This window comes from Mustela nivalis, assembly GCF_964662115.1.
Source record: "Mustela nivalis genome assembly, chromosome: 10".
NCBI classification, from domain to species: domain Eukaryota; kingdom Metazoa; phylum Chordata; class Mammalia; order Carnivora; family Mustelidae; genus Mustela; species Mustela nivalis.
This window is the reverse complement of record NC_139029.1, coordinates 11,871,734-12,157,079: the sequence shown is the minus strand read 5'-3', so window position 1 is coordinate 12,157,079 and position 285,346 is coordinate 11,871,734. Positions and strand designations below refer to the sequence as shown.

Below are 285,346 nucleotides of genomic sequence, written 5' to 3'. Positions count from 1 at the left end.
TGGATATGTAAACTTGTTCCCATTTTATTCTTTCCATACAGCATTTCAAATATCCCCCAGTAGGTAAGGTGGCTGCATCAGCTCTCTCCGGGTTTCTAATGATGCACACCAACGCATCTGCCTCTAGCCAAATGGGCCACCAGACAGGGAGGGGAAAGGCAGAAGATGCAGCCACACACGTGCTACGATCTCCCCCCACATTTTCCCATTGGTCCTCTCAATGATCTTGGGATATAGAATCTTCTCTCCATTTTATGGGGGGGGGGTGGTGAACCAAGGCTCAGGACGTTGAGGGTCAGGAGGACAGTCTTAGAGCTGAGCAGAGCCAGGACTTGAAGACAGACCTAACTCTCTAGCTCTTCCCCTCATGGCTCCCTCCTGAGTGTGGCCAGAGGACCACTGTTCTCTCAGATGAGATGACTGTTGCCTTCTTCTCTCAGCCGGTCCCATTAAAAACATTGCTGCTCTGTGAGGGCATTTGACTGGAAACTTCAGCTGTGGTTTCCAGGCTGTTTGGGAGGGTTCAGATTCCCAAGGGAAAAACACTCTCCCTGAGACTGTTGCCCTTCTGGGGTTAAACTTGAGCTTACTCTAATTCATATGTTCTTTAGCAGAGCAGTTAGCTCGTAAATATTTACACCCTGCCTTTTGTTAGTAGCTAATAGCTCGGGGAAACCTGCCCATGCGTGGGTGTGTCCCAGGACACAGGTTGAGAACCAGGATGGGGCATTACAAAAGATTTTGGAGCTGACTTACATAGCCCTTGAAATCCCCCCCCACACTGAAGATCCTGCATCAGGATCAGAAGAGAGACCCTTAGCAGATCTGGTTTTCAACTCCCCTTCCTGGACATACAGAAGGCTATAATTCCCAGCGTCCTTTGTAGTAAACCAGGGTCACATGACTGGTTCCAGCCAATTGAATATAAGTAGATGTGCCATTGCGGGCCAGTCCATTTAAAAGCAGGTGTCGTTTCTCCACACTGTCTCTTAGCTTACCATGGAGACCCTGGAAGCCACGTGTTGGGATAGCAGCATCACCAAGTAGTGGCACCTCCAGCCTGGGTTCCTGCATGACTCTGGAGCAGAGAGCCACCTGCTAGCCTGTATTAGACACAGAACAATGGAGAGAAAGAAACTTGTGTTGTGTTGAGACTCTGGGAGTGCAAGGATATTTATAACCACAGCACAACTTAGACTATGCCTGACAACAAGTCCCTAGCACAGGACCTGGCCTGTGGCAGTGCTCATATTTTTCCCTTGTCCCCTCCTTTAGTGGCTCAGATGAACATAAACCACATGCCACTAGAAAGGACAGGTGTGGGGTAGAAAGATTTCACCGACCTTCAAAAAATGCCATTGCCTTAAGACAGAGTCTTCTGAAAATCATAAGGGCCGTCCATTGCCAAGTTCTGGATTAAATAAGAAGAAATTGTTCTTGGTTGATCGTCAGTATCAGATCACCTTAACAAAACATCCTGAGGGGGTCCTATGGACGTGGTTGTCTAAACTGTCCTACTAGAAATGCTCCTTCCTCACTTCTGTTGAAGGGACTTATGTGGACCCTTATTACCTTGTCCACTGCCCAGCTAAAGACGCTGTCCCGAGAATGTAGAATCAAAGACTTTGAACCCCAGACTCAGTGCTGAACGTTTGCTTAGCGATAATTCATGGGGGTGGGAAATAGAGTTTGTGGATAAGTGTTACAGTCAACTTGGCGGGGCTATGGTGCCCAGTTGTTTGGCCACACACCAGTCTAGATGTTGCTCTGAGTGTATTTTATAGGTGTGATTAACATCTCCAATCAGTTATCTTCAAGTAAAAGAGATTACTTTCAATAATGGGGTAATTGCACCGTGCAATCCGTTAAAGGCCCTAGGAGGGAAAGATTGGACGCGTACTCTGCTTCAGGATCGTAACATTAAAACCCTGCCTGGGTTTGCAGCCTGCTGACCTGCCCTACAAATTCTACATGCGCGAGCCTCTGCAACTGCATGAGCCAATTCCTAAAAATAACTCTCTCTATAAATCTGTGTCTGTATCTATATCTGTACCTATATCTTATTTGTTCTGTTTCCCTGGAGAACCCTGACCGATACGGAGCTCATCTCTCAAGCTAATCTGATTGTTTAGTGGCTGCCTTGAAGGCTGTGTTGAGAGGGAGTCAGAGACCACTCTAGGCTCCATGAATAAGAATAAAGTGAATACAAGCTCTGTTACAGCCGAGAAGGGCTCTGTCTTATAAATTATCGTATCTCCAGTCAGTGCCCAGGACACCACCTAGGACGTAGGTGGTGTCCTGGGATGATAAATACATCTGTTGAGTGAATGAATTAGCAATGTCTGCCATGGACACAGCCGTGGAGAAGCATACCAGTGCTGATGCATTTCACCAGAGAGGGAATCTGGGCCCCAAGAGGACTTTGCTCAAGGTCACAGAGCTAACTAACAGGTGGCATATTCAAGTGTTAAACACCCATCTTCTGATTTTTCTCATCGCAAGCCCTCCATTATCCCGAGTAGGGATTTGAGAGAGTAGCGAGTGCCCAGGACCAGAGAATCATGTGCTGGAAAGAAGAGACTCTGTTCCTTGTTTGTTCCTTTAGAGACAGTGTTTGTTTCTCTCGCCTCTGTGCACTGAACCCTCCACACTCCAGGAGGCTTCCCTGCCTGGCTGCATTCTACAGGTCAGCCTTGTGCCCTGGTGTGCTGCAGGTTCCCTCCTAGGAGGACACTGGTGAGTGGCAATGAGGGGCTCCCCACTGAAGGTCATTATGTCCATGTCCCTCACACACCTCTGGCTTTGCCCAGGTCAGAGGGAGGGGGGAGTGGTCAGGGAGGTCCAACGGGCCCCTGGAGAGTGTTGCCGACGTGGGGCTGTCTGGGTTGTAGTAATGGGCAAATGACAGGGGACTGTCAGGGGGCCCTACTTTGGATCCTGGCATGCAGTAGGGCTCCAAAGGAAGTTTGTGGAATGACCGAAGGAGTGTTGGAGGCAGACGGAGATGGAAATCACGGGCAGGCAGAGATAACCCATACCTGTCTAGGGTCAGTACGATTCCTCCTTCCTGTCAGGGTCACGTGTTCACTCGGCACTGCATCTCCCAGCTGGCCTAAGCAGCTGACTGCTTTCTTTCCAAAGGACAAGGTTGGCTTCCTTGCCAGCGGATGGCTCCTTGTTCCTCTCTCCATGTCCCTCTGTCTGCACCACACTACGGGCCATGGGAATGGCAGTGTTCCGCCGTAGGCTGGGACCCAGCTGGGTTTGAGTCCTGGCTCTGGAAGATACAGGACTTCTCAGTAAGGCTTTACGTCTGCCTTTGTAGAAAGAGAATGGGAACAATAATACTTGCTTTAGAAATTAGGATAAGGATTTGGCTTGTTAATATATATAAAGTTCTACCAACAGAGGCGAATACGTAGTAAGAGCTCAATTAACCGTAGCTACCATTATGGTGGCAGGGGGACTGTTGCCCATGGTTCAGAGGACAATAAGGCTCAGAGAGGGTAAGTGACGTACTTCAGGTGAACCAGCTAGTAACAGGTAAAAATGTGCCTCTGATTCCTTTCCTTCTTCGACTCAGAAGGAATGAATATTGGCCAGAGAAAATATTGGCCAGCGGCCAGAGAAAAGGATGGGTGGTGGGGTGAGTGGGATGTCCCATTCCTCCTGGAAGTGCGAGGAATTCTGCCCTCAGCCAGGGTTCTGAGGAGTTCTTCCACGTACATGAGAAGTGATTTTGACTTTTTCCTGGGAAACTCTGGTCTGGCATGTGTGTGTATGGGTGTGTGTGTATGTGTTGGGCCTGCACACGTGTGTGCAGGGGCACCCGTGGATGATCGCGGTGACAGGGAGCGGCTGTTCTTTGTCTCTCTGGAGACAGGGCTGCTCAGCCAGAGAGGGTCCAGTGGGAGACCGCTGGGCAGGGGCCCCGCCGACCTGAGGACCCCTGCAAGCTTTTTCAGGGTCTGCATCTGCGTTGCTGTGCCCCCTGGGTCCCTGGATCCCGACAGGGCCTGGCACTTTGTGTTGGTCAAATTCAAACCTGAAGCTGTTCAAACTGCACCCTGGGGTCAGGTTCCCAGTATGCGCCATGGCAAGGGAAGCTCATTTCAAAATTAGTTGAAGTAAAAAGAGGATTTTTTAAAAAGTGAAATATGGGGGTGCCTGGGTGGTTCAGTGGGTTAAGCCTCTGCCTTCACCTCAGGTCATGATCTCAGGGTCCTGGGACTGAGCTTTCTGCTCAGCAGAGAGCCTGCTTCCCTCTCTCTCTCTCTCTGCCTGCCTCTGCCTACTTGTGATCTCTGTCTGTCAAATAAATAAATAAAATCTTAAAAAAAAAAAAAGTGAAGTCTGTGGTAGGGGAAAAACTAAGTTCATCAAATGCACTTTGAAGCCAAATAAAAATGACTTTTTTGGATCCTCTGCTAGTTTCGGATTATCTTTGTCTGGATTCCTGCCTGTCTACATGGATTATTTGTATCCGTGTGAAGGGTGTGTGTGATTCCTGGGAGGCCTGGGGAGGGTGGGGCTGTGACACCAGACCTGGCTTCCCCGCCAGGGCAGGGCCCAGTGGGCAGGGTGGGTCAAGCCCTGTTGGCAGCCGACATATGTCTGATGGGTTCAGGTGGCAGGAGGGAAGTCAGGGTCCTTTGATGAAGGTCTAGGTGGAGCAGCAAAGAGGGCTGATTGGAAGGGAGAGGCACCTGTTGTGAAAGGCAGGCTGGGGAGAAGAGAAAGTCTAATCAGACTATGAATGTTAAACCCAAGGCAGGAGCTCACCAGGGAGCAGGCTGGAGAGGGGACAGGAACTTCTCCAAGCAGAAGGAAATCCTTGCCACCACTGTGGTGAATCCCCCCGCCCCCCGCCATGGCTCAGTGAATCACAGGGTGTGGAGAATCATTGCTTGCTTTGTTCTTCCTACGTTCTCTTTCTTCCGAGTGTCTACTCATTTCTGACAATGTGGCAGGCAATGTGTGAGGCACTGAAGATACAAAAGTAAGCAAGAGAGACAAGGTCATCTCTGCTCTCAGGGATAATAGAGGAAACAGTTACCTCGGTGTTAAGAGTGAAGGGGTTCTTACCTCACTTACCCTTACAGGGCAGGGCACGTACCTCTGACCTGGGAGAGAGAGTCAGAGAGGGCTTGCCAGAAGGCATAGTGTTCAAATTCAGACCTAAGGCAGGTCCATCAGTTAAGCATCCAAATCTTAATTTTGGCTCAGCTCATGAACTCAAGATCATGAGTTGGAGCCCTGAGTTGGACTCTGTGCTAGGCGTGGAGTCTGCTTAAGATTCTCTCTCGCCCTCTGCCTGCCCCTCCCTGACCCCCACTCCCTGCTCATGTATATGCCTGTTCTCTCTCTAAAACAACAACAACAACAACAACAACAATAAACACAAAAACCTCTCAGACCTAAAGGATGATATGGATAATAATGATCATAACAGCAAAGTTTCCATGAGCACTTACTATGTACCAGACAGGATTCTAAGTACTCTACATACATTTTCTCCTGTAACTTCCAAAATGATTCTATTGTTATCTTGGCTTCTCAGACAAGAAAACTGAAGGTGAGAGAGGTAATTTGCTGGGGTTGCAAACTGAGAAGTGAGAGATGCTGAAGGAGAGGTGAAGGTTGGGAAAAGGGGTGGGAGAAGCTGGGACATGGTGCTTCAAGCAGGGAGAATGGCTTGTGCCAAGTCGTGGAGGTGAGAGGGAGCAGAATGGAACAGAGAGTGCAAGGAGAAGTGAACGGTGAACAGAGAGGCTGGGACAGATCCCTAACATTCCCACCTTGAAGCGATGACAGTCTGGGAGAGGCAGAGTCCCAGAGATGAATTTTATTTAAGGAAGACAGTAGTCTAGGAACATGGAGTTGGGGGCATCCTCAGGCCTGAGCTGACTGTGAATGTCCCTGGAACCTGGGGACCTGGCCTGGACCTCCAGGGAAGGGGAGGACTTAGAGCAACTGAAAAGATGAGGGAGAACCCCATTTCCCCAGGCAGGGGCATGATGGCCAAGATGGCAGAGTCAAGACTCCTAGTACTGTTGTAACATTAGAAGGTCCTGCTACTTCACTGCTCCCAATAATGGAAAACATTAGATGCATCCTTGTCCTGGGATCTAAGCAGGCTGAGAAGGCTCACAGCCTGGTCACTAGTAGCCCTGGTGTTAGAGAGGTCCAGGGTCCAAGCTCAGTTTCCCCATACATGAGATCTATGATCTTGGGCACACAACCTAACCTCACTGGGCAGATGCTGTAACATCTGTGACAGGGGGATGATAATGCTGTGGTAGATCTTGTTGGCTGCCTTCCCAGAATCTGCTCCCCATTCCTCCATCTTGAGGACACTTCCTAAGACACTCCTGTTTTGTTCAACCATTCACCCTTCCCTAATGAAACCCATTTCTAAAGGGGAATAGAGCCTATCCCCAGGGCTAGGTATACTTGGCCCTGTTAGAGCCATCAGACACAGTGAAGGTTTCCAATAATGGGTTAGGAGCCTAGGCTTAAGCTGAACAGCACATGGCATTGCAGTGGGTGGTCCTGGCAGACTGGAGGAACCGTATCATTGGCGGGGTGGGGGTAGAAAGCCTCTATTTCTTTCTCTCCTACTGGGTGGGAACAGGGAATCCCTCTTGCTCCCAGTGCTGTGGGCAGCCATAGAATGCCAATGAGAGAAGAGAGTCCCACACTTGGAAAGGGGCCGGGTTGAGGTAACGACAGAGAAATTGAACCAGAGCCCTGATGATGCTGTACCTGGAACCCACCCAAACTCTGGATCCCATTATGTGAAATAGGAATGTCATCATTGTTTAAGCCAGGCTGAGTCTGTTTTCTGTTATTGCAGCCAAAAAAGAGAGCAGATGCCTTTTGTCCAGGTTGTTCATTTGTGTTTTCATTTGTTCAGTTCGCAAGCACTTGTTGAGCATCTAGTAAGAACCAGACAACGCACCAGGCACTGGGAGACAGCGTTCAGTGAGACGGGAGATGAAGAAGGAGACAAGAAAATATGAGGTCCATAAAGCAGGGTGACATACAGAAGACTGAGAGGGGCGTTGAGGCAAGGGGACCACCACCCTCAGAGACAATTAATTACCAGAGCAGGGTCTCCAAGGAAGCAGCTTCCAAGTTGAAGAAGAAGGAGCTGGCCGGCTGGAATCGAATCATGGAAAATCTTGGAGACCGTGCTGAGGGGTTTGGATTCCTTCTGGGGACATGGGAGGCATTGAAACATTCTGAACAGAGGAATGGCATGCTCCGAGTTGGATTTGTCAGCAGACACCTCCGGCTGCTGTGGGGAGAACTGACACTCCCTGAGGGGAGCCAGTAGAAGCGGGGGGGGCCAGTCAGGGGGGTCACTGCAGGATCTGACAGCACCACAGAGGAGACATCAGGTTGTGCTTGGAGCACAAACACCACATTTCCTCGTGGACTGAATGTAGGAGGTGGGACAAGAGATGAACTGAGTTCTCAGCGGGGAGGTGGGGACGCGGTGGAAGGAGAGGTCAGCTGAGAAGATACGAAGATGTCCTATCTGTGGGACAAGGCAGAAATGACCACGTGCTGTAGGCTTTCAGTCTGGCAGAGAATTTTGGCTGTGCCTCTTTGGGCTGCTTGAAGCTCCAGCTCTGAGGTGGGCTCAGAGGGGGCCAGACCAATTCCTTGGGCTTCTGTGACATGGAAGGAGAAGAAAGACGAGGAGGAAGAGCCCGAAGTTCAGGGCTCTTCTTGAGGACTTTGAAGACACAGCGGGAGAAGCCACACCAGGAATCCTTCAGGGGGTGAGGACAGTGGAGGAGGAGTTCAGGGCTGCTGCCGTGGTCCACGTGTCCTGATGATGGAGAAATGCAAAGAGCTTGAATTCTTTTGAAGTTACTTTCTTGTTTTTGGGTTGGGTTCCTCCGGTCATGGCCTTGTGTGATGAGACTGGACCACAGAGGTTGTGATTTTATTAGGGTTATAGCCATAAGCCAGGGCCAAGGGGTGGCTGACGGGGGGCTCTCTAGGGGCTCTTCCCAGCCTCAAAATGGGGGGAAACATGGAACAAACTCCCCTGAAGGCCACACCCGCTGACCCTTGGAGGTGGGTGGAGTTCTAGGCTGACCACTCTGCAGGGGAGTCCGTCCAGTTCTGCAATGCCCTGACTTCCCCTCCCAGGCTTGTGTGTGCACGTGTGTGTGCACGCACACGTACACACACACACACACAAACACACACACACAAAACAAAGCCTTTGGGGCTCCTGGGTGGCTCATTCAGTTAAGTGTCCAACTCTTGATTTCGGCACAGGTTGTGATCTCGGGGTTGTGAGATCGAGCCTCACTTTCGGCTCTGTGCCCCGTGCGGAGTCTGCTTGAGATGCTCTCTTCCTCTGTCCCTCCCCCTGCTCACACACGTGCATGTGCTTGCTCTCTCTCTTTAAAATAAATAAAATATAATCTTAAAAAAAAGCCCTAAACCTTAGCTTTTCATGTATATTAAGAGGTTGTCACCAGGACATTGCTTCCTTCACTGTAGGTTGAGATGAGGAGCCCAGACCAAGGTCGGGGGAACAGGGTTGGGAGAGGAGGGCAGCCTGGGGGTGCGTGTGTGTGATGGGCAGGGCGGGGACTGGGGTGAGGCGAGGAAGGCATCCAGGCTCTGAAGCGTCAGCAAGGTGCCCACTCTGGGGGGCCCGAACCTGGGGTGATTGTCTCTCTGAGGTTTGCATCCTGGATGCCTTACACGCTCCAACCTAGTCCCCGTGCTGCCGCTGGGAGAGGGGAGGCACAGCAGCTCTACTGGTTTCTCATCACCTGACCCGGGGGAGGACACACGCCTCTCAGGACTTTGGTTTATTCATCTGCAGAATGCGGGTGCTGATGCCTATCTCGTAGGGTCCTTGTAACAGTTTCCAACCAGTGGGGGACCCAGGCTTCAATGGAGAAAAACGCAAGGATGGAATTACTTTCCTATTTTTACGGTTGGGGAAACTGAGGCAGAGAGCTGCTAGCTGACTGGCCCGGGCATGCACAGCCTGGGGGTGGCATGGCTGGGCCTTAAATGCACACTCTTAGCAACTATGGCCTGAGACTTCTCTCCTTGAGGCAGAGGTAAGAAGGTAAGTTTCTGCCAGGCAGGAAGGGGCTCTGGAGGTGGTCAGGGAGGGGACCCCCAGCGAGAGATGTGGGATATTGTAGGTGCCCTCTGAGTGGGCCACCCCTTCCCGAAGGCAGGCTGGAGCACTGTATTTTAAACGTAGGATTTATTGCTATTCAGGGGTGGTGAGGCCAACAGATCAGGGGGTGGCTGCCGCTGGAGGACACGGTCACAGTTCCCCAGAGGAAGGAGCGCGGCTTGCAAGACCACAAGAGGAAGCACCAGGGTCAGTTGGGGGACAGACAGGCAAGGGGAAACCATGGGCCAGAGGCTTTATCATGGTCAGGAAAGAATGGGTGAGGCAGGCCAGGCAGGCTAAGCAGGTTTAGCATTGGCTAGTGGGAATAATTTCAGCAGATGATGGGGCATAAGGAATGCCCTTGCTTGCCTGGTACCTGGCCCAGGGTGACTGGGGCAGAGGGTGACACGTGAGAGCCCCAGGGAGGAGGCAGCTGGGGGTCTGGCTCTGGGTTGGTGGGTGTACATATGAAAGACACACTTGAAGAAGGGGAGTTGTTTGCTCTGTGTAGGCGTCGGCTGGATCTGGGAGGGCCCGCCTCGCCACTGCCAGCACTGACATTTGACCAGGATGTCAAACCATCAAGAAAAGAAGAAAACTGGAGCGAGTAGTAAAACACTGTTGATGCACATTTCTGAGCTGGGAAGCGCTTGCTCTCCTGGACAGTTTGAGAAGGAAAGAAGAGAAATGTTAGCGCTCTAGAAACATCTGTCAAACAAGGCACGTCGAGTGTGTGGGGAGAGAGGCAGTCAGCACGGGTACTGCCTGGGTTCCATCCTCACCTCAACCATTCATTAGCTTGGTGACCTTGAGCGAGTTGCTAAACCTCTCCGTGCCTCGGTTTCCTCATCTGTAAGATGGGGATAACAACAGCATCGGTCTAATAGGTGGTTGTAACGATCACGTAAGTTAACACGCACAAGGCAGTGCGTGTAAAGGCCACAGGGACACACACCTATGTTGGCGGGAGTCGTTATCAGCGGGGCAGTTGGCTATGGCTGAATTGAACACCCACGGTGATGCCACAGGACGGGGGGCGAGCAAGACTCCAATGCGGTAACCCATCCAGCCAGGCCAGAACAAGCATTCGGTCCATGGTCACTAATTTTATTGTTATCATGCCGACACTTGCCAATTACTGTGGCCAAAGCTATCATTCCAGGGGCTTCTCTCCCTCAGTCACCCAGAGCCGGGGACCAAAGAGGAAGCTAAGAGCAGAGCCGCGGATGCGAGAAAGGCTCCGTGGATGATGCCCTTGTCTTTCCTACCAGCAGGAACCCCGGCGGGAACGGCTCTCAGCCCCCTGAGAGCACAGTCGGAAAGTACGGGCCACTCAGTTGCTTCTTCCTGGTCGTCATGTCCTTGGTTAGTGTAGGACATTGCAGGTCCTTGGATTCTCTTCGGTAAATGAGATCGGAACGCCGAGCTGGCCAGGGAACAGTGAGGATTTAGGAGAGACAGAGGAGAGAACGCACAGCCCAGCCCCTGGCATAGAAGAGCCTCCATGAATGTTCTGAAGGAGGGAGGGAAGGAAGGAAGGAAGGAAGGAAGGAAGGAAGGAAGGAAGGAAGGAAGGAAGGGGAACAAGGGTTCTCTGCCAAGAGGGGGGATTGCTGCCAAGCGAGTGGAGGGCCGCCGTGGAGTCCGTGCTGGGAGGTGTGGAAACCACCAGTCCCGGACATTTGGCTCTGGTTCGGTGCAGTGGGCTGTAGCCGGGCTGGGTTGCTGGGGAGATGAGACTCAGGAGGAGGTACAGTTGGGGCAGTGGGGCTGGGGTGCCCACCATCTTGCCGAAGATGGAAGGCCGCTGCCAGGCAGCCGCAGTGGGCTCCGGGTGAAGACTCCACCGTCCAGGACCCAAGAGTCAGGGTGATGCTGGGGCCCATACAGTTGAGCATCCTGAGGCTGGACAGGTGGATGTGGTCGCTCCCGGGATGGGGACAGCGCCTCGCTGGGACGGCACTGCTGGGACGGTGGGCTCAGAATGGGAACCAGTGCGGGGTCCATCATAGTTCCAACACGGACAGGTGCCTGGAAGGTGACGGTGAGCAGACAGGACCCCTGCCCCATGACCTGGAGGAAGATCCTCTGTCTGCCCCGTCCCGGGTATGCTGGAGAGAGAAGAGACCGGAGTCCGGGAGGCCAGCCAGCGAGGGCGAGGGCCTGGGCAGCGGGGACGGAGGGAACGGAGGGAAGAGGCCAGAACGAGAGGACTCCAGGGACGCAGAACCAATCAGCACTGGGTGCGGAAGGAGAGAATTGGAAGATGCCCAGGTTCGCGGCTTGGGCGAGGCGGAAGGAGAGCTGACCCTGGGGCAGAGGGTAGAGGGCACAGGGCAGTAGGGTGGGGGGAATGCGGGAGATGAGTAGGTCGGAGACCCCATGGAGCTGTGGCTTGGACAGGACAGTGAGGAGAGAGGGGTCCCCGGAAGGCCCCTGCTGCTGGCCGAGCGGCCAGGGCAGAGCCGCGTGGCTTGGGCTGGGCTGGAACCTGGGCGAGCAGGCGGGTAGGAGGCGGGAGGGACTTCAGGGTTGAGTCCAATGAACTTAGACCAGCCCATGAGAGCACCCAGGTGGAGATGGCGGCTCCCGAAAGCCACCGCCTCCCTGGAACTTTGGGGGCTTCCTCAGCCCGCCGGGTGGTCCTGGGAATCTCTTGATAGAAATCAGAACAAAAATGCCCCAGGTGGGAGGTGGGAGAAATACCGGGCTGCGCACTTCCCCGCGCACGGCTGAGAGCCCCACACTGTCAGCCAGCGCCCCTGGGACCTTCTGGAAGGAAGAAGAATTCTTTCTTGGGGGGAAGTAAAGTGAGGAGGGGCTGGGGGGCTTTCATGGAGGAGAGATTTGAGGGGAAAGGGGCACAGCTGGAGTGGGCAATGAGCGAGTGGGAGCGATAGGAGAAGGGAGGCTCAGAAGCTCGGGGGTAGAATTTTGGGGCGACCTTGAATCTACCTTGAGAGACTCCAGGAAATCGTACAATTACTTTTCATTATCGCTGCCTGCTAACGTGAGTTTTGGCGATTCAGCGTGGCTCGATTAGGCTGCGGAGGTAACAGGACTAAGCCCAGGGCCATAGCAATTACAACCACTCCTATTTTTTGAGGGTTTTTGAGCATGTGGCCTCTGGGACCAGATTGCCTTGGGCTTAGTCCCGGTGATGCCTCAGTTTCTCAACTAGGAACGGAGGTGACAATACTACGGTTCTGATCACCTACCGTTGTCTGCTGTGTAGTCATCACCCCATGACCTTGTGGCACTGACACCCACTGTGCTTATGGGCTCTTTAGGTCAGGAATTTGGATAGGGCGGAGAGGGGATGACTTGCCTTTGGGATCGTGGCTGGGAAGACATGAATGGCTGGAGGCTGACGGCTCTGGCTGGGGGCACCCCCATTCGGCTTCTCCCTGTGGCCTGAGATTTCCTGGCAGCCTGGGCGGCCTCGGGGGACTACACTTCCCACGAGGAGACCCCAAGCTCCAGGAGCCCGTGTTCCCACCCACAAGGCAGAAGCTGCATATCTGTGGTGGGGGACTCTGTGCAGCTTCCTTCAGCCTGAAGGTCTGGTGCTCAGGGTTTCCCTCTGGTTGCTCCCTAGGATGCACCCGTGGTGTCTCTCACCTTCGTCTGCCCCAAGGCAAAGATGCTCTGGGAACCACTCCCGGCTAATGTTCTCAGTTCCAGGAGCGCCCTCAGATCCGCAGCATCGTTGCTCCTAATTTCACCTCATTAAAACCCAGCCATTACCAGCGACTCCTCAAGCAGGTGGATGAGGCCGCTCCAATTCCAGCAACTGAAGTTTTCTTTCCATGGGCTCTTCTTGGAGGAGGGACTTCAGTCACTTGTCTTGGACCTCTCTGGCCCAGGGATGGGGTGCTGGGACCCTGGCTGAGCCCTGTTGCTGGGGTCTGGGCGGCGGAGCCTCCCAGCTGGAGCACTCAAGTCCCGGACAGTGGCCGGCGGCTCTACCGTGTGTCCCTCTCACTCAGGTGTGCGGGAGCCTGGACAGGTTCTTAGTCTCTCTAAACCTCGGTTTCCCCAGCTGTGAAAGGGAAAAAACATTGATTTCAGTGTGGGGGATTTTGCTAAAAATGCAGATTTCCTGGTTCCTACCTTATACCAACAGAGTCAGCCTCCTCTTGTCCTAGGAGGTGAGGGGGTGAGGCCAAGGGTGGAGAAAGAAGCAAGTTATCACCCCCCACCCCTTAGCCTCCGCCTCATCTGTGTGCCTGGGCTTGTGCATAAAACCCACCATGGGGTTGTTGTAAAAACTAAAAACATACGAAAGTTCATAGCTCAGTGTCAGGCACAAGGTCAATGTTCTATACATGTTAGCTGGACCCTCCGCTGTCTTCAGGAGGCACTGGGTGGGTTCTGGGAAGGAAGGGAACTTTCTGGGGGGTGAAGACGTGAGGGACAAGGGACCAGGAATCTGAGCTCTAGGATCTAGACAACAGACACGAAGGGGCTGGAGAAGTGCCGGAAACCTGGAGGACAGGAGCCCATGGGAAGAAAGGGGCCTCTCTTTCTATAAATCTCGCTTCGGTTCATTTGAAAACTTGAATGGTGGCTGCCAGCTAGCTACGCAGCCAGGGTAGGTCCCCTCTTCCCTTGGGCTCTCACGTCCATTGGAGCCCTGGTGGCTGCCCTCAAAGTGGGTCAATCATCTTACATCTCTGGCAAGACTGGCTCCTCCCCAGCACCCTCACCCTCCTCCCTGCCCTCCTCCACACACGGCAGAGCAGGGAATGTCACAGTGTGGGACGGCCTCGGCGTGAACCCCAGCTCTGCCACCTCTTTAGGCTGTGTGCGCCTCTCTGAGCCTCGGTTTTGGTGGTGGTCAGGGGGCGATGGTCCTTCCTGGACCCCAGCTCCTTGGGTGGCCGTGGGCCCATTGGACAACGGATGCAGGCTTGCTTAGCAAACCGGCAAGCCCCACGAAGCAAGGTGAGGGGCCTCCAAGCAGGGGCTGCTCAGCAAACTGACAAGGAGCAGAAGCATCACTTCCTACTCCCCAGGCGGCTCCTCCTGCCTCACGGTCCTAGTGGATGTCACCCCGAGGAACCCTGGATGGCGGGGTTAGCCCCGGCTCCTAGGCCGGCACTCCTGGCTCTTTCCCAGGATCACTACACACCACCCCCCTAATGATCCTCATTAGCCTGGCAGGTGGGGTCCTGGAGAGGCCTGAGTGATCTCCCAAGAGCCTGATGAAGAGGGAAGGAGAACCTAGAAAGTTCTGGACTCTCAGAGCAGGGGTCAGGGAGCAGAGGGAACACAGTCCCCCCAGAGAACTCCTTAGAACCTCAGAGGAGCCCTCACGGCACCCAGCACCCCCGTGCCGGTATGCTCCCATGTAAACGCGGACATTACAGAGATATGGACGAGCTCACCCCTCCTTGGCCTGAAACTTCCCCTGGTTTAATTGAATGTCATGTGGCCCAGGCAAACCAGAGAGCCGGTGAACCTAACATTACTGCACCCTGGGTTAAAGCACAGCTCAGAAGCCAGACTCCCTGGTTTTGAGTCCCAGCTCTGCTGCCTGTTAACCATGGGACTGGAACAAGTTACTCATTCCTTCTGTGTCTTAATGTCCTTATCTGGAGGGTGAGGTAACGCGCCCTACCACGTGGGGACGCCATGTGTTGTCTAGACCACACACAGAGAGGACACTTAGCACGGGGTCTGGTGTCCAGTGCCTGCCAGGAAATGCCAGCCACGGTTCTCTTTCAAGTCCTCCTGTGTCCAGGGAGATGATGGGGGTATGGACTCACTCCCCTTGCTCAGCACCTGTGGGCCAGGCTGGTGGGGCCCAGAGACAAGGATACCCTGGTCCCACCCTAGGCAGGGAACTGAGCATTGTAAGTGAATCATGGCTACAGCTAGAAATCAATACCCGTCAGCTCGGGGTATAAAAACAAAGGCTTGATCTTTGAATCATTCACTTAGAACAGGTGAATTTTATGGCATGTAAATTATACCTCAGTAAAGCTCTGAAAATAAAACCAAACCCAAACCAATAAACAAAGGCTCTGGGCCTTTTAGAACAGGAGGCACTGGTTATGACCGGGGAGGCAGTGATCATGGAAGGCTCCCAGGAAGAGGTGATATTTGAACTGGCCCTCCGGGAATGGGGAGAGTCTGGATGCTGGAGATGATGAGGGGCAGGGACACTGGGCCAGCATGAAAGCCCGGGTTTCTATCCATATGTTGCCACTTTCAAGCTATGTGATCTTGGGCAAGTGACTTTACATCTCTGAGCCCCCACATGCCTTATCTGTAAAAAGGGAAGCATCTTGGGGCATACCCAGGACAGCCCCACGGAGCATCTGACCCAAAGGTGACCATTGCTCTGGAACGGCATAGTCAGAGGCGCCCATGTGGGAGGTTTTTTTGTTCAGGCAACAAGCTTTTATGCTGTGTGCTTAGCTGTGCTAGCCCCCAGAACCTACATTCTAGGGCTTGTCCACCAAAGAGGACCAAATGGAGAAGGGCAGGCATAGAAGGAATAATGTTGGGGAGAAGCTGGATTCAGTGGAGGGTCTTCAAAGCCTTGCTACAGAGCTTTGATTTCTCTGTGTTGGCACAAGGGAAGCAGCAAAGGATTTGGAGTACAGGAAGGGCTGTCCTCAGCTCAAGGTAGACCGCCTCCCTCCCTGCTTTCCCTCCTTCCTTCCTAGAATGTTCCTGCGCCAGCCCCGGGTTTCCCAGACACAATCTGTCTTCACGATGCCCACACCTAACTTTGTGAATTTTGTGAAATTGCAGCTCTGAATGACAATAAGAGGAGAGGGGTCTGATGCTGGGAGAACCAGAGCAGCGTCTAGAGCAGAGAAAGGGGTCTCAGGGGAAAGTTCTAGCAGACATGGCCACGGGGCAGGATCTGAAGGATGGACATGAACTCCAGAGCAAAGGAAGCTGGGAAAGGACTCCGGGCAGCAGGCAAGCATGGGCAAAGGCTCTGTGGCAGGATGGTCTTGGGAACACCAGCCTCTGGAGGTTGGGTCCATCACAAAAGATAGGGCTGTAGGAGTCAGAGGTTTTGGGCTCTTGGAGCCCACTTTGGGGGGTTGGCTTTTATCTTGAGAGTCCCGGGAAATCTTGGAGGGTTTAAGTAGAAAGACGACTAGACGTGGGTTTGTAAAGATCATGAATAGAGTGAGGAGAACAGAGCGGAGGGGTTCAGAGCGGGAGCTTGGGATGGCTCAAAAGCAGAGTCAGGGTAAGGACTTGGGGGCAGGGAGTTTATCTGGGCATGAACCCTGGGAACAGGAGTGACCAACCCAGGAGAACAGGACAGCCATTGTTAGGACGCTGCTCGAGGTAACAGGAATCCATCCTCTTGAGAAGGAAACCTCAGGCCTCTAGAATCGCCCATCTACCCCGTAGGGGCCCTGACATTCCTACACTTCCATTCTGTGCATGAACGCAGACACCCCAATGTGAGAGGCGCCCAGGACCCACCAGCAAGACACTTTGGGCGCACAGGGTATCAGAGTGCGGCGTCTCAGACCCTGCAAGCTCCCTCCGCTCCACTCGCTGAGATCAGAGGATGGGAAGAGTCTGCTACCTGTAGGAGATACTTACATCATCCAGGTGAGGGAGGCAGGTCTAGGGGCTTTGGGGAGGGGGTGGAGGGTGGGGGGGGTGGTTGTGGATAAGGAGGAAAGTGACCAATTTTCCAATGCTCAGAAGTTAAGTCAACAGGTCATGGTGATGGCTCTGGGTGAGACTGCTGCCCTTCATGAACAGAATCCGGGGCGGACCAGGTCTGCGCGGACGGAGGGCAGGGGGACGGCTGGGAGGCTATGTTGATTTGGAGGTGCCTTTGTGATAGCCCCGAGAAGATGTTGAGAAGGCTGCTGAATATATGGATGGGGAGCTCTGGGGAGAGGTCCTGGCCAGAGCCATAAATGTGTGAGTCATCAGAGTCTGGGTGGTAATTGAAGCCATGGGTGAGCATGAGATCACCTGGAGAGAACAGGGCGGAAGGAGCCTCCGTGGGCGGTGGAGAGTCAGGCCTGGCTCCCTAGTTAACCCCAACTCAGGACCCCTGCAGCCCCGCCTCCCCTCTCCCGTCCCCCTCTTATCCCCTACTGTCCTCCAAACCCTCACCCAGGCCTTCCTTCCAACCCGCCCTCCCCCCAAACCCACCAGCAACTCCTTCCTCCCCGCCCCCACGCCTACCTGCAGCCCCCCATCCCAAGCCCACCTACAGCCTCCCCCCCCCCCCCCCCCCCCCGCCATGGTGCACCTGCAGCTCAACCCCCCCACCCCCAAACCCCCTCAATCCCTCCCCCCACCGCCGCTGCCCCCCAGGAGGGAGGGACATTTCAGCACTTGTGATTCTAATTGAATTTAATTGTCTCCTCCAAGTTGAGCTAAAACCTTTTCAAAGTCCCCTGAAATTAGGGAACATCGATAACACCCACTCCTTGGGGTTTTAATCTGTGTCCTCCCTGAGAACGGTGATTAATTTTTTACAAGCTAATCATATCTCTTAGGCAGGCTGTCAGCAGAGGACCCGTCATCTCTCATCAATAATGAAGCGATCCCAGCTCCCGCTCCTCCCGCAGCCTCCTGCATAATTCACCAGGAGGGCTTCAAACAAAAAGCCAAGGGACTGGGTCCTCTTCATCCGTGTCCTTGGTAATTAGGCAAAGGTGCTGGGAGGGCCAGGCGGGGGAGGGGTTGGGGAAAGGACAGGGGGTGTAAGAGCTGATTTACAGGCTCCCCATCTGGCTCCCCTTTTCACCCCTGCTCTCCCTGCCTCCATCCAGACCTTTCTGCCCAGGTAGCCCCCTCCTAGGCCTACCTCACCCCTACTCCTCTCACTGATCCCTGCCCCTCACCGTCCCCTCCTTTTTTCTTGTCTGTGATGCTCCGGCACATCCAGGCTTTATCCTTTGACTGCCTAACCAAAGTCCCGTGAGACGCTATGAGCCCATTTGATAGATAAGTTAACTGAGGCTCAAAGAGAAGCAACTTGGTTAAGGTCCCAGAGCAAATCAGGGGCAGTCAGAGAACTAGACCTATAGTCCTATAGTTTGGGGTCTCCTGGACCTGTGCTCTGTCCCCCCAGACCTTAGACCAAATGAGTTGATGGGCCATCCCCATCCCTCCCCCAGGGCCGTGTCTATATTGGATATATTGGATGCTCAGGCCTCTCTTGGGGGATAGACGGCCCAGCGTGCACAGCTGGCCCTGGCTTCTGTCACTCTCGTGGTCCATCTCTGGGGCCCAAGGTCAGAAGCAAACAGTGGCTAGAGACAGAAACAGAAACAGAAATCACTCGCCCTTTCTCCTCTTTGGCGCCATTGACTAGGACTGCAGGCACTGGCCCATGGGACAGATTCCAGAAACAAGGGGGAGGCTTGCTGCCTGAAAATCCCCCATGAGAGCATGATGTCTTGCATCTAAGTCCTGAGCGAAAGCCCATAGCCAGTGGCTAAGATGTTATCCAGAAAAAGAAGGGTCTTCCCGGACCCCCACTTAGCACGCACGCTCTTCCTGTGCCACCTGTCTGCTGGGAAAGAACCCTTCTGATGAAGTCCCAGAACCTAAGTCAGGTTCGGTGGGGTGAGGAGGTTCGGAGCCGACAACTAAAGAAAGAATTCTTAAGACGTCGTTGGTGCAAAATGGTGGTTTATTAAAGCACGGGGACAGGACCCGTGGGCAGGAAGAGCTGCTGCCCCGGGTTGTGAAGGTGGGCATGTTATATACCCCACGGTTGGGGGGAGGTGGTGAAGGGATGGGAGGTTTCAACAGAGTTCTCACATGTTAGGGAGGGCCTACAAGGTGCCGGGGGGGAGTCTTTGCCCTTATGGCTTGATCAATGTCGTCTTTAGGTCAAGCACTAACATCAAGATAATGGGGGATTCTTGGTGGGGCATTATGATTTGGCTATCATTTACATTCCTTTCTACCCCAGTCTCCTCCAGTTTATGGTGGGAGGGGGACATTAGGGCTTCAGGAACCAAGAGTTATTTGCCTCTGGAAATTTGTGCTATTGATAAGGTAACCTCCCTGTTTAGGTCTCTAGGACATCTTGTAGAGCAAGGGAGATTCCTGTTCTGCAGGATTGCGATCCCTGCAAGTTAACTATTTATCGTTTTATGGCGATCAGGGGTGCCTGAGGAATGCTACACATATGGAGGGGAGCGGGTGAAGAGGGGGTGCAAGGCGCCAGCTTTTGCTTTGTCCTAATCCAGCCTCCTGCTCCCTCATCACTTCCTTGGGATGGATTCCTCTCTCGGCATGGTTCAGCAGCTGAGCAGATCCCAAGGGCGCCTCTGTTCTCTACAAATGACCCCCAAATCTGGGCCTCTGACCCGACCCAACTCAACACATCAAAAACTTGGCCCATCCCTCTCCCAGCTCCCTACCTGCTGTCCCATTTTTAGACCATCACTAGGGTAACCAGATGTTCTGGTTTGCTCTAGATGAGAGAGTTTGCAGGGACACAGGACTTCGTTTTAAAACTAGGAAAGTCTAGAGCAAACCAGAATGAATCGGTCCCCCTACTATTCCCTTTGTTCCCAGGCACCTGCGCTGGTAATGTCAGTGTCAGAGAGCCGTGCTGGGAGTGGGATGGGCACATCCTCCCCGTGTTGGCCGCGGGACCTCTCCTAGCCTGGTGACCTTGTTGTGGTCCCTAACGCCTCTGAGCCACAGCTGACTCACCTGAAACATGAGTAATAGTCATAAAACCCAAGAAGGTGGCTTGGAGGAAGGATATGGCCCCAGCTCAGCACAGCACCTGGCAGGCAACAGGTGCTCAGTGAACAGCGGTCCCTCATGCCCTCCCCTCCTCCTGCGCTTCACGTCTGCACGTCTGGGGCCAAATCCTGCTAAACCATCAGGGCTTCTGCTGCCTGCAAAATACCATCCCCATGTTCCTAGTTGGGCACTCAAGGCCCTCACAGCCTGCGCAGCTGACCTTTGCACCCTCCTGCTCCCTTCCTCCGTGGGTGCCGTCCAGAGCTGGCCTCAAAGGACAATTGTCTGCTCCCTGCCTCTGTCTCACACTCTCCAGCTGTTTCCACCCCTGCCTCCCTCCCTGCCCTCCTCTCGATGGCTTGATGCTAGGGCTGCCTCTTCCAAGACGCTGTCCCAGATTTTATCACCAGGGGGTCAAATCTGGGTCCCCTTGAGACCTCCTACCCCCCCACCCATTGTATAGTCTGTATATCTCAGGGCACATAGCACCTTCTGAGTGTGGAGGAACTACTAGTATCTGTCGCTAATACTTACTAAGTTCTTTCTCTGCACTGGACACCATTCCCAGTTCTTTGACTTAGGTTAACTCCATTAATCCTGGGATCCAAGACCCTAAGAGGTGGGTGTGATTATTATACCCCGTCGAGATGCAGAAGCAGAAGCCCAGAGAGGTCAAGTCACTTGCCGAAGGTGACACAGGAGCTGAGTGGCAGAGCCTGGAGAAGTGCGTAAGAGTGTGGACCTGGGGTCAGGTAAACTTGAGTTCAGCATCCCACGCTGGTGCCTTCTCCATGAATGACCTCGCAGGCTCTTCACCCCCTTGACTCTGAGGCTCTCCCTTAAAATGAGGATCCTTAGACTTACTTCACGGGGCCTTGGAAGGATGAAATGCTTTACTCTCTGCCTGGCACATAGTAGGTGCCCAGGAAAACGGACCCTATTGCTATGAGCTTGCCTTGCGTGGTAGGTTCTCACTTGCTTTCAGCTCGGGGACTCTTCCCAGGTGCTCACCGTGGGCCCTGTCCCCTAGCCTGCCCTGGTCTGGGTGCCCCTGGCCCTGGGGGAGGGCAGGGAAATAGGTGGGATTAAATGCTTACCCCAGGTGGCCCAGCCTAGCCCAAGCTATGGGCCACGGTGACTCTATTGCCTTCAGATCTTTGGTTCCGGGGGAGGACGCTGCATTTGCATTTAAATGGAGGTTTGGAAGTCTGTAAATCTCCATTTCCCTACCGCAGAGGCCTAATGGTTGTTTAATCATGTTTAGATGAACCCCTGAAGCACTGGGGGTTGGTGCATCTTAAATCCTTAAGCACAAAGACAAAGATCAAATGAGGGGTGTTCAGGAAGCAAGATCTTCAGCGCCAGTGGGCCTAGTGGGTCAGCACTGCAGGCAGGGGAGGGAGGCAGTGGGTGCTCTTCCTGGGCCTAGGCGGGCCCTGACCCCACCCCTTCCCGGAAAGCCTCCCGGATTGAGCCCATGTAGCTGTCACCCCAAATTCCTGCAGCATTCCTTTTACACCACCAAGAAGAGAGACCATGGCTGAGATGTGGCTGCCAAGAGACCTGGATCGGAAGCCTAACCTGCCTGGGCAGGTAAAGGGTGGCTGACTGTGGGCAAGTCGCTCAACTGTTCTGGGCATCCCCGTTCCTATCCAGAACCTGAGGGGGGTGTCCTTCCACATCACCGAGGCAAAGCACCTGGCATCCTGTAGGGGCTTTGCAAGCGGTAGGCAACATCACTTCCAATTGCCCTGGACCTTGAGAAGAATTGGCCTTTGGGGGACTGCCTCATGGCTGGGATTCTCCAGCTTTCAGGTGAGTTGCTGGGGAGCTTGTCTGCTCTGCCCCCCACCCCCAGTCCACACTGATTCAGTCCCAGTTTTGAGTGAAAGTTAATAACACGTGTGTGGCCAGCATTCTCTGTGCGCCTGTCTCTGCCAGGGTACCAGCTACAATGACCACTCCTGCTGTGTGCGTGGAAATTCAGGTGGCACCTCCCGTGACCCAGTGTGATGTATAAAGCCCCATACCGTTCACACAACACAGCCACACCCACCTTGTTCTAGCGAGAGCCTTACAGGAACCCCACTCTACTCCTATCATTACCCCTTCTTTGTGGAGGAAGACCCGGGCTCAGAGAGGGAGAGCCACTTTCTCAAGATCCCACCGCTGGGGAGTGAGTGGAGCTCCAACCTGATGGATTTACCACCATCCCCCGCCCCCCACCCCCACCCAGGGCAGCTTTCTGGGTCCTGCGCCACCTCACCCAGCAGCTCCTCCAGGAAGGAGCTTTCTCCTTCAAAATCTGTTTCTTTTTCAGGTGACTTGTGACTTCCTAGCATTCTCTTTGTGCCTATTTCTGCAGCTCCTACCTGGAGCTTTCGGGTGGGGTGAGGGAGGGCTCAGCCAGGGGGAGGCTCCTGGGCTCCCACCCCCGGTTCCTACAGACAGCTCTGCTTCGGCCTGTTCTAAATTTGGGGATTTGGCTTTGGTGTCTGCTTTTCTCTTTCCTTCCCTTCTCCCTCTCTCCGGCTCTCCCTCCTTCCTTCCTTGACTTTGGCATTTTTTAGAGCAGTTTGAGGTTCACAGCAAAATCAAGAAGGTACACAGAATCCCTATATTCTCCCTGCCTGGACACATGCCCAGCTCCCCTACAGGAGAGGCATGTTTGTCCTGATCGATGACCCCCCACGGACATAGCATCATCACCCGACATCCACGTTTCCAAGAGCGTGTCACTCAGGGCTCGTTCTGTGAGTTTTTACAAATGTGGAATGACCCGCACCCACAGTTCCAGTATCCTACCACTGATCTTTGCACGGTCTCCACAGCCTGCCTTTTCTAGAATGTTGCAGAGTCAGAGTCCTACAACTCTTCCGACCGGCTTCTTGCACACAGTCCTGTGCATTTCAGTTTCCTCTGTGACTTTTTGTGCCTTGAGAGCTCATGCCTCCTGAGCGCTGAGCAATACTCCCGCCTCTGGATGGACCCCTGCTTGTTTATCCATTTACCTGCCGGAGGGCGTCTTGGTTGCTTCAAATTCTGGTGATGATGAAGAAAGCTGCTATAAACGCCCATGTGCAGGTTTGTGTGTGGACGCACGTTTTCAGCTCCTTTGGGTAAATGCCAAGAGGTGTGATTGCTGGATCCAGCAGTTAAGACTTAGTTTTGGGAGAAACTGCCAAACTGCCTTCCAGAGCCGCTGTGCCCTTGTGCCTTATCACAAGCGATGGGCGAAACTTCTTGATGCTCCCTGGACTCACCAGCAGCTGGGGCTCTGGATTTGGCCATTCTGCTGGGTACGCAGTGGTATCTCTTTGTTTGGCCTCTGTTTATTTTGTAATTATTTTTTAAAGATTTATTTATTAATTTTGGGGGGAGGGGCAGAGAGAGAGAGAGAGAAAATCTTTTTTTTTTTTTTTTAAGATTTTATTTATTTATTTGACAGAGAGAGATTATAAGTAGCAGAGAGGCAGGCAGAGAGAGAGAGGAGGAAGCAGGCTCCCTGCTGAGCAGAGAGCCCGATGCGGGGCTCGATCCCAGGACCCTGAAATCATGACCTGAGCCGAAGGCAGCGGCTTAACCCACTGAGCCACCCAGGCACCCGAGAGAGAGAAAATCTTAAGACGACTCCCCTGCTGAGTGTGGAGCCCGACACGGGGCTCGATCTCAGGACCTTGAGATCATAAACTGAGCTGACATCAAGAGTCAAATTCTCAACTGACTGAGCCACCCAGGCGCCCCCGGGTTTTGTTTTTTTTTGTTTTGTTTTTTAATCTGAATTTACGGGTCTGAGTGGTTCCCCAGGTCCCTTCTGTCCGGGAATTATGTGGTCAGAGTCTCTAGGCGGCGTGGGGTCCTGACAGCCAGGGACCAACTCCTCTCTCCCATCCTCAGCAGCTTCTCGTGCCCAGCCTGGGACCGTGAGTGTTTGCCAAATTGGATTGACTCGATTCTGTTATTCCTGACATGGTCCCCATGAAGGGCAGAAAGCGCTCAGAGGAGCTGGAACCCCGAGGATTTTTCCTGAACAAGAAAGAAAGACTCCTCTGTCCCCCTTTCCGCAAGTCAAGCCAGGCCCCCACTGCAGACCAGAGCTACTGGGCAGCAGGAAGCCTTTGGACCCGTGTTTGGCAGACTGGGGTTTGAATCCTGGCTCCGCCACCCAGTAATTGAGAGATCACAGGCAAGTTTCTGCCAGTCCATGCCTCAGTTTCCCCATCTGTAAAATGGGAATACTGATAATATGAGACTTGGTGAGGAGACTCCCATGGAGCACTTAGCACGGAGCCCAGCACCTGTCCCGGTAAGTGCTCAGTCAGTGGCACCTGTGAATATTATGATCATTGCCATTGTCCTGTCCAAGGCCCCCTGTGCAAGGTGAACCCTCCCTGTGGCCGCCCCCACTTCAGCACTCACAGAAATGTTTCCTGAAGGACTTGTCACTGGATAGCTAATCCCAGGGTTGTCCCATGGGCCAGACACCTGACCAGCTTCTGGAAGAGATGTGTGCAGTGCTTCCCAAGCTTCCTTGGCCGTGGGACCTGCCTGTTCTGGGACACCTCATCAACCCAGATGGGTCTCGGAGGAGGCGGGCGCTGGGGACCGGGAGCGGGCCTTGCACTGGCAGGTAAGGCCCATCCTCATGTGACTCCTGCCGCCCTTCCAACCATAGTCTCCCCATCCTCCCCCATGGGCTCCTGTGTCCTGGCCACCACAGGCTGCTTGACTGATTGAGGACAAGCTAGTGACACCCCAAGGCCTTCTGTATGTGCTCTGTCAGCCTTGTTCCTGCCTGTCTGGTGACATCTGACTCCGTGCAAATGTGGCCTCTTCTGCAAAGCCTGTCTTAACATCTGCAGGCAGAATTAGGTGCTGCCTGGGCTCACACCCTACCTTGTTCATCTTGTCAAGCCCTTATCACTATAAGATTTTACGTGTTTGTCCTTCTCATGAGGTCATAGGCTTCTCAAGGGCAGGGACCATCACTAATTCCTAGCTCAGCATGTAGGCCTGGGGGCCTGGCACGGAATGAGTACCCGATAAACAGGAGTTGTCGCTCAGACCTGTGCAGTAGTATTCAGGAACATTATCTAGCTTAGTAGTTAAAGGTCCACATATTGGCATCAGTCACACCTGGGTTTGAAACCCAGCCTTACCCCTTATTAATTAGGTGAACACAGAATAGGGAAGTAACTTCTTTTAGTCCGGTTCCCTCATCTGTGAAATAGGGGAAGATTCTACCGACTACATACGGTTGCTATGAGCCATCGTATAGAGAAGCAGCTGACCCGGACTGAGGGCTCAGTACACAGGGGTTTGTTGACTACATAGGCCCTTGGTCTCGGAGTAGAAGCTCAATCCCTTTTCCTTATGTCTTCAGCAAATTTAATACCTGCTTCCATTTTCTCATCTGAAAATAGCAGATGGTGATATGATCACAGGATCCTCGCGCCGATTCAATAGTTCATTCACGTAGAGCTCTCAGTCCCGCGCCCAGGGCAGAGGAAGTGGTCAGTAAATGCGAGATACTGTGATTCTCGCTGGTGTTGTTAGAGATCCTGCTGAGAACTTGGGCACCCAGCTCCCCCCACCCCAGTGGTACAGAACTCCCTGCCTTGCCTCTTCCTCCCCTCCGGGGGCTGGGGGGCTGGTACCCCGAGTCTCTAGCACCTCCTTCTCTACCTCCTGCCTCCCTCCTCCCCCCCCAGGTCAGAGTCCACTGCTCCTGCTTCCTGTTCCCCGCTCTCCGCTCTCCGTTCTGCTCCGCAGCCCTGACACAGCTGATTGGAAATGTGTTGGATTTCTGTGCCTGCCCCCTCCCTCTCTCCCCACTGAAAAAGCAATGAAACGTGTGTTTACCAGAGTGGGCGGCCGTAATCTGTCGTTCGCCCATCTTATCCTGCCGAGCTGCCCCGCTTCCAGCCTGCTCCGCCTAGGCCAGGATCGGAGATTTGCATAATCAGTAAAAATGGATTCAGGAAAGGGGGAGGATGTGTCGGTCTCAGGCTAGCAGATTGTGAGCGCCGCTCAGGGGACCCTGATGGACCTGGGAAGGCTGGTGGGCAGGGTGGGAGGTCTCCTCCAACTGGAGCTCCCTTTGCAGGGTCTTGTCCTTCCTGTCCTTATTGGGCGGGGCAGGTCTCCATTTTTGAACCGACTTGGTCCATCGCTAAGAGCCAGGCCAGGACTCAGAGGGGCCATAGTTGTCTGCTGAGCACCCTGCTCTCTGCATATGGCTTTCAATGGCTCCGCAGTGACCCTGAACCTTGTTTCTACCTCATCCTGTCCTCTCCCCCTTCATCCCTCCAAGGGACCAGCATGGCAGAATTGAACACATACTTGGGATCCCAACTCCTGGCAACGCCATGGTCCCCGACCTTGAGATAAGGACTTGGTTGCAGGTAGTTTATCGAAGAGGGGATTTCAGGAAGCTCAGTGAGGCAGTGGGGAGAGTGAGCCAGGGAAGAGAGAAAAGTCTAGAAAAGACACTTAAGGCGGTGGGCTAAGGGCAACTGGGCTCAGAACCTCTGGGGACTCTCTGAGAGCCTGCAGAGAACACACGAACTGGCCCACCCCTGGCCGAGGGAGCTGGTGTGCTTACCCACTGGGGTCGATTGCTACTTAATGCCACCCCCATGACTCTCGCCCCCTGTGTCCACAATCTGGCAGAAGCCTCGTCCACCCTGACACGTGGCTTAATTAGCACCTGCCCACTAGGGCTGCCCCGCGGACACAGCCACGCCCATACATACAAGCAGCCTGGGGCTGGTCTTGACCAAGAGGCCTGGGGCACCCCCATGCCCAGCTGCACCCTCTGCCAGACATCTGGGGCCATCCTGTCCAGGGCATCAACCCGACGACCGTGACTGCATGGGTGACCCCAGGCGGCACAGGCAGGAGAGCCTTTCAGCTCAGCCGCAGGATCATCAACAAATAAATGACTATGTGAAGCTTCCAAGTTTGGGCTCAGTTCTCACTCCGCCATAGAGATTCAATCTACCCTCCAGTTCCCATCCACAGGGGGCTGCGTTCCCAACACCTAGAACAGCGCCAAGAAATCCCAAAAATATTTGCTGGGCGGATGAACGGAGGAAGTGTGAGCCGAGTAGAACTTGACCAGGCGCAGAGGGGACGCAGGAGATTTCCCGGCAGGAAGAGCAGCACCTTCCCCGGGCCGGTGTGGCTGGAGTCGAGGCGGAGCGTGGGGTAGGAGGTGAGACAGGCAAGCCCAGGCGGGACCTCGGAGACCCCAGGCGGCTCCCCGGAGGGGGGCCTCATCAGAGTTGCTTTACGGAAGGTCTTGAGGGCCGCTGTGTGTGGAAAAGTCCTGGATCTGTCCAGGCGGAGACGCTCAGACGTACAGGCAGCCGGATCCCAGAGCCACTGCGGAGGGGACATCATCGGCAGGCCTGGATCAAAGTAGTAGGTGCTCCACGAAGGGTTGTTTGGGAGCTGCCAGCCCCCTCTTTGTCCCTGCCGGCTCTTCTTCCACATTTATCTTCCACAGCATCTCACTGGGAAGGCTTTACCAGCAACCACCCCAGGCGCCGGTCATTCTGGGCCCCGGGGTGTTTGGTTTCCACGTCATCTATGCCACATGCCATGGTCGGCTGGTGGGAGCAGCCCAGCATAGATGGCCTTCCTTTGCTCTCTCTGCTCGTCCTGTTCCCCTTCCCCGCCTGCCCTCCCTCTTCATTCCTCCTCCTTTTCTCTTTCTCCCTTCTCTCTCTCCCCTTTCTTCCTTCTTTCCGTTTTCCCTTCTTCCTCCTCCTTCCTTTCCTCCCTCGTGCCTGCCCCATCTCCACATTTCCTCTGCATTCACTGAACCCCACTGCCCCCAACACCCACCCATATTAACACCCATCCCCCATAGCAAAAAAAGGTGGGGAAGGGGCGAAAAAAGAGTATTCGGGTCCAGAAGAGTCTGAGTTTGGACCCAGCCCTGCCACACGTCCTCGTTGTGACTTCCTGTCGGCCCGAGCCTCCGTCCGTTTCCACCCTGCAGAATGGTACGCGCACCTTACAGGACCCGCAGAAGGAGAGGCCATCGCGGGAGATCTTCAGCAAGAGAAGCCTGCTCTGGTCCTCGCCTAGAGGCAGATTCGGTGGGATGGGGAGGAAGCGGCCTTCCGCCTCTGTCCCCTCGGAATGCCTGTGGGCTGCTTTCCTGAGCTGGCGGAGCCTCCCCTTTTTAAATGAGGAGCTGCTGTGCGTCCCCTTTTTAAATGAGGAGCTGGGCCGAGTCGGCTGTCCTCCTGGCCTGGCTTCTGTCCCATTTTCCCTCTCTCGTTTGTGAAGCCAGTTAAGAGAAGGTCTTTTTTTTTTTTTTTTAATTTAATTGGAAAAGTTCTGCAGGAATCTTTGAAATGTTCAGATCGGTGGCTTTTTAAAATAAAAGGGAAGATAAAGGAAGCTGTCCCAGTCCTTGGGTCACCCAGGAATTGCGTGGCCCCAAACATTGTTTGAAACGACAACCGTTGCCGCCATCCAGGGACCGGCTTTGTTGTAGAGAGAATCCTAGGGTTTGTTATAAGGGGTTTGCTCCCCGAGCCCTCTCCGGAGAGCACTTCCAAGGAGCTGTGCATTTTATATCCATTAGAGTTTCGCTTGTCAGATCAGGGATGTAATAAAAGTGGTCTCCGATGCTTCACAGAGAGCGTTATGTGAGGATGATAAGATGAAGTTAAAAGTGTCCTACAAATGGGAGGTATTATTAGTGGTGGCTGGGGTGCCCCAAGAGGGGACTGATGTTCCCAAGGTCACAGAGCAAGCTGGTGGAGGAGCCGGAGGCAGCAGCAGAGCCGCCTCTTCATCCTGAGGGTCAGAACCTTGCGTCCTTTTATTCACGTGGTATCCACAGAGCTCAGCACATGTCCCGGCACACATGATGCCTCCTGAAGCTTGTTCAGTGGGCCAGTGAGTGAAGGAAGGAAGGAATCTCTCACGGTCCTGAGAGCATAAAGGATCGCTGTGACCCATCCCTCCAGAACCCTCCAATCCCACAGCGAGCATCCTGGACTGGACTTCATGGTCAGCTTCTTCCTCTGGCCTCCTGCACCCTCCCTGAGGACTACCTGTGGGATGCTGTGATTTAATCCCACTGCTTCAGCATCTCCTATATCTGTGTCCTTTGCCGTGTGACCTTGTAGTTTGTTGCATTAAAAGGCGGAGGTTATCGCCTGCCTCCTGGCTTGAGTTGGGCGTAATGACAACTTGTTTTGGTGGATAGAATGAGGCAGAACAGACAGTGAGCCTTACTCTGAGTTTAGGTCTTAGATTCTGTTTGCCCCCTTGGTCCTCTGCCAAAGCCTCAAGGGAAACACGGCCGAGCTAGCCTACTGACCCCAGGAGGAGGATGAGAGACATGGGGAGCAGAGCTATCCCAGTCAGACCATCCCTTTGATCAAAAAGTTTAATCAATGCTTTTTGTTGTTCATCGTTGAAAATGGGGGGTTGTTTGTTATGCAGCATAAGCGAGGCCATAGTTAACTTACACACCACCCAAATCCTCCAAGTCTTCTCCGGCCTGACTCTGTAGTTACCTCTTCCAGGAAGCCTTCCCTGATCTCCCCAACTGCTTACCTTCATTAATATATTCATTCATTCACTAAATGCCACTGTCAAGCCCAATGCTGGAAGCTGGGCATATAAAGAGGTAGAATACAGTCCCCCGGGGATCTCCAGACTAGAGGGGGAGATGCACGCCAACAGATGTCTCTGTTATTACTCTGATTATTAATGTTCTTAATATATTAGCTACCATTTGTTGAACATTTCCTGTACGAGGCCCTCTGTATGCATTAGTTCCTGTAATCTTCTCAAGAATTCCAAAAGACTATTTTATACTCATTTTACAGCCAAAGATCCCAAAGCTCAGAGATATTAACTTACTTGCTCCGGCAGTACGTCAGGAGAGGAGCAGGGATTCCAGCCAGCGTCCGCCTGGCTCCCGAGTCTGTTCTGCTTCCACAGTGAATGTTTGCCGGTGTGCCCCCGGGGTGGTGGCTGAGGCAGGGAGGGCCCGGCCTGGAAAGGTGTGAAGGAGACAGCCAGGCAGTGAAGGGAAAATCTTGCAGATGCAAAGGTCTGGGGCTGTGAGATCAAGTGATCCAGACCTGGGGGGCGTGAGGTGGGGACAAGAAGGACTGCCTGCCTCCATCACCTGCGAACCTGGAGGTGCGTGGGTTCCTGGGCCCCTCTCCAGGACAGTTTAGGGGACAGACACTGGACATCTGCAGCTCTGGGGAGCTCCCCAGGTGAGCTACCATTCCTTCCAATTAAAAAGCCTTCCAGCCCTCTCTATGTGAGGCCCGCAGGTGCACCCTGCCCCCTTCCTCTGATTTGCACTTTGTCCCATTAAAAGGTGGAGGTTATCATCTGCCTTCTGGCTTGAGTTGGGCGTGATGACAGCTAGTTTTGGTGAATAGAATGAGGCAGAATGGACAGTGAGCCTTACTCTGAGGTTAGGTCTTAGGTTCTGTTTTTGCCTTTGGTCCTCTGCCAAATTCCTTGTCATCGTCCCCTAGCTTGGCATGGATTTGCTCCCTGAATGTGTCCCACGAGCGTCTTATCTGTGGCCAGACTGTGGGTCCTGGAGGGCAGGCCTGGGAGAATTGTACTCATTTCAACCCCAAAGTCTCTGCATCTAGCCACATTCGTCAGTGGTCACAGTGGTCGCGTCCCTGTTGCTTTAAGTGCATTTTCCATTTTATTCGTGACTTCATTTCTTCCTTGCAGCAACCCTAGGAAGGAGGTAGTACTTTCCCCATCTTTGAAATGGGGATGACCGTCACTTGCCACCATCTCAGATGGAGCTGGGAAGCCAAAGACCAGGGTCCCTTATCCTCTGTAACTTCCCTCTTTGACAGGGGCCTTGGAGTTGGGGGCTCCAAAGCAAGGAGCCTTTCTGAGAAGCATTGGACTCAGGCGCAATCAGCCACCAGACACCCCTTGTCAGAGCAGTGGGTTGCAGGAAAGGCACTGAGACAAGGTCAGAGCCTTGAGTTACAGCCCTGCCCCTGTCATGAAGCTGCCAGGGGATCTTGACAAGCTCCTCCCTGTTCCCTGCCTTGGTTCTAGAACCTGGGATAAAGAAGTTGATGATTCCATTCTCCATGTTGACCTTGCAAAGTTCAATGACCTTGTGACGTTCACACTTTCCAGAACCACATGGCAATCAGAGAAGTCTACATACTGTCCCATTACTGGGCTGGGGTGCCTTCCCCTGGTCTATCCAGGTCCCTGGTCTTGCCAGCTCAGTGTGGGGGACACCACCTGCTTGTATCCCCCATCCCACTCAGCTGGCCACTCTGCCAAGGGCATCAGCCCCACCCATCTACCGGGCTCACTTCAGCCCTTTGAAAGACAGGGGCTAAGGCTCATGGGGAGACAGGTAACAACTTACCTGTGTTGTGACATTAGCCTCTGGGTGGGTCCCGCAGACAAGGATCATCCTGGGCTCTCTTTGCAAAACGCGGGGCAGAGGCAAATTATTGTGGACTTGTTGCCACTGTCACCCCTACTCTCTGAGCTCCTTTGCAGGCACTGACGCAGTTTACCTCTAGGCACGATCACTTTTGCCTTCTAGGCTTCTGCTGGGGAGACTTCCTACAGGTTGTCTGTCTTCCCTGACTTGATTTTCAGGCCACGCCCAGGACCCCTGAAGCTCAGTTCTCTCTCTCAGATCAGAGGCAGTGGAGACCTCACCCATCACCCCAATTCCATGGCACTATATCCGCCTTCTGGGCTCCACCTTTCACCAGAGAAAATGTTCCTTTGTGAGAACTGGTTTCACGGGGTTGGGAACGTTTGCCTGTTTTGCTCGCTGCTCATCCCCAGAATCTACAACAGGGCCTGGCACGTGGCAGGGACTCAGGGAGTACTCCTTGAATGAATCAAGGCATCGACGTGGCTCTGAAGTTACAAGTAAAAAAGGTGTTGGTGCTGGTGCCCACTGGCCCAAGACTCACTCAGAAGACAGCTGCAGCTGGGGAAGGGAGAGAGCTGGGAGGAATGGGGGTTCCTATAAGAGGACAGACCGCCATCCGGTGCAGACACGAAAGCTGATTTTAACCTGCCTGTCTTGGGACACTTTCTTTTAGTAGGTCAGTCATCAGCACCTTGAGAAGGATGCGCATTTTGCCCGAGATGACCTTTGATGGGCCCATGCCTCCAGCCCAGGCAGCAGAGTGGTGCCTCCTCCGGAGGCTGTGTCTGAGAGCCTTCTCTTGTGGTCAGGTTTCCTTGGCAGCAATTAGACCCTCTCCCCTGCGCCTCTTCATCTGACAGCTTCCAGGTGCGATTAGGGAAGGAAATCCTCCTGCTAGCCTTGATGACGGGTAGCCAGGACGCCGCGGCAGCCAGGACGCCGCAGCAGCCGCATTAAAGTGGCTTCAGGTCCAGGCTCTGGGCTCTCACTCAGAAGAGAAAGAAAGTAGAAAATGGGGCTGTGGGCCACCCTTTCTCCATGAAGTGTCTACCATAGAACAAGTTAAGGGTGTTTCTCAAAACAAAGTGGGCAGACCCCTGTCCCAGAACCACCCAGAATGGGTGCAAACCTGCAGATCCCCAAGCCTCCTCCCAGATGCACTGGATCAGAATTCATGCGGCAGGTGGCCCAGAATCTGTGTGGCAATGCCTCCTCGGGTTGGGGGGGTCCCAAGGCCACCTCCAGGTGGCTGAGTCATTAAAAGGACTCACAGGATTCAGCATACAGTCGTACTCATGGTTTTTGAGGGATAGTGAAAGGATATTAAGCAAGATCGGCAAAGGGAACAGGAAAGTCCCAGGAAAACCCAATGCAAGCTTTTAAGAGCCCTCTTCCTGGGGAATCACTCAGGCTGTGCTGAATTCCTCCAACAACATGTGATGACCCAGCTTTATCTGGTGGATAAATCTGGGTCAATCTATTCCATCCCCAGTTACTGTGTGACTCATGATAAGTTACTTGATCACCTTGAACCTGAAGTCCTGCTTTGCACTAGAGAGGATATGCTTCCGCCCAGGAGCTTACATCCAAATCTTAGAGAACTTCAGAGTTCTGAGAGTTCTCTGGTATTGTCTACCAGGGAAACTCGTCAGAGACTCAGCTCACCAGAGACTAGTTTTTACAGGGGCTGGTCATGCCAGCACCGTCTGTCTGGCTCGTTCCCAGATTCCAGGCTTCCAGAAGAAAAGCAGGGGTTCAGCACAAAACACACTGTTTGCCCAAACTGTCCAGATGCAGCAAGCTGCTCTTACCAGCCAGGGAGCTGGGTGCCCTCCCCCAAACCCATGTTCCCAGATGCCCCCCAAGGACCAACCTGGCAAGGACAAGGACAGCACTCTCAGCAGGCTATGCAAACACCCGCCTGCACCACCCACTTCCTCCCAAGGGATTCTTATGCAGATCCGAGTGTGAGACTCACTGGTCTGGGAGATAAAGCTGGGTCAATGTATTCCATCTCCAGTTACTGTGTGACTCATGATCAGTTACTAGATCACCTTGAACCTGAAGTCCTGCTTTGCACCAGAGAGGATATGCTTCCTCTCAGGAGCTTACAACCAAATCTCAGAGAACTTCTTCCTCAACTAAGCGGAAAGGAGAAGACTCCTGATTAAAGGCATCCTGCCATACCTAGGCTGCTGGGGTAGGATTTGACCTTGGCAGGGATGGAGTGAAGGAAGAGAAGAGAAGTAGCAGGGAGGGGCAGTCCCGAAGACATAAGAGGATTTGGATCCCCAATCACATCTCTAGGGCTCTCCCTGGAGGACAGGCTCCCCTCTGCATGGCTTGGGCACTTGGAGTGATGGGGCCACTGAACCGAGCAAGACTCAGATGCCACCCTTGAGGGCGGGGCCAGAACCATGGATGGAGAGCTGGGCAGGGGTCAGCTCAGACACTGATAGGCACTGAGACCTTAGACAAAACACACTACCTTGTTGAAGCCCAGTCACCTCTTTATATTTTTATATATTTATTTCAAGATTTTATGTATTTATTTGTCAGAGAGAGTGAGCACAGGCAGACAGAGTGGCAAGTAGAGGCAGAGGGAGAAGCAGGTTCCCCGCTGAGCAAGGAGCCAGATGTGGGACTCGATCCCAGGATGCTGGGATCATGACCTGAGCCGAAGGCAGCCGCCTAACCAACTGAGCCACCCAGGAGTCCCCAGTCACCTCTTTTTAAAGATGGCTCTCGCCTATGATCTAAAGAAAGATTGTAAAGATTAAAAAGAATAATGACCAACATTTGAAAAAAAAATCATAAAGCATCGTTTTGAAAGAGTTTTATAAGTGTTCCATGCAAGTCATAAAATGACGTGTCCCTGCTGGTTCATCCTGCCGCACTTGGTAGACAGTGTGGACATTATGTCTTTACCACCATGGAATCCCTGGAAATCATCTGGCAGATTTCCACCCACCTGACCTCCGCCCTGAGCAGAGGAAAGACCACCTTGTTGACATTCAGGACTCTGTCGCTAATTTTTCTGCTGACCTGGCAAGTCTCACCTCATCTCTGGGCCTCAGTTTTCTCCAGCGGCAGGACAGGAACAGTAATGCTCCTACCTATCACCTTACCACCTGTCTATCACCCCCTATCACCACCTTAGGACCTTTCCTTTTTCATCTTGTCCCAGAACTGCCCGAGACACATCTGTGGTCAAGGACTTGGACTGGCATCTCTCTGAAGAACATTCCAAAGTAGGGTGGAAAACATTGTCTTGGATGGGCCCTTCTTGGAGCTTTGTGGGGTACGTTAGCATCATAAGGTCTCTGACAAGTCCTGCAGGAAGGGAATGGTCTCAAGCTTGTAAGCTCACAGACCTCCTTTGAGCAGTATATCTGTCAGCACCCTAAAGAATAGTCTATGGCTTTCCCTTGGTGGCTTGGGCAAGGAGGACTCAAATAAGCTGAACCCCAGTTATGTTCACCACACACAGCCTTCCCGGGTGGGTGGCATGCCATCTTTGCCCCTGGCCTCAGTCCTCCTTGGGAGGTGACCTTGAGGCTGGAATCACAGTCTGAGCTCCAGCCTCTCCCGCTCTGCTTTCGTTCCCAGATGCCTGAGAGTGTTGCCAGAGCCCAGATTCAGAAGACCTGATGAGCCTGGTTCATTTTGGGGCCATGGCAACAGGCAGGAGTCTTCCCTAGTGGGTTGCTTGGATAAACGAGTTAATTATGTCCAAGCTCTAAGAACTTTGTCTTGAGAACTTTGGTGCCGAGGGTATACATATGTGTTGGAGGTGGGGGGAGGTATGGGCACAGCATGGAATGTGCTCTGGGGTCTGCAGGGACCCAGGAAAGGGGGAGCTGCTTACAGAGCATTGCAATGATGCTGCTCATAGAAGTGCAGGGGTCAGCGCCTGGGTGGCTCAGTGGGTTAAAGCTTCTGCCTTTGGCTCAGGTCATGATCCCAGGGTCCTGTGATCAAGCCCTGTGTCAGGCTCTCTGCTCTGCAGGGAGCCCGCTTTCTCTTCTCTCTCTGCCTGCCTCTCTGCCTACTTGTGATCTCTGTCAAATAAATAAATAAAATATTAAAAAAAAAAAAAAAAAGAAGTACAGGGGTCCATCCCAGCCAGGGAACTTGACAGATGGGACAATGTTCCTTGGAAAAGCCCGTATCCGCAGCTTTGCCAGTGGGAGCCAGGAGATGGGCTGATTAGAGGCCTTGGTGCCCCATCCCAAGGCTGAGCAAGGCAGTCCAGGGCAGCGGAGGTGGGAGAGGTGTCCTGAGGGACCTAAGCACGGGCACAGACATGAGCAAGGTTTCTGAGGCAGACTGCATCAGCGTTGAGCCTTGGCTGAGCCCTGAATGAGTTGTGTGTCATTGCCCAGACCACTTAGCCTCTCTGAGCCTCAGTTCCTTCATCTGCAAATGGACACAATAATCTCTCTCACTCTCTGAGTAACGAGGGGGATGAGTTGGGCAAAGCGCCCAGAAATATCTGACATATAACAGGTCCTTCATGAATTCCACTAGTCTCCTCATCCTGTGGGTAAGCTTGAGACTGGCAGAGGTCTTTTTTTTTTTTTTTAAACTTTCAATTGAAGTATAACATGCACATGGCAAAGTGCATACATCTTTATTGTTTGTTTTCTTTAATTTAAAATTTATTTCAACTCTTCTGGGGCTGGCAATGGAAAATCTTAAAATAAGTCGAGAATGTCTTGCCTTTACTGTTTTTTTTTAAATAGCATTAAAAATTATTTTGAAATAATTTAAGACTCGCAAAAGTTGCAAAAATAGCGCGGCGTTACCATGGACCAGCTTTTCCCAGCGACATCTTACATGAACGCAGAACGTCATCCAAACCAGAAAGTCGACATCAGTACCGCATGATTAACATAAAATAGTGTGCATATCTTAATGTATACAGCTCAGTGGGTTATCACAGCCCTGAAACCAGCAGCCAGATTCAGAACAAGAGCGTGAATGACCAGCACCCCAGAAGGGTCCCCTGTGTGTCCTCCAGTCCTGTCCCTCCTCCTCCAAGGTCACTGCGTGGGTCCCGACTTGTTAGAGCATAGATTTGCTTTACAGGTGTTTGAGCCTCTGTGTCCCTCTCCTGCTCCCCTTCGTGTCTGGGTGCTCTGCTCCCATGGTGGGGTGCGTGCGGAGCTGCCTCTAGGCAGGCAGCGTTGAAGAAAGGGGACAACCTTGTGTGACTGTGAGACAGAGCCCACCCTCCGTCTGCAGCGAGGTCCTTTGCTGCCCCACTCCACGGGAGCCAGACGAGTTAGCCATATGGCCTCTTGGTCCAAAGGGTGTTATTTCAGGCTGAGTGGTGTTCCGTGCCCCCTGGAATTCATGTTTAAGTCCTAACTCCCAGGGCCTGAGAAGGTGACTGGATTTCGAGATAGTCTTTAAAGAGGTAATTAAGTTACAATGAGGTCATTAGGATGGGCCCTGACACAGTGGGACTGGTGTCCTTGGAAGGAGAGACTAGGGCACAGACACACACGAAGATGGTCGTGTGAACACGCAGGGAGAAGGTGACCGCTGCCCAGCCCAGGAGAGAGGCTGGCGCCCCTGCCAACACCGTGGACTTCCCTCCTGCAGACTGGGAGTGCAGAACCTGGTGGTCGAGCCCCCTGGTGTGTGGTGCTGTTGGGACAGCCCAAGCATGCCGACCGGACGTCCACTTCCTGGTGTCTTCTCCCCTTGTGTAACCCTTGAGCTGCTGGGCTGGTGCCCACAGATGACAGGGACAAGGGCCTCCCAGGCCTCACGCCACAGGGCCTGGTGGAGGCAGCAGCAGCTCTTTTATCCAAAGTCTCAGCTCAGGGGCAGGGGTGGGAGGAGTGGCAGCTGCTCTAATGTTCCCTGGTACGTCAGTCAGCTACTGCTGTGTAACAAACCAGCCTGAACCTCAGTGGCATTTAGCAAGAAGCATGCGTTCCTTACTCACGGTCTATGGGGTTTTGGCTGATCGGCGCAGGCCATGGCTGGCCGTGGCTCCCAACTGAGAGCTGGGCCCAGGTCTGCTGCAGGCATCTCTCCCACTCTCCAGACTCGGCTCCCCAAGGCTCATTCTCATGGTGACGGCAGATGTGCTAGTGAACGAGCCTCGTGGATGAGCACATGTGGAGCCCCGCATCGTGGCGTGTTTGCAGGCATCCTGTTGGCCAGAGTGAGGCCTGGGGCCATGTCCCACAGCAGCAGGGCACCAAAAGGGGAGTCTACATCTTTGTGGGGCTGGTGGGGAGGGAGAGAATATTTGCTGCACAATAATCTGATCTGCTACATTATCTAAGCTTTTGAGCAAGAGAAGCAATGTTTTCCTCTTAAAGACTCAAAAACTGGGGATGATGGCATTCAGCAAATCTTTCTGGAAAATCATCTTAGGGTCCTCAGCCTGCGCCTGGAGTGTGGATGCCTTCCCACACAGCCTGCACCAGAGTAGCAGGCTCCCCACTCTCTCACTTCCTCCCCCTGCTGGCAGAGGAGGGCTCTGGCCAGGTCTGACCCCAAGGATGGACCTCATCCATTCTCGTCATAAGTTGTTAACAGAGAGAGAGAGAGAGAGAGACTTTTTAAAAAGCCACCAGGGCTCAAATGCTGCTTCTGCTACTTAGTGGCTATGTGGCCTTGAGAATGTCCTTTGGCCTCTTCAAGCCTCAGGTTCACTGTGTATAAAATGGGCACAACATTAGAGCTTTTCTCTTGAAGTTCTCATGTGGAGGAAGTTTGAGCAGGAAGGTAAAGCCTATCGTCTCCTGGTAAGAGCCCAGGAAATGTCTGCTAGGTGTGAGGGCACAGCAGTCACGTCCTCACACGAGACCCACCATGCCCTTAAGGGTAAGTCCTGTAACGCTAGCACTCAGCTGCCGCGCTCCCCGACTCTCGGGGGCTGTCCAAACCATTCCCTGCCCTCCCCTTAGCCCAGAGCCCTGACCCCAGGGCACCCTGACTGCCTCGTCCTGGGTTCTGGCCACCCGTCCCGGGACAGAGTCTTGAATGTCATGTCCACTTTCAAAGCTGCCCCTCTCTGTGGGCATGGACCATCTGGTCCCAGTTTAGGATCAGAAAAGCTGCCCAACGCCGGCCTGGCACGCACCTGGGCATTGTAGGCAACGTGGCCCTCATGCTGACATGGGCAGCAAACCCATGTGTCCGGCCCGGCGCGGCTCAAATGTGCTGGTGCACAGCAGTGTAACCGCCTTCGACTTAATATATGCTAATTAGATTTTAATGGAATTCAGATTTCCAACAGTAGTGCAGTGTTCACCATGGTAAGTTATAATCATATCTAATTGGTAATTCTAACATAACAAATTTCTTGGATAAATTATTCTTAGTTAATAGTCCCCCAGGAACAACCTCAACACGGATGCGTGCGCACACACACGCACCCGCGTGTGCACGTGTGCACACATACATGCATATATTTAAGGGAAAATTGAGAAAAAATAACAAGGTGGGAGCAGGCTTGCAGTGAGGCAATGTTGTTACCTAAAACCTGGACTGCTTCGGGACCTCAGCCAGAGCCTCCAACAAAAGCCTTTGGGGTTGTTAGAAACCCCAATAATAAGAGCATTGGGAGGTCGGGCATGATGCCGTGTTCCAAAGTCAAGGCTATTGTCTTTGAGGGTAGGTAGCCCTTCTGGTAGGCGGCCCCATGCCCAGGAGGTGGTGGCAAAAGGGGTCACTGGGTTCCGGCCTCAGGCCCTACTGGGGGCAGGGATGCCACTTCCGGGGACACCTGACCAGGCTGCAGAAGCTCCTTCCCCAGCCCCCACCAGCAAGACTGGTCCGCCCTGGAATTCTTTCCTGGTACAGATTCCGAGATGGCAAAAGGAGCGAAAGGGGGGCCCGGAGGAAATAGCTCAGCTGAGTGTAATTCCAGAAAAAAGGAATAGGGGCAGCGGTGGGGCAACCCAGGTTCCGGGCTTCACTTTGCTGTTAACTTGTAGGAAGCTTCCCAGGGGAGCTGTGCAGGACCTCAATTTTCCCAGCTGTCATATGGGCTGCAACTCAACATGCCCTTGTGCTTTAGCTGGAACAAAGAAGCCTTTTCTCTGGTGCTGGGGTGAGGGGCGGACCTTATGTAGCACCTAGAGAGTCTGCCCTGGGCATCCACAGAGAATGTTCTCTCCTATTTCTTTCCAGTTGTCCCTGGCCACAGGAGAGTGTGGCCCTCGCCCCCCGCTGGCAGCGGTTTACGTCTTATGCCGCGGAGGGTTGGGGGTGCGGTGGCCACGTCACCCCACTGAGTGGAAGCAGAAAAGGGAGAGAGAGAGTGACCGCTTACCCATCGCTTACCCGTCGCTGTGTTCATGTCTCGTTCCGCTTATTACATGGGTCCAAGTAGTGCTTGCGTGACTGTTGTGCGGTCTGATGGGCACAACCTTGTAAAGCATGTGAGTTGGTAAGGGTGAGTTTCTCTCCCCACTCTTTTCCTTCTCCATTCCCCTTCCCTGATGCTGGGATTGACCTTGGGGGAGAGGAAGGAGCCCCACAAGATCTTTAATCTGGCCCTACAACCTGGAGACTCATGTTAGCATCTGGGGCCAAGTGACTAATGACAGGTGTTATTTACTGAACACATACTATACACCAGACAGCTTTCTAATTACCTCATAAACATGCTTACATTCAGCCCTAAGAAGAGGGAACAGTTATTCCCATTATGTAGAGAGATAGGACACTAAAACACAGAGAGGGTGTGTGAATAGCCCCAGGTCACACAGCTAGTTGAAAGCCAAGCCAGAATCTGAACCCAGAGGAGTCTGGCTGTAGAGCTAACCTCCTTCACCACCACACGGTACTGCCGCTTGTGCCAACCAGCCTGAGATCATTAGAATATCTGGAAGAATGATCTGCCTTGGTGGGGCTTCGAGGAAAAGGAACTGAATTCTTGCTCTACACCTGGCACGATGCTTCTCACCTGCAGAGGCAAAAATGACCTGGTGCAGATCTAGCTCCTGGGCTTATTTGCTGTGTGAACCTAAGCAAGGGGTATAACCTCTCCGAGCCTCTGTTTCCTTGCTTGTAGAATAGAAAAAACGCTTCCTCTGCTGTGCAGTTCAAAGGCGCCGACGCTGACGGCACTCTCGGCATGGTGCCCGGTGCAGAGAGAAAGCAGAACCGTGGTAAATTCTTAAATATGGGAATGTTGATGTTTATGTAAATTCTTGCCTATGGAAGTGTTGGTATTTCATTTATCCCGCACATCCCGTAAGTTAAGTGTGATCATCTCCATTTCCTCGTTGGAAAAACCGAGTTCAGGGAGGCTGAGCAATCTCACGGTGGGAACGTGGCCAAGCTGCAGCAGGAGCCCTCCAAGCTTTCTACCCCAATGTCTTTTTCCAAACCCTGGTCCTCACTGTGGATGGGGTGAGCCTGAGCGCCTGGGGGTGGGGGAGCCACGTGCAGTTACAAGCCTCTGGCTCACTTGCGCTTGCGCTTGTAGCATCTGCTCCTCTCTGCAGGGCACACCTCTGGCCGCAGGGGTGAGCTCCGCCCTCCTCCCTCCTCCGTGGGGCAGCCAGAGGTGTGGGGTTTAATGCTGCAGCGATCGGTGCAGAACCATTCCAGCTTCTTTGCCTCTTAGCGGGGCCAGTCTGAATCTCAAGGATGCGTGAAGAATCTCAAGACTCCCCTTGGAGTGAAGACCCCATTGCCCAGCTGGGAACTCGCCCAGGAACCACCTAGAAGGGCTCTCCTTTCTTCCCCATCCCAGCTGTCTGACTCTCACTGTGCTTCCTGGGTCTCCTCCCCAACAAACCACTTGCATCCAATGCTTGTCTCAGGGTCTGCTTTTGGGGGAACCCAAATCCAAACACCCCCCTGCCCCGGCCACTGCAAGCATGGATTATCCTTGGCTTAGTGCAACGGCAAGAAGCTAAGCTCTTGATCCCGGCAGATGGAGGCTTCGATCTCAGAGCTGTGCCTCTGGGCTGTGTGTGACGTTAAGCAAATGACTCAACCTCTGAACCTCTACGTGCTTATCTGTAGTATAGGGAATATCTATCCATAGAACCAGTGTGATGGAGCACTGGCAGATGGTCGGGGCTTAATCCATGTTTGTTGTTCTCAAGACAGATGATCCCAGATGGGCTCTTGAGCCCCAGATCTGCTGGACGTCGCCACACGCCCGCGTCAAACTTGTCGCTGTCCTGTGTTCTCATCCCTGGGTCTTTATTCCACCTCTGAGTGTGCATGCCAAGGACCTCTGGCTCGTTACCACTGCTCCCTCGTCCTCACCGACCACCATTCCCGGAGGCCTGGGGGCTCTCCCCTGAGCCTGACCCTTCTCCAGCCCCACTACCCTGTTCTGCCCCTGCGATCAGACCTGGCGGCTTGATCAGACCCGGGACCAGACCTGGGTACTGCTCTACATGGTATGTTGGTGCCTGGCAGGTCGCGTAGCCCCTCTGAGCTTTGTCTCCGAATTCAGAAAGGACGGTAGCATTGTTTTATGGTTAAAGCATCCAACCCAATGTGCGGTAAATAATCAAGGCTTGACACATCTCTCCTCTCTACTCGGCGCCGATGACCTTCACGGACTCTCTCCCCTGAACGGCTTATGTAACCCCCGCCACTGGTCTCTCTGTGCCAAGAGCAGGCTTCTCAAACTTGACCTGGCACACAGGCACCTGGGATCTTGTTAAAATACGGATTCCGGTTCGGCGGTTCCAGGGTGGGGCCTGAGCTTCTGTGTTCCTATCAGATTCCCGGGAGATGCTGACACTGCTGGTCTGGGGCCCTCATTGAGTAGCGAGGACCTCGAACTTCCCGCCACCAGTACTCTCCTCTCTGCTTCTGAGCACTGTCCATGATTCTGATGCTCTCACCCTTGGCTCGAAAGCTGTGACCGGGTCCCTATTCCACTGTGAGGATGACAAAGCTAAGGCTCATGGCATACTTTGGGCGTGCCAAATTCTGCGCTAAGGAAGAACTTCCCAATCGTCATCCATTGAACTCTCTGAGATGAAGACTACGAACACCCATTTTACAGAAGAGGAAATAGAGGCACAGAGAGGTAAAGCCAAGCGGCCACGTCACACGGATCATAACAAGGCTGGACTTTGCACTCAGGTCTGTGCACCTGACCGCTCTGAGCACCACCTCCCCCCACACCCTTTACGGAGTCCCATCTCCTCAGGCTGGGATTTAAGGACTTTCCCTGTGGTCAGAGAAGGACGTTCCCTGCAGCAGGTGGAGTTCAAGGCGGTGGGTCAGGGACACCAGCTTAGGAAAGGACTCCTCCAGAACGCTTCCTCTCTGGGGCCCAGGAAACTCCGGGGTCAGTGGATGCCAGGTGGGAGGGAGTGAGAGCTTGGGTGGGAGGCAAGGGCGGAGGGGGAAGGGCAGGGGCGGGGCACAGGCCAGGCAGCGGCCAGGAAGCCCCGCCCACCCCGAGGTCCGAGGTCCGTGCAGCTGGCCGCTGGGGCTCCGCTCTGTGTGCTGACATTTAAGCCTGGCGCTGACAGTTGAGCCCATTTGATAAAAATGCATGTATTTTGCACATCTATTTCCTTCCACCCATCACTCAAGGCTGTCGTTCCCCGAGGAGGCCAAGGGCATAATTGCTGACATAACAGCTTAAGTGCTTTTTGGAAAACTCACTCCGGCTCTGGTCTGTGGCTCCTCCTCCCTGGCTGGGCTGCGGGGCCAGGCTCTCTCCCTCCATCTCTGTCTCTGTCTCTTGTTTTCCTTACCGTGTCTCTCTGTCTCCCCCTCTTTGTATCCGTGTCCAGACTGGCTTCTCATCCCCCCTCTCCCTTTCTCTCTGTCGCTCCTCCCCTGCCCGCCGGTGCCCTCGGTCTGCCGCTCCCTGTGTCTGTCTCTCTGCCTCTCCTCTAGCTCGGCTCTTTCCCACCCGCGCCCTGCTGCTTCAGCTTTCCCCTCGTCTCACTCAGTCCTGCTGTTGGTCTGTTTCTGTTTTGCAGCTGCCTAACTGGACTGGAGGTTTATCTTCCAGAGTCTTCCCCAAGGGACCCCTTCTTGGTCCTCTCCATCCCTCACCTCCAAGACCCTCTGAAGAGCCTCCTGTCTCCCCAGGATCTCTGATCCCAGGGTGAGTCTGACTCACAGCATCCCAAGCAGCTTTCCTGGGTCACCGCCCCTTTCTCCACCCCCCACCCCATCGCCCACCCATCGCAGCCCACTTTGCTTCTCACCAGCAGCCAGGGCTCCTGGGGGAGTCTTCCCCGAGTCAGCCACCCATCCATGCTGCCCTGGGAAAGTAGAGACACGCATCCGGGTTTGGGGGTTTGCCTGGGGCTGTCAGCTCCCCCACGGGGACAGAGCCCAGGGACCCTTGGTTTTGGTTTTGTTTTCTCAGCTCTGTGTACACAGGTGCATTCCATAAAACTGATGGTTTTTCTGAGTTCAGGATGGAGACTCGGAAAACCCTGGGTCCCTGTCTTGGTGTGACCCCAGAGCCCTGAGCAGGGGCCCAGTTCACTGCTCTGCATCTCCGGGTGGACAAGGTATCTGTGACCCTGGGCAGAGATGCGTGTGGTGGAGGTGGGTCTCCAGATCTGTCCTGCTTGGGCGATAGCCCAGCCCAGGGTGGAGCAGGAACGGGGAAGGTCTCCAGTCTACACAGGCAAGTAGGGCAGAAGAGCCATGTGAGGTGCTGTGGCGGGTCGGTACCCCAGGGCTGAGGAGCAGGTGGTGACAAGGGGCCACCCACAGAACTGGCACAGACCCTCCTTTCTGGAAGGGGCAGCACTGGGGTGAAAGTCATGGGCCTCCCCCACTTCCTATGACCTGAGGGATGGGGGAAGGGACCTGAGCTGTTCCCAGCTTGAGAACCCAGGCCAGAGAACGGTGGTCCCACTCGAGACAGGCAGCCGTGACCCTTCCTAGTGACAAGCCCAGCTCTGAGAGCCCCAGCAGGAGGAGGTGGACTGCCTGCTTAGCCCATAGGTTGGGGATGGGGGATGGGAGTGCCCCCGCCTTGAGGCCCAGCGGGTGGTCTTCCGGGCCCAGGGATCAGTGGGCATCATGGGCACAGGGCTGGGGAAACAGTCGACCAGCCTGAGGGTCCTCTGTAAAACCGGAGCACCATGGGGCCGGGGGGGGGGGGGGAACGCCTGGGGACAGTGCACGGGGATCAGAACTCATTTGTGGCTGGGAAGAGCGGTGGGGGCTTCCAGGGGTCGGAAATCTGTGGTCAGGCCCTGATCCGCAGCCATATGTCTGCTGTGGTCTTGCCCTTTCTAAGACAGATGCGCTCAGGAGACACAAAGCCACCTTGCAGCCTTCTGCTTCCCAACGACCTGTCCCGTTTGGTGCTTGAGAAACAGCTCAGGGGTCCGGAAGGACCGGGGGCTAAACTGAAGTTTGCAGAATGGACTTCTTATCCTTCGAAGCCTGGCTGCAATGTCACCACCTCCTAGAGGCCTCCCCTGACCTTCCCCAGTGAGAACGATCTGTCCCCTCCTCTGACCCCACCGTGCTCTCTCACCTATTTATTCCGACACGTACTACGTGGCGCGGCTGTCCTTTCCCCTCAGTCTGTCATTCCAGATGGACTGGGAGCTCTTCGATGGCACGATCTGCATCTCCCCCCGGCCTGGCATCGGCCCAGGCCAGGGGGATGCTCAGATCTGTCAAATGAATGATGAGAGGAGCAGATAAAGAAATGAAGCCCCATCTGCCCTCTGAGGCTGGGCTCTGCCCTATACATCCCTCCTTCCCTCTCTTCAATCCCAGGCTGAACAAAGCACTATTTCCAGTCTGCTCAGGGCCACCGAGTCCTCAGATTCAGAGTCCAGAGCGGGCGGCCAGCCCCTCCCCCAGGACACTCAGCTGGCTTTCTTCGGGCGTGTCCCCGGCCACTTTATGTACTTCATCCACTTGCTGCTGAGATATTAATGCACTTCAGGGGTCAGTGGAGCCCAACGACCGCACCGTTAATAGGGCAAAGCAATTCCAATTTCATGCCTACACGGGCTTCCCTCTATTAAGGCAAAGAGAGGGAACAAATCTTTTTTTCTTATTCCTTCCAGAAAACAGGCAAAGGCATTGTGTGACAGAAGCTTAGGTAAATTGCTGGCAGGTAGCAGAGGGAGGCCGGTGGCTCCAGTGAGACAGAACAGAGCTTTGGAGAAGAAGGAAGTAGGATGAGGAGGCTGGTGGCACTGTGTGGTTGTTGCCTGCTGATCTGGCCCGGATGTTTATACTGATGAACATCTGAGAGCCCCCAACACTTGAAAATCATCTGCTTCGACATCACTATCCACCTGCAACATGCAGGCATGCAAATATTTATTGAATGAATGGATCACATAGGTGGCCAAAATAGTTCTAACTCTGCCTCCTCACTTATGTCCATACATTATGCAATGTGACTTCACAATTTTCAGCTCAGGGTCATGGGGTGGAGCTCTGAATCAGGCTCTGAGCTTGGCGTGGTGTCTGCATGAGATTCTCTCCCCCTCCCTCTGCATGTGCACTCTCTCTTCCTAAACAACTAAACAGGTAAAATCTTAAAAAAAAAGAAAATGTCCACCTATTTCTCTACCCCTTAAAGCTGGGATGGCCTTACGACTTCCACTGGTGAACAAAATCAGTAGAAGGAACAGGAGTATAGGTTCCCCTGGGCCCCAAGGGGCCTGTACGCTTTGGCTCTCTCTTGCTCCTCTGCCTTCCATGGGCTGGACTGCTGGAGGATGATGAATGAGATGAGGCAGAGCTGAGTCATCCCAGGGAAGGTGACCCTAGTCCAGACAGCCTTCAGCTGACTGCAGATGCGAAAGGGAGCCCAGCCTTAATCAGCTGGCTCAGACCAGCTGCATAATGGAAATAATAAAAAGCTGCCACTGTTGGTGGTTTGGGGATGTTTGTTATGCAGCAGCATTGTGGCAACTGACAACTACCAGAGCCACACAACTGTGTTCCTCATTAACCTGCAGTGTTCGTCATGCTCCTTGACCCATGGCACCTGCTTCATAAATTTTTGTTGAATGAATTAATGTACTTTGGGAAGCACTGATATAACTTCTTGTCTATCCCTGCAGGACATGGTAAATTGTCCTCCCTCTAAGCTTTTGCTCATCCCGTTCCCTCTGTCTAGAATGTTCTCCTCCATTCTCTGCCTGGCCAACCTCTCTTTTGGCTTCTGGCGTCTATCTGGCATCTGTTCTCTTTGGCTTCCTCTGACCTGCCTCCCTTACCCCAACGGGATGAATCTCTCCCAAGTCAGTGCTCCACAACCCTGGGTGGGGGGCGGTCTGCCGAATGTTCATCCCACTGACTTACCTTGGCTGGTTGGGTAAATGTTTTCCCCCCACTGGATCATGAGCTCCTTCAGGGTAAGAGCACATTTTGCCTGTCTCTGCAGCCTGGATGACTAGCACAGGACTAGTCCCACAGCTGGGCCTTTGAGAGGTGCTGGTCCACTCACTCCCACATGCAACGCACCTGCCATGAGCCAACTAGATCAGTGGAATAGCTTCATCCTGAACCTGATCATAATAATCATAAATGTGCATTGTTGCCTACCACTGAGGTTTGGGTTGGTTTGGTATACAGCACTATTGCAACTGCTGACTGTTACTCTTGGCCCCAAGGAGGCTTGGCTTTTCTGGTAGTTTCCGGCTACTTCCCGCATCTGTCAGCCAAGCCTGGGGGAAGGTAATGAGGTACAGCTCTGCTCCCCTTCCTGGGAGGAGCGTCTCTTCCGTGTGCTCCTCACCCCTCCCCAGTGCCCGTCCCAACAGCTGCGGTCACCCAATAAATGAAGAATTCAGAGCCACAGACGAAGGTGGGGAAAATTGTTCTGTTTTAATTAAACTGACTGAAGAAGCCAAGACACAGACAGAAAGAGACTAAGAACAGACTGGAAATAGTTTAGAAAAGAAATGAAAACCGATCGCAGAGATGTCAGTGCTGGGTGGAGTAGCCGGAGTGGGGGCCAAGCCTTCACGTCAGCTCCAGGACCACTGTCAGGGCGAGCACCAAGGTGAGCCGGACGCCGGGAGGGCCAGAAGCGGAACCTGGGTTGGGCGGCATGGAGGAGGGTCAAGGTCAAGGTCAGGTCCACCGACCCGGGTGGGTGTGCAGGGTGTGGATCCCGGAATGGCAGAGCTTCAAAGGGCCCCCGCACAGAGTCTGGATTCAGCAACAGGATGTACTGGGTTCAAATCCCAGTTCTGCCACCTGTCGCACCAAAATGGGTGTGATCTTTTCTCTGTCCCGGGGCTGCTGGGCTGAGCCTGGTGGCCATGGGATCATCCAGTGGGGACCAGGTGCAGGGACTTCCATTGTGAAATGTGCAGTGGGCTCAGTGTGAGGAGGAGAGGGCTGGTGGGCTGGGGGGCAGGGTCTGGGTGCCGTGGGGTGGCAGCTCCAGGACGACAGTATCAAAGTCTCCAGCCGGGGCACCTGACTGTCCTATGGAGTGGTCCTGAGCCCGGTGGGGGAGCAGGCACAACCCTATGGTCAATTCTGGACACATCCTCTTGGGGCCAGGACACTAAGTTCTCTGAGCTAAGAGAGCTGGAGTTCATTGTGGATAACAGTGTTGGGGAGGAAAGGGGGCACATTAGGTCCCTGGAAATCCCCACTGGCTGGTTTGGGTTTCTGAGTGCCCCCTTATTGCCTCAGCACCCACTCCTGACCGCCTCTGACCCAGACTGCTGAACTGGAGGACAGGTGCCTGCCTGAGGCTCCAGGGAACGGCAAGGGGATGCGATGGGGCAGCTGGGGAACCAGGGCGTCCTGGAGCCTTGCAACTCACTTGCTTTCAGGCAAACAGCTCTGAGAGTGAGGACTTACCATTGGAGTCCTCTGTTCCTCTTGCAATATTTGGGTTTTCTGTTAGAAAGAACAGGAAGAGAAGCGGATGGGGGCAGCATTCAGAACTTGGTAAAAGAGCTCCCCGGTACCCAGCCCCCACCGTGTGAGCTCTCAGTACAACGGAAAGCCTCAGTGGGTTCTACGGATGCAGAAACTGAGGGAGGTTAGGCAGCTTGCCCACGGTTGCCCAGATAGGAAGTGCTGGGTCTGGGATTCAAACCCAGAGCTCTCTGGTTTCCAGCACGGAACTCTAGTATTTCACATAGGGCATCCTCTCGGGCCCAATTTAGGGGATCCCCAGCGTCCCTTGATGCTCCCTCCTCCCTGAGACAGCTCAAGCCAGGGCCGCCCCTGGTCGTCCTTCCGATCCCCAGTCAGGACGGCGTACCAAAAACAATGAGCCGGGTGTGTGTGTCGGTGGAGCCCAGGGGGTTCTGGGCGGTGCAGCGGTACATGGAGCCGTTGAGCTCAGCGGGAACCCGCTCCAACACCAGCTCCTTCCCATCAAACTCGGTGCTGCCATCCAGGAGGCGGCTTCCAACCCGTGTCCATGTGAACATGGGCTCCGGGAAGACTTCATTCTGTATGGGTCAGGACGGGGCGGGAGTCAGGTCACAGGAGGACCCAGTGCAGGAAGGGGGTCAGAAGCCTGGCATGGCCAGGGCTGGAAACACAAGGCCATCCCATGGGTTGGGAGTGGCTGCCCCGGGACACCAGGGAGAGAAGGACTCTAAGACTCAACAGACGGTCAGGGTCCAGGAGCTGTGTCTGCTGTGAGCTCCGGATGGGAGAGCAAAATGCACGCACATCTTGCCATTCCTCATCAAGCCCAATTTTGCCCCACAGGCCATGACCCTGGGGCCTGCTGCAAGTGCTGAAGGTCAAGGGAAGGCTCTTGGAGATGCCGCCTGGGATGCCTGTGCCCCCTGGCGCCCGTACCCCCTCCCACCAGCCTCCCGGATGCTCAGGGAGCGGCCGACCTGAAATCCATGGACCAGAATCCTCACTGTGTCCCCAACCCGGGCTCTGCTGGGCGTCATCATGATTTTGGGTCCTTTGGGGGCAACTGTAGGGAGAAGAAGGCCAGGTCAGAGAGCTGTACGTAGGTACGGGGAAGGGGAGACTGAGCAAGGAAAGGAGGCTCAGGGAAAATGGAAGAGGAAGTTCTAGTCCAGTGGTGAGTGTCCTTGGGATCAGCTGCCACAGAACCAGGAGCTCTGGGGGTGCCGGTCCATTCATTCGCACCTGCACTCGTTCATACTCCGTTCCTGCGTCCCTGCAGTCAGCCAGAGCCTGTCCGAGAGCTGGGTATTCAGGGGTGCCCAGAAAACCACGTCTTGTGGGGTTCATTCTCAGTAGGGATGAAAGACAGACACAAGCCAGTGTGACCAGGGTCAAGGCAGAGAAGCCCAGTGGACAGTGGAGTCAGGGATGTCTCAAAAGAAGTCTACCGCAGAAATGACTCAGCCGCTAATGGGGGGGGGGGGCGACTATTTCCACAGCCTTGACCGCTTGAGGCACCCCAAACTCCCACCTGCACTAAACCCTGGTGAGGCGGGACTCTGCTGTTCCTGTCCCCTGCCCAGCTGGGTTCACTACGCCCAGAGAGAGCAAGTGACTTGCCAAAGGTCACACAGTGAGGAGGAGCCAGGACAGAGCTCAGCTCTTCTCCCCTCTGCTCCAGGGCTCCTTCTACTAGGTAATCTGCCCAGTGGGGTTTTCTGAAATCCCTAGGTTGGAAGTGGCAGGGGAGGCAGACAGGTGTGGAGGGAACATTCCCTTCCGTGGGCCTTTGTCTTCCCTTTCTCCTCCCATTCTTGTTTCTCTTCTTTCAAGGCCCTTTAGAGCTTGAGCCTGACAGCACGACACCCAGGGTCCTTGCTATCCGATACACAAGAGAAAAGCAGGGCTAAGAGAGCTGCTGGGGCAACCAGTGGGGCCTCAGAGCCTGTCCCCTTGGGTTCAGATTGGGAAACCGAGGCACATAGGTTTTAAAAGAGGCTTATCCAAGGTCACCCATGGAGCTAATCCTCATGCTTCCTGGGGTTCTTTCTTCCAGATTCATGCCTTCAGTTGTTCAACAGGTCATTCCTGAGCCACTCCCGTGCCTGACTCTGGGTGGAGCTGGGAGCACCTGCTGGCCAGGGCCATACGCTTCTGTAGGGCAGACAGTCCGTGTGCAAACAAGCACGTAGACGGAAGGCACGAAAACATGAGAGTCCTGCAGTCGCACCGAGGGTGAGTGGTGGCCAGAGGCCCTTCCCAGGAGCTGACATTTCAGTGAAGACACGAAACTCAGGAGGAGGGTTCTGGGGAAGGAACAGCCAGAACCTGGGGCCGAGGCCGAAGTTCAGGGGCTGTGGGGGCTGGGGCTTCCTGGGCTGAAGGAAGGGCGCAGAAGACCACCCTCCACTCCGTGCCTTCTTGGTGAACATCTTCCAAGGGAGGGAGCAGGAGAAAAGCTTTGTCCCAGGCCCTGGGGCTGGCCTGGGATCGCCCCCACCTGGCCTTGCCTCGTCCCCAGCCTCTCCCTCCCACTGGGCTCTCCTCGAAGAAATCCAAGCAGCCAGCCAATGTGGGTGGTCCCCCAGGCACTCCCAAGTTCATTCTGCAAGAACGAAACTAAAGGACTATTAATTAAATCATGAGCCAGGAATCTAAAGTGCCACATGGGGCTGAGGGAAGCATGGGTGGGAAGAGGGGGAGCGCAGGGAAGGCTTCAGCTACCATCTCCGCCCATGGAGGGGAGAAAGGAGCCCTGGCTCTTGGGATCCCAGGGCAGGTTCTGGTCTAGGGCGTGTGGCCTTGGGCCAGTCACTGCACCTGCTTTTCGCAGGTGCACAATGACAACAATAAGAGCAACCTTTGCACACACTCTCACAGCCACCCGCCCCACTGTGCTGGTGGTCTGGGAGGCGGTGGTGTGCAGGGCTGACATTGGCCTTGGCCTGAAGTCTACTGCGCACCACACCTTGTGCAGCACCTCCTAGAACTTCCCGACCTCTGGATTGTCCCTGTAAGGAAACCAAGGCCTGGCAGGGCCTGGGACGGGGGTCAAGAAGCTTCCTCCCGTTCTTTTTTGACCCTCAAGGGCTGTGAAGTGAGTTTGTGGGTGCAAGCCCCGCACAGGGAAAAGTGGCCCTGAGTTATTTCTTCTGCTCTTTTTGTCCCTCTGGGATGGCACTGTCTGGCTGCAGCCAGCAGAGGGCGCACAAGGGCACCCCGCCTGAGGAGGTGTGAACCCCTTTCCTGTGCAGGTCAGTTTGCTCACTGTCCTGTGTGCCACCTGACCCTTCATGCCGAGGCCTAGGCCTAGTGACAGAGAGGAGAGGGAGCCTAAGATGCACAAGACCCCATTTCAGGCCTATCACCCATCCTGGTGCTTATGAGGTTGGGTACCAGGAAACCCATTCTGCAGGCCTTAAACCTGGCCCTCAGGAGGGTCGTGGCTTGCCAGAGGTCTGGCCTTGCCATAGGCAAGGGGGTGACAGGAGCAGGGCTTGGTGGCACACAGGTCTGTGGAGGGAGGCCCGGAGGTGGGGAGGATGGGAAAAGCAGAGGCTGGCTTCCCCTGGGGCTTCTGAGCTGCCTGCTCCCAAGGACTCCCATTCAGAGCTGACCCAAAGGGACAGTGGGGGACAGGAGAGAGGTCTGGTCCCCCCTCCCTCTGAGCTCCATCCTGACAGCCATTGCAACTACCAGTGCCTTTGCAGCAGGTGGGCCTCTGCAACAGCCCCTCTCCCCAATCCCCACTACCTATAGAATGCTGCTTCCACAGGCCAGGCTCGCTGCTGCTTCCCTCCCCCCTCCTCCCAACCCTGAAAGTCACCAGAAGCTCCTGGAAACTGAATCCTGCCCACCACCACCTGCTCCTAAAACACAGCATTGAGTAGGTCCAAAAGGAATGTTCTCAGCCCCTGGACTTTTCCTGATCTCCAGAAAGAGGAGGGGTCCAGAGACCCAAGGTTGGGGCCTGGGCTTCTGCTCTCTGATGGCCTGACTTGGATGTGTTAGTTCGTGTTAGTTCAAATTGCTGGGCCTCAGTCTCCTTACCTGTGAGCGGGGAGAATAGATATTACACTATTTGAGGAGTTGCTCTGAAAATAATAGTGGGGGACAGATAGGAGGCTATGATATGAAATGTGAAGTGGCATGCATCTGCCCAGAGGAGGGCAAGAGAGCCTGATTATGTAAGCTGCCCTCCTAACCTCTCCAGAGCATTACAGCAGCCTCGTGAAATCTCTTGGAAAAGCCCCTGTAGGCTTTTCCAGGAATTCTGGGTGTTCACTAAAACATCCATCCATCCACCCACCCACCTACCCACTCATCCATCTGTCCACCTACCCATTCATCCATCCACCCATTCATACACTCACCCATCCATCCATGCATGCACCCATCTATCCACCATTCATCCATCCATCCACCCATCCATTCATCCATCCATCTGTCAACCCACCCACCCACTTATCCATCCAACCATCCATCCATCCAACCATCCATCCATCCAACCATCCATCCTTCCATCCATCCATCCACTCACCTACCCACTCATCCATCCATTCACCTAACCATTCATCCATCCATCCATCCACTCACCATCCATTCATCCATCGATCCACTCATCCATCCATCCATCCATCCACCCACTCATCTATCCATCCATCCACCCACCCACTCAACCATCCACCCATCTAGCCCCCCATCCATCCACCCAATCATCCATCCACCCATTCATCCACCCACCTACCCATCCAACCATTGATCTACCTACCTACCCACTCACTCACACACCCATCCAGCCATCTAGCCCATCTACTCATCCACTCATCCATCTATCACTTATCCATCCATCCAATCATCACAAACCTACCCATAAACCTACCATTCCACTCACCCACCCATTCACTCATCTGCTCTCTACATATAGTTCTTTACTCTACACCGAATCTGTGTCAATTACTATGCAGGGCAATGTAGGGGATACAATGATGAATAATAACAGTAGCTGATATTGACTGAGTACTTACCCTGTCACTATGCTAAGCACTTTGTGTGTATTTGCCTTATTTAATTATCCCAACAACCCAGAAAAGTATGAATTAATTATTAAACAGGTGCTTACTATGTAACATGTTAGGGATTGTTTTGAGCCTTGCACCATGCGAACAACGCAGGTATAGACCCTGCCCACATGGACTTTAAATTCCAGAGGGGAATCCAGCGAATAATGAAACACATAATACACCTGTAGCTTGAGATAAATGTGATACCAGGAAATAATGCCACGCAAGGAGTTGATGGGACCAGGAGGAAAAGGCTGTTTGAGATTGGGTGTGCAAGGAAAGATCTTCTGAGCAGAGGGCTTGAGACTATCTGGGGCAAGAATATGCTAGGCAGAAAGGAAAGCCAGTGCAAAGTCACAGAGGTGGGCCTGAGCTGGGCGTGTTCACAGGAGAGGGAAGGGGACCTCGTGGCTGGATAGATGGAGCAGAGGGGGGGAGTGATAGGTGAACACCGCTGAGATTTGGTTTTAAATATAGTGGCAGTCTTATGGGGCAATACACTCTTCTTAAGAACACAGTGTGATGAATCTTAACGTGAACACCTAAGTATCCACCATCCCAAACTCTAGAATGTTCTCATCCCTCCAGAAGTTTCTTTTATGCCTCCTTCCATCTCCCACAGGGAAACTGTTTTGATTTCTATCACCAGAGATTTTATGTCCCAGACATTTATTACAGAAGTGGAATCATGCAGTATGTACTCTTCTGTCTGGCTTGTTTCGCTCGGGATAATGTTTTTGAGTTCTGTCCCCATTATTGCCTATAACAGGGTTTCATTTGTATCGACCAGAAGTAGTTCATGGTGCAAATATACCACAAACTGGTTCACCCATCTTCCTAATTATGGATGTTTGGTTTACTTCTGGTTTTTATGGTTGCCATTGTGATGAATAAAGTGGCTGCAAACATTCATGTCTGAATCTTTGTGGATATACGTTTCCATTTCTCTTGGGTAAACACTTAGGAGTGGGACTACTGGGTCATAAAGTAGGGGTGTTCTTTTTTTTTTTTTTTATCTTGGTAAGCAACTACTAAGAGTCTAATGTCATGGTACTCTTTTATATTCCCAGCAGCAAAGCATGACGGTTCTGCCTGTTCTGTGCCTGCGCTGGCCAGGGAGGTTCGAATTCGAGAAAGAAGAGTAGGAACTTGCCGGCATTCGCTGTCACTGGCTTTTCCAACACTAGCCATTCTTGTCGCTGTGACATAGTGTATCTCACTGAGGCCTTAGTCTTCATTTTCCTGGTGATTAATGATATTATACACCTTTTAATATGCTTATTGGTCCTCTGCATGTGTTCTTTTTTAAATTTTTTTTTATTTTTTTAATGTATTCTTTTTTTAATTGAGCTGTCTTGTCATAACTGATCTTAATAGTTCTTCATATATTCTGGATGCCAGTCCTTTGTCATTTATCTGTTTTGAGAGTATTTTCTCCTGGTCTGCTGTTTGCCTTTTCATGCTTCTAAAGGTGCCTTTTTATGAGCAGAAGCTCTGAATTTTGATTCAGGCTAATTTAGTCATTTTCAATTTTTCATTTGGTGCCTCTTGTGACCTTTTAAAGAAATCCCTGCCTACCTCAACCTCACGAAGCTATATTTCCATGTTTTGCTTTTTAAAACCTTTCTGTTGTTGGGTTTCACATTTAGGCCTGGGATTCATCTCAAATTAATTCTCTCATGCATGCGAGGTAGGGGCCTGGGGTCATTTTGTCCTTAAGCTTCTCCGGTGGTTCAGGGCTGTCTGTTAAAAAGATTTCTCTTTCCCTATTCAACAACCTGGGGACTTTGGTCAAAAATCAATGGACTCTCTTTATGTGGGTCTATTTCTGGACTCTATTCTGTTCTATCAATCTATCTGTCCACTATTGGAGGGTCAGGGGTGGGTGTGTATCTGTGCCATGATCTGATTTATATTTTAAGTAGATCAATCAGGACAAAGAACAGAAAAGGACAAGAGTGGGAGCAGAAAGACCAGTCTGGGGGCTACTGTAAGAATGCGGACGGGGACTGATGGTGCTTGGGTTGGGTGGTTGGAGAGGAAACCGTGAGAAGTGGCAGATGTGGGACAAGTTCTCTGGTGGGACTGCCAGGGCTTGGTACTGGCTTGGACGTGGGGTAGGAGAAAAGAGCGGGAGAAGCGGGTGACTACAAGGGTTCTGGCTCCATTGATGGGAAGAAGGTAGTTGCCACCTACTGAGATGGGTTCTGGGACCACCACGCATGTCTTCTTGTGGGCAGTGGCATTTGAGCTGGGGAGGACGTTCCAGCAGAGGGAACAGGAAGGCTCATGGAGAAGCATGGTCTGATCTTTGCTGGCCTGACCTTCAAAGTCCCAATCAGATGGTTGGATTCTCTGCCCCAAGGTCATCTCCTTGCCCCTTCCACTGTCTTCCAGCCAAGGTCAGAAGGCAGAGGGCCCTCTGCTCCCTTGGGACCCCTCTGGTTCAGAGCTTTCTGCACAGGTTACACCTACTGGCTTTGAGGATCCTCACCACAGGCCCAGCAGGTGGGCAGTAGAGGGCAGCAGTGAAGGTGAGCCTGAGATCAGACCCGGCTGGGTGACATAAGGGAGGTACTCCAAGGCTGGTTCCCCTCACTTATGACATGGGAACGAGGATGCCATCTCTTACTGTCCTAGAGGCCCACTGCACAGGCGCAAGGAGACCTTGTGCAGAAATCATCTTGTATAGACCCGGGCCCCTGTCATTTATGAGGTCCCAATTACTCGCTGCATTCAATAGGTCAGAAAACTGATGCTCAGGATCATGAGGCCTGAGGTCACCCCAACAGGCAGCAGTTAAGGGTTGATGGGAAGCCAGCCAGGGAATTCTACTCATCCACTGTACCTTGTGGCCCTGTTGTGTCCCCCACTCCCCACTTCCCTGGGGGGCACAGCCATGCCCGTGCATGCCCCTTGTCTGTCGGTGGGCCTCGGCCTTGCTCTGATGATGGAGGTGGGGGGTGCTCCCATCAAGAGAACCGTGTGGGATCAAGGACAGGGCAGGTGAGTGCTTTAATCGGGCGTGGGGTGCAGGTGGGAAGGGGGTGGGGCAGGCCCGCAGCAGCACCCCCTCCTCACCATCACGGAGGTGGGAGATATGAACTGCAAGCTCATCCCTTCGGCTGCTCTGGAGTCCTTGGCTGGGCTTTCTCGCTCTCGGTGGGGATGGGGCAGGGCACTGTCTCGGGAAGTCAATGCTTGGGCAAGAGGACCTGGGGAAGGCTTTCTTGGGAAAAGCTGCCCAAGAAAGAGTTACAGCTGCTGTGCTTCCCTGCCCAGGGCAGGTTCTGTCTGGAGGGCAGGGAGGATCGAATGCGAGAAAGAACAGTGGGAAGCACAGAGGGTCCAGAGAGAGCAGTGGGGGTGGGCTCCAGGCTGACAAGGTCCCAGCGTCTAGCACCGGGGCTGTCCTGTAGGGGCTGCTCATGAAGTCTCCATGGAATGACAAGCGAACAGGGCTCAGGACGGTGGCCCACCCCAGTGGGTGCGTGAGGAGGCACAGTGAGAGGCTATAAGCGAGACTACGGGGCCACAATGTCCACCTTCCAATCCTCATCTGCTTACTTTGAGCAATCACAGGTTCAGCAAACTTCTCTGACTCTCCATATTCTTGATCCTGATGGACCAAATTCCCCCGACCTCTTGCGTTCCCGCAAACTTCCCTGATTTCCCTGGGACCCCTCCCCATGTTCCCCAATCCAGCCCAGGAACTTCTGAAGATTCTGGAGGCATCTGGGTGGCTCAGTCGGTTAAGCGTCTGCCTTCAGCTCAGGTCATGATCCTGGGATCCTGGGATGGAGCCCCGCATGGGGCTCCCTGCTCAGTGGGGAGTCTGCGTCTCCCCGCCACCCCATCTTGCTCACTCATGCTCTCTCTCAAATAAATAAATAAATAATCTTCAGAACCCCAGCTCTGATCTGTGCCTGCCTCCTGTTTGCTCCACCTCCCCCCAACATCCCGCCAGCCAAGGACCCTGCGTCCAGGCTCCCCGCCACCCAGTTCCGCTGGGGGTGGGGGCGGCGGCAGCACGTCACCCACCAAGTCTTACCCAGCGTGACCTCTGCCTGCATGGGCATCGACAGCGCTGGGTGCTTGACCTCACAGCTGAAGAGGGCCTCGTTGTCGATCTGCGGGTTCAGCGCCCAGGTGAGCAGGGCGCGCACCTCCACGGTGCCGTCGCTGCCGGGGGCGTGGCTGTGGCGCAGGAAGTAGATGGGCTCGTTGCTGTGGACCCAGCGCGGGAACTCGCGGCTCACCACCGTCTCTGGGACGTTCTCCGTGGTGGGCTGGAAGAGGATGCTGGGGTCCGGGGTCAGGCTGCGGGCGGGGCGCTCTGTGTAGGGACGCCCGCCCCGGTTCTCGGCGTCCAGCAGGGACAGTGACCTCTGCATCTTGGTGTCATCCAGGTCGCGGTGCAGGAGGCTGCGGAAGGGCCTGCTGTCCTGGAGGGGACCAGAGCTTGCAGCAGGCGGCTCGGACAGGGGCACAGCCTCTATGGGTTCCCCATCGCGTTTGAAATAAACCTGAAATTGCAAGGAGTGTGTGGGAGAGACTGGGTGGGAATGACCTCGACCTCCCCATGGCTTCTCAGAGGAACCAGCCAGAGAATGCCACTTCCTTCGAGACCTCCTCCTCCAGTTCCCTCCGGCACCCCCAGCACGAGTCAGCTCAGGTCCACGGGGACCCACAGCCCCTGGCGGCAGAGGTTGAGGGCATCTTCTTTACCAGCAGGTGAGCTTCTCCGAGCCCCCGTTTCCTCGCTTGTAAAGGGGAATAAGAGCACAGACTCCTTGGTCGGGGCTGTTGGATGCTTAAGTGACATGGTGTCCCCAAACAGGGGCCCGCAGCAGCCACCTGGGCTCCAGGCAGCCCGCCCCTGCCCACCTGGGGACAGCCTGCGGAAGAGGGAGAAAGTGGGCGGCCACCAGAGAGGAAAGGAGCCTTCGGATTAAGAATGAAGAGGAAAGGATCTCAGCGTGGGCGCCTTTTAGAGGTTTGGACCGGAAGGAAGGAAACAGGTGCGAGTGTGTGGGAGGGCGCGGCGTGCGGGGATGAGACTAAAGCCCGAGTCTGCTCGCTTTCTCTGCTAATGGGGAATTCAAGTTCAGAGAGGCGGCATTTAATTTAATTTGCTGTCTTTTTATTTTGGTACAGGCGCCCAGAGGCCTGTGGGGATTGGGTGTATTTCTTTAATAAATCAGATAAATAAATCGATGGGAGACAGGGAGACAGGAGAGCAGGAAGCAGCTTTCTGGGGATGCTGGTGCAGGTGAGGGGAGGGAGGAGGATGCTGAGAAACAGAGAGGGGGGTTGGGGGGAGGGAGAGGGGAGGGGGACTGCGGTAGAGGCAGGAAGAAGTGGGGGGTTAGGGGTGAGGAGGGAAGGAGAAGTGGGGGGGGGCTGTGGCTGAGGGGAAAGGGAGTGGGTCGTGGGCAGGAGGAGGAGGGAGTGGTGGGGAATGAAATGGGGGACAGGGAGAACCTCTCAGCGTTTATAGCTCCAACAAAGAATCCCATATGCACGTAAAAACCTGCTTTGGATTTTTCTTTCTTTCTTTCTTTCTTTTTGAAAAGTGCTTCAAAAGCAGATTTGTAATTTATACCAAAGAATTCTTTTAAGTTCTGACATCCCAGGCACATGTGCGATGCCTGGAATGTGGGGAATTAAGGATCCTATGTGTGTGTGTGTGTGTGTGTGTGTGTGTGTCTGTGTGGAGAGAGAGAAAGATGCCTTTAACATCTATATCTGTATTCAACTACATAGATATGTGAAATTGAGTATTTTATTGCCGTATCTTAAATGGCAGGCGCAGGCAGGGGCTGGGGGTGGGGAGTCTTCCCGCAGCCCCGAGGCTGTAAGGAACCTTTCTTTGTATCTTCTGGAAAAGAAGTTGTTCTTTGGAGAAAAAGACCAGCTTGTCTGATTATAGGAAGGCCAGACCTCTTTGGGGTTCCAAAGGGGGAAACTTGGGGGCCAAATCCTGCTCTCACCAATCAGTGGGTTTAAAATGCCTTTTTTTTTTTTTTTAATCTGTTTCCTTGGGACTACAAGGTGGCAGCATATGGGCGCCACCAAAGGCTTGTCTCCCCATCCCTGCCTACTGCTCTACCTGTGCCTGGGTGCACCTGCCTCTTTCCCTGTCTTGGGTCTCTCTGCACCTCTTTCCTGCCCTGCCCTAAGAAGCTGGGTCTATCTGCACCCAGGTCCTGGAGTCAAGTTAGCCTGGGCCCCCGGGTCACCCCATTACATCATACCTGTGAGACAGATCGGGCTCTAGAATGCCTTGTCTCCCCACCTTGAACTCTAACCCTACCCATCCTCCACTCCAGCCTTGGCCCCTCATTGATCCTAGTGATGTATGAAACTCACAGGGGCAGGACTGTTATACAATTCTCTTGGAGGAAGGGCAACTTGCCCTTCCTTCACTTTTAAACGTTTTATACATGAGGCTTCCTGTATCTCATTGAGGCCAAATAGGTCCTGTTGCTTCTAAAAATCTCAAAATCTGGTGGCTCCTGGGGGGCTCAGTCCAGTTCAGTTCAAGAGCCTAGGGTCTTGAGATCAAGCCCCATGTTGGGCTCTGTACTCAGCTGGGAGTCTCTCTCCCCTTCTTCCTTTGCCCTGCTCACCAACACCCTCTCTCTCAAATAAATAAATAAATAAATAAATAAATATTTTTTAAAGCTGAAAATTTTAATGTTATCCCCTTCCTAAACCTCCTTGCAGAACCTGAGGGGCAGAGGTTTCTGCTCAAGGTCATTCAGTGCATGTGGCAGGGCCGGGGCTAGAACCCAGTTCTCCAGCTTAGTGCCTCCCACCCCTCGGAGTGGCCATGACAATGACTCGTGAGCTGGGGTGAAAGATCTTGAAGCAGTTAGGTTGAGTCTAATACAGAGTTGGACCAAAAAGGGATTCTCTCTCGTCTTCCTTCTGTCCTTTCTTCCCTCCTTCTGTCGTTCCTCCTGCCCCTCTTTCTCCACAGTGGACTTGGAGCTGGAGTGGGTGACTCGGGACATGTCCTTTCCCCTCTCTGGGTCTCATTTGTCTCCATCCTGCTCAGTAACTGGGGCAGGAGTGTGCTTGATGCCGAGCTCCTCTAAAGATGCATGTGTAGTTCTGGAACTCGAGGGTCCAGAAAAAATGGGGCTGTCTGTGCCGGGATCTTGGGAGCAAGGCAGACACATGGACACCTAGGGCAAGGGGGTCAGATGAGTGGATGGGTTCAGACCTGGGCAGATGGCGCTGAGTTAACTTATGGAGACCACACCCTCTCCCTTTATTCTGCAAAGTGGGCACTGCGGTGACATGGCCAGCTGGACAAGTCACCGAGAAGGGTGGTCCAGCAGGGGCTGGGGAGGGACTGGGCACTCCACGGTACTCACTGTGGGCGCTGGTTTCCCTCCGGACACGATGCAGACCAGCGTGAAGTTCTGGGCTTGGTAGCGGCTGAAGGGGGCTGGCATGTCCGCGGCCACCACTTCGATGGAGGTGGGGGGAGCTACCCAAGAGGGAAGCACAGCGAGACAGAGGTTTAATGAAAGATTTGGGAAGAGTTTGCAGATGACCTATGATGGGCCAGGTCCCGGGGTGGGGGCTGGGAGCAGGAAGTGGAGGAAGTTGCTCGACTCCAGCGGTGCCATTGGCATCAACTCTAGTGGGAACGATGTCCGGGCTGGGCACACAGGCAAGGGCTCTGCCTCCTGGGGCAGACAACCTGCTTGCGAAGGTTAAATGTGGACCATGCAGTTAAATGTGCAAAGTGCATCAGCGACCGGGAGGTAGAACAGCTATAGAGAGGTTCCTGCCCGAGCCTGAGGGAGTGACATGATGCTGTGATCTGAGGAAGCAAGAGCAGCTGGAGGACAAGTGTGGCAGGTGGAGGGAACCGCACATGCAAAGGTCTGCAGCATGTTGGCCCAGGGCAGGGGGTGGTGGGAGGCAGCCCGGGGCAGCGGCTGGGGTGCCGTGCAAGGAGTTGGGGACCAGAGGATGTGGTGTCCAGGGGGCCTGAGAGATGTGCAGGGTGGGGGACAGCACCGCTGATGGTCGGTTAGTGCTTGCAGTGCTGTGCTGGGGCTGGGTCCTACCAGCTCATGAGACCTCACTGTGCCATTTTCAGGACTGATGTCAAGCAGTTGTTGGACTGCTGGTCCCTGAAATTGGCCACAGCAGGTGTCTTTACACCACGGAAATTGGCAGCCACTACAAATAAGGCTTTTTGTGTGTTTCCTTCCCCTGCCCCAGCTCCCAGAAAGAGGGTTTCCCAGCACACCACTGGTTATGAGTTTTTTCCTTTGTCCTGAGAGCAGTGGGGAGCCATGGAAGGGTTTTAGGCAGGAGCAGTGACATGATCTGAATTGCATCTCGAAGACTGAAAACACAGACGGTGATTCAGGCTAGACAGGCTGGCCATTTAGAGCAGGCTGATGACAGCAGAGAGTACATGACTTGGAGAGACATTTAAGGCCAAGCTGCTGCTTTCCTTTCCTTTTGGAAGTTGGCTTATCTTGGCTGGTCCCATCTCCCACCGGCTCTGCTCTGCCTGCCGGCCACCACTGGCTGGTATGACAAAGCCAGAGCTCCAGGGCACTGTGCGCTCCACAGCTGGAGCCATCGGGAGCTCCTGGGTCTGAATCCCAGATGTCACCCCACCTCCATGTCCTTGGGCAAGTTACCCAAACTGTAAGCCTCAGTTCCGCAATTTGCAAAACAGGAGTCAGACTGGGCAGACGTCCGTGAAGGATGAGTGAGTTACTAGATGTGTAAAGGGCTCAGCACAGGGTCGGGAACTGCTCTTCTTAGGATTCCCACAATGGTTTCCCCAACCCCTTATGTTCAGCCAGGGTAGGGGCTAGAATCTGAGAACTTCAGTTGGTCAAGCCTATCCACGTTGTCTTATCCATCCTTGGGTCAAGAGCAGCGGCGGGGGGAAGCAGAGAGAAGGAATTGCCATAGGTCTTTCCTTCCTGCACTTCCTGCAGGGGCTTTTCACTCTAGTTAAGTTTAATTAAGTTTGATAAACATTTCCGGATACCTACTCGGTGCTGGGCATGGTGCCAGGCACCTGCTGTGGGCGCACAGTGATGAAACACAGTGACAAGAAGCCCACAGGCTGGGGCTGGGGGAGGGGGCTGGTGACAGCCGCCTGGCAACTCTATTTTAAGGTCTAGTGAAATGAAGCCAGGTAGGAGCCATCCATTCATTCAGGCAGCCGCCACGCAGCCGCCACGTGCTGCTCTATTGGCAAGGGAAGCGGAATGAACGAACGGGAAACAATGGGAGAACAATAGATACAGAATTGTAATTAAGTGTAAGATTGTAGGAAACAGATGGTGAGTGGGATAGGAATTCGGAGAGGGGAAACGCACACCGGAACACATCCATTAGCCAGAAGTCCCAGATTCTGCAATCTAACTTCTCAAACTCCAGCAAAACACCTGGGTCCCCACAGCAAGAACCGACGACTGGCCAACACGATGAGCCAGGAGCTGCTCTCAGCCCTTAGCGTGGGTGAATTCATTCCACCCTCCCCATCAGCCTAAGAGGCGGGTTTATTTAATTCCCATTTTATAGATGGCAAACTTAAGAGTTGAAGGAAATTGCTCAGGGGTTCACAGAGCCAGGATCTGAATACAAGCGCCCCAGCTCTGACATGAGGTTGTGCCACCCTGGTCTTTGGAAAGAAGAAAGGAGTTTGTATCTACCTTTAGCCCAAAGTATGCCCATCTGAGCCACCAGGAATGCTCATTTAGTGGCACAGCTCAGCCTTCATAGATGCTTTGTGATGCAGATCCCTCGGGAGCGCTCCCGTGGGTGGCTCTACTTACATCAGCTACCCCTGTGACAAAGGGACCGTGCCAGTTAGAACTGTGGCATGAACCTCTGGCAGCACTCAGGGTGTTTGTGCAGGTGTTAAGTGTACCCTGCAAGACTCCTACAGGCTCAGAAATGGCATGGCCACCTTCAGTGTCACTCATTCTTTCTCACTTTCATCCACACCCTTAGAACCTTCCTTATAGGACCGCTTTGAGGAGGAGACGGCAGGATGCTTCCAGGATGCCTGGCCGTGCACTGTAGCGGAGTTCATTATGATCTGTATCGCCGTTACCCGGGAGGTGGCGCAGGGCAGGGGTTAAAAGCATGGGCTGTAAATCAGACTACCCAGAGTTCAAGAAGCAGCTGTACCACGTACGTGCTGTGTGATCTCGAGTGAGTGGTTTGACCTCTCTGAACTTCAATGTCCTTATCCGTGAAATGGAATTACAGGGTACCTGTGATGATTGGATGGAAGGTGTTTTGAAAGGGCAACCAATATACGTCAGGGGCGCTGATTAGCAGTTGTAATTTACTAATGTACTTTCCTGAGGCTCCTTGCTACTGGCCCGGAGAATGAAAGGTCTCTGCCTTTGGGGTGTTCACAGTTCAGTGAGAAGACCAGAAGTTACCCCGGCTGCACACCTTCCAACATAGCAGTCAGCTCACCCCATGTGGCTGTTGAGCCCTTGAAATTTGGGATTTTTGAGTTCTTCTGTGTAAGCGTAAAATACGCACTAAATCTGGAAGCCCATTGTCAAAAGAATGTTAAATGCATCACTAATGTTTTATATTGAAATATAAATTTCAGTATACATTTGATATGCTGAAACTATGTTTGGGCTCTACTGGACTTAATAAATAGGTTATTAAATTTAATTCACCTTTAAACGCTTTTCTCCGTGTGGTGATTAGAAAACTTACATATGTGGCTTGTATGTTTCTACTGGATCACACCCATCTAGACCTTCCATTTTACGGTCAGTAGACTGAGGTCAAAGAGAGGGAGAGGTTTGCCTACAGTCACACTGTAAGTCAGTAGCAGAGCCTAGACTGGCACTTGGAACTTCTGAATGCTGGCCAAGGTTCTTTCCAGAGCATAGGTATCCCCCTGCCCCCCAACATGCACGTGCACACACACGCATGCACACGCACTTATCACCACTCTGGAGATCTGCACCCACGTCACGCAGGCCGCCCACACAGACAGACCCTGATTGGGAGATGTGTTCCTGTCCCTCGTTATTTTTCTGAGCAGGTCTTAGCAAAATGTACAGCTAATCAAGCTCGTAAGACAATAACAGATCTCAGTTGTATGGACAATGACACAGCAGAGCTGCTAATATCCGTGTGGACAGCCCCGGCTTCCCACACTCGCCCCACCAACATAGTCCTCAGTCGCTGTGTCCCAGGAAAATGTCACTCTGCATCTCGCCTCCTGTCTCCTGGTGGAGGGCTCCGAGCGAGCGCAGGCAGCCAGGGAGCTGTCTACACCTGGGAGCCCCTGGCTGTTTACAGATGCTTCCTTCCACACATCACATCATCCTCTCCTTCCTCCCTCCTCCCCTTCCTGTCTCCAGCCCTCCTGCCTCCGGCTGCCTCCTCTTCCCCGCCCCCCCTCCACCCCCACCCCATTGCCACATCTGCTCCCACACCCGTGTGCGCCCCTTCCCATCTTCATGTCCGTCCTCACTCTGTCTCCCCAACCCCATCTCCATACTCATCCCCATACCCAGCCTTCTTACATTCTCTGACCAAGGTCAAAGCAAGCACCCCGCTCTGTTCCCCATGCCTGTTATGGATGTGTGGCCCCCGGAACAGGGTCCAATCCAAGGCAAGTGGCCAGCTGCTGGCACAGGTGTAAATTTCATGCAACGTCCTAGATGAGAACAATCCCAAGGTCCAAGCTGGGCTCCAGAAACAGCAGGATAAAGCAGGCCACTGGGCTGTGAGCCATGGGGCATAGAATGGCAAAGAATCTACACACACCCCTGCCTTGTGGGTGTCCCTCTCCCCCACTCTTCTGCAACATGTCCAGTGCCCCCATCACGAGTGTCCCGTTGCTGTGAACCCTGGGAATGTCTCTTCAGATGCTGGTGCAATGCTCTCCTGGGTGGCGAGGAGGGGGTGCCCACCAGCAATATTTCCCTGAAAGGACCATCCTCAGGGGATGAACCACGGAGCAGGCATCATTGGATCGGGAGGGGATGGGTCCATGGGGCTGAGAATCTAGCCTTGAGCAGAGCTTCAGAACTGACAAGGCACTTCCAGACACACGGCCAGCCCTGGACCAGCAGAACCTCCCCGGCTCTACATGTCCATGATCAGAGACCACCCCCCAGAAAACGCCTCTGAATCCCCGGACCCCACATCAAGTCAGCCAACTTCCCAGTTTTGTTTGACTTGGTCTTAAGCACAGAAGACTGCAGCGAGAAGTTCCCTGGACAGATTGTGTCTAGCATCAGGAAAAGTAAGGCAGCTTCCCGGCTGCCTCATCTGCAGCCATGGCCACGGCCACAGCTACCCTCTGCTGCCCCGTTCCTTGGGCCGCCGGGGGAGGGAGGGTCTGCGGTTATTTTATTCTTGACAGTTCACATCGACACAGCGAGGTAATGGTCGGGTGATCGGTTTTATGAAATTAACTCTGAAATATTGCCTGTCTTTTATCTCAAAAGCAGGACTTTGTTTCGGTCATCGTAACTCACTTTGAAGGTAATATGATGGTTCTTGGCTCTGTAAATCACTCTGTGGCCTTTGGAATTTGGGAACACGAACCTGTTCTTACACAAACCCCAGCAGGCCCCTGTCGAACTGCAGCTACTGGAGGCAAGTCCTCCCCCCATCCGTGAGGTCCTCCCCGGCCCCTGCCGGAGGACCGGCTCAGACAGAGTCACACCCAGGGTCCAGCGCAGGCTCTGGACCAACAGCCCATGGAATCATGGGTAAATCCGCTGACCCACCAGGCGCCAGTCTTCCTACCTGTCAAGTGGGTTCCATAAAACATACCCTGCTAACTTTTCCACTTCCAGAAGAGAGAAGCAAAAGAGAATATGGACATAAACCTTCCATAAGAACATCAACATTCTGTACAAACGGAAAGGATTATGTATATGATCCTCCTACTGCCTACACCCCTCCCTGGGCTGAGGGAGCTTCTTTCTCTTCCAGGAGGGGCCAGTGTCTAGAGGAGGGGAATCAACTCTCCTATTCCCTGGGTCCCACAGTGTGACGGTTCTGAACACACTCCAGCTCTGACTACCATTTATCATGGGGCGGTAACCAATTAGATTTGGGGAGGGATGGGGGAGGAAAAAGACAAGTTCAAAATTATATTATTTGCAAAAATCCATTCTTTGCTCTCAGCATGCCTGCTCTATTGACTGCCTTCCTTTCAATCAGCAACCAGTCATTATGAAAGAGAGAGAGAGAAAAAAAAAGAGCCACCCACAACATAGATATGTCTGTGCCCGAGTCCCTCTAGGTTCCCTGTTTTAAATTCTTCCCTTTTTTGGAGGGGGTCCCCCATTTCAGTTTCTTTCCATCCTCTCTACCACATCTATAAGGTGCCGCTCAAAAGAGCACCTCCTCCAGGTAGCCCTCTAGGAAGCTACCCTGCTTGAGCCACACTGAGCTGCCCAAGGTTCCTCCTGCACCTCACTCCCCTCCCCTGTGCCCTGCACAAACCAGTCCTTCTGTGGGTTAACTCTGCTTCTTCCTTTAGAACTGTCCTCAGGTGCTGCCTCCTCCAGGCAGTCTTCTAGGACTTTGCAAGACTGGGTTAGGGCTTATCCTCTGGACAGCCAGAGCATTCTCCTTTTGTCATTCACACTGGTGCTTGTCATTCTGTCCTGGGTCCACATCTGTTTCTCCACGAGACTGTGCTCCCTGAAGTGTGGAGCTTTGTTCTTCCATCTAACCTCAGCTAGTGCAGGCCTGACACACGTGAGTTCAAGTTTAATTCCTGTCTCCTTCTTTCCTTCTTTTGTCTCAGCATGGGCAAGCGCACAGCCTGTTTGTGGAAAGGAATCCCATGAGACCTTATAATACTATGGACCCTGCCTTGCCTTGACCAAGGCCACCTTCTCTGTTACCATGCTCCAAGCACACTGAGAATCTGGTCCATGAACATCCTAAGCTCCTTCAAACCCCAGGGCCTTTGCATATGTTGCCGCTTTCTGCTGAGCTTTTTGCATGGTTGGGTCTTGCTCATCTATCAACTATCAGCTCAAGTGTCACCTCCTGATCTAAGGTGGACTCCCCCCATTTATTCTCTGTCACAGCTCTTTGCTATTTCTTCACAAAGCCTGTCATAATGTTCAATTATTTCATATACTGGTTTGTATCTGGTCTTTTTCTCCGACACCCCCACTAGAATATGAGCACCAGGAGGGAAGGGGAGCCTCCTGTCCATGGTCCATCCCAAGCACCGGACACACAAGGATTCACTCAGTAAATATGTGCCATGTGAATGAGTGAATGCATGGGGGATGGACCCAAGCACGGTGCCCTCCAATCCCTGCCCCATTTGGAAGGGGCTGAACTCTCTGCCCCCTCCAAGATCCTCCCTCCTAGCAGAAACCCCAGGAGGAAGCAGACCCCACCCACAGGAGGGGGACTTCAGCAAGAAAAAGAGAGGGGAAAAGCACAACACTTTGGTTTATGGGAAAATTAAATATTGAACTGAGTAGTAACAGCAGCCAAGGGAAAAAAAAACCTGACAAAAAGCCCCCAAATGGAGCCACCATCAGTGACAAGAGAGATAAACGCAGCGTCTGTGCTTATATGGGCTGCAAAAGGCCCTGCTATGCGGCAGCTGCTGAGCCCACCCACCGCCCCCTCCAACTTGACAGTGGGTGGGAGTCCGTGGGCTGATGCGGTGGTGATGGACCTGGGTCTAGGTCATTGCCCGTGTGGGCAGGTACTGCCTGGGATTCTCCCTGCCCGGAGTTGGCTCGGGGGTGGGGGTGCTTCTGAGTGGACAGGGTCACGGGGGAACTTCCGGCGGCTGCAGGCACCATCCATCGACCCGCCTTCCCTTGGGCGGGAGCTGGCTGGCAGCGCCCGGTTCACCTGCCTCGCCCCTCCCCTGCCAGCTGTTGTGTTTTCGCAGCGGTGGAAGATAAAATTAACAACCCCAACTGGAGGCTCTGGCTGACTGCTCTGGGGGAGCAGAGCGGGGGGGGGCGTGCCGAAGGGGGGTGCAGCATGTGAAGCAGAGAATCGGCGAGGCTGGGCAGAGCGGGATCTGACACCGGTGACTGCTGATAGAGAAATAAAATCCTGCGTGTGCGCGCTCGCACGCACGCACACTCGCACACTCAAAGTGGGTGGTGGGGAGGCCAGGCCACAGGTTTTAGTGTCGGACCTGGATGTGTATTCTGGTGCAAAATGATAGACTATACATTTCCCCTGGTGGCTCTCAGCGTGGACCAGCAACATCGGCCTTACCCGGAGCTTGTGCAAATTCCCGAGCTCGCTTCCAGACCTGCTGCATCAGAACTGGGGGTGGCGGAGGGGGTGGAGGGGTGGGGGCGAAGGGGGGAGGGTCCAGCCATCTGAAGCCTTCAGGGAGATTCTAATGCAGGCTCCACGTGAGAACAGCTCTTTTTGACTTTTGTGAGCCTCCGTCTGTTCATGCCGAAGTTAGGGGTAATAAGACCCACTCGGTGGTGGTCGTCTGTGCATCGAGGACTTGGTCCACAGTAGGTGCTCAGTGAACGCTGGAGATTATTACTGGCAGGGAGAGCAAGACCCAGGGGAATTAGTGAGGCTCAATCTGGTTGCTCCAGGCCCCAGAAGACAGACCAAGGGTAGAACTCTCTGGATGGAGATTATGGCTCTCTGCGCTGAGTCAAAGGACATCAAATCCCCAAATCCGCACCACCCCCTACTTCCAAGCAGTTCAACTTTGGGTTCATGCCTTGATTGGCTGCTTCTCAGCGGCTCCAGCTTTCTGATTGGCCTCCTAGGCCGTCAGTCCCCTTGGGGCTCTCCTCCCTGTGCCTGGGGTTTCTTGGCCGGAGGAGGAGGCAGCGTGCTGGGTCGCCTCTCCGCAGCCGCTGTGGGAGGCAGGCTCAGCCCCTCCACGCCGTTGTAGTTTATGTGGCAATAGAGCAAATGTGTTCAGGCCCATGATAGGTGCCATTTCTGCGGAGATGAAATCTATGGGGTGTGACATGAATCCGTTTTAAATAGCAGCAAGGCTGGCTATTTGGAGGATGTTTTCAATGTATCCCAGAGGTATATATTACACACATGGGCGATTTCACCAGGTGCCGTATTTGTAGCTTTATGAAAGACGCCTGCGGAAGCCTGCGGAAGCCTGGGGAGGCCCTAGTAAGCAGGGGAGCACACTCAAGATCTGGCCAGGGGCAGCGGCACCCAGCTCAAGTTCTTACTGCTCAAGTTCAAGTTCAGCCCATTCTGTTTCTCCCCCACTCCACGCCCACCAGAGAGCACTGAGCTGGAGCTTGGAGACCTCCCCTTTCCCCCTAGCAAGACCTCTGTCCTTTCCAGCAGAACTGAACCCCCAAACACCTGGGCCTTTGTGTTCTGGGACTTGGAACTGGGCTCATCCTTGACCTTGGGCAGCTGGCCCTGAAGTCACCACCCTCCTGTCCACAGTCACTGTCGCCCTTAGGCAGCTGCTAGTTTCCTGGTCTCATCCATAGAGCAAGGATGATATTGGTGTAATTGGTCCACGGAGGGCACTTGTGGGGACTGAAGAACATAGCAGGTGCCCCCCCCCACAGCCAAGCTCCCAACAGAACCCCAGCTCCCGACCCGCGCCAACCCCCAGCTCAGAGCCCTCTCTTCCAGTAGAAGATTTCCCGGGGGGCCCCTGCGGCTGAGTCTCCCTACTCTCTCAGCATTTTAGGATTGATTTCCTGAGTCAGAGGCCACTTGCTTCTCATAAAGCCAATTCCGGGGCGGGGATGGGGTGGGTGGGAGGAGAAAAGGCAGGAATGGAGCAGAGGAGCTGTGCAGAAGGGGCATTTGGTGGGATGGGGATTGTGCATGTTTTCTCCCCAACATTGTACGATGAAAATTTCCAAGCCCAAGAAGTTCAAATAACTGTCCAAGGACCTCTCCTGCCCCCACTGCCCAGGTTCTAGGATGAACATTTAACTGCACTTGTTCTGTTGCCCATCTATGAGACTGTGGGAGAGGCAGAGCCAAGCTTCATTGCCAACAGGATGGACCCTTGGCTGGGATAGAGGGGCTCGATCCTGGGGAGGTGGCCTCAGAGATCCGGCATAGGTGGCCTGTCCCTCTGGCCTTGCTGGGGCCCCATCTCTGAGCGCTCTAACCTCGTCCTTCCCCAGGTTCTGCCCTGCCTCTGTCCTTTCCTCTGTAAAATGGGGATTGCAAGCAACAGTCCTTAGTCATATGTGCTAGCACCTAGTCACAGGACCAGTGAGTCACAGGGCCATTGTGAGGACGGCCTGAGCTCCTATCTGTGAAGTGCCTAGCAGGACACCTCATGCGGGCGAGCCCATATTCCCACTGGCCATTCCGTTTGTGAACAGCATCTTCCATCCCTGGCCTGGAACAGCATCTGGCCTCTGCCTACACCGCTCACTCTGGCCGCAGGCCTGGGAGCTCCTTGCGCTAGGGATGCGAGTTCATTCTGCTGGCCGGGGCCTGAGCGCGGGGAGCACAGGGCAGTTCCCAGCAAGAGTGCTCTGAGTTGATGTTTGCAGGGGTGACTGGAGGGGAGGCAGATTTGCTCAGTGAGCATCCCCTTCTGCACCTGAAGTGGAAGGCCCACTGAGTCCCCAGGCACACACAATGGGTGGGGTGAGGGGTGGGGAGGGCCCTTGATCATCATCTATGTTCATGGTGGTCATTCTGTGACAGGGTCCATGATAAATGCTTTTCTGCATTAGAGCCTCACATAACCCAGGAAGTAGGGATTATTATGCCTATTATATGGAGACAGAAACTGAGATGTTCAAAGGCAATGATCCACAGCTCTTCGGCCAGCAAAGACCAAGGCTAGCTCTTGAACCATATCTGGCTTAAGTCCCCAGTCCAGGATCACAACCCTGCACCGCCTGGCCCTCCATCTCACCAGCTCTGGGCTTTCTCTCAAAGCGTTGCTCTCCTCTGCGATGCAGTGACAGGGCTGGACCACGTCACTGCTCACACGCGAGGCTCGGAGGGGGGCCGGTCTGGAGGGAAGCGACAGCAGGAGGGGTCAAGGTGACCAGCTGTGAGGCAGTGGGACCGCTCAGCAGAGAAGGGCCAGCCCCTCCCTCACGGGGATCCTCAGGAGCTGGGGGTTCCCTTCCGATGGGCCTGGGGGCCACAGGGGAATCAGTGGGGAGGGTATGGCTGGACCCAGCGTGCTGGGTGAATACCTTCTCTACCCTAAATTCCCCTCCCAAATCCCAGGCCCTTCCAGCTCCCATGACATCCCTGGACACAGGTTCCTGGATTCGGGGGCCTGATCTGGCTTCACCTTTCCTCTCTGCCTGTGGCCCAACCTAGTAGACAGAGGGCAGATGGGGCCTGCGGCAGCCTGGCACGAGAGAGGAGCACCTTCCCTCCGGCTTCCGCCAAGACTGGCTTGACGCAGGCTCAGGAGCCAGGCTGCCGTATCCTGGCTCTGCCACCTCTTAGCTGGGTGACCTTGGCAGGTCCCTGAGTCCTGCTGTACCTGTTTCCTCATCTGTAGTGTAGGGATCGTCCTATCTCCGGGATAGGGTTCGAAAGTAAAGTTTTAGACCCTGGTCTGGCACCTGGCAAGCTCTGAATAAATGTCATTGTCCCCAATGTGGCTGTGATTACTCTCAGGGTCACTGCCCACTCCTCACCCATGCCTGGGGTCCTGCCATGCGGGAGTGCTCCCCACTCTGCCAGACTTTCCTGCTCCTACACTGTTGCCTATAGGGTTCCTTCTGCCTGAAATGTCCCTGTGGGTCTGCCCCCATCCTACGGGGCCCAGCCATACACCTCCTCCTCCGTGAAGCCTTCCTGATTGCCTCCCCCTGAAGGAGACCCTCCCCTGGGAACTCCCCCGTCCCTCAGCTTGCACTCTCGTCTCCCCCCACCCCGCCCCCTTATTTTCCTCCTGCTGGATTCTGGAAACCTGTGCTCTTCTCTGGCTCCCTCATCCTTCAGGGTTTCCTGCAGGACAGACAGTAGGTCTCATATACTTCCATTGTCCCCAGAGCCTAGAGGTCAGGCTCGGGATGCAGAGACAGGGGCTGGGGATCTCCATGTGCCATTCACTAGCCACAGGATCACAGGGAAGTTGTTTCTCTCTCTGAGACTCAGGCTCCTCATCTGTAAAATGGGCATAACTACAGCCACTGTCTCAGCGGCACGCGGGAGCATCAAACAGGAGCGTACTCACGAGGACAATGCCTGGCACGGTGCTGCTTGCTGCTGCCGTGAAGATTATTGTGATTACTAGGTTTATTGGTTTTTAAGATGATTGCTCCCAGGGACTGAGTGAGGTAAACCCACCCTCCTCCAGAGGGGGAAACTGAGTCCAGGGATGCTCTGCCACCCGGCAGACGAGACAGGATGGCTGACTCCTAGGCCAAACCAACCTGGCACGTGGAGTTGGCCTCAGTTTCCCCTTCTGTACAGGAGGCGGTGGGATTCCTTCGCTCTCCCCAGGAGAGGCGGCAGGCAGCAGACCCTGCTCCAGGGGCCGGCTCACAGTTGCCCTGCCCTCCCTCCCAGCTCCGATACAGCTCTGTTAACACCTGCACCCTCACATTCCAGCCTGCTCCTTAAATCACGGGCCCGAGGCACTGCAGTTTCAACGGCCACATATCACCTGTAATTAAGGGGCCTGTCCCAGGGAGGGGAAGTTTTTCTGCTGGAGACACTAAATCCAGCTCCCGGTGGTGAAGGGGATAAAGCATCACACTGACCTAACACTTGTCAAGGCTTAATGACGCCCCCGTGGGCCAGCTCCGGGGGGGGGGGCATGTGGTGGGAGGTTGGGGCCGAGAGGAGCTGGGAGTAGGTGGAGGGAGACAACCGTGGGATGGATACGGAGCCCCTGGTCTGGGGGACACCGCAGGAGCACCACGCAGGAGCAGGTGACGGCATCTGGGGGGCAGGGGGCAGCCCCCCTGCCTGCACAGTGCCAGGGAGCAGATGGGTCTCTCCAGCTTGGCTCAAGGGGGCACAGTGGGCCCCTCTGTGAGAAGCTACACGGGGGCTCCTTAGCAAGGCGGCCTGGGTTTGAACGCAAGCTCTGCCACTCGCTTGCTGGGCAACCTTGAGCAAGTTACTTAACATCTCTGGGCCGGGTTTCCCATCAGAATGGGAACGACAAGGCACCTGTCTCCTAGAATGGTGAGGATTAAATGAATTAATATATTTCATATCCTGGAGCCAGTCTTGGCCCCTGTGGCTGCAAAATTCACCTTTATTCTGGCATACCTCCCACATGACAGCTGTTCCCCCAAAGCGAGAACACACTCATCAGGTCTCAAAATGCTGGTCGGAGCAGGACTTGTACAAGTGAGGGATGAATGGGCGAACGGTCTGCTTCCCTCACAGGACGGCTGGTGACACCAGCCCTGTGGCCCCAGGAACAAGCCGCACAAAGCAGTACGCGGCTCGACGAAGCTGCCTCCTTCCAGCCTCCCTTCCCCGTCGGAAAGGTCACGCAGCTTGTCCGTCTCACACCCGGAGTGCCCTCCGGAGGCCGGGTCTCCACCCGGGCTCAGGCCCTCGGGTCCCCACAAAGGAAGACACCAGAGAACTTTTGGGTTCATACTCTAAGCTTCCCTTCATGAGCAGACTCGGTCTTCTCTTCTGTAAAAGGGGGACACTGATCTTCCTGACTTCCCAGAAGGCTGAGCTGACGGGGCAGCCCAATTATTCCACACTGTCCCTGTTGAGAGGAGCTCTGGTCTCTGGCCTAGGCCCATACGGCTGTCATATTGTCCCCCACTCAGAGAGGAGCAGTGTCCCTCCGTCTCCCTGGCAGCCTCACACAGAGGGAAAACTGGGGGCTCTTCCTTGCAGCATCCCTGAGCTCAGATCCCAGCCCACTCAGTGCTGTGGGATGTTCGGTAAGTTCCCTACCCTCTCTGTGCCGTGCCCAGTGCCCACTGAAATGGAGGCAGCATAGGGGCCAGCCTGCGGTGGGGAGACTAGGGTCTGGACCGGGTTTTGGAATGTGCTGGGCCTGTGGCTGAGTGCACAGTAAGCTGCTGTCAAGGGCATGCCTCCTTTGCAGGCCCAGGGTTCAGACAGGGAGGGATGGAGGATTCCAGAAGCCTGTGCAGGAGGTGGTCAGCAGGCTTGGGCCTTTGGGGCTGAAGCTGGGAAGTGACTGTCCTTGGTCGATGACCCAGTTAGCTCCAAAGTGCTCCTCCGAGCCCCAAACCCATCTGTCTGGCCCCTGTCTGACCTGGCTCTTAGCTGGTGACCTGAGCTAGCGGGAGGCCTGAGGACGGGCGGGCAGTATCTTTTCTCCGGGTCCCTGGCCAGGTGGACGCTCTCCAGGCACTTAAGTGTGCCATCTCTGAACATGCTCTCACATCCCTCCTGGAAGACCCTGGCCGCCCTGGCCCCAGTCCTCCGGGCTGTAGACCCCTCCAGCAGCCGAGCCCTGCCAGCTGTCTCAGGTCCCCGAGGCCCATCGAGCCGTCCCCTCAGAGTCTCCCACGAGCAGTAAGGGGGCTTGCAGATGTCCTTAGGACCACAGCCTTGCCTTTCCACCCCAAAGCCCATCTCTTGCAGTCACCGTCTGCTGAGCGAGACCACAGGTCTCACCGGTGCCTTCTTAAGGACCATCTCCGTCCAGGGCTGGGTCCCGCCACGTCCTCCCCATCTGGTCCTATCTTTCCGATCGGTCCCCATGTCCTGTGGCTTCTGTCTGGAAACGCCTCACACGTCCAGCCTCTACGGCCCCCGCCCTGGGCTGGGCTGGGGCTGTCTCTCCCCCTCCCGCTGCCTGCCCTGTCCTCAGAAGCCGCTGGCAGACCCAGGCCTTCAGCTCTCTCTAGCCCCCGCCCTCAACAGCCCCGTTTCCAGATGATGTAACTGACGCTGGGGAGGGAAGCAGTGTCTCACAGCGGGACTATTGGGAGGGGGCCGGTGAGGCTGCTCTTTCCTGGTGTCTTCTGCAGGGCAGTACGGGACCCCATAGTCCTCACTGCCTGGCTGGGAGAGCTCCCCTCGGCTGCCATCACTTCCTGCGGCCCTGACCCCACTCCCCGGCCCCGCGGACACTTCCAGGGTAGAGATCAGGACAAGGTGACAGTAAACACATCGCCCTTTTTGAGAGCACTCACAGTTACCTATGACACAGGACATTTCCTGTCCCAACTGGGGGAGGGGACTGGTGCTGCTGTAACCCCCATTTAGCAGACGGGAAAACTGAGGCTCAGGAGATGAAACAAATCACTTGCCAGTGTAGGGCAGTGGCTCTGCTGAGGGCTTGAAGCCAGGCTGCCTGGCTGAATCCAGCTCTTCCCTTGATGAAACAAATCACTTGCCAGTGTAGGGCAGTGGCTCTGCTGAGGGCTTGGAGCCAGGCTGCCTGGCTGAATCCAGCTCTCCCCTTGCTAGGCCTGTGCCTGTGGGAACATTTTCTAGGCTCTCTGCTTTCACACTTGTACAATGGGGAAGGGAGTCGTGGGCCTCCCTCAGAGGGCTCTTAGGACAATGAGTTAGCAGGGGCGGAGCAGATCTGTGCCCGGTGTGCAGTAAATACTCAAAAACATTTGCTGCTTTTATTATCGGGAATTCCAGAACTGGGTTTAAAAATCTATGGCTGAACCCAAGGCCCATCCCCTTCGCCACTTCCCAGCTCTCGAAGGAAGTAAATGAAGTTTCCAGTCAACCTACTTGAATAGAGGAATGACTCTTCATGCGGGTCCACGCAGCCCTCGCCCAGCTCCGATCTAGAGGATCCCGGGCACTCACCCAGAGCCAGTGGGAAGAGGGACAGGGAAGGGAGGGGGCTTAGAGGTGGGTCTGCCGGACATTTGCTTGGGAAACAATAGTGCCCAGACCTGGCCCTCTGGACCCTGGGAGGCATCTAGGGTGGGAGGTGGAAGTTTGGTTTCCCCTCTCCCCCTCAGCACCCCAGACTCCTCTGTGGCTCTGGCTTGGATCCCAACCTGCCCCCTATCTCCTCCTCCTAGTCCTGAAAGCAGCCTTGCTCCCCAGAGCCTGTGGCCACGGCAACTGCCGAGGGCCAGTTCATACAGTGTGAGCCCAGAAGGCAGCTCCTCCACTCAGACTCCAAGACGAGCAATGAGCCGATCATTACCCACCCAGCAGGCATCATGAGCTGTGGGGAGGGCTTCGTGGCAGCCCTGAGTCTCGCCTCCCACCTACCCTGCCTGGGGTACCCCAGGGATTCTCAGACCAGCGGCCTCCCTCCACAGACCTAAGCTGTCTCCTGGACTGCCACATACTCAGGGCATGCGCTGGATCTGCCCGGGAGACGCACATCTCCCCATGGCCGTGCTGCACACAGGCAAGCGTCTCGAAAGAGGTTCTGCTGGTGCCTGCTTTCCCGCTAGCATCCTCTACAGGCAGAGCTCTGTTTCTTCCTTCTGCTCAGGCCAATGGCAGCAACACCAGGTCTTTGAGGGGTACAGGCTCTGCCCGAAGCCCTCAGATCTCCCAAACCCCTTGGAGCCACAGACTTTTCTTCTTCCCAGGTCACAAGAGGCCCTTGACATTCCAATTATTGGTCCTGAGAATGTGCTCCTTTTTCTAGAGAGGAGCACAAGGCTGGGTGTCCAGAGGATAAGGTTCAGGAATCTGGTCTTAGAAAGCAGAGTTCCAGATCTCTAGAAATTCTAATTCTGGCCTGGCCTCATGGATGTGAGCTCAGTTCTGTCACACGAAGTAGGTTCTTTCCCCTGGGAGCTTTGACCAGCCCTGGGGGAGCTTCTTTTCAAGGGAAAGCTTGAGGAACTGGTCCCAGGAAGACTTCCCGGAGACTTGCTGCCCCAAGTCAACAGCCAGGGAGGGACAGAGCCAGACTGGAGATGGCCAGATGGCTTTAAAAAGCATCAGAAATAACACACTTAAGGAGAGACGTATAGGTCAATGGAACAGAATAGAGACTCCTGAAATAAATCCTCACACTTATAATCAATCGATTCTCAGCAAGGATGCCAACACAGTTCAGTGGGGGGAAAGAAGAGTGTTCAAAAACGGTGCAGGGATGACCAGACATCCACACGTAATTGATGGAGGCAGAGGGCTCCTCCACAGAATGCAGAAAAATTAACTCGAAATAGATGATAGTTTTCTGTCTCCTAGAGTGGTCAAAGAGTCTGCAAGAAGGCATAGGAGAAGAAGGTGGCTCCTACCCCTGCCATCGTGAAGAAGCAGGAGGCCAAGAAGGTAGTCATTCTCCTGCTTGACAGAAGGCCCAAGAATTCTGGCATCAGACAGAACATCCGGCCCTTGGGGACCTCACCGACTGTGTCAAATGACCCCGCTCCAGACTTTAGAAATGTCTAAAAGTGCCTCCTACGATTAACTAGTTCAGGACTGCCAAAGGGCTACTCCAGTGCTGGCCCACAGATTCAAATTGGAGACAAAGCCAGAGAAGAAGCAGAGATTGCTGACCCGGGCTGAGAAGAAAGCTGACGGCAAAAGGGAGGTCCCCACTAAGAGGCCACCTGTCCTCCCAGCTGGGGTTAACATGGTCACCACCTTGGTGTAAAACAAGAAGGCTCAGCTGGTAGTGATTGGACCTGCTACGGATCCCACTGAGCTGGGTGTCTTTCTGCGTGCCCAGTGTTGTAAGATGGGGGTTCCCGACTTCATCGTCTGGCAGAAGGCCAGGCTGGGGGGTGTCTGATCCACAGAAAGGCCTGCACCACTGTTGTCTTCACACAGGTTAACTGGAAAGGCCGAGGAGCTCCGGTTAAGCTGGTGGAAGCCATCGGGACTGATTACAATGACAGATATGATGAGATCCACCGTCACTGGGAGGCAATGGCCTGGGTCCAAAGTCAGTGGCTCTCATTGCCAAGTTGGAAAAGCTAGAGGCCACCAAAGGACTGGCCACCAATCTGGACTGAGTGGACGCTGTTGAATTTTCTGTACATAAAAGTAATAAAAAGTTATCTTTCGGGCAGTGTCAGAAAAAGGAAGGAAGGAAGGACTGACGGACAGACGGAGGGAAGGAAGGAAGAAAGAAACCGTAAAACTGAATGTTAGAGTTTTAAACTATTAAAACTCTTAGGAGAAAAACAGGAGTAAATTGTGACCTTGGGTCAGGCAAAGCCTCCTCAGCTAGGACACTAAAAGCACCAGCAACAGAAAATAAATGCAGGGAGTGAACTTCCTCCAAAGGAAACCCTTTCATCCTTCAAAGGACACCGGTAAGAAAGGGAAAAGATAACTCACAAAAGGGGAAAAGATATGCAAATGTTACATCTGATAAGGCCTTTCTATCTGAAATAAAGAACGCGTGCAGCTTAATGATGAAAATCACCTAGTTGAAATGCTCCTGCGATCTGAAGGCATTTCTGCAGAGAAGGTATCCAAAGGGCTCCAGAGCACATGAAAAGATGATCAACATCATTAGCCATTAGAGAAACACAAACCAAACCCACAAGGAGAACCAATTCACATCCACCAGGATGGCTGTAATCAACAAGACAGGCAGTGGGAATGGGAGTGGGTGACGGTCTGGAGAGATGGGGACCCCCAGGGTGCTGGAGCGAAAGCAAGATGGTGCCGCTGCCTGAGGTCCCTCTGAGGGTTAGACTCAGAGTTACTGTTCGGTCTAGCAATTCCACTCCTCGGCATACACCCAAGAGAGCTGAAACTATATGTTCACACAAAAACCTGCCCGTGAATGGAGCATTACTTGTAACAGCTGAAAAGTGCAGATGTCCGTCAACTTGTGACTGTATAACAGAAATGTCGAGGGATGCCTGGGTAGCTCAGTCAGTTAAGCCGCTGCCGTTGGCTCAGGTCATGATCCCAGGGTCCTGGGATCGAGTCCTGCCTTGGGCTCCTTGCTCGGCAGGGAGCCTGCTTGTGCTCTCTCTCTCTTTCTCTCTGACAAATAAATAAATAAAATCTTTAAAAAAAAGAGAAAAAAAGAAAGAAATGTCGTGTAGTGTACAATGGAATAGCACTCAGCCATAAAAAGGAAAGAGGGACTGATGTGCATTCCAATATGGATGTAGCTTAAAAACCTTACACTAACTGAAAGAAGTCACAACAGCAACAAAGACCATGTATTATGTGATTTATATGAAATTCATATGAAATCCACAGAGATTATTATCCACAGAGATAGAAGGTAGATTGGTAAGTGTTGCTTGGGTGGCTCAGTTGGTTGGGCACCCGACTCGATTTTGGCTCAGGTCATGATCTCAGGGTTTTGGGATCAATCCCTGCATTGGGCTCTGCTGTGCTCAGTGTGGAGCCTGCTTGGAATTCCCACCCCCCCACTGCCCCACCCCTCCCCACCATTCATGCGTAGGCTCTCTCTTTCTCTAATAAATAAAAAAGAGAAAAAAGGAAAGTAGATTGGTGATTCTTAGCCTGGGGTGAGGGATATGGGATGGGGAGTCCTTGCTAACGGGTATAGATTTAGAAAATCTTCTAAAATTGGTTGCACAACTAAAAGTGTTTGCACAACTCTGTGAGTGTGCTAAAAACCATTAAATTGTACACTGTAAGCGAATTAATTATATGTTACATGAGTTATAGCTCAATAAAACAGTTTTTTAAAAAAGGAAGAAAAGCACCCAGATGCACTTAATAAAAATCCAGTAAAACATACTGAAAAAAATAAAAAGCAAGCTATGCAAAATTGATTAATAACTGCTTTCTGCAGGGGGACCTATCTCCTGGCCCCAGATCTGGTCTGGTTTGGTGCCATGAAGGCCTTGGGCTCCAAAATTCTACCTTTATCGGCCATCCTCATTTGGAAGCCTACACAAGAGACACAGGGATCACGAGAGAGCATTTTCTTAGTGCTTACTAATATGTCAATAATAGTCGAGCAGAATGGGTACACATGGAGGATGTCTTTGCCTTTGTTCTGCCGCTGTCTGGCTGGGTGTCTTTGGCAAGTTCCACACCTATCAGTTTCCTCATCTGGCAAAGAAATGGCAGCACCCATCTCCCGGAGCTTTAGAGATTATGTGATAGGTTAGTTTAGGAAGACCTTAGCCCGGTGTGCAGCAGGTTCATAAAGGCTCAGCACAGGGCACCCCATGCGCGTGGGAGTCAGATGGCAAAATCCTCTTCTGATGCTACCTCCTGGCTCAGCGACTACTGTGGGCCAAACTGTGTCCCGGAGAAAGATGTGTTGAAGTCCTAACCCCCAGCCCCTGCGAACGTGATCTTATTTGGGAAAAGGGTGTTTGCACATGTGACCAAGTTCCGATGAGGTCCTTGTACATCAGGGTGTGCCTTGATCTAATGCCTGGCGTCCCTAGGAGAGGGACGTGTGGACACAGAGATCCAGAGCACAGAGGGAAGCTGCTAGCCATCTCCCCTGATGGCACCTGAGCTCCACGAGGCAAAGGATTCCTCCTTCTCCACTGCGTCATCAGCACCTGGAACTGCACTTGGCCCTGGGAAGATGCTGAGTCAGACAGCGTGGGATTAGGTGCATGAATACCTCAAGTCCATGCACCCAGGCCTCACCTTCTTGGAAGGCCTTGTGGAGCATCTGTTCGAAATACCCCCCTTGCCCCAGGCTGGACCTGCCTCTGCTTTGCTCGACCACCCTCTGACACCCACAGGCTACAGTGGTCTCCTTGTTCTGTCTGCCTCCCCCCCCTTCCTGCCTGGTCTGGCCCACGAGGACCAGGAATTTTGTCTGGCTCATTACTGAAGCTCAATTCCATGATGTACAACAGCCCCTGGAATGTACTAGGTGCTCAATAAATGTCTGCTATATGAATGAACAAATGAAGGCTGGATGAATGAATCCTTGAGATTTGGAAGGCCTGCAACCGTCGAATCCATTTTAACAACAACAACAACAAAAAAAAAACCCTTCTGATGCTTTTACTAGAAAAACAGTTCAGTACTGGACTTGTCCATGTCACAAGTGGGCACTGACCTGGATTTGGACCCAGGGTTGCTGGGCTCCAAGGGTGCTCCTTTTAGAAGGTTTGAGCAGCAAGGGTCCCAGGGTCGAAGTGGATGAGCGGTGCCCACAGGGCCTGGGGCACAGGAACCCTCTGAATTTTTGAGTGCCACGTGTTCCTGGTCAGGGCTCGGTCTCATAGAGACCCCACCCCCTGCTATCTTGTTTCTGCATAATCCCACCTCGTCACCCCCATGCTTGTTTGACCTTGTGTTATTAATGGCCTTTGTGTCAAAGGTAGGGATGTGTCCCTTGGGAGCTCAGAGCTGCTGTTAGGTGCACCAGCTCTGGGCTCGGGGTGACCTGGAGGACACTTGGGGGATCCCCTTAGCCTGCAGAGCCTCCTCCCTTCTGTGAAATGGAATGACGGTGCCTGTCTCGGGGGACACTCGTGAAGGTTGTGTGATCAACAGTGTGGCGGCCACGCAGCCTGTGCTTGATGGAAAGTGGCCTAGATTTTTCGCTGCCGGTTGAGAGGGCCCCCTCGGGGGCAGGCCTGTATGGTGAGGGGGGCAGAGAAACCTTGGCTCTTGGCCTCCTGGCGGAACCAGGAGAGCAGCGTCTCTCGGCACTGGCGGGGGTGGGAAGTGTGGGTTCCCACTTAATTGATTGTAACATCGCACCCCGAACATGCTCCCCGCATAACCTGCACCCCCGAGAAGAGCCTCGGCAATCCTTCCGTGACTGTGTATAATGTGTTCCTGGGGCCCAGCACGCAACTTTCAAATTGGCTTACAATTTATCTGCAGCTCGGATAAAAACATTTTAATGACTGTGTGCGGCACGAACCCTCGGTGTCACCCACGGGGCTCCCAAATGTCTTTTCCCACCACATAGCGGGGATGTTATAGGCGTGAAATTACAGCCGCTCTCACATTTTGATCTGCACCCCGAGGCCCGTGGAAACTGCGCGGTAGAATGTGCTAGATGCAGATTGAGTGGCAGAAGATGGGAGGCTCGGGAGCACAACTGTGCTGGGCTGGGGATGCGTGCGGGGGCTGTGGGACGGGCCTCGTTTCTCGTCTCCCTTTCCCCCACTGACTTAGGAAGTTTCCCTTGACTCTCAGATCAAGAAGGAAGCTGTCTTGCCCCATGGTTGGTGGCCACAGTCCTCAGAGTCCGTTGTCGGTCAAAGGAGACCCCAGCTTTCAACGGCCTCCCGTTGCTTGGAGGGAGCGTGTTGGTGCCTGCGTGTGTGGTTGAGTGTGTGTGTGCGTGCGTGGGCGTGTGTGCGATGAGCATGTATGCCATGTCACAGGCCAAGGCAAGGAGCAGGTTATAGAGCTTCATGCCTGCCCTGAAATATATTCAAAGGAGTAGGTCCGGGAGGGGGAGGCAGAGTCACGTAATTTTCAAGTCTTTCTAACCGTGCCTGATGTGTAACTGGCATGGTCCCTATTTGTCGTGAGAGAGGTTATTCGCTGAGCCCTCGGAAGGTGCCGGGCGCTGGGCTCAGGGAACTCTGTCCTGGGGATCATCTCACGGAATGGCCCCACCTTGGCCAAGCCACTTCTTTTCTGAGACTGGGTCTGGGCGACAGGTGCCGTGAGGTCATGGCTCCCAGGCTGATGTGGGCTGCTGGAGCACAGGAGCTGCACAGGGGACTCACCCTCACAGTCAGACCCCTGTCTCTCCCAGAACACCCCACCCCCCAACCTTTGGGTCTCGGTGAGCCACAGAAGGCATGCCGCTCTGCTGCTATGGGACGGGGACGGCCACAGCCCTGCAGGCCCAAGCAAGTCCTTTCCCTTCCCTGAGACTCAGCCTCCATCTGTGAGTTGGGGATGGCAGCAATCCCGACCCAGAGGGGCTGTTGTCAGCCTCAGGGGACATGCTCTACTGAAAGCACTCTGGACCTGGTGGAACCAGCGGAATGCAGGTGCGGCCGTCATTAGCCAAGCTGGGGTCTGTCCTCACTCCTCCCCTCAGCAGGAGGCCAGGAAGAGGGGGCAGGCAGAGGGATGCGCTTCCCAGAACCAGGGCAGAGCTGGGTCCCTGTGCAGGGACTCAGTGCACGAAGCTGTGGTTCTCAGACTGGCCTGAAGCTCCTCAGAGTCATGAATGGTCGATGAGACTCCCAGCTGCAAGAAACAAGTGATCGCAGCTGTGCCCAGGAGCACACAGGCCCGAGACAATGGTGCTAAAGAGGATAAAGTCCAACCTATGGAAATTTTTGGCTGCCTCATCTGGGCTAGGGGCTTTGCAAACATCACTCATTCATTCAAAGATTTATTATTTTAGAGAGAGAGTGCAGGGGATGGGGCAGAGGGAGAGAATCTCCTGTAGACCCCCTGCTAAACACAGAGCCGGATGTCAGGTTCCCCCAACCCTGAGATCATGACCTGAGCCGAAACCAAGGGTCGAACCCCTAACCAACTGAGCTACCCAGGTGCCCTGCAAACTTTATTCAAATAAAAAAATCCTTACGACTACTCTAAAAGGTAGCCCCCCTTGTCCCTATTTTACAGATGGGAAACTGAGGCCCAGAGAGGCTAATGAACACAATGATGGATCTGGGATTCTGCCCCAAACCTGTGTGTCCTTGTACAACAGGGATGTAACATCTCCTGGCTCATGGGGATGTCGTCAGGATTCCATGAGACAATGGGCAAGAAGCCAGAAGCTCACGCACTATCAGGCACAGGCTAAGGACGGACAGTGGCTATGATGTCGGCTCAGCTGCAGCTTTGGTGAGCACGGGAGGATCTGCCCCATCAGGGGACAGCTGGGCTGGGGCGATATAGCAAGCACAGTGACCTCTATGCAGTGGGTCCATCAGAGGATTGACCAAGATGGGTGAGTGCTCTTTCAGTAAGAAGCCTGCCCTCAGGTACCCTGAATCTCCAGAGGTCAGAGCCTTTCCCTGAGTCTGGGGCCACTGGGGGGTCCTAACCTCTCCCTGGTCTCCCCAACAGCCTCAGACTCATCAGCTCTCTACTCCATCCTACATGGCTGCCACCTTCTGTCGGGAAGAGCCCAGAAGCTCACAGCTTCTTGCTGCCCAGACAATGAGAATGGAGGAGAAAAGTCTTGGCCAGCTGTGCCACAGAAAGAGAGAGGAGCACACCGTCTTGCTCAGCCGGGACCATCAGGCTATCTGTGCAGTTCTGGTCAGTCCCACAAGATCTCTCTGGGCCTTGGGTTCATTGCCTGGCAGGAGGGATAACGGACTGACAGATGTCAGAGCTAGGAGGGGCCTAAGAACCATCTGGTTACAAGTCCTCCTTGAATGGAGGAGAAGACAGAAGCCATGGGGGGAGAGCAACCTGCTCAGGGAGCTTTGGTGAATTCATGAGGAAGGTGGGCTTCCTGGTGGAGGTGGCTTTTGAGGACTTGGTCCTTGCTCACATAGAGAGAAGCCTCAGCGGGAGTGTCTCTACTGTTTCCAGGGGTGCAACAGCTGGTGTGAGAAGCAAGATGCCTGGCTTCTGGCCCCAGCACTGGGCTGCTATCCCAGGAGGATTTTGTGATCCTGGCTGTGTGACCCTAGGCAGGTTGCTTGCTTTCTCTGTGCCTCCATATCTGTGTCTGCAGAAAGGGGCTGATAATACTAGTACATACCCTCAGGTGGCTTGTGAGGACTGAATGACAGATATAACATGGGACGTATAGCCGGAAGACTCCAAGGGCCCTCCTTTGGCCCTCTGCCCAAACTAGCTGCCACCTCACCTGCAGACCCTCTATCCCATTACCCGTCTGATTTTCTGCCCAGGATTTGGCACTGTCCACGGCCTCTATGCGCGCTTTACGCTTGGCTCATGCACCCGATACAATTCCCCAAGGACCTTGTCCTATCAAAGGAGATACCCTTACCTAGCACATAGTAGATGCTCAAGAAATATCTGATGGATAGATGACTATGCACAGATCCCTCATCAGACTGGGAGCCCCTGGATGGTGCCCCCTGAGTTTTGTTCTTCACCAGATTCCCTGGGGTGACCAGCCCAGGGGCGGGCACCAAGAATGCTCCTTCGGTGAGGGGACGACTACAAGAGGGAAGTTTTCCTGGCACGGCCACCTCCCTGCAGCAGCCCAGCCCCCAGGAAGCCAGAACTTGCCATGTGTTGCTGCTGCCGGAATCAAAGTCCCTCTGGAGGTCTGGCCTTTGGAGGTTTTCAATTTCCCCAGAAGCGGTATCTTTCCATGGGGCCTTTATGCTTTCATTGATTGCCTGACTACGACAAGCTTTGTTTCCCTGGTAAGTATCATTTGATAAGAAGATCAGAGAACGCTGGAGCCCAGAATCAGGGCCAAGTCCCTGGACCACGGGCAGCGGAACTGGAGAGTGTGCCTGATGAGAACGTCAGCGCCGACAGAGGCTTCTGAGATCGCTGGGAGCAAAGCCCTTGTTTGACAGATGGAGAAAGTGAGGCTGGGGTGGGGACAGCCAGAGACAGGCACTCACATTACTATCCTCATCTTGCAGATGGAGAAATGGAGGCACAGATACAGGGTCAGACCCCAGGAGGCCCCACACGGAGTCCAGTGCACGCCCTCACCAATCACTTGATGTTTCCATGTTCCAGGAAAGGCCGAGGGAGGTCCAGGTTCAGGATCACTCTCTGTAGCTTTATGCACCGCCTCCCCCAGGGAGGATCCCAGATTGTCCTGTCCCCACAGGGGGACCCGCCACCCCTGCACTGTCCCCATGGGCATTTCTGTGAACTTAGCTCTTGGCTTCAGCCTGGAAAAATGCTCTCACAGCGGTCTTCACACTGCCCAGCCCCTCCCTCCCTGTTTGTCCTCACTGGGTCACAGGGCCCGGAGCTGGGGGTCCATGAATGATCCATCGAACCTTCATCCCACCCCTGCTTACAGGCGTGGACACTGAGGTCTGCGGCCCCTCGGGAAGCCCTCATTCCTCAGTCCTCTGTCAACTCCTCGTTTGTCCCAGTCAGGGTGTGGTCACCCTGGTCCAAAGTGCCCAGGCCATGAGGACCCAGGGACGAGGCCCGGCCCTGCTGTCCTGAGGGTGGGGGGTATCAGGGTTGGGAGAAGGGCTTCCTGAGAGGAAGTGGTAAGGCCACACCTGTCCTACCTTGGCAGGGCTGGTCTTCTCGCTCCTTGGAGGTGAGCGTGGGAAAGAAGAAGTTTCACGGCCTCCCAAGAGACACAGCAGCAGCTGGTTCCTGGGACAGCCCCTCCGTGCACGGGCGCACGCGTGCGCACACACACACACACACACACACACACACACACACAGCTCCTCACTGTGACCCCAGGGGCAGGGGGGGCTCTGCACTCACCCATGACGTTGAGGAAGATGTTGCCCGAAGCCAGGACCACCTTCTCTCTCGTGGCACGGTCATAGATACCCACGTGGCATTCATAGGGACCATTGTCTGAGATGCGGACCTCGGGCAGCCTGGGGGAATGAGAGGGGTGGGATGAGGGCCGGTCATAGGGCCCTGGAAAGCACAGCACCCCCACCACCCCCAAAAGAGTCCCCAAGACTCACCGTTCAGCCTTCTGGACTGACCACGTGCTCCAGCGCTAGGCTGAGGGGAGGGGGAGCAGCAACATTTATGGAGCACTGACTGTATGCCCGGCCCTGTGTTCGACACTTGGAGAGGTGAAGGTGTGTGTTTGGGGGGTGTTCAACCGGAGTTGTATCTGGGCTCTTTTCAGTGTCTGTGAGTTGCAAACAGTAATGGTGCCCCCCACCCAGAGGGCCCCAGGTATGCCCGGAGTGAGAGGCACCTGCTGTGTGGCCCAGGCTCAAAGCTGAGCCCTAGCAGGTCACCTCACTCCGCCCTTCACCTAGGATCCCTATTCCCACCTCGTAAATATGGAAACTGAGGCTCTAGAGGAGGCACAGATGTCCCCTCGTCCACCACCACCGATATGGCTAATAAGACCCAGGATGGGAATTTGAATTCCTCTTTAGATACTGAGTTCCTGTCCCTTTGGGTCCAGCCTTGGGGGCTTGAGAAGAAACACTAAACTTCTCATCTCCAAGGAGCCCCTGTCCCAGCAGATCAGCACTCCCAGTCCCTCAAAGGGTGAGCCTATCCGAGTACAAAGAAGGGAGGAGCTAGTTCTGCCTGGGGTCCTCAGGAGGGTGCAGTGGCCCGGAGGGACGCCGGCTAGACCATTGCTGCATCAGGGAAATCGCTGGGTCCTCTGGCAAGTTCCAACCTTCTCTGGACCTAATCATGCAGCCAAAGGGGAGGCTCTTTTGGCCACAACCCAGAGGCAGTGGGGTCTCTGCTTTTGGGTCTCAGGTTATCACACCGTAGCACAAAATACAAAGAAGCTCACAGTCACGGTTATAGTCAAGGTCACGGTCACGAAACACTAGCCACCAAAGTGGCCCCTCAGTCCCATCAGAAAGGGGCAGTAGGGGAAGGAGAGGGTGGTGGTAAAGGGCATAGGCTCTGCCTGTGGGTCCCGCCACCCCAAGGAGGGAGGTTCCTTCAATCCAGCTCTCTGCTCCCACCCTGACGTGAGCGTGTCCGCTCTCTACTCAGCCGACCACCTGCTCCCAACAGCTTCTGCTGCGCACTCCAACCTCAGAGGCACTCTCTTCTGGCAGGTCCCCGGCTCCTATCTTTGTCTCCCAGCTCCGTTCCCTCCTGCCTCCGTGTCCCCCCCACCTGAGCCCTCTGCCTGGGTTCCACGCTCTAGGCTCAGAGCAGAGCCCGCCACACATTAGCATAAACAAACACCTTCATTTACATAGAATACACAGAGGTTGACATCTGGTCTACTGACTGTCATAAAAGAACTGGGAGATCTGATGTTTTTCATCACGGAAACTTTGAAGGAAAGAGGCTGCCTTCCTTCCCTCCCCGCCCGCAGAAGAGCACCCTGTCAGCGGGAACAGCAGGGGACTGTGTCCCCTTGGGAGCTATTTTGTTTGCTTGTAACTCAGCTAGACTGGAAAAGCAGCCCCTCTATCGGGCATAGTTGCTGAGTGACAGTCACCTAGAGTGACATGTTTCGGTAACACTCACAGGTATCAGTTATACGGTAAGTGACTCGTGCAGGTGACATGTGTGCAGGTGACATGCTCAGGAGACAGTCCCCTAAAGAAAGAGGCTCAGGAGACACATGTAGCTGGCAGCCACCCAGGTAATGTAGAGGGAATGGTGACAGGGTTGGCACCCAGGTGGAAACGTGCAGGTAATTGCCATGCGGGTGGTGCACGCAGACATGTTTAGGGGAGAGCAACACAGGTGACATGTTTAGGTGCTATGCTGATGACATGCTCGGGGGACAGTAACATAAACAGTATGTTTGGGCTACTTGTGTTGGTGACACAGGGCAGGTGGTAGAAGACAGCTCAGGGGACACCTGGATTGGTGCTTTGAGAAGAAGGCAGCCTTCCCCTTAGGACTTTGTACAGACTTGGCTGTTCCTTCTCTGGGCTCCCTACCTCCTCCAACTGTCCCAGACCCGCTGGTGGACACTATGCTCCCTCTCCCCGACCACACTCAGTGGCCAAGTCCTGGGCTCTCCACCTCAAACCCATCCTGCCCTATAGGCACATCCCTCCTCTCCACCCCCCCCAACCACCACCTTTTCTCATTTGGAATGTGGGGCAGAGGTTTCCCTGGTTCTTCTGCCCCAGCTAATCTCCCTCCAAATCCATTCTGCAGGTCAAACCCAGATCTTTTCAAATGCAAATAGAATTAATGGCACTTCCTAACCTAAAGTCCTTCAGACTTCTCTCAGCTCTTGAAGATTTGTCCTGGCCAACAAAGCCCCCAGGGTTGCTCCCTGCCACATCTCCAGCACCTTTTAGCCTTGCCTCCAGCTCCAACAGTGTTCTTTCCATTCCTCTCATTGCCAAGTGCCTTCTTGAAAAGTCAACTTCATTTTGGAATCACTTTAGATTGACAGGAAAGTTGCCAGAGAATACAGCATTCCCATACATCCCTCACCCGATTTCCCTCATTACGAATGTCTTAAACCACCGTTGTACTTTGTCAGATGAAGAAGCCAACATTGATACATCACTATCAACTCAAGTCCAGACTCTTTCTGGATGTCCCTGGTTTTTCTGCCACTGTCCCTTTTCTGTTCCAGAACCCCACCCAGGACCCTTCAGAGGTGACCAAGGTACACTTAGCCCAGCGCCTTGTTTGATTCTGCACTCTTGCTTGCAATATTCTCTTTTCCTGGGAATGTTACATTTTCTTCCCCTGGCTGCCTCCTGCAAGTTTCAAAGGAATGGTCACTTTCTTAGTGACCGTCTGGACCTGGTGAGGGTGGTGGATGATGGCCCCGATGGCCCTGATGAAGAGCCTCCCTGTATCCACGTCTCTGGCCAATCACCTTGCAGTTCCTCCCATCTAGGGGTGGAGTCTCTTCCCATCTTGGCCTCTTGACTTTGACCAAAGGATGTGTAGGAGGGATGGTATGCACATTCCAAGCCGAAGTCTCACAAGATCTCTCTCTGTACCCCCTTGCTGCTCCCTTCCCCTCACTCCTGCTCTCTCTCCCTGCTTCCTCCCTGCGAACAAATCTCTGATGTAGACAAGCGCACACAGAGACATGGAGAGAGGGAGGTAGGTCCTAGATGGCCCAGCCATTCCAGCCAAGGTCAAATGCAAGAATGAACCTAGCTAACCCCTAGGCTCATGAGCAATAATAATTCATGGTCATTGTTTTAAACGGTCCAGGTTTGGGATGGCCTGTTATGAAGCAGTCATGAACCGATCCAGGAGAACTTGTCTAAATTGTCACTGATGACTTATGTCGGTGACTCTCTAACATCCTCCTCCCTTGCTGGGAAGGCGGGGTCAGCCTCTGGTTTACCAGCAGGTCCCACGACCATGTGTGGTGCTTATGGTCATGGTCTGTACTCAACAAACATTCAGTACCTGGGCGGAAACCTTCCAGAAGGCTGTGGAGTGAGCATGGACAACCCTATTTCCCTCTGTGCTGGAAAGCAGGTGCAGAGTCTCGTTCTTACCTGCAGACCCAGCAGCTTCCAGTGCACGGCTCGGATTTGGACCAAACGCCTCATCTGAGCTCGTGCGCTCAGTGCTAGCCTTCCAAAGTGGATTAAACAGCCTGGTGATCTCCTCTCCCCAGATCTGAGTGGCATTGATCTGCGTGCTGGATAAAAGGCCTTGCACAGAGAGTGGGGCCCTGAGGGGCTGGAGCAAGAAGACCAGCTCTCATCAGCAATGGGCTCCGATCAATAAACTATTAATAACTGCAAAGGTTTCTGGCAAAATCAGTGTAATGCAGTTTAGTGGCTGGAGTTTACCAACACTGACAGTGGCTCTGAAGGGCATGTAATTGTGTTTTTGAAAAACTAGACACAGAGATGGGGGGGGGGGCACCAGCTGTCCCCATGGCCTCTGTGGCTCAGGTTAGGCCATGCAAGGGCTGCTTGCTGTGGCTTCTGCCAGACCCAGGGCCAGCACTAGTGTGTAAGCCCACTCTGTGCTACGTCCCATGTTGAGTCTTGGGGGTGAGAAGCCAATACAGAGATGCCAAGGGTTTGGTTCCTGCCCCCGTGCCTTTGCCCAGACTATTATCTCTGCCTGGACCCCTCTTCCTTTCTTGTCTACATGGCCAGCCTCTAGCCAGCTTTCAAAGCCTATCCAGTGATCCTCTGCCTGTGCTCCCGCCCCATCAGAGGTTGACAAGGCGACAGAGAGTAATCCAGGAGTTTAGCTCAGAACCAATGGGGCATCACGGTCCAATGGACTAGAATCCCCTGTATAATAGCAATCCTATGTACATAACATGACCAAGATCAGAGAGGAAGAAGGTGGGTGCCATCACCTGAAAACAAGCCTGGCAGATGCCAGAGCTGGAGAATTGTCTCTGGGTCCCATCGCCCCCAACTCCCCCACCCCCACTGCTCCCAGGATCTTCTTTCACCAATAGGCAGGTGAATTTGAGCGTTCCGGTACCAGAATTTGCTTCCCCGCTCTAGAGCGCATTTCTATTCTGAGCCCCACCGCTGTCCAGGTAATGAGAGCCATCTGCTTCCTCCCTGCTGGGAGAAACAGGATGGCCTTTTATTTTCCTAAATTTCCTTCCTCCAGCTTCCGGTGGGCCCCCTCAATTCCGCTGACTGCAGTTCCCAAGCAAGTTGGGTTCACATTCTCCATGCCTGACCCGACTTCACAGCCTCCGCTCGCCTCTCCTTTCGTGGCTTTGTCTCTCCACTGGGAAGAGTCCCATATTTGCACAGAATGGAGGTGGTAGACTCAGGAACGGGGTGGGCAGGACAGGGAGGAAACAGAATGCGACTTCAAGTTTCCCTTGCTGTATTGTTAGGGAATCAGGTGATCCAGTGAGACACATGTGCAGATATCAGAAAACTAAATGAATGAACGAGACCTGTACACTCAGAACAGAGGCTGGTGCAGGGTAGATGCTTGTCGGTTTCTTCCCCTCACACCATTATATGATTACATTTTTAAACATTAAGCACTAGAAGCACCAGGCGCTGTCTGCACTGACTACGACTACCTAGACAAGAAGACAGGGCAACACTTTTAAACAGCAACATTGTAACACTATAAAACATCCTTTCTATCCAGTATGCCTACATGTCTCTATACTTCTTGGAAGAAGTCGACTGGACGCTAATGAGGTTGCCCTAGGATCAAGGTCATCTTGACGAACTCCAGTCTTATCCTACCACATCTTATGGCTAGTACCGTGTGTTAGGTCTGGTTGTCCCTCTACTTCATACAGGTCTCTGGGATCCTCGCTTCTCAAAGGAATTTTTTGTTTGTTTGTTTATAACTTTGTCGAAGTATGATTGACAAACAAACTGTGCACAAAGTTTACACATTTGATGGCTTTTGACATAGGGAGGTATCACTGAGGCCATTGCCATGATCAAGCTCATGAACATATCTGTCATCCCCTCCCCAGGTTTCCTGGTGTCCATTTGTAATCCCCCAGCCCCCCAACCCCTGATCTGCTTTCTGTGTCTGTAGATCACATCTCGTAGGATTTCAGGTAAAGTGATTTTTTTCTATGAGGAAAGCGTGCGTGGCATTTAGGTATGTGCTTCTAACCCTCTTTCCTTCTCATCTCTCAGGAGAGAGGAAGTTGCAGGACAGGTGACAAGACACCTGCTCTTTTCCTTTTCTCCCGTCGGCCCATTCTGCTCTGTCCGCAACCTCGCCACCTGTATTCTTTCTTGCCACCCCTCCCTGCCGGATGCCCATCCTCCAGGCCATCCACTCCCTACCCTCCTGCCAGAGTGACCTTATCATAGTGCGATCTGGCAGGTCCTTTTCCGACTTAGAACCTTCCCTGAGCTTCCATCCACTAGAGGATGAAGCTCAAACTCAGTGACACCGAGACCATTTCTGATCTGGCCCCAGAAAGGAAGGAAGAGGGCTGGAGGCATGAAAGGGGCGTGTGGCCTCACATCTTTTGCCAAAATTCAACAATCAAATAAGAAGAGCTGTCAGAACCAAACTTCTATAATATGCCCTATTTAAAAAGCATTTTGTAATTCAGATGTCTTCATTTATATATACACAGTACCTCATTCTGGGCTAATGGAGAAGATTCAGGTAGCGATTGGTCCTGTGAGGCTTTGCTTTAATGAAGAGAGGAGAGATCCTTTTCATTTGTGTAACCATTGTTTGCATGGAAACAGAGCTTCTGAAGGGCTGGGAAATCGTTCCTTCTTGCAAGTAGGTTAAACACACCCCCCTGCAATCTTATTAGCCTAGTGCTTGCTCTCATCCCCGCTGGAAAGATCTCAAGTGGGAAGTAATGAAGTTTTACTGTTTGTGCATCTGTCATGCCTTTCTGATTGGCTGCACAGCCCCCAGGGCCCAGATCTTTTTCTCTCCCTCCCTCAAACACCTGCTTATTCTCCAAGTTCAGGGTTATGCTCCCGCAACGCAGGGGTAACTATTGCAGCATACCGGATCCATCTCTACAGAGCCCTGAGGCAGGGCTGAAAAAAAAAAAAAAGGCCATAAAGTCTCTGGCAGCCGTGGGTGCTATTGGGATGTTTGCTAATAAGACACTTGGAAAAGGTTTGCTGCCCTCTGGGAAAGGCAGTGCAGGAATTGGCTCTGCCCCCTCCCTTACACCTAAGCCATTTGCAGAACCTGCCTGGGAGTCCGTGGCCAGTTTAGGTCTGTTTGTTTGACCAGTGGCCCAGGTGTGCACCTGTTCAGCCAGCTCCGGCTGCTACCCTTTCCTAGTTGCCCTTGATCCTTCTGACTTTCCCCTCACAGCCCTGGGGGCTGCATGAATCCCCCCCACCCCCACCCCAGAACTAGGAAATGGACTGGCTACCAGGGATAGCATTTGTGGCAACTGGCCAACCTGGGACAGTTACCAGGGAGAGATGGAGAAAGGGCCTTGTCTTGGGTTGGGATCCTCTTCTGGAGACTTTGGGAGGATACATGGGTACAGACCTCAAATTTGAATGTACTCAATTGCCCAGGATCTGGTTGAGATGCAGATTTGAGTAGGTCTGCACAGAGCCTGAGAGTTTCTAACAAGCTCCCAGGTGATGCTGTTGCTACCGGCCAGCAAACTCCATCTCGGGTTCTCAGTCCTTCTCCCTCCCCTGTAGATCCATCCATCTGTTTGACCCTGCCCTCCCCCACCAGACACACTGGGTGGTCCCCTCCCATTGGCTTCACCAAACCCCAGATAGCAAGCGTAGAGCTTGGAAATCCTTGACACATGCGTGTTCCTAGTGAATACCATTGAGTAGAAATGATCAGAGAAGAGATTTTGCCACTCTTTAAAGCACCAGGGGCTGCCAAAAAGCTGGCCACACACAGAGCGTGGCCTCCATCCCTCTCACTCTGCTCTGACTCAGTGCCGAATCTCTCTCTGCCCTCCTGAACCAGCCCCTGCATCTCTTCCCTGTCTTCCAGCTTCTGAAAGAGATGATGGCTTTCCTGGTCCCCCGGGAGGTGAGTCTAAACTCAAGGTCATCCCGGAAGGTGCAACCCAGACCCTAGACCGAGATCAAGAGCAAGTGGGGTCCCATGCTACCCGGTGGGAACTTGGCTAATGTGGCCGGAAGTGATAAGGCCTGAGCCATCCATCATGAATACATTTGAGGGGGGAGAGAAGTTACAACCCCAGTGGGATGGGGATGAACATTCTGAAACTCGGGAGCAATGCCCTTGCCTCTTTTGGGTCGATTTCTGGAGTTTCTCCTCCAGCGAGCCCTTGATAGGCGCAGACTGCCGAGATGTTTCCCTTGGGCAGGTGTGGGGGGCCACAGGGACTGCGTACTCAGAGATGCTGGTGGAGGAAGGAGACTCTTGCTCAAACTAAGGGGATCGTCCCATGTGCACAGAATGTACATGGAGGAGGCTGGCGCTTTGTTCCTTTAATATCGGATTTCTCAATCCAGCCTGGTCGCTTAACCAGAGCGACCAACTAGTCCTGGTTTGTGCAAGACTTTCACCATTTCAGCACTGACATTCCCAAGCTCCAGAAGCCCTTCAGCTCCAGGCCAATCAGGCTACGGCTCACCTTCTCTTTGACAAATGAGAAAACTAAAGAGAGAGGAGAGATCTGCCCTAGGCCAGACAGCAGTCAGCGGCAGATCAAGGATGGAGAGGCCAGGCTACCTGTGTCGGCTGATCCAGAGAGGGACCTGGGCAACAGGCTATACCAACGGTCCCCCACATGGGTGCCTTGAGGATTGTAGGAGCCTTACAGACCCCTCACCTGGGGCCCATAGGGGCGGCCCCTGAACTGTGGCTGCTTTGAACCCGAGGCCTCAGTGAATCGGGAACTCCATGAGCCTGAACTCCCTGGTGCTCTTTTCACAAGACAAAGCTTGAGAGTTTGGGTCCAACTGCTCCTGCCCCCAACCGAACAGGGGAAGGACCTGTCAGAATTGCTCCTTGGGGCAGGAAGCCTCCAGCTGCCCCCCAACCCCTTCCAGCCACTCCCCACCCCAGGGGAGCCAGTCAAGGGTCCAGTCAGCCTAAATGTGGGGACATTTGAGTGGCACACTTAGGGGTGAACAGGCTGTCTCTAATTAGGGGCCTCGGGGACTTGGAGGGAAAGGGAGGGAGCTCTGGGCAGGAGGCCTAGGGCTGCTAGAAAAGCCCCTTAGCTAAGGGCCTACCTAGCCTGTGTCTTGGCACTGAGAGTTTCATTACCTTCTTCCTTATGTGTTTTTCCCCTTTCTTTCCAGAAACTGCCTGAACTCTTTTTTTTTTTTTTTTCCAGGGCCTTTGAAAAGCCATTAGTGAATTTCATCCCCCTTTCAATCTGAAAATGGTTTCCATCATAAAACCTCTCAGTGGGTGCAAAACATCTGTGGTTTCCAATCAAATGCAGGGCTGCTGGGTGGTGGGGGGGGGGGTTATGGGGAGGGGCGGCAAAGGAGGGGGAGAAGTTCCAGAACATGCCAGTCCCCTCCTGCCCTCTGGCTTCCCTCCACAGTCCCGGGAGTCTGGAGACCCAGCTCAGGCCCTGCCTGGCCCCAGAATCTGTGGGTTGGCAATTCTGGCCATGAGCTTTGGAGGTGGTATAACTGGGACCTAAGGGCTGTGGGTGTGTGGCCAGCCCCTCACTCTAGCGACAGTGAAGGGAGGGGACCCAGGTGAGGCCCCATTCTGCCCCTGCATTGCCTTTCCAAGGGGAGGGGTTTCTCTCCCACCGGCCCGCCCCTGAGCCGCACCCTCCGACGTTCTAGAACTTCATTCCCTTCCTCTGAGACTGGAGGTGCTCGCGGTCACGCCGACCCAGCTGAGGCTCCCAGGTCGGTGTGATGTCAGACAGGTCACTATCTTCCGCAGCTGGACTGTAGGAAGCCTTTGCTCTGAGGCTCACAGCGGGTCACTGTGCAAGGCCCCCTCATTCCTGCCTTGAGGAGTGCTCTGCACGCGGCAGCCGGGATCTCCCAGTGGGCGCCCTCGGGATGACCTGTCTCTGAGGTGGGAAAATATCTCTCAGAATCAGATTTGATCTTCCCATGTTGCGTTCTCAAACAAAAATCCACAGAGCCTAGCCTGGGATCCCTCGATCACCCATATCTGGGAAGTTAGTAATGAGCCCCTGGATGCTGACAGATCTGGGCTCACTGGCCCCGGCCGCTCTGGCCCTTGATGCCCGGTGGGTGGATGGTGGGGAGTTGGGGGGGCGGAGGTCACTGCCCCAGCCATCCTGGCCTTTCCCACCCTGTTCAGCTGCTACCCTGAGCTTCAGCCACAAGCCCACTCCCATCCCCCCTCCCGCTCCGTCCACCCCATTTTCCTGACTCTCTGGTCAGCTGCCTTCCCCTCCCCAGTCCTCCCCTTCTGACCAACCCCACACTCTCCCTCCCCTTCCTCTCATGGCCTCTCCTCCCCAGCCTCTTGCTGCTGCCATGGAAACCACTTCCTCCTCCAAGCCCTGATTGATCTGTTTCTCATGGTCTGGCATGCTCCAGGCAGGGTCTGGGTGGCGAGGGAGGCAGCAGTGGGAAGACCAAAAGGCTCAGGATGTCTCTTCCACCTGTCTTCACCCCATGCCATCCCAAGCGCAGCAGACACAGGGCATGGGACAGGTGCCGCCTGGAAAGACTGGACAATGGGAAACCAGAAACCAGGCTGCGGGCCAAAGGGACCTCAGACAGAGCAGTTAGAAGCAAGGAAGAAGGCTGGGGGCTCATGACTATGCCCGCTGCCTCCTTTCTATCCCTGTGGATGCTTCACTTTTTAACAGAAATCCCTGCCTCTCTGTCTTTGCCTCTCTTCTTGGCGGTGGTGAGAGTGGGCATCAGGAAGATCCTGAGTGTCTTGGAATCAGGACTGCCTTCAGTAGGAGCAGGAAGCCATAGAAAGTGGCCATTCCGGGGGTCTGCGCGCTTCCTGGCTCCAGTGATCACTCTGGTCTTGTTCGATGAACACGGCCGCACCCCAGAGACTGGGAGACTCTAGATCACGCATGCCTCATTCATCTCTGCATGTCAGTGGTTCATTGAGCACCTACTGTGTGCAAGACCCAGTGCCGGGCACTTTGCACACTCGTCTCTTTCAATCCTCACAGAAGCCCTTTGGAATAAAATAATAGTAATAGTAATAATAAAGCCTCTTGTGTGCCTGGTATTCCCAGTTTTATCATGCGGAAGTGAGTGATCTGGGACAAGTTATTCAGGATCTGTGCCTCAATTTCCCCACTTGTCAAGCTCAATCTTCACAACAACCCCATGAGCTAGGTATTAGTAGTATCATCCAAAATTCACAGATAAGGACACTGAGGCACAGGGATGTTGTTTAGAATTTGTTGATGCTCACTCAGCCAAAGGACATCAGCGCTGGGGCTCGAACCCTGGGAATGGGGCCCCAGAGTCAATGCCCTAAAGTCCCATGCTCATTGCCTTTCAAGGTGGGAGTGACACAGGTTTCTGCAAGGTCACTGGCCAACAGCAGGGCAGAAGGAAGCTCCTGCAGACTGGAACGAGAGGGGAGGGAGGAGCAGGACGAGTGAGTGCTCGAAAGAAAACAAGGCAGCCGACTGTGCAGCGGAGCAATGGTCTCGGCTCTGCACCTCCTGCTGGCTAGGCAGCGCCCAGCCTGGCTCTGCCTTCTGGGGACCGAGGGTGGAACCCTTCATCTGCAGGGACCCCATTTTTCCTGGAAGCGAAGTCCAGCAAGAACCTATCACATGGGTCCTTCTACTATGGGATTGGAGTGGCCCAGAGGCCCATACCTTCAACCACAGTTTGACAAAAGGATCAGAAAAAAGGCTCCGAGTCATGGTGCTTGACCCTGGGACAAGCAGGCGCCATACGGAGGCACTATAATTCAGAGAGGCTTTGTGGGCCAGGTCCCAGCCAGTCGGGCTCTCTGGCGTGGCTGTCAGTCAGCCCAGCCTCCTGCAGGGACCCAATTGGGGGAAATATCCTCAGAGTCCAAGATGGACTCAGCAGCCAGCAACGTCCTATCATTTGAGACCTGCCACCACCCAGCGAGATCAAAATGACAAACCTCTTTGCAGATTAGGAAACTGAGGCCCAGACAGGCCAAGCAATTTGGTGAAGGTCATGCGGCCGATGCCGGGAAGAGCGGGGCCGGGGTGCAGATCTGTCTGGTTCTGGGAGTCCAGCGAGAGGACAAAACCTGTGACAGCGGCCTGTGGCTCCGTCTCTCCTCTGGGATGGCCCCGGGGTCGCTCAGAGCAGGACCAATTACCCTGGTTGAGTAAAGCAAACCTGAACCTTCCCTGCAAACCTGCAGCTGGGCCTGGGGCCTTGCGGGAGGGCCGATCCCAACAGGTCAGCTGATGGGTGACCCGAGGCCGAACCCGATTCCTGCTGTTTCATCAAAGCTGAACTAAAAACAGCCTTTGCCCTGGCAGTGGAAAATTGAAACTCACAGCTCCCTCTTAAGGCTCTTAAACAGGTCAGCCCGCCAAAAGACCCAATCCTTCAGTCTGGGTTCTCTTAAAAAGTAGGGCAGGCCAATTATGTTTTACTGTCCTGAGCCATGTGGGGCTGAGTGTGGGGAAGGTCAGGCCAGGGCGCCTGGGGCTGCCGGCAGATGGGAGACAGAGGAGACAGCCAGCCTCTCCCATCAGCCTCTTTGTCAAAACAAAATTAAAACGCCCGGACTCTTGCTGGCACCGAGATCCCATCCAAGGTAATAGGTATTTATCTTAGCGGGTTCAGTTTTGGGCTCGATGCCATGGGGATGTGGAAACTGGAAGGTGTCTTGTTCCCTGCTCTGTCTCTTGCGCCAGTGCCGCGCCTGGCACCGAGAAGACATTCTAGAACAATCTCTCCATTCAGACCTTCATTCAGTGTACATATATGGAGTACCTCCTATGTGTCAGGGCCTGTCTGAGGTGCCAGGATCCCGCTGGGAACCATACAGAACCATGCAGTGTGAGCTTTAAAAAAAATAGCATGTCGGTGGCTATAGGTGTATGAAATAAAGACAGGCCAGGTTAGAGCATGCTGGGAGTGAAAGTAGGGGTTCAAATTTTAAATATTAAATTGCAGGGTGGTCGCGGGGGGCGACACTTGAGCAGAGACCGAAGGAGGGGAGTGAGCGAGCCGTGTGGACACTGGGGGGAAGAATGGATGCAGCCGACGACCGCTGAACCGACATTAAGCACCACAAATTCTGCCGAGCACGTTTACATTCATCATCTCCTTGTGAATTCCTTGGACCGACTTTATGAGATGAACGACGGGTATGTAAATTACCATTGAAGTAACAGAAGCTCAGAGACAAAGTCAAAGACAAAGTCTCCTCCTCATAGGCTTACCTTCTGTGTAAGGAAGTTAAACAATTCAACAGCTCCTCTCTTTCCATAGCAATAGAACCCCTGATAGCTGATCACATGGCTGCCTGAAATAAAAACTACATTTCCCAGCTACCCCCAGAGCAGGGGGGTGGTCATGTGACTATATTGCAGCCAATGGGATGGAAATAGAGGCGTTATATATAGAGTTCTGAAGGATCCTTAAGAGCAAGGGGGTGTGTCCTTCTCCTTCCACTTCCTGGTCCTCCTGGCTGGAACCTAGTCCCAACAGCTGGAGCTGAAGCAGCTTTCTTGGACTTTGAGGCAACCTTGAGAATGGAGGCCATGCACAGTGGAGCTTCAGGAGTGAAGGAGCCAGAATCCCTGATACTACAGAACAGCCCACATGCTCTGGACAGGCTACAGAGGCTCTCAGAAAAAAAGAAACTTTTATCTAGTTTAAGATACATTTACTTTGGGTTTTTGTTACATGTAGCCTAAATGAATACTAACTGATACAGTTTCAGACAACAGAAAGCAGATGGACTCTGGGGAACAGACAGAGGATTCCTTCCCTTAAATCCAGCCACCCCTGATGGCGGTAGATTGCTATAATTTGGAAATAAGTGGTAAAAAGGCCACATCATCAACTCTTTAAAGAAAAGCCAACAATAAAGATACAGATGTGCAATCTCCTAATTTTCAAAAGTTTGCCATTGATTTAATTTTTAAAATTTTAATTAAAAAAAAAATAAAAACCTCAGGATTGGCCACACCGAACTTGTTTAGTGGTTGGCTTTGGCCCATGTGCCCCCAGTTTGTGAGCAAGACGCCATCGGAGGAAGGACTTACAGGACAAACCTAAGTGAGTGGCAGAGCTAGGACTGTCAGACTTCAGCTAAGCCTGCCAGGAAGGACTTGGGGAGGCAGCCACCTACCTGACCACTTCCCGCAAGCCTTTCTGGGTTTGAGCTCCTGGAGTGGGCACTTGGATTTCCACCATGGCCGAACCAACATGGTGCTCAGCCAAAAACACACACACCCTTTCTCAGTGGACACAAGGCCCACAGAAGTGAGCAGTGACTTGGCAGCTTGGAGCATTTTAATGGACACATCACTCTCAACCAAAGTCTCTACCATCTGTTCATTGTGCTAATTGCCAGTGTAAAGAGGAGCTGTGTTCTTGGTGGTGGTGTTGGGAAAGTGAGAAAGAGAAATGGAGCCACTGTCCACCCACCTGTGAGGTTGGGGCAGGTGGGGACATGCAGAGATCTCCCCCACACCCACAGCAATATCATTCCATGGTTGGCCTGGCCCAGGACAGTGCCAGCAGCTGGGTGTGGGGTGACCCCCAATCCTGGTCTGGGAAGATGGATCTTCCCAGAGTGATAGAGTCAACATGCCTGCCCCCCAGCTCTGGAAAAGGCTTTGAATTTTCCAGGTGACCTGTCCTTGCACATTGTCCAGACCCACTGTCAGCAACTTTGAGAATACTATGGGCACCAAAGACAGCGGTGCTCAGGGCATGGACCCTGGAGCCTGGCTCTGAGTGCCAACTCCTCCACCGACCAACTGTGTGACTATGAGCAAGTTACACCACCACTCTGTGTCTCTGTTTTCCCACCTTAATATTCAGGACAATAATAGTACCTTTCCCGTGGGCTTTGGGTTTTCGGAGGGACTAAATGAGAGAGCACACAGGCAGAGAGAGCAGAGCCTGCCCCGAAGTTGCCTTTACGTTTTCATTCCCATCATCAGCACGGATGTTCATGCTGCTTGTCCCTCACTTGGCTCTCCTCTGCTGCTCCTTGAGAGGCCTGGGTAGGGATGCAGACTCATGCCCAGAGACCAGGTGGGAAAAGCATGTTCTGGAACACAGAGCCATGGGGGTGGGGGCAAGGAGAGAATGTGGCTGGGTGCCATTCTTCACACTCAAGACCAAACACTGGGGATTCATTTTCTCCAGTGGGTTTTGGATGTTCCAGGCTTTGTCCTGGCCTTGAGGTCTCTGGAATCTGGTGGTTCTGACTCTCAGAGCTAAGGAGTAGCTTCATGGCCAAAAGCACAGGTGGTGGCATCTGAAGGAGGTCCTCTGATGTCAAATCTCGGCTCTGCCACTTGGAAGCTCTGCGACCTTGGGCTGGTTGCTTACCTTCTCTGGGTTTCTGCCTCCTGATCTGTTAAAAGGACTAATATAATACCTGACCCCCAGGACTGCAGTGAGGGGTGTGATAATAGGAAATGAAAAGATGAAATGTTCTTTCCCTGTTCACAGACCCTGGAGGAGAGGGGTGGATGCCAGTTCTGAAAAAAGTGGGCATGAACAATACCACCACTGATTGAGAAAGCACTGGTTCCAAGCACCCACTTATTCCATTTCATAATTGTCACCAAGACCCAGAGGGGAACTGGAGGCTCGGTGATGTTCTGTAACCTGCTTGAGGTCACAAGGAAAGGCAGCGGTGCCGAGAGATGTCATCAGTCCTGCAAAGTGGAACAAAGGGTGGGCTCCATCCTTGAACATGAGCTCCACAAGTTAACCTCTCCACCTGTGTCCCCAGGACCCAGAAATTTGCTAGGCACATATCGGTGGTCAGTGTGCTTGCTGAATAATAATACAGAACACACAGCACTTAGAGTGTGCCAGACGCTGTTCTAAATAATCACTTACACCTACCAACGCACCGAATCCCCTGATCACCCTGTGGTTGTTATTATGCAGTTACTAAATATATATATGATCTCAGCTCCATTTTATAGCTGAGGGAGCTGAGGCACAGAGATGTTAAGTAACTTGCCAAAAGTCACACTGAAACTCACTTTCTGGCTTTTCAGGAAGCCATGCCCCCTGCTGAAGAAGAGGGGATGATGGCAGCTCTGCTCTCAGGGGGTCCAAGGTCTCCAGGGCTGTGGACCACCACGGCTTGGCACCACTGCCTGGCAGAGCCCAGGGCCCAGTGACTGGCATAGATTGAGGACCCCAAGGGAGCCCCAATATACCTATGTCTCAGGCTCACTCTGTGTCTTGGTTTTCCATCAGGGTCCCTGACTTCCAGAAAGTGAGCCTGAGAGGCAAGCAGGAATCTCTGCACTCTGGAGTGTAGCAAGACTTTGTGCACCCAACCTCACACACACTGAAAGACTTTTCTGTTCCAGATACCATGCTGGGGGCTTCTACATAGGATCTTGTTAAATTTCCAGTGCATCTATCCATTCCTTTACCCATCCATCCACCCATCCATCCATCCATCCGTCCGTTTATCCATCACTCATCCATCCATCCATTCAATCATCATTCATCCATCTAACAAGTCCACATTAAGTGTCTACCATGTACCATCCAATGTCCTTGATGTAAACATCATCACTCCCACTGTACACATGAAGACAGGCCTCCGGGAAGTTACAGAATGGGCCCTAGTGCTGGGCTTATCTAAACTGATCTCTAGCAAGAACAATATTATCAAACCCTGGATTCAAGTGTGGCTGGGCTTGCTGGCTGGAGTCAGAGTTTCCCTCTTTTCTGGACTCCAGGTGGACCAAGCTTGCTGGCCTACAGACAGCTTGCTGGCCTACAGACAGCTCTCAGCCGACAGTGGCATCGTCTCCTTGGGGCTGAGTGGGAATAGCCTGGGAGGGTGTAGACAGACCAGAGCAAACGCTCCCCACTGCTGTGATCCTGCTCACATGGGGCTTCCACTCTCCCCTGCCTTTGTTCCAGCCACAGATCTCTGGATGCCCTGCTGGCCTTCGCCCCTGCTGTGCCCCTGAACTGGAAAGCTTTCCTCCTATTTCTTTGGCCATCTCTCACCAGGCATGGTCTCTGATAAACCATCCAAGCCCCATACCACCCTGCACCTTTGTCTGCCAGGCCAGGTAGATGCTTGCAGACTCCTGGGGTCCCTACCAGGCTAGGAGTGCCTACCTTTGTCCGCCAGGCCAGGTAGATGCTTGCAGACTCCTAGGGTCCCTACCAGCTCAAGAAATGTGTCTTAATGCCACCAGAACTCCTAGCTGCTCTCTGGGGCCTGATGCTCACCAGTGTCTGTGCAACTGCTGAGAGACAGAATGGTAGAGGAATGGCCTCAAACCACCCCAGCGGGGTCCTGGCTCTGCTACAGTCATTCTCTGTGTGTCCTCAGGCAAGGCACTTGACTTCTCTGATTCCCGTCTCCTCCTCTGCAAAATGGGCATAATGAAGGGTGGCCCTCACGGGCTTATTATGAAGCTTCAACAAGTTCATGTACGCAGAAGCTGGAGCAAAGGGCCCAGCCCACAGCAGCGGTCATACACACTCAATAAACTTTAGCCCTGTGACTACTATTAATTAGGCGTGAGTCATCTTTATACATGAAGGATGACCCGCTCGCCTCCAGGGGATGAGTCAGATCTCTAGGGCTGGAATGTGGCATGAGCGAGCAGCCAGGCTGAGCTGGAGGAGGAAAAGGATGAGGAGGGGGAGGGCCGAGGCAGACTAGACAATGTCTTTAAAAAAAAAAAAAAAAAGAAAAGAAAGAAATACAGGCTATGTTCTGGAGAAGGCAGGTGCATGAGAATAGGTTTATCAAGGTGGTTTTCAGTTCCACTGTAATTTAAAATAAATAAGTCAATTTAATGTTTATAGAATGAGTTATGCCTTATTAGGGACATTGGTGAGCTGAGGAAAGTTGGCCAAGACGAAATTTGAGAAATTGGCCCCGGCCGCGGGAGTAATTACGGCCACGCGTTAGTGTGTAGTCCTGCCTGATGATATTTTCATTCTGTCTAATTTATTAGTTTATTAGCTTTATGGTGAATGTAGAAAGTTATACCACAACACGGGTTTAATTTGATCACAGCCAAATAGTCACATCTTCCCGAGATGGCTGTAATAAGGCAAGAGACCCCCCACTTCAGAGCCGTTTCCAAGTTTTCCAGAAAGACTCAAGGCAGAGTTCCAGGACTCTGGGTACTAGGGATGCAAATCAGGAAGCCACAGAGGGCAGGAGTCCACACAGAGCGCAGACTGTCCAGTCTTAAATGCTGGCACCTCTGTTTTCTCGTCATGGGACCTCAAGTGCTGGGTAGGTGTAGGTCTCAGTGTTCCCACCTGTGAAATGGGAGCAATCATGATTCCTCCACCTAGTGGTCATCGAGAGCCCTGGGTAAGCAGGGCCTGGGTTGGGTTGGTTCCCACCGTCTCCCTAGGGCCCAGTGCCATGCCTGGTTCATCACAGGCATTCAACAAATGTTGCTGGGTGAACGAGGCAGAGGCCAACACCCATGTGAGGTGCTTAGCCCATCATCCTCCCCCCACTTCTGCTTGCTGTGCCTCGTACCAGTTCTAAGAGCTTTATGAACTCATTTAAGCCTCGAAAGCATCGTACAAGGTAGGTACTCAACTATAATCAGTCCCAGTCTAGAGAGAGGGAAACTGAGGCCCCGCCTAGGGTCCCACAGCCAGTGTGGCAGAGCTGGGATCAAGACGCCAAGAGCCTAGTGCTGGGGTGACCCTATCATGTCACCTCTTACATTTCTGCCTTGATTCTTCCCAACAAAGATCCAGTTCCATGACACCCCGAGGGGGTCGAACTTGAGACCTTTTGTTTGGAGCCCAAACTTCGCATGAGCTGTCCGCCTCTTGCCTCTCCAGCTGTAATGCCTTCCACTTCCTCTCCCCCATCGGCCTCCTCCTCCCCCGACCCCCACTTCTCTACCTAGCCCATCTCTGGGCCAGATCCACACAGCACCCAGTGGGTCCATTCAGTTCAACAAAAGCCTTTGAGCAGCTCAGCCCACCAGGCCAGCTCCAGATGGTGGGGGCACGGGGATGGACAGGAGGGCTTCTTGCCAGGCTACTATGTACCAGATGCTGGTGCACAGGCAACTGGAGGTACAGAAAGGGGAAGGGGATGGTCCCTGCATCTTACCGATGCTCGTATGGACTTTGCATGTGTGCATAAGGATCCCAAGGCGGGGAGACTCTCCTGGACTGTGAAATCACAGGAGTCCCCAGCAAACAGGGGCAGGAGTCCCCAGCAAACAGGGGAAAGAGGAGGTGGTAACGGGTGCACGTTGGGGCGATGTCACTGCCGTAAGGCTACGAGCCCAAGCACATGGGTGCTTCCAGAAGCTTCAGGAGGGAAAGACACGGGTTCTCCCCTGGAGATTCCAGAAGGAACTCAGCCCTCCTGACCCCTGATCTTAGCTCAGTGAGACCCACATCAGACTTCTGACCTCTGAAATGGTCAGATACTAAATTGGTAGCATTTGAAGCCACTAGATTTACGGTGATTCATGGTGGAGGCGCTAAGACAGGAAGGAAAACAGCAGCCACAGGGATGGAGTTCGCTGCTGCTGCATTAGAACCTGACCGAGCAAGATCTAATTTCCTCACCCAGCGGCCCGGCCCCCCTCCCGGGGCAAGTAGGTGCTCTCACCCATTCTACAGATCCGGTTATTCATTTCTTTAACAAGGATTTATCGATTGCGCTGACAACCTTCCAGGTGCTAGGGATGGAGCAGGTGAGCAAGAGAGGAGAGGAACCATGATTTCTAGAGGGCAAGGGAGATCAGAAACAAGCAGACTTGTAAGTATGTATCACACAACACCAGGAACTTACATAGATACATTCTATAGGGGGGGAAAAGGGCAGAGTGAAGATAGTGATGGGGATGCTGTTTTAGGCAAGGTGGTCGGGGAAGGCCTCTCTGGAGCGGTGACCAAAGGAGGAAACCATGTGGAGGTCTGGAACATTCCAGGCAAAGAAATGGATTGCAGAGAGATGAAGTACTTGCTCACCTGGGTTTGAGGACCAGGGAGGAGTTGTTGAACTAAGGCTGGGTAGAGGTCTCAGGACAGATGCTCAGGGGCAAAAATGTGTGAGTTTTTTTCTGGAAGTATTAGTTGGGGGATTGGTAGACAGGCAGGGGTGATGAGTGCCACTTCTGCAAAGTCAGTAGGAAACTGGTGCTTGTTTTAAGAAACAGAGGCACCCTACATCTGCACCAAGGGTAGGAGCACACAGGATGTGGAGCATCTAGAACTTTCATCCCTTGCTGGAAAACCACTTGGGCAACGGGTGCTGTTATCGGCTGAATCAGGTCCTTCCAAAAGATGGGCGGACATCTTAACGCCTGCTACCTTTGAATGAGACATTATTTGGCAATGGGATGTTTCGTAGATGAGGTCATACAGGATGAGGGTGAGCCCCGATCTGCTGTCTGGTGTCCCTTACAAGAGGGACATTGATGCACAGAGCCAGAGGGAGGCTGCCATGGGAGGACAGATGGAGAGGATGGACAGACATGCCCAGAAGCCGAGGACTGCCGGCCACCACCAGATGCTGGGAAGAGGCAAGGTACAATATTTCCCTAGAGCTTTCAGAGGGAGCGTGGCTCTGCTGATACCTTAGTTTCATAATTCAAGCCTCCAGAACTACCAAAGAATACATTTCTGGCAAGCCACCCCGCTTGTCGTCTTTCGTTATAGCGATGGTAGCAAGTTAGTACAGGTGACCTCCACCAAAGCTGAACATCTGCCGCCCCTCACGCTCCTGCATCCCTTCTCTTAGAGATGCATCCGACAGAAATGAACGCTCACGTTCAAAGCCACTTTACTTGTCATTGCTCAAAAATGGAAGCAGCAACCCCCTGCACAGGAGAACGGATAAGTAGTCCGTAATCGAGCCCCATAAATGGAGTAGTTCACAGCAATGAAAAAGGATTATCCACCGACACATAGAACCAAGCGGATGAACCTCCCAGACGTCGTGCCCGGGGAAAGGAGACGGACATACAATGCGTCCTTCTATTCACGTGCAAAGCAAGCCCGGAAGAAACTAGTCTGAGTTGATTCAAAAGCTAGAATCATATTTCCCTCTTGGTGGGGGGACACCCTGTGGGGTGTTGGGAATGTCCTACACCCCAAGTTGTGTGGCGGGCAGGCACGGGTCATGTGTATGTATGCGTGTGTGTGTGTGTGTGTCTTTCCCTGAGCCAGACCCTCTGTATTAAGGACTTTATTGGGTGCATAGCTTCGTGTAAAAGGGAAATCCATAGATGAGGACCCCCCCCCCAGGGTAGAGCCTTGAAAGCTTGACAGAGGCATCTGGAGTTGGTTCTGTTAGCCTCGAAGAGGCTGGGGGTGGACCGTTGCTGCACAGGCAGCCATGGGCGGAGCTGGGGACACTTAGTGGCATCCAAAGAGGATTTATGATGAGTCCAGGGCCCCCCTTGGCCCATCATCAGCCAGAGCAGCTGGCAGGGCCTCCACGTGCCCCTCCCTGCCCCGGATCTCAGGCTGGCATTGTAGCCTGGGCCGGCGGGGGAAGAAACAGAGCAGAGAGAGCTAATGGAGCAGAGACACAGCCCGGGCACACTCTCTCCCCTGCCAGCCTCTCCTCACCAGCTCTCTGCTGGGCCCTGTTCTGTGCTCATCAGCTTTGGCTCTCCAGGGCGCCCTGGTGTGTACTGTCAGACCTCAGCACCTGCAGGTGGGCTGCTCTGGGGCCCAGCTCTCATCACCCCCACCCCTCCGTGGGCATGTTATGGAGGCAAAACAGCCTTCACCATTGGCTAGAGGCAAGAGACGAAATGCCCCCCAGGGTAGGACTGGGCTGTCATGGGAAGTGATGTAGGTGCTCGAGGAGACCAAGTGATTGGCCCCACGGCCCCACGGCCCACAGCTCTGAAGAGCCAGCTCTGTGCTCCCCATTCTGGTCTGCTTAACCCCAGAGACTGGCCCCTTCCTCCAGACTCCCCAGACGCTTCACTCACACGACGCGCCAACAGATGAATGGACTCAGAGCCCGGGGTGGAAGCAGTGGTGTGGTCTAGCAGAGAGGGACAGGTACTCTGGCTGCCGGCTGCTGGGTTCAAATCCTGGCTCTGCCCCTCGCCATGTACTTAGTACTTAACTTGGGGCAAACACTGAAGCTCATGGCCCCTCAGTTATCCCATCTGTGAAATGGGACAAGCAGTGGCATTTTCTCCATGACCATTTTTACCAGGGAAGTACTGGCACTTGGCACATAGGAAGCCCCAGACAAGTGCTAATATAATTTTTATATAATATAATTAGTGTTGTGGCTACGAAGATGAAAGCAACAAAAGTTACCTATCTGCTTGGGGTTCCTTTGAAGATACCAGACCCACCGACAGAGCCTTTGTAGGCCTCTCCTCCCCTTTCTCAATGCTCACGATGGGGAGAGGCTGGGGGTGGGGACAGGGTCCAGTAAGAGGGGGTGTATAGCAGCTCAGGGGTCATAGCAGGGAGAGGGGTCCCCTCACTGGGGCTGCCGGGGCCCTGAGGCAGAACCCAGGCAGAGCCTGGCCACAGCTCTTCCAATGTGGCTGTGTGAATGGGAGGAACCATTGCTACTAGGCACCGACTGGGGTCCTGAGCCCATCAGCCTGAGCTCCAGCCATTCCCTGCTGCCCTGACCCAGCCTAGAGCCTGCAGAAAATTCTAGGTGTACCCTGCAGGGGTCTTGGATATGAACTCAGGCTGTGCTGTATCCACAGATCTCAGAGAATCTCTGAGCCATACTCCAAGCCTGCTGGAGCATTTACCGAGCAGTGGCTGAGAGCCCAGGGTCCTGTCTCTCACCTCTCACCTCTCACCTTGACCTTGGCAAGACACTTCACCTCTCTGAGCTCCATCCTTTCACGTCCCAATGAGGGTAGTAACAGCAACCCCACACTGAGGATTTGCAAGTCTATGGGTGGGAAGTGCTTGCGGTATTAAGAGCTTGAAAAACACTGACCTTAGCTTTACTGTTAGTCCTCCGATCTTAGGGCTCTGGTTGTATCCTCACTCTCAAGGGGGAAGCAAAGGTCCAGGGAAGTTAAATTAAAGTGCTCGAAAGCCCCTGGCAGGGGTGGCGAGTGGGGAGAGAGTTATGACTGGCTTTAGTCCCATGGTCCCCACAAAATACTCAACATGCCCAGGAACATTAACTTAGCACAGGAAGAGAAAACGAACGACAGAACCAAACAAATGCCCTGTCACGGAAGGAAATATGTAATCAATTAACTGAACCTCCCTGAGCCTCTCCAAATAATAATTAGGAGTGTCAGCCCAGCTCACAAGGAAATTGCCATTGCAAGGGCTTGCTGGTCCCCCTGAGAATCCAAACACGAGAAGGAAGAACCCATAGGGTGCCGAGGCGGGTTCCAGACATGTCTCAGGACTCCAGGCCTCTGTCTTTTTGGCCCCAGCCCCGGCTATGCACAAAATCCTGTCATCTGGGGCTCGGGGCCCCTGGGGACCAGGTCTACCCCCTGTTCACATAGATAGTACAGCAAAGAAGAGACAGTCAGAGATAGAGCTGGGAGCGATGCCTATCGCCAAGTGCTCCCTCCCATTCTTGCACTGGAAAAAGGACACTGAGGCTCAAGAGAAGCTGAGTCACCAGCCAAGTCACACTGCAGCTTCCCTGCAGACTCAGGACCAGGTCCCTGGGCCCTTGTCTCAATGCCAGGCTGTGGTCTAATAACCTAACCTTCTGACCAGGAGCTCACATATCTGTATAAGAAGTATTTACTGGCCACTGACTACGGAGCTACATGGTACCAACTGGACACTGAAGGAACAGAGGAGAGATAGAGGGACGAAGCTCTCACTCTCAGGGTTGCATCAGGGAAGGGGCAAAGGGAACACACATATTCAGATATATAAATGAGAGGATCACATTGGGCAGTAGTCAATGCCATGCGAAAGCAAGCAGCAAACAAATAGGAACAAAGGGATAAGGGACAGGGGTTGGGGGGACCTATTCAGATGGGTGATCAGGGAGGCATCTTTGCAGAGGGGGCGTCTGATCTGAGACCTGGCATGGGAAGAAGAGAAGCATGAGCAAATGTCCTGAGGCAGGAACAAGCTTGGCCACAAGGCTGAGGTGCCCAGAGGATGGCCAGGGAGCCAGAGGGGTGGGTGATGAGGCTGGCCCAGTGGTTGGGATCATCTGCAATCTGGGAGCCCTGAAGCTACAAGAAGACGGGGTTCTCTCCCAAGCGAGCTGGGAAGCCTTTGTAAGGCTTCAAGTAGCAGGTGCCATGATTTGAAAACTCCCTCGGGCTGCTGGGTGTGGAAGGCACCTGGGCAGTGAAGGACCCAGATGCACAGAGAAAGAACTCAAGCTGTTGGGAGCTGGAAAGAAGCAGCTAGCCCTTGACGGGACACCAGGAAGCCTGGGACCCTGGCGCCTCCTTGGCTCCTGGACTGTGTGACCTGAAGCAAATCACCCAACTTCTCTGATTGCCTCTTTGCTTTTTCTCAAATGAGAAAGACCTCCCTTCCCCGCAGCCTTCCATGGTGCTCCTTCATCGTCTTGGTCGTAGTTGGTGTTACCTGCAAGTGGAGGTGACAGGTGCCTATTTTGCACAAAAGGCTGGTGGCCCCCATCGTCTTCTCATTTATGTCTCTCCATGGCAAGTGTCAGGTGACTCCTCTTCCCTGACTGAGGCTTAGTCCTGCAACCACCCAGTGATCCTGCTGGGCACTGTTCCTCCGTTCGCTCATTCCCTCCCTCCCCCAGTCCCTCATGCATTCATTCATTCATTCACACATTCCATCCTCCATTCATTTGGCCACCCGCCATCACTGCACGCCTGCGCATGCTCAGCAGTGAGCTCGTCTCCTTGCCTGACTTTTCCTTAGGACCCTTAGGCTCACCCGACCTCCCATTCACCACCAATCCCACCCAATCCTCACCTCCTGAAACAAAATTACCTTCCGAGGCAAAGATTCTCCCAGAACCTGGGAACTTTATTAGGCTGCAATAATATATTAAAGAGGAGGTCTGAATCACCCGGAGCAAATTCTAATGTGAAGAAATACCACGACGACAAATACTTTGTTCTGAACAGTTTACTAAATTAAGTCCTTCCTGGACATTTTTAGCCTTCAATTTTTTTAATACTGGCAATAAAGTAGTTGCGTAATTAGTAATAAAGCTGACAGCCCAGTTACTGATTTTTTACTTAGAAGAAAAAGATGTGAGTGTGCGTGTGTGTGTGTGTGTGTGTGTATAATTTCAAACAGCTCTGGTTTTCTGACTGCAGATACATAAATGATTTGCCATCTCAGCAACTCTGTCCCATGGGCCGGGGTTGGAGAAGCCGCACTGAGCTCTGTGGAGTGGAAATGCTTCTCTAGGAGTCAGAAGATGGGCTTCGGTTTCACAGCTGACTTGCTGTGCGACGTTAGGGAAGTCACCCACAGTCTCTGGGCCTTGGTTTTCTCACCTGAAGAAAGGGGCAGTTGGCCTGGGTGGATGTCAGAAGGCTACTGGCAGATCTGGCCTGAGTCCGGGAGGGGACAGTGATGTTAAATGGCGTCTATGTGTTGGTGGCTTCTACACCTGTGTCTGTTGACCGAAACCTGTCCCTCGCCTCGCGTGTCCATTGACCCACTTGCCGTCTTTGCTCAGGTGTCTCACGGACACGTCTCTCCTGGCCTAGACAGAACTTGGGAATTCTGCAGCGGTCCCCAGCCCTGGCTGATCCTTGCCCATCTCCCCGCCTCAGGAAGCAGGACCCCCCACCCCCACCACCGCCACCGAAGTGCTTTGACCAGGGCCCTGGAGGCCACTGGCAACTCCTCTCTCTCTGATGGCCTCCACCTGCAGCCCATCGGTGAGTCCCGCCAGCTCTGCCTCCAGACCCTCCTCGCATCCCAGCCCCTCCGGCCTGGCCAGCATACCCCAACACCCCGTCACCTAGTGACGGGTGCTTTCTGCCTCCGCTCCTATGTCCTCCCCGGTAGCTGAGGCCGATCTCACAACCCCGAAACAGAAACAGGATCAACCTCAATGATGACTCCTCACCACTTCGAGAATACAGTTCAAACTCTGATGACCCGCAGGGTTCTATGGCAGTGGGTCTCAAACTCACCTGCCTGTGGGAATCACCTTGGGGGGCTTTGCAAAACGGATGCCTGTGACCCCACCCTCTCACCCACGAGGTTCTGATGTAACCGCCAGGGCTCGGCCTGGGTGTCGGGAGTGTGCAAAGCTCCCCTGGGCGTTCATAATGGGTCGTGTGGACCATAACACCGGCGTCACCTGGGAAATGATCGGAAACACAGGATCACGGGGTTCCCACCCCCACCACTGAATTTGAACAAGCAATGCCTGTGTGCAATCAAGTTCAAGAGGCCTGCTCCTACCTCACACCCCCACACACACACTCTTTGCAGGATTCATCACTTCCCACCCCCTTGCTTTCCTCCCCTGCCAGAATGCTCACTCCCTGGCCTCTACCGGGTGGCTTCCTCTGTATTCCAGACCCCAGAGAGGCCCTTCCCTCAGCCTCTCCCTGTGTTGCAGACATAGCCCAGGGACCCTACCTCCTTTATTCACCTCTGTTTCCTGATGTCCACAGCTCAAAGGAAACACTTTAAATGGCAGACGAATCAGTACGGTCAGCCCTAGCTTAGGTGGCTGAAAGGCAGCTCAGAGCCTGGGACGTGGCCTCACAGCTACCTCCCCTCTGCATCCCAGGTCTGACTCGAGTTTGCAGTTCCCTGTGGTTGATGGTGGGTGAAGACACTGTCTCCCGGAGGCCCTTGGTAATAGGCAACTTGTTCCCCAGAGGAGGAGAGGGTTACCCCAGGGCCCCCCATTCCATCAGCAAGGGGCTCAGCTCCATTCACTGGGGAAACCCCAAAGGGAGGAAATTTCTGTGTCAGGAAGAAGCTCTCCCAGCTCTTGGGCTATTCCCCTCTCTGGGCTGAACTTAATACCCACAAATAGGGTCTGAGATCTGCACTCTATAGGTTTGTCATTAGGATTTAAGCAAATGATGGATGGGAGAGAGTTTTGCTGACCGATAGAAGTAGTAATTCCGCATTTAGATAACTTGTCAGATCATTAATTTAACTAATCTCTACTGACATTCTGTGCTGGGTATTGATGCCCTAGAGATGCAAAAAGGAAGCTTCCCCATGCTTAAGGGACAAGACCCATCCTTGTGATTGGCGAGGGTGGGGGAGGAGGGGGCGAGGCGTACTGGCAGGAACCCCCCCCGATGCAATACCCCAGTGCATCACCAGAGGGCAGCAGACAGCTTTGCAAGTCTTCCCTCCCCAGGGGGAAGACCTTTGAGAGAAGGACACATTCTGGGAGCCCCAGTGGCCTTCTCATGGGGGCATGGGAACAGAGAATGGCGACGGCGGCGGCGGTGGCGGGAAGACGCAGCTCTGTGGGAGCTGCCAACTCAAAAGAGCAACTCAACTCCCCTGCATCAAAGCTGTCCACTACCCTAAGACCCAACCATGGAGAAGTGCTCCTGACCCCTAACCCCTCCCAGTGTGGCCAGTGTGGAATAGGGACCCTCCTGAAGCTCTGGGCCTTGCAATCCGGGATCCCTGCTGCCGGGGAGATTCTGGGGCCACTGTGGGACTCCATCCCAAGAGATGTAAGGTATGTGCAGGAGGAGGGGAGGCAAGGTATCGTGTGTGTGCGCGTGCGCGTGTTTGCCTGTATGTGTGTACGCGTGTGTGTGTTTGCATGCACAGAGTAACAGGACAAAACCCCCACACAGGAAGTGCAAGACCGGAAGGGGAAAGAAAGAAGGTGGTGCTAAGAAGGAAACCACGGAAGCAAAAGGAAAGACTAAAGTCAGGGAACAAGAGGAGAACAACATCAACATCCTCGGGTGGGAAGGGAGGGCCCCGGGGAGGCGGGAGCTCAGCACCAGTCTGCGGCGAGTGGGGCCTGCTGGTTTGGGCCGCTCGGGGCCCGAGTGTGAGCAGTGGCGGCATCTGTGTGAGTGGACAAGGGCCACTGGCACGGGAAGAGCAGAGGTGTGATGCACGGAGTGACTGCGGGGGGAGGTGGCTGGGGAGGGGCAGGTAGGGGTGAGGAACCGGGGGCGCATCCCACTCAGGGCTGTGGAAGCACATTAGCCGGTCAAGGGGACTGATGCCGCTAGCTAAGAAGCTGGGGTAGCTCCTGGAGTCCCACTTCTAGAGCTGGGATTGGACTGGGCCCTGCTCAGTCCCCCTGGCCAGGGCATCCAGGGGCCGGGAACGGCTGGGCAGTAGCTAGTTTTAACATGGAGACTGACTCTGGCAGCTTCCTACCCAAAGGCACCAAGCGCCTTGGGCTACAGATCCACTGTGTGTGTGTGTGCACAAGCAAGCGCGTGCACACATCCGTCATGTGTGTGTTGGGATGGACACACAAGGTCATATGTCCTTAGTAAGTTACCCGAGTCTCTAGTGCCTGCCCCTGGGCATGGAACAAACCTCTTCCAGAGACCCAGAGATGCAGTCTGGCTGGGTGTGTGAACCCGGGGTTCCCCACGGGCATGCTGTGTGACCTCAGACCGGTGACCGCACCTCTCTGTTCTTCTGTGTCATCATCTATACAACAGGATTCCATGAATCTGAGATGGGTGCTCCATGGGACGGTTGTGAGGGTGAAACCAGATGATGGGTCAGAAACAGTTCCGCGGACTGTCTGAAATGGTTAAGCCCACATTCGGATGACCCGCCAATCGATTCATTCCACAAGCCCTTACTGAGGCCCTGGGCTTCCATGCTGGGCCCTGGGCCAGGCACTGAGGACTGAGAGGTGAAATAGGTAGGGTCCCTGTCCTGAGAGAGAGGCCCAGCGCCGAACGCGGGCGAGTCCAGTAACTCCTCCTTCTCTGACTGGTGCTCTGGGCTATCCCGCAGGTGCAGCGGCCTGGTGTTGGGCCCGGTGGGACTCTGGCTCAGAGAGCCACTCTGCCTTTGGGGAAAATGCCAGAGGGCTGGAGGAAGAGCCCTTTGCACCTGGGCCCCTTTGTTCCCTAGTCAAGGCTTCATTTTCTGAGAAGCTCAGCATAGGCCCTCGTGCACACCAGCTGTTCTCTGTCCCCCCAAAAATGTGCCAGCCGGGCATGGGGAGGGGGGGTGAACCAGGCTCAGGAACTGGTTGGTGCCTGTGAGGTCACTCTGGACTGGGAGGTCACTAGCTGGTCAACTAATTTGTCATCTTCAACCCAAATGAGTGTGGCCTCCGGGGCCTTAGGAAAATCGCCTGCAGGCCTCCAGCGGCCAGCAGCAACTAGAATCATCTGAATTCTTTGGCCCCAGTCAGCACATCAGAGCAGGCAGAAGGCGCTGCATGATTGGATCAACTTTAACTGCAGGACTTTTTTAAAAGACTGATGCCCCAGGCCCCCTCCAGTCTCCTTGAATCAAAATTCATCTTGGTGGACCCAGAACTTGATCTTTTTTAAGCCACTGCCAAGGTGATCTTAATGCAGGAGGTCCGGGGACTGACCTAGGGGGTAAGCCCCCCCCCCCCATCCCACACCTGCCAAGGACAATTTGTTGCAACTTGCTGACCAGGCGGAGAGCAGAGCTCGGGGCTGGACATTCCCCTAGTGGCCGGAAGGAGAACTGCAGCCTCGCTCCTAAAATCATCCCTGGTTTTGAGACCAGGACCCACTCCCACTTGGGGGGTTCAATTCACATGAGACTAAGAGGCATAATCTGTTCTGAATAATCTGCAGCAAAAGGCTCAAGGTTGTCTTTATAATGTCACCCTGGCTCTTTCGCATACCCAGAGGCTTACTGGGTTCGAGAGAGGAGGAGGTTCTCCAGCGGGTCAAGAACTGGGCATTACCTGGCACATGCCTGAACACGCGAACGGACATGTCTGTGCAAACAGCACGTGCTGTGCATATTTCGGAGGAAAAGGAGGCATGGCTCCTGATAACGTGCAGAAAGACAAGGGAGCTATGTAATTCAGATTCAAACCAACCAGGGTCCAAGGGCACTTGTTGGGAAGCAAGCCTCTTTGGACCAAAGAGCGAATGCATCTACTTAAAAACCAGCACAAGGGTGGCTGGGTGGTTCCGTTGGTGAAGTGCCTGACTCTTGATTTCGACTCAGGTCATGATCTCAGGGTCCTGGGATCGAGCCCCACATCAGGCTCCCCACTCAGCAGGGAGTCTGCTTAAGATTCTCTCCCTCTGCCCCTCCCCCTGCTCTCTCTCTAAAATACATAAATAGGGGCACCTGGGTGGCTCAGTGGGTTAAGCCTCTGCCTTCAACTCAGGTCATGATCTCAGGGTCCTGGGATTGAGCCCCTTATCCGGCTCTCTGCTCAGCAGGGAGCCTGCTTCCTCCTCTCTCTCTGCTTGCCTCTCTGCCTACTTGTGATCTCTGTCAAATGAATAAAAGGAATCTTTATAAAAAAATAAATAACATGAAACAAAACACATAAATAGATCTTAAAAATAAATAAAAACCAGCACAGTGTTCCCTCAAACAGATTCTAGGGAACTTGTACTTCGCAGGTTCTGTCTGTCTGCCTGCTTGGAGGGGTCCTGCCACTCCTTCCAGAGCCTCCTTCCCTCCACACCTCTGCCCACGCAGTGCCCTCCGCCTAGAGTGTCTGCCCCCTGCGCCTCCTTGTCTGAAACCTCCTTATGCTTCTAGAGCCACTTCAGACGCCACCTTCTCTGTGATTTCCCGGCTCTCTCCAGCTCTGATCTGTCACTGCATTATATCGGAGTCTTTCCTAGGACAGCTATCACTTTATTACTCGAATTGTTAGCTATTTATCTCCATGTTTTATCTCCGCTTTCTCTCCCTTCGTTCCGCAAATATTTATTGTTCCTCTCTAACCGCGGAGTAGGGTCTGGGGTTACTGAAATGAAAGAGCTAGAGCGGAGCCTGGGAGGAGCTTCTGGGCACGCAGGGGTGGGGGAAGGAAGACAGGCTTTAAGGTCCGATGAGGAAGAGGCTGGGGCTGCACCCAGACCACCTCTGGGTGCTGTGCCTGCTCTCCAGCCCCCACCCTAGCTCTGGGCCTTGGAGGCAGCAATGGTCAAAATGGCCATTAAGGGAATAGTGAGTGGGTGTGGGTGTGTCTCGGAGCAATAAAGGAAGCTGCGTTTCTGTTCACTCCCTCTTTCCTCCAGGCTCTTCCTTCATTCACTTGATCCCCCCCCCCACCCCAATCTCCCTTCCCTGATAAATATGAATGAAGGAGGCGTCACTGTGTTCTCCTGTGCTTTGAGAAGGCCCCAGGCTCCTCCCCACTCACCCAGCTGTTCTCCACCTCCAGCCGGGGCTTCTGGGGACAGTGCACATGTTCCCAGGGCATGGCAACCAGATCCCGGAGGGAGAGCTGGCTCTCCGGCACCCCTTTGCCTCCTGGCCCCTGCCGGCACCACACTGTGGCCACTCCCTCTCCCAGCTTACTCAGGCTTGGAAACTAAGTCCCAAGGCCAAGGAAGAGACCTGTGTCTCCTTCCCCAGACTCATCTGGGGAGAGCTCTGTCTTCCGCTCCTGGCGCCTCCAACCCACCCTGCACAGGGCAATCAGAAGGAGCTTTGCAAGGTATATCACATCAGACCATAACCTTCAGCAGCTTCCAGGACACAGGGCAAAATGCCAGCTTGCTCCCAAAACTCTGGCCACACTGGCCCTCTAATATCCCCTAGACCATGCCAAGCTTTCTCACCTCAGGACCTTTGCACTTGCTGTGCCCTCTACCTGCAATGCCCTCCCTACCCCAACCCAGCCAGTGACTTCTTTTCATCCTGTAGATTGCTGCTGAGATGTCACCTCCTCTAAGAGAACTTGCAGCTGCCCCCCACCCACCCACTGCACACTCTGTTATTCCTGTCATTCTCTGTCACGTTACCTTGTTCCTTCACACACTTATCACCAACTGTCAATAGTCTTCCTTATTCTTTTAAACATATTTTTATAGTCTGCCTCTCCTCACCCCTTACACTGCAAACCTCACAAGAGCAGGTCTGATTATGTCTTGCTCTCCATTTCATCCCCAGCACTGTCCCTGACATGTAGCAATTGCTCAATTCCTTTGTGATGAATGAAGGCGCGCGGGGTGCAGGGGAAGGGAGGCAAGCCGTTCCCTCCTACGTTTTCCCAGCTGCAGGGAGAGCCAGCCTCTGGGAGAACACCACAGCTTCCGCAGCTAACTCATCCGCCCCGCAAGCATCTACATATTTTCTTCAATGTTGTGGGGGTGGGGTGGGTCTGGGGGACAGTGATGAAGACATCAGACCCGTTCCCGTGTCCATAGGCTTCGAGTCTAGTGGGATCCGCAGACTTTGAACACCTAGTGTCAGGGCATGGAGGGGATGGAGGGGAAGTACCCTGGGGTATCTGATCTGGTCTGGGCAGTCATGACTGGCTTCCTGGAAGAGGGGGCGTGCAAGCGGAACCTGAATGGATGAGTGGGGCCTCGTTCAGCAAAGGGAAATGGGCAAGGTGTGGGAGGGGCAGGAGCACCCTCAACTCTTTGAGTGTAGACTTCCTTCGCTGCCAAATTAGGGCCTGGGAAGCCTGCTGGCTTCAGCTTGGTGTTCCTCGGGATATCCACAACATAAGGAATGGGATAAGGGGCTGACTGCAGAAGACTTTGGGATGTGGGATGTGCTACATTCTGCAAAGATTCATAAGTTTTGCCCACAAATTCTTCCCCTCTGTGGGGGATCTCTCCATCTGCTCGACCCATTCTTGGCCTGGTGGAACAGGTGCATGAGGGCTGAGGCAGAGACATGGGCGGGCAGGTGTGGAGGATGGCGTGCAGGAAGTCAGCAGGTGGAACTGTCACCCCTATCCTGCCTCCCCACTCAGGGAGGCCCCAGAGCAGCAGAGTTTGTGACAAGGATTCAGGAGCCAGTGGCTAATTTGCAAAGGCGCCCCAGGGAGCTGGGAAGGGAGGGAAGAGTAGTGGGGAGGGGAGGAGGCAACATGGGTGCATCACGGAGGTGATCCTGGGGGAGCCGCTCAGCCTCACTCCTGCTGGGGAGCCCCAGGGCACAGTGGCCATCCATCTGAGTAGTCCCACCCAGGGGGCAGAGCGGCCGGCAGATCCACCCAACATCTCCCATCGGCCAAGGCTGCTCTGCGGATGCCCGTCCTCAGCCACATAGCCCATGATGGCCCTTTCCAGCCCATGTCCTTACCGTGGTTGCCTAACCATGCAGCCAGCAGCCCAGCATAGTGGTCCTTCCCTGGCACTGTGCCCTGCTTGCCCCTCATCATACAGCTGCCATCCGAATTCACACCTTTGTGGAATGTGTACTGCAAATTTTACTTATGTCTTGCTTTCTTTGTTTACTGTCTCCCCCTCCCCAACCCGACGAAAGTTTAATGCCAGGTCTTTGGTGTTCCCCACTGGATCCCCCAAAACAGCTTCCACCATGCCAGGCTTCTAGTAAGTGCTCAGTTAAATATCCTCTGAAGGAAGAAATGACTGTCAGCTCCAAACTGGGAGTTCTGGATTCTGAGGTTCATTCTATAGACATTGGATAGATGGGACCTCTGGGGCACTGGGAGAGGCAGTGACCCGCTCAAGGTCATGAACTGGGGTGCCACACCTGCACCTCCCAGGAGGTAGCAGTCCCATCACCGCCCCCCCCCCCCGCCATGCCCATCCCTCCGGGAACCCCACCAGCAGGAGGACACGCTTTGGGAGTCCCTGGGCTCCTTTCAGCTGCCTGAGAATTGCTCTCTGCCAGTTCTTAGTGATCTCAGCTTCCTTCTCCCCCTACTTTCCCCAGCTGAGGAGGAAGCGGCTCAGACAGCTGTGGAGCTGGGACTCTCTCTAGTTGAGATGCATTAATTTGTAAATATCTTCATTTATATGTAAATGCGGAGTTCCGCGCCCCGCCGCCAGCCCTAATGGGGCCCAGCAGCCTGGAGACGCAGCCTCCTTTTGCTAGCCAGCTCTCCCTGATCCGATTAAACTCGTTCCTTCCCTTCCGCTGTGAACTCTTTGAGGCTCCTTTGCTCTGGCTCGCCCTGCTCCGGGAACCCACCCCCGGAGCGGAGGCTGGGAAGGGAAAGGGCACTGGCCACAAGTCAGCACGGCTGTGTGACCCTTGGGCGGACCCTCTCCCTGCCTGGACCTCAGTGTCCTCAGTTTTAAGATGAGCAGGGCAGCATGGTGTAGACCCAGAACAAGGTGGCCTGGGGTCTGATGCAGTCGGTGTCATGCCCGCCGGGGGCGAGTCCAACTTTGACCTTGCCCAACTTTAACCCTGGCTGTAAACCGGGGCTAGAGAAAATAGTAACTTCTGTGCATGCATTTACAGGGTCTTTTCATGACGATGAGAAGAGCCAGAAGACACATAAGGGGCTTTTACGGGATCTGGAAAAAGGTGAGGGTGTTTTATGGTGGAAGAAGGAGCGGGTTTTCTGGGCAAGAACAGCAAACATGCATTGCTCAGCGACCGTGGCAGCACTTAAATGTGAATTAACCTGGGGACCCTCACAAGGCTGCTGGGAGCTGCTCACTACTGTCATTCCCTTCTAGAGATCGGGGCAACTCGGGCATAGAGTTACCAAGCCTCGGTGACACTAACGCATGGAGATGGAGGGCTCAGCATTGGAACTCAGGTTCCCGGGACAGAAATCTCATTTAAATCCCACAATGATGGGGCGCCTGGGTGGCTCAGTGGATTAAGCCGATGCCTTCAGCTCAGGTCCTGATCTCAGTGTCCTGGGATCAAGCCCCGCATCGGGCTCTCTGCTCAGCAGGGAACCTGCTTCCCTTCCTTTCTCTCTTTGCCTACTTGTAATCTCTCTCTCTCTCTGTCAAATAAATAAATAAATAAAATAAAATAAAATAAATCCTACAATGATGGTGAGAAACCCATCCGATGAAGTCTGCTTTGCAGGGCAAGAAACGGACACCAAGAGAGGTCCTCATCCAAGGTCACTCAGTAGGAAGTGGCTGAGCTCCTTCTGAACCAGATCTTCTGGGACGGTCCCAGGGTTGGGCTCTGGGGGCTCCACTGAGCAGGAGAGGCTGGGAAGGGCTGGTCTGGGGCTCTAGGGCTTCCTTCCTGGCTAAGGACTCCAGTGGAGGGCAGGCGATGATGGCATAGGCTGGGGGCAGTTGCTACTCAGAGACCAGGGTAACCCTGTGGGAGTGGGGTGGAGGCAGGGGGTGGGTTCTGGGAAGCAGTGGGGGATGTTGGGGGGAGGATCTGAGCGCTCACCTCCCCAGAACCATCTGTGGCTCCCAGGACGGTTATCTGCTTCCCAAAATGAGGTTTTCATCTTGATTGTAACTGGCTGGTCTTAGGTGTGCTTTAATATTTTAAGGCGTCCCAAATCCTTTTTGGAAGCAGGTACCGGGGAAATCATGGACACGAACAGAGGCATCTGTGCAGCCATTTGCTTGCTTCTCCCCCGTCCCCTGGCGCCCACATGCTCACCAGATTCCCCCAACAAGGGCTGGTTCTCAGCTCCTGGCACGAAGCCCAGAGAGGAGGGGAACAAAGAAAGGTCCTCCAGGGGAGCACCACCTTCCCTCTCACAAAGTGCGCAGGGATCACCTGCCAGTTTTCTTACGCCGGGCTGGGCGAGCCCTGTGCAAACTTTCATCCAGTTTTCTAATTTTATCCAGGGAGGCCTGAGGTCCTAAGGGCTGAGGAGCATACCCAGGATCAGTGTGCAAATTTCACTGTGCACCTACTACATGCCCGGCCTGCAGATTGCTGCTTTTTGCCTGGGCACCAGGCAAAGCATTTGGCTGTGTCACGTGGAAAAACGCACACACGTGTGTCTGTGTGCAAGACTGTGCACGTTCAGTGCCCGTGTGAAGGTACCTGTCATGGATGTAGTGAGGCTCCCCACTCCCCATCTCTCCCCCTCTCACTAGAGGGCTGGCAGCCACCTGGCTTCGGGGGACAGTCGCTCTGCTAGGGCGAGAGACCATCTAAACAAGGTATCTCACGGGAGGGTGTGCTTGAGCTGGGGCTGAAGACCGACGAGGGGCTCAGCAGGTCTCCAGAAGGAGAGCCGCTCTCTGGCACATGAGCGCCAAGGGCAAAAACAGGATTGGGGCCTTTTAGAGAGGACACGAGGAGGGCGCGGGGCTGCGACACCCACACACCGAGAACACAGCAGGGCACGGAATGGGATCTGCAGCTACCTTAGAGTCTTCTAGAAAAGGGGTGGGGTAAACATGTCAAGTGTCTCCATCCCTGAGGACTCTTTCCTCTTGTCCTGCTGCCTCATCTGACCTGGATCCAGCTGTTTAGGGTCTGGCTGCCTTGCTGGACGGGGGCCCGCGGAAGACCGGAGAGCGTGTTGCCTGCGCTGCTGAGCCAGGCAGAACGGGCTGACGTCCCAGCTCTGTCCCTGCGGCTGCAGGACGTGGGGCACGCTGCTCACCTCTCTGGACCTCAGTGTCCCTGCTTGGAAACTGGGTTTGGGCAACTCACATCGCAGGACTGGGGAGGAGCCGGCTTTGTGGGGCTGGGGTTGGGGCATGCAGTGTGGAGGGTCTGCTGCCTTGGGCAGAGCTGCGACTCCACCCCTCCCTGCTCCTCCTTCCAGGGGAGGCCCCTCGAGGCCCTGGGTTCCCCTCTGCAGCACAGCCCCCCGCCCTGCCTTCCAAGCCCGTCCGTGGTTGGGGGGAATGACCGTGAGAACCCCCAAGAGCGTCACAGGGCATACGACGGGAAAGGGCTGGAGAAGTGACCCCCCACGCCCGGCCCCTCACCTCACAGTGGACTGGTACACCAGGTCCTCTCTCTTGCGGTAGTTCTCCATGTGCGAGTAGTTGGTGGAGAACATGGCATCAAAGGTAAAGATCTTCTGCTTGATGGTGCCGCCGTCCGTCACCTGCAACAGAGCACAGAGGTAGCTGCGGGGAGCGCTCAGCCAGCCCCGCCCCTTTGCTCCAGACAACACGCACGGGGGTTGGGGAACACTGGGAGAATCAGAGGCCAGTGCGACCGGCACCCCGACCCGCACCCCGGTGCCCTGGGGAGGCCTCTAGGGGACATGTCACTGCCTCCACTAGAACCCTCCCAGGTTATCCCAACTCTACTGATGTGTAAACTGAGGCTCTAGAGGGAAGTGACTTCCTGAGGACCTATGCCAGAAAGGAGCAGAGCTGGATCTTCTCCCAGGCAATACTTTCTGAGAAATTCTGCCAGGGATAGGCCCAGAATGCAGCTCCCATCTGGGGATAGGGTCGTCCTCCTTCCTGGAGGAAGTGAGGTCTAAGTTGCCTTCTAAAGGAACAGCAGGAGGCAACCTGGCAAAAGGTGGGAGTGCGGGAGGCAGGGGAGAGGAGACAGCAGAGCAGACAGCAGAGCAAAGGTCCTGTGGTAGGAAAGAGCAGGTGCGCTCCAGGCAAGATTATGTTCAGAGCGCCTGGGGCAGAAAGGCAATGGTGAGAAACCAAGAGCTGCCAGGTCCTGGAGGGCCGGGGAGGCTGGGGGGCACAACTGCCCCTGAAGGCAATGTGGTGGAGGTCACCTTGGACATGATTTAGGGTGAGGCCTGTCTGGAGGCAGGGGGCCCTTGAGGAAACTAGGGAGCACTCAAGCCAGCGACCTGGCAATAGAGCCCCCCTGGACCACAGAGGGGCTCACCGTCCTCAAAGGCTGTCCTGGGGACAAGCCAGCAGGGAGGGCAGGAGGTCCCCCCCTGCCCCTAGGAGCACTGAGGCCCAGAGGAGTCCCGGGGGGGAGGGGAACCCCAGGAGGTAATGGAAGACAAAGGCTACTCAGGCGCCCAGCTCTTCGAGGCTGATTTAAAGTCGGACCCAAGTGTCCGGCACTCCCCACTCACGGCCGCCCGCTGCCTCCCCACGCCTCGCGTTGCCTGCAGCTAATGAAAGTGTTACTCACAAAGCAGCAAGGTATGTGTTGTCACTGTTTCAATTATTTATCTGTTTACTCGGCTGCAGTTTTCCCTACAGTTTTCCGCCTGCGTCAGCAACTCTATTATAGACCCGGAGCTTGCCGCCTCTCGCGGCTCAGCTGGGCTCCACGCTAACAGCCTGCAACCCAGGAGGCTCATGCCTGGGCCTGGTGAAGTGGAATTAACTCCCTGCGGCTCTGGTGGTGGAGGCAGGGGGGCTGGCTGGGAGGGCGGTGGCCTGGGGGGCTTTCTCCAAGGCGTTGGGTGCAGCTATGGTGGGGGCGGGGCATGCTGAAAAGATCTGCAGCCTTCCCGAGAGGACGGGCCCCGGGGGCAGCCGGGCTCCTTTGGGCACCTCTGGACCCAAGCTGACTTGAACCACATCTGTCTGGCCTATGTAGCCTTTTTTTGGTGGCTGGTTTAGGGGACACAGGTTTGATGCAATCCGGCGAGCATTTATTGAGCGCCAACTGTGTGCCAGGCACCGGCCCACATCAGTATGTGTCACCTCTCCCCAACCCCCCACCCAGTCTGCAAGCTCATAAGGAGTGAAGAGGTCCCTAACTGTCCCTGGGGGCCCCAGGGAACCCCGGAGACAGGGTTAGCATGGTGATAAGCTCCAGGACCCTGTGTGGGAAGATGAGCGGTGGGACTGACTCTCTACAGCATGGTTTCTCCTTACACCTCCCTACGCTCATGCCCCTCTGACACCTCTGGGCTTCTCTTCAGCTCGTCCTCTTGCCTCATGTCCCCTGTGGGGCTGTGTGCTCTCAGCTCGCCTCCTCTGCACCACGAGTCTGGCTGCCCAGAGAGGGGACGCTAAGACTAGGGGACGAGGGAGGAAGAGGAGCGAGTACCTTCAAACCAGAGCCTTCAGCAGGGGGAGGGGGGGATGATTTTGCCCACACCCCGTCTCTGTGACATCTTTGGTGTCACGGCCTTGCAGGACGGCTGTTTGGTGCAGGCACCTGGGGGCCGAGAGCAGGGATGCCGACACCATCCCAAAAGGTGCAAGATGACCCCAAAGAATGATCTGGCCCCAGACGAGAAAGGTGCCATCGCTTTGTGCGGCCCCCCTGTGCCCCTGGGAAGTGAGTGCAATGAACAGCATCTTGCCCATTTCGCAGAGGAAGAAGCCGTGGCTTAGAGAGGATAGGATATTCAGCCGAAGGCACGCGTGGGGCTTCCTGGTGAGGCTCTGGCTCCCCGGGTGGGGCTGCCTTCCACCCGCGCAAGCCCTGCCAGTCAGGCGGGACCGCCAGGAGCTGAAGACAGAGCAGCTGCTCTCGGTGCCCCCACCCCCAGGCAAGAGGGTCCTTAGCAGGAGGACACGGGGAGGCCTGTGGAGTCTTGAGGAACGTTCTCCCCAAGTCGTAAAAGTGGAAGGCGTCCTGCCCGTGTGACTTGAAGCCTTGCCTCCTTCAGGAACTGCTTTTTTATCTCCTCCTAAAATGCGGCAGCCCTTATCGTCCCAATCTCAAATTTCACTCCATTTTTTTTATTATACAAAGGAGAAAAAAATCTGTCAGTAAAACTGTCTCCTCAAATTTATTCGCCGGGACCGAGGATTTTATTACTAGGAAAATACAGCTGCACCCCACACGTCCACCCATACCCGCACACCCCAGATAAAGCACCGAGGAATGATCTGAGTCGTAAATCACTGTTTCCGGCTGAGGGACAGGGGAGTTTCAAGGACGCACCTAGTTTTCCTTTGGTTTTATTTACATCTTTTTTCCTGGGGCCGAGTCTGGGGCCTCCCAGTCAGCTTAGGAGTAAATCACTCCTTCCTGTTCCCCAGGACCAGGATGGGCACTTCGGTCGCCCAGCTGTGAGAGCCCAGCGGCTGGCTCTCTGCCCTCCCTTCCTCCCTGGGCCTTAGGGAGGGTTCTGGAAAGAAGGGGATGGCCTTGGAATGCACGCTCAGGTCCCAGGTCCGAGGGCGAGGGGCTATTTGCAACGAAGTTATTCTCTAGTTCTTGGTGTGGCAGCCCCTGGGTTGAGGGAGGAGGAATGTCACAGGCTGTGGGGCAGCGGACATGATGAGCCACACCTTCTCTTGAATTCTGGAAACTCTGCCCCAGACCTAAGACCTGCAGGTCCCCCGGGGAGAAGAGGAGCCAAATTGCGGACGATTTGGCTTGTGGGGATTTGGCTGGTGGGGATGCCCGGGCCGTAGGTCACTGGGAGACCAGAGCCAGGGAAAGCCTGGCTTTCTGTAGCCGCAGATATTTGCCAAGTATTATCTGACACCACGGAGGAGACAAAGATTCTTGTGGGGGGAGGGGTGATCACAGAAGGCCTCCAGGTGGAGGTGGGCCCCTTCTGAGTGTGCTTAGTCCCAGGCTGGTGCCCCACCTCTGGAAGACTCAGACGCAAGCCTCCAGCTGATTTTCTCCACCCCCAGGAGAGTTCTCGGCTCTGTTACTAGGTAATTTGGTGCACTTCCCTTCTCCAAGCCTCTCCTCTCTCCTCCGTAAAGTGGGATAACACGACCCACCTCTGAACCTCTCTCAAGGATTAAGTGAGATAAGGTTTGTAACAGCACCCGATCGGTGGGGAAGCGCTCAGCAGGAACAACTATTTCTAGGCATATTAACAATTTTCTCGGCCATCCCTTCCTCTGGGTCCCTTGCCACCCTCTCTAGGGCTGGGGCTGGAGGGTAGAATAGTTCTTCCTGGAAAGCCAGAGGACGTAGAATGTCCATAAGTGGAAGAAGGGGGCCCGCCTGCCAAGGGAGGCCTGGAGGGCTGGTGGAGGGAGAGGGAGTCGAGAGCAGGGCCCAGGGCCTGGCTCCCAGTCAGTAGAGCCCAACAGGGAGGGAGCTGATGTACGCTTTGAGCCGGTACCTGGAAGCAGGCTGGTCCCAGGGGCTCCGAGATGCTCCCCTGGTGCCACAGTGATATGAGGTCACGTGACAAAAGATCACGGCACGCAGAGGATGGCAAGGCTGCCAGGAGCAGATGAGATGCTGTCCTGGAAAGCCAAGGCCCAAGAAAGTGTGGGTTCTCCTTCCCCAGAGGGAGAGGAGCCCGTGCATTCATTCACTCACACAACAGGTTTGTACTGAATCTATAACAGGATAGGTCCTTGAACGTGAGCTATTCCTCAAACATAACTTCTATGAGGGCAAGGGCTTCATCTGTCCTGCTCATTGCTCTGTCCCCACATCTGTGTCTTGCAGATAAAGCAACCGAGGCCAAGGCAGAGGCAAGTGAACTGCCCAGGTCACGAGGGCAGGAAGTGGGGAGCCCTTCGCACAAATTAGTTGAAAAGAGCCCAGTGGGGGATCTATTCTGAGGTCGAGAAGATGGGCGTGCCCAACGTGGGGGCAACCGCAGAAGCCTGGGGCTCACACAGCCCTGCAGAGTCAGGTGCCCCCTCTGCCACTCCTGGGTTAAGCCGTGTGACCTTGGAGAGGTCTCTGTGCCTCGGCCTTCTCATCTGTAAAATGGGAGCCCTCGCAGCTCCCTGTAAGGGGCTCATGTGAGGACACAGCACACACGGTGACATGTACAGCGCCCCCGGAGGCTGGCTCGGCAGCCGGTGGCGGTGACAGGGGTGGACATCGGAACAGCCGGTGTTCCCGTGCTGCTTGTCACAGGCCATGTGCTGTCTGCAAACCAGAACTCAGGTAATTATAAGAAAGCACTCAATGCATATTAGCTGCTACTATTTGTTTTTACTTGGGTCCAAAGTGGAGCAGTTGGTCGGGGTGGGCAGACTCCGGCAAAGGTAGCAGCACACAGTACGTGTTGGAGAATGCAGGACTCTCCCCACCCTGACCCCGTACCGACAGCATCTCAACCACGACGTCCTAGCCTGGAAGGCATGGAGGCAGTAGAGACCCGGCTTCTGGCCTCCGCACTGCTCCCCTCCCTGGGCCTCAGTTTCCCTAAGTGCTCGATGAGAAGCTATAGGGTGGGGATGGGTCCTCAAAGGACCATTTCTACTTTGAATGCCCAAATGCTCTCCTTTGAGAACAGCAAGCAGACCACAGCTACTCCCACGCTGGCCTTGCTTACAGGGGCTCACAGACCCTGAGGCGGTGGACCCTGTCCCGAGGCCCCGGCTGCCCCCCACCCCCCAACACCAGCAAATCTGTCCTAAGCGAGGCTGGGTTGATTTTCCAGCGAAGGAATCCACGCGCGGCGAATGACACAGTCCAGCCGGTGGAATGTCCGGGCAGGCTGGGGTTTTTCATTTGAGACAAATGTCTCCAACTCCAACTCCACACCATTGTCCCTGGGTACCATCATCCAGAAGAGAGAGAGGAGGGAAAAAAAAAAAAAAAAAGAAAGGGGGGAAAAATCACCTCCTCCACCCCCAGCCTCCTTCTCTTTGTATTCCACAAAACCAATTACAGGTTGGAAATAGCTGTAATAAACTTGATATCCCACTTATGGGCCAATCCCGCCGCGGCCGGAAAGTGTAATAGTGGCAGGAGTGAAAACCGCTGGTGTATTTTGCCGGAGCTGTTTAAATTGGCTGCCTACATTATCCAGGTTCCTCTCCAGCCGGGAAGGAATTTGCTCTCCTGGAAATGGAGCAGCTGAGGTCTCTGTGGCTGGGCAGCGAGAGGGGGGCGGTGTAAGGAGGGTTTTAATGAACTGATTAGACATGGGACAGGGGACAGCGTCTGGGTTCTCGGAGTCGGACGGCCGGGGTTCGTATACCAGCACGGGCAGCTCGCAGGCAGCACCCCTGCCGGCAGTTGGGCAAGAACCATATAGCCCTGCAGGGCTGTTGTTGGGAGAAAGGGAAGGGGAAGGGACATTTAATTGGACCATGCAAGTGGCCGCAGGGGCTGGAGTGCTGCACCCAGCATGAGTCTCCGGTCTCGGCTCTGCGGGGGGCGCTGTCACTGCTCGGCCTGAGCCCATTTCCTCATCTGTAAAATGAGGAATGTTAACTGAACTTGTGCCCCAGAATTGATAGAAACACTCAAAGGAAGGAATGTATGTGAAAGCCTCTCACAGAACGTGAATTTACTGCTCTGTTCCTAGTACCGTGGGAGGTGATGAGCATTCTAGAAACTTCCACCACGAAACCATCATCTAGAAGCCCCCTCCCACCTCACTTAGCTCCCCATGCAAAGAGGGCAGCGGTTCAACTGGCATTCCTAATGAGCTGACTTAGATCAAGTTTGCCCCGGAGTAGCCCTCAGGCCAGGGAGCGTGTGAGGGCCCTTTTACTGACAGAGCCGCACCTCACTCGGGAGCACAGCTGTGAACACAACACGTGTGACAGTGATGAAACAACACCACCTCTTCGGGGGGTGGTTCTGACTCCTCCAGCAGAACCTTAGCTTGGGGGGCCTCAGACCACGTGGACCCCAACTCTCAGAGCGCTGTTTAGCATGCAGGGGACTCTTGGTCACTGTTTTTATAGAAATGAATAGTGTTTTTATAGGTGCAAAACCTGGGGCCCGGGAAGGGCTGCCACTCGTCCAGGCTGCCCAGCTGGTAAACGGAGCAGCAGAGATTCGAACCTGGGTCTGATTCCAAAGTCCAGATAGGAAGTGATCCAGAAGGCAGAGTCGGACGGAGTGTTGGGTAGGGGGCATGGAAGGGAAGGGGGTCTAGGCAGAGAGAAAGGTGAGCAGAGGCACAAAGCAAAGGGCCACCTGCTCAGGGAGGGGGGGCCAGGAGGCAGCCTCCCCGGGGTCTGCTGTGCAGGGCAGGGGCACAGGGCTCCTGGCTTCTTAGTTGCCATGGTGACCTAGGACTGCTCAGCCCTGTCCACCTGCTCTCCACCTCCCGTCTGCTCTTGCAGAGGGGAGGGCAGGCTCCCTTGGGGCATGGGGGAGGAGGATGCCAGATTCCAAAGGACAGAAGGGAGGGACATCCCCAAGGCCAGTGCCACCTAAGTCTCTGGATGGCCAAATTCCAGTCCCACTCTGTCTCCCTTGTGAGTCCTGGCTTCCGGTGGGGCCAGGCTGGGGGTAATTGGCTTCCCCCGTGTGTGTGGCAGATCCGGTTTTGACAGAGACAGCTGGTGTCATAAATTGCTCTGTGTCTCATCTGGTTACTGTGTGATGGCAGACAGCAGCTCGGGGATGGGGGGTGGGGCGGGCAGGGGGCAGGGGCGTTGGGGAGCATGGCAGACAGGAGAGCGGCTGCTGGATTTGTGGGTCCCACACATGTGAGCAGGTGCATATGCAAGTGTGTGTGTGTGTGTGTGTGTGTACAACTATTGTGGGCAGAGCTGCAGGGTCCCTGGAGCTGCTGGAGGCCAGCTCACAAAGGTGAGCACCAGGGTGAATGAAATAGCCTGTGGTCTGGGGGCGTGGGTGTGTATGTGTGTCTGCAGGGGTGAGTATATGAATCTGTGTGTTTCTAGGCTGCATACAAGGAGGGGTGTGTGTGTGTGCGTGCGTGCACGTGCGTGTGTGTGTGTGTGTGTGTATAAAGCAAAGTAATGGTGAGAATGTTCGCTGTAGCTCTAAATGTCTGGGAAAGAACAGGAGGGCTTGTGTGTCAGTTTGTGGGTTCATAGTGTGTATGCACTTGCGTGTGCGGGAACAATGCCTACCTCCTCCTACAGCATAAGTCCGGTTTAAACACCCTGTTCCCTGCCCTGCGCAGGGGGATGGAGGATGTCAGTGAGGGGGCATGTGTGCGGTGGGTGTGTTTCTGAGAAGTGCCAGGCCAGGAGACACCAACACACCAACCCAGGCTTGTGCAGTCTTCCAGCCCCACCTGCCAGGTGCGAAGCCACAGGTCAGAGCCCAACCACCTGAGCCCTCCCAGCGCTGCCAGACACAGGCTGCTCCCAAACCTCCCTCCCCATCTCCTGTGCATCTCCCCAAACCCACACTGCGGGGCTAACAGCCAAGAAGCAGGGCAGACAGGGAGGACCCGGGTACACGTTAGATGCTCAAAATTCTGAGCACAGCAAAATCACCTGGCCGGAGGGGAGGAAGGTTAGAAAATGTCGGTTTCTTTGAAAGCCCACCCGGGAGGTTCAAATTCTGTGAGTCTTGGGTGGCATCTGGATTTTGCATTTTTTAAAGAGCCCCATTGGGTCAGTTGGATGCAGGGGTTGGGGACCACAGGAGGAACCCTCTCCCTCACCCCCTTTGATGGTTTTCCAGGTGGCTCTCAACTGCCAGACCCTTGGTGCCCTGGGAGCAGGAAGGACCCTCAACTGGCCCAACTAGACTCCTTACTTTATAGAAGGCTAACCTGAGTCCAGCGGGGAGAGAGACACGCCTAGGGTCCCACAGGAAGCAGGTGGCAGGGCCAGGGGAGCCAAATCCTTGGCTTTGAGGAGCCTCCTGCACTCACGCGTTTGATGCTTGGAATCCAGACCCCAGAGAGCAAGGGTCCCCACTGAGTGCTGTTTGGCTGGGGTACTGGGGATGTTCTTATCAGGGGGTCATAGCCTGCTCCCCACTGTCTCCTGGGAAAGAGGGGGGCTCCAGGGTCACGCAGATGGCCTCCTTCCCAGGACAGCTCACGCCCTCCCCTGCTGCATTCCGGAGGATGGTGCAGGGACAGAGGACAGAAGAGCGACTTTGCCCCATTTCTCTCTCCCTGTAGGCCCCCCTCCCTCCCTGCCCTCAGCCTTCCGCTCCTCTTCTGTTCATTGGCCTGTTTGCTCATTCAGCACCTCCCGGGGGGTCAGGCCTGTGGACAGAGGGTAGCATTGGACATGGGCTCTGTCCTTAAGGGGCTCACAGAAAGGGCAGGGGCACCAGAGAGAGAACCAGCAGCTCCCGTGCTCCCCCACGGTGGCTGCCTGGTGAGCACTGAGCTGTGCCTCGGAGGATGGGGAGAGTCTGCAGGGCAGACGAGAGAAGCAGGACATTGGAGTCCTGGAGACCGCCGGGCATTGGCCCCTCAGAAAGCGCGGTGCAGGCGAAGAGTGAGCCAGAGCGCAGGGTGGGTTCCGCGGGCCGCGGTGGCGGCACAGGGACTCAGAGCCCCTCGGGGAGGCAGGATGGTGGGTGCGTCGCGCTTCACACACATGGAGTCTGGGTTTGGTGCCAGCAGTCAAGCCCGCAGGTCCAAATCTCATCCAAGTCGTTTCTCATCTTCCTGCCTCCGTTTTCTCTTTTACGAACTGAGGATGAACAGTAGGGCCTTCTCATCGGCGGCTGGAGGAGGAACTGAATTTTCCCAGGGAAAGTACTTGAAAGGTGGCTAGCATAGAGTCAATGCTATAATCACGCGTTAAATTATTGGTTGTAAGTGTAAGGGCCTATTTAGCCAGAGCGACTCCATCTTGGTTAAAAGCCATCTTGTTGTTTGAGCAGTAAAACTTAAACTGACCCTGCCCTCCCCCCGGCCCCCGGCCCCGGGAGAAACTTACTTAGAAGCAAGTCTGGGAAACCAGTAAAATATGGTCACCTAGTTCCTAATAACAGAGCCCAGAATACAAGGATGAGTAGGGCCCGGTGGAGACATCCAGCCGGGAAAAAGCACACACGGTCTCCCTAACCACCAAAGAATGTAAACCCAACCTTTTGGGAGCCAAACTTGTGCGCCAATTCTGACCAGAGTGATAGGTTAGTTCAAACAGCTACTATAGGGTAAGTTGTAATTCAATTGGCCACCTGCGTGTGGCCTAACATGACTATGCAATGTTACAATGTCATTGGCCACCTACATGTGGCCAGGCTTTTGCTCTATAAAAGTTAGTCTGTGAGGCTGGGAGGGGTCGCTCTCTTCGGAGGCGGCCCTGACCAGTCAGTCTGACTTCTAATGCTTAGCACAGAATAGAGCTTTGCATAACTTTCACCTTGTCTCAATCTCATTCCCCTGGCCAATCAGTCTAACTCTAATACTTATCATAAAATAAAGCTTTAAATAACTTTCACTTTGTCTCGGTCTCATTTCATTCAATAACGGACCTAACAGTAAGATGCTTAGCACGATGGATATTACGGAGTAGGTATTACGATTGCTATGATTTTCTGGGAGGGAGATATGGAGCCATTGAAGGCCTCAAGCAGGGGAGAGGCAGTTCCCATCGGGGTCAGAAAGACCCCTTAGTGGGAACACCGGGGTGTTGCCCTATTGCAGGGTGGGCAACAGATCCGGGGGCAAGCCAGTCTGCACTTGCAAAGAGGCCATTAGCACAAAGAGAACAGACCATCTTCCCAGACCCCTTTGCAGGGTTCCAAATTGACTTTGGGGTTCCACGAGCCAGGGTTGCAGGTGTGTGTTGGGGTACGGGCATCGGCGGAGTCCTCTCTGCTCCCCATGTCTGTGTATCTGTGTGGGAGGTTCTGGCCCCCATCCCCTGCCGGTGACACCCCCGTGAGGTACCTCAGTGGCTATGCTCAGCACTCCGTGCTCATGCCGCCCCCGGGGCTGCCGATCAGCGGGAACACCTGCGGGCCGGTCATGAACATGGGTGCCAGCCTGTGCTCATCTGGCTGACCACTGCAGACAGGAGGGCTGCCAGTCCTCAGGGAGGGCCCTCGCCATGCCAGTCTGCTAGCTGTCCACGCTCCGCAGACGCTGCCGACAGCCCGGCCTGTGCCAGCAGGATCAGCCACCGGCGGAGCTGGGGACGTGGCCGCTCGGCTGCCCATGCCAGCCTCCTACCTGCTGAACAAGGGGCGGAGCGCGCCCGCGAACACGGCTGGGCTGGCGGATCCTGCCCGCTGTAATTAGCACGTGGACTTGGAGGCAGTCCGGCCCAGCAGAGCCTGTCTGTCCATCTGCAGCCGCCTGCTCCAACCCAGCAGCTTGCTAGAGAGAAAGAGCACTGCGCTGGGAGCCCTGAGGGCCGGTGCCCGTCTCTGCTCACTAACTGGCAGTGGAGGCTGCCGACGTGCTTTCTCTCTGAGCCTCCACTTCCCCATGTGTGAATGGGGTGGAGACGGCCGATCTCTCCTCCCTGCTTGCTTCCCGCACTTCCGTGCAGGTGGTGCTCCCTGGCAAATGCTGGGTGGCCGGATTCTGCCCTCGAACGGTCACACTAGGGTCCATCCAGCGATGTTCCCTTATCCCTTCCCTCAGCAAAGACACGCGTGTCCCTACTATGAGTTCAGGGCTGTTCTAGGTGCGGCGGGTGAGGCCACGAACAGCACAGAGTCCCTCTTCTGCTGGAATCCACAGACAATGAAGACATGTATCCAATTGGGACACGTGTCATGCAGGCAATTATAGGAGAGTATGGACAGAAGGGTGGGGATCACAGTGCCTCAGTGGCCCGTTTCAGGAGATGACATTAAAGCGGACGTTCCAATGAGGCATGGTTAGTCTGGCTTGGGAAGAAGCTGGTTGCTTCCCACCACTCCCTAGGAAGTCCTCTTTGTTCAACACTTCTGGGTTCTCATTTAATCCCCGAGAGACACCCCTCTGGGCAGGGCTGTCTGCATTTTTCAGAAGGGAGTACAGAGGCTCAGGGGGGGTGAATGGGCTTGCCAGCATGCCCACAGTCCAGATCCAGCTTGGAAAATACAATCCTCTTTCTACGGCGTCTTTATAACTACGTTCACCTTCCCGAAAACCAGTTTTAGCATCTGTGAAGACTGAGTGACCTTACGCCAGCCACTGGGGTCCTACTCCCTGGCTTGGTCCTATAGCTTCATGCTTTATTCCCCCGATATTTGTCTGTGAACATTCTCCACCATACAGGAAATCAAAAACAAATTCAAAACCAACACCCATGTGTCCGCGACCTAGCTTCCGTGACGGCACCCTAGCCACACTCGCTTTCTCATAGACCGCCCCGTCTCCTCCCCTCTCCCCGTCCTCTGAGGCAAAGCTGCAGACGTCAGTAGCCTCCATCCCTAAATGCTTCAGCACATCTATCACCAATTAGAGTTCAGTATTTATTTGCCATTCTCTTTTTTGAGGTTTCGAATTTGTGTTCAACGAAATGCACAAATCTCAAAAACAAACACATACAACTCTGTAACCCTTCTCACAATGTAGAACATCACCATCATTCCGGAAAGTTCCTTCTTCTTCTCCCAGTCAATCCGTGCCCTCTGGAGGCAACCATCCTTGCACTTTTTCTCACATCATGTTTTTCTTGTTTTAGAGTTTCATAGAAGGGGAATCATACAGCATGTAGCTTTTAGAGAAAGCTCTGGGCTCCCAGCATATTTCTGAGACCCACTGCTGTTACTGCGTGTGCTCAGAGTCCACTCACTACCAGGTAGTCTTCCACGGGAAGAAGCACCACTGTGTGTGTCCTCTTGCTAACAGATATCTGGACACTTTTCGGGTTGGCTTTCCGGCCGGCCGCGGCTAAGAGCATCCTTGTACACAGTTAATGGGCATAGGCACTCACTCCACCTGCTCCTGATTTACTGGCCAAAGGGTCAGTTCAATTCAGCAAGTGTTTCCTGAGGACCTACTATGTGTCAGGTCCTGCACTGGACACTGAGGTAAGTGATCTCAGCCTGGGGGGGGGCGGGTGGTGCTTGGGCTCTGAAAGCTTCAGAAAGGCACGGCATGTCAGACTTCATGGGACCCAGTGCTCTGTGCCTGGCATCCTCCCAATAGCTCTGTGGTGTGCTCAATGTGACCCCAGGTTTCGGAGGAGGAAACCAAGGCCTGAGCAACAAAGTGACCTGTCCAAAGCCCGTCCAGACTCAGGACTCAGGACGCTAATCCTCTTTCCTTTGTCCTGCATGAGGCAGGAGCAGCAGCCCCAGGAGGCCAGGTGGTCTGTTCAAGGTCACACAAGTGACAGTGCAGTGACAAGAACAGAGGGCTCTTTCCCAAAACCATGCTGGCTCCGTCTGGGGGATGGACATCAGCTAAGGTGTCTGTACGTGCTGGGCCAGGGTTACCTTCCAGAAACAAGGCTGGGACAGCGGAGTTGTATCAAAGACTTGACTATCTGGGCGTATCTGTGTCCAGTGCATGAGCCCATTGGAGTAAACTCTCCCTTCTGTCAACTGTTCTGGGAGTACAAGGTCAAGGGTCCCAGAAGCCAGGCAGATGCCAGAGTGTGAGCTTCTGACAGACACTGGGGAGTGGGGAGCCAGTGTTGAGATGGGGAAGCTACCCAGGCCCAGAGTCATTTAACTATTTGAGAGAGAGCGTGAGCATGGGTGGGGGGAAGGGCAGAGGGAGAAGCAGGGAGCGTGGGCTTGATCTCAGGACCCCAAGATCATAACCTGAGGCGAAGTCAGACACTTAAGCAATTGAGCCACCCAGGTGCCCCGAAAGCCATTTGATTAAAAAAAACCCCACACAGGGACGCCTGGGTGGCTCAGTGGGTTGAGCTGCTGCCTTCGGCTCAGGTCATGATCTCAGGGTCCTGGGATCGAGTCCCGCATGGGGCTCTCTGCTTGGCAGGGAGCCTGCTTCTCTCTCTCTCTCTCTCTCTCTCTGCCTGCCTCTCTGCCTGCTTGTGGTCTTTCTCTGTCAAATAAATAAATAAAATCTAAAAAAAAAAAAACCCCACACACCCTGTGTGTATCTAACTGACTCAATCTATGGGGCAAATCTGGGCCCAGACTATGGTTTTGTGAGCCTAACTCTAAGCAAATGAAGAAGGTGATGGTAATCAGAGAGGGTGCGTTAAAGATGGCACCACATCCTTTGACACCCCCACATTGAGAGACGGGGGCTTGGGCTCCGTCCCTCTGAAACCGGCTCGTTTTCTGCCAAATGGAATATGCAAAAGTGGTGAAAGTCCACCCCCACGCCTTAGGAAGCTGGCAGCCTCTGCTTCCTGTCTCTGACTCTGGTCCTGCAGAGAGCACGGGGAAGGGAGGGGTTCTTGCGGGGCCCAGCCTTCCCGCATGCCCCACATACTGTACACGGGTGAAGCCGCCTTGACCTTCTAGACTAGACTGTTCCTAACTGAACACTACTGCACGACCCCAACAGACGCAGTTGGTAGCATTAGAACTGCCCAGCCCTGACCTGCTTGAATTCCTGGCCCGGGAAACGGTGCAATGTCACAAACTAGTTGTTGCTTTTAAAGCCGCTGTGATTTGGGATGGTTTGTACGCAGTGGTCCGCAGAACTGCTTGAGGGGGAAGTCGGTGTCAGCACCCACCTGCACAGGAAGTGCCCGCTCAGACTCCATCTGGGTGTGAAAGCCTCTATTTGACCGGGGCCACAGTGGATGGGGCGCGGGAGGGGGAGGGCGTGTCAGGCAGGGTCCCGCAGGAAACCGATGGTCCAGGCACAAAGGGTACTGGGTGGCCTTCAAGAGCAGAATTATTTACAGAGATGCAGGCAAGGGTAAGGGGTCCCAACAAGGCCTGCGTGGCCCCTGGGTGGGGGCCGGTGGGAGATATTGCTCCTCTGAGGAGCAGAGGGAGAGGGACAAAGGAGTGGGAGTTTCACCTGCACCAACTGAAGCAGAATGTCCCCCACCAGGAGCTTAGATGGAGGGAGAAGGATCTAGGAGGGAAGAGCGGAGGAACAAGGACCCTGCCCACCCACCTCCTGCAGGGGCCTCCCCTTGGCCAAATTCAACTGGCAGCTTGGTGGGCAAGGCAGCCCAGTGATGCTGCTGGTCCAGGTCTGCCTCTGGGCACAAAGAAGGATGGAGAAAGACGAGGTGAGTCAGGGAAGATGTCCAGAGAGGGACAGATGGCACGGACGTCAGTCTAGGGACCCAGGGGGCTGAGCGGGAGTGGCCACCTCGAGTGGGGGTTTCTGGAGATGCTGTGTCTCGTCGGGCGGCCCCACAGCAGGGTAGAACGGGGTCCCCTCCCCCACCTCTCCCTTCCCCTGACAGTTCCTGACGAGCACGCAGGAAACACTGCCGTCAGAGAGGTTCCCATAAACTGTCATGTTTCTTCTCATAGCCGCCTCACGTGGGATCTCCAAGGTGCCCCCGGTGGGGAGACAGAGCTGGGCCCGCCGGCTTTTCCATCACAGCCAGGTCCCATGACAGCGGGGAGGCAGGGGAGCTGAACAAGGCAGACTGGTCCTCCAACCTGTCCGCTTGGAGCCTGGATCTAGAGCCCCGGGCTGAGATTTTTCCCAGAACTGCTCCCAGGACAGTCATCCGGTTTTCCATGGGAGAGGCTGCTAACCCGCGGGGCCACTCCACTGCATTCCCGTCCATGGGCTCACCCGGGGCCCCATCGTAGGGGGCCTCATGCTCCGCTGAATGCCCTGCTCTTGCCCTTCTGAAATTTGTCATCAGTTTTGAGGGAAGGCTCCTCATCTTTTTATAGCAGGCCGTGCATATTAGGAAGCCCAACCTATTTCCAAGCAAGCAAGAGTTTTCTGGGCTTCCCTTGGCCCAATTCCTTCATCTGGACCAGGACTCCGCAAATCTGTGCTTGTAAGTATTCTAGAATTTTCAGGCTATGTGGTCTCTGTCACACCCTGATCAGCTTTGTGGTTCCGGCAAAAAAGCAGCCAGAGACCATCGATAAACAGATGAATGGACATGACCACCTTCCAATAAAACTTTATTTGTAAAAACAGATGATGGGCTGGGTTTGACCTGTAGGCCATAGGGACCCAGCACCGCCCTGGTCTAAATCGTAAGCCCCTCCTCTCCTTGACCGCCTGTCTGATTCTGGCTCATTCTTTATGACTCAGTTTCAAAGCTTTCCCTAACATCTTCAGCAAGCCCTCCGGCCTCCACCTCCACCAGCCCCCGCACATATTTATTTCCTGGGCCTAAGCGAAGCAGCAAGCTCTGGGCTAAGCAAGGGGGCTACAGTGGTGAGCCAGGAAGAATGACTATAGCCTTCAAGGAGCTTTGTGGTCAATCGTTGGGGAGGCCCAGGGCACACACCGTGGAAGGGCAAGGCTGCGACCCATTTTTTCAATACTCTGTCTTCCCCAACTTAGCAGAATTATGTGGTAGCAGGCGGAGTCAACCAACACCCAAATGCATGGCTGTATGCTCACAATTCTTTCCTTCAAGTTGGACCACTTAAGCCCCTGAATCATTTCTGAGATGGACCTTGTAGAAATCTTCACCAGAGACATTGGGCAACTTGCCCCAAGACACACAGCAGCAGACTAGTGACAGAGGAGGGATCCAGACTCTCAGGCCAGGCCCATTTTCACCATGCCCGGGAGCTGGACTTAGGCACTGGTGTCGAACCAGGAGACCCACATGGGTGGCTGTTTTCTCGGGTCCCAAGAAGGGGTATGCAGATGGTCCCTCTCCCCACCGGGTCAACAGGAGGGAGGGATTATTTCCTCTGAGGGAAAGAAAATTGAAGTCTGCTGTTGGGTCTTATTACAAGGAAACTCTCCAGTAAAAATCACCCAGTATATTAAAAAAAAAAAAAAAATCTTTACCTGGTGTTGAATGAACACTTGGTGTTATTACATTCAGGAAAAAAAAAAAAAATCCCATTTGCTTTTCATTATAGATCTGGTTGTGTTTTGTTTTCTTGTCCCCAGAGAGCAAGGATTTCACTAGCTGGGTGATTAAAACAAGAAAAGGAAAAAAAAAAGAAGTGGGCTTTGGAGTCAGACAGTCTTGGGTCCAAATCGCAGCTGGACCACCGACTCACCGAGAGACTTAGATCATTAACTTCTGTGAGCCTGGTCTTCCGGCCTATAAAATGGGGATACTGCTGCCTGTCTCCCAGGGTGGAGGCGAGGACGAGATGGGGGTGTGGTCAATAGTTACTGCTCTGGGCCAAGCACGTTTATAGGAGACATGGCCCCTGGGCTCAGGGAGCACCCGTTGCACCGAGAGACCAATCATGCAGGCGGACATTAGAAAATCCAAAGAGTGAGATGATCTGGAGTAATGCTCCCTGCTATGAAGCAAACAAACCAGAGCGTCAGGGGCTAGAAGAGGCCCCGGGGGATTCTGAAAAGGCCAGAGGTGGCTTCTCTCAAAAACCTGAATGGTCAGAGAGAGCCGGCTTTAGAGTGGCTAGGAAGAGGAGAACACCATGCCGGGGTGAAAGCAAGTGCAAAGATCCAGGGATGGCTTTTGTGAGCTTGTGTGAGGGAAGAGAAAGGCAACTGGAGGACGGAAGTGCAGTAAGCAAGGGGGAGATTGGTGGACCCACAGTTCAGAGAGCTACCTGAGGTCAGATCACAAAAGACCCTACACGTTGGTGTGAGGAGGTTGAATTGTAAGTAGGGGAGTAATCTGATCTGATTTCCACATTTAAAAGATCCCTCTAGCTGCTGCTGGTGGAGAAGGGGTTGTAGGGCCAAGCAGTGAGGGATGGGGTGGTAGGGGGTGGAGTAAGGGCAGGAGACCTGGCCAGAGGCTCATCGGTCACGGAACAGATAGCAGTTCTCATCTGAGCATGAAGTGGACAGAAGCTAGACCCCTGATCCATGCTTTGGTGGTTTCTTATTTCATCCTACATTTCCCTGTCATCTGAGTTTTGTTTCTGTTTTGTTTTAAGATTTTATTTATTTATTTGAGAGAGAGAGAGAGGAAACATGAGCGAGAGGGAGGGGCATAAAAAGAGGGAAAAGCAGACACTCCGCTGAGCAGGGAGCCCGATGTGGGGCTGGATCCCAGGACACTGGAATTAGGACCTGAGCCGAAGGCAGACGCTTAACCAACAGAGCCACCCCAGGTGCCCCGAGGAGCTTTAATGTACATCTGTCGGCGCAATGGAGAAGGTGCAGGAGAATCTTCAGACCTCGTGTCCCTTGGGATTACAATGCCTCTATTGTCCAGTTGGCAAGACCAGAGGCTCCGGAAGCCCCCTCCCCCACTCCAGGCAGCCAGGCCACCGGCAAGAGATCTGGTTTCTTCCATACCACTCATTCCAATGCTGGAAATTGCAAGAAGCAACTGGCAGGGTCATGTGAGCAATGGGCCAAGCAGCATCGACGTCACAGTGACATGACGGTAGTAATGACAGGGGCAAGGAGGCGTTGTGTCCGCGAGCTTACCCCGTGCCAGACACCGTGCAAAGGGCCTTTAGCACATGCTCCCCAAATCCCCTGGTTACCCTGAAGTAGAGCTCTTGTTATTCCCACTTTACAGGCAAGGAAACCGAGGCCTCTAGAGGTGAAGTGACTGGCCCAAGGTCATGCAGCCAGGATGTGGCAGAACCGGGCTTGGAGCCCAGGCAGGAACGGCAGCCCTGATAGTGGATTCCCAGCTGTCTCTGTTCACAGTCTCACCTGCCAGCCTCTCGGGAGGCTCTCCTCTCCCATCGCAGTGACTCCCTGAGCAAGGGCCTGCCCGATTCTATGTTACTCATGAAGCAGAAAGTGCATTAATGGGTTGAAATTATCAGGTGACAGAGGCTGTCAATGTCAAGACAGCACTTTTTTTTTTTTTAAAGATTTTATTTATTTATTTGACAGAGGCAGCAAGAGAGGGAACACAAGCAGGGGGAGTGGAAGAGGGAGAAGCAGGCCACCCGACAAGCAGGGAGCCTGATGCGGGGCTTCATCCCAGGATCCTGGGATCATGACCTAAGCCAAAGTCAGATGCTTAACGACTGAGCCACCCAGGCCCTCCAAGATAGCACTTTTTAACTGTCAGAGACACTCAGAGATAGAACAGTGTGTGGGCAGTGGGTGGTGAGCTCCCCATCATAAGAGGTATGTAAATAGCAGTTAGAGGACATTGGTAGAAAGTTGCTGGAAGTCCGTCCTCTGTCCCTGTCTCTGTGAAGTGGGTGGAGAAGTGGTGTCTCTGTGCTCAGCTGCCGGGCTAGGACCCTTCCTCACCACATTTTAGCTTCTCTGGGGCCCGCTGTCAGAAGTCGACTCCATCTCTGCTTTTTGCCATGCCTCACCGGCCCACTAAGTGAAGCCTGAAAATTACTTGCACGGTCAGGTAAATATTACAGCAGTCAAAGGTGCGGCTTTGGTGGGGAGAGTGATGTGTAATTTACAGAAATGCTACCAGTGCATCAAATTACACATGCGGCCCGAGAGTGGGGAGCAGTGATTGACAGCTTCAATAGCACCCGTTTGGGTCGTTGGATTTTTTTTTCCTTTTAAAAATCGCTCATGGACCCTCATATGAAGGAGACCAGAGCTCACCCCCTCTGATGGTGGAGTGTGCCCAGAGGGCAGGAAGCCCGTTTCCACCTTGCCTGGCCTGGTCCCAGGGCAGCTGACATTGTGGTCTCCTTGGTCATGACCGTAAATCTGGTCTCTGGTTAGTGATGGGCCCTGAGCAGCCTCCAGGGGGGCCGGTTCAGGCTCTTTCCATGGGGAAGGGGGCTACCTCAGTGAAGCACCTGCTGGGTACCGCTCAGTACTGATGTGCCGCTCTCTGAGCTATGACACAGAGGCCCCTTCTAGCATCTTAGCTGCTCTGGAGAGGAATGAAGCAGGTGCTCAGCGTCGGTAGAATCTTGGGGAAGGTGAGCCATCCAGGTACCCGCCCCAATTCTTCTTCTCCTCCTTCCTAGAATATCTGCAGCTGAGCAAGAAAACATTTTGAGAGACCGAGCCGAGCGAGTGGACTTTCTCAGGATTGTTTCCTCTCTTGATTAAATGGAAGTCTTCAAAGGAACCACTTCCCGGAGCGCTGGGCGGGTGAGAGGGACAGATGGGGTTCGGAGTCTCTTGATTTTGGTTCCCCACAGGGCTGGTAATTCAGACACCAGGAAGGCTTGGAGCACAAAGAGGTGGGAAATGAAGCTGCCGCCAGCCAGCAGGGGGAAAGCAGCAGCCGGGCTCAGCCTCCCGAGCCAGAGTCCTTGAGGAGGAAGACTGGAGGGGATTGGGGGTGGGGTGGGGGCAGCAAGCAGGCTCCCTTCGGACGGTGAGTGGTGGGAGTTCGCAGAGCCGGAAGTACGCTTCTGAAATGCTGGGAAGCCTCTTGGTATATGCCTGGGGGAGATCGAGCTCCAGAGAGGGGAGGGGATGAGCCCAAGTTCACAGGCAAAGGCCAATTGCTAATTCTGCAGCTGTACTTGTCTTCTGGGAAGCCCTCTACTCTTTCTCAAAGGTCCTGTGGCCCCGCAGGGAGGTCAGAGCCTGAGATCGCCAGCGGAGAGCAAGGAGCACCTCGCCTTACTGCTAGGTGATAGGGATAAGGGAGAACATCGCTGACCGGGGAGACTCAGCACCTGCCCTCCGCGGGTCTAATGGTACAGAGGTACTCCCCAGTCCTGTGACATTGCCAGAGGGCAAAAACACAGCTCTGATTCTAATGGAACTCCCAGTCTGATGTGGGAGACAGAGCTCTGTGGGAAAAGGTGCAGAATCTAGCCTTGGGGAAGTTTCCAGGCTGAGAGGGGACCTTTTGGGCAGGGCCACCCCTTGGCAGAGGGGAGCCCACAGTGAACTCTGCCCGTGAGCTTCCTGATACTTCTCCTCCAGGAAGCCCTCACCAAGACCTGCATCCCGCCCCTCGACACATGATCTAGGCAGTCTGGATACTCCTTTCACCACAAGGAAGGGACTTACAGGGACCCCAAAGCCTGGGCAAAATATCCAAGCAGTCCCTCAGCGAGACCCCGCTTGCCCCATGTGTTCCCCAGGCCTGACACCCCGAGTCCCATCAACATGATGCAGCCTTCCCCCCGCCTCCCGGGTAAATGATGTCAGAGCCCATCAGAGGCTGCAGCTGCCCCCATTCCACCAGATCCACCCCCCGCCCCCGCCCCGCAGGTGCCCTGGCACCTGAAACAACCACTCCTCTTGCCCTCTGACATGTTTACTTACAGCCCATTTGCTCCTGGACTGGGAGGTTCAGTGGAGGAGCTGGAGACGTCAAGAATGATTGACCAGCTCAGGAAAGGGAGGGTCCCGAACTGACACAGGGGAAGGATTCAGGGCACAGAAGGGCTTGGAGCTAATATGGTACGAGGCACACCTGCGTGCATTTCAACCTGTAGCAGCTGCCACTGAGGGGGCTGAGCGGGACCCCTGCCTTCCTAACACAGGTGTAACAAACGATGGTCTTCTACCCGGATAAACCTGTGGGACAGTTTCTTGGGACAGCTGCTTCCCCTGCCCCTTCCACGTGAGCCCCCCACCGGCCAAGGCTTAACTGCAGGCTTGACGCCCCCTGGATTTCATCTGTTTCTAGCTCTGGGAAGAGCTCACTGGTTTCTTAATTGGCAAGTTGGTGACGAGTGGTTTCTTCCATTCCCAAACCTTAGGAGCGGCCGTCCCAAGCAGGGCTGGAAGAGACAAATCACAGCCCAGGCCTCAGGGCCTCTCTCCCAGCTGGGAGCACTTGGTGTTCTTCTGGATGTACCACAGGCAAGCTTGGGGCCCATCTCTGCTTTGGCCTCACTCCCCAGGGACCCAGGGGTCCCTAATATCCTACTCTACAGCCCCAAAGTGCTTGCACTCCCTGAGCACCTGCTACAAAACATCAAAGAAGGAAACCTCAAAGCTGATTGTTCAGGCGATGAGGAGGGAAGCTTTAGAAGCTTTGATGGCATCTTCTAGAAAAAGAGGCCTGAGATGTAGCCTGAGAGACCTGGGTCTCAGAGCTGGCTCACTGCTGATGGTCTGGAAGACTAAGGCTGTTCACCTGACCCCTTCACATTCTGTTTTCTCACCTGTGAAATGATTGGCCCCGACGGAATTTAACAAAGGGCCAGAACAACGCTGCTCTGTGGGCTAAGAAAGGGATCCCTTCCTCCACCATGGACACCACATATTTGGCATCATCAGCAGGTGGGGGAAGGCCATTTCCGCATTCAGGACACTCTGATCAAGCACACACCCTATGCCAGGCACAGTTCTGGGCACTGGGGATCAGAGCGGTGAATAAAACAGGCAAAAATCCCCACTCTGGGGAGCTTGCGTTCTACAGCAGGGTCACGGCATTTTCTGTAAAGAGCTGGGCAGAAACCGTTTTAAGCTCTACAGGCCATGTGGTCTCTGTTACATTGACTTACTTCTGTTGTTGATCAGTGTAGACAATACATAAGTGCATGAGCATGGCTATATTCAAATAAAGTTTTATTTACAAAAACAAGTGATGGGCTGGATTTCACCTACACACTGCAGTTCTAGCTATTGCGGAGGCTGCTCTAAGGGACCCAGACTGGAGAATTAGTTCTTCTATCTCTAATGATGGAGTCAGGCACAGCCCAAAGAACAGAGCCTCTACCACCTAAGAGTTCATGTCTTGAGAAATGAGCGGGCTCCAGCTTGTAAGACCTGCTCTCCCTCCCCTCTTCCCCGCACCCCCCTTCTCCCTCCACCAAGTTTCACAAGGGGGGCGGTGCTTCTTCTCCAAACCCCTCCATACTCTCCCTTTGAGCCCAATGACAGCCTTCCTTGACAGACAAGGGGAAGTGGCTTCTGGTGAGAGGGACGGAGAGAGAATGCAGAAGACCCTCAGAGAGTGAGTCCTGAGCTGCAAGCCACTGCAGAGTATGAAGGAAGCTCACAAAAGGTTATGGTGCTGGGAACTTAGCTCCTCCATCCTCCTCCCCTGCTCTCCCTGACTCCACCTTCTAACCCTTGTCGAGCCGAGCCAGGAGCTACCTCTGCCTCTCTGGGGCCAAGCCTCACCTCCTACAGGATACCCACCCAGATTGAAACTTTCTAGGATCAGGTCTTTCCTGTATCTCTCCAAATCAGCTGGCCTTCCCCACGGGCAGTGACATTTGTTATCTGACTATAGGAGTGTCCCACCTCGCCCATTAGCCCACTTATTCCCATTTAAGGTGAGGGCAACGTCTAGGCCGGCCAGCAGCCAGTCAAATGCCCAGGGCCCGTGAGCAAGCACAGGCAAGAAAACAGAGCTGCCTAGCTCATCGCTCCAGATACACGAGCAAAACGTGCTTATTGTTGTAACCACTGAGACTTTGTGGTCATTTGTTACACAGCACTGCCACGCCATGAGGCAGCCGACACATGTATGGTTACAAATTTGCGCTCTGGAGTCCAATTGTGGGGATCAGCTCTTGGCTCCACCAAATGCTAGCTGTGTGTCCTGGAGCAAGTTACCCAGTCTCTCTGGGCCTCAGTCTTGTCATCTATCAAGTAAAGGTACCAAGTAGAACTCATTTCATGGAGCGTTGAGAGGATTTGGTAGTTCATGTAGTGCCTGGCACGTAGCAAGTGGTCAAGAAATACTGTCGGTATTGCTGCCCCGGAGTTGGACCAGAAACTGCAAGGATACATTTCCAGGTCATTCCCACCTCCACACAGTCTGATAGGATGGGACTCCCACCACCCCCGCCCCCAGCCCCGCTGCTCCTGGCTCCACCAGCCTGGCACTGAGTTACAGAAGACCCTCTCCTCCGAGGCCAGCCTCAAGCTCGTAATCTCCATGGCTCAGGAGAAAAGCCCGCAGGAGAAAGTTCCAGCAGAAAAAGATCCAGAACCTTGGACAGAGTCGACTGGCTGGGCTTCCACCCACTCCTAGGGTCTGGGAGCTTAAGGAAGGAGCGGGCTTGCCTGGGAAACTTCTATTGTGAGCTCCCGGCCAGCGTGGACCTAGTGCCAAAAATCTGCGTGACAAGCAGAGAATTCAACCAGCAGCACAGCGTGGGGGAAGGCAGGCGTGTGGATGGCAGGGAGGGCAGAGGCCTTCCCTTCCAGCTGCCTGCTGGGCATGGACGTCTGCCTAGAAATGGCAGACATGGCAGCCCAGTAAAGTGGGGACTCAGGATCCCGAGGAAGGGGCTGACTGTGGGGTGCAGGGCTGCTGGGTCCGCGCACATGCATGTGCGTGGGGTGTGGCAAGGAGCCGTGCTCAGGTGGGCGTGGCTAAGCTGGATTTCCAGGCTCGAGTCAGTGACAGGACAGCCATCCAAACCACGACTGGCCAAAAGTAGAAGCTTGCAGGAGGCATACAGGGGGCACCCGGGGGTGGGACTCTGTGCCTGACCACACACCCGCCCCACAATCCCCAGTCGGAATCTTGGAGCCAGATGCGTTCGGAACTGGGGCCTCATTCTACAGGAAGGTGATGTGGTCCTTGTTCAGTCTATTACATCCCTCCCCGGGGGGGACGGGGCTGAGGACTCACTCCACCATCACCCACGTCGATAGTTCTGCAGTGAGACGTCTGGATGGAAACGGTAAATGAGACAAATAAACACCATAAATAACCTCTCATCGACCCAGGCTGGGTTCTGCCACCAGATCAGTTCAAGTCAGGTCTGGTTTGGTTACCAAATGGACCACCGAAAACAAAACAAAACAACAAAACAAGCCCCCCAAACAAAAATGAAAACAAAACCTCCAAATATTTCAATTTTCAGATTTATTTATTTATTTATTTTTGGCAAGCGATTGCACTGCAGGCTTGTGAAAACAAAGTAAGAATGAAGGGGTTACTCTCAGTGACAGCTTAGGGGGCTCCATGTGTGGGGTCATTCACCACCAGCACGGCCCTGCTCATGGGCTGGCTGGAATGTTCATCACGGCCCTAAAAAGCGCACGCGGACTTTTCCACTTGGTGGAGAAGTGGAAAGGCAAGGTTGCCAAGGTTACGGGGGTGCCCAAATCACCACAACTGGTAAGAAGAGGCAGGAGCAGAAAAGAAGCAAGTTGCACTCAGAGAATCATCTAGAATGACGGGCGTAGGAAGAGAGAGGTTTAGTATGAACTAAATGGCTCATCAGCTGAATTTGCACCTGCCAGTCCGTTTCTGTTTATATACAGAATATATTCTGAGTAAGAGACAGATGAGGCCTTAAAGACATCGGACACTTTCCCCAGGGGCTCCCTATCCTTTGTCCTCCTGGAAAGAGATACCAGTATACCGATCCCTCTCCTGGACTCACTCTGTCCATACCTTCTCTCCCCACTTCACAGCTGGGGAAACCAAGGCTCAGCACACAGCGTCCTGAGGGCGCATGTTGTCTCAGCATGACAAAAATCATGGCATCCAAATGTCCCACCTACAACATTATTAATAATGGCATTTGGAATTAGTTGGGCACCTACATGCTCAGCCTGGATCTGGGCGCCTTATGTGTATTATCTCATTTAATATAAGTGGTGGGGGTTGACCTGAAGCAAGCTTGCTAAAAGTGGTTTATAAATGCTTAGCTTCTTGCTGGTGGGTTTGAACAAGACACCTGTGAAGCAGGAGATGAATCAGAGATTAGACCCCAGGAGACAAGGGGAGAAGTGGGGAGGGGACCGCCCCCCTATTCAGAGGGAGGGAGGCAGTGCAGGCTGCTGGCAACATAAGATAAATGAACAAGGAAAACAATCACTTTATTTAAATGAATTGAGGAATATTTGGCTTCACTGTGTAAAAGGAAGCAGTTAAGGGGTTTTATTTTATTTTTGGCCCTAATAATATTACAATCTCCAGGCTGGTTATTATCTGTCACTTTCCAGAGAAGATTGAAAAGAAAATAGTTTTATCCCAGGCAATTGTAAACCGTTCCATTTGATGAGTTGTTGTTCCCACTTAGAAATTACATGTACCCGTGTCGGGTGACCCAGCCCGGCTGGGTGGCTTTGTTTAACTGGTTACGGAGGAGAGGGAGGCAGAGAACATTCTCCCATCTTTTCAACAGGAGTTCTCAAAATGCAGCCTGTGTGTGTGTGTGTGTGTGTGTGTGTGTGTGTGTGAGAGAGAGAGAGAGAGAGAAAGAGAGAGAGTCCCCGGGATGGACAGACAGGGAAAGACAAAGCAAGTGCCCGGAGGGACCTGGGAGTCTACACTTCTCGCTTGGGCTCCAGGTGCTGTGGCTCTAGGCCCTACCTGAGCCCCACCTGCAAGGCTGGGGCAGTGTGTGGCTCTGAGAGATGTCCAGAGGATGAAGAGTTGGAAACTGTAGGGGCAGGAGAGATTATCAGAGAAAACCTGGTACATTCATATCATGGGTAGAAACCAGAGCCCCATGGTTCTATAGCAAGGAAGAGGCAGAATTGGGCTAAAACTCCAATGCTTGGAGCCATACTAGTTCCATGACACACCTAGTAGCAAAGTGGGGGGGACCAGAAGAGCCCCAAATTCTTCTTTCTCTTTTATTGGGTTCACCTCAGCAGGGGAGTCCCAAGCGAGGACCAGGTTGGGAAAGCACAGCCTCTCCTGGGCATTTAGGGCCATTCCCAAGGCCGGCTCTGAGCAGCATCCCACAGGGGATGTTGGTATTAGGTTCTCGGCTCTGCATTTCTTACCCCCCTCCCCACCCACACGTCTGGGCTGTGTCTCGCAGGTACTGACCCCTCATCATGCAGCAGTCCAGAACCCTCCCTCTTAGATCTTCAAGATGCCAAGGGCAGGGAGTGGGGAGGGCGGGCTGAAGGCCAGCCTGGGATGAGAGGGGATGTTTTTGTCCCATCACCCCATCATTCGCTGTGTGATTGCTGCTGCCGGCCACTGCTCAAGGCACAGACCCTCCTCAGGAGCCCCGCTGGAAAGTACACCGGGTCACGAGGCCAAGTTTCTGCTAGAGCTTTCCTGGGGTGGAACGGAGTTGATTCTTAGCAAAAAAGAAGACCCTCCCTCAATACATGATTCAGTGAGGAGACAAGCAGGTGCACAGATGGGACTCGCACTAGCCTCCGGCTTCCAGCCCTCTGTAGAATCCAAAGCTCGCTCACACCCACTCAGCAACAGTGCTGCCACCAATTCAACAAACACATCTTGTGCGCCTACTATGTGCCAGACACGCACATTAGATCCCCATCACGAACACTGACATTGCAATTACCAGCCCCATTTCCTGGAGGAGGACACTGAAGAGGTTACAGACTCGAGTGCTGTAGGTCACGGGTGACAGAGCCAAGATTCAGACCCCGGCCCGCTGACTTTGTAGCAGATGCTGCGCACCCACTCCGCGCCCATGTCTACATGCCCATTTGCTGCCGCCCCCTGCCACCCTCTGCACCAGCCTGGGGCTTCGGCTGCCCAGCTTCCTGCCCCGGAAGCTGTCCTCAGTAACAGAAGGCAGGGAGGGGGTGGGCCAATACCCGGGGTCCCCAGTCTGGATGGGGCAGGGTCACTCTGCACATGGTCTTCCCTGCTGTTCCATGTGTGGCCTCTGCAGGGTGTGGGAGGTGCTTAAGACACATGAACGCTTGGCCTCTGTCCCGGACCTAGAGAACCAGACTCTCTGGAGGCGGGGTTCCAGAATCTTCCCCTAAAAGCCTCGTCAGGTGATAGGGTAATGGGGGATGGGCATCGGGGAGGGCACGCGATGTGACGAGAAGGAGGTGTTACTCGCAACTGATGAGTCTTTGAACACCACGTCAGAGACTAGTGATGTACTATGGGTTGGCTGATTGAACTGAAATAAAAACAAACACACACAAACCCTCATTAGGTGATTCTGACGCACGCTAAGGTTTTAGCAGGTCTTTCCCTGCAGCGTCTCCTGAGGCCCCCTGTGGGGGATGGGGGAGTTGAACCTCAGTTCCCACCTGCTCAATAGCACCCTCTTTGCTGGCTGGCCTCCCTTGCCTGTGCCACGACCCCACTTGCAAAAACACCCCCAAGATCACTTCCAGTATAAATGGCTTATCGTCCAGTCTTGGCGCGAGGGAGTGGTTCAGGGGAAACCAACCTAACACAGACCCAATACCCAGTTCTTTCTATGGGATCTTTGAGGCAGAGGTGAGAAGCCACATCCTGGTTGCCAGGGTTGAGAACAACTTCCGAGGGGTGCCAGGTCCTTCCTGTCCAGCCCCGGATACCCTGACTGATGTTCTTTTCTTACTCCTCCTCCTTCTCGTCTGACATGATAGGGCCCTTCTCCAGGGACCAGCTTCACAGGTATCATCTCATTTAACTGTGCCATCAAGTCCCTGGAAGAGGGGCAGTGATTAGCCACCAGCTACGCAGGGCTGAGGCCCAGTGAGGTTAGCTGGCCCCGGGGTCCCCCAGCTGACCCCACATTGGAACCAGGCCGAGGGAGTAACAGCTCACCACTCAGTCGCTTCTGGCTGCTTCTGGCCTGAAGGCAAAGAGATCACTCCAATCTTGCTACCTGGGTTCCATCTCCTGATCGCTCACTGATTCTCAACACACTCCCTCACACTCGTGACCTCAAGTGAGCATCGTGTAGACAAAGCCTACACAAGCCAAGACCAGCACATGTATGGAGGCTCAAGCATGAGCCAGATTCCCCACCCACATCTCTCGGCTTCTTGGTTCTTAACTGGCTGAGATCCCCCCGGGACCGGCCACCCAGCCCTTCACTTGACCTGGACAGGGAGTCATTTGGGAAAGGACATGGGACTGTTTCTTCTGGGACCACCTCAGCATCATTCCTTCCTGCCCCTTTCCTGACTTTTCCCTCACCCCTTCCTGCATTCCTCCAGCCCAGAGAGGAAAGAACATTCCAAACACCAAGCGCTATACCTGAAGCTCTTCTTAAACCCACCCTACATGGATAAGGTGGCAGCTACTGCATCCATTTGAGGAGAGAGGAAACTGAGGCTCAGAGATGAAGGGATCTGGTCAAGGCCACCCATCCGGCACGCGACAGAGCTGGAGTCTGGACGCAGGTTTGTCTGTCAACAGAGTCATGTGTTGCCCAGAGTGCCGTCCTGTCCTACTGTGCGTGCACTCACATTCCTTCCCGTGGCTGCCCCCGTGCTGGAGTGCTGGCTGGAGCCCTTCCTTTCCTACACCAGCTGGAGCCTTTCTCCTCATCCATTCCCACCTCTGCCACCAAGCCCTCCCCTCCATTGGCTTCTTGTCCTCAGCCCAGAACACAGGTGCCGCTTCCCTGTCCTTAATATAGACACACCTGTGAGCCCTCATACTCCTGTCCTTCCTGTTCTTTAACGTGAAATGTCAAGAAAGCAGAAACTATGCAGTGGCATGGGGGAGGGTAGAAGATTCTGGGAGGATGAAGATGAAATGAAGGCAGCTCATGGGTAGGCACTGAGCTCACTGGCCCTTTTCAGACCACCTCATTGTCCCCTAAAATTAACACAGATGATTTCATTTATGAAAAACTCTCTTTTGCTCCATGGTTTTGGGGATTCTCAGAAGAGGGTGAAACACTAGCTTGTACTGAGCACCTAGTGTATGCCATGAACTTTGGCAGACACTTTCTAAGCCTGACCATTGTAAGGTGGGAATGGATTGCCCCATTTCACAGGTAAAGAAACTGAGGCTCAGAGTGGTCTTCTTCAGCATCACAGAGATGCCCAAAAGGTAGAATCAAGAATGCAAACTCAGGGCACCTGGATGGCTCAGTCAGGTAAGCATTTGACTCTTGATTTCAGCCCAGGTCATGACCTCAGGGTTGTGGGATCCAGCCCTGCAATGGACTCCACACTCACTGCTTAAGATTCTCTCTTTCCCTGTGCCCCTCCCCCCACGCTCTCTCTCTCTCAACAAACAAAACAAAAAAAAAACAACAAAACAACAGAACAACAACAACAAAAACTCAAGCTAGCCTGGCCCCAAAGTGCCTGGTCTTTGCAATAAGCCACATTTCCTCTCATAAACTGGCCTCAGCAGTACGTCCCAGCTTCGAGGGCATCTGGCCGATGCCCAACTCCCAGATGATCTTTTCCATTTTGCTGTTTTATTTATTCCTCCAAAGACTCGGCAGCCAGGCTCATTTTTTGTCCTTTAACATTTATTAGTGTTTTACCTGCTTTCAAAAGGGTCTCACCAGAGGCTGAGGGGAGAAAGCGGTTGTACCAGGCTCTGTGCCCAGCTCTGTCCACTGAGAAACTCAGATAAGCACTCAGGCCTGAGCGCCCCACAGGATTTGGTTGCAGAAAGCTTCTTCAGAAACCAGACTTACCAGAGGGGGAGGGATGAGGAGTATTGAGACCTTACCTGGTACCAAGCACTGCACCAGAAGCTTGATGTCAGTGTGTACCAGATCCTCACAAAGTCCCATGCAAGGAAGTATTTCCCCATTTTGTAGATGGGGGAACTGAGTCTCAGTGAGGTGAAACAACCTGCCTGAGCTCACACAGCGGCAGTTCTGAGCTCTTCCTGCAACCACACTGTCCTTAAAACATTCTCACACTAGAGTCTTCATTTCACACATGAAGAAACTGAGGCTCAGACATGACCAAGCTCAACCGGTGACAAAGATCAAGGCCAGGTTTCCCAGCTCCCAGTCCTGTGCTCTTTCTACTCTCCTTTCCAGCTTTGCCCAAGGCACCACCTGCCAAGGTCAGGGTTATTAGAACCTCAAAGGTGACAGGGCCCACCTGACCCTTAAGGTCGTTGAGTCCCTTCTCCTGCCTCTGGAACATTCTGCTTCTTAATCAGCCTTGAAAGAGAAGAGGAGCCATAAGTGTGATGGATAGAAATCCTTTTAATTCCCAAACATCCCCTAGAAAGGATTTTGCAGAGAGCAAAGCCCAATGCAAAGAAGGGAGCCCCTGCCCCCTCCTTCCCTTTCAGCTTCACTTGTGTCTTTGGTGCGGGTGTAACCTTAGGGAGCTGGCAGGCCTGAGGCATGTCAAGGAGTGTGACTGTTCTGGGGTTTGGGAAAGAACCAGCTGAGCTGATGCCTCCCTACACAAAAGGTTCCTGGGTTTTGCAGGAGAGCCTGACATGCTGATTTACAAGTTGTACAAATATAGCTCAGCGGTCCTGCAGCCTGTTCCATGAAGAATGTCATTCATTTGTAAGCAAGTGGGGGACTACCGCCTTGTCCGTGGGCCCCTCAGAAAACTCTCAGGGGAAGGGCTCAAGGAGACGGGAGGGAGAGCTGCGGTATCCTCTGCCCGGAGCTGGGCAAGAAAAGGACACCATCGAAACAAGAGGTGTCTTCCTTTCGGCTCTTCTTCCATCCCCGTTTCTTTAGAGGTCTGTGGTCTGTGCTAAGTCCCCCGGGGCTGTAATTTGTGGACGGACACACAGTAGGTCCTCAATAAAAGGCTCACTGGCCTGTAGCCTGGGTGCCTCTGCCACCTAGCAGGCTGTGGGTGTTTGTTGATTGGGATTGAGCTCAGTGAGTTGGGCATTACGACAACTGGGGTCATTTTCTCTATTTCTGGCTCCATCCACACCTCTATCCACACCTGTCTAAGCTTTGGGAGTCTAGACTGTCACTTAGGAGAGATGCCTCTCCTGGGCGCCTATAGTGTCCCTCACGGGAAAAATAAACAATCAGATGTGCTTTCTCAAGATAAAGTGTAATGTGCTGACATCACCAGGGATTCTCATACGCATTCTATCCTTCAACACTATTAAGAAGTCCTTCCTAAGGTCTAACTTCTATCCTGTCTGCTGCGGTTTAGTTCGGATCTAAGTATTCCAGGAAATGTAAGCTAGTGCACCCAAAACGGGGGTGGCACAACTGGTGAAAAGGAACGTGGAGATAAAAATAAAGTGTGTCTTCTTTAAAAATTAACTCCCTCCATTTTCAGCGGCTGCTCAGAGTAAAGTGTATAATTTGCTTGACTGCCCCGGCCCATCGGCTTATCACTGAGGGCCTAGCAACTCCGAGAGGGGAGGATTATGCAAACAGAAATCAGCTTTCAAGAAAGTGGGCTAATCCAATATTACAAAGAGGGCTGAGTTTGAGAGGAAAAGGGGAAGCAACTGAGATGGGTGAGTCAAAGAGACAGTGGGCAGGTTCCTGCCACATTGTGGAGCAAAGAAGCTGAATGGAGAGGGGGCCCTTGCCCGCCCCTGAGCCAGGGCTTCAGGAAAGGGGACCGGGTCTCTATTTCCCCGATCCTCCGAGAGGGAGGGTGGGGGATTAGGCTAGTGGGCAGAAAACTCTTTCTTAAATTATCTGTTGCTGGGATGGCCCCTTTTTCTCTGAAATCTGGCCGAATGCCAAGAGGGCGGTGTTGTATCAAGAGGCTTGAAGCTTTTCCATTGAGCGTTCCACATAAAGGCAGACTCAAATTCACCGGTGGAACAGACTGCAAATTTAGGTCAGACCAAGGGCTTTCCCTCCCCAGTTGGAAATATCCAGGAGCACAGGGCACCTCTGGGATGATGCCTGAGCAAGGCTGCTCCTCAAGGAAACCTGGGACCCACCCCCGGCAGCACCGTGGACAGCTCCTAGCGATGGCTATAGGAGGCTGCCTCTCTGGGGGATCTGGTACTCTCACTTAGGGATCCATGCTTAGGCTTTCTTTTGGCATAGATAAAGTCTTTTTGGAAGATTCCAGAAGTGGGACAGCCACTGGCCTTAGGCAACCTATGTCAGGAGTAGGGTAGGCAGTGGTGTAAACAGTCTATTTGGGTCTATGAGAAATTTCAAGACCATGAGCCACCTGACACAAATAATATTCCTTGGGGAGTATTAGTTTCCAAAGGCACCTGCTAGAACAGCAGGGGAAAGACAGTGGGTTAGAGGACCTGGGGCTGACACCAGGTCAGTTCAGGTGGTAGACCTAGGTCTGGTGAATGGGTGGATGGAGAGATAAGTGAGTGGACAGAGGCCCTTGGGAGGCTCAGAAAGAGGGATATGGGGACCTGTGGGCTTCAGATAAACACAAGCTAACAGCTTTATAAATCCCATCCTTGTGACCCTATCACACTTCTCCTCCCACTACTCAGCCCAGGGGTTAAAAGCAAAACCATGGGTCATCTGTGTAGGCTCTAGTCCAGGTTCCAGTACTTACCCAAAGCATGAACTGGCCTGAAGTATCTAAGCCTTGGTTTCTATATCAACAAAATGGTGACAATACCAGAACCTGTGTCACAAAGTCATTGGAGAGACTGGAGATCATTTATAAAAAGTGCTTAGCACAGTTCCTGGGACATAGAAAGTGCCCCTAAATGTTATCAACTAGCCCATTAACCCTGCCTTTCCCCCTGCAAGGCTTTCTCTCCACCTTGTCCCAATCGTACCCACCTTTGAAAGCCTACCTTAAAGCCTGCCCCTTTCAGGACATTCACCTTGACCAGTCTCACTCCACTGTTTCATGGCTCTCCACTTCTCTGAGAGCTCCTGAGGGTAGGGAGAAAGTCAAGGAGTCCTTTGGCTTCTCCGTGGAGGTTTTGGGGGAAGGCATTTGGTGACTGACTGTAGATGAGTCCTGTCCAGGGTAGCTGGGATGCCTGTTTGTCCCAGAGCCTTCACTGTCTGCACCTCCCCCGTGCCTCCTCTTCAAAGATAAAATGCTAGTAATAAAGTCATGTTGAACTGGCCTATACCTTTAATTGGTGCTTTGGCAAAGGATAGATTCCCTGCTAAGCATTAAAAGGCTTTAAAATTCTCTTTATTGAACTACCTCTGAGAGCCCATGCTGGATCCCAGAGACTGGCAGGATCCAGCTTGGAAGCTGGCTGGTCAGGACCATGGAGAGATGAAGGGGCCCCTGCACCTGCTAAGTGGCTTCTATACTCTAAATTTGATCCAATGCAATAGACAGAAGCTTATCTAAGGACATCTGGGTGCCAGGAGATAGTGCAGCCCCTCAGACAACTAGGGAAAGTTGGGTTTGCTGTGGCCTCTCTGATCTCTAGACATGGTGGCAAGGATGCTCCGTTACATCTTACTGCAAGGCCCAATGGACCCCATAAAGTGAATAAAGACGCCAGGAAAGTCTGTCTATTTCTCAGGGAAGGGGGAAGCATTCATCATGGCAGAGTGGGCTCCTAAATGCGTCTTGATCTTGGAGGAGCTTTGGCAAAATGACTCTGCACCCAGGGTCATGGATGTGAGGGGTAGGGACAAAAGGAGGCTTGGCAATTGTTCCCAGTAATTATTCCCACTTATCTCCTGGGTGCCAAGCCCTGAGCTTAGGCTTTTTAACCTACACAGTCTCTTCCGTCCTAATGACAACCCCATGAGGCTGGCGTCACTAGCCCCATTTTCTAAAAAGGTTAAGTAACCAACTGAAGACATCATGGTGAGGAGGTGACAGAGGGCAGATTAGAACCCAGGGTCTTTCTCACACCCCACATGTTGTTTCTCAGGAGCATGATAACCGGGAGGAGAGCAGCAGGAGGCCTGGGTGAGCAAACCTCAGTCCTTCCCCGCTTCCACCTACTCCACTCAGGTCTCATTCCCCAGCTCTGGGATTTGCTAAGGAAGGAGAAATCCAGATGTTACTTGATTGTAGAGAGACACGTGGGGTGTGCAGATCTGGGCCCTGGCTCTGGCCTCCAGCTTCTGGTTAGTTACACTGAGCAGGGAGTCTGACCTAGGGTTTGATCCCATGACCCATGAGCTCACAACCTGAGCTGAAACCAAGCATCAGAGTCTTAACCAACGGAGCCACCCAGGCCCTCCACAAGATCATGTCTCTTAAAGCCTTGGTCAGAGAGTACCTCAGCCTATTAATTAACCTTTGAGATCAGAGAAAAGGACACTTAGGGGCATCTGAGTCTATCGTGGGAAGGAAATTTCAATGTTTTCATCGTGAGGGATTATAGTAAGAGTGAATGTCCAATAGGGGCCTACCAGTCCAGCATGGTACCAGGTATCGTATCAATGGTACACCGTCCACTTCTCTACATGCCCATCACCACCACCTGCACTGGGACCACCACCTTTCCTCCTCTGGGAGGCTGTGAGACCCTCCTAACCCCTCTCTCCTGGCTCCTGTCCTTCGAAGAAGACAGCGCAGTGATCACCAACTCTCGTAGTGCTGTCCTCCTCCTGCACAGCCAGGAAGGCTCCATTTCCCAGTCTCCCATGCAGCTGCAGCCACGTGGCTGGGTGCTGGCCAACAGAATACGAGCCGAAATGACCTGAGCCACTTCCAGATGGGCCCCGAAGAGCAATTGCATGACTCTCTTGCTTCCGTGCCCCCTTTCGGTGGTAACGTGCGTGATGAGAGGGTAGAACTGCAATACGAAATGAGCCTGGATCCCTGAGTCACCTCATGGAGAAAAGCTGCCCTGATGTGGCACGACCGACATCCAACTTTCTGTGAATAAGAAACCTTTGCTGCCTCAAGCCACAGACCTGGGAAGGGGATTCTGCTAATGCACTGCAACCAAGCCTGACTCATACACCCTCTTATAGTCCAGTTTCTGCACAATAGCCAGAGAATTCTTTTCAAAACATAAATTTGGATCCTTTTCAAAACACGTTATCCCACGCTGGACACTCTACACTCAGTTCCACATTATACTGTGAACAAAATCTACAAAGTCCCGGAATCCACCTGAGTATCCATCTATAAACAAACAGATAAAGAAAAGAAAATGTGGTCTGTGTGTGTCCACACACACACACACACACACAGGAATATTACTCAGCCATAGAAAAGAATGAGATCTTGCTGTGTGCGACAATATGGATGGACTCAGGAAGTATAACGCTAAGTGAGACAAGTCAAACAGAGAAGGATGAATAGTGAATGATTTCACTTATGTGTGGAATCTAAAAATAATAATAATAATAATAAAACAAATGGGCAAAAAACCAGAAACAGACTCAAACACAGAGAACAAACCAATGGTTGTCAGAAGAGAAGGGTGTGGGGGGATGAGTGCAACAGATGAAGGGGATTAAGAGGTACAAACTTCCAGTTATAAAATAAATAAATCTCCAGAGATGGAAAGTGCCGCTTAGGGAATACGGTCAATAATATTGTAATCACTTTGTGAGGTGACAGAGGTAACTAGACTCACATGGTGAGCATCGTCAATGTGTATAAAGGTTGATGGGACACCTGGGTGGCTCAGTGGGTTAAGTCTCTGCCTTCAGCTCAGGTCATGATCTCGGGGTCCTGGGATCGAGGCCTGCATCGGGCTCTCTGTTCAGCAGGGAGCCTGCTTCCCTCTCTCTCTCTCTGCCTGCTTCTCTCCCTACTTGTGATCTCTCTGTCAAATAAATAAAATCTTGAAAAAAATGTATATAAATGTTGAATCACTTGTTATATTCCTGAAGCTAACATCTTAATTGCACATTGACTGTATTTCAATGAAAAACTCTTCTTTTAAATCTACAAAGCCTTATGTGAGATATCAAAGCCTCCTCTCTGACTTAGGTTCTTTCTTCCTTCTTCCCTCTGTGTTCTAGGCACACGTTGGATCTCTGGACAGACCACCCATGCTCTCCCCTCCGTAGGTGTCCTCCCTGCATCTCCTAGATCTCTGCATGGCTCCTTGTCCTACCAGCTTCAGTGTCACTCCTTAAAAGACACCTTTCCAGACTAGCCAATCTAAGAAGTCCCAGTTACTTTCTCTCACATCATCCTAAATTACCTATATCACACTTATCACTGTCCGATATTTTCTTGCTAATTGATTAATTAATGGTCTGTCTCCCCACCCGAGTCCTACCAGAGCAGGAATATCATTTGTCTTATTCACCACGGCATTCCAGCACCTAGCAGAGGTCCTCGCACACCGGAGACACTCTGTGTTTGTGCACTGGGAACATTAACTTTTATAGCTCTGTGAGGTGGGAGTTACTGTCTCCAAGTAGCACAGAAGGAAACTGAGGCCCAGAGAGGCTGAAACCAGTAAATGGCAGAGCTCAGATTTCAACTTGGTTCCAACTCCATGGACATCCTCTTTATTCCAGAATTTCTGCTTCTTTCAAAGGTGTTTCTATGACCCAACATGAAGAGGGGCATCTACTTTGTCTTTAATAATTTCCCTTAATTAAGTCCTTGCCCTCATAGGTTCCTGTCTGATGGGAGAGACATGGTCCTTTTCTCCTGAAGGAGCACCCAGTCTGAGGCTAGAGCCAGAATCCCAGCCCCTGAGAGAATCATAAGGGGATTTACAAAGCAGCATGTAGGGGACTGCCAATGGACAGAGCACCTGCCGATGTATATGGCCTCTCCGAGTTCTCCTCGGCACAGAAGGAACCCAGAGAGAGAGAGAACAAGAGGAGAGATGGAGGGAATCAGAAAGGCAGAGAGAGAGAGAGACAAAGAGATAGAGACAGAGACAGAAAGGCAGACAGTGACCAAGAGAAACACAGAGACAGAAAGGCAGAGAGTGATGGAGACAGAGAGACAGAGTGATAGAGAGACACAGTGACAGAGAGACAGAAACACAGAGAGACAGAGACAGAGAGAATGACAGAGGGAGACAGGGACACAGAGAGACAGAGAGCTCTATGTGCACTGGGCTGCCACGCCTCCCACCCAGCGAGAGCAGACACACTGTCACCGAGAAGCCTGCAGGGCCTCATGTGCGGCCGAGGTCTGCGGGTGAGTGTGAGGACACAGAGGGACGGTGGCCGGGAGCAGGGCAGGGCCCAGCCTGCTGCTTCTGAGCATCTCGGGCCCACGCACCAACAGGCTTCTGGCCCAGGGCCAGCTGCCCCCACCCCTCCTCTGGGCGCCAGGGTGGGGACGGGGAGGCAAAATCCAGGATGAGGACAGCTGGTGGCAGGGTTTAGATTTTTTTTTTTTAAAGATTTTATTTATTTATTTGTCAGAGACAGAGGGAGAGAGAACGAGCGAGCACAGGCAGACAGAGAGGCAGGCAGAGGCAGAGGGAGAAGCAGGCTCCCTGCCGAGCAAGGAGCCCGATGTGGGACTCGATTCCAGGACCCTGGGATCATGACCTGAGCCAAAGGCTGCCGCTCAACCAACTGAGCCCCCCAAGCGTCCCCAGGTTTTAGATTTTAAGGCTGGAACTTCTTCTCTTGCCACGTGGCTCCCAGCCCGTTCCCTGGTGTCCACCAGACAGATTCGGGGGAAGAGGGCAGGGAGACAGGGGCCTGGGTTTCTGAGAGGTCATCTAGCTGTGCCAGCCAAGCCCTCTGTGCTGGGGGAGGCTTCCCCGGCCACCCACATGCGGCTGGCCCTGCCTGGACCCCCTGCCCATCCTCCCCATTATCACCACCTGGTGAATTCCTGGAGGCGTCCACACTCCGAGCTCACCTCGGCACTTACCCCCTCTCTGAGACCTCTCTCTGTCCCCCCATGCAGCCGCTTTCTCCCCCAGCTGGGCATCCAGTGAGCCCCGGGCCATCAGTGCAGCCCCAGCACTCCTCACCACCTCCCCCGCCCCCCAGTCCATGCCCTAACTCAGGGTGACATCGCTTCTCCCCGGGGTTGCTGCAGCAGCCTCTGCCCAGGCTCCCCCGGTCCTTGCTCACTGACCACACAGCAGCCAGCCGCCAAACAGGACTGGGCACCTCCTCTGGGTCTTTGGAGGTGCCTCTTTGCCCTTAGGGTTCAGTTCAAGCGTCTTAAGTCGAGGAACGCATGATCTAGGCCCCACCACCTCCTTCAGCTGCCTCCTGCTCCTTGGCCTGCTCCAACCAGGTGGCCCACTTTAATTTTCGGGGTGCTGTACTCCCTTATCTTCAGAGGCTTGCACAAGCTCTTGCCTGTGTATTTTTTTTTTTTTTTCATTCTTCAAACCCTAGCTTCTATTTCCCTTCCTCTGGGAAGCCAACACTGACCCCTCGAGTCTGGGCTGGGGGTTCAAGCTACGTACCTATCATTGGACAAGCAATTCCAGTCCACGCCCTCTGCATCCCTAGCATGGAAGCTCCTCGGGAGCAGAGAGAACCTGTCTGCCTTGTTTGGGACTGTATTCTTAGCATCTAGCACAAGGCCTGGCACCACGCAAGTGACCAGAAATATTGGCTAAGTAAGAGAGTAATTTGGAGATGCTGGATAGCGAATGACTTTTGCCCAGAACGCCTTGGGGGGGAAACTCACCATGGGGCATCGTCGGACCTTGTGTGACTCACACCTGTGTCCCAGGGACCGTGGCAGGCAAAAACAAACAACCTAAATGAATCCTCAAGGCCCCGAGAAGGAGGCTGTCTGTCTGCTTTGATAGCATTTTTCTCAGGCTCCTACCCTCTGACCTTCTAGAAAGCCACAACAGCAAGCTGCCCTGTTCTAATGGAAATTCCCAGCATCGCTTTTCTATCAAGGCAATCTATAAATCACGCTGCAGAACTCCACCAGCACTGCAGAAATCAGTCGCTGACGGTCTGCCAAAGCCCCCCACGTTGTGCAAAGTTGTGAGCTGCACAGGAGGGGTTAGTCCAGCAGCTTGCCATGAGCTGCACCGTCTCCTTCAAAGTCAAGTTAGCCGGCACAGGCAGTGCCCCTGTGTGTGCAGAGCCCCCGTGTGTGCAGAGCTCCATAGTGGGAGCACTGAGGGGACTGAGGGAGGGCGGGGAGTGTGGGCTCAGCTTGCAGGAACACTGTCACCCCAGCAAGCTGGCTGCCTCCCCTTTTGGGCGGGTGTTATGTGGGCATCTGTCTCCCAGGCTGGGGAGCAATCCTCCAAGTGGTATAGGCGCTTCTACTCCTGGGCTTTTCTGTTTGAGTGTTTACTTCTCCTGCCTCCCGACTCCCATCCGTCTGGGCTGGAGGCTCGTGGGGAGGACTTAACATTTGAAGTACTTAGGAGCACGGATGCTGAAGCCAAACGGCCAGGGGCCGAATCCCACTTCTGTCCCTGACCAGCTGCATGGTCTTGAGCAAGTTTCTGCTCCTGAGCCAACGTCCCCCCTTCTAAAAAGCAGGACAAAGACAGCGCCTGCCCCCAGGGTTGCTGTGGGGGTTAAATGAGCCAATATGCGTGAGGGACTTAGCGTCTGCCCTACGGTCAGTGTGGCCTCTAGTAAGTATTAGGTTCTTTTATTACTGCTACTGCTACTGTTCGCCAGACACTCCAGCAAATACTTGCCGGAAGCGTGTCATTGTATCCTCCACAATGCCCCATAGCGGGTTATTCCTTCCTTCATTTACCAGGAGGGGCCACTGACAGGCCCCCAGCCACACACGCTGCTTCCCGACCACTCACGGGCTGGAGTTGGGGACGGCGCGGGGAATCCGTCCCTCCTTCCTGTCACCTCCCGGTGCCCTCCCTTGCCAAGCACTCTGGAAGCTTGCCCTCAAGAAATGACGCCCCTCGTTTGCTGTCACAAGCCAGGATGACAAAGACAAGCGGTGGGTGCCGGATGGGTGGGTTGGGAGGAGGAGGAAGAGGACACCACCCGGGGCCCAGGCTGGAGCACCCATCTCGTGTCTGGACACCTGACAGAACCGGCTTCATCCCGGGGTCATCGAGGCCAGCAGCTCCTGGGAAGGGGAAGATTCACACCCACTGAACGTCTCAAGCGAACAAGAAAAAGGCTAGCGTGGGGCTCCAGAGTCAGAAGGACTAAGATTCGAATCCTAGCCCTGCACCTTGTGGGGGCTCATGTCACAGATCTGAGCCTCAGTTTCCCATCTATACAATGGCGTTGCTGCCAGCTCCTGCTTGGGGTGGTACATGGGCAGCTCTCAGCTCTGTGCCTGGCATGGCGTGAATAATCAAGGAGAAGTTTCCAGACCCAGCCTCAGCGACTGATGGATTTGCTAGAATCTTCTGAGAGCCTGGGAATTTTTTTTTTTTTGGGGGGGGACTGTGCCCAAGGGCTGCCTGGGACCCCAGGAGGCTCTCAAGCCTGTGGCTTGTGTGGGCAGGACAGCTCTTTGGTGCCACAGGCAACACAGGCCACCGCAAACCCACACAGTGGTCTGGTGTGAATTAATAAAAGTGCCGGAAGCATGGGGCGCGCTGATTAGAGCACACACTGAGTCGGCCGCGTGGCCTTCTCAGGCAGGCCGTGGGGAGCGCACAGGTCCACAGCAAGATGCCTGGAGGGATGAGACCGCGGAGGGGGAGTCCGGAGGCCGGGGCCGGGGTGTCCACAAGGATCATGAGGTTGTCCATGCAGGCGAAGTGAGAACACAAGGTACCCACCCCCAGGGGTGTGAGGGAAGGGGGGTGTCTGTGCAAGACGAGACGGGCTAATGAGCTAAAAAGCAAGAGCGAGATGACAGCAGGCAGGAAGTGTGAGTCCTGGGGCAGCCTGCTGGGGACCGAGATGCCAACGGTCTCTCCGGGACACTCATTTGGGGAGCAGCAGAGCATCACCCACAGGCTCGGGGTCGGGGGAGGAGGAGGAGGGCCAAGGCACGCCGCAGCTACAAATCACGCCCCTCACAGCTGACATGCTGCTCGAAGGGAAAAATCGGAACGCGACATTTGCGCCTCTTTATTCCAAGCAAGTCCCAGATGCAAGAATGATTAGAGGGACAGTGAGCGGGTCTGGTCAAGGCCTGGTTTTAGTGTAAGGGCATCTATCTTCACTATCTCTTTGAGAAATGACCAGAGGTCTGAAACTGCCCCTTGGGGTCAAGGTTAATTACTCCTGCCCCCTGAAAAGGGGAGGGTCATCCGTCAAAAGGTAGCCTGGCCTAAGGGTTAATGGAGTTTGAATCCCTATCAGAACTGAAGGGGCTTTGGGTCCTGGAGGGACTCATTCCCTTCCTCGGGTCTCTGCTCTCAACATGTCAGCACGGAAGGTCCCTCACTGACCCCCTCATCCCACCAGTGACAAGAGTCATCAAGTCACCGAGGAGGCAGAGACTAGCTCAGTGCCTGGCACACGGGAGGCCACGCAACACGTAGTTGTTTATGAATAAATGCGAGATATCTGAAAAACACAAGAAAGAAAGAAAGATGGGGGAACTGAATGCTCGGACGATACAAGGAAAGCCACCACACGCTTATTAAAGAGAATAAATGAATTCATCTAATTTGTAGGATGCAAGATAAAGCCGCAAAAAAAAATCAATTGCCTTGCGTTCTTACATCCCAGAAACCCACAGAAAATCCAATGAGAAAGATTCCATTTATAATAATAAAAAATAAATACTCAAGAGTTCTTTTAATTGGGGACACAAGATATTTGTTCTAAGAAATTATAAAAACCCAATGGAGGCTCAATATTAGGAAAAACCATCAACATAATTCATTACATTAGTAAATTAAAGGAGAAAAACCATATGATTACTTCAATGGATTTTTAAGAAACATTTAATTAATTTTTCTGTATAAAAACTCTAGGTAAAATTGGAATAGAAGTGAACTTCCTTTAAATGATACAAGTAGTATTTATCAGAAACCAGCAGCAAATATCATATGTAATGTTAAATGCAATCCAAAGAAAAACAGAATTAAGACAAGAAAACATTTTACAAGCATTCTGGAGGTTTTAGACACTGCAGTAAGGCAACAAATTATAACAAGTTCAATAAGTAATCACAACACCAATGTTTCTGCAGTTGCCAGGCATTATCTTATGTTTATTCAGGGAGATGAGAAAACTGGGCACAGAAAGATTCAGTAACTTGCCCAAAGTCACACAGCTTCTAGGGGGCAAAGCTAGAGTTTCAATCCAAATGATCCGGCCCCAGGATATGTGCTTTTTATAGGTTAAGAGAGAGTATCTGTCGGTTGTTAGAAAAGTTACCACTATTTGCAGATGATATAATCACATATTTTTTTAAAAATCCAAAAAAGAGTCAAGTTTTTTTTAAAAAAGCCTATTAGAAATTGACAGGGCAGTAAGACGTCCGCATAAAAGACAAACATGCCAACGTTACCGGTTTCCTTTATTCTACTAGGACACAGCCTCCAGAGCAGTGCCCAGCACCCTGACTGGAACACATTGGGTTCCTGATAACTATTTGTTGAAAGATGACTCTACAGGGAGTAAGCCATTGTTTGGAGAGGGCAAATTAGGTCAGTGATGCCATTGGATTTCTCTGACGGGTCCACGAAGGACTTCCCTCCAGCGTCCAGTTGGTCCGTCTCCAGCACGTGCTCTCAGTGCTCTCCCCAGGGTCCTTGCAACGCCCCCTTCAAACCAGCCAAGCCCCTCCCTGTCCCATCTTAGCCTGACACGTGGGTGGGGTCACAGCACGTTGTGCCTGCTGGAAACGGAGAAGGAGGGGAAGTTCAAGTCGGCACTCTCTTAACCCAGCAGGCTAGGTGCCCTCCCTTTCTCCAACCAATGCTCCGAGTGTTCCAGGGCTGTTGGCCATGCATGGAGGGCTCAGATCTGCCCCATAGCCTGTGTTCACAGAGAACCAGAGGGCCATCATGAACGCTAACACAGGACAAGTACCGCCCACATGCCCGACTGGCAATGGTGTGATGTATCACTCAAGCCAGGATACTATCCAGACGGAAAGAGGGACGCTCTTAACAGCTACCCTCAGATGACAAGCGCTGTCTGGATGGGTCCAGGCAAACCGGGTTGCATGGCTCCTCTCGCCGTCCTTCTGTAGCCCAAACACCGGTACGGAGGCTGAGAGATGAGACAGGAAGAGGCAGAACCTGGGAGTGACCTCAGATCTCTCTGCCGCCGGCCTCCCTGCGCTGGTGGCTGCTTCGCCTCCAAGCGCCCACATATCAGGGATTGAGTCAGGTTGAGCTTGGATCCTTAGGACCCGTGGACTTCTGGGGTTGTTTGCGGAACACTCACAAGGCTGGGCTGGTGGAAGCCAAAGAGGGGAGGAGGTCAGGGAGGGGCAGGGCCCAAGCGGTGCCTCAGGGGTTTTATTCTAAAGCTACCGAATGATTAACCTGGTTCTGTCTCCAAAAGGACACTCTGGCCACTGTGTGGACATTGGATTGGGGGAGGGGGACGGAGGGTGGGGAGATGGGCCTGGAAGCAGGCAGTGCAGTTAGGGGGCTGCCAACTCAAGGTGGTGACAGAGGCTTGGGAAGAGAGGGGTAGCCAGGACATGGGAGGAAGCAAGTGGGTTCGGGCGGCATTCTGAATGGTACAACAGGGGGCGGGGGGGCTATAGGATAGGGTGGGGGAAGGGAGGAGAAAGGAGAGATCCCTAGGTTGTTGGCCATGTAACCTGGTGGATGGGGATACCATTTACTGAGACGGGGAAGAACGAAGAGGAACAGATTTGGGGGAGAAATCCAGAATTTTCCTTTGACCATGTCAAGTCTGAGATGCTTTTGAGATATCTTGGGGTGGGGCGGGTGTCTAGAGATTTGGAATATCAGCTGCTGTTGCTCTTTTGCTGACAATTCTTCAAATATCCCCTGTGGCTACAATCCAAGCTCCATTAGATGGGGACCCCAGATGCCGCGCGTCCTGCTTGAGTCCCTGACTGCCTTTAGCCTCCTCCCCCTGCCCCAGCCCCCACCCCATCCTTCACCAGCACCTGATGGCTGGTCCGGCGGACCAGTCCTCTGGGCCTTTGCACCTGTTCCTCCTCTGTTTGCCATACCCTCTGTCCCCTCCTCCTTCCGGAACAGCTCCAGACCAGGGCGGGGGATGCCTTGTCTGTGCCTCTGTGATATCCTGCATCCTGCCTCTCCCGGCAGAGGGTGAGCCAGGGACAGCCCCTCTGTGCAATGCCTGCACCCCCCACAGGGGTCTACTGGGAGTCAGTTCTATACCAGAAAGAAGGACCTGGAAACCTCAGTCAGCCAGAGCGTATGGATTCAGACAGGCTTCACTTCTCTCCGCCTCCCTGCGTGACTCGATATTCACAGAGTAAACAGGGTCAAAGGGGAATGTTTCAACCACTTCAGGAAATAAGCAGCTTTCCAACACCCTCAATTATTTTGGAAACACCTGCTCCCATATAATTAATGTGCCAATTAAAGTGATTATTATCACCATTAAAGCAGGTCCCCCAAGAACCACCACTTGACAACACTTGTTTAGATTCATTTGCGTTCCTCCTCCGCCTGCAAAATAATATTATTAATAATAATAGGATAAAAATTCCATTTCTTGAAGAAGAGTCTGCAGCTCAGACTTGCCGCTACTCCAGGCTGCCTGCCTTCGTCACGAACGGGGCTCCTGAGGGCGAAGCGCCACGATTCGAAGACCCTGCCATGGACGGGACCACCAAACACTCTCCCACACGCGCCCCAGGCACCTGGGCAGCTGCCCCGCATGAGCAGAGAGCGCGGGGTATGGGCACAGGTCTGGTCCCCTCCACCTGTCGGCTCTGTGTGCGACTGCATCATCTCTGCGGGGGGAAGCTGCTCTCCCTGGGGTCCCCCTTCCAGGGTGACGCCCCTGCGTGGCTCTGCAGAAATGCCCCGGCTGTGTCGTGAAGACAGCCACAAGCAGCCAGGCCCAGACATCTCCAGCCCACTCCGCTCACCTGGCTGGCCCTTTTCCCCAGAAGGAGGCCTGAAGTCCTCGTATGGGGAAGAGACAGGCTTCCCAGGTTACGAGAATCAGCCCTTCTGAGAGTCTAGTCCTGGGATTGCCTGTCACTGGGGAGGGGGGCACCCCCAGGATGGCACTGATAGCGTTTGGTGGCGCCTCTCTGAAGGCGTGGCTCTGGAGTCAGGCAGCACGATTCAAAGCGAGACGGGCCACTCTCCCATAGCACGACGGCGCCTCACCTCAGGATCCCAGGCTCCGAAATGGGAATCACGGTGTTCAGGTAGCAGGGCCCGTTCTTCTTCCCCAGCGGGCTGCCCTCTTCCTCCCCACAAGGCTCTCGGAGTCTCATTCTGGGGGCATGGGGAGACCAGCCTGGAGAGGAGGCAGGGGCCACAGCAGGCGACAGCAGAAATCCCGGTTTCCATCATGAGAATAATGGGGACACTGCCCTGTTGTGTTGCAGGCAGGGCGATGCGGACAGAGGGGTGCTGGACATGACCTTGGGCAGCAGAGTGGTCTTCTGGATCTAGTCTTCCCCTCTTCCTGGTTCCCAGGCATCTGCTGCTTCAGCTGCTTTGAAGGCTCACTCAAGGGTGTGGTGCCCACACGTGTGTGACTCTCTGGAGAGCCACAACCCACCCCTCTCCTGGGAATCTAGAACTTTCCAGGAACCTGGTGTCCCACACTGGATGTGTGGCCTCGCCAGGCTGGGTGAATGCTCCATTCCCTGCCTTGTCACGATGTCATTGCTGGGCAGTGGGACTGGTTACACCACAGAACCCTAGAGCTGAAGCGGACAGCGTCAACCTGCCCTGCGCTCACTTGGACCAGGAGGCCAGAAATCCTGTCTGTTGCATTTTTTTTTTCTTTCTTTTGACAGATAGAGATCACAAGTAGACAGAGAGGCAGGCAGAGAGAGAGGGGGAAGCAGGCTCCCTGCTGAGCAGAGATCCTGATGCGGGGCTCGATCCCAGGACCCTGGGATCATGACCTGAGCTGAAGGCAGAGGCTTAACCCACTGAGCCACCCAGGCACCCCCTGTCTGTTGCATTTCTGACCCGTGGCTATTCTAACATTTGCTTAGTTGCTTAGAGCCTTCCAAGGCTGGAGGATCTCTTCAGTCCCTAAGACACCCTATCCATTGTTGACAAGCTCCAATTGTGAGAATATGTGTTATCTCATCCACTAAGAGTTTACTTCTGTGTCCCTCAGAACCACATAAGCCCTTCATTCACTCACTCACTCACTCACTCACGAATTCATTCATTCTCTAGGTATGTGCCTGGCCACAGGGACAAACAGGGTACCTGGTCCTGGTCAACAGAGGTTACATTCCAGGAGAAAGACATTCCACGGTTATAATTAGTCGCCACCTCCTGAGTTCTCAGTGAGCAGACACCAAGCCCCTTTGGGGGGGGGGCAGTTACCACAATTTCAAAGCCTTTCTTTGATCACCGTTCACGGAATACCCATTTCCCTGCTTCACGACAAGTGCTATACAAACAAGGCCGTGCTGTTAGGTCGTTCCTACACAGGGCTCTGTGATGCTTGAGAAACACCTGTCTTCGAAACGAGCAAGTGAGTCCAGGGTGCTGGGTCAGGAGGTAGACTTCTGAGTGTCCTGAGATCGTGAAGAGAATCTAACTCAGCCTGGTCACAGTGGTTGAATGGGGAAGAAGCTGGAAGGGGAAAAATGCATGGGGCAGGGGGAGGTCTCTGGGAATGACCTTGTAGCTGACCTTGGCGAGCAAAGGGGAGTTTGCCAGCTGGAGCAGGTCGAGGATGATGGCAGCGCGTGCACCAGCGCGTTCCAGGAGCCGCAGACAGGCCATGAGATGGGAGCGGTGGGCCCATTTGGGAACATGGTAGGAAGCGTTGCTGCAGAAATCAGCCAGTGGAGCTTGAATCAGGAAGGACCTCGTATCCTGGGCCTGTGACCTTGAACATGGTCGTTAAGGTGAGGGAGGCTCTTGCGAAGGGTGGGGTGAGAGGTAGGAGTGCAGTTATGGTATTATCAGTGATCAGCTGTGTGGTTTGGAAAAGTGCCAGGCTCTGCGTATCTGCAAGGGGGGCTGCCCATGGGTGTCTCTGAGTGCCCTGGTAAGAAGGCACAGTCACCCTGAGCGTGACGTACCCCACCAGGAGAAGGTGGGCCGAGGAGGGGAGGAGGATCCCGGGCTGGTGTTTCTCGGAAACATCCCTCATTTCAGCCACCTCCCTTTCCATCCCAGGCGTGCTGGAGTGCAAGTTCACCTTTAATCCTCTGCGACAAGTTAAGTCAGCCCCTTGTCACTTAAACCCAGCAGGGCTCAGTCAGGCCAAAGCTGCTGGAAACCGCACTCTGGGCTCAATATAGCTCCCGGAGTCCGCTGGCTCGGAGCTTCTGCATTTCTGATGAGGAGCGCCCAAGCCTCGCTCTAGGAGCGCACAGTGCCAGCCGCCGCCTCCCCAGCTTAGCGTCCTCTGGGGGAAGGAGGGAGACTGGGTGCAAGGTGGGAACGAGACAGCACATTCCATACACACCAACCGCGCTTCACCGTTTTGTTTTCCTGATGAAGAGCCTGAGGCTCCGAGAAGGAAACTGATTTGCTCAAGGTCACACAGCAGGATGTCTGGCCCCAGACCCTTGCTGTTTTTCTCTTCTATGCGCTTGGTAAGTGAGGACGAACTCCCAGGACTGAGCTAAGCCATCAAAATGTCTTCTCAGTCCTGTATGAAACCCTCCCGGCAGAGAAACGGTCTCATTGCCAATTTCAGAAACTTGATCTTAATCCTCCAAAGAGGATGGATTTCTCTGCTCAAAACAGCCCCCCCCCCCCACCTTGTGCCAGGGAGAACGGTGACATATTACCAAAGCCTCCCCCTCCACTCCTTTCTCCCTCTTCCATCCAAGGGCATCTGTGCACACATCCAGACTGACTGTCCTGAGCTGTCCGGGCTGAGTCCACCCGCCCAACGTTCTTCCCATGTGAGGCTGCCTACAGCACAGTCTTCCCACCAGGTCCCTGGAGTGCTCACGGGCCATGGGCTCTTTAACTCAGCCTTGCAGCCCCTTGGTCTCCTATATCCATGCTGAATGTGGCCCCGGGTGACCCGAGGGTGGAGACCCTGCACGTTTCATTCTCTTGAGCACCTGGACACCTTCTCTTCTGGGGCTTTTCACGGGGACATCGCAGACCCCTCTGAGAATACCTGGCCTCTTCTCTCCCCAACCAGAACCACATACAACATTTTGGGCATACTTTCTGGGGTCCAGAAGCTTATTAGCCTACTCCGGAGGGATCCAAAGATCCCACGTAAGGACCATGGCCCTGGGCTTGGCCAGCACCATGGCACGTACTGGAGAAACAGATAAATAAAACTCAGCGGTGGACACAAAAACAAGATGCGTAACTAGGATACAGGTGACACGTCTCTAATGGAAGTCTGTACAAAGTGCTAAGGAACTTGCGGGAGCTCCAGCTTGGTGAAGGACATCTGGCCAGGCGCACAGAGAGGATTTAGTAAGCTAAGTGAAGCCTTTGTCCCCTGCTCTATGGGTGAAGGAAGCAGCTTGTCTGCAGGGCATCTCCTCTGTTTCCACAAATCCCTGTAAGATGCTTGGGAGAGGGCGATCAAGCCCGTTTGCTAGATGAGAAAACGGATCTTTATAATGTGCTGAAGCCTGGCAGGCCTGGAATCTCGCCCCTGTGAGCAGGCATCCACCTGGTTCTTTCGGTGTCCGCCCTGAGTACCGTGCTCTGTATGGAGCAGAGCCTCAGGGAGGTTGTCGGATGGTAGAGCTGGGATCTCTCCTCCAAATACCACATGCACTGCAGAGTTACTCTAGGATCCCCAAACTCTCTGGGCAGCCACTTTCCCATTCTCCAGGAGGAGAGCATGGCTGCCGCTAGGTCTGGGCTGCAAGGCTGGGCAAGTTCGGAATAGACAGTGTAGCTGGTAGCTTATGAAAGACGTACACACGGAGAGGGACCCAACAGAAGAAACGGAGTCTTATTCTTATGTGACGGCAAAGGTTTGTCCGGAAGATCAAGGTCAAATTCCCTGAACAGCTGAAACCTCAAGGCCACACCGCTGCTAGCCTCTGCGTAGCCTTCAGCCTCCGTGCCTCCTTCAGCCTCCTCATTCCAAGGAGGCTGCTCTTGTCCAGGTCCCCAGTGGGCTCCACGTGTCTCGTCCTAAGTCATCTTGTCGCAGCACTGGACACAGCTGGCTCTTCTCCCTTGGGACTGAAACCCCCATGCACTTGGCTTTCGTCAAACCTGCCGGCTGCTTCACTTCAGCCTCTCCCCTGGTCTACTTTTATCTATCTCTAAATTTTGAGTGCCCCAGGGGCCAGCACTGGGTGCTCTTCTCACACCCCCTCCCCCCAACCTCCTGCCCAGGCCCACTAGCCCTATCTGAGGTCCCCAGATATAAATCTCCAGTCCTGATCTCAGTCCAGAACCCCTGACTTGTAGCCTCAGCGGCGGCTATGACAACTCTATCCCCATGTCTTAGAGGCCCTGGGAACTTAACCCAGGTGACAGGAATCCCTGCTAGCCCTCCCGTCCCCTCCCCCCCCTCGTCCACCACCACCGACCTCCCGGTCTCAGGAAATAGCACCCTCCCCCACACCTAGTTCCTGGAACCCGAAAGCCAGGAGTCACCCTGAATCCTCCTTTCCTTCCTCCTGTGAGCACATGAGCAAGCCTGTTAGAGGCCACCTGCAGGTCACCGCAGGACTTCTTTCCTTCCCACCAACTCCAAGGCCACCATCCCAGCTGCTGCCACCCCTTGCCCGTTACTGCTGGACCACCCTCCATGCGGTCCTCTGACTCCAGTCTTGCCCTCCACTCCACCCTCTACCCACATGTGACCTTTTAACAAAGTGAACCAGATCCCATTACTCCCCTGCTCCAAACTCTCCAAAGCTGCCCTTAGAATAACTCCAGACCCCGTGCCCTGGAACACCAGGCCTGGCAGGAAGGGTCCTGCTTGTCTGTCTGTCTCGCCTCATCTCTGAACTCCCCACAACTGGTTACATTCCAGCCCCGAAGGTGGACTTCTTTTCTGTTCTTTGAACATGTGAAGCTTATTCCCAGGACAGCTCCTCTGCAATGTGCTCCTCTCTCTCCTTGGAATGTTCCATCTCCTTCCCCCGGCAAGACGGATTCTTGGTTGCCTTTGAGGTCTCAGCTTAAAGGAGTCTTTTCCTGACCACTCAGTCCCTTTCCATCCCGCCAGACTATTTCAAGTCTACGCACTGCTCTTACCTATGTCTGGTATTTTTCCTGTTTGTTTCTCTTTTTACCTCCTCCCCCAAGCTCAGCTACAGGAGTTCAGGATCTTGGTGTCCTGTTCCCTGATGCACACCCAGTGCCTAGAGCCATCCTGCTCAGTAACTACATGCTGGATCAATTCATCTTGACCGAGTGAATGGAGTAGCCAGCTTCCATCAGTTTCCCATGCACCAGAACATGGTCCCTAGCAGGGCCAAGTGCATTAGGGTCACCTGGGAACTGGTTCAAAGTAAAATGAACTCAGGCCCCAAATCTCAGCCAATGGCATATTTTTACAGGTTCTTTTGGAAATTCTACGGAGCGGCTGGAGTGGACCACTACTGAATCTTTACGGCCAAACCACCATTAAAGACCACTGATTGGGGCTGCAATAACTGCAATTCAAACTCTGACCTCTAGGGGGAGCATCCGGGTTTCTCTACACTCCACCCCCAGAAGGAGGAGCCCTATGAAAAGGGTCTGGGGTGGAGTCAACCTGTTCCTGAGAGTGGAAGAAATAAGTGCAATGGAAGTAGCTTTGAGGGGGCGCCTGGGTGGCTCAGTGGGTTAAAGCCTCTGCCTTCGGCTCAGGTCATGATCCCAGGATCCTAGGATTGAGCCCCGCATCGGGCTCTCTGCTTGGCGGAGAGCCTGCTTCCTCCTCTCTCTCTGCCTGCCTCTCTGCCTACGTGTGATCTCTGTCTGTCAAACAAATGAATGAAATCTTAAAAAAAAAAAAAAAAAAGTATCCCATTTCATTCTAAAAAAAAAAAAAGGAAGTAGCTTTGAAAATGTGTTCTTACTTCTTCTTTTTGTGTTATAATCAGCTGTCCTTTGGCAGGCCCTCTCCCTGGCACACTGTCCTTCCTCTTGTAATTGGGGTGGTGAGATGGGACACAGAGCAGTCTTCATCAGAGAGATCCTGCCCCTTTGGGAGGCCAGGGGTGAGGGAGAGAGTCCTGGAAAAGGCAGCCCAGACCAGCTTGGCCCTGGCTCTGTGAAGAATGTGTCTTTCTTACTCCCTTCCTCCTCCAGATTTAGGAGCTGTTAGAACAGGATACGTGGGTCCAGGGGAGGAACAAGGAGCAGTCAGCCTGGGTCCAAGCCAGAGGGGGCCGGAGAGGTGGTCTGGCTCACTTCTCCAGGACTGAGACCTGGTCTCTACTCATCACCAAGAGTGTACCTGCCTTCTCATCCTTGATGATATCATTGGATCATAATGTCCTCTTGTGATCATCACTTTCTATTTTGGTTTCAGACAACAAAACGTTGTCAAGGACTTACACTAAAAGAGAGCCAATGCCAGTAAAAAACATTTCAAAATAACTCTTTGCTTCAGGGAGAGAAGAGCTAAGATCCACTGACATGGCTTAGCTATGTGATGACATTTCCAAGAATTGAAATCCAGTGGAATTCACCAGTGTAACCACAGAGACACAAAGAATGTACCATTCTAAATGTTTGTCTCTCCTCGTCTGCTTTGGGACTGTAGGAGGGAGGATAGAATTCAAGAAATCTAACAATCCCTGGGGATCTTCCCAAAACACCTTCCACTTCAGTATATAATTTCCTTTCCTCAATCCCTTAAGCCATCATGAGACATGCTAGGACAATGGCCACCATTTTGAATAGGTGCTGCAAGGAGTCAAGCCTTGAGTTTGTTGGCTGCAGACATGATCTCTCAAAGCCTACAACGTAGGTGTTTTCATGTGGAAACATGAGGATTCTAGAATACAGAAAGGTTAGGTCACTGCCCAGACACACACCCTGAACTCATATGCGAGTATCCTGACGTCTCAGCCCCCTTATCCTTCCCAGCCTCATGGGCCAGACTGGCCACAGCCCTAGGCACTGAGAAGAGCCCCTGGGCGGGAGCTCGCCCCAGCCAGGTAGCATCACGGAGAAGGCCCCCATACCGTGAAACAAACACCCAGGAACATGCTCCCCACCAGGTGAAAGAAATGAGATACATGAGGGGCATTGTCACTGCGGCTATCTCTCTCCTCTCTATCTCCTTACGTGGCTCTCTTTTCTGTGGTCTTGTAACCTGGGCCCAGCGCAGCTCTTGGGAACAAATTGTGAAGGAAAAAGACAAAACAAAGAAAAGATGATAAAAACTGCCATGAAAGGTTAAGCTCCCATGATTCTCTGTGGTTGTTTAATGGATTTCTATGATATAAACAGACCTTTGGCTTTGCCTGCTGGGCAGGTGACCTCCAACTAAATGAGTTTAGACAGTATTCCCTAATAAGAAATGTTCCTATTTTCCCCACACTCCACCAAGCCCCCTGAGCATACAAAGACCCACTGTCCCCTGCAGACCAATGCTATAGGCTGTGCACACATGCCCTACCGGAAACACAAGTGGGCTATGTGACACGGTCTGCATTTGTACCCATAGCTCCATCACTTGTTCACTCAACAAACACCTAACTGAGGTGACTCCGCGTGAGGCGTTATGGATACAGTGGGGAAAACATTCAGCCTTGAGCTTGAGATGTTCACCATTCAATTGACAAAGAGGTGTTTTGACACAGAGTGGGAAGAGCTGGAGTATAGGGGAATCATGGAGGAATCATGGAGGAGGGGAATGTCTAGAACTCTGTGGAAGTCAGAGAAGGCGACACAAGCTGAGACAAGATCTCTTTGGATGGCCTCAGTATCTTCATCTGAAAAGCCCTCGTAACAGACCCGGGCTCACAATGTCAAGGTGAGAATCAAAGGCAGTTACATACCCAGTGCCTAGCACACAGTAAAGGCTCAATAATATTAGTCACCCAGATTCGTATTTGTAGCATTACTGGATGAGTCCCCAGTTATAGATGCGAATGGATAGAAATGATTAAGTAAAGGATATTGTTAATCATTTGTTTTCTAGAACCAAGTCCTGACTTTAATGCTAGGGTAGTTTGCTTTTTAGGTGACCATCCCCTACTGGCCAAGTATGGAATTGCACCCCTGCTCTATTCGCCTCTGCAGCGCTCTAGAGAAAAAGCATGAACCTGGGAAATTCAAATTGGGAGAGGAAGCCATACAAAGGTAGAGAAAGCATGGGGAGATGGGAGGAGGGCTGAGAGGCACCCTGAGGGTGAACAGGGCTTTGACAGACCACTAGGATACCCAGGACCTCGGGTGCCTGACAACCTTGTTGACATCTCTCCATTTTCAAAAAAGTGTTCTGAGAATGATGATCGCCCTGCCTATCCCTCCCATGTTCCTCTCCCTAGCCTAAAAACTGGCTCCATGAGCAGACACCCTTATTCCCTTGCCAGGAAAGCACAGAATATTCCAGAGGCCTCTGAAAAAATTGCACATATCTATAGCACATTGTCCAATAGAACGTTCTGTGATGATGGAAATGTTCCATACTTACTCTGCCCAACATGGTAGCCACCAACCGCATGTGGGTAGTGAGCTCTTGAAATATGGCTAGTCTGGCTAAAGACAAGGATTTTTAATTTAATTTGATCCAATTTAATTCAATTTAAATTTAAATAACCAATGTGACTAGTAGTGGCTGCTATATTGAACAGCACAGACACAGAGTCTCCTAACTGCAGATGTTTTCTTGAGTCTATTCTATAGTTTTGGCATTTTCTTCTACAAACTGGGCAGACTGTGGGGCAAAGTGCCCAGGGTGCAGGCCCTGGCCACCTCCTCCCTTCCCCTCCCCTTACCCCACTCCTAAGACAACCACATGGTGAGACCTTCCCAAATGCTCAGCCAGAGGTCTTGTTACCCCAAGGGAGTGATCCCTTTTGCTTCAGACAATTTCATCAGCTCTGCCAATCTACCCAAAGAATCCAATCCATTCATGACATTGCTGAAAGCTCAGGATGATTCCATTGCTAAGATAATGTCTTTAGGACCAGAGGGGAGGCTGCTGGGCTTTACACGTCTTGGGCCATTTTGTACCCACTGGGCTGAGCGGGCAGTGGCGGCCTCCCCACAATGCCCTGCTTTTCCCTTCTAAAGAGATTGGAGACACAGCCCTGGCTGGGTCTGTGTAATCTATTCATTTCCTTCCAAGCCGGGCTCTGTAAGCTCATTCACGGAGGGTGGGCAAAGGAAGCTGGGGAAGCAAACAGACGTACAGAAAACAAACAGTACTGGACAGCTCCCTGTTTGTGGGGGGGCAGCTGCAGGGAGATGGAGGTGGGAGAATCGGGATGCGGAGGCTTGTCTGGTGGGGAGGGGGTTCTGACCAGAGGAGAGTGGGGCCCCCATTGCTGCCTCGCCCACATCCTCTGGAAACCATGCCCCGCCTCCACAAGGAGCCTTGGCTCCTGCAGCCCCCATCTTGGTAAGCTCTTATCTCTCTCCATTCAGCTGGCTCCTTGGGAAAAGAGGCGGTGGGTGGGGGAAGGCCAGAGTGGCAGCCAGCAGAGAGAGAACTGGCAGCATGGGGACACTTCCTTGGAGTCTCCCCCCAGCCTCCGCCCCCACCCGCACCAGCACAGACAGGGCACGCGAGGTTCCCCTGGTCCCAAGGAGACTTCCAAGTCAGCTGAGCCTGCTCCCTCAATCCAGCTACAGAATCACAAGGGCCCAAACATTTGGCTCCGGTGGGCGATTTGCATGTCATTTGCATACATCTGCATACCCCCTCCCCACTCTAGAGGCACGCAGTCAAAGGATGTGAAATGAAGTAAAATAAATTAATTAGTGCAGCCTACCATAGCCCAGTACACAGGGCCTGACACCGTAAGAGATGCAACTGATTTTTAAGGCAATCAACGTGATGGCAGGCTAGGGTGGAGGGAGATGGAGTGGGGGGTTGTGATGGGGGAGTCTCAGCATCGGGGGTACAGATGGGGAGGGAGAGTCCATGTCTGGACTGAAAGCTGGGCGTCTTTGTCCTGCCCCAGCCTTCCCTCCCATCGTCGGGGGATGCAGGGTGGAGCGTGGAGCCCTGTGTTCTGGATTTGTACACCTGGGCCTGCTGCTGGCACTGCCCCCACCCTGGCGGCCCCCTCCGCAGGCAGATTTTCAAAATTCCATTTCAAACCAGAGTGGGGACCGTTGCTTCAAGGGCTGGCTAGGCAATGAGGTGTCCACTGGTGGTTCCCTGTCTGCAAGCCTCGCCCCCATCGACTGTTCCCATTGGGTCTCCGGATTCCTCTTTGCCAGCTGGGCGGGTCTTCTGCTTCCCTTCATTCCGATCCCATCTAGGGATGGTGGAGGGAGAGACAGTCCCTTCGTTAGCAGTGAGCTGCAGATAATTTAGCCCGGTCCTTCTGCCAGGTGCTAATGAGATGCTCGCAGTGTGTGTCAGCCAAGTAGCTCCCGTATCATGTAAATACGCCTCTTAGTGATTCAGTTCATGGCACTGTTTAGCGTATGCCTTGACTTTCTCTAGGCCTGTTGATCTACCCAGGATGGCAATCTCATCTAACGCTGGGGCCCTGCGGGGTGCTCAATGTCAGGTTCACACCTGTGGGGCCCAGGCTTCGGGGAGAGCTTAGGTGGGCTTGGTGGGGGAGGATCCTAGAGGCAATTTCATGTGGGAGGGGCTATCAGGCTAAGACGGAGAACAGTGATTTTGGTTAAAAGGAGCCCAAGCTACAACCAACAAACCAGCAAATGAGGAAGCAAAGAGCAAGAAGGCAAGAAGGACCGGTAAGGACAGGAGGGGACAAGCAAGGCTAGAGTGAGAGCGAGGAGACTCAGGAGCGCAGATCTGGGTCAGGGCATTGAATGATGAGTGAGCCCTGGCGGGATCCGCTAACGTGGGTTTCCAAGCTCCACCCTGGGTGTGCAGGGGGAGTGTGAAGGAGCAAAGGAACCAGTTCCAGAAGCCTGGTCGTCAAACTGCCCATGCCCCCACTCCCCTGCACTCCACACTCTGCACCCCCCACCTGCTCGCTCCATCTGCTCCATCCCGAGCCCTTCCACTCAACTGTGTCATCTACGGGTGTCATCTGCAGAAAGGGCAATGCAGCAGACAGAGGTTAGACAAGTGTTGTTTTAGCTCGGGGGGTTGGCAAGCCATGGCCGTTGGACCACATCAGCCTACGGCCTGTCTCTGCAGAGCCCACGAACCAAGAATGGTCTTTTACTTCTTTGAATGGTTGAAAATATAAAAAAGGAGAGTATTTCGTGACATATAAAAATGATACGAAATTCAAGTCTCAAGGTCCATGAATAAAGATTTATTGGAACCCCGCCATGGCCTCCCGTTGACACATTGTCTGTGGCTGTTTTCACACTAGAGCAGCAGAGCTGAGCCGTCGTGACACAGACCATACGGTCCCCAGAGAGCAAAATATTTACTATCCGGACCTCACCGACACGTGGTGCCAAACCCTATTTTAGAGCACGGGAGGGAAGTTCTCTGCCCGGCCCGTTCCCAAGATGGCGGCATCTTGCTTTGTGTGAACCTGAGCATGGCGTGGCAAGAATGTCAGTTTCAACTGGACATTCTCCCAAGCCCCGCCAGCCCCGACTTCCTTTTGGCCAAGGGATACCAGGCTGGGGTGCCCAGTTCAGACACAGGAAGGTTCCTATCAGTGGTTGAAAAGGCCAACACTTGCGTCCCATACCCACAGCTGGTCCTCCTGCTGCCAACAGCTGGGCCCTGGACAGGTGGGCAGCCCTCCTCAGACCCAGCTCAGGGTGCCAGGCACCAGGACAGTCCTACACGTCATCGAGTGAGAAGGCAGACTATGTCTGTAATTGGTTTTAAGAAAGCAGGACGCCGTCACCCAGAGCCTCATGCCTGACATTCCAGGCTTCGTGGTTCCTTACTTGTTACACAGCAAACCAGAGCCCACAGGGTGCTCACACTTGGTATTGGTGGAGTTTCCTGAGCATGGGGACATATTAGGGACACCAAGGAGGCCAGAAAGGGAGAGATCCTGAGGTCAGAGGAGAAGCCTGAACAAAGCAGTCTCAGAGAACGGTTTGGGAAGAGGGCAGAGGACAACACAGAGCTGGGACCGAGGACACAGCCAAGCCTGCAGAAGACTCCAGAGGGACTCTGGGGACTCTGCCTTCAGCCCTGACTGCGGCACGGAGCGACTTACCCGGTACCACACGATCTCACGCATGCGACCATCCGTCTTGAAGTTACACTTCAAGGTCACGGCGTCACCAGCCACCACGGGTGGGAGAGGCTCAATGTTGACAGTCAGGTAGCCTATGAGAAAAAGGAGAAGGGAGGTGAGGGCATGGGGGGAGCAGAAGGGCTGGGCTGACCGGGCAGGGCGGGAGAGAGCTAGCACAGCTGTTTGCGGGGGGGAGAGGGTGCTGTTCGCCCCGGAGCCCGCGGGATGGGTCCCCATGCCCGAACGCCACTCACCACTCTCTTCCTCCCTCTCATTGACGACTCCACCCTAAGAACCTCCCTGGCCCTTGCGGGTCCGTCTAGTCCTAAAAACACTTCTTCTTGGCATCAATTTTCCCTTCAAACTACCTGCTGGCAGCTGGAGACAATGCCTCCGTGTGGTTCTGCAAGACGTCCCAGAGAAACAGTCCTGTGGTCAAACAATAGACCTCCTTCCTTCTCCCCTTTTACTGGGTCTTGATTCAAATGAACCAGCGAAGCCCCACGGGAAATGACACTGTTGAAATGCATCTAACCCAGGATTTCTCTTAGCCATCCCTGATGCCTTGTCACCATTCTGTGCCGCCATGGTGCCACGGAGCCCACATCGGGAAACGGTGTTCTAGGTGCCCAGAACCCCTCCATCCCGAGCCTTGTAACCAAATTACTGCTGGTAAAGGGGAAGAGCTCCCCGAGGAACTCTCCTAGTCTCCCGTGTCACACACCGTGCCACCCAAGGGGAGAGGTAGTTCACCTAAGGGGAGAGGTAGCTGCCCCCAAGGCCACGGTGGCAAAGGCATGACAATGAGCTCACTCCTTGGAAGGAGTCCACACCCTGGTAAGCCCCAGATGCTGTGTCTCGCCCCCAGCTACCCCTGGTGGCCATCCCCCTGGGGCACACTCCTGTCCCCACACCCAAGTCCAGCTTGGTGAGGCCTCTGACCCTTTCTGCTGCCTCCCACAGCCCCATCCTGGAGGGCCAGGCTCACTCCAGCTCAGGAGGGGGCCTCATTCTTGGGCTGATCGTCCAGGCCCCTCGGATTGGCTTCCCGCTGGCTGATGTCCATCCATTGATCTAATGGATCAATCTAGTCCGATTGTCTTAATGAGAAAACGAGCCAGAATGGGTCTGGGGATTTCAATTGTGCAAGCAACCTGAACGGATCGAGCCCAGGGCCCTGACCCCTGCCTGGAGCTTAATGGTTACAATACTCCGGGAGGGTGGGGCGGAGGGTGAACCAAGAATCGAGCTCTACAGGATCAATCTGGAAGCTAGAGTCAGAATCGACTTGTGTGGTACCAGGCTTCAGGTCCCAACAGGCCAGGGTGAGGGGTAAAGGCAGGGGCGCACCTCCAGGGAGCCTCAACAGAGCCTGCATGGTCCTTGAGAGCAGGGGCTGGAACCAGCTGGAAGGACCAATTCTGTCCCCTCCTTTTGTCATTCATTCAGGCCCCAAGTTTGCTCCCACCTGCTGTGAGCAGGGCCATGATCTGGGAAGCAGGATGGTCCCAGCTTTGCTCTGTCCTCTAGGTAGGCACAGTTTGGGGACAGATTCACAGATTCACGACCTGGTCACCCAGGTGGGGGGCTATGGAAGGGGAGGGAAACCTTTCTAGCCTGGACCATCGGGGAAGTCCCCAAGCCCAGCTGGGTCCCCAACCGTGACAAACATCCCATTGTCCTCAGTGGGATGAAGCCCAGTGACCGAGAAGACTCTGGGCAAGCCAGTCCTAAGCAGGAAATAGTAATAACCGGCCACATTTCCATGGTACCTACTCTGAGGCAGGCCCTGGGCTAAAGCACTCATGCACCTGTCCTGACAACCCCAGGAGAGAGGAACCAGTGTTATTCCCACTTTCCATGGGGAAACAGAGAGGCAGAGTAACCCACCAAGATCACATGGCTGTAAATAACAGAGCTGGGACGGATGCCCGACCTTCTGTTCCATTCTGACCACTCGGCTCTATATAGCCTGTCTCCTGATGGCAGAGGGAGGCGAAGGGCTGGCAGACACTTCACATCCAACCCCAGGGAGGAGGCAGGGTGTTGCTGGGGGGCTGTGGCAGAAGTCCAGTACCTAATCCTGTCTGTGGCCATTCCCAGCCCTGGAGCTCAAGACCAGAGAGGGGCTCCCTCTCCCTGGAAGGAAGTGGGAAGCACACATTCTCGGTCGGGTAAATCTTGCAGCCAGCCTATGGTGGGTGCTGAAGGCACGTGCGTGTGGGGCGAGCTGGGGTGGGGGAGGATGGAGGTGCCAGCCTGCAGGGTCGCCATTTGTTGGCAAACCAGGGGGGAGTTACAGGTGGGAAGCTGGTGAGGACCCGGGGTGGGGGGTGCAGCTGAAGCTCTGGTAACTGCTGGTTGGGTTAGGGGCCCCGCAAGGTGAGGCAGAAGGTCCAGGACACAGGACTCAGAGGCATGCATGGTGAGATCAGTGCAGAGTCCCTGGCACAGCGGGGTCGCAGGGCAGGGGCACATGGGACCCCCCAAGAGGAGATTTAGAAGGAGGGAGCATGAGTACGGTGCTTCTGATGCCTTAAGCCTGGGAGCTTCTAGTAGATGTTTCAGGCAACGAGATTTCTATGACCGACACAGCGCGGAACAAAATTAAGTGTGCTCGCCCCCCGCCCTGCCTCCCGCCATGACTCCTCTCCTTCCAGCTTTCTGTCTGGCCTTCATTCATGAAAAAAATATTTATTGGGAATCTAGGCAGTCCCAGGCACTCCTCCAGGCACAAGAGATGCAACAGGCAAATCCTACCCTCAAGGAGCTGACGTTCCAGAAGAGGGGACAACAGTCAAACGTGTGAATGATGGGAAATACAGCCGGTGGGGACAGATTCCATGAAGAAAGTAAACCAGGGCAGAGCATCAGGAGCACCGGAGCAGGGGCTGCTCTGGACTGGGTGGCCCAGGATGCCTCTCGGAGGGGGCCAGCCTAAAGGCAAGGGTGAGCCATGCAGGTTTCTAGAGGGAAAGCATTCCGGATGGAGAACAGCACATGAGCAAAGCCCTGAAGCTGGAGCTCAGGGTCCTCCCTCAGTTTGGGCCAGAGTAATAGGATGCTTTTTCATAACACTGTACACTCTGGATCCTGTCTGACTCAGCGTCTTGCAGGAGGAGAACCAGGGTTGGGGGTGAAGGGAGGGTACAAAGCTGAGGGGGGCACTCAGCCCACCGCAGGCCCCTCAGTCCATGTGCCTCCCCTCTTCCTGGCCTTGCTCAGTCCCTTGGAACACACACCAGGAACGGGGCCCTAACCCGAGGCAGAAGGGACTGTCTCTGCTTCCCGAGGTCCCCCTGCTCGGAGGATGGGGGCCAGAGTAAGAGCTCCCAGCCTAGCGGCCCCGGGGGAGTCGAGGGAAGGGCTCCTGCCACCACACAGGGACTAAAACCTGCCACATTTCAGCAGTTCTAGCACCCCAGCTCCCGTTCAGTCACCAGCACTCCCAACAACCTGTGCGACACCGTGCTCGCTGCGTGTGTCACACTGGCGTGTAGCTGTCTGTTTGCACATCTGCCTCTCCTTCTGGAATGCGAGCTCCACTAATGTCAGCAGAGTATGAAAATGAGATTTGACAAGGACCGCTTTTGGAGCTCTCCTAAGTGTAGGTGGTGTGGGCTCCCCACCACCTCCCCGCCCCCCTGCCATTGCCCCGCGAATGCTGCTGTCACCGAGCAGGAACGGCGTGGTTCGGGGCGCGGGTGCTTCCTATCCAAGGCCAGGACAAGCCTCAGGTTGTGCGTGATGCATAGGCATGGCAAGCCTCGGGTCTGGAGGAAGGATCCCTAGGGGAGGAGGGGGGAGGCATGAGGGGAGGCAGTGGGGAGTCAGGCGACAAGGCAATTTTCTGATAGATGTACCAGGAGAGGGTCCCGTCAGCACCAATCAACACCTGGATCACAGGTGAGAAATCACCTTTGCAGACGCAGTCACACACAGGAGAGGGGACCGCAAGGGACCGCGGCCAAGGAGGTTTTTGCAAAAGAAAAACACATGGGACTTTCTCCTTTAGGTCCGACGAACATTTCTCCAGCTCCTGTTTCACCGAATCCCATCACCTCCTGACCACGGTTCTCTGCAAGTGTTTCCCTCACTTCCTTTGCTTCCCCCACTCACGTGCCTCCAGCAAATTTGAAGCCAGTTATCTGGTTCAAGTTTCTCGCTCTACCACGCGGCAGTGACCTGGGCAAGCTAGGTGGCCACCCCGGGACTCAGTTTCCCTAGGTGTGATGGAATGATCACAGGTTGGTGAAGCTCTGCCCACATAGGGAGGCGCTCCTGACCAGGGTGAGCAGGCACCGTGCTTCCTGGCTTCCCAGACCTCCATTCCTTCCCACTTCCCACTGTCCAGCTGAGATATCTGGTCCTGGATAGAGGTGGGAAGAGTGATATCGGACATCTGAAAGTTGGTTAAGGAGTAGGAGAGTCAGAGATGACCAGGGATCAGAGCCAGGAGACCAACATGGCATCCTTCCCCCAAGGCAGAGGACAGAAAACCACAGAGAAGAGATTTGAGCAGGACTGAGGACCTGTCTCCTCCCCACCGGGCTTCTAGCTTCTGCGCGGGTCTGGGCTGGTGGGAAGGAGCAGCTGAGCAGGCAGGGGTCGGGAGAGATGGGCTCATCCACCAGCCAGGAGGCGGTGAGCATAATCAAAAGAGCCCAAGAAACCTGAGTTCTGGTCTCAGCTATGCTGCCAACCAGCTCTGGGACCTCAGGCAGGCTGTCCCTCTTTGGGCCTCAGTCTCCCTCTCCCTAAAATGAGGAATAAACTGGGTTTTTAGAGCTTTCCAGCTCCAATCAATCCCATGTCAGATGGCAACTGAGCCCTTCCTGGTACCACTCAATCCCACTCCTCCGAGAAATGAATTTCTCAATTAATCAACCACCAGCTAAAGACGGAGCTCTGTCCTTCTCTGCATTAAATTTGCCACCAATCAGCCTTTTGCATGAAAGCCCCCAAGCACGGTATCAAGAAGCAGGATCAGGAGTGGAGCCGGATTCATCTTAACTAAGCAGTTCATTATCCTGAATGGGGCCATCACTCTCCCCCTCTATCTCTGACAGCATTTACGCCACTCCTGTTAAGATACATTTAGCAAAATCACAGGCAATATTTAGGAACCAGGCACCCACCCGGACGAGCTGGTGACAAATAACTCCTCTGTCTGGAAACGTGCCTTGTCATATCCCAGCACCCCTTCTCTCCCTCTCCCCTTGTCCAGCTCAGAGGGCCAGAGAGGGTTGCCACGGGAGGGGTCCAGATGCAAGAGAGAGTGCTTATGTTCGGGTTGACCAGATGTTTCCATCTGTAAAGACTGATGGGTTTCCGGGGACAGGGACTTCAGCAGCTCCAAACCAGAATGTCCCTGGCAAACCAAAACAAGGTGGTCACCCTAGTTATAATCACACCACGGCCCGCGGATGGCCCTGGCACACTACTGAAACCTCTCTACCTACTTCAACAATGAGGGTGACCATACGTCCCTTGACCAACTCAAGGACAGCTAGAGTCAATGCTGCCCTCCTTTCTGGTGCTTGATTCTGCGCGGGTTCAGCAGGCATTGGTGGTTGAGGAATTTGTGAGCTGGGGTCCAGCTTCGACTTCCTGCATTCATTCATGACCTTTCTGCATCCTCTGCCAGCAGCCAGGCTGCTTCCTCTACAATGCACACCCCTGGCTTTCTTATGGGACATCAGAGCTTCCAGTTGCTCCATGGGAAACGTCTTGAATCCTCTTGGGGACATCTGGTGCATGCCCAGCCCAGGTTCCCGATCCAGCCCCCACTGCTCCTCACGAGCAGTCCCCCTCTCACAGCGGGGTCCTAGCACAGGTGGTCTCCCCAACCCGAACCCTCACTCTTGGCTTGGGAAACTGCCGTTCACTTGCAAGGATTAATGGGAATCTCACCTCCTTGGGAAGACTTTTCCTGACTCTCCAGGCTGCCACGGTCCCAACATACCCCTTCCTCCCTCCCACTTAGGACACAGAGAAGGGCTTGTGATGATTTCTTTGGCGAATGTTGACCAGTAAGGAGGCCACGAGCTGGATCTAGATGCTGGGGTACCGACGTGCCCGGATCATGCCTAAATCAGGGTCTCTGTTGGACGAAAGCACAGACAGATTGTGCCCATGCCCTAGACTGTCCCATAGTTAGAGTAGATGGTTTCCCAGGGGGACCCTTGTGCAAGCAATTCTTCCCTGTGGCCTTATGTGACGTGGCCCTGGCCAGGGAGCTCCATAGACTCAGGCGCCTTCTGCACCCGCCTCTCTGACCACATCTACCTGGACTGCCTTTGGGTATCCAGAGAGTCTCTCCTGAGGGTCAGGCAGGAGAAATCCAACCAAAGGAGAAAATCAGGGAGTATAGCTCAGGGGTAGAGCATTTGACTGCAAAGGAGAAAATCAGCAGTGGGTGCTGGACCACCACAGAAGGATGTAAGACACACTGACTGGGTCAGCAGATAGACAGACAGAGTAAAGCAAAGACCATAGGCAGCACAAGTCATGAAGAGAGACAACAGAATCCACAGGGAATGCCACTTGCTGAGCCACCATAGAGCAGGGCCCCCGAGTGGCAAACAGTGGGTGTCCACCTGAGCAAGGTGGCTGCTGGAAGTCACCGGACAGGCTTAGTGTCAGGGGACAGAGCTACTGCTGCATTCTGAACAGCATCCTGCTTCTCCTGGGAACACTGTGTAGAGCTGGCGCCCGGTCTCCCTTGATTCTTCCAGTGGCCCTGCTGCCAACACTCGTAACCAGGTACCTTGCAGCAGGTGGGTTAGGAACCCCGAACATAAGCCACCACATCACTGCCTGATTCACTCTTGGATGTCTGCAGCTACCTCAAAGGAACAGATCCAGAATGGAAGTGATGTTTCCCCCTTACCTCCGGGAACACTTGCAAGGCCTGCCATCCTTATAAAATATACCCAGAATCCAATTCCTCACCCTACCCCCTCTCTAGCTACTTCTCTGGGCCTGGCCACCATCATTTGTCACTGGTCTACTGCAGTGCCTCCCAACTAGCGTCCCTGCTCCCACCTTTGTACTACCCACCTCTCTGATTTCATCTCCCCTCACTCTCTTCCTCATCCCCTCCACCCATGCACAATGAACCCTGCCCAACCCCAAATACTCCAAGCATATCCCCACCTCAGGGCCTTTGCACTTGCTGGTCCACCTCTCAGAAGAATCGTTCCCTCCATACCCACAGGGCTCAATTCCTCAGTTCTCCGGCTCAACTGCCACCTCTTTGGAGAGACCTTTTCCAACTACCTTCATGAAATAGTATCCCTGTCCTTCTCTTGCTCTTTACCCTGCTTTATTCTTTTTTAAACATTTATTACATCCTGGTACATACTTATTTGGTTATTGTCTACTGATATTTCCCTCTGCCCTCTCCCATACCCAACCAGGTCAGAAGCTCCATGAGAGCAAAGCCTTTGTGTATACACATGCGTGTGTATTTCAAACTTCTTCCCCTGGTGCTCAGACTGGATAATTTCTGTTGATCTATTTCAAGTTCACAGATTTTCCTCAGTCATCTCTGTCCTGCTACTGAGTCCATCTGGCGGGTTTTCATTTCAGTTATTGTGTTTTTCAGTTCTGGAGTTCCTATACGGTTCTCCTTTATACGTTCTATTTCTTTGCCGAGCCTTTCTATTTTAATATTTGTTTCAAGACTATTTGTGATTGCCTGTCCAAGCATTTTTATAATACCTACTTTAAAGTCCTTGTCAGATAATTCCAACACAGCTGTCACCTCGTCACTGGAGCCTGCTGATTGTCTGCCTGTGTGAATTGAGATTTTCATGATTCTTTCTGTGTCAAGTGATTTTAGTTTGTATCTTGGACATTTTAAGTACTACCTTATGAGAGTCTGGTTTACAGACTTATTCATACTCATTCTTTCAGGGGCACTTCAAATTCTAGTGTTCAAACCACCTGCTAGTATTTATGTTTCTGATTTTTCCAAATAGGTGTCCATACATTCTGTCCAGGTCCCACAGCTGAATGAGTGGGAGATAAAGGGAGGCTAATCTTCACTTCACACCAGAGGTCCTTGACTTTTGTGTTTTTTAACCACTACTTTATCCCTAGAAACTAGAACAGTTCCTGGCATTTTAACAGGAATTTCATAAATAAGTGCTGAAGGAACCCAAAACAGAGCCAAAGACATGTGATCAGTGCTTGGCGATTTTCAAAGGATATCGGTAATTATTAGCTCACTGATCACCATGGCAACCCTGCAGGACAGTGTCCCCATTTTACAGGTGAGGAGACAGAGGCTCTGGGATACAGAATGACTTCCTCATGATCACACAGAAGCAGGCTCAGCAGGCCGGCCCTTTGTTTTTTTGTTTTTGTTTTTGTTTTTTTTTTGAAGATTTTATGCATTATTTATCTGACACATAGAGAGGGAGAGCACAAGCAGGGGGAGTGGCAGGCAAAGGGAGAGAGCAAGTACAAGTTGGGGGAGGGGCAGAGGAAGAAGCAGACTCCCCTCTGAGCAGGGAGCCTGATGCAGGGCCCCATCCCAGAACCCTGGGATCAAGACCCCAGGCGAAGGCAGACACTTAACCGACTGAGCCACTCAGGTACCCACAGGCCAGCCCTTTGATTCTGAATCTGGTACTCCTTTGCCATCCCTTCCACAGGACACAACCCTTCCCCATCCCCCACCCCCGGCCCGTTGCTCTCCAATGGCAAGCAAGCTAAAATCAGGGTTGAGTCAGAGGGTTGGGTGCCCAGAAGTACGCGGGAAACCTTGCTCCAAGTGGGCGGGGTCCGACGCCAGGCTAGATCAGCAGGACACAGCACCTCCACGAGGGATAGCAGGATGACTGGCAGCTGAGGCCATTTTCAAGTTCAAAGCCAGCAGAGGATGCTAGGAAGGCCAGGAATCTGTGTCTGAGTATGTTTCCAGGGCCGTGAGAGACCCCAAGGCTTGATGAATGAATTTGTTTTAACACATCCCTGACATACAGTCCCCTGATCCCAGCTTTGGACAGTTACTGTGGTCTCAAAGTACCTGTTTTGTGTCACTCAAGCCATCACTTTTTGATGTAAAGTAGCTAGAGAAGAATCAAAGGGCTGTGTCTGCCATCAGACTAGGAGTTCCCTGCAGGCGGGCAGGGACAGTGTCTCGCCTCCTTCTGTGGCTGGGCATGCAGAAGTGACACAGGGTCTCACGGACCTCACTCCCCTGGGAGAATCAGCCTGGACTCACCAAGACGTGACCTGGGGCAGACAGAGTCAGGTGGTGGCAGCAGTTCCACCACCTGGATTTAAGACCGTGCTGGGGTAGACCGTGGGAGTCGGGGTTACATAAATTCCCGATGACACCCTCCCCTTTCTGTGGGGGCTGGGATTTATCTCCGTGTGATAACAGGAGCTCCATGCACCACCACTCATGAAGAAAGGAGGTCACCCCATCTCATCAAGATAAATACCATAGCGTGGCACTGATGACAGCCTCCCTGGGCTCCCTGTGCCGCATAATTACTATCGTAATAAATATTATTACAACAAAACAATTACTGCAACCAGATCTTTCAGGCAGGTACAGAGCATTCTGTGAAATACACCTTCCATGCTGGGCTAACAGGTGCTCCCAGCCAGGAACCAGGTTGAGAGGTGGGGCAGAGGGTGGAGGGGATCTTAAGAAAAGAAAGCCTCTGAGAGAACAGAATTTAACAGCTCACCTGTCTCTAGGATGGATCAATTCTTCCTCCCAAATGGCTCTCAAAACTGTGTCTGCCCGGCACCAATCCTGCCTTGGTCTGGGCCCCTCAAATTCCTCCTCAGGACCCTGCTCAGCCAGCCTGCTGATGTCCAGCTTTCAGCCCAGGCACTCAAAGACACCACCACCTGGGGTCTCAGGGACATCTCTAAAATGCAGATATGATGACAACACCTCTCTGGCTAATGCCATTCAATTTCCCCACCCCATTGCCTTCCAATTCAGGATCAAGTTCAGACTCTGTCATGGCCAGCTGGGCCCCTAATGATCTCGCCTCTCTCAGCCTCTCCAACTCAATCAGTCTCCTGCCGCGTCTGTGCCGCCGTGCAACCCACCCACCACCCCTTCCACACCCCCTAAGGCTCTTCTTTGTGCCTGTGCTCTTTGCTCTTCCTGGAATGGCCCTCTCTGAGTTCACCTAGTGAAATCTGTACCTGTCCTTCCAGGTTCAATGAAACAGTCACCCCTTCCTGGATTTATCTGAGTCTGATACTCCTTTGTCTGAGCTCCCAAGACCCTTGTAAACATCTCAATCACAGCCGTCCACACCAACTGTAATGCAGCACATGACTCTTTATGTGTGTCTCTGCCAGAAGACTGGGAGGTTCTTAAGGTCAGGGACCCGGTTTGCATTTCCAGTTCCCTGTATGATGCTTGGCACGTGCTAGGTGCTCAGCCAGTGTCCTGTACAAATGAGGTAGCAGACAAGCCATCCCACAAACAATGCATATGACAGCACCCAGTGAGCCGTGCAGCCCTGGACAAATGAAGATTATGCTATAGCCTAGTGTACTGATGCCACACTCCGATCCACATCCTTCTTTGTCTGGGGGATGAAGTCAAACCCTTTCCCTTCGCACTCATGGCCCGCCTCCTCCTCAGCTCATCTCTTGTCCCCCTGCCGTTTGTATGCTGAGCCTCAGCCATCCTAAATTACTTAGTGTTCCCCAAACATGCTAGACTTCCTGTGGCTACTGGGTGTGTGCACCTGCCATGCTTCTTTCTGCCTAGAATACCGGCCATCACTTTACTCTCATCATTTTGATATGCCTTTCAGGGCTTAGCTTAGACACCACTTAACCGTAGAGGACCCCTGACACCCAACCCTACTTCATCTAGCCCATGCCCAGCACCCCTAAGCTGGGGTTAAGTGCTCCCCTCAGAGCACCTATTATAACCCTAACACACTGCATGGATCCCCTTTGTGGCTGATCTGTCTCCTACTACCATGGACTGTGAGTTCTTAGGGAACCAAAAGCATGTCTCAGTAACCGTATAATTAGGGCTTAGCATATAAGCATATAATTAGGGCTTAGCTGTTGACCACACTGACGGCATTAAAAGTGTATTAATGAATGAATGAATGAATGAATGAATGAATCCATGGCTGAACTAATAAATTCTACAGATAACTTCAGCTGGCCTGGCCTTGGCCATAACATCCAATTCAATTCTGTTGGGGCTGGAAGTGTTATTTTTGGTTTGTTCATTTGTTTCTGGTGTTTTTTTTCTTTCTTTCTTTCTTTCTTTCTTTCTTTCTTTCTTTCTTTTTTTTTTTTTTTTTTTGCCTTATTGAGCTATGGATTTTCACCCTAAATTTGGACCATGAAAAAACATCAAGAAGGGGAGTCCTCGCCCTCAGACTCCTGATTCTCACCTCCCCTAGCTCAGCTCGGACCCACCAGAAGCCTCAAACATTTTGCAGGCTTTGTGGGGAGATGTGCCTGCTACTTTGGGGCCTCCGTCCCCTGCCCCAACCTCCAGGCTCTTGTGAAATATTCCCGTTCTGTGATCTCCAGCCAGCTAATCAAATTCCCCTCTGTCAGAGGCAATAGATGCTCAAAAGCCTTGTAGTATTAATGTATTATTCATGACGTATGTATTATTTATCATTAGTTTGTTTATTTATTATTAATTTGTGTTTCATTATTGATAATGATGTGGTTATACTATTAATAAAAAGGCTGGGGAAGGCTGTTCCGTGACCCTTTGCAGATACCTGATACCCCTCCAGTTCCCTAGAGAGCCAGCGGGGGTCATTTTTCTTCCCATTTTGTGGATGGGAGATACTGAGGACAGAGAAAGGCAGGATTTGTTTGGTCAGTCCCCTTGCCTCTGAGATTTATGCCAGGGAGGGTGACGGGTCTGGGGAGAAGCTTCACGAGGCAGCAAGTCCTGAGTTGACAGTAGGATGCTGACGGCAGGATGTTGGTGGGGACCAACAGGGGGTCCCCCAAGCAGGTCCCCCTCTGGAACCTCACGCTCTGCTCATCCCAGGCTCCTCTACCCGAGTCCACTCCAGGGTGGGAAGCTGTCTTTGCTCTGTCTTATACACGGTGCCTGCCCTGCATGCGCGCATGTTCCCCAAGCCCTATCCCTCTTTCCTCGGGGACCCGGGTGACGTTTCCCAGCCTCCCTTGCAATATTGTGGGTCCACATGACTAAACCCCTGCAGCGGAGTGTGACTTCCAGATCTAGGCCCTGGGAACGGCCCGTGCCGTCCTCCACAACCTCTCTCTGTGCCAGCTGCCTGGATGGAGGGGGCACTGAGGACCTGGAAGGGGGCGGAATCATAAGGGGGAGAGAGCCTGGGTGCTAGAGCGACAGCAGGGAGTGACATTCTCCCCCACGTGGTCCAATGGACAGTGATATGGGTGAGGAATAAAATCTTACTGTGTTTAAGCCACGGAGATCTTGTTGCAGCAGCACATTCCACTAAGATAGCGTACTTAGTAGGTACTCCGAAGATTCTCGGTGAAAACCAAGTGAACGGGCAGATAAAGAAATAAGCAACAAAATCAATCAATGGTTCTGGTGACCGCGTCATTGAGCTGGGCTCCCAAAGCACTCTTCCTATCACAGAGAAGTGGCCTTCTTCTTCTCAAATCAAAACCCTCTGCTATACAGATGGATAAACTGAGGCCCAGAGAAGGGGAGGGCCATGGCCCAGCTCAAAGAGACAATCAACAAGCAATTTAAGACCAGGATCCCAGTCTCCTGAGCGTAGTCCTGTGGAACCCCTCGGCCACACCACACCATCGTCTTCCCTTCAACGGTCTTCATCTGACAGTGTGCCGTCCCCCTGGAACTTCCTCTGTGTCCTTGGGCGTGGGTGAGGGGAATCACCATTACTTAACCTCTGGGTCAGCCCAGCATCCAAAGACCAGCTGGGCCCGCTGGGAGGCAGAAGGCTGAGAGACATGTGATGTAGGATGCCCAGGAAATGCCTGACAAGCTATCGCTGCTTTCGTGTGCCACCTCTGGGGGTCAGAGCGGCCCCAGTAGGGCTACCTGCTAACAGCTGCCAATGTGGAAGCCACAGGCAGTGGCAGGAAGAAAAGGAAACAGCTCCAGACCTTGAAGCCAAAGGCCCAGCTTGTCCTGCCACAGATACAGAGGGCAAGTCCCCAACCCTCTCTGGGCCTCAGTTGTCTCCTTGGAAAAAAGGGTGACACGATGATCGTGTTTACTGCTCTGGGCAATGGTGATGCCACACAGAAACCAGAGGCAAAAGTGATCTGAAAAGCGCCACTGGAGAAGCTGGCTCCCTCTGTATGGGGATAATGTCAGGGAGCACTGGTGTGGACAGGTTATGGTCTCGGGCTGGGGAACCAGGCAGACGTGGGGAGAAGCGTGACATGGTCACAGCCAACCCCGCAGCCCTGAGTAAGCTTGTTTCACTGCCTTGGGTCTGTTTCCACCTCTGCCATTAAATGGGAATACTCATCCTTCCTTCTTAGGGCTGGGAGGGGTGGGAACAAGGCAGATGCAGGGAGACCAGCCCCTGCAAGGAGCCTAGTTCAGTGCCTGGCATCTGGGACCGGAGCTGGCACCACCAGCCTGGTCATCACTCCCCTGCCATGGCCGCCTCCTTCCGCCACGCCCTCTACCCTTCCACTGAGCAAGGCCACTCTGAGGACTTTGCTAGAAGGCTTTGGGGCAGATGGCCCATTTTTGTTGGTTGTTTGAGATAAGTCTTGGGAGCATACAAGCTGAGCAGCACTAGCTGATGCCGTCTTGTTTCCTCCATGGGGATTTTTGAAGCAAAGCACACAGAGGGTCTGGCAGCCTGGCGTCCTCAGACATCATGCAGGATCACGAGCACCAACTCGTGAGCCACAGGGAGGCTTCACTGACTTAGAATAAAAGTTAAAATATGGGTGATACGTTATTAAGGAATATTTTGAAAGAAAAATAGCTATTACTCAAGGAACACAGTCTAAGCTGGGTTATAAACTGGTCTTAATCAGTAAAACGAGGCAACTTAATGAAAAAAATTACAATTTAAAATAGGTCTACATTAAATAATAATGCCTCATAAACACAGAAGTCCTTTAGCATATAAGAATTAATTGCTGGGCTCCGAAGCTAAAGGCACAATAAAGGAATCCTTAATTTTTTTGATCTTTTCTCCCCAAAAAGGCATCCTGCATTAGACCAGATTCCCTCACGCTGGCACCAAAAGATCTGGAAATTTGCATACGGAAATCTGCTCAGTAACAACGGTTTCCTTCGACTGTCAATTTCCAGGCCTCCTGAATGAGGTTGGCTTTGCTCACTGGGTCTACACCCGCCGCTGAAGAAACTCATGTGACAGAGTTTCCCACTGATGACTGGGGGCTCGTTTGGCAGAATCGAAGCCCCTATGTTAAGACTCTACAGGCAGCGTGGAAGTCTTCTGGTCTATGAGATTTCAAATTATCATTCCAGAAACCATCAGAAATAGAGTGGTCTCCACCAGGGCCAATTTCTGCACCCCACGCCCCCGGGGTACATATGGCGATGTCTGGAGATAAGTTTTCGGCTGTCACAGCTGGTGGGGGCTTCTATAGGCGCCCACTGTGTAGACCCCAGGGATGCCGCCAACACCCTACAATGAGCAGGGTGATTCCCTTCAGCCAAGAACTGTCCAGCCCCAAATGTCAACAGGGAGGCAAGCAAACATCTAGAAACGTTCGAACAGACGCTTGCAAGTTTGCAGACACGGGAGACAGAGAGAGTCTCCAAACACCCAGCCATGTGAAGCTGGGAATGGAGATCTCTGGAAAGTTCTCCCTCAAAAGGATCCCCGCACCGGCTGGGCCTAACGGCTGAATTTCACCCAAGCTTCTTTCCCACTGACATGGATCAACTCACTCCATCAGAGCATCTTTCCTGCCCTCCAGAACGTACATTGATTTTCTGATCCAAGAATCCTAGGAGAAAGTTCTTGATGGTCACCCTGGGCAAAATGCTTTCATTCTGCAAAGCAAAGGAGTTCTAGCTCACAAAGGAGAGAGTCGTCAGGGCTCCTTCCTCCCAGGAGACCCCTCTGCACCTCCCTCCTTGCTAATCTCACTCAGCCTGCCTGCTTGGCAGGAGAAGCAATCTGGTCTTCATATTAATACTTTATTAAACGCACATGTCTTGCAAGATAAACATCAACCTATTACAGTTGTTCCGTTATAGAGTGCCTTCTCGTCACCCGAAGGCTATTGGGAGCCGATTCGTTCACCATCTAAATTCTTCCTGCTGCAGGCCAGGGTACAGATTGTAGGCATCTTATTGAGTGGAGGGGTTTGATGGGGGGCAAGAGGGTTGGCGCGGGGAGAGTGGGAGACACTCCCTTCCCATCCTCTGGGGCTTGAGGCTTCCCAGGAAAGACAGAAAGGCATCAGGGGAAGGGTTGGACAGACCCCATGTGGGTCCAGCTTGTCACAGGGATACAAATGCAAAAACAGAGCAAAGCAAACTCAAGTGGTAGTTCTAGTTCAGCTCACACAAGAATGGTAAGTCTGCCGTGTGCACGCCAGCCAGCCCTCCTGGTAGGAAGGGGCTTGAGTCAGACCCTGAAAACACATGGGCCCCTTGTTCTGCGGCATCCTGACTCTGGGAACAGGAGGCTTCAGCTTCCCATTTATCCAGCTAGGAACCCGGATGCCTCCCTCCGGGGGTCGGAGAGACGAGACGGATGGCACGAACACACCATGCAATACGTGGTCGACGCTACCCCGGTGGGCACCATTTTATTTCTTTTTACAGGGAGAATTTACGGTAAAATGCACAAATCTCAAGTGAGCAGCTTGATGAATTTTTACAGATCACACACTCACGGAAGCACTCCCCAGGATGAAAACACAGAAAGCTTCCCGCAACCCTGGAGGGTTTCCCCGAGTTCCTCGCCAGGCCCTACCCCCACTCCAAGGATAACCCCCCTTCTGGCTTTGCCATCATAGATGGCTTTGCTTCTTGGCCCTCGTATAAATAGAATCACGCAAGAGGTGCCCTCTTGTGTCCGGCTACTTTGTCTCAGCCCGGCGTCTGTGACACTCATCTCTGCACTGCATTTATCAGAACTTTGTGCTTTAAAAAAAAAACAAAAAAACCACACACATTCCCTGGGTGATATTCTGTTGTATGAGATGCCACAATTCATTTATCCATTCTACCATCGACGGACGTTTTAGGTGGTTTCCAGTTTGGACGTATGACACATAAAGACTATTGTGTCATTAAAATATTAATCTCAGCCCCAAGGGACAACTGGCCAGCCCCCTTTCTTCCCAGGGGAGCTGATCTCTGTCCTTAGCCAGCTCTGGGCAGGGAGGCCTGCTGGGAGGTAATGAAGAAGACGAAGGTTTTGCCTTCAGCATGCCCATGGCACCCCCTGGGGTCCTTGCCTTTCCTCCCAGGAGCACGCATAAGAAATATCCCATAAGAAAGTTGGCCACTTACTTGCCTTTGAGGTGAATACTCGCCCCCTCCACCACATCTCTCTCCTAGGGGCCCATCAAAGCCAATTTCTGACATCTCTCAAAAAGCATGACATTTGAACCTGCTTTGCCTTTTCCAAGAAGACAAGCCCTTCTGTATCTGATCTTCCCACAAGCCTGTGGGAAAAGCAATACCCCATTTATCAGGGAGGAAAACTGAAGCCCATGGACTCATCCACTTAGTGGACAAATATTTATGAAACACCTGTCTGCCACTGGGCCCAGGCGTTTGAAAAGAACCATGAATTAATTTGGTGGGAGATGCATAAACACAGAACCATACCTTGCGGCAGATTCCGGCATGCTTTTGCATGCTTAATCACCGAGTGCTCTTGTATTCTACCAAATCCATGGCTTGCTTTCTGCACCATTAGTCCCAGCTCCCCAGTGAGATGAAATTTTCCATTGTTGCTTTTTTTTTTTCCCTCCCTTAATCCTTCCATAATGCACAACAAGTCTTAGGAATACAGAAGTGCTTAATAAATGCTCAGCAAGAGTGTAATGGAGATTGGAATTGTTGACTTGACTTTGGAATTCCGGATTTTCAAGTTCTCCATGAGAGATACTCGCACCTACTCAAGTAGGTTTCCTGCTAGTAGACATCTCATGGGTGGAGCTCAAATATGTCAAGGTCCAAGAAGACTTGGCATGCCCTTGTTGGCCAGAGAAGGGATGTGGACAGGCTGTCGGAACAGAGAACAAACAGTCCCCATGGAGTACCAGCAGAGAGACACAAACCTCAGTCCCATACACATGAGGGACTGAATTCCACAGGGGCCCCAATGAGATCAGAAGTGGATTCTCCCCCAGAATCTCCATAGGTGGGCCCAGAAGGCCAACACCTTGGTTTTGACCTTGTGAGACTCAGAGCAGGGAAGTGAGCCTAGCCCCTGGGGACTGCTGACCTACACAAATGTGAGACAAGACATGGGTGTTGTTTTAAGCTGCTGATAGAACATGTTTATTTGAGACCACAGCATTTGGGAGCATTCAGAAGGATCAATGAGTTTACACCAGTCCCCTGTTCCCAGCTAACTGGACAGTGAAAGCCAAAGCCTTCTCGTGGTCCAGACGGCCCTGCTCTCACTCCCTTGCTTCTTACCACACCATCTCGATCACTCCATTCCAGCCACAGTGGCCTTTTTTTCCCCCCATAAGTGCCCCAAGCTCATTCCTACCTCAGGACCTTTGCACCTGCTGTTTCTTCTTCCTGGAACACTGTCACATCCCAGCTATGTGCAAGTCTTGTCTATTCATTTCCTTTAGATCCCTGCTCTCTGTCATGGACCCCAAAACCCTGCCACCCACAGAGGCCTTTCTTGACCACCCAGTCTAAAATTCTCTAGAATTCCCATCTAACTTCTTTCTTATCCCTGAAATTACTCTACTTTACATAACACTCTGCCTCTGTCTGACACGTGGTTTTAATTGATATATACTTATTACCAAGGATTGATAGATACCCTCCTACCCTGCTGATTAGAATGTCAGCTCCAGGAGGGGATGGACTTTGTCTGTCTGCTCGCTGCAGTGTCCCCAGCACCGGAAACCGTGTCGGGGAATCGTCAGCATTTTACAGTATTTACGGTAAGCTAAACACTGCTTAGATGCCATCCACTGCTTTAATGAAAACACGTCAACAGGACCATCCTTCAACATTAACAGATCATCCTACAGAACAAGCTCCAAGAAGAAAAATCCCACAGGTATAGGATTCTGTACCTTTCTCACGAATCCCTGACTCTGATGTGCTGGATGTTTGGACTCATACCCTGCGTGAAGGTCACCCTGAGGCAGCCAGTGGTCCTGGGGTTCACATGGGAGCTCTAAGGTGTCAGAAGAGCTTGGAATCAAAACACCCGAGAGACTCCCCCACTGGCTACAAGATCGGCCTCTTATTTTATTTCCGAAGCTGCTGCCTGTGATTCCCTCCCTTCACTGTGGACTGCTGGAGTCATGCTCCTGTGAGCTGCACTTGCTCAGAACCCCCTTCTCCATCCTTCTCCTTGTCAGCAAGATCAGAAGGAGTTGGGGAAAGACCTGGATGACAAACGTCCGCTGTACAAATGGGATGATTTTTCCACGGAGAAGGTAACTTCCCACTGGGTTCTGGAAGAAGAGACACAGCCTGCTCTTATCAATATTTTTATCTTTAATGACTTCTCCTGTTGGTGACTTCAAGAACATCTGTCTACTGTAGAAAATAAATAATACCAGTAAAAGTACGAGGGGCGGGGGAACCTCACTCCATCCTATAAACAGGGAAAGGCATTGCTGTTGGTCTGCAGTTGCAGCCCCCGACCCCCCACCCCTGCCACTGTAACACTTTAGTTGTGGGGGAGTGCACCGGGGTGGCTCATGTCGGTTAGGGACCCGACTCCTCCCTCTCCCTCTCCCCTCTGCTCCAATCAGACATGCTCACTCTCTCCCTCTAAAGAAAAAAAAATTTTTTTAGTGGGATTCTTTGATACTGGTGTCCCTGGACATGTAAATGCAAACCATCCCTTGCCAATCGTGAGGGTTAAGTGTAAGTGTCAACTTGAACGGGGCATGGGGCGCCCAGATGAAATAGGATTTCCAGGGCCTCCATAAGAGTGCTGGGTGTGTGTGGGGGGGGAGGGGAGATGAGCATGTGAATCAGGGGTCTCAGTAAAGTAGCTTATCCCCGAGTGGGTGGGCAGCACCCAATCTACGGGGCGGGGGGGCTCCCACAGAACAAAAGGCAGAGGAAGGAGGGATTTGCTTCTTTATCTCCAGCCACACTGCCTGGACTGGAACCTCTCCTCTTGTCTTCTCCTGCCCTTGACCGTGGCCCCCCCCCCGAGTTCTTGGGCCTCTGAATTCAGGACGGAGTCACCCCACGGGCTTTCCCACGTCCCCAGCTCGCAGACGGCAGACCGTGGGACTCCTCAGCCTCGGCTTCCCTGGAGAACCCAGACTCACACAGATTTCGAGACCCCAGAGCGGGTCTAGAGGAAGAGGATTTTGAGGCTCAGCTTTCCGAGTTGGTTCCAGGGTTTCTGGAACTGGCTCTCTAATCTGATTAGATGAAAAGATGCTAATGACTCTATTTATGTCCATTTTAGGCAGTTGGGGCGGCTCTCACAGAATACCGGAGATTAAGTGGCTTATGAAGCACGGAAATTGGCCTCTCACAGTTCCGGAGGCTGGGAATTCTAAGATCAAGGAGCTGACGCATCCGGGGTCTGGTGACAGCCCTATCCTGCCCCTTCGATGGGCTCTTCTCTCTGTGTCTTTGCCGGGCGAGGGAGCTCTCTGGGGTCCCTTTCACAAGGGCACCCATCTCCTTTCTGAGCATGCCACCCTCGTGACCTAACCCAGAGGCTCCACCTCCTCACACCATCGCCCTGGGGGGCGGCGGCGGTCAGATCCCAGCAAACGAATTTGAGGCCAACCCGAATATTCAGTCCGTAACATCAATACCATAATAAACTAAGACTTCTCCAGAGTCATCCAGAAAGAGGAAGCTTTTTTTTTTTTTTAAGATTTTTATTTATTCATTTGACAGACAGAGATCACAAGTAGGCAGAGAAGCAGGCAGAGACAGAGAGGAGGAAGCAGGTTCCCGCTGAGCAGAAAGCCGGATGCAGGGCTCGATCCCAGGACCCTGAGATCATGACCTGAGCTGAAAGCAGAGGCTTTAACCCACTGAACCACCCAGGCACCCCAGAAAGAGGAAGTTTTGCAGGTCCTCTCAGACCCTGTCTCTCCAAGCTCAGTCTGCTTTAAACGGAACTGAAAAGGAGGTTTCGAACACCCAAGTAAGGAGAACATCCGCACCCATGAAGGGTTTTTTTCCTGCAGGTCACACACTCCCCAGCTCAACAGGGAGGAAGGAGGCTGCCTTGAGAGGTCAACTGATCCGTCCTCCTGCCTCCGACTGTACGAGGCCACGAACTGGATGGGAATCTCATTGTTTTAGGATCTCCCTCTAGTTTCTCTTCCTGCCCCACCCATGTCTTTATCCACAGGACTCAACCTTCCTGGACCTCCTCTCTTTCCCCTCCCCTCCCTTCCGTCCCCAAGCCCAGGCTCGGAGATGCCACACCCGTCACTCAGGAGGGAAATCGGGGGCTGCACAAAACTAACCGAAAGACACCGTCCCCAACTAGGGATGTCGTCGCCCTTGTGTGTCGCCTGTGGCTTGGAGGTGACCTGTGTCCTGGCTCACGTTAGATGCCTTTCAGGTGCTTGTGAATGAAGCAGGAAGGTCTCCTCAAGCAGCAGACCCTGGTCCTCAAGTGCATGCTCTCTGGAGCTCAACTACAGGGGTTCAAATCCCAGCTCTGCCTTGGGCAAGTGACTGTGCCACTCTGAGCTTCCGTTTCTTCATCTGTAAGCTGGAGCTCATGGTGGTACCTGCTTCATGGGGTCAGAGGAGTTCATGAATTCAGGTCCTCAGAGCAGTGCCTGGAACCTGGAGAGCCCTCCACTCCATAGAGCTTTTAAGATTGTGTTGTTATCACGTGCCAAACGCTGCCAGATACACACCTTATATCTGGTGTAGGGACTCTCACAACTGCCCACAAGACGAGGCCTGGTCACAATTTAGAGATACAGGACACAGGCCTGGAGAAGCACTCACCAAACTGTGACCCCCCCTAGGTCAAATCCTGCCCATCACCTGTTTTGGTAGGGCCCACCAGCTACAGATGATGTTTATATTTTTAAATGATTGTGTAAGTCCCCACCTGATATATTCCATTTTGCCTCTTGGCCTGCAAAGCTATTTTGGCTCTTTCAGAAAGTTTTCCCGCCCCAGGCTTAGGAAGGGTTAAAGGCTGGAGGTGGGATTCTGAGCCGCATATGTGTCCCCTTTCACACAGACTCTGCTGCCCTAGTTCTAGTGAGTGAATGCCCTTCAACCTTCAGGAAAGGGGTTCAAACACCACACATTCAGGTGTTCATTCCACCGCTGTTTATCAAGGGGCCACAGACAGAGCCGGCCATGGGACGGCCATGGGACTTACATTACTTGATACCTGGAGCCTCCCCCAGTGGGTCTTGGACACCCCGAGCTCTGCAGAAAGGAGCCAGGGGGTCTCCTGTGAAACTTACATTGACCAGAAAACTCCTCTGGTCACTGATAGCTTATGTCCTCCAGGTAAAGCCAACCCATCCCTACCTAGAAGCTCAGGGACTTACAATCCCACCATCGCATGTTGGCCCAATGCATCTCGTTCCTCCTGAGAACCCTGGAGTCCTGGACAGCATCAGGAGTGGTGTCTCTCATGCACAGTCCAACCCCACGTGGGTCCAGGGGGCCAGGCCCAAGGTGCCTCTTCCTGGAATGACCGGGGCTTAGGGAGGCCTGCCCTGTTCCTTCCCTTGGCACCATTGTGGAGACCTGTGCCTTCCCTGGACTTAGCAGTCCGCAAGTTTGGATGGTGCCGATCAGAAGTGGGTATATGATTTAGGCACAGCAGAAGGGCCACCAAAATATAATGAAAGTGGTCGTCCAATCGTTGAATGAATGATAAACGCAACTCGGATGGATTTCGACTCCTGGTGTTTGGCCTTGAGCTGACTTCCTGTGCCAGCCCCTGCCAGCCCCCGCTAGCCCAGGGAGTGTGTGATAGCATCACTCGATCTACTTTGAATACACGGAGGGCTATAATAGGCTTATGAAAATATGGGTGTTTACACCCTTGTTCTCATTGTGGGAAAATTGACATTAGGAAAGTGCACACTAGAAAGCTTACATACTTTCTAGAATGTAAATAGAGTTAAAAGCACAGCGGTGGGTGGGAAGGTGGCAGGGCACCGGACAGAGGAGCTGGGCAGGCCCCGAGCGGAGTGTTCCAAGAGCTCAGTGCTCTCCACGATCAAATTGCCTACTCCTGCGGCGGAAAGAGGGAGAGGAGATTCAGGGGAAGGGAGGACTGAGGTCACAGATTGAATAGCTGGCTCGTTTGTAGGTGGGTTTAATCAAGATTGGAGGACAGAAATAAATGATTGCACTTATATGCAGAGCACAGAAATGGAGGGCCAGGCCTTTGGAGCCTCTCACTGCTGGCTTTTGGAAGGCTCTACCAGGAAAGCGGAGGTTTAGATGTAGAAATTAAAATTTGGGGGAGTGGGATGAGAAAGGGTGGCCTATGAAGAAGGGCTGATCCTCATGGCCTGATCAGGGACGAAAGGGGGCCAGGGTTATGTGTCCCCTTGCTATTTCCCTGAGAAGGGAGAACACCCAGGTCCCAGCCCCTGTGTATCCTGGGTCAAGTCTGACGTCCATCATCAACGTGCACAAGGAGCCGGGACCAGAAGGCTGAGGCAATGGGGCTTAAAGATCTGCTGGGAAATTTCTGGTCATCAGGCTTCCCTAGTTCTTTAAATGTCCGGTGAGAATTGCATCCTTAGGTAGAAAAGCCTTCCCTTCAGCAAAACCTTTAAAATGTTTTCACGGCTGGATTTGCCCTCTCAGCCACAGCTCTGATGCCACCATTTTTCTTGCTTCACAACCTTCACTGGCTCCCCAGTGCCTGCAGGCTCAAGTCTGCACTTCTCAGCTTGGCCCTTCCAGGTGTCCGTCCAGCTGCCCCTCGGCCTCTCCTCCAAGGAGCTCCAGTCCCCTTCCAGAAAACACTCAGTCCCTGACCTGGGCCCACCTGGGACAGCTCAAGTGCATTCCGTTCCCCAGCCCTTTGCTGTTCCCTCTGCCCAGAATGCCCTTCTCATCCTTCTGTGTCCTTCTGGGCTCAGTTAATTGGTCCCTTGAGAACTTTCCTAATTTCACTTCCCCTTCGTGTAGAAGGAACACATAATCTTTGCCTTCGTAAATGCTCGTCTGTCTCTCTGGCGGGAGCCCCCCCAACCCCGCTCCGCTGCCTCCTGTAAAAACCATTATCTGTTTACACACCGTGCCTGGGGAGAGCAGGATGAAGCCCCGGAGGAGGGGAAGGGGCGCCCTACAGCAGCACACCCTTCACGGGACGTGGTAAGGTAGATGAGATAAGGCACGGGGCTAGGAGCGGGGCAAACCTGGTGACAGCCTGCTTCCAAGGGCACTAATGATCCCTACTATTGGAGTGAGGAAGGTCTGGCCAAAGAGTGGTCTTGTAGGTCAAAATGTGTCCCCCCCCCAAAGATACATGAAATCCTTACTCTTGGCACCTGTGAGCGTGACCTTTCTTGGAAATAGGGTCTTTGCAAATGCAATCAAATCAAGATGAGGATATGAACCCTAATCTGGCATCTGGTGTCCTGATAAGAAGAGGGAGACATGGACACAGAGACACAGATCCACAGAGGGGAGGGAAGGTGCCACGGGAGGATGGAGGCCGAGCTGGAGGGACGCGTCTACAAGCCAAGGACGGCCGGCAATGCCAGGAGCTGGAAGAGACAAGGCAGGATCCTTGCCCAGAGCTCCAGAGAGCGGGCGGCCCTGCCGACACCTTGATTTTGGACTTCCAGCCTCCAGAGCTGGGACAGAATGAATGTGTGCAGTCCCGTGCCACATCGTCACACCGGCTCTTGAAAACTAGTACGGGAAGGAAGGAGACGATCCACCTACTGAGCCCGGGAGGCTGATGGTGTTTTTCTTATTTGCTGGGCTGACCAAGAGCCAGAGAAGGGGAGAGACTCATGCACCATCACGTGGTTAGAAGAGGCAGGACTCAAACCCGGAAACCCTGCAGGCCTCCCTCCCGCCCTGTGACCAACCGAATCTCCAAGGTTCCCGAGCCCTGAGTGGCCCATTGGCAGGAGGCCCCCCCACCCAGCCTGCCTTCGGCCCAGGGACCTATTCCTGAGAGAGCGGCTTCCCGACTGTGAGCCCAGGAGGCGGGAACACCTTATCTGATGAAGCGGGTTGGGGGACCCCTGCTCCCGATAAAACCGTGCCTATTTGTTAACATGTGTTCCAAGCCCAGATTACCCGTGCGGAGCAGACAATGCAGACGATTATGAGCGCCGTGGCTGTGACTGCCCGCGATGAGAGATAGCGAACGGAGACGGGGCGGGGGGTGGGGGGCAGGGAGGCGGCTGTGGCCCGCTCCCTCTTTCTCGGTCACCACAACCACGGGCAAGGTGAGACCAGACAGAATCCCGCATCACGCAAGGGCAGCATTGCCAATAAGAGACCCACAGAGTGGCCGGGTCAGGGATGCTGAGGACATTAGAGCCTGAGAGTGCTCGAGGCGACCATGGCTCTGGGAGATGTTTGGGGGGACCATGCCTGAGCTATGCCCAGCAGCCCCGACCGAGATATCCCGGAGAGGCCTGGGCTCCAGAGAGTCCCGTAGTCATCGTAACTGTGACACGGACGTTCTGCTCGGGCACCTCGTCGTCTCATTCCACCTTCAGTGTGTGAGCTCGATTCTAACATCGTCCCCATTTTACAGGTGCTCAAACAGAGGTCAAATGATCTAAACACATCTCCCACCTGTCAGTCTCAGGGGTAACATGTAAACTTCGGGGCACCCCAGAGATGGGACGCAGAGTCCCCAAACCACTCCTTAACTGCAGCAACTCCCCTTTTATCTGTTGGACATATTGGGGTACTGCCCAGGGTCATGCACAAAAATGGGTGCTTTAGGAGGACATGGGTCTGGGTCACGTGCCCCGCGAACAGTCACGGAGAGCACGGCGCAGCCGCCCGGGGTCTGGGCCTCCTCCCTCGCCGCAGCCTTCACCCCGAGAGAGCTGCCGCAGGCGCCCCTCTCCTCGATGCCTGGACCATCCCTTCTGCTGCGTACTGACCCGTCTGCGTCTCCGTCCTGGGTGCTGCCCCCTAGCGCCCGCCGGCCTCTTGGGTGTGCCCCCTGGATTGTGCTCCTAAACTCTCCACGATGCTCCTCCCGGAGTGTCCTCCTTGGCTCCCCTGCACAGGCCACCCGCTGGCACTGGGCCCCACCCCTGCGGCATCCCAGCCTCAGTCCAGGACCCGCCAGGAAGGGGGATCAGGAAGATGGAATGAGGAGGGACAGACAGACAGCGCCATCCAGCCGCCGTCATCTGTCCCCTGGAGCCTGTCACTGCGGCGTGCGCCTGCTTTTAGTGAGCATCTGTGTGTGACCCTGTGTGCGTGTACGTGTACGTGCGTGTGGGGGGGGTAGGACTGGGAGGGGCCACAGGGCCCTTCCCACCGTCAGTTTATGTTAGTTCTTTATAAAACGCAAAGACTTTTCCTTCCTGATCGCCTTCACGATACCCCAGGATTTACGTGGGGCCAGGAGGGAGGTGATGGGCCTGGGGTCACCCAGCTAGGAAGTGATGCGCCCAGACCTGTGCTCCTCCCAGTGAGGATGTGGCCCTTTCTTCAATACCCTGCTCTCTGTCTTGATCCTGCCTATTTTATGCTGCTGGTCTAACTCCCTAATTTTGGACTTTTTCCCAGCTGGGGAGGGACGTTGGTGGTGCCACAGCACGAGGAAAGCGCCTTGTCCAGCATCGGGAACTCATCTGGAGACCGTCTGTATTTTTAGAGGCCTGGCTGTGTGGTTTGTCCGTGTTTTATAGCCAGGAAAATAAAAAAGGAGAGACAAATGATCAACGTCCTTCCCTCAGTAGCCGGAGGGCCTCGCTTATGCTCTCTTGGGTCTTGGTCCAGCAGCTGCATCCCTCCCTGCATGGGTGGGGGTCACCCTCGAACCCACTGGCATTTCAGGAGGAAAGGCAGGTAGGACCCGAGTCCCAGGGGCCCTGGGGCTGGCATCCAAGACTGGGGCATGCGCTACGCCTTAGAGCCTGCTCTGGACCTTCTTCTCCAACCCTGACCCCCGAGGGCTCTCACTCTGGTACACAGACCGCCAGTCCCCGCAGGCCGACCCCTGTCGTGGCCATGCAGAGAATGGGACATTCCAGTCAAGCCCATATTTTTTTTTTTAACATGTAACAAGTTTATTATTGTATTTTTAAATGAATTAATCAAATTTTAAACTTTCAAAGTTTTAATTTCCAAGTTGGCAAATATCAGTAAACAAAAGCTCTTTAGGGTCCTTGATTATTTTTTTTTTAATTTTTTTATTTTTTATAAACATATATTTTTATCCCCAGGGGTACAGGTCTGTGAATCACCAGGTTTACAGTCAATCCCATATTGATACCCAGATACTTCATCCCAAATTGTCCAGAGATTGCAAAACATCCTCTACCCTTAAAAACTGAAATTTCATTAGAAACTATCTTTGTGCAAAAAGCCCAAATAATGTCATTACAGGATTCGGAGCCTACTAAGTGCCAAGTGTTTTAAGTACTTTGGCCTTTTAAATCCTCATTCCCTTTTATGGATGAAGAAACCGAGGCTTGGGCAAGTGAGCGGGTCTTCCCAGGCAGGACAGCTAAGAAGTAGTCACCACAACAATACCCACGCCTACTCAGGACCCATGCACCTGTTCTAAGTCCTTTGCTCTCACCACAGCCTCCCTATAAGGTGGTCTTGGTTATTTCCCTACTTGCTAGATGACAAAACAGGCTCAGAGCAGGTAAGCCACAAACCCAGGGTCACACAGCTCAAGTGGCGGAACTGGGATTCAAACCCAAGCAGGATGCCCATTCCAGAGCCTGGATTCAAGCACCGCTCCAGAAGTGCTCCAAAAGCCACCCTCCTTCCCTACACCCACTGGCCTCTTGGGAAATTCTGCAGTCTGGGATCCCGAGTGTCAGCTGACATGAGGCAACCCCACTTATTAGAACATCTGGCCGGCTGCATGGCACAGCTGAAGATAGCATTTGTGGGAGACGATGTCCAAGGTCCAGAAAGGTTAAGTAACTCGTCCAAGGTCATACAGCTTCCTGCAGGCGGACGGAGACCTGGAATCCCAGGCCAGCCTTCCGCTTGGGCTCTCACACCTTCTGCCTCCGAGGGACCCTTCCTGAGCTCAGAGCCCCCCAGGGTGGCCGTCCGGAGCCACATCACCCTTTTCCCCTAGGCTTCGCTGCCCTCCAGGGGCCGACAAGGCTAGGTTGCCTGCCCATGACCTTGGGAAGGGACGGGAGTGGTTTTAGCAATCTAAACACACTCCTTCCTCGCATCAAGACGCCCGGGCACTGAGTGATTTGTATGCTCTGAGCACGTCACCTCCTTTCGGGAGACAGAGAGGCTGCCTGAAAAGTCATTTTTCAGCATTTGACACAAAGTCTCTTTCGCTCTCTCGCGAAGCCAGATAACCATCAGCAGCCAGGCCGATTAGAAAAAATATATACCTGGTACCGGGAAAGCAGGGAAAGAGAGGAAGCCAGCCCGTCAGTCTTCCTTCACTCATTTGGATGGGAAGCCGTACGGCTTTCCCACGCGGCTCCGGCAGAAGCTTATCTTCCGGACAGATCAGCATCCTGGGAAAACAGCAGCTTCCCTGGGGAGGCAGCACAGGCCTGGGCTTGGGAACTGTGAGAACAAATGTCCCAGTCCCAGCTCTGCTGCTTCCTGGGGGCGTGATCTTGGGCCAGTCACTTCCCCTCTCAGGATCTTAGTTTCTCTATCCGATAAATGGGTATAATCACGGAGCCGTTACGTGGCTCAATGCCTAGAACACTTGCACCAGAATCTGGTGAATAGTGAGCCAGTGTCCTCTCACATAAGTGTCAGCTCGGACTGAGATCGTTAGGAAGGGCCATCTGTAGGGCCCGTGGGGCCCCCTGCTAAGCGTTGGCTGTGAAGACAGGTCCCAGGCTCTCTTTCTGACATCTAAGTGTCTTGGCTGTTGAGCTCTAGGCCATCCATATGCCTGGATTCGGCTGTGGGCCTTGCGGGCAAGGGAGAGGACCTGACCTGACCTCACCAGGAATGGCAGGGGGGCTCCACGGTGAAGAAATGGCGGAGACCGTTTCTCTGTCTGCGTCTTGCACACCGACACGCCCACGCCCACCGTGAATGAACACCCCCCCCCTCACCCTGCTGAACTCAGTAAGGACCCAGGAGGTATCCAAGATACAGCCCAAGGAGGTCCAATCAAGTCCTGTAGGTCAATATAGAGTTTGGTTCCATGAGAATTTAGTACATACCCAAATCTCTCCCCTTGTTTCCCCTACCACCATCAAAGTCGTTCACCCCACTGGCATCTTTCCTTGGGATCGCAGGATAGCCTCTTTCCTGCCTCCCTGCCTCCCTGCGTCCAGCCTCACTCCACCCCCACTACCAGTAAGAGCTTTCTGCCATGCTCAGTCCCCGCTTAAACCCCTCAGCAGCCTCCCCCACTTCAATGTCTGTCTCAAGGGGAGGGTACCCCAGGGGAAAGCCCCAGCCTCCTCATCTGCGCATCCCCATCACCACTTGCCCTTCCCATCTTCTTTCTGGACACCTCTGCCAGGCCCAGAGAGTGCCTGTAATTCGGGAAGGCTCTGAGCTCTCACCGGGGCTGGCAAGAGCTTTGCACCTGCTGCTCACGCCGCCCCGCCGCCGTCCCCCCCGCCCAGTGACCTTCTCTCTCCTTTCCCATCACTGCACCGTCTCACCTGTCACCCTGCCTCTGGATGGAGCCCCCCACTGGCTCCCACGGTCCCTCGTGCATCCCCCATGGACATGCCCATCTTTGTGTCGGTCACCCCACCGGACGGTCTCTCATTCCAGGCTATGTTTTCAGTTTGCAGCCCATAACTGTGCTCAGCAGTTATGGGCGGAGTGAACGAATGTACAATGCTCCGAGGCACCTGCTAGGTGCTGCTCCGCGGGTTCGGCGCTGGGAAAGCAGAAGAATCAAGCACAGAGCTTTGCCTGGAGGTCAGGACTAAGCACCAAGGGGACTTAGACTTACCGACAGGGAATAATGAGGTGCAAAGAGAAGAGAGAGCTGGTTCCAGAGACACCCCGCAACAGGGTGGGAGCAGCTCAGAGCCAGAGCTGACACATTGTAACAAGACGAGGGCATCTGGGAGGCTTCCCAGGGCAGGCCCCTGCTAGACTCCGAGGAATCCAGAAGGCAGACAAGGGAGGGAAAAGAGGGTCCCCTGCGAGCCTGTTCCCATCCTCACTCCAGCTCCCTCTGCAGCGGACGCCTGCCCTGGCTCAAGCCCCCCCACCCGTGGAGCCGCACACACCTCCGGTTTCCTTGCACCCAGCTGCTGGCAGGTGTGCCAGGCCGTCCACGGACGCAGCCTGGTGGTGTGTGCAAGGCTGAGCCCTCGTAGGGGACGCTCTTGGATTCGAATCCAGCTCTGCCCCTTTGTCCCCATGTGACCTGGAGTAGAATATTTCACTTTCTGGAGGTTCTGTGTAACCGCGGTGACATTACCCCGCACCCCCAAGAGAGTGGGCGTACCGGGTCCAACAGTGTCCCCCAACAGTCGTGTTCACGTGGCACATCAGAATGTGGTCTTATTTGGAAGGAAGGTCTTTGTGGATGTAATCTGTTACCACGAGTGTCCTTAGAAGACAAGGAGAGACGGGGACAGACACACTGGGGGAACGTCATGTGGCAAAGACAGAGGAGAGCATGGAGTGACGTGTGCATAAGCCAAGGGACGCCAAGAATCACCGACAACCACTGGAGTGACCGAGGCGAGGAAGGATCCTTCCCTGGAGCCTCCGGAGGGAGCACGGCCGCGACGACACACCCAGACTTCTGACTTCTCACCTTCATGGCTGGGAGAGAATGAATTTCCGTCGTTTTTAGCCACCCCAGGTTGTGCTCATTAGTTAAGGCAGCCCCGGAAGACGGACACAGCAGATGTCAGAGCCAAGACAGCGAGTTCGTGGGGCCTCGCCGAGTCAGCACCCCGAGTCAGCACCCCAGACACGTGAGCTCCCGCAGCAGCCGTGCCTCCTTCCCCTCCCCTCCTGGAAGCACAGACCTCCGGGGCTGCAGCCGCCACAGCCCACTTCTTCCTAATTCTTCCCAGCGTCTTCCTTTCGCTCACGGTCTGGGGCCTCGGGAAACGAGCCACACGACCGTTTCTCCATAAAATCAGAGTCTCCGGGTCAAAAAGTGTCTCAGAGGCTGACTCACCCAGTTCTTCTCTGACTCACGAACGTCCTCTAAACCACGGCGCCGTCCCCGGACTCTCACGAATACCTTCTCCGCGCACCCTGGTACGCACACGGGCGTGCCCGCACACACATGCGCTCGGGAAAATCTGTTTTCCTCCAGCTCATCTCATCGTAGGCGAACTGATCCTCGTGTATTACGTGAGCACAAGGGACAAACATCCCATCAGGTCATGTCCTCCCACGACCCGCCCCCCCCATGGCTCCCATCTCCCTTCGAGCCGATTCCAGACTCTGAACCTGGGCCGCAAGCCCCTGCACACTCAACACACCCGACCACGTCCCTGAACCAGCCCACGCTCCCTCTCTGGGCCCCAGGGCAGACACAAGTCCATGCTCGTGGGCACTAAGGATGCTGGGGGTGACCATAACTGCACCAGGCACCGCCCTAGGCACTGCGCAGATGCATAACCTCACTGACGGCTCCCATCAGCTCTCCGAGGCAGCTCTTGTTCCCATCTCGCGGGTGGGAAAACTGAGGCACCAAGAGAGGTTAATTAACATGCCCCAGCGGAACCAGGATACAGCCCCAGCGGCCTGGCCCAGAGCTGGGCTCACCCCGCATGCTTATCACAGTGGGGAAGCCCCGCAGGAGCTTCTAGGCAGGGGACACCTTGCCCATTTCACGGGCGCAGGACACTGAACTTCGGGACTCTCAGCTGGTGACTGACAGGGCCAAAGGGCCGACCCAGGCTTGCTGGCTCCAAAGCAAATACGTGGACAGTGGGCCTCTCCTGCTGCCTGAAGCCTGGAGAGTGACAGACAGATGCACCAATGGAGAAAGGGAAGCCTGCGTGGCCCAGGCTGCAGGAGCGGAAGGGAAGGTGCCACGTGCCCGGGGTCATCCAGGGTCAGCACCTGCCGTGCGCCTTCTGCCCCGGCCCCACCCATCCCCTGTTCCATCTCTAAGACCCCGAGAGGGAGCCGGAACCCCCTACTGCCCTAACACCAGATGCCCAGGTTGTAAACAGATCTGAGAATCAGAACACAGGAGGCGGGGACCGGATGGAGCCCCCAACAGATGCCAGGTTCAAAAGAGAATCACAGGGAAACAGTGACACACAGGGAACTCAGCACAAAAGCATCCAAATGGTGGGAGAAAAACACAGCCAGATGGGCCGGGTCTCCCCAGCCGGCAAGCAAGGCTGTCACAGACCAGCCCTGCTCAGGCCGCCCGTTCAGGCGCCACTGGCGAGGGCCTGCTCCGGCTGCCCCCTGCCCCACCGGCCTTTGGGAAGACCATTCCCTGCGCCTGGAATATCCTCTCCATATTGAACTCCCTCTTCTCCCCCAGAGTCTTGGGCAAACCCTAGCCCAATCTGCTCCCACTCCCAGAATCCTGCTCCGGTTCCTAGGACTTCCGTCACTTCCGTCATCCATCACTGGGCGTAATCCACGTGCCTAAGGCCCCAAGACTTCAATTTTCAGAGGCAGCTCTTTCACACCCACCGCCGCAAGGGGCCCTGAGAATTACCTGGTGAGAGGTGTTCTTATTTCCACTGGACACATGGGGCCCAGAGAGGGCAAGCGACTGGCCTAAGGTCACACAGCCAGAAGCAGAACTGAGCCTTCCCTTGAAGTCCAGCGCTCTGGCCAGCTGAGAGAAGTGCCTGGCACACCCAGCAGGGGCTCAGCAAGGAAAGGGGAAAGGAAAGCGGGTCACTGAGGTCGATACAATCCTCCTCTTACCACCCCCCCCCAATTTTCTCCTTCTGGGTTCCTGGAGTTTCTCAGGGTCACCCCATGGTCTAAAAGCCGGTGGCAGGGAAGCAAAGAGGGAAGGGGGAGTCTCTCACGCTGTATACCCATCTGCTCCAGCATCCGCCCCGTCCCCCAGCCATGGCCTCCCCCAACTCCCCGGTGGACTTGACTGCTGCCCGCTCAGGACAACCCTAGCTCTCCCCTCAATCACAGCCCCAGATCACCCCACGATAAGGCCCAGCTGAGAGCACCCTTGCCCCAGGGAGATGGCGTGATACCAGCCATGTTTTACAAGCTCACAAATCCGCGATAAGAGCGGGCCAGTCGGCTGGCTGCAGCGAGATAAGGAGATGCCCACCTCTCCCTCCCCTGGCTCGCAGAGCACCCACGCGAGGAAGAAAGGTGCAGCGGAAGCTAATGCAGGAGGAGAGCCTGCTCCGGCCCCCACCTACCCCCTCCACCGCCCAGGACTGACAGACCTTACAGCAGCCTCCCCAGGACAGTCGGACAGGCCGCAGTCTGCAGATGGAAGGAGGCGCGGTGGTTCACTCCTCTGGGAGATGAGCCGTCTGGGATTTCGGCAAAGGTTACCGCTCACTCGCCGAGCGCCACCGGGAGCAGGATGAAACCTCGCCCACCCCCGCCCTCGCTTGCCTCCAACAAACCCTCCCTGTTTTACAGATAAGAAACCGAGGTCCCGAGAGGCACATGGGGGTCTGTGGTGAGCTGGCTCCGGGAAACAGACCATGAGGCTGAGAGCTGTGTGTATGGGACTTCGGGGTGTCCTGGGACGGCTCCCTATGGGAGCCCAAGAAGTGTGGGAGGGAGGGCAGGCAGAGGCGAGCGGGCGGTGGTCCTCAACCAGTCTCCAGGTGGCTCTGGAGCTGAGATGACTCGGAACTGAGGCAACGGACAGCAGTCTTGTGTCCCATCAAGCAGATGGGGTGGGGGATGAGCCCAGCTGGGCCGCATGTCTCTCCAGGCTCTGACCCTGGGGTCCTCTTGTCCTGATCCTCACCAGGGTGACCCAGGAGACCACCAGCCTTTCTCAAACATTTGTAGGGACCCCCAGCCCTCACCCCTACAGCACAGAGACCCCCGCGGGGACCACATGTCCCCAGGACCACAGGCCAAGAATGGCGTCAGCTCGGATAACCAAAGGGCAAGGGTGATGGAAAAAGTCCCGAGGGGCAGGTGACCAAGGTTCAAATCCCAGCTCTGACACACCCTAGCATGTGTCCTTGAGCAAGTGACTTAGCTCCTCCATGCCTCAGTTCCCACCTGCCACTGGGACCAAGAATGACGTCACCTTCCGCAGGAGAACTGGGGGACCCAAGCTTTGTGAAGCATTCGGCTCCCGGCATAGAGAAAGCTCTGGTACAGCACCCATCACCACAACCACTGTGGCCCGGCTGAGGATGCCACCAGCATGTGGAGAAGGTCTCCATGCCAAGTCTGTCCCCAGCCCCGCCCCTCACCCTCACACGGACAAGCTCCAAGAAAGCCCAAGTTCCAAAATGTCGCTGTTATTAATTTACCTTCTCCGCTTTCTCTTCCTCTCCATATATGGATATTTTACTTTGCGAGGACGTGGTAAAGGTCCCCACTCCCAGCGAGCGACTCAGCCTTCCCTGCAGTGATCTAATCAAAGGCCATATTTTACTGGCGTGTACTAACCCAAAGGCCATATTTCATGGGGGCGATCTCATCGGCACACTGTATTTCCAAGGTGGAGATCTAAACTCCTGGTTATATTTCATGGCTTGCGATCTAATCAGAGGGCAATATTTCATAGCAGGGATCTAATCCCAGGGGTATATTTTTAGGTTTGGGAGATCAGAGCTATTCATCGTGACTTTTTACCTTCCTTTATTTAAAAAAAAAAAAGAAAAAAGAAAAAAAAAAGAACACATTTATTTTGTATGTTTCAAGAAAAGTGAAGGTATCTTAGCAAGCCCCAACTTTGCCAATGTTTAGGTCACTGCTAATAAAAAGGAGGGTTTTTGCCAAATGGTGATTCGTCCAGCCCTCTCGGATGTCACAAAAACCTCTTGGGACAGAAGTGGGTTGGCAAGGTGCCTCTCAAATCTAGAAGGGACCTCCAGATTCAGTGTCCAAGCAGGACGACCATTCCTTGTTCATTCGCTCATTCATTCATCCACTGATTCATTCAACACATGTTCTGAGTGCCTGCTGAGCGCTTGGAAGGAGCAATATATATACACCTCCTGTATACACACCACCTATTTGTGAACCCTCCAAAATTCCTCCGTTGAAACTCTAACCCTCAGTGTGATAATACTCGGACGTGAGGCCTCTGGGAGATAATTAGGTCTAGATGAGGTCAGGAGAGGTGGAACCCCAGCCAGGGAGGCCAGCCTTGGCACATGCCCTGGGAAAGGCCATGGGAAGGAGGAGCAGGAGCCTCCAGGTTCTAGCAAATGACATGAGGTGTGGTTAGGGAGACCAGGAGAGGAAGGGAGGGAATTCTAGGAAGTAGGAAAGGCACAGGCAAAGGCTCTGAGGTCACACAGAGCCTGTTCAATCAGATGGATAAAAAGACTTGTCAGATAGACTTGGCCTGCTGAGGGAATCACCCAACCCTCACACTTAGCTCCACCACCTGGGACAGAGACACACAACTGGATTGGGCTTCCGTTTCCTCACAGGAAAAATGGGTTAATAACAGCACCCACTCCAGAGGATTTCGAACTCTTTCCTATAAACGAAGGAAGGGAAGCCTCCAGAGGATTTTGGGAAGGATCAGTTTTGCATTTTTCACTGCCAACGGCTATTTGGAGAATGGAGTCCAGGAGGACAGAAAGGAATCAAGGGGTCCAGGTGGGATGCTACTGAAGACATTCAGGGCAGAGACGCTAGGTGCTATGACCAAGGAGGGGGGTAAGCGGGGCAGCCCCGAGTGACATTCTGGAGGGCTCTTTATAGGTCACAGGAAGTGTGTGCAGAGTGAGCTCCAGGTACTTGGCTTTGAGACAGATGGCATCCATCTCACTCCTCCGTCATCCCAGGGGAGGGAGGAAGAGCACACACACACACACACACACACACACACACACACAGAGAGAGAGAGAGATTGCAGTCCTACAGCCCAGCTCCACATCACCCAGCAAATCCCTGCTGGTGGACCCACAACCTGCCCTCCTGCCCTGTCCCAACAGCTCTGCCTTCCCCAAGCCAATTTCGAGCAAATCAGTCTCCCAGGTAGAGGGCAGAAAGCTATGAGAATGTTTCAACACAAGACCTGCTCGGGAACAGGAAATAAAGGCTTCTGGGGAGCCTAGAAATTCTCATTAAATGTCGCAGCTCATCACCCACTTTATTGCCGGCACGTTTTCGCCACCAGCGCTGCAATAATCTTTCCAAATGCATAATATTTCACCATTTCGTAAACACTTTATTTCGCCTGAGTCTCACCTGGGAGCCAGGTGGCAGCATGCCTGTTTTATAGATGGAGAAACTGAGGCTCAGAGGAGGGAAATGACCCGCCAGGCTTTGGGGAGGCACAGGGGAAGGGCCACAGCTGTAACAGTGGCAAGCACGTCGGAGTACTGGTACGGTGGAGGCACTTCTAGATGTTTCATTTAGTCGTCCTGATAACAACTCTATGAAACAGATATTGTGATAATCCCCTTCTCAGAGGGGGAAACTAAGGCACAGAGAGGCAAAGGTGCTTGCCTAAGGTCACACAGCCAGCAAGGGGCAGTACTGGGATCCTGACTCAGGAAGGATCACCCCTAAAGAGATCTATCTTTAGTCACCAGCTTATACGTTCTCACAACTAGGCAGGAGGAAGTCAGCTTGATCTGCCCAACGTCCAAGTCACGCCACGTCAGCTACCTGTGGGCTACACAGCCCATGAATTAAGCGCCTGAGAAAGGCCACCAGGAATCACAAATCTGTGTGGATCTCGCTCTCTGGAGAAACTCCAGCCAGACACAGGCTACGCTTTGGTGTCTTCTCGTTCACTGACTTTTAGATTTGGAAACCATACTGATGTTCAGTCAAGGGAGTATGTCCTAGAAGGTCACAGACATAAGCAGCCAGCTTCCAAATCCACATCCCAGAGAAAGTCAGAAGGGTGGACGGGGCGTGTCGCTGGCATGCTTGCTGGTCTCCAATCGTGGGTACAGTGCCCACATGGATTTGTCGGTCCTAGCCACCTTCCAGTCTATGGGGACACCTTGCTCCTTTTCTGCAAGGGTAACCAAGGAGTTGGGGCCTCCCCACGCTTTGGAGCTGTCCAAAGGGATGGGTTCTCACCATTTTTGAACTGCAAATGGAGAGTTAGACACGTTGCATAGAAGACAAGACACATGTTGGGGGCCGAGAGACACCAAGGGCTGGAGGAGGGGGCACGCGTGTGTCCACCCGACCACCCCCAAGGCAGAGAACGCACATGGCCAGATGGCCCTTCCTTTGGGGGCAGGACCCCAACAAAACCTGGGTTGGCTCATGGTCCAGGCTAAGGCTCTGGAGGCCCCAATCTTCTTATCTCGGGGCAGCCTCCCTGCAGACGCAGGAACCTGACAGCCTGACAGCCCGTCACCAGATCACAGCCTGTGTACAGTGAGGGCCCAGAGATGTGTCTCATTTGAATCTCATTCGAGGAAAATGATTAAAGGTTCAGAGGGATTAATTTACAAGGAAAGATTAAAGGAACTAAATCTGTGTAGCTTGGCTTAACCATGACCGAGATTGGGGACTTTGGGAACGTTTCCAAATATTTGAAGAGAGTGGAGACCCTGGGGAGGGGCAGAGGAGAGAAAGGAAATGAAGGGAAGAGGCACCGGAAATGATGACCAAGATGAACCTGGGGAAACTCTGGTCATCTTGGAAACAATGGCTGGCATAGGGGCTCACTGTGCGTGAAGCCCAAGGCTGGGAAGCTTGGTGGACATTACATAATTTAATGGGCGATGCCTGATATCTGCTGTTCAGATGGGGAAACTGAGGCACGGCCGGGCGTCACATGACTGATGAGTATCAGAACGTGAATCCAAGCTGACTCTATTACTGAGTTAACCTGGAATCACCTGGACCATGATTCAGCAAAGCCCTTCTCCCATTCTCTGTGGGCAGAATGTTCTTCTCCACCCATTAATCTAGGGCACGGTCACGTGACTGGTTTCGATGGCTCCAAAACCTCTTGCACTTCCGCCTTCCCTGCCGGAGGAGCTGAGAACCCAGAATGAACCCACGTGGGGCAGGTCACCTGCAACCTGGAGCCTAGCCTAGCTGCCCCCACAGCTTCAACAGAATGGCCCCACCGAGCCAGCCCAGAGGAGCTGCCCTGTCGCCCGCTCTCCAACCACAGATCCTTGGTCACTGGGATAAATGACTGCATTAAGCTGCCAAGTCTGGGGTTGGTTATCGCACAGTTACAGATCTCATGATAGTAGAATGCTGCCCAAGGTCTCCCGTGACCAGGACTAATGCCAACTTTCCAGGTTCATCTCTGACCCCGTGCCCACTGGTACCCTAGGCACAAGATTCTCACAGTTCCTAGAACATTCTTTTGACTGCCATATATCTTGCTTGCTCGCCTTCATTTTCCCCAGCTATACCGAGGCATAATTTACACAAAGTAAAATTCGCCAATTCACAGAGATGTTCTGTTCTCATGGAGTTTATGATTTAATGGGGAAAAAGAGAGTCCCAAATCTCAGTGACGGTTGGTGCCTCAAAGTCTGCGGAATGAAGCTCCTTTATTTTATAATCAATGGGGACACTGAGTCTCAGACAGGGAGACGCAGGAGACCTGGGTGGCTTGACTCCTAGCTCAGTGCTTCCTGCAATGCCCCCACAGCGTGCATCAGGCTGCTGGGGAGGAAGCCTCTTCAGCCAGCCAGTAGGGGTCCCAGCCAGGGTACCAGATAAGATCATGCCTCAGCCCAGTAATTACCAGACCACCTCTCTCAGGGGCTTCTGAGCTGCTTTTAGAAGAGCACGCAGGGTTCAGGTCACTATCTTAGAAAACGGATATTACCTGGGGGGCCGCAGGCTGGCTGGGGAGGGGACAGAGCGGCTTCCTGCAATGCCCTGTGCCCAAGGTTCAGTGGGTGAAGAGGGGTGATGTCGCATCTGCTGGATAAGATCATGAGAACTCATGTGATTCATCAGAAGAACCAGAGATGAGAACATGGGGGCCAGGAGCTCAGGTCAAGTAGATGGACACAGCGGTGAAATCCACAGGCAACGGTGCCAGATGCAAAGGCCTCCAACCCCATTCGGCACACTGGCCCCAGTCCCTCCTGTGTGTATTGAGGACCCCTTCCAGACAGTCACTGAAGGACAGCTTGGTGGCGGCGGGGGGTGGGGAGTGAAATTCAGGAATGAGTGCCATGTTTCATGCGCATGCAAGCGTTCATTCATTCAACAGTGATGACCAAGACACACACACAGAGAGTCTTCTTTCTCATGAGACGCACGAATTACCTAATCATATCCCTGGCAGCTGCTGGATTCAGCCTACAGGTGTCCTGTGACAGCCTGCAGCAGGTGGACAGGACCCAGGCCACCAGTGCAGGGAAAGCAGGAACAAGTCGCCCTCAAGAGACACTTTCTGGTAAAAAGGAAATGTGGCCTGCCAGATGCTCAGGGCTCGGTTTCCCTCTCAAACCAAAGGGTTTTCAAGGACAGCAAATGGGGCTGCCTGGGCATAGGGCAGACCCGGAGGAGGGAGGACAAATGAGGAAGGCACCTTCCCTTCCCTGGTGAGAGGGGAGCACAGTGCCCATGGCCCATGCAGCGGGCACAGGTGAGGAGTGAGGTCCAGAGGCCAGAGACGTGCACAGGTTTCCCAGGGCAGGAACTTCATGGCCTCTCCAACTTCCAAAAGGGAGCCAGGAAGGCTGTGAAGCAGGGACAAACTGAAATGCTAACCCCCGAGCAGGAGCGGAAACTAAAGTTGGGGCAGCTCGTGCACAGTGAGTTACCTATGACCACCGTTATTATTACTTTTGTTATTAACTGCAATTTATTACTGTCCTTTAATATAATGTGACCTGGGCCCGATGATACGGCCTGAGCTCCCCAATCCTTGCAACCCTCAGGTGGTTTTGCCTTCCTGGAGGACCCCCACCCCCAGGCCGTCCCCTCCTCACCAGTCCTGCTGGGGGCCCAGGAGCAGCCCCTCCCTGGCCAGGACCAGTGGGCACAGTGCCCAGGGCTCGTGAAAACATCCTTGTTTTGATTTCTTTTACAACAGGGAGAAGATAGAATAACAACGAATATATAATCATGATCCAGCCTGGAACAGATTTGCCTTTATACCAATGTGGCCATAAAATACACATTTTAAAACTTTTTAAAAAAGATTTATCTTATTTATTTTAGAGAGAGAGAGAAAGAAAGAGACCACAAGGATGGCAGGGGCAGAGGGAGAGAGAGAACCTCAAGCAGACACCAGGCTGAGCGCAGAGCCTGATGGACACGGGACTCGATGTCATGACCCTGAGATCACAACCAGAGCAGAAACCAAGAGTTGGACCCACTGTTAACCCACTGAGTTAACCCACTGAGCCACTCAGCGGCCCTAAAATGTTTTATATGAAGAAGGTGCCCATGGCTGCAACATGGGTAGGCCTGTTAAAGTCACCCTGTGGCTCCTCCCCGCAGGGTGGGGGTGGGGGACATTTGCTCCACCCTTGGCTGCACCCAGGCTGCCCCTCTGCCCCTCCGGGACCTCGGCCCAAGAAGCCTGGAGCCCAAACGAGCTTCCTATTGATTGAGCCGCCATGAGCCTCTGCTGCCTGCCCAGCCCCCTCAACAGATGGAGCCCCAGAGCCGGCGACAGGAAGCGGAGACCGGTGGCCTGCTCCCCCGCTCCCACGCTCCCATGCTTCCCTTCTCTGAGCCACAGGCAGCGGTGTCTCCGGGAGAACCGCTGCTTCCATTTCTTGGTGAGTCCCCCTTCCTTCCCCTTAAATCTAGGGAAGCGGTGATTTAATATTAATATTTATTCATGTACTCAATTCTTTCCCTGTTAAATAATTTCTCAGCTGTCGGAGGCTTCTGAAGGCTAATTTAAAACAGGTGTCACGGTTATCTAACTTATGCCCTCGGATTCTCAGAGAGAAAGGGGGGGGGGACCTGTGTCTCTGCACCCACCACCCACACCGCTCTGCCAGCTATGGGGGTCTCAGCACCATGGACAGAGACATCCTTCGCAAAGCCAAGCCCGTGGGGTGGGGGCACAGGGTAGTTGGGGGGCGACCACGACTCCTCTCTGGCTGGCTAGAGAAGCTGACGCCAGGGCTGGACTCTACAAGGGAGGGGGCGCTGAAAAGGGCTTTCGGGGCTGTGCCGAAAATTCTACGCACACAGAATAACAATAATAGACTAATAGCTAATCCTTGTACAGAATTTACTGTGCGCCTGGCACCACTCCAGGCATGTCACATATATTAACTCATTTAATGCTTACACAACCCCAGTGGGTTCCGAGGTATTACCCCATTTCACAGGGGGGGGAAATTGAGGCAGCAATGGAGGGGTTAGATAACTCACCAGACAACACGTGCCAGTAAGAGGGAGATCAGGGATTTGAACCCAGGAAGTCAGACGTGGGGCTCAAACCTGAGTCTCCCTCCGGGAGGCCAAGAGGCCTTTCTAAGGTACCACTTCCTCGTTGCAAAAGTGCAGGGCGTCACTAGGAGGGTTGAAGGCCGGAGTGAGGCCTCAGCAGGGTTTAGGAGGCCTCCAGGAAACGGCTGGACACACAGTAGGTGTTCTGAAGACAGCCTTGAGCTCTCTCCTTCCAGCCAGCATCCCCCGCCCTTCCCACTGCCTTCCTCTTTCGGACAACCTCACACTTCAAGGTTACATCTGTTACAGCTGATTGAAACCTGAGCGATCTCCTCGAACCTGGCCAATGAGAGTTTGCCACACAGAAGAGGCTTGTCCTGGTGGCAGCTCCGGTCACATCCCTCCAGGCTGCAATTCCTGCTCTGTGACTCTCCAAGAGGCTTCTCAAGAAGATTCCCTTCCCCCCTCAGCTAAACTCACTGACCTCAGGGTCCCTCCATACACACACACACACCCCAGATCCAAATTCAGACTTTCGTTGTCTTCTCCACCCACCAAGAAGCTTGGTTTGCTGTACGCTATGTCCCGAAAACAAAGGGCATATTGAAGATGGCTTTCCAAAGTCCATGTGCCACCTCGCCCAGTCCCATCTCTAAGACACAGGCTTCTTCTCTTGCACAGGATCCCTGCTGTAAACGGAAGGGGGAACCGCCAGCAGGAATGAGGAGAAGGGAGCAAGACATCACAATCACTCCTCGGGTATTATGCCAACCCGTGCAAATTAACAGAATGCAGACCACACCGGATGAGTGTGTTTGTAAACGAGAGATGAGGGGACAGGGCAAGGCGGTAATCAGCTGGGGAAAAACATTTCATCCCGGGAAGCTTGCAGATTTTATGCATGTGTGAGGTGAGCACAGACAGATTCGTGTTTATGTACCAATATGTGTGTGCCCACACACACACAAGCCCACGGTTCTTACCAGCCATCTCTGGGCACGTGCTCAGAGCTCTGTTGGACTTTTCTGGGCAGAGGCAAAACTTCCAGCCCTGGACCCCCAGGCCCTGGGGCCTGGGCCCTTCCGAGAGCACCCACGGACTGGATTACTCCCAGCTCATGACCCTTCCTCCCCACGCAATCCTGAAGTTTATGGAAGGGTCTGTTCCCAAAGTTCACTTACAAGTCAGCCTCTTGGATCAAGCAATACATCTTCCCAGAGAAACAGTGTCCGTAGATGCAATAAACAAGGTCATGGTGAAAAGCATGGACTTGGAGAATGGCACACTTCAGCAAATAATTGAACCACTCTTGCTTCCTCATCTACAAGGGGGAGGGGGATAAAAATATCCACCAGGTTGAAAAAAAACAGGACATAATGCATGTCAAGGACCTGGCATCCAACAAGTACTTTATAAACCGTGGTTGGGGCCACTGGAATCAGCGCTCATGTTGTAGCTCCCTGCTCTCACCACTGACGGCTCTCGGAGTCCCAGGCTGCCCCCCGCCCCCTGCAGCACTCTCGATGCTGAGCGTAGCTGACGAAGACGTTCTATTTATACTTGTGGTCGCCAGTGATTGAAAACAGTGTCTTGGGGGAATTGTGTATGGACTCTTCCCACCTGACCCAGGAAAAAGGAGGCAACTCTCTCCAGAACCTTGCAGGAGGAGGGAGATGGGGGAATGGGTAGAAATTCCCAAACACAAGTTCTGCGGAAACACACTGTATGGATGCAGAGCAGCATTTCTCCTGGGGAAATTCCCCCTCGCAGAGCATCCAGAGCATCCGCCAGGCCCCCGGAGGTGCCCTGCTCACATCATACCCTTCGATCCTGACAGCACATCTGGAAGGTGGGCATGATTGCCCCATTTTTCAGATGGGACAGCGGAGGCTCAGAGAAGCGGGGTCCGTTAGCATCAGGATCACCTGTTAGAGCCCGGGGGAGGCCAAGCTGGGATTCAGGTCTTAGCTCCAGAGTCCATACTCTGCTAACATTGCCATGTCAAATAATGGGAGCCCCATGTGTCTGGGTGCTCGAAACTCAGGAATGTGTAAGCCAAGGATGCCCCCACGCACCTCCCCCTCGGTTATCTGACCAGAGGAAGAATTCTGTCTTTTCCAAAGTAGCTTCCCCATGGACACTGCCTTAAAAATCCTCCTTGTGCCCCCACGGCCCCACACAACCCCGGTCTGGGGAGCCGAAGCATGCTTCCTACCCAGGCCCCTTGTTGTGTGTCCATCATTTAGGCCTTTGATCTTTGTTCTGCAGGTTCCTTGGACCAGGTCAATCACCTGGAGGTCCTTCCTCTTCCACAAGATAGGGGGCACACACCTGGGGGGTGAGCCCACACCCGGGGGCTGTTCGGGGCCTGATGGAGAGCCAGCATCTTATACATTCACTGGTCTGGTGGGCAGGACCTGGCACCAGGAGCAGGGAGTGGGCACCAGCTTCCACCAGGGGCCTCAACCTCTCTCCTCTGAGAGGGCTGGGAGAGTTAATATTAGCACAATCATTTTAATCAGGCCATGATTAACAGGCACATGCATAATTCACCCCGCTCTCCCTCCGCTTTGCTCTTTGCTTTCAGAGGTGGCGGGAACATGGCCCTGGCTCATTAGTGCTCCCTCCACCTAATCTGCCACTCCTCCATGCTGGGGGAGGCAGGGCCCCCCCCACCCCAGTGAGGGGTCCACCTTGGGAAGGATGATTTAGAGCAGACTCTGTTCCAGGGAGCCCACATAAGGGATGGAAAAGAGAAACCTCTTCCCCGGGTTCTCTCCAGGGTACTTGCAGCCAGTACAGGGATGTGGAGAGTCCACATTAACCTTGGACTTCTTCCCCCGACCCCCAGTCCTGCTATCTCTCTAGGGGCTGCTTTTTACTCCATGTCAACTTCCCCTAATCCTTCAAGACTCTTCCTCTTTGCCCTCCGTACCATCTACTGGGGCTAACTCTATATATTTACTTCCCACTGGATGGCCCATTATTTGTCCTAAAATCACATTCTTTGACCTTAGATTTTACTAAATGCCAGAGTTAGAAGGGTGTATTTCCATGAAGCAATCCAATCCCTCCAGACTGTAACGGGGAAACGGAGCCCAGAAAGGCAAGGGACTTGCTCAAGGCTACACAGTACGTGGGAAGAGACAAAGACAGAATCCTGACTTTCGGACTCCCGAGGTGGAGCACCTTACCCAGACTCCACATGAGGGTCATGCAGGTATCTGAACACACAGGTGTGTTTCAGGGGTGGGATAAGTGCCGAGAGGTGGGAATCTGGCTTGGCCACTGGCTGTGTGACTTTGGACAGACTACTCATCCTCTCTGGGCCTCATCATCTGCAAAATGACAGTCATGGGATGGGTCCCACTTCTGGGGACTTATCTTCATGTCATGAAAGAACAGATACTGGCGAGGATGCGGAGAAAGGGGAACCCTCCTACACTGTTGGTGGGGATGCAAGCTGGTGCAGCCACTCTGGAAAACAGCATGGAGCTTCCTCAAAAAGTTGAAAATAGAGCTACCCTATGCCCCAGCAATCACACTAGTGGGTATTTACCCTAAAGATACAAATGTAGGGATCCGAAGGGGCACGTGCACCCGAATGTTTGTAGCAGCAAGGTCTACAATAGCCAAAATGTGGGAAGGGTCCAGATGTCCACCGACAGAAGAATGGATAAAGAAGATGTGGAACACACACACACACACACACACACACACACACACACACACCACAATACTACTCAGGCACCAAAAAATGAACTCTTGGGATGCCTGGGTGGCTTAGTTGGTTAAGCAGCTGCCTTTGGCTCAGGTCATGATCCCAGCGTCCTGGGATGGAGTCCCACATCGGGCTCCTTGCTCGGCAGAGAGCCTGCTTCTCCCTCTGCCTCTGCCTACCGCTCTGTCTGCCTGTGCTCGCTCACGCTCCCTCTCTCTCTCTGATAAATAAATAAAATCTTTAAAAAAAAAAAATGAACTCTTACCATTTGCGACAACATGGATGGAACTAGAGGGTATTAAATAAGTGAGTGAAATAAGTCAATCAGGGAAAGACCGATATCATACGATCTCACTCATGTGGAATTTTAAGAAACAAAATAGAGAAGCATAAGGGAAGGGAGGGAAAAATAAAACAAGATGACGTCAGAGAGGGAGTCAAACCATAAGAGACTCTTAATCGTAGGAAGCGCACTGAGGCTGCTGGCGGGGAGGACGGGGTAGCTGGGGGGCGGGCCGGAGGAGGGCACACGAGAGGGTGAGCAGGGGGTGCAGACGAGCTTGACGGTTCACTGGCCTCTACCTCTGAAACTCATAATATACTATATGTTAACTAACGGAATTTAAATAATTTTTTTAAAAGCATGCAGAAAGCATCTAGCCCCAAAGCCTCACAGACCAGAAGGGCTCACTAAATGGCACCATTTGGCTCTGGGGGGGGTGGGGGGGGGTTGCCCAGAATCAGACCGAGACAAGGATTTGAGCGTGTGTCATTTCTCTGGGAGGCTCTTCCTGGCAACACAGCCCGGGCCCGGCGGAAGCCAGACAGAGTGTGTTTTCAGGCGGCTCCGGCTGGGGGTGACCAGGGCTCCAACCCTGGCAAACACTGGGAGACAGAGTCACCAGACCCCAGGGGAAGAGGTGGCAGGGTACCAGGTGGGCACAGCGGGCTCTGCCAGGTGGGGAAGCCCCATGGCAAGGAAAGGCAGGAGCCGGCGGCTGAGGTGGGCGGTTTGCTCTGAAGTGAGGGGAGAGGGGGATGCGGGGTACCCAGGGCTTCTGTTCTACCCGGAAACGGCTTCTGTACAACCCGGGATGGGAGGAGGGACTCCTGGGTCGTCTCACCAGCTCTTCCCCCAGTGCCTTCAGACCCAGGCGCTCCCCTCACTTCAAAGCTCCCATCCTGTCCGCGGCAGGAAGGACGGTAATGAAGCGTGAAGGTTTGGGACCAGATAAAAGAAGAACTGCCCATCTGTGAAGATGCTTAAACACTGGCTAGGAGCATTTGGGGGAATGTGTGGAATTCCTTCTCTGCGGTGCCCCAGGGGCTCTCGGGTGACATGGCGGGGGTGGGGGGAGGACAGCGGGCAGTGCTGCTGAGATGCTGAGAATCGGGGTGTCCGCGGCAGGGGTGGAAAGCAGCACAGACCCCACAGCCCCGGGGAGGGGGGGGTTCTGCCCGCTGCCTGCATCCCCTGCGGGCACACGCCGCTCAAAGAGACACACTGATCAAAGGGACACGCGAAGCCACAGAGCAAAGGGGCTGAGCTTCCTGGAGCACCCACGTGGGTGAGGCATTATTTTTATATTCAGATAAACCGAGAGCCCGTCTATCCTTATCACAGAATACTACTTAGCAATAAATAGTAACGAACCACTGATACTTGCACCATCTGAGTAAATCTCAGCATTATGCTGAGTGAAAAGAAGCCAGACCCGCAAGACACAAACTGCTTGATTCTATTTATAGACAATTCTAGAACAGTGACCGGGAGCCAATAATGGTTGCCTGGACCCAGGGTGGGGACAGAGGGGACATGAATGGACTTTGGGGGCTAATGGATTTTTTCCCCCTGTATCTTGATTGTGGCGGTGTTTGCATGAATGCACACATTTGTCAAAAGTCCTATAATTGGACAATTAAAACTAGTGATTTTTGTAGGTAAATTATACCTCAGCTGAAGCTGATTTTAAAAATTAGAAAAATTAATAAACCCAATGTATCTCAGAGTGGGATGACTTGGGAATCAAGGCACACACAACAGACACACAACACACACATAGAACGTATCACACACAACACACACACACACTCCCCAGAGATACCTGACTACTGTAGAAGGTACACACCTTGGAATTCAGACAGATAGATGTTCAAATTCCAGCTCCATCCCCTCGCAAACTGTGTGACTTTGGATAAGTCATGTCACCTCTATGTGCCTAAATGTTCTTGTGTGTACAATACCGTTATGGATCGAATTGGGTTCCCCCAGAACTAATACAAAGAAAATCCTGATCCCTACTGTGACATATTTGGCAATGGGGCTGTTAGCAGATAATTAAAAAATTGAGGTGACGTGAGGCCACAGGGTTGGGTCCTAATCCAAAACCACAGGTGGCCTTATGAGAGCATGGGGGGCAATCTCTCCCCCCATGAGCCCGCAGAGGCAAGGGCGTGTGGGTGTAGAGAGAGGGTGGTCATCTCTTAGCCCAGAAGAAAGCCTCTCCAGAAACTGGAGACTATGAGAAAAACCAGTGTCTTGTTACAGCCACCCAAGCTAACTAAGGCAATGGGGGATGCCAATTGTGTTATTATTGTGAGGATAACATGAAATTTTATGTACAAAAGTGCCTTCTTCCAGGACACTCGTGCTCAATAATCTTTAATTATTTAATACAGGGTGTTAGGTGGATACTTCCAGCTCCGATAACAGGAAACCACCAATGTTGCAAATATATGATCTCACTTAAGAAGTCCCGAGTGAGGGGACTCCAGGGCTGACGAGTTCAGTAGTCCAGGCCCTCATCGAGGTCCCAAGTCTCATTACCTTTCTTCCCTGTTCCCCTCAGCCCATTAGCCTAACTCCCCTCATGGTTACAGGATGGCTGCAACAGTTCCAGCCATCAACTGCTGTCCCGGAAGGAAGAGGGACCATTTCTTTCCATGTGCGCCCTTTTGTTAGTTCATCGATATAAGCATCTCCTAGAAGCCCTCTTGCAGATTTCCTCTCGTTGGCCAGAACCCTGTCAGGTGCCTATGACTCCACCCATCCCTGGCAGAAAGATGGGGACAGCCAAGATTGGCTTAGCCTGAGACCAATCAGGACTCGGCCCTTGAGGCTGGAGGTGGTGTACCTTGGTGAAGTCCATGTCCACATGGAGAAAGGTGAATTCCTGAACAAAATTAAAGTCTTGTTAAAAAAGAGTAAAGATGGGGTGCCTGGGTGGCTCAGTCGTTAAGCATCTGCCTTCGGCTCAGGTCATGATCCCAAGGTCCTGGGATTGAGCCACATCAGACTCCCTGCTCTGTGGGAAACCTGCTTCTCCCTCTCCCTTTGCCCCTCCTCCTGCTTGTGCGAACTCTCTCTCTCTCTCTCTCACTGTGTCTCTCTGTCAAGTAAATAAACAAAATCTTTTAAAAAAAAGAGTAAAGAGTGAGAATGGTTGTTTGGCAGGTGATCAAGAGAGTTGGTGGCAAGAAATAATACAAATGGCTTTTGTTTACTGAGTGCCTGTGGGCTTCAGCTCACCCTAGCAGGGGACGTGAGTTCCCATTTTAGGGCAGACTGAAAGGGAGGCTCAGAGAGGAAGTCAGTGGAAAGGGCCACATGACTGACATATGGCAGATCCAGAACTAGAACTTTCCATCTCTGAGGACTGGGCCCTTACAGCTCCGCTAGCCACTTCCTCGTCATGGCTATTACTTCCCAGTTAGTATTTTTACCCTCACCGGGATTTCAGGGACCATCAGGTGCTCCCTGGTCCAGAGCAGAAAGAAGAGTCATTTCCTGTCCACGATGCTGGGAGAGCCCTGGCTCCTCCTCTCTCTGTGCCTCCACAGCCCACGGACAGGAGGGAGGCCAGGGGTCCTTGTAGAGAGAATCGTTTCTAAGTGAAGCAACAGGTGCGCCCATTCTGGGCTGGTCTTTTTACCATGGATACAGTCTCATGGAGTCTGGGGAGGTTCTGGGAAGAGGGGGTCTTGAAATCCCATGACCTACTCATTTCTTCGCATAGTACACACACACAGAAGTTTCCCCTGAGTCTTCAGAGGCTACTCTGCACCCAGCCTCACTTTCCCAGGCACTTCCATGTGTAGCCTCTCCCACTGCCCTGCCTGTCTGCCCACTCCTGGCTTTACCAAGCTGTACCTCTCACCCGGCATGCCCTCCTCCCTGCATCCACGCCAGCCTGACCCCCTTAAGTCCACCCCCTCCAGAAAGCCCTTTCTTATGACGCCACCTACTCTAACATCTCCCCTTGCTGAATGCAAGGGCACTTTGTAGACAATGCCAGTGGGTCCCAAATCTGCAGCCTGTTAGTACCTAGGAAGGGTTAAGGGTAAAGTAAAATTTCCCCAATCTGTGTAACGGCCGGGATGAAAAAGCATGATTGTGTGTGATGAAAAGCATGAATTCTGGAATCGGGCGGCCTGGGTTCAAATTGTTCTAACAAATGCTGCTGTGCAACCCTGAGCACATTAATTGACCTCTCTGTGCTTCAATAACTTGCCCCTCCCCCACCCCCTTTCCCGGTAAAACAGACACTAATAGTACTTAAACCCATAGGAGGGTTGTGAGGTTAAAAAAAAAAAAAAAAAAAAAAAAAGCACAGCACCTAGAATAAAATCAAGCAACCAGAAGACATTCGATACCTAATAGGTACTTTGACTGATTGAATCAAACTCTCTGAACCCTGACCCCTGTGTTTTTCTGTCTTGTCCCAAATGGGTCTTTTGTGGCCAGCCAGCAAGGATTCAAGGTTGGCCATTAGTAAGTCGCCAGTCTGTCTTCTTAGAATCCCTATCCAGAAATGGTCATTGGCTCCCTTTTACCTCTAAGACCCTCTTCCTCAGCTGGACATCAGGTCCCTAACCTCTCTCTCATCTCTCCCCCCCTTGCCCTCCACTTGCATCCGTCCAGGTGGGAGCAGGAGTCCCCAGATGTGGCATGGAGGTTCAGCTGTGCCTTTGCCCACGCTGGGTCCTCTAACTGTGCCTTTCCTGTGACGGCATCAGCACCACCACTTCCCAGCAATGGCAAGGGTGGGGCTCGGGGCTGCTGAGGGCTGAGGCTCGGGGATGGAGCCTGAATTTGAGCACGGAGCTCTGTGGCCCCAAGGCATGCCCTTAGCCATTAGCCATGATGCCTTCCTGGCACGGCTGCTCTGTTGAACCTCTTGCAGCCCCATGTGCAGAGAACAGTACCTCCCACCCCCACTCATAAAGACCCTGCTCCATTCCTGCCTTAGGGCCCAAGTGCTCCCAGCCACCCTGCACACAGCTTGTAGAGTTAAGCAGCAGGCACCCACACTGTGGACCCCAAACTCTTTTGCACCAGGAAGCCCATCTGCAACCTCTTCCTCCCTCCCCAGTACTCCGGGGCTGGCAAAGCCGGCTCTCCCCGCCAGACAAGCTGCAATGCATACGCCCTGGCAACAAGCTCATCTTCCCCACTTGCCAATCAGACGTAACCAGCTCTGTGAGAACTCCCTGCCCCGGGCCGCCGTGCACGCGCAGGGGTGTTCCAGCCATCAGCAAAGACACTTGCTAACGCGGACCCCTGTGCCACCGTCCTCAGGATGGTGGCAATAGCAGAGGAGGCGGGTGATTTCCCTGAGGTCCTCCGACGAAAATGGAATCAACTCTTGAACCCGTGGGATGCCTTTGTGCATAGGGAAGAGCAGAAGACCCCTGCAAAACCAGGGGACCCCGCATCTCAGACGGTGCCGGAGGGAGGGCTACAGGACGATCACGGGAAAAGCAGGAAGGAGGAAATGTTAGGGCTTTGTTCTTCGGCTGCTCCTGGGCACCGACGGAAGTCCCCAAGCATGGGGCCCGGACCTCAGCTCTCTGCTCTTCCTCCACTCGGCAACTCACTCCGCGCCAGGCGCCCCCAGGGCTCGGCGTGCCCGCGGATGTGCCCGCATGCAGGGCCTGCCTGCAGAGGGAGGTTAGAGAGAATGGCCTCGCTCATGAAATATTAACACTGTCCATTTGCTCGTATGTGATTGCACCTGCTGGGTGAGCAGTTCCCTCGGCAGCAAAACCATTGACAAGCTCTGAGCTCTCCCTTCCTGCCTCCAGTCCTGTCTTTATTGTAACCCCTGCACACACACCCCCCCCTGCCCCAGGGCTCCGTGAGCCCCTGAGCTGCCCACCGGTACCCGCCCCCACCCGAGCTCTAGCTCAAGAGCCTCGTGTTTCTTACAGACCATGGCCAGGCAAGTTACAGAAGCAGGGTTCACATCCCAGCTTTGCCGCCGACGAGCTGGGTGATCTGGAACGGGTTCTGGACACTTCTCCTGCTGGGGAAAGGCGAGGCTCTGCTGTGCTGACATGCGATCAGCGTACTAGGTTAATCCCAAGAGAGGCAATGCCTTTTCTCTTCCATCCCTTGTCCCTCATGCAACATGAAGGGTCACTGAGGACAAGGAGGAGGAGACAGAGGAACGGGGTGTCCTGGTGCGTCCAGCTGGGAAGGCATCATGGAGACCCAGTGGTCCAGTTCTGGGCCGATTCCTGTCTTCTGTGTCGCTCCTCCAAGTGGCCGTGACTCGGGCCACAGGGAGGGGTTCCGTGCCACTAAGAAGCCCAGACGCCGAGTTGAGTGATGCTTTGATATCACAGCGATTCTTATTTATGCAACAATGTGTGTGTTCAGCGTGCTGCTAAGTCCTTAAGCTGCCCAGTACCAGCCATAAAAGCCTCCATATATCACCCTGAATTCCCTTCCTGGGTAGTTTAAAAGAATGAGAGGTGACTTAATGGCAGTGTTTAAGGGTTATTATATATAAGTTAACGGCCAGATGCTCTTCCGTGGCGGGCAGAGGGACGTGGCAGGGGCTCTAGCAGGAGCAGCGGAGACCCTCTTTGGAGTTCAGGGGGTTTCTTGTTTCTTCGCCCCGCCCTCATCCCAAAGGCAGCAGGTGGACCCTCTGGACTCCCGAGGTCTCTACCAGCCCTGGGAGACACTCTGGTCTGCGGTTCTGAGCTGCCGGCTCTCCTCCCAAGAATGTGATCTTTCAATGGAGAGCAGATGCTCCTATAATAGAAGTGATGGAGGTTTCGGCCAACCTGGCTCGGGAGAACAAGGGAATGTGGGAGAGGACCCAGCCCAGGGATCTGCAGCCAAACACAGTAATTTAGAGTGGCACCCGGACCCTATGGACGGTAAGGGTTTCCTGCCCAGCCAGCACCTCCTGCCACAGGGAATGGAGAAAGCCAGGCTCTTCCTCTCCCCCAGGTCAGCAGGGGTGGGGGGCAAAGGGGAGGCCCAGCATGTGCTACCCCATCAGGTCATGAGGGTGAAGATACAAAACCAGCTTCCAGGCACACAGGAAGGGTCCTTTTCTTGTAAGAATGGAGCAACAAAGGACACACCATAGCTCCGCACTGGCTTAGCCAAATCCACCCTCTGTGGGAAAGGAGAGGGTTTGGCACGGCAGACAGTTATGGTTCAGGAGCACGAAACCCCGACCTAAGGATTCCCGTTCCTTCAATCACCCCCATCTGAGATCCTTTCCCCAACCAGCACCGGGGTGCAGGGAGAGAACACCGGCTGCCCTACCTGTTCCTTAATTTGACTTTCAGCAACGGGTGTCACCTTGGTGTCAAATTTCCTCCTAGGCAAGACAGGGACTAATAACACCCAATCTGCGGGGTGCAAACAAGCATTACATGAGACGAAGAGCCATGCCTGGGGTCCCTCCCTTCTCCTCGTCTCGTTGGGCTTCCTCAACCCACTGTGGTCCCTTGGACCAATCCCCACCGTCCTGCTGATGACTTTGGTCATCGCTTGTTCCTCTACGACACACTCTTCTCTGGTGCTCAGGGGTCCGTGCCAGGCTGTGTGAGCTCAGCCACTGCCGGGACGCCCAACCCACATGCAGAGCACTGATGCACAAGTTGGACCTTTGCGTGCTTGGGGGGCCGCTCGCTCAGCATGCAAACTCCAAAAAGCACTCATGTGCTCGGCTTGCCTCATGAGAAGGGGGAGTCCGGGTCTCCCACAGACTCCCCCACTCCCAGCCACTTCCCTTCGTTCCAGAGTGGAAAGAGACCCCGCCCCATGAGGGTGGTCTCTACCTTCCTGCTCCTGCCCTTGTGCATCAGGGGCCCTCCCCCTCGCACCTCCCTCCCACCTGCAGAAACCCTCCCCCACCCCAGGGACTCAGATCTGAGCCACTACACCCTTGCCTGCCTCCCTCCCCCATTTCAGCTTTGGAGAACAGTGGAGGCCTGGCCCATGTGTTCCAGCTGCCCCCCCAGACCAGGGGCCCCCAAGAGTGGACATGTGGACACTCCCGGCCCCATGCTCTGTACCTCCCGGATGCTTGGTAAACATGGGCTGTTCTTCATAGCGAAAATCACTGCAGCACATCGAGCCTCTGTTGTGGGCCAGACATGGAGCTCCACGTTTTACAGACATCATCTCATTTTATCCTCTGGGCAGCTCTGCCAGCGAGCTATTAACCGTATCATTTATAAGAAGTGAGATCCTGAGACTCTGAAAGAGTGACTCCCCCAAGGTCGTCCTGCTGCCTGTAAAGCATCAGGACTTCAGGCCAAGTCAAAGTGACCCCCAAACCTGCCACAACCTTCCCCGTGGACCAAGCTCACTCAGAGGGCAACCTAGGAGAACGAGGCAAAGAGAACACTCATTTTTCTCAATCAGTCCTGATTTCAGATACTCAAATTCAGACACTGAGGAGGCCTGACGATACAGTTAGAAAAATACACAAGATTAAAAAAAATAAATAAAAGGCAAACCAAGGAAAAATATGGAGGACTCTGCTATGGACTGAATTGTGTTGCCCCTGAAATTCATATTTGGGGAACCCTTACCCCCAGGGTCCCAGACTGTAGCTATATTTGGAGACAGGACCTTTAAGGACATGATTGAGTCCCAGTAGGGTCATGAGGGTGGGCCCTCATTCAACCTGACTGGTGTCCTTGTAAGAAAAGGAAATTGGGAAACACAAGGGACACCAGTGATGTGTATGCACAGGGAAAAGACCCTGTGAAGACCCAGTGAGAAGGCAGCCATCTATAAGCCGAAGTCAGAGACTTCAGGAGTTAATTTAAAATGAGGACACCTTAATCTTGGACTTCTGAGCTCCAGAACCATGAGAAAATAGATTTCTGTTGAGTCCACCTCATCTGTGGTATTTTGTCATGACAGCCCAAGCAAACCAATACAGTCTCTTATGACAAACAGTATCCTTTATATATAAAGAGTTCCTAGAAATCAATAAGAAAAAGACCAGCAAACTTATTAAAAATGGGCAAAAAATGTGACGGGTATTCACAAGAAAAAAATTCTGATGGCTCATAAACCTATGAAAAGTTGCTTAACTTAACCCCTCCATAACCAATTCAAACTGCACCAGGATGCCATCTTTTAACAGATTTCAGCTGGATACTGCCAAATCGCCATCTACAAGCTTGCATACTTTATACCCGATTATAAAGATCTGCTAACACCACTTTTGGTAAGACCGTGAGAGAACAGAGAAGGACTTTCCGGCATGGCTGGTGGGAGTATGAAGCATGCAAGCTTGTAGATGGCGATTTGGCAGGATCCAGCTGAATGAACAAAGAAAAGGAAAGGGAGAATCGTCTTCACATCAGGGGACTCCACATTCTTCCCTTTCTTGGCTTCTTTTTCAGTAAAGCAATTTACCAAATCGGTAAGTAAACTGGATTTGATATAATTAAGGACTATCACTGTACTTCCCTCTCCATATAAATGAATTTTCAGGAAACAGAAAACTTCCTCTGTTAGGTCCTGACCCAGGTTTGGGGTTCCAAAGTTAAGATCTCCCCACTTAATTGCAGGAAGCACCTCCCCCACTGTCCTCAGGAGATGAAATGAAATAAGACCTTTGTGAATGCTTGGGTTCCTTCCCCTCTCTGCACTCCCCAAAGGGACAGTGGGGCTGCACCAATGGGGCTGCAGGGAAGGTGGCAACATGCAGCCTTCAACATAATCCCAAGTGGATGCAAAGTGCAGGCTTGTTTCATGAGCCTTACCTCCTATTGGGGAAACCAAGGCCAACGTGCCTGACCTGGACAGACTTGTCCAGAGCCACGGTTCCCATGAAAGGATCTCCTCCCCAGTGCCAAGCAAATACAGGTTTCCAGACCCAGCTACCCTCCCACACTGCTGCACCTGCCTCAGCTCCTCCCCTGCCCTCCTCCTCATTCATTCCCCTTGAAACTCCTCCTCCAGACCTCCTCCCGCCCCTGGGGGCCATCAACACCAGCAACACATTAATAACCGCTGCTTTCACAGCATTTACCACCTGCTTGGCACTTTTCTCTTCTTTTCTCCTTTACATATTCATTTCTTTGCAACAACCCTACAAGGTTAGTAGTATTATGATCCTCATTTTACAGTTTAGGAAATAGCCTTGGGGAAGTAAAGCAGTCTTGGCCAAAGTCAACAGAACCAAGCTGAGAGCTCAGGCCTTCTCGCCCTGGATTGGGGCAGCACCCAGCCCCTGCTGTGATGCCCCCAGACCCCACAGAGACAGACCTCTTCAGTTCCCAAGTCACCCCAGAGTGACCAGTTGTCATCTAACCGTCACTTGTCCACTTCCTGCATGACCCCCTTCCACTGGCCTTCCAGTGACTACCCCGACCGGCCCCTCCTCTGGTGGGACACCAACCAGGTCTTCCCAAGCCCTGTCTTGGCTACCCCAAGTGCAAAGCCTCCTCTGGGATGTAGCCAACCTGCCTCAGGATCTCACTTTGTGTCATCGTTCCTCCCATCGTTATGATCTGTAGCGCCAGCACTGGTAGGTTTCGTATCCTTAGATTGGTAAAGTTTCTATCATACGGGGAAGGAAAAGATTATTTACTGAGCACCTACAACATATCGGGACTGATGTTACGCTTTATTATATATTAATAAATCCTATAAGATGGGAATGATGACTCTCTTCCGCAGCTGAGAAAATCAAGGCTCAGAGAGGTTAAGTGACATACCCAAGGTCACACAGCACTTAGAGGGGAAGCTGGGACTGAAACCCAGGCCTGCTTCACCTGCTTGGTCCTGAAGTGTCTGTGTCTTAGGTCCTATCACTGTGCCTCTGGCAGTGAATGCTTGATCAATATTTGGCCCCTTTTTGCAATGACAGGGCCTATTCCCACCACATTAGACAGCTGTGGCAGGAGTGGGGAGCACATCTGTCAGGCATCTGCTTTCCTTTTAAGCAAATGGTTTTTTTTCTAATGCCCGCTTCACGGCTTTTCCTATCCTTGAAAAACCCTGGCAGGCCTCTCAGCTAGGGGACTCCTGAAGGCTCAGCCTCGTTTGTTCTCCTGTCACTGGTGGGACATCTGGAACGAGTGTTTGCAGTGTGAGCAGCGGCCTTGGCGTCTGCCCGATAAGCCCCAGGAATGCAGGCTGTGATGGCTGGGGTGCACTTCTGGCAATCAAGTAGGTGTCCGCAGGCCCAGCAGAGAGAGCACGGGGCTGGAGTCGGCGGGCCTCGGCGGGCACCCCAGCTCTGTGATCTCAGATTTGATATCTATTTCCTCATCTGTGGCACGGGGCTGAAGGCAGTGCCCACGGGATGGCTCGCTGCACACAGAAGAAGGTGGGCAGTGAACGCTGGTTATTTCTCCCTCTTGGGCTGGGCAGGGGGCCGAGGATTGTGGGTGGAGAAAGGAGGCCAGCGGCAGGAGCAGAACCAGAGCCCAAGGCTTTGTGCCCATGATCCCTTCCTGGGGTGCACCTGGGTGCAGGGAGCGCAGGAGGTCATGGTCACCTCCCAGCTGGCCAGCTAGATCAGCTGCCTGGAATGGCCACCTGACCTCTCTCTCTCTCTCTCTCTGCTGTGCGAGATCTCAGAACAACACCTATCATTTGTTGATCACATACTATGTCCTAAGTGTTTAAAGACTTCATGTCATTTATTCTTTCAATACACACTGTAAAGTAGATTTAGCCCATTTTACAGATGGGTCTATTGAGGCTCAAAAAGACTACAGAGCTGGTTAAGTCTCATAGCTAGGCTCAAACTCCAGCGTGTTCTTCCAAGGAGACGGCTGCTTGTCTTACACGGAACCTAGGCTGCAACTTTTCTACTTGTTGATAACACGTCTCAAGCCAGTTAAGAGGAATTCCCGCTAACAGCTTTCTTCTCCCCCAAGCCCTGCCCTTCTCACATCTCCCACCCGGTCCATCCTGGAGGACCTGTAAGTGCTTCTGAACTTGTATTCTGGAGACCTGGAATCATGTCAGGATTCAGCTGCTCAAAGGGGAGGGAAGGGAGACAGGAGGCAGAGGGAACCCACAAAGATGCCACAACACAGTGTTTCACCAGCTCCCTGTTTAGAGTCTTCCATGGCTCCCTAGTGCCTGCCTTCCCCCGATTCCAAAGGGCACCCTGCCTTGGAGCACCTCCAGCAGAGAGATGCAGCCTCAACCTGGACCCACTTGCTGACCAGTCTTTCATTGGACAAATTTGCCTTGGGCAAGCAGAGGGTCCCAGAGCCACGCCGGACACCGGGCGGCTGGGTGAACAAATAGAGTGGCCTGTACCCCATGGAGCTCACAGTTGGCCAGGGGTGGCGCCTGCTAAATGTTCAGTGATAGCTCCGTGTGACAGATGCTACGATGCGGGTGGCAGGGGACAGACAGAGAGGCCATCCAACCCAAGAGTTCTACAAGAAACCCAGGGTAGGGACCCTCAACCAGGTCCCAGCACCACCACCCCCACATCCCAATGCGCCCAAATATCCCACATTTCTCTCTCTTCCAGACCCCCCCTCGGCTGCTCTCTCCAAGTCTCCTGATCTGTGTGTCCGGGGGATCCCCACTTTTCTGAGACATCTCTTCTAACCACACACACCTGCAGATTTCCCGCTGTCCCCCATCCGTATGCTTTAGCACTTAGCCGAGGCTCGGAGAGGGGAGATGACTTGCCCACGGTCTCCCCGTAAGTAAGTATACAGTGGGGGTCTGAGCTCAAGCCCCAGGGCCCTGCAAAAGGCAGAGAGAGATAGAGAGAGGGAGAGATCACAAGCTTCCGCAAAAATTCCAAAGGCAAAGACAGAGGAATGACCCCTGAGCAAGGACAGGCAGGAAGGCTCCCAGAGGCACCGGCTGGCCGCGCCACCCTACCATGGGGCGGCAGACCCCCGGGCCCGGGTGGGTGGGCAGCACCAGCTCAGACAGCCCATCAGACGGCTATTAGCAAGCCGTCCATCCAATTAGGAGCCCGTAATTAAAATTCATCTTCATTCCTACCGCACAATATTAAACCACAAACACTTCATTATATGCCTCTTACCTCGCTGATCTGCATAAACGGGGAGAAACACTTAACCACTGGCAACACTAATTAATGTCGGGGGTGCTCTGTGGCTTTGGTGGCCTGCTGGCAGCCTCTGCTCGGGCCAAGGGAGAGTCATGGGCGGGACACAGGTGGGGTTGGGGGTGCCACAGGCAGGGGGTCCTGGAGTTGGGGTAGAGTGGGTAAGACGTCACGGGCGGGGACACTGAGGGACTTCTGACTTCCCTCTGCACTTGGGAGCGCTGGGGCAGGTGGAGGAGGCACCGTGCTTGGCCCGAGGAAAATCCCAGTCCGATGGGGAAAGAAAGACCCCACACTAGGATCTTCTTGGTTTGGCGGGGAAGACAAGGTCCTAACTTTGGAGCGTCCCAGGCAGGTGGGACCTGCGCAGTCTCTGCCCCAGGAAGCTCGTGGTCTAGTTCCCCCCTGAGCAAAGGCCTACTCTCTGGTGGAGACCCAGCCCTCCGCCTAGGGGGCCCGGAGTCAGAGAGGGGAAACAGCTCTACCCCTGGAAGACTCACCCATTAAGAGGCAATGTGGGGGAAAAAAATCAGTGTTTGGAGGCAGGCAAACGGAATACGGGGCCCCAGCAAAGGTACTTATCCTCTCTTAACCGCGCTTTGCTCATCTGTAAAATAGGCACTTAGATTCCCATTAGTGGCCGCAGCCAGGGAGAAAGCAGGGCCCGCCAGGCTCACCTGTGTCACTGAAGATGAGTGTGGAACAGGCCTGGCCGAGAGGGGCAGGAAGCCAAGGCACACACAGGGAGGGGAAGGGGCCAGGGAGGCCTTACGGATCCCCTGCCTGGGGAGTGTCCAGTTTGGGGGCCCACACTGGAAGGACTTTGGGAACCAGAACTTGCCTGAGCTCACCATGCAGTGCGGGGCGCCATGACCGGGGTCCTGCCCTGTCCAAGCCAGCAGACAGACAGGGAGACCGTGCTGGAGCTCTTAAGACCAGGAGAGCACCCTCCGCGCCCCAGAACGTCCTGAGAGGGGGAGCAGAGAAGGCGGGAAGGCCGAGGGGTTCTGGTTTGGGAGGTCACAGCGCGTTGCCAGACAAGTCTTTCTGATTGCGAATGTCATTTCCAGGAGCCCCTGACTCCAAGACCTCAGTCCTCCCCACCCCCTCCGGGCCGCACACTCACGGCTCCTCACCTCACTGTGGCCTCCCGGCCAAGCTATGCTTCCCTGGCCACACAGACTCAGAGAGGAAAACCAGGCCGTTGGCTGGGAGGGGGGACTACGATTGCGTGGGGTCTTCCTCCACGCTTCTTATGAGCCCCAGGTTCTCAATGTTTACATTATATTAATCAGAGAAAGACCCAGAATGCTGCAGACCTCCCTCAGCATCCTCATTATAGGGGAACCCCGGGGCGGTGAGGGGAGTGGCCGGTGGCTTTGCTCTTGCCTTTCCCCAAGGAGCAGCCCCTGGGCTTGAAGCCAAGTGGGCCTGGACTTAAATCCCAGCTCTGCCTCCCACGGGCTGTGCATCCTTAAGCAAGTCACTCACACTCTCTGAATTGGTTTCCTTACTTGCAGAGGAGAGAGGAGGACCTGCCCTTGAAAGGGCACGAGGTAGGGTCATGCGGGAGCAGCGCTTCGCTGGCACCGAGCGTCCAGACCACACCGGACCTCCTCCAACCCTGGCTGCTGCCTCGCAAAGGTCGATGAGAAAGAAATGACCTTTCTTCCCACCCAGGCAGAATGGTCCTCGGGGATGCCCAAGGCCAGGCAGAGCCCCGCTCCTCCCGACAGGGCGGCAGCTGGCCTGCTGTGTCCGGAGGGGCCCGCCAGCAGCCCCGGCCCACTTACCCGGATTAGTTCCCAGCTGGGTAACTATTTACACAGGCTGCCAGGCCGGTGGTACATCATAATTATATATTATATGTATTAATACTTCACCTTTCGCCAGCACTGCATCTGGGCCCGTCAAAACATGAACCAACATTAATCAATTAAGCTTCCAGCCTCCCTGACCGACTGTAGTTATTAGCTTCCCCTTCCCTCCCCGAGGGGGTGGGGAGCAGGGCTCCGCCAAGGTTACAGCCCTGCACGGGCTGGCCCTCCTCCACTACCCCTGCCCCATGTGGGGCGGCATCACGTGGGCTCACCATCCACCCCCAGGCTTGATCTCAGGGGTGCTGTGATGTCCCTGGACCCTGGTTTTTTGCAAGGAGCTAAGTCCTTCCATGAGGTGCCCCAGCTCTTGCGAAACCCTGGGCCCCACAAGCCCTATGCCCTCCCCCTCTGGGGGCTCAGCAGCATTGCCCTTGAAGTGCGTGGCCGAGCCGGCTCCAGTAGCCGCCCCCCCCCCCCTGCCCTGGGCTATAGCTACTTCGGGATGAGTCCTTAATACCTACCCAGCTCACTGTACACAGATGCCAGATTCTGATTCCCATGGCAACCCTAGAGAGCACATTGGTATTGTTATTTCCATTTCGCAGACGAAGGAGCAGAGGGAGGCCTTGAAAGGCTAATGGCGCGTCCAAGGTCACAGGGCCCCAGTGTGGCAGAGTCGGGACTGAAACTCGGGTCACTCCTGGGGCAACTCCCAGGCATGGGTGAGGGTGACTCTGTGCTGCACACAGTGCTAAGCACTGGGGTAAAGGGTCAGCTCTGTTGTCCGGGGGTCACAGTGGGGGGGCAGGCAAGAGCACAGATGACAAAGGTAAGAAATGAAATCCAGGCACATACAAAGTGCCGTGGGACCAGGGAGCAGAGGGTAGGGGAGCAAGGAGGCAGAGCAGTGGCTTCTGGGCTAGAACTTGGGAGGACATAAGGAGGGGTTAGGGAGGGATGCTTTCTAGCCAGGAACAACATGAGCTAAGCCATTTAGGCCCAGAGAAAATGCGGTTGCCTGTGTAGCCCAAGTTCATCCTCTTCCCTCCCCTGTCCTCTCTCCCTTATTTTCTCTTCCATAGAAGAGGAACTCTAGAGACCCCTGAGGCTGGCTGGAATCTGCAAAGATCCTGGAGGACTGCCTGGAGAAGGAGTGAATCTAGCAGTCCTGATCTCGTGGCGCTCTCAGCCTCAGTGGGGACCGGCAAGGGGGCATGAGTGAGATCCCCAGGTGCCCAGCCCCTGTCACCCCCAACCCCTCATGGCTGGCTGGCTCTCCCCGGGGACAGCGTCCCTCTCTCTGCTCTGACTTCGGCATCCCTAAAAGGGAAGCATTCTCAGCACTATCTGCGTCACAGTCAGAAATGCGTGTGTGCTCTCTCAGGGCAGGACCCAGCACAGAGTCAGGGAGGCGACAGGGCCGACCCCGGTCCAGGCACTAAGGCCAGGAAGAGAAGCCTCAATGGCCACTTGCGGCTCTCCCAATGCTTTCCTCCATTGCCGAGTAGAATCTGAGGCAGCTGAGGGCATGCGGCTTTAAACGGGAAGGTTTCTGTATGGGAGGAGGAAGGTTTAAGCAAAAGCTGGGGCTGCCAGGCTTGAGGGGGCAATGCTGTGCTCAGAGAAGAGAGAAGAGAGAAGAGAGAAGAGTAGAAGGTCAGATGCCATCAGAGCCCCCTGGAAGGAGAGTCCAGGCAGAAGGCAAATACAGACAGTCTCAGGCAGGAGATACAAATGGGAGAATCAGTCTGTGTAGAGGCATTAGGGAGTGGTGGGGACTGCGGTGAAATGGGGAATGTGTGCTCTGCCTCAAGGTATGAATATAACTAACACAGATTGCAGGTGGGGACAGTGGGTGGAAGGTGCTGGACCTGGGAACTGACGCCACACCTGTAGCTAACTCAGCACACTGCCGTGGCAGGCCCTGCCCTGCTCTGGGCCTCTACTTGCCCATCTGCTCAATGAACATGCAGGCCTGGTGCTATATGGGGGCTCCGGACCCCTCAGCAGTTGATGAAAGGGGATAAAGCCCTGGTTCTCCGGGCAAACGGTGGTGGGTCCGGCAGACGCCATGTGAGGTGACGGGAGCCAGAACTCGAGCCCCAGCCTCCCTTCCAATGGTCACCACCCCCTCGCCATTCCTGCTTCACCACCTTCTGACCTTCCACGACTGCCTTATCTGCAAAAGGAGGACCAGACACAAGGAGATGGGGTTTAAAGAAGACCCATTTGGCACCTGACTCAGAAGAAGCCCTCCCCCATCCCGCCCGCCTCGTGGGCCCCGTGCGTGACTGCAGCCATCTTCTTGGTAGCCAAACCCTGCTCTTTCCTCCCTGAGATGAGCCCAGTCACCAGGGCTTGTCTGAGCGAGGAGAGTGTCCAGCTCCAGGCGGGGGACTGGCCTGGGGTGGCTGGTGCCCCACAGAGCCCACCCCATCCCTCCGACCAGGCCCCCTCTGCATGCCGTGGGAGCAAACCTTCTGAGGTCCAGTACAGCTATCCACAGTGGTGCAGGGATGGCCATTTTGAGGGAACAAAACCATTATAACGGCGACATGGTCTGTGCCCAGGCCAGAGCAGCACCCCGGGGTGGTCCCCATATCTCTCCCGGCTGCCTCTCCAAACCAGCAGGGGATAGGACGAACATATGTCCACATGCCCCTTTCCCTGTGGTGCCACAAAGCCCACCGTCCCCGCTGGGAGGGCCCCTGTGCCCTCAGGGGCTCTCACACAGGACCCCCCCCAGAGCTGGCAGCGCATGCCCATCCTGCGTAGCCCCTGTGGCAGGGGCTGTGCCAGGTTCTTGCACTGAAGGATCTCTGTAGTTCTTCCCTTTGCCCTGTAGGGCAGCTCTTCAGGTCCCTAGTCCACAGCACTGAGGCTCAGAGAGGCCAAGGGGGCTGTGCAGGTGCGCACAGCTCCTACCCCGTGAGTCACAGGGACCCAGCCACAGCAAGGTGCCTCCCAGAGGGCTACCACCCAAGAGCCTTGGGAGCTGTCCATGGTAGGCTGTGAGGGGAAGCCTCAGGAGCAGGGCAGGACCCTCATGTCCCCTACGTGCCAGAGGCCAAAATACAAGGCGATGGAAGCCAGGTCCGAAACCTCCATTACGAGGAATAGCGATGCTGGCCGGCAATGCTGTCTGCCGGGCCCCTGCCTACCTGCTGGGCTCCTTCCAGCCAGATGGCACTCAGACCTCTCTTCCACCCTGCAAGGGTACGGAGGCTGGCCCTGCTCGCCAAAGCTGGAAATGACTCAGAGAGGCCAAGCAGCTCACTCGAGCTCCCACATCACCAGAAAGGCCACACTGGACCGTGAGCTCGAGACCACCTGGAACTGAGTCTGTGGGATCTGCTTTCTCCATGCCCTCCGCTCAAGCATCACGTCTGCAGCGGGGCTGCTCTGACCCCACCTGGAGCCTCTGAATTTTTACTTCCCCCCACCCACCTCCCCGCCGATGCAACGTCTGTCTGCCCCACCAGAGTTTGGCTCTGGGAGAGCAGGCACATGGCGGGGGAAGACACGGCTGGTCCTCAAACCGAATCTGTGGGGCAACGGAGTAAATTCATTCATTCATTCACTCACTCATTCATTCATTCATTCAACAAGCATGTCCTGAGCACCTGTCATGTGCCAGGGCCAGTCCTGGGCACCGAGGAGATGGTAGGGTACAAAGAAGGATCCCTGCCCCCCCCCCACCGACCCTACATCCTCGTGGGGAAGACAGGTAACAGAACAGAGAGCGGGGACACGAGTGGTCAACGTCACATAGAAACAAGAATGATAAAGCGGGTCACAGGGATGGACGGAGACGAGGCGGGTGACCACACATCCCGGGGTGGCTGGGCCAATCTGGTGCAGTCCCATGTACCGTGGGGAACCATTATCAGTCCTTTTACCCCTAAAATTATCCCATTTGAATAACAAATTCAGTGGCCACCCTTGTGATAGGAAACACTATTAGGCTATCCTTGATTAGGTCATGGGGCAAAAACTGTTGGTTTCACCAATATCCAGACAGAAGTATTTCCCCACTGCCATGAAGTTAAGAAGAGCCCATGACTCAGTTACGGTCACTGTGTCACCTGTCACATCCAGGCCTGGCCCCAGACATCCCGTGAAGTGCTCTGCCACTCACACGTGTGAGTTACCGGTCAGCAAATATTCACTCCCCTCCCCAGCCTGGCGTGAAGTCACTTCCCCTCCCTGTGGACATGGGGTTTGGCCATATGACCTGTTTCGACCACTGGGAAGTGGCGGTAAGTGATGCTGGCGGCTCTGGACCTGGGCCCCTGAAAGACCAGTTGAGACCCTTTCTGTATTCTTCTTTCTTCTCACTCTGCAGCAGGTGCGGGGCCCCAGGTGGCCTGGGGGTGGTGACAGAGACACACGATGGAGGAGTCTGGGACCCCTGAACCACTGTGGCGAGGTGAGTCACCCAGGGGAACCTCCGAGTAAATGTAGGCATAAATATTCTTTGACTTTGCCCGAGCAAGAAATACACTTTCATCAAGTTAGGTCATAGAGAGTTTGGAGTTATTTATTACAGCAGCATGCGTTAATTAACCTGACAATGACAAGTCATCAGTGAAGGGCTCTCAGAGGACAGAACATGTGAACAGAGATCTCAGGGAAGTGAAAAAATTGCACAGCGCAGGCAAAGGCCCCAGAAGTCCCAGTGACCCAGGGCGCTGAGTCTCATCCCTCCCCACCCTGGCCCTATTGCTCGGGTCACCTACCCTGCCTGAACCTTGGCCTTCTCTGGTGTAAACTGGAATGGGCACTGCCCCAGTTTTGTCCCCGGAAGGCCCAAGGTGGGGAGGCTGATGTGGTAGTAGGAACCAGGAGCCTTTGAAGGCAGGTCTCTCCTGCCTCAGCCGACACACTCTCCATTTTGAACCGTCCAGAATGCACTGGCATTGTAACCCTACTTGGCAGGATCATGTCAAGGTGGCACTTGTTCCAGGGAACGTGTGGGGGGCCTGCATGGGGTAACTAGATTACCTGGCAGATACTGCTCTGAATTCAGGGATTTCAGCCCCTCCCCACCTCCGGCCCCCAGGAAAGTGCTAAGAAATCAATTTAGAGCCCAGGGAGGGTCCAGGGAGGAGGGAAGGCCCAATTATTTGTGGACGGCCTGGTCCCTAACTAAGTACTTAGGCACCTGTCCCCCCACCCAGCCCCACAAGCAACTCTTCAAGGAGGCCAGCATTCCTGTCCCTGGCCGCAAGGCCTCCAGCACCTGGGGCTAAAACAACGTCCTGCAACAAGTGTCTCCAGGTGTCTCCAGTCCCCCTGGGCACAGGGATTGGTGCCCCGCCGAAACCCGGCTTTAAGCCGCCATAAGTATCTTGAGATTCCCCTCCGACCCAGGACCACTATCTCTAATCTTCCCCACCGCCTCTAAGGTAGTTATTATACCCATTTTCCAGAGGAAAAAACTGAGCCTCCAAGAGACCCACATTCAGATTGAGTGGCAACAGCAGGTTCTACCCCAGATCAACCCTGTTCCAGAGCCTACATTCTTGCTACTGAGTACACGAACATGTGAATTGCTATGAACATTGTAATGCCCGTTTTACAGATCGGGAACAGAAGCGGGGAGTGACTTACCCAAGGTCACACAGCTGGATGACGGAGCCAGGGTGGGGAGATGGGTTCGCCAGGGTCCTACTTGGCAGAACCCTTAGAAAGAGACCTGTGATTTGCATGATCTGCCCACATCATCACAGCAGGGGGCAGGGGTGGCGGCGGGGGCAGGGGCTGGCCTCCACCGAGAGCCCACCGTGCGTGGACCAGTTATGTAGCTGAGTGATGCTGGGGAAGCAGGTCCATCTCTGGGCATCCAGCCAGGATGGGGGAGGCAGGATATATCACCCCTTATTATTAGCAACATTAGCTCCATGATTCGCAAGCATTCACGGTATTGACACTAATGATTAGCACAGCAATAAGACTGAGCCTCTGGACCGTGCCAGAACACCCACCCCCTCCCTCTGTGCATGCCATCCCCACCTTGCAAGGCCCGCTCAAGTCTGTCCCTCCCCCTGAGACTTTAGGGACTGTCCCAGCCCCAGTGGCCTCCCCCGAGCACCATACACTCCCCGCTGTGGCCACACGCCTCCCCCACAGGCTTGCTAATCCAGTCCCTCAGCACTGACCAGCAGGGGCTGTGACCAGTGGGGATTGGGCACAGAGGCCAGGCTCACGGATGCACATGCACCTGGCCTGTTGGTTCAGGGGAGGTGAGCTGCAGGGGTCCTTCCAAGAACATGGAGCCCTGAACCCTTTCCATGCGCTCAGCCCGCCATGGGTCCCGGGATGGTGAGCTTGTCCTGTTGACACTGTCAGAGGTCACGGACGCTTAGTTCAAGTACTGGGTTTATGCTCCTGCTTTTTTTAATGGGTATAAAACACTAACTTGTTTGCGCGGGGGTAGACTGGGGACTTTGTACTTGACAAGAAACCACCTCATTCGCTCAAAGATAAAACATTCATTCTCTAAATTATACAGGCTTGTTTTTTCCACTTTTTCTTTTATTTCCCCACTTCTTCTAAGCAATGCAATAAGCTGTAATAGGAGGCCTCTCACTCACTGTGGCCTGCACTCCTTTCCATGTCACACCTCTACCGTGTGCCTTCTCTGTGCCAGACCGACCTTGCGCCAGGCACCGGGGCTGCAGAGGGGAACACAAAAGGACCTGGCCCCCTTGTCCTGGCGCAGCTTACACTCTGGGGTGTGGCCAGAGCCTGGATTCTAGAGCTAGAAGGCCTGGGTGCAAATTCCACATTGACCACCAACCAGCTGTGTGGCCTTGGGCAAATTACTTAACCTCTCTGGGCTTCCGTGTCCTCATCTGTAAAAGGGATATAATAATAGTACCTCTCTCGCGAAGTTGTGAATTTAAAGGAGTCACGCGTATAAATTCCTAGAACAGTCTCAGCCTGTAGGAGGGAGAAAATCTTCAAAAGGAATAAATTCTAGCGGGGCATCACATGAAGCGCCAAACGACACGTGACTGGGTAAAAATATGAATGATAGCAAAGAATGCCCTAAAGCATGGCTCAGATGTGTTCACAGAGGTTGAAAGTGAGAGAGAGAGAAAGAGAGACAGCATTTGGATGGGGGTGGCCGGGGAGGGCATTTCCTAGGCCTTTTCATTGACGTTGCAGAAAGGGAAGGCGGCAGCTGTGGGAAGATCCTGCTAAGAGTGATCCTAGCAGAGGAAAGCAAGTTCCAAGTCCAAAGGCCTGCAGGCTGGACAGCTCCTGCCCCGTGGAGAGGAGAGCGGGAGGCCGGAGTGCCCAGAACAGAGTCAAGGTGCAGGAGAGCAAGACAAGGGGAGGTCAGAGAGGGAGGCCGCCGCTGGAGGAGGCAGGGTAAGGAGTGGGATTTGGCTTCAAGTACAATGACAGACCTTGGAGGGTTTTAAGCCTGGAAGCAATCGGATCTGATTTACATTTTAATAACATCTCTCTGGACTCGGAGAGGAGCTGAGCACAGGAGGGCGAGGGGAGGCAGCCACGGAGACCAGCTGGGAGGCTGCGGCAGGCAGGGGCAGGCTCGCGGTGGCTGGACCGGGGGTGCCAGGGACAAGGCAAAAAAGCAGCCAGACTCGGGATGCGCCGGGGGAAGAGCCGCCTGAACTTGTTCTTAGGCTGGACTTGGAAAATGAGAGGAAGACAGGGTGACTGCTTTTTTTGTTGCTGTTGTTTGGGGCACCTGTTAGGAGACACATTTTATTTCTGACCCCGCCATTAATTCGCTGTGTGACCTTGAGTATGTTACCTAACCTCTCTGAGCCGCGATTTCCTCATTTATGAATTAGGGATAGTATTATCTGGCCCCTTACAGGGTTTGCTGTGAGGATCCATCAAGATAAAACACAGAGATTTAAGAGCTCTGAACAGAGAAGGGAGGAAGGGGGCTTGGGGGTGGCTGGCAGGGATGTTGGGCCTGATTCTGGACCCACTTGGGACCCTCGGTGGCTCTGACCTTGGCCAGAAACCAGTTCCAACTCCCCTGCCCATCAAATGAGGTTGACCAGAATGGTCCTCTGGCTTAGAGATCCACCCCTGCCTGGCCCCAAAGCGGGGCTTCTACCCTGAAGCTGTGGGGGTATGGCAGGGGTGTGGCTGGGGGGCTGGGGGGGGGGGGCGAAGCAGCCTGGTTCTTCCTTGTCACAACCCTCCCCTGCGTCGGAGCCAAGCTCCCAGGAGGACCCAACCAAGGTCACTGGCTGAGTCATGCAGAGGTGCAAAGCAGGTCTGAGCTGCCCCATCTGCCTCTTTGTCTGAAAAGATGGAGGAGCAGTCCTCAAACTGATGGAAGCCTGCTGGACACAGGGCTGCCGAACCAGGCCGTCTGAGACGTCTGTGGCCAGGGATCTGCCCTCCCTCCCTTACCCGAAATCAGGAAAGGATGGAGAGTGGCGAGGATCTGCCATTTATCATACACACCCCCCGCCCGCCCCCGCCACCCTCCAGCCGGTATCTCTCAGTGGTACTCTCACTCCTTCGATACTCTTGTTTTCCCTGTTAGATGGGTATCTAAACGGGATCAGAGAAGGTGAGCAACGGCCCACGGTCACACAGCAATACCAGGTTCGGTGCCAAGTTCATGCTTGGTCCACTGGCCTAGCAGAAGCCACACGAACCTCCACCCAAAGACTAAGTCGGGCTTCTGTCCCTCTGTTCCTCCAGGAGGCTGGGACCTCCAGCCCATGGGTGCTTGATGAAGGTATAAATAAAGGAGTGGCAGGAGTCCTTTCTAGTTCTGGGCTCCATCCCCTGACAGAGCCTTGACCCCAGCAGAGGAGCCCAAGGGCAGCCCCAACTTGGATTTATCTAACCTCCGTCCTCAGGCTAGCAGTGCCCCTGTACATCATGAACCCGCTCCACTCCTGCCCTGAGAAGCCGACATGAGGGATGTCATTTCATTAGGTCCTCCCCACCCCTCTCTTTGGACTCCAAAACATCTACATAAATTACAGCCCCAATATTTATTGCTTCTGGGTTGTGCTGGCAAGAGCGTGTGTGCACGCCGTGTCCTGGCAGAGGGAAGGTCAGTCTAGGACTGTCTCCCTGCCTCCGTCCCTGTCCCAGGGCCCGGGACCTGCTGGGGCATCCGGGAATGGGTGGCCTCCTGGGGCCTGGGAGGGGCAGGGGCGCTCGGGCCCTGGGAGGGGAGGGAGGTGGGTTTTACGGCAGAGTTTTCACATGGTTGGTTTTGCCATTAACTTTGAATGCCTTTGTGGGTCTATAAAGTTCCCCATGGTGGTTTATAGGGAGTATGAATCGAGGAAATTGGTGGCAAAAACAGGGTAATGGGTGGCTTTCAGACACTCACACAAGGGTCAGGGAACAAAGGCTGAGAGGTGCCATCTAGCCACAGAAACCATTCCAGTGATAACTTAAAAGAAAAATTCACATAAATTCCTTTCTGTTTTGCCCCCAAAGTCTGCTTCTCCATGCACAGAAACGGTTGGCAGGATAATCACCACGGAGTTAACAGCGGTCATCTCTGAGTACTGGGATTTTCTTTTTTGTGCCTTTCTAAATGCTCCAAATTATTTCCAGCTTTCGGGTATTACGTTTGTAATTGAAAAAAAAAAAAAAAAAGGTGATTTTTAAAAGTCAGATAATCCAAAACAGCAGGAAAGAATGTTTTCTGAGGCACCCACGATTCACCCACGGTAATAACCCATCACTGGGGCCCTATTCGAGCATCTCATTTTTTCTCAACATGATTCTCTAGCTTGAAAGAGGGGGAAACTGAGGCCTGGAGAGTTAACATGTCTTACTCAAGGTCATGTAGGAAAAGAGCCCCAACAGGAGCCAGCATCCTTCCCCTCCCAGCATGGCCTTCGTCCTGCTCTGTCCAGGTTCCTTGCTGGCCTGGGGTGGGGGAGGGGGTTACGGCAGGCAATCCTAAGATGGGGTGAGGGGCATACACTTCAGACGGTCCTGGGCATTCTTTTTGGGTGGTCTGAGAGGCTATGGAGTCTTCTCTGGTCAGACTCGTGACTCTGGTCACCTAGAACTATCTGGTGCTGTCTTCAAGGGTATGGGGGACTGGACCTAGATGCTTCCAGAAGGTTCCAGACCCAGGCTAGACTAGGTCAGGGCTGAACAGAAGCAGGGACTGGGTATGCAGGGAAAGGTGGGTCCCATGCTCTCAGGGACAGGGAGTAGAGTCAAATCCGCTGTGGCAGTCACAGGCAGCTTGAGCAGGGAGGAAACAGGGAACAGCCCCACATCTGTGCAGAGCCTGGCTGGAGGGGGTACAGGAAGTGTGAGGACCCTGGACTCCCTACACAGAGCACAGGAGGGGGTGCTTGCAAAGGATCTGGGGGCCCTGGTCTTCCCTACTCAAGTCAGATTTCCAGAGAGGGTGCCCTGTCCCAGGGAAGGGCTGTGGCACTGGCCCTGGGGGTGGGGAACAGTGACCCCTCCCCCAAATCCAGCCCTCCTTCCTCTGCTTGGGTCTTCCCAGAGACAGTCACGTGAAAACACCATGAGCCGGAAACAGAACGGACAGTCACCTTGTTTTTAGACTGAAACGTGATTAAACTACAGGAGCGCTGACTCTACCTTCGGGAGGGGTCCCACTCCCATGTGGGCAACAGAGCCCCTGCCATCCCAGGCCTTAGTCTGGGGGAGACACAGTCCTCCCTGGAGAGGTCCCACATCTGATGGAAGAGACACAAGTCCTCTACCATTTGAGAACTCCCTATCTAAGAGAGGACCCTCAGCCAGAAAAGAGATCTTGAATATCTTGAATAGAGACACAGAAATGAAGGCATGGGCCCGCTGGGTTATCTGCATTGGCTGGGCTCCTGAGGGACTTGAAATCCAGAAAGAGAGAAAGGCACAGAGAGCATCCAGGAAGACTTCCCTGAGAAGGGGATTTCTCTGGCCCCTGGAAGTCCGACCCCGCCCTGCCAGGCTTTCAGGTCAGGGCCGCTACCAAGGCCGGCTTCCTGCCCACCCTCCCAAGGGATTCATGGTGCAGAAGAAGAGGGTGCTGGACACTGAGCAGGGGAGCAGGGACTGGACACCCGCGTAAGGGGTACAGGAGAGGTCAGGGGTTTGGACTTGATGCCAGGGCACTGGGGAGCCATGGCAAGTTTTAAGCGGGGAGGAGAGGGATCCAACTTGTGATTTGAAAAGATCAGCTGGGTTGCCGGGAAGAAGAGGCAGTGGCGGGGAGGAGGGGAGGCAGCAGACCAGGGCAGGGACTGACGTGGTCATCCAGGCGGGTGATGAGGGACCCCGCCGAGGGCCTGGTGGAGGATGCTGGATGGCGGTCCTGAAACGTTGTACCCTGAGCCCCACTGGCCAGAGGGGTGATGAGGTTCAACGCCTCTGCCTCCGAGCAGCTGCCTGGCTGGGCTCAAGGACGCAGGCCCAGGGTCCTCTGCAGATGCCTGCTGGTCTGTGACAGCCCGCGCAGCTAGACGCCGGGCATCTGCCCCAACGAGGCACATGCGGGGCCAAGGTCAGCTTCATGGGTCCCGTGCCTGGGAGGAGAAAGCCCTGGGATCTTCTGGGGTCCCCCGGATTGGGACAGCCGGAGAAACATTAGATCACAGCCTCCGGTTCCCCCAGCAAAACATTCAGGTCCTGATTGGATCCTTCAGCTGCCAAGGCCACGGGCCACCCCTGCCTGCTGAGTCCTCCATCTGGCTGGGCCTGTGTCCCACTGGCTAGTGAAGCCTTCAAACCAGGCCATGCAGGGGTCAGGCCGAGGCCTGAACTGACCCATCTGAGAGAACAGCTAATAAGCCCCCCGATTTGCATATATGCAAACAAGGCTCCACTGCCGACAGAGCAATTATCATACCCTTCCGCCTGGCCAGGCAGCCAGGATTGGCTGCAGTGCCTGGTCTCATCCCTTGGGCTCAGAGCCTTGCTTTTCCTCAGCCCAGCCCTGGGTGGGTGGGGGATGAAGTCCCAGACTGGGCCTGATGCTCCCTTCCAGGTGGCGAAGGAGTCTGTGCAGGGCTTTCCAAGGAGGGCCAGGGAGGGCCTAAAGTCCTGGAAAGATCTCCTTGGCCTTGCTCTCTTACCTTTTATTTTGGGCATAAGGCAGGGCCATCAGGTCATCAGACAAGCATGGGACATGTGACCATCCCAGTTCTGATAATATGGCAGAAGGGAACAAGCTCAGGCTTTGACTCAGAGAAGCCCAAGTGCTAATCCTTACTCCTACTACTTGCTGCTGTGTGACTTTGGGTAAGTGAACTGACTTCTCTGGGCCTCCGCATTCTCATCGGTGAAATGGACACACTGCCTCCCACCAGGCTGTTGTGAGTGCTCACAAAGTCCTTACAGGTGAAGTGCGAGGGCGGAGCAGCTGCTCGTGGAAGGGCATCCCCTTGCCACCGGTCACTGGGACAGAACGAGAAGCAGTCCCTCGTTTCTCTTCTGCGTCTCCTCTCCTCGCTCTGCTGGTGTTTGTTTGGCTGGGTTTTTTGTTTGTTTTTTAAATATCGACTGTTTTAGATTGTGTAAAGCGTATTTCCATCCAGTAACTTAGGGCACTGCTGGTGAAGTTGGCTGGGGACATGTCCCCATTTTACAGATAAAGAAATTGAGGTCCAGAGAGGTGAAGCCACTTGCTCAAAGTCCTCCAGCAGGCTGGCAGTAGATCAGGGCACTGGGTGTCCAGGCCCCTTGCTCTCGAGCCCCTTCCGGCCACGGCAGCTGGTGGAGAGCCGCAGTGCCCCGCACATCTGTGCACCAGTCTCCCATCCTCCTCTCTCTCAGCCCCGGGCTGTTATACTGCCCCCAGGGTTCCTTGTTCCAGGCTCTCTTTTGGCTAAGAGGCCACCATTCTGCTGCCTGCCTACTCAGGACCTGATGACAGCCAATCCCGCTCAGAGAGTAGGAAGTTCCTCTTGGTGTCTAGTGGCAATATCTCTTGCTTTAAAACCAACTTGTATCCTCTCTCTCTCTTTTTAATCATTGGCAGATGGGGAAAACTTCAGCTTAGCATCCTCCTTGTTGAATAACCATTGTTATCATCATAATAAATGGAATGGAAACAAAGCTTTCAGCTCCTGTCTCCCTCTTTCTCTGTCTCTATCTCTATCTGTCTCTTTTCCTGGTCTCCTCACCAGAGAAGACCCTGGCCTTAAGGTCCTTTAACCTTTCCTCTCCAAAGCCAAGTCTCACGTCATGGGCGCTCATCTTTCTTCGAACTCCCATTGCCCCAGGATCCTGCACCACGAGGTGCCTCTAGAAGGGGGTAAGAAGGGAGAAAGTGGGGGAAAGGAGCTGAGGGTTCAGAGTCCTCCCCATGTGGGAGGACTGTAAGCGGTCATCTCTCCACACCTGCTGGGTGCCCTATGTGTGCAGATTCGTGTCCAGGGCTGCGAGGAGCAGAGGGATGTTCAAGACACACACACACACACACACACACACACACACACACACACACACATGCTCTGTCTTTCTCCCAAAGAACCACAGCGCAAGGATACATGGTCTCCGGCCTCAGGGAACAGACGGGAAGAGGATTATAATCTTGGGTGTAAATGCCAGGAAGGAAGGAAACCTATGGGCATATGGAGTAGGGAACCCCTCACCAGCCAAGTGCAAAGGGTGGTCAAGGAAGGCTTCTAAGAAGAGGTGAGTTCTGATCTGAATCCTGAAGGACATCTTGGCATGAACCAGGGGAAGAAGAAGGAAAGGCAGGGCAGGCAGGGGGAACAGCAGGACAAAAGGCCTAGAGACGGTGAGCGTGTGACGCGTTCGCGGAAGTGGAGTCCTCACTACAGAAGTGTTTGCCTGAAGGCACGTGCACACACAGGCTCTGTTCTGTGCTTTACAAAGACTCACAAAATCCCCACAGTTGCCCCAAAGGTAGGTAGAGCGATGGCTTGGTTTGAGGTCTCCCAGATATAGACTCAGGAAACAGTCCTGGTGCAGGTAGCTTCCTTGGAAGGTGACCCAGTAAACATGAGCCAGAAAAGGCAGCCAATAGTGGGTGTGTCATCACACCCTGTGGCAGTCCCCAGCTACTGTGGGCGACTGGAGCTCCATCCCACCAGGGATCTCCGGGAGGTGCGGAAGGTGCGCCCAGAGTGTCCAACTCAGAGCAAGGACGCATGACATCCATCCTACCCCTTTCTGTCCATCCTGGCTTGAGGGCTGCTTTTGGGGACACCAGCTCTCTGTCCATCTGGCCTGTCCTGTGCCCAGACAGGGTGGGGGGCTGCCACTCCCAGGCAGAGGGTCACAGTGAGCAGACGCCAGCTCCCCGGGAGGGAGCGTGGCTCTGACAGTGTCTGCAACCACAACAGCCCTGCCTCATGGAGGAGGAAACTGAGGCCCAGGGCATGCCAGTGACCAGTGCCAGGTCACAAGCCAGCACACTTGCTTGTGGGGTCAAACTCAGAGCCTGAGATCCTGACCACAGGGCCACGCTGCCCAACGGTGGTGCACTCCCGGCAGGAGGGCAGAGGAGTATGTGAATGATGAAGACAGACAAGAAAGAGGCCAAGGAGCGCAGAAGGCCAAGACTTCCTAGAAGGAGAGAGGAGCCTTGAGATGTTCCAGGCCCTAGGGAAGGTGCTGGGGAACCCCAAGGACCTCAATCAGTGAGGTCCAGACAGGGCTGCCCCAGAGGCCAAGGTTCTGAGGCTGAATCAGGTTCCCTTCCCTTCGGTTCAGCGGACTCATTTTCCCAGCCCCGACTAGAATTTCCTGTTAGACATGGCTTCCCCGGTGGGAAGGGAAGAGCGTATTTATTCATGCAAAAAGTCTTACAAAGGTTTAAACATTTGCATGCATTTGATTATGTATGTCACAGACTATCCGTATTGAAAAGGACAAAAAAAAAAAAAAATACTTGCAACAGGGACCATCCCGGAGAATCTGGAAAATACAGCCTCTATGCCCTGGAGAGATGCCGAGGACACGGTTATGGATGTGGGTTTTGGCATTCCCGCCAGGACTGGGCCCACAGCGACCAGGTGCTTATCAAGGGCTTGATGAGGGAATGTCTGGGTCTGAATATTACTCTCTCACAGATGCTGTGCCTCAGTTTCCTGACTTGCAGAAGGTCAGTCAAGTCCACAGAAAAGAGATTTTAGGTGCCATAATTCAGGGAAAGCCTTGAGCAGGAGCCTGGTTCAGAGCAGGTGCTCAGCTCACAGTGGTGGTAGCGGCAGGAACACAATCATAGGGTGAGAAAGCAGACACAGGGCTGGCGTCCTGAGAGTACCCCGCCCCACTGCAGAGGAGACTCCACTGTGGATGTCCTGGGCCCACAGGGTAGACCAGGGCAGCAAAGCACCCAAAGAGACGTTCATTCAGTGAGGGAAGGGGACGCTGGACAAATGCCCCAGCTGGGGAGGGTGATCCTGAGGGACGTCCTGCATTGCCTCCCAGGCAGTCTGGCTATACCTTGTACGGTTTTCCTTCCTTCTTCTGCCTCACTCCTTTCCTCCCTGCTGGTGCTTCCTGGGGTCCCTCCCCAGTAAACTACCTGCACCCAAATCCTTGTCTCAGGCTCTGCATTGATGGGAACACCCAAAGCAAATGCTACATACAGCTCCCAACACCGGAGACCTGTGTCGTACCTACCACCTTTATTCCCACTTACTTCCCAGGCCTTCCAGGGACTGAGTGAGATAAACAGCAGGACAAAGATGAGGAACAGAAGAAAGAGAGGCCACATGTCCCGCGAGGGATTATTAGATATCCACGGTGAGATAAGGGTCTTAAAGCTCGCTGATTCTATAGCCCGAGTGTGGGACTCAGGCACAGCCTCCTGCTCTGCTAATCCCCGCTGCGCTCGTGCCTGTCGCTTAGGGCTCCTGTCTGTCACTTAGGGCCCCGTTCCCTTCAGCCTCGACCCTGGGACAGAAGAACACTTCCCTGAAATGGATCCAAGCTCACCAACTTTGCTTCGAGACAAAGAACATCTTCCATGCTGAGGACCCCGGGGGACCTGGGGCAGGGGGCACAGGGATGGCCCGCAGATCCCAACCCCAGGTCGGCGTCATTCAAGGCTGGGCCCTGCCACGTTCCCTCTGCCCACCCCACTCTGAGCTCCTTCCCAACCCGAAAATCTGAGGACAAGAAGACCTCGGCATAAGGGGGCAGAGCCAGGAGCCAGGACTGCTGGAGACGGAATCCCAGCTCCGTCACTCGCTATCTGTGTGGCTTTGAATCAGTCCCTTCCCCTCTCTGTGCCTCGAGTCCCTCATTTATAAAATGCAGAATATAACAGAGTTTAACTCGTGGGGTTTTTAATGCAGGTTAAACACATGAATATTTATGAAGTGTTTAGAAGAAAGCCCGGCACACAGTAAGCACTACATAAATATTTGTTAAATAAACACCTATATTGCTTACCTCAAAGGGTTGTGGTAAGATCACCAGATGATAAGAACGCGAAAATCCCTGGTATGCGGTAGAAATCCAGGCAAATGTATCACGGCTATGAATTCTTTCTCCATTTCCCCAGAGGGTATCCTGTCCGTGGACTTTGTAGTATGGTACACAGAAAAGGGACTCTGAAGGTCCCCCAGATGCCCCCACTCCCGGAGCCAGGTGGACTATACGGAGCTGCCCCTCCCCCACAGTGGGATCTGGAGGGCGTGGCTTCGCAATCTCTCCCAGGCCTCAGGTATAGATGGGTAAAGATGGCACCCACCTCTCAGGGTAAGATAAGCACTGGGGGAAGGCAGCTGGCCCAGGCTCCGCCCCCTGAGGAGCCCAGACAGTGTAAGATTCCTTCCCCAGATCCCCCAAAGGAAGTCACTTGGCTTCCTTGGGGCTCTAGTCATCACCCGTGAAGGGAATCTGACATGACCCTTCACTGGCCGGTGGGAGGGTGGGTGGGCTGTAGCACGGGAGAGTTAGAGCCCAGGCCCCAGAGACAGCATATGCTCAGTGACAGCCCCATTTTCTTCCAGAAAAATCTGTTGATCAATCTAAATCGCAGAGAATCCCCTAATCTCCCAGGCATGGCCGTGGAACTCTATGTAGGATTTCTCTCGCGCGCCGTGATTGACTAAGGCCCTGTCGGAGTGCCGTCTGTCTCGCGGAGCGGGCTGCTGCGGAAGCGCCAGCCCAGAGCTCAGTCTTGCTGAACATGGTCCTGGGGGAGGACTGAACTCGGGTGCCTGGAATTTCCAGGACCTGTGGGTCAGTCCTGCAGGTGTGGGTCAGGGCCCAATGAGGAGCATAGTCCAGCATCCGTATCCGTCCTCCACAACCAAGAGAAGCCCAGAGATATTTGTGAAAAGGCTCTGGTTCCCATGTGCCTGGCCTGCTTTGGCCTAATGTGTTTGCCTAAACGCTTATGTCCCTGATAAGAGGCCTGGGAGATGAACAGATAGTGCCTGTGAGTAATTAACCCTCCCCCTGGGAGATGAGTCGGCATCAAGTCCAGACCCACAGAAGAACCAGACCAGGAGCGAGGCGGGAGATGACAGGATTTCTCTCCCGGAAGCTTCTGAGGCCCTGTCTCCAAGGGACCAAAACATCCCTCCCAAGTCCAAGGAGTTTGAGACGACCATCCCACCCTCTAACCTTGCAGGTGGGAAAAGGAGGCTCAGAGAGGGTGAGACACACAGCAGGGCAACACAGCCAGAATGGAATCAGGTCTAAACTGATTGCACAAAAGGCAACTCCCCAGATAAGGTATAGGGGAAACGCTACAGGTGGGAGTCAGGGGAGCCACGGAAGGAGAGACTTCTCATTCATTTGTTCACTCGTTCACCCACTCCTCCGTTCATCATTGAACTAGGAGCAAGTGGTGGGGCGGGGCGCTCTCCAAGGTGCTAGAACACCACATTTTCTCCCACAAGGTTTGAAGGTCCTTGAAGGTCCTTTTTTTTTTTTTTTTTAATTTATTTATTTGACACAGAGAGAGATCACAAGTAGGCAGAGAGGTGAAACAGACTCCCTGCTGAGCGGAGAGCCCAATGCTGGGCTTGATCCCAGGACCCTGAGATCATGGCCTGAGCCAAAGGCAGAGGCTTAACCCACTGAGCCACCCAGGTGCCCCAGGTTTGTAGGTCCTTGAAGGGAGGACCACACCCGTCCTGCTGAACTGCTGCCTCCCGGAAGCCCAGAATGTAATAAGAGCTTGATAAAGATCTCCCAGATACAGGATTTATCACACTTAATACTCACTTGCAAAGAATACGTTTCTTATTCTCATTTTACAGTAAGGAAGTGAAGCCCCGAGAAGTAAAGTGTGGGTCCATGCAATCCTTATGGATTTCTTAACAAAACAAAACAAAAAAGGGTGGCTGCACACCTATAATGTGCCAGCGATGAACAGGCAGACGAGACCCTCTGGGGGCTTCCAGTCCAGCGAAGGAGTGGGCTGTGGTCAGAGAGCCAGTACGCTGACCGAGTGTGATCACAGAGCCAGGAGGGGGTCATGGGAGGAGAATACTCCGTATTCTGAGCTGTGTGGATCCAAAGTCAGGTGGAAGAGGGGAGGCCTGAAGGTAGCATTTGTCTGACACAGAAACTGGGGGCTCAGCGAGGTGAGGCAACTTGCCAGGGTCACACAGTGGGTGTGCAGTGAAGCCCAGTCACTCTACAACCCCACTCTCTTTCCTCCATACCAGAGGATCGGGAAAGGCCTGAGACAGGGGTTGGAACAGAGAGGGTGTGCTGGTTGGCAGAAGTCAGGTGTGGCTGGACAGCGTGGCTGCCCGAGATCTGGCCGATACAGGGCAGGAGCCTGGCTTCACCCCCCGCCTCAGTGAATGAACGTCTTGAAGCCAAATCCAGCTCTTGCTTCCCCCTCCTTCTCCTCCTTTATGGAGACACTAATTTTAGCCAGCCACAAAGTCGGCCTGAGCTTTTAAAAACGGACTGATTTATGCTTTTCCTTAATTGCTCAAAAAAAGCGCTTTGCATCTAGTGGGAGAGAGAATGAATATAACTCTATTTAGGTTAAAAATTTAAAGCCAAATTCTCAGTGGCCTGGCAAGAAGAGAGGGAGGCACTTTACCCCATCTCAGTGGACTCCCCACCGCCCTTCCTTGGCCAGTTCAGAGCCTCTCTGTCTGCTTCATAGGCCCAGACTCCGCCAGGGACGAGAATGGAGAGGAGAAGGCCAGGAGTCTCCCTGGTCACTCAGGAGAGGGCAGGACACTTTTTAATGACGCTCTGGGGAAATCTGCAAAATCTCCTTTCTTGTAGCCCCAAGAGGCAGCCAGGGCCCAGAATCCACGGACAGGGGAAAATTATGTAGTGATTTCCCAATTTCGGGAGTTAGCATACACCCAGGTCTTCTTGGCCATCCCTCTGCCTGCCCACTGAGGCTTCCAAGGCTCGGTCTACATTCAAATACTGACCTTTCCAGAGGATTTATAAGAATTCCATTCAGCTGAAAACCATTTGCCACTTACCATGCTAAGAAATGGGAATATCACCGTGGACAAGGCAGGAATGTCCACAGGACTAACCAAAAACATTTGGGTTCCCTAGTCACAGGTCACACCAATGTGGTTTGGTTCACTAATTATCATTTCATCCATCCGTGTATCCCCCCCCCATCCATCCATTCACCCGTCCATCCACCCATCCAACCAACCATCTATCAATCCAAATATTTAATAAAAGCATATTCTGTGCTCACAGAATTCTGAGTTGCAGAAATTAGTAAGGCAAACCTGAACTCCACTCTTACTGACTTCATGGAGTGAGTGAGGCAGATAAATAAATGGGACATTTACTGAGATAGAGACAGCAACTGGCTACCCCAAATCTGTACACACACACACACACACACACATACTCACACTCACTAGCTGGGTAACCCTGGGCAAGCACTAACCCTCTCTGAGCCCCTCTGTTCACATTAATGTAAAATGGGGCTAATAATGCTTGCACCCAGGGATGCTGATTACATCACATAGTAGGCAACTGATCATTTAAGGAGAGAAAAATACAGTCTGAGAATGTTCTAGCTAGCAAGGCCCTCCGAGATCTCACGGGGAAACCGAGACCCAGAGATAGTAATTGTTATCTGCCCTGGGTGGAACAGAAAGGCAGGTGCTAGGAGTTATCCTGATTGCTCTGGGTTTTTTCCCACCTTGTCCTCTGCATCCCAGGCTCCCTCCCACAGGCACTTTCTGTCCCAGTGTGCAGAGAGGAACTGACCCTGGGAGAGGAGGAGAAAGAAACTGTCCCGAATCTAAGCCCCTCATCCCACTTAGAGGCTGGACCTCATGGGCCTTTCCCTCGCTTTTGCTGGGGGTGGTCTGGTGCTCCAGTGGAAAGGACTCAGGCTCTGGCCACCCAGATATGGGGTTAAATCCCAGCCCCGCCATGCCTCAGCAGACGTCTTCGCCTGCACCTGTTTCCCTCGGTGCACAGGGCCAGAGCGCCCACCCTGGTGTCTGTCATCAGGAGGACCAAAGGCCATGCATTCCGTGCCTGCTGTGGGGGCTGCTCCCCAGAGAGCACCCCGATCACCGTCCCATCCTGTCCTTCCCCACTCTGGGGGCCTCAGAGCCTTGCCCACTGTGTGGATGTGGCTGGGCCGAGTGCCAGAGTCAGAGTCCCAACCACGCCCAGCAGTTGAACTGATGCCCAACCCGGAGCCCTTCGTTCACAGGGAGGGGTTGTAAGGGTGCAGGGCTGCGGCCAAGACCCTCGGGAAGAAGGCAGGCCGCCCCCTCTGCTGACTCAGTGCTGACTTTCCACCTTCCGCGCCCTGACTTTTCCCAACAGGGGTCAGAGTTCTCCATCCTGGTGCTCGCCACCCCCCCCAGAAGGTCCAAGCCCCCCGTCACTTCACTCCCTACTTCCAATCCAGCCTCACAAGTGAGGAATTCTCCCGCCTTGCTAATAAGATTAAAACATATCTCCCTCTTACAGTATCGATTCATAGCCCTGATTTACTGTTGCTTTTCGGCTGCTACAAAACGGATGCTCGGGCCGCCACCTTAATCTCTATCCATCTCCTCACTGCCAGGGAATAACTGCTAATTAATACCTTTTTGCCTCCTGACACCTGCCAGCTTTGAGGGCCATCAATACTCCAGGCTCCCTGCCCTGCTAGCCCACTCGAGTCCCCTGGCTTGGGCTCCAGCCCCAGCCCAGAGGCACCCAGGGGCCCCACGGGACTAGGAGGAGGGGAGTAGGCTTCCAACTCATCAGCATCCACTAGACTCACAGGTGCACACAGCCATCGAGCATAAGAGGAAACTAACTCAGGAGGGACAGACCCAGACAGACCCTCCTCAAACCAGCTGTGTTTCCTGGGCTCTCAGGCTCCTTACCCGCAAAAGGGAGCAAGACACAGATCCACCTGCTACGTGGGCAAGAGCTCAATGAGAACAGGTCAGGAAGGTGCCTAATGCAGTCCTCTGCCTCCTGGTTCACTGGGCCTCAGCCCCAGGCAGAAGGGGGTGCGGCTGTGGCCCAGCCATCTTTACAGCACTGGCACCCAGGAAGGCAGGTGGCTGACGCCAGGCACCAGGAAGCAAGGCCCAGAGAAGATGCCATCAGGAGGAGTCAAACACATACTTGTAAGAGCTGCTTCTCTTCTTCCTTTTCAGCTCCAAAGGCACCCCCTCCAAGAAGCCGTCCTTGACCACCCAGTCTAGAGAAGCCACTCTGCCCCCAAGCCCTGCCCTGTCCCACCACCCTGTGGCCTTCTCCTCAGTATGGTGCCCATTTGTCCAGTTAGGTGATTTGACTGTCTGTTCATTTCTGCGTTGCCCACCAGGACGTCAGCCCCATGAGCCCAAGGCTCTGATTGTTTTGCACTGTACCATGCCCTGAGGTATAGAGTACGCAATCAGTAAGTCCTTAATAAATGAATAACACCTTCTGCATTAGTATTAGCTAATAATAATAAGATGATCACTTCCCACTTTCCTTGAATGAAAAGCTGATTAAATACCTTCTCACCGGTAGTGGGGGAGCCCATTCAAAACCACTGCCGCCGTGTATGAAATGCCTATTAGGTGTCAGATCTCCCCAACAACGTAGGTATCGTCACTCCCACTTTACAGAAGGGAAACAGAGGCTCAGAGCAGTCACATGCCTTGCTCCAGGTGACACATCTAGCAGGGTACTCGGCGGCCATTCCGATCCAGGCGGGCCACGCCTTAACACCCCCTTACCATGCCCCCAATATGGCAGAGTGCCCCGCACCAGGAGGCACACGGGTGCTGCTTCTCTGCCGGAAATACCTGCGCGCAAGGGTTTTCCTGCTGGCACCCAGATCAAAACTGGGAGCCTGCTGAGAGCAAGCCATCTCCAGTGGTCACTGGTGAATAGGACACGACCAGCCTGGGGAGGGATGTCGGCCTGATCTTAGATTCACACAAGGCACAGGGGGAGGGTCAGGAATGCAGGCCCAGGTGCATCAAACTGTGCTGCGTGACTTTGGACTTGCCCCTCCCCCTCTCTGCGCCTGTCCCCTCCAGGGGTAGCCGCAGGACCAGATGGGGTTAGGGATGTGTGAACACACAGGATTATGGCTCTAAATCCCCCAATCTGTCCTCACCTGCAGGATTCCCCTTTATCTCCTGGACACCGGACAGCCAGGCTGGGGCCCTGCTCTGTGCGGGAAGGGTTGGGGGATGGGGCAGCAGCTGTCTGCCTCCTCTTGACAGCAAGGGAGGGGGTGGGGAGGGAGAGGAGGCCCCAGGACCGGGCCTGGCAGATGTACCAGCGGAAGCCAGCACGGGCACTTTTAATAAAACATAACGAAGCGTGGGATCATAAAATATTTCATCTCATTCCCGGCCCCCATGAGGGTGGGGCAGACCAGTTGGGCTGACAAAGGAGAACGGTTCATAGGGGTCTATTTGGAGGCTGGCTGGGGGAGGGGCAGGCACCCGCTGGGGACAGTATCCCCAGGCCTCCTGTCCAGGGTAGAGTGGACTTGCCCCAGGCTTCCTTTCCAAGCTTGGACAGGCACGAGTCACGAGGCTTTTCTCCCAGGGACGGCCTCCTCCTGCTGGTGACCTGGGGTCAGTCACTTGCACATCTGGCCTCAGTTTCGCCACATATAGAGTGAAAGGAGGGCTGCACCTAGACAGGAAAGCTCCAGAACCTCCTCCAGCCCTGATGGTCCCCTCCATCATCCAAAAACACTCATTTTCACATTCCTCCATTCAAAGGAAGGCATGAGCGGGAAGAGAACCCAGTCTGTAAAACTGGCAAAGCAGGGCTCACTGGCTTGATTTGGGGACAAGGGCCCCTTTGACTCTCACATGGACCCACATTCTGGCCTCCCAAAGTGAGGCTGGGGGTTCCTTGGTGGGATGCTGGGGTTCCAAGGAACCCAGTTTGAAAACCACAACTCTGCCCACTCCCACCTAACACCCCCGCCCCCACCAAGGCCCAGCTTCTCTCCCCACAATCCGAGTGTGGGTCCCTGCCGATCGTGGGACTCCCCTAGTCACTGCCACACATCCACTGGCACTCCGTGCCCGCATTTCCCACAGTCCGTGATTACGGCCCTTGAGTGTTTGCAGCCCCTAGGTATCTGGTCACTGGGCTCGGCCTGACCCCCATGCACCTCTGGACATGGTCATCGCCGCATCCAGGCCTCGCCCTTCACACTGTGGTTATCACTCCCCCCGCCTGTCCGTGAAAACTCCTACTCATGCATGTGTGAATCGTGCACTGTGGAAGCGAAGCGCCAGGAGGGCGGGGTTGGGCTCTGCCTTTCTCTAGCCTCCCCTCCACCCCCAGTGCCTCACACCTTGCCCGGAACAGGGTAAGGACCCAAGCTATGAGACGGAGAAGAAGGCAGGAAGGAGTTCTTCCCCGCTGTACCGAACCAGTACAGCCCTGCCAGGCCTAACAGGTTCTCTCCCATTTCACGGTGTCACTGGTATGAATTCCAACAAGGCTGTCAGCTCCTGGAGGACAACCGTATCCTCTCTCCAGATCCCACAGCATCTGTTCGGGCTTTCATCAGCTCCAGAAACACTGCTAAAGCCTGCTCAGCCCCGGGACCCGTGCCGGGTGCAGGGGGCATGAACACAAGTCACAAAGGGCACCCGTGCCCCCTGAGTGCTGAGCACATAGCAGGTGCCCAGAAAGTATTTGTGAAATGAATGGATCAAGTGATGTCCAAGGTGAGATCTGAATAATGAACGGGCCTCAGTCCAAAGGAGGTGGATTTCAGCAGAGGGGGTGGGGAAAGCATGTGCAAAGGCCCCAGGGCAGCTAGGACCACCATGCTTCCAGGGCTGAGGAGGATGGCCGGAGGATGGAGCTCTCTGTCCAGCTTTATGCCTCCCCAGCGGCTCCCTGCAGGTGGCATCCATCCTCCTATTCTCTGAACACCGCGCAATAGGCTCTCTGTGAGGCTATGCTTTCTGGGAGACAGGAGAGGGGGAGGCCAGCTACAGGCCCTCCCACTGCCACACACACACACACACACACACACACACACACACACACCCCTCCCTAGTCACCTCCAGGCCCACCAAACACTCGTGTGCTCAGACCCACACACTGCACTAAATATAACCGCCACATATGCCTCTTCTACCTCCTTTCCGAGGGAAATAACATTGTTTAAGTAAAGCCCTTAAAATTTTAAAGAGCTGGGATGCGCGCTCACTGCGGGAAGCTTTTAGCAGCATGCTGGAAAGAAATAATAATAATAACAAGGCCAGAAACAACAGAGCAGAGCTGGACCGCCACCCCATGACTGCTGACGCTGGGAGGGGCTGGGCCTGTGGCGTTCCACTGCGGTGCAGCCGTGGAGCCCAGGCCCAGCTCCGGCTGCGGCTAGAGTCCCTAAGCCCCTGAGAGCTGTGTAGGATCATGATGGGAAGTCTGGAGAGTCCTGGGATCACAAAAGAAAGGGATCTCTGCCAGAGAGCATAGAAAGCAGTTAAAATGTGAGACATTCCGGATTCAAAACAGCACAGCCACTTCATAACTGTGCGACCCTGAGCTAGTGGCTTAACCTCTCTGTGTTTCGGTTTCTTCTACGGTAAAATGGGGATCCCAGTAGCACACGCCTCCCAGGGGGCTATTTGGAAGCTGGTGCAAGGAGTAGTTAACACGAACAGGAGCTCCCACAGCGCCTGCGCACACAGAGCCAGTGTTCATCACGTGGTTCCTGCTCTCACCCCTTTGCAGGAGACATCCAGAAGGCCCAGGTAGAGAGCCTGGACCTATATCTCTGTCGATTTCCAGCCCAGGAGTCTTTTCCTACAACCATATAGCTGAGAGAGGCCGCTTTGTAACCAGGTGCTGTCCCAGGGGTCTGAGCCCAGGTTCACAGCAGGGGGTATCTTTTGAAGAGACCAACCTGGAGGAAAATGTCTCCCTGCTTGCACAGCCTGCCTGCACAGCCTTTTCCCCCGTCTCTATGCGGCAAATGGCCCTGAGAGGTCTCTTCAGTGGGAAAAGAGGAATCTTCCTTCCCAGGGTGGAGCCAGCAGATTCCCCAGGGCCTCTGTGAGTGCCAGCCGGCCTGTGGATCCAGACCTGGAAAACCTACCCAGGGGCAAGACCAACCCACCTCCAGCAAATGCACTTGATTTGTCTGTCCCCTATGTCACCTCCAGCCTTGCTTCTTTCCTGCAACACGTACCCTCCAACACTGTCAACCCAGATACTCCCAGGTAATCCAAGCCCTTTCCAGCCTATGAGTCTTTGTCTCTACTGTTACATCCTCCTAAAAATCTCTCCACCTCCTCCTTAGCCTGGCCAACTCCTAGGCATCCTTCAAGACCCAGTCATGTGTCACCCCTTCGAGTGATACGCAACTTTCCCCCAAACCTCAGGCAGATTCATTATTTCCCGATCTGCATTCCTCCAAGGATTCGGCAGCTATTTAAATTTTAGAATTTCCAATATCATACCCCAGTTTACCTGCCTGCCTGCCTAGCTGCCCCGGGAGACTGCGAGCTCCTTGAAGGCAGGCCCTGGGTCTTATTTATCCCTGCTGTGTCAGTCTTAGCGCAGGGCCCCACCCAGAGCAATGACCGTGGGATGGATCGGAGCTGAGGCCATAGGTGTGCGCAGGAAATGAGTGCAGGAAAGAAGGGGTCCATGGGAGGGAATTTCTAAAGGTGGAAATCCCAGGGTAATTTGAACATGTCTTAAAGGAGACATTGTGGACGTAGATGAGATTCCCCTTTCCAACCCTATTGCCCATCATAGAATCTTAGAACTGGAATCGTCCAGACTGACTCCTTTGTATTAGGGACCTACGACTCAGAGGAGGGGGGGCAGTAAGCCAGCAAGTTAACGGAGGAGTTGAAATCGGGACCTGGGGCTGGTAAGTGTGAGGCTGGTGCCCTTTCTACCACACTGGTGTTTTCCATTGTGGCTCTTGAGGATGGTAGGGGGTAGGAGGAAGCTTTTTTAAAAACTCAAATAGTTACATGTTATCTTACTACGAATTAAGCAAAAAATATACTCAGTATAACACACCTATACATGATGTCTTTACGCAAGACAAGTCAACAAAGAGGAAATTAATTTAGCTTTGATTTTAAGAAAATGATGATGTGAATAATAGTAGAGATGGGACACAGCTACGTAGGACAAATGCCATGAAGCTCCACAGGGAGCGGCTCAGAACGGGCCGACCAGAAGGCACCAGCACCCAGGGAGATAAGACTCATGGGTGACAAAAGCTACCTTGGAGACCCCGGATCCTACCCCAAGAAGCCAGAAGTCGCACCTTGGGGCTAAGCTGGAGACCCCACAGCCAGCATGGAGAGAAACCCAGTCTGCAGGACCCAGCCCTTAGTTAGCTGGGCAACAAATCCTCATCAAAGCCCATCAGGACAGTCAGGTAGATGGGAAGGGGACAGAACAAAAGAATGTGGTTTCAGCCAGCTTGAGACCTGATGGGGCCGTTGGTGAAGTTCTTCCCGACGGATGTTCATCCCTGGGGAGCCACCGGTCCTCCTTGGAAGGGTGGCGTTGCCACTGAGCCAGCAGGCGGGGCTGAGACCCACCTGCGCCGGGGCAGGGCAGGTCACAGGGCTGGCGGAGGATGGCGGTGTCGCCAGATGGCAGGTTGGCGAGGGGCAGGGCACCCTGTCTTGCCCGGAGCACATGAGAGAATGAGCCAGGGAAGAAATTGCCACTGGTATTTGTCACAGCAATTTCAGCAAAGCACCGAATGTGTAAAGCGTCTCGTGAATTTCAACCGGCAGAATTAGCGCCCATCAAAGTCATTTTGAACAGTCAAGGTAGATGGGAAAAAGGCCAGACAAAGGAAAATCGAGGGGCCTAAGGAAAGTCACCTCTGTCAACGGAGGAACTGTGAGCAGAGGGGACTGTTGGGGGAAGTTTCCCCAAGAAAGTTATCATCTTGGAAGGCGGCTACTCCTTGACCTTCAGCGAACTGCCCCCCTCCTCCACCCGTCCCCCCCACCCCCACCCGCACCAAGAAGACGCCACTAAAACTGGCTGCGGCATCCTCAGCTTTCGGGTGAAGGATAAAGAGCTGGCGGTCCAAAGGGGTACCTGACTCGCCTCCCCCTCCTCCCCTACCTGTGAGGGTGGAAGCAGCCTCCAGGGAGAGAGGCTAGCAGTGGGAGAGCACCTGCCTTTCCATTTGGAAGGAGGCTAGCTTGCAGCCCGTTCATGACAGATGTGGACCAGCCGGCACGTGGTGGGAGCCAGTGGGCATGGCAGGAAAGATGACCTAAATGGATCTAAGGAGAAAGAAACTCTCCGTGGGAAATCGGGTGGAAAATAGACTGGAGGATGACGAATCCGTGTGCCCTGGGGTGGGGTAATCAATCAGCGAGATGCACCAGGGGACACGGAGGTGGAGGGACCACCAAGCAGTCTAGAGCACAGATGACACATTGCAAAGGTCAACACGAGCAGGGAGCGGGGAGTGCAGGCGGGTCCTTTCTGCAAACTGCCCCATGAACCCAAAGTTACCTGCTGCTTCAAGTTCATGTGCCCCTGAAAAGCCAGTTCCACCTTTCCAAGGACCCATGCTCATAGGCTACTTTTCAGTTCAGAAAAATCTAGCATCAGCTGAGGACCAGGCACAAGGGTAGGCATTGTATTACTGCTGTTGCCATGCATATAAATAGCAACCCACGTGGTCCCTTCCCTCCTCACAGCAACTCTGCTGGGCAGGTAGCACCATCCCCATTTTATAGATGGGGAAACTGTGGCTTAGTGAGATGGTTCTAGATCGCTGCTGTTTGCACTCCGCTTCACTCTCCTCGCCCTCTGTACCTGGGAGACCCCCTTCTATGGGCTTCCCCCTGGGTTTGGTCAATGGTCAGCACCAGCAAAATGTTCAAAGACAAGAGGGTAATGTTGGGTTTTTCTCCCTCCCACTCCCCGTCAGGTGCCTGAGGCTCTCTCTGCATGACCCTCTCTGGTCTATGGGTGGGAGCAGGGGCGCACACTGCTCGGAGCCCAGGGTGACGCCATCTGCTGCTGCCCCCCCAAGCCCCTTGCAAACTGACCCCTTAAGAAGCCCCCCCTCCCAGACTCCCCAGTTGAGCTTGGTGGCTCCTGCTGGCCCCTGAACACTACAGAGGCAGAGCCATCAAGCTCACACACAGGGGCGCTGAAACTTGAACCCTACTCTGCCTCCAAAGCCTGCGTCGCTCCATCTGAACATGGGTTTCTCCGCGGCAGGCACTCACACCCGCCACCTTCCCAGATTGGCCATATCCCTGTGCCACCTGCTCTGCGGCGTACTTAACATTTTTCTTTAACTCGGCTCATTTTTTACTTAAATAAGCCATTTTAAAAAGAGAGAATTTAAATCACTGCCCCAAATGGCAAACCAGCCTCCCTTGCCTTAAACAGAGGGTAACTACAAGAATTACAATGAAAACAAAACACAGTTTACTACAACTCTCACTCCCTTGGGCTCACTGGTTACACCCGTTTTTGTTGGAAACGCAGATCAGCACGTGACAGAGGGCATTAAAGACATGATATCATCAGCCTGAGGCTTTCTCCTTGGCACCAGTGGAAGGACAGGGTGAGGAAGAAACATGGAAGGACCCTCCCTCCCTGATTCCTTGTCACCTATGACCAGTCCTTGGTCCCACCCAAAGAGGAACATTGCCCACCCTGGAGCCGCCCTGTCCAGAACTTTCTATAACGATGCAAACGTCCTGTTTACATCTGTGCTGTCCGAAAAGGGAGGTTTGTGTGGCTCTTGAGCACTTGGCATGTGATGGGGGAGACCGCAGGAACTGAATTTTGGTCAATTCTGTTAAATAAAAGCTGAGACACTTGGTGTAGTTGTGTCTACACCAAGGCCCATGGCCACACGGACTGTAAGCCCCAGGAGGGCAAGGACTGGCCTGTTCATTCTGTTCTAAACTTCTAGAACAGCCCAGTGCATCACCCCCAGGAAGCATTTAATTCACACCAGCTGCTCCAGCGAGGGGGTCAATGAATGACTGAATGAAGGAATGAATGAACCAACAGACGAACTCCACGGCTTCCTGCAACAAGAACCTGCTCTCTCTGCAACTCAGACTGTCCGGGGAACCGAGAACTCTTCCCCATTGGGCAACTGGGCTTCAGGAATCCGCCTTCCCCAGCCTCCCCTTCTCCGAGCTGGGCCCCAGCCCACTCCTCTGCTGCCCCAGCGAACAAAGAATGCTTTGTGATGTGGTGGCTTTGGGGGCTCCCTGCCTCCCACCTCCCTCCCGCTGCCCCTGCCTGTGATGTCAGGGGCTGAGTGACTATGCACCGCTTAAAATTCTGGGAGTTTGCAGAGCCAGGTGCCTGGCCTGAGGCTATCCGTACAGGTCCCACCACACTCCCGACAACAACCCGTGCACCCGGACAGCAAGCTCCAGCTCTTGATAAGGATGCCGTCCACCCTTGGGTCCCGCTGGTCAGTCTTCACCCTGCCAGTGTCCCCGAGCTCCCGCGCAGCCCCTCCCCGCCAGCCCAGCACGATGCCAGGGCAGCCCGTGATGGACGCCTTCCTCTGGGGGCAGCATGAGGGAGAGGGGAGGAAGAGACGGCGCTGGGGACATAATGGAGGCGCCAACGACTGGTGACAAACAACCCCCATCGGAGGGGCAGGAGTGCCTCTGCAGAAAGAGAAACAAAAGGGCAAAGTGGACAGCTTGGCAAAGGAACAAAAAAACCCAAAGCCTCAGCTGCTTCTCTCCCTGGCGACTCCCAAGCTGCTCCCGTGATTTATGAGGCTTGGGGGTTGCTCCCTCCGGAGGGCCGCCAAGATCTCCACCCAAGGCTGGGGGACCCCTGAGGCCTCCCCCACGGAAGACTCTGAGGGTGGTGGGGCCACCTGATCGAGCCCTGGGGTGGCCCGCAGGACGCGGACCGTCCCCATATCACACACAGTGTGCACAATGACAGAGAGGCATTTCTCCCTGGCCTCAGTTTTCCCAACTTAAAATCAAAGGAAGGCGATGATGTCAGTAATTTCTCGGCTCCCTTTTTGCTCTGTAATTCCAACCCTGTGTAATTCCAATGAGGGTTCACTGAGGGCTCCAAGCAGGGACACCTACAATGTACGCCCTTGGCTGGGCCCCGAGGCTCACCAACACTTCCTCACCTTCGCACTTGGTGACATGGCGCGGAGGCAGACATCACCCTAAGAGCAGCAGCCATTTCTCACACGCCTCCTGTGTGCTGGGCACCGAGCTTGTGGTCTCCTCATGGTAAGTCACTTACCACGCCCAGCTGTCCCCACTCCACCAGGCCACCATGGCGAGCTGGGGTTCAGTGGGAGAATTCGAGGCTGAGATTAGTGAAGGGTTCGCTGAGTTCATGTGCTGGGTGAATGGTGGAAAGAGGGTCTGAGCCTAGGTCAGACGCCGGCGCCCATGCTCCCTGGAGAGCTAGAAGCTTCTCCCCGGGAAAAGCTATTCCCATGACTCTCGGGTCAAGCCCAAGGTATATGCTCCAGCTGCAGCAGCCGCATGCCGGGCCGTGTGATCTTGGCGGGGCCCGGTTTTCCTCCCTGCCAGGTCTGGACACGCCGGGTAAGATGAACGGTCCCCACTGACAGCACTTCTTCCTTCAGGCCATTGTCTCTTTGGGCACTCCAGAGCAACCATTTATAACCCAACGGAGGTTCCAAACAGTTTCCAGCTTCAGGTGGCCCAGAAAAACCAATTCATCTTCCTAGAACGCTGCTCTGGGAATGTCACTCTTCTCTCTTCAACTGCTCCCTGCAGTCCCCAGGCTTGAATCCAGACCCCCGGCCCCTGGCACACAGACCTCCGCCAACAATGCCAGCCTCATCTCCAGCCTCTCAACAGGCACCCAATGCTCAAGTGAGGTCAGCCGGCTCACTGCCTCTCAACCCCTTACGCACCTAGACAGCCCTCTGACTCCTTCCTTCGGGCCTTTGTGCAAACTGTCCCCTTGCCCGGGACACCCCCCTTAGCCATCAGGATGCTCTCAATCCCTCAGAACCTTGCTGGGCCACTCCTTTAGCCCCCGAAAAATCACCCATGCTCTCCCTGTATTGGCTATTTATTACACACGATCATTTCTTGTTCTCAAATGAGTCCGGGCTGTGTGGGGTTGCCAATAACCTGAAATTCCTTGAGGGAGGTCTCTGCCAGCCCAGCAGGAGGCTAGGGCAGCTGCTCCATTCAAGGAAGTGACTGGAATCCCTGACTTGGTTCCTGAGTCCACCTCCAGGGCTGGGGTGGTGGGGAGAAGAAAGTGTGAGTCCACCTGGCCTATGAGACAGGTGGAAGGGTCAGAAGGGTCAGGAGGAAGGGAGGGGCCATGGCCCAAGGGCAGGTTACCTGCCAAGGGCTCTCAGGTAGAATCTCATGTGTCTCACGACACCCTCCACTTTCAAAAGATGGGGAAACTGTGACTCCGAAAGGGAGTGACTGGCTCCAGTATGTTCTGCTAAGAAGTGGCCATGTTGGGACTTGAACCCGGTTCAGATGGAAACCCGAGTCCATTAACTCCAGCTGGCTGCCCAGAGAGACAGCGATTGAGGAAGGACGAGCCTGCCCAGGGCTGTGCCACCAAAGGCTAACAGCCAGCTGCGGATTAAGGGGAGTTCTGCTCTGGAGTGCCTGCCGATTTCCATGGTGTAAATACTCCCGCTATGGTCGATTTCAGGCCACCAATGGGATCCATTCAGAGTCTGGAAAGCAGGCCAAGATTGTGCCAGTCAATGCCTAGGTGTGAGTCCAGGCCCCACCCCCACACCCCACAACAAGTGGTGGGACCTTGGGCAAATCACAGTCTCTCCAAGCCTTGTTCCTCATCTGTCAGATGGGAAGCATAGGACCTCCCAAAGTTTCTGGGATGATTTAATAGGACAGCACTCGTGAACAAGGTCGGCACAGGGCTGGATACACAGAAGCTGCTCCAAGCAAGTTTCCTTCCTTCCTTCCTTCCTTCCTTGGTTCCTTCCATGCTTTCTTCCCCAAACCCCCACTCTTCCCAGGCAAGAACAGCCCCCCTCCACCAGGAGAAGCCAGAGGGAACAGGAAGCCCTTTGGACTTCCTACCATATTCCCCTGCTGACTCATCCCCCAGATGCCAGCCCTGACGCCAGCGTGAGTGATGGTGAACTGTCACAATGGGCATATTCTCACACCAGAAAGTGCTTTCCAGAGGTGACTGGTCAGGGTTGGGAAACAGGCCCAGGTCTGGTGTGTAAAACTCAGGCTCAGTGGGGGAGGGGGCGATCATCCACTCATTCATCAAACATATCGTAAGGATCCGCCCAGAGCCAGGCCTCGTGCCAAGGCTGGGGTGCAGGGAGAGCTCCAGCCAAGGCTGGGGTGCCCTCGAGAGCTCTCAGTTCAGCAGGGACACTGGCCCTAAGGCATCCCCAGCCCCAGAGGAGGGTTCTTCTAACACAGTATCGCCCAAAGTGCTGCTGTCAACACTTTTAGGGGACACCTGAGTCAGTGGGGGGAAGGGGAGGAGTTATGGAGGGCAGGGAAGTAGGGGACAGAAACTAGAAGGAGGTTTATGTGGTCAGGGGCTGTGCTGGCTAAGGGCAGAGGTCTCCTCTCTGAGCCAAGAAATGGTGAAAACTGGGGCAGGGCCAGACAGGGTGAAGTTTAAGGCCAGAAACCTCTGAGCAGGCCAAGATTGTGGAGCAGAGAGACGGTGGGCTCTGGTCTCCCCACTGTGTGGCCCGGACACACCAGGCTCCTCGTTGATGGACTGGGGATGTGATACTCTTCTGGACAGCAGTGGAGGAGAGAACCTCACGTCAGCAAAGTGCCTACACATCCAGCCCATAGAGCATACTTTCTGGTCGGTTTACTGGCCTGAAAGCTCCTGGGAGCTGGCCTGTCCCATTCCAGACCTCGGTGGGCTCCGTGACGCAGCAGAGTTGGTGGCGGAGGGAAGGAAGGCTGGGCACACAGCCACCAAACCCAGATCCCACTCAAGCCACTTCCCACCCCCGTCTCTTCACCTCCCCGTGCCTCAGTTTCCCTGCTCAATGGGCAGGAGAGTGGCTGCCTCCATGTGTTCTGGGAGGGCTCGGTGACTTGCCAGGTACGGAAGCATCTGGTCAGCTCTCGGGACTACCAGCAGATAGACACGATGTCTGGAACCAGCGTCTCCGCCCTTTGGGATGATCTGAGAGAACAGGCCTGTAGTTCCAGGAGGAGAACCTTGCCAAAGGGAAGTTGACCTGTGAATCCAGCCCAAATTTCACGTGCTGTTAATCTTTCCATGCCTGTTTCTGTAGGAAGTCTCTTCTAAACCAGGACACCCATGTCTGAAGGCCAAAGATGGTTTATGCACCCAAACAAACAAGCTTCATTGAGAACCCACTATGCTTTTTATGGGGAAGACTCACTAGCGCGGAGACTGGCCAGGGCCCCCTGCCTTCATGGGGTGTCCCAGGGCAGGGGACAGGAGGTTCACGGCAAGACTGACTCCATCTCCGCATCCCACTGAGAGAAACAACTTGCATCTCTACTCGGTTGTTGGCGAGGGGCAGTGCCAATGCCATGGACCTCCCAGGGAAGTCAGGGGGCTGGTGGGGGGATCAATCACCCCCCAGCTAGTAGACCAGGAGCCATTCCAGGCTCTGAGGCTCATGATGCCTTGGGAAAGGATCAATGGGGTCCTTGTTTTGCAAGCAGCAGAAACCAACTCTGGACAGCTCAAGGCCCTCAAAAGTAACAGGTGGAACATGGAAGTTTCTGGAACACGAGGATAAGTGGAAGCCCCAGGCACTGGAAAGACCCATGCAGTTTGGGGCACAGCAACTCTGGCACAACCACAGTTAAAACTGCCATCGGCACAGCTCGCAGGACTGAGCCAAGCGCTTTGCATGTAAGGACTCTTTCCATCCTGTGAACACCCTGGAGGGTAGGTCCCATCATTATTAGCCTCAGGGCACCAGAGAAGTACAGTTCCTTGGGGACTCCTCACTGGCAAGGGGTCCTTTACGGGGGTTCTCAGTCTTCCTCTGCTCTGGGTCCATATCCCAGGGCGAGTGCCTGATGGGCTCCTCTTGGGGTGGCTTACCAAGACAGCAGGCAGTAAGGAGGCGTGTGTGTGCATGATTTCCAGCACAAATCTAGTATGTGACCGGTGGATGCAGGAATGGCTGGTCGATCAGATTCCTTGCCTGGGGACTGCAGTGTCCTTTCCCGCCCCTTGGGGCTGCTGCTCTGTGTACCTCCAGCTCCAGCCACATTGGATTTATTTGCTCCGTCCACAAAATCCTGACCAGGAGGTCTTGGTGATCATGGACGCCCCCTCTGCTATTGGACCCCACTGAGAGCATAAAGGTGGGTTCCGGGACCTCATTCCCCTGCTCCTTCCCGGGACCTTCATCCTGAAGGCAGACAGCTCTTAGGAAGTGATGCTGTGTGTTTCTCCACCGCTGACATTTGTCTTTTTAAAACAGAAGGCTTCGCATCCTCTAGCAAGTGGAGAGAGACTGTTGTATTCCTCCTTCCAGTGATGAAAAACTAGTTTCTCCTCTCCTCTGGGAGCAGCAGTGTCTCTGGATCGCTTCAGACCTGGGTTTGAAACTCCCATCTGTTGCACTTAAAAAGAGATCCCGAGCCTCATTCATTATTTAAGGAAGACAAGAAAAGAAGCCAAAGAGAGAGAGAGGGAGGGAGAAAGAGAAAGATCCCCGGCCTCTCGTCTTCATCTGCAAAAATGGCTAATGGCACTGCCTCACATATTACCGAGAGCTTTTAATGCATAAAGAACATTTAATAGGTGTGCAACAAATGGTAGCTATCCATACTATGATTCTTGTTTCTCCCAGTTCTCAACCAGACTCTGGGGAGGCCAGTCTTGAGTTGCACTGGTCCCACCACGCACAACCCCACCCTCCAGCTCTTTGCTCACGCCTTACCCTGAGCTTTTTCATGTCCTCTCTTTACTTCAAGGTCTAGCTCAAGTCGTCCCTCCCCCGTGAAGCATCCCCTGGATCCCTCAAGGAATCACTCTTCCCCAGGAACTTCCTGCAGGGGATGTCAATCATTTAGCATCTAGCAAGTGTCCACACATTTCCCCCTGGACTGCCATTCATCTTCTCGGGAACATGCCCAACCTCTCTCACTGCTGGGAGGAAGATCGAAGTCTCTTTTTTTTCGGATGTGCCCCGCCCACAAGGGATGCCCATTCATTGTCTTGACAACGAGGAAGGCTTAACAGAGACAACACTTTCTCCCATCTGCGCAGAAGCACGCACAGGATAATTCTATCTTCGTGAGGGTTTGTAAGGAGTAAAACGCCAGACAGGGAACTACACACTAAACGGTCCACGCGGTCAGAGCCGAGGAAGTGCCTGAGCATCTTCATCCCTGGGAGACACCAGGGCACAGAGGGCGAGACTCAGCCCTGTGTCCGCTTCTCTGCTCACCACTTACTGACCGAGTGGCCTTGGACAAGTCACTTGACCTCTGCAAAACTCAGTTCCCTCATCAGCAAAACAGGGCTAGTTTTACCTTTCTGTGTGGTTGTTAGGATTAAACGAGACAAGAATGACGAAGCAGTGAGAGTTCAATAAGGGTTGGAGATGCAGCCCCTTCCTCCGGCTCAGTGAAGAATCCATTTTCCACTAAGTGGTAAACACCATAAAGGCAGGGACACCCCCACCGTGCTCAAGGTCATGTTCCCAGTGCTTAGCACTGTGTTTGGTCTGGAGGTGTTGCAGAGGTGGGTAGGGTGGTAAGCCAGGTTAGACACCCACATGGAGCCCAGGAAATCCAGTGAACAGAACTAACCAGTCTCTTCTTTGTTTGGCTCTTTATTCGGCTTCTGCCTTCCAATTTGGGACGGCTATAATCCAGAAACCTGAGGAAGCCACTTCCACAGCCCCAATTGTGTGTGAGACAGATGTTATGGAGGGCTGAGGGTAGCCAGGCCAATCTAAGGCATCACTGGTAGCCTGCCTGCCCCTGCCCAAGGGATTCTCCAAGCTGGGGTTTAGGGACAGAACCCTGGAAGGAAAGAAAACGCTTGGGACTGGGCCAGGCAGGGAGCTGGAAGGAATCACTACTTCTGCCATTAACTAGTCGTGAAACTCTGAGCCTCAGTTGCCTAGTCTGCGAAAAAAGGAGCTTAAGCCCATCTTGCAGCTGCCTGAGGCCTGGGAAGCGGCCAGCACGTGCATGGCACACTGCCGCTGAGCCACACAATTGGGGCTATTGAAACACCAGACTCCCTGCCAGATACTAGGAAAGAAGCAACCTCAGTCTGTTTCAGGAGACTTGCGCGTAAGGATCGCTCCCAGCGGAGTCTCATCACCCGCAGGAACCCAGGCAGCTCTCCTTTTGTGCCTGCCATCTTGCCCAAGGCATTAGGATTTGGGGGGAGGGGGCGGTGATCATCAGTTCCTAAAAAATAGGAGTTTTCGGACCCATTGAATAAGTGATCGCGGAGGTCGCTTCCAGCTTGAACATTCTCTGCACTTCAAAAGCGAAAACTAGTTCCACCTCTCAGGAAAAACTGGAGTTTGCGGCTGGGGTGGGAAAGGGGCGGGATTTATGGATGGGGGTGTGGCCAGGCGGGGGGGCGGGGCGGCTGGGGGAGCAGGGGCGGAGCAGTCGACTCTGGGCTCGGCCCAGCGCAGCGCGGCGCGGCGCGGCGCTGGGAGGCGGGGGCTGACAAGGAACCCAGAGGAGTCCGAGCCCCCGCCCCGTGCCCTGGGCGTGGGGTGGGTGTGGGGAGGAAGGATAAATAACTTAAAAGTCGGCACCGCAGCTCGGGCGGGCACAGGCCCCGCAGTCTCAGTGCTGCGGCAGCCTCGGCCAGCACCGACACCCACCCACCTGCTGACACGCGGCTGCGGAGACAGAACTGCCAGGGCCACTGGCTGGGGACCTTGGGTCGCCCCAACCGAGCTTGCCCACCCACTACTCTTCGCCGAGAATTTCCGGGGGCCCAAGGAAGCAGAACCAAAAATCACTCTCTTCCCTACCTCCACCCCGCCCCCCGCCACTGCCCTCTCTTCCGGGCCACTGCACAGGCTCAACTGCCGGATTTCCTTCCCGGAAGTGCCCAGGCAGGGGAATCTGGGGCCCGAAGATTTGAAAACGCCTCGGGGGCTCCCGGGTGATCTGGGAGAAGAGAGAAATTGGGGTTTCTGTACTGCAGAGTCAGATATTGGGGAGGGTGAGTTAGGGGCAGAAATTATGGCCCAGCCAATCCTGTGCGCGGCGGAGTCCTTTTCCCCAATGCACAGACCCACCTCTCCAAAGTTGAGCCCCTTTGTCTGCGACCCTTAGGGGCACAACAGGCGAGGGCACGCGAGCCATGCCCCTACTCAGTAGTGGCCACCGCCGACACGCACCCCCCCCCCCCCCCCCGCCAAATGGAAGGCAGGTTTCGGAATGCCGGCCCTGGATTCTACCCTCTCCTCCCCCCCCAGGCAGCCCCCCTGGCAGGTGGCCCGGCTAAGCCAACGGCCAGGTGCACAGTTCTTGGTCATATCCTGGAAGGGCGCCCTCCTCTGGCAAGCCGGCCTCTTGCATCTCCTGCTGACCCTTCCGCCCCCTCGTGCGCAGACTTGGAAGCGGGGGAAGGAGGGACCCCACCCTCAAGGACTCTCTCTTCCTCTGCGTAGAAGAGGGCCCCCCGGTGGCGCAGAACCTCTGCCTGCGCCCCAGTCTCGGAAAGTTTCCCCTCCGTGATCCGGGTCGGCGCTTTTTCTTCACCCTGAGACTAGGAGCTCGAAGCTACGCCGGCTCCCCCTGCCCCAAAACTCCCAACATCCGCGCCGGAGCCCCTGCCCCCCCACCCCCGCAGCCTGCAGGGGCGGGCAAAGCGGGTGGAGGCGCTGGGACGCCGGGTCAGCTCTCCGCAGCCCTGCAGCCCAAAGAACGCCGCTTGAGGGTTCTGGGTAGAGCGCTCAGGGTGGGGTCCTGACCGAGCCCGTTTCCCAACGTAGCTTTAACCATCAGTCGCCACCCCCTGTGGCGTCTATTCTGTACATTCTGGGAAAGAAAGGGTGCTCCCCTCCAGCCCCCAAACCCTAATCCTTTCTCCCTGCAATGTCCAGGTGAGGGCTCCTGTGCCTTTCAACAAACCCCGTGGCCGGCGCTGGAACCGGGACCCCCTCTCCCATATAACCTTTCCCTCTAGAGGCATCTGATGGAGGGAGCCCTCACCCCAAAGTTGGGGGGAGATTCTGATCCACTTTGGGAAGTCTCTTGCTCCAAGGGTAGGGAGACAAAGTACCGGCCTGACATTTCTTCTGGGTTATACAACCCCTCCCCCCGCCCTCTGCCAGCGAGACCACCGTTTAGACTGGGATTCTGCAGCTTCTCCCATATGCAGACCCAGCACTCTCCAAGGACCTGGGGGCTGAGTTATTTTAGGGGGACACCCCTTCGTGCCAGGCACTCTCAGAGCCTGGTGAGGCACCTCCAGAGAGGGCAAGGCAAATACCAGGACAGAGTTGACCCCCTGCCTTCATCACTCATTTGGGCTAGGGGCTGAGATCCTCCTGGCCACAGTGGCTACTTTTTGGCACCCCGCACCGCCATCACCATGGAGCCAGGTTGTGACTCCAGAGGGGCCGATTCTAGGCACCCAGGTTTGGCACTAGGCTCAGCGGGGAACTCGAGACCAGGACCCTCTGGTCTCCACGCCCTCGACTCTTTGCTGGTCCCGCCTCCCTCCTGCTGGGCTGCTAGCCCAGGTGTCGGTTCACTGCCGGGAAGGTGCCTGGGTCGCCAGGATAAGCTCCAGCACCATTTAAGACCCACCAGACGGCGGCGCCGGGCATGAGGCACCGAGGCAGCCGCGAGCCCTGGACCCCGGAGCTGCGGAGCCACCGATCGCTTGCTCTGGGGACCCCGCTCTGCTTCCACCTCCTCCCAGCTGGTTCAGTCTACCTGAGACCAAGTCCATGCGGGACACACACACGGCTGCTCACACATTCTCTGCCCCCAGACCCATCCATACCTCCCTCTACACTAAAACCACACGCTCCATCGCCGGCACACACACTCCCGGCCCACGAAGCAACACAACCCCCACGCGCCCGCACCTCCACACACCCCAGATCCACGCACACTCCTGCCCAAGTGTCACATCCCCCATCCTATGCACGCACAATCGCCCCCCCCCCCCACAAAGCAGTAGTCATCCTCTGCCACACACCCCTAAAGAGACCCGCACACTTGGGACCCGCGAGAAACGCCACACCTCGCATACTCACCACCCTTCAACACGTTCACACATACAATGACACAAGCTCTCACACTTCACACCTCCCCTGGAAGCTGGCACCGCTCACACCCCCAAACACTCTGGCTCACTCTTTTTCACACGCACACCTTCTCCGTGGAACTGACACAGACACTCAAACACCCCATCCGCACACTCACATCTCTAAATGCACTCCCGCACACAGCTCCTTCCCGGACACCCTCACCCATAGACGCAACAAAGGCACACGCTCGTACACACACACACACACACGCACACACACACACACACGCACACCCTGGCACAGACCCACGAGCGCTCTCGCCGGAGGAGATCTCCTCCCTCTGTCGCCGAGCCGAACCACTGCGCGGACCCCCACGCCAGGACCAGTGCTCGCACCCCGAGCCTCTCCGGGGCGCCCCGGGCCCGCGCCCTTCCCCGGCGGCCCGCCCCCGCGCGCGTCCCCCACCCGGGCTCCCGCCGGGCGCCCGCGCACTCACCGCGCGCCAGGTCCAGGATCGCGGCGAGCAGCAGGCAGGCGCAGCCGCGGAGGCTCGGGGCGGCTCGCATGGTGCCCGGGAGCTGGCGGCGGTGGCGGGGCGGAGGCGGTGGCGGAGGCGGCAGATCCCCTCGCCATGGGCTCAGGCGCGCTCCTGCCTCCGGCCGCCGGCCGAGACGATGGCGGGCAGCGCCGGGCGCCGCGGGGGCGCCCCCATGCCGCCGCGGCGGGGCCGCCGGGGCGCCGGGCTCGACTCGGCTCGGGCTCCGCGGGGCGCCACGACCCTGCGCTCCGGCCGTGCTCCGGGAGCGCAGCGGCTCCCGGCTCCCCGGCTGCGCGCGGCGCCCACCGCGGCCCGGAGTCGGCTCGGCTGCGGCGCCGGAGTTTGGAGCCGAACCGCGCTCTCTGCGCCTCGCGCTCGCCTCTCCCGGCGGCGCGAGCGCCCCCCTCCCCGTGCCCTCCCTCCGCCCCTCCCCCTCTCCCCGCCCCCCGCCCTCCCGCCTTTCCCTCGCCGCGCTCTCCGCTGTATTATACAGACTTTTCTTTAATCCTTTCTGGGCTGTTCTGCTCTCGTCCGCTAAGCCGATTTATTGCAGGGAGAAGGAGAGCTCCCCCCTCCCGCCCCCTCTCCCTCCTCCCTGTCGCCCACCCCCTCTCCTTCCCCCCGGGTTGCCCTCCTCACAACTCTCCCAGTCCTTAGCTCTGCCACCCACCCCCAGCTGGCCAAGCACCCCTGGCCCCCAGAAGCCAACTGCGTCTGATGCCTCTCCACCTAATCCCTTCCCTGGGGTCATACCCCCCACACCCCTGCCTGTTTGAGGGAGGCAGCCTCCCTTGAGAGCAAGCTGTGCCTTCCACGGAGCACGGAGCGGAGCAGGCAGGGTGTGGCCCCCCATGACTGGCCCTGCACTTCTTAATGCTCTTAGTGGGCAGGATTAGGGGCATCAGTCTTCTGAAACTTCCAAATTATGGATGGCTTCCCCCAGGTACCAACAAAATTGTTACATTGTGTCCTTTCTTCCAAGAATAGCCACATTCTTGAATCCAGCCAAGAATGGTTAAGGAACTGGTTGTTTCCTCCTGGCAGAGACCACATTTTCACCTTTTTGGCAGGCCTGACACTTTTTCCCCAGGCCTAAGGAGTGAGTGAGGTTTGGGACTTGGATCTCATTACACACACACACACACACACACACACACACCACCGAGCCTCAGGTCTGGCTGTGAGCCTTGACTTGAGGTCCCCTGGGAGGGGAGTGGTACTCCAGCCCTGGAGGTGGGCTGGGGGCTGGAGGAGGTTAGATGGGGTTCAGGCCGTGGACCTTCACACCTGGAAGGGAATTTCCCCCCTGGTAAGCGGAGGCCCAGAAAGACCATCACAGCCAGGGGCAGCACAGGCCTCTGAATCCAAGCTTCTGGGCTTCTGACCCAGTGTTCTTTCTAGAACATTCTATGGAGAAATCCCAACTTCCTTCTCTGTGGAGAATTCCCAACTCTGTCAGGTTTGCTGCCTAAGGGCTTTTGCCCTGTTTGCCTGGATGGACAATGGGTACGTAGGCAGTAGCATCTCTGCCAGCCCTTTGAGGGGGTGCAGGGAGTGAGCTGGGTAGGGGGTTGGCCAGCCCTGTACCGAGATGCCCCAGGGTGGCAGCGAGTAGCTGCTCCCTCCATCTGCCCTCTGCAAGCCTCACCACAGGGCTTCCCAAGGCAGCCTTGCTTCAGCTCCCGCCCACCCACCCAGGGGAAGGAGCGATTTGCATTTATGAAGATCTGAAAACATACGTTCACCTGACAGGCTTTAGAATGATCCTCTCAGTAAAATAATAATAATGATCGTAATAAACCCTTATAAATAGGTGTTTGATTACAGTTTGTCCCTACGTGGGTATTTTTTTTTTTTTTTGAATCAGACTAATTGGCTGCCAGGCTGATTGGGCTGGATGTGGTGCTAGCGTTGAGGGCTTAGGTCCTTCTCCCTTCGACTGGCTGTTCTTAGCGCCACTTCGTCCCCACCCACCCAGGTGTCCTCTTCTCCAAGTTGCTGAGGGTCAGCTTGGGGTCACCTCTCCCCCACACCCTCTCTTTGGGCTGACCCAGCTGCGTCATCGGGCTCAGTCCCTGACTGCTCTCTCCCTGCTCCTCTACCTTCCCACCTCTGGCAGAGAAAAGAGCCTGCAGAACCCAATCCACCCCAGGCGCTCAGCCCGCCCTGGAAGAGCCCTCCCAGCTGGCCAGGGAGCAGCAGCGACCTAGGAGGACCCTCACGTGGGCTTGCTGGTCTGAGTTTTGCCAGCAAATGTCAAGCATCACTGTGTGGGCATTCCTACTCTGCTGAGCCAGCGGCAAAGCCGAGAGCTGCCAGGCAGGTAGACAGGCAACAGTTCACCAGGTGAGCTCCTGCATGAGCAAGGCTTTCCTGTCTGCTGGAGACCAGGCATTAGAGAGGAAATCCAGACTCGTGGGGATTCCAGATCTCCACGCCCCTTCCCGCCCCTCCCCGCCACTTCCCTGATGCCTCCTTCCAGCCCTGGTCTGTACCAGCCAGGAGAGAACTTCCCTGGGAGCAGCAGAGAGGGGCTCTAGAGTCCCCTCCCTGATGCCAGCTGTCAGTGATACCTGGTGAGAGGCTAGCAAGGAGGAAGGGAGCCTGAGAGCCAAGGGAGGGTTGCCTCCTAGGGCTAAGGATTGGGCCAGGGCAGGGTCGGAAGATCTCCATGAACCCTCCTTCAGCATCAGACTTCCAAATCATCCCCACTCTCTTGTAACATCACCCTGTATTCGAATCATAAGTCTTCCTGGCTGGTGCCTGGCACACAGTAAGCCCAGAATAAACAGTTGTTGGAGGGAGGGATGGATGGAGACTGGGTACTTCGTCCTACCCACTCTATTCCTCACTCCTAGGGCACGAGGCCCTGACTTAGCAATGGTTAGCAGGTATCCTGTGGCAGTGAATATTTTCAAAGAACCAACAGCTCCCCCCCCCCCATGGTGTGTTCAGAGAGAGGGCATCCTGCCCAGGTGCACAAGTGGTTTTCCCAAAGAGGCGGGCAGCCAAGTGTGTGTTTATTACCATATGGTAATTGTTCGTCCTAATGCCACTACCTCTGCCGGCCATCTCCTGGGGAAGCCCACTCTTCCGGGTCCTGTTTCATAAACACAGCTTTGGTGCCTGTCCCTTGGCCCCAGAGAAAGGCATATCCGAAGCACTGGGAGGGACGGTAGGCAGAGGGCACAGGGTGACTTAGCCAAAGGAAAGGTCACCTAGGGCAGCCCCAGGTTTTTAACTTGTTTCCTGAGCCTCTGTTCCTGACACCTGGTGGATTGGCTGCCAGAGGTGGGACAGCCTCCACTTTGCAGTGTGGACACTCAGCCCCATGGGTCCCGGGGGGGGGGGCATGCCTCCTCCCTGGGTGTGGGGCGCAGCAGGGGACCCAGACCTCTTGGCAGCAGGAGCAGTGGCTGTCTGCCCCCACTTCCCTCTGTCCATGGTTCCTGAGCTAGGCTCTCCCAACAGAGGGCACCACAGCACAAAGCAAATTCCTCTTCTCTGGACCCTAGGGAACACCCCCAGAGGTCAAAGAGACCCCTCCGTGACCTCTGGCATGTTTATTTCCAGGAGAGGGGAGGAATATGGCCTATCATTATCTCCCCCAGCCCAGCTTCCAAGGAGATGGGCTCCGCTGGTGTGGGGAAGGACACGCTATGGTCTGGGATGCTAATAGATCAGTAAGCATTTTTGTGAGGGCTTCTCTTAGTCACGGTTAAAGTAATCAATGAGTGTAAGAATCTTCACAATAACATACAAGGGGGTAGTGTCCTTATGTATATTCCACAGATGAGGAACCTGAAACACAGATGGGCTGAGGAACTTGTCCTCCTGCAACACAGCTCATTAGAGAGCCAGATAGGATCGCAGAGAGAAGCCAGAGCTCTGAAAAGCCCTTCTGGGCCAAGATGTACAATTATGCACAGGACCTGAGCAGATGCATTTGTGCAAACACCCCGGCAGCCAGGATTTGGTTGGGAAAGGAGATATAAAAACGAAACTCGAACGAGCCCAACGTGTTCCACCTCCCTCAACCCTCAAAAGAGTCCTCTATGGCAGTTTTATTTATGCCCATTGTACAGATAAGTAAACTGAGCCTCAGAAGTGAAAAGAAGGACCTGAAGTGGCCAAGGTACAGGGATGGTGGATTTGGGGGGCCAGGGATCTAGTGGGGGCCTTCCCCAGGTTCCCCCCACGCCGAGATCCACACATTCTCTCTTCCCCCTGCCCACTCCTCGCCTCTCCCCGCTACACACCCACGCAGTCCTCCGGCTCCTTCCTACCTTGCCCTCTGCTACTCTGTGCTGGGAATTAAGCATCCATCAGGCTGCATCCCAGACAGGACAGAGTTTTGTTTTCTTTTTTATTGTTTGTTTAAATTAAACACGACTGAAAGTGACGCCTTGACACTGCTGACCCAAATCGATACGGAGTCGGCCGCTTGGAATTAAGTCCACCGCTGCGTCCTTAATGGACCTCAGCCCCACGTGAACTCTGAAGCTTCTGCTCCAGCGGACCCTGCCACAGAAGGACCCCGGTGCGTCTCCGAGGGGAGTCTGATGCTACTGAATGGGCTGCGGCAATGCAAGATGCAAGCCCAGAGAAGGGAGCTGGGCCACATGAAGGAGCAAGGACAGGAAATGCAGCCCCAGGGGCCAGCTCAGACACAGAGAAGCAGGCCAACACTGGGTCCCCCAACCGTCTGTTATGCAAGTTTGCAATAAACATTTCTTGAAATGCTGCATATTGGGCCACCCGCCCCCCACCTTCTTGGAGATTTACAATTCGCATAAGTGTTTTAAAGGCTAAGAGAAATCCTGCAGAGGTCTTCAGTTTTACTTCCTTGAAACCCAAACTATTTGGCCTCAGAACTCTCTTTACATAAATACCTATTAATATCCCATAAAGCAACAGTTGTGGAGATCATGGGATGGGCAGGAGATACTGCTCCAGCCTTGGACAAGCCTCCTGGCTTACCGCAGTCGTAGTAGCAGTAGAGATCACAATCATAATCACAGTCATAGTCATGGTCATGTGAAGAACAATAACCATGCTCAACTGATAGCATTCACTGAGGGCTTACTATGTGCCGGGCTCTGTTCAAAGTGTTTTGCCTGAACTAATTTATCCTAACTCGTCTATGACCTGAGCAGGCAGGTTCTGTTTTGAATCGCAATAGAATAAGACACAGAATAAGGCACAGAAAAATAGAATAAGGCATAGAATAATAGAATAAGAAATAATAGAATAAAAAATAAATAGAATAAGACAAAAGTGAAGCTCTTTGCCCAGGGACACGTGGCTTTTACCTATTTCTGAGACTATAACCAACATGAGGATGAGGACCACAGCCAACTCATCTATGCATTACCCCAAGAAGGCGTTGGATAGTAGATGGAAGGGAGGAAGAATGGATGAATGGGAAGTTGGATGGATGAGAGGATGGATGGATGGATGGATGGGTGGATGGATGGATGGATGGATGGATATGAGAATTATTGGGTGTGTAGATGGATGGGTGGATGGGTAGATGATGGATGGGTGGATGGATGGATGCGTAGACAGAGAAGTTAGAGAAAGGATTGATGGGCGGATGAACACATGGATGGAAGCATGGGTAGATGAATCAAGATCGGAAAGCATCAGCAAGACTTGACATTTTCCTGTGTCATTGAATTTGCTAAGCGTGAGAGACCCAGACTAACACATACTAGTGATAGTGAGAAGGTGTCAACAAAGGTAGTCCGGCACAGTGGCTAAAAGCATGGGCTCTAGAGTTGGCCTGCTTAGACCCAAATCTCAGCGTTGACAATCAAGAAAATGACTGCTGAGTGGACAGAAGGGAGGAAGCAGGAGGGAAGAAGAGAAAGAGGGTTGGATGGGGGGAGGGAAGGAAGGAAGGAAAGAAGGAAAAAGGGAGGGGGAGGGAGAGAGAGAAGGACAGAGG

The 285,346-nt window shown here is 53.9% G+C and overlaps 1 protein-coding gene and 1 pseudogene across 2 annotated transcripts; one reads left to right on the top strand and one right to left on the bottom strand.

Annotated features, from left to right (window-relative positions):
* Positions 1-47,086: 47,086 nt before the first annotated feature.
* Positions 47,087-279,785, bottom strand: IGSF21 (immunoglobin superfamily member 21). Its single transcript, XM_082687603.1, has 10 exons — positions 279,355-279,785; positions 179,696-179,808; positions 122,709-122,830; positions 86,321-86,439; positions 60,571-60,686; positions 57,237-57,711; positions 49,100-49,185; positions 48,508-48,700; positions 48,099-48,137; positions 47,087-47,317 (listed from the first exon to the last, which is right to left on the bottom strand). Exons 1-10 carry the CDS (start codon positions 279,422-279,424, stop codon positions 47,244-47,246), a joined length of 1,407 nt encoding a protein of 468 aa, XP_082543729.1. The 5' UTR covers positions 279,425-279,785; the 3' UTR covers positions 47,087-47,243.
* LOC309841783 (large ribosomal subunit protein eL8 pseudogene) lies at positions 76,273-78,033 on the top strand (annotated as a pseudogene). Its single transcript has 2 exons — positions 76,273-76,334; positions 77,531-78,033. The product of its transcript is annotated as a large ribosomal subunit protein eL8 pseudogene (transcript).
* Positions 279,786-285,346: the final 5,561 nt, after the last annotated feature.

Coding starts and splice junctions, on each gene's coding strand:
- IGSF21 (XM_082687603.1), bottom strand. CDS start 279,424: ATGCGAGCCGCCCCGAGCCTCCGCGGCTGCGCCTGCCTGCTGCTCGCC. Junction 49,186..57,236: donor GCAGGCAGAGGTCACGCTGG/GTAAGACTTGGT, acceptor TTCTCCCTACAG/TTGCCCCCAAAGGACCCAAA. Junction 48,138..48,507: donor CACCCGGCTCATTGTTTTTG/GTACGCCGTCCT, acceptor TCTTTCTAACAG/AAAACCCAAATATTGCAAGA.